This window comes from Pecten maximus, chromosome 10, assembly GCF_902652985.1.
Source record: "Pecten maximus chromosome 10, xPecMax1.1, whole genome shotgun sequence".
Classification (NCBI taxonomy): Eukaryota; Metazoa; Mollusca; class Bivalvia; order Pectinida; family Pectinidae; genus Pecten; species Pecten maximus.
Genome location: NC_047024.1, coordinates 680,965 through 963,439, shown reverse-complemented (window position 1 = coordinate 963,439; position 282,475 = coordinate 680,965). Strand labels below are relative to the sequence as shown.

General features: G+C 38.3%; 4 protein-coding genes across 5 annotated transcripts; 3 read left to right on the top strand and 1 right to left on the bottom strand.

Annotated features, from left to right (window-relative positions):
- The first annotated feature begins 68,037 nt into the window (after positions 1 to 68,037).
- Positions 68,038 to 105,195, top strand: LOC117335862 (glycine receptor subunit alpha-2-like). The gene is made up of 9 exons (XM_033896113.1): positions 68,038 to 68,132; positions 70,267 to 70,331; positions 92,969 to 93,036; positions 96,764 to 96,987; positions 100,120 to 100,202; positions 100,734 to 100,847; positions 101,539 to 101,562; positions 102,346 to 102,665; positions 104,941 to 105,195. The coding sequence occupies exons 1-9, from the start codon at positions 68,038 to 68,040 to the stop codon at positions 105,085 to 105,087; spliced, it is 1,140 nt and encodes a 379-aa protein (XP_033752004.1). The 3' UTR covers positions 105,088 to 105,195.
- Positions 105,196 to 124,585: 19,390 nt separating this feature from the next.
- Positions 124,586 to 136,154, top strand: LOC117335687 (apoptosis regulator BAX-like). Its single transcript, XM_033895845.1, has 6 exons — positions 124,586 to 124,695; positions 127,021 to 127,173; positions 129,502 to 129,586; positions 129,862 to 129,997; positions 130,914 to 131,012; positions 133,070 to 136,154. The coding sequence occupies exons 1-6, from the start codon at positions 124,671 to 124,673 to the stop codon at positions 133,175 to 133,177; spliced, it is 606 nt and encodes a 201-aa protein (XP_033751736.1). The 5' UTR covers positions 124,586 to 124,670; the 3' UTR covers positions 133,178 to 136,154.
- A 13,331-nt stretch (positions 136,155 to 149,485) lies between these two features.
- LOC117335353 (ankyrin repeat domain-containing protein 49-like) lies at positions 149,486 to 156,339 on the top strand. The gene is made up of 4 exons (XM_033895290.1): positions 149,486 to 149,593; positions 150,194 to 150,290; positions 151,812 to 151,972; positions 152,386 to 156,339. Exons 1-4 carry the CDS (start codon positions 149,507 to 149,509, stop codon positions 152,722 to 152,724), a joined length of 684 nt encoding a protein of 227 aa, XP_033751181.1. The 5' UTR covers positions 149,486 to 149,506; the 3' UTR covers positions 152,725 to 156,339.
- A 389-nt stretch (positions 156,340 to 156,728) lies between these two features.
- Positions 156,729 to 257,166, bottom strand: LOC117335352 (vacuolar protein sorting-associated protein 18 homolog). Of its 2 annotated transcripts, XM_033895288.1 has the most exons (30): positions 257,083 to 257,166; positions 256,180 to 256,275; positions 254,512 to 254,585; positions 254,064 to 254,173; positions 252,729 to 252,877; positions 245,929 to 246,013; positions 245,151 to 245,230; positions 244,469 to 244,495; positions 241,257 to 241,369; positions 237,606 to 237,694; positions 237,350 to 237,448; positions 236,404 to 236,572; positions 228,845 to 228,902; positions 227,794 to 227,897; positions 227,206 to 227,266; positions 226,346 to 226,410; positions 224,981 to 225,116; positions 224,447 to 224,599; positions 223,466 to 223,559; positions 223,205 to 223,278; positions 216,251 to 216,412; positions 192,772 to 192,912; positions 191,943 to 192,074; positions 191,610 to 191,694; positions 187,642 to 187,769; positions 185,678 to 185,799; positions 185,229 to 185,346; positions 168,594 to 168,734; positions 165,610 to 165,668; positions 156,729 to 159,633 (listed from the first exon to the last, which is right to left on the bottom strand). In XM_033895288.1, exons 2-30 carry the CDS (start codon positions 256,261 to 256,263, stop codon positions 159,570 to 159,572), a joined length of 2,976 nt encoding a protein of 991 aa, XP_033751179.1. In that variant the 5' UTR covers positions 256,264 to 256,275; positions 257,083 to 257,166; the 3' UTR covers positions 156,729 to 159,569. The 2 variants fall into 2 exon arrangements, with proteins under 2 accessions (XP_033751179.1, XP_033751180.1); XM_033895289.1 differs by lacking the exon at positions 244,469 to 244,495.
- Positions 257,167 to 282,475: the final 25,309 nt, after the last annotated feature.

Below are 282,475 nucleotides of genomic sequence, written 5' to 3'. Positions count from 1 at the left end.
AACTTGTTACTAGCCTTTCACTGCATGGTTCGATAATTCAAGGAAAGTCTCATGTTAAGGCGAGAAATCCATTTGGTCAACCAATACCAAGGCGTGGCGGAAGAAGACGACAGTAACAAGTATAACGACTTTCTTTGGTAATATTTAAAGCATGATTTATCATCCTATCCTCAACATATTCTCTAATATTTTATAAGTTCTCAACAGGATGTAAGGGCAGTCTTTTTCTGGCTAATAACATATGAACGGTCACCAAGCCACTTGATTTCGACGATGGCGCCTCCGACTTTCTGATTGGCTCTATCCTGCCAGGCCCTGTGTGTTAATCCTCCTGTCATTTTGTGTATTCTAACCTGTATTGAAGACTTGCTGTGTCTGTTACAAATCTCCTGATTACCGGGACTAACGATGTTTTCCGGTTGATGTCTACATAAAACAGCTTGTTTCTCCACTCCTTTTATCTACTGATCATACTTCGTCTTAGGTTAAAGGTCAAGATCTTTTTTTAATCTTCTGACTCATCAGTTATGTCTCCATTAAACTACGCTTTAATCCCCACAAACAGAAACAATGGACTATCAAGAGAGCGAACAACCTTTACGTACCTTAAATGGTAATGGAACCCACTTTACATTCATGGGTATTCAAGTCACGTGTTTTATATACACAGGTATTCAAGTGACGAGTTTTATATACAAGGTATATATGTGACGTGTTATATTTACACAGGTACACAGGTGACGTGTTTTATATACATAGATATACAGGTGACGTGTTTTACCTACACAGGTATAGATATGACGTATTTTATATACACCGGTATACAGGTGACGTGATTTATTTACACAGGTGAGGTGTTTTATATACACAGGTATACAGGTGACGTGTTATTTGTGTTTATAGTTGTTTTAATTCATATTTGCTCGGAATGTAAATGGTCTTTTAACACAAACAACAGTAAGGCTAAGCTGTAGTACAGTAAGCTAAAGATAGATTTAGTACTATCTTTTCGTAGCTCATTTGCAAATATAATTTTATAATAATTTCAATATCTTAAATCAGTGCATTGACGCAGAAAATAATTTGAGCCGCTCGCCAATTTGACGCTTCAAATTTTGACTACAATTCAATTATTTTATTCCGTATGCAAATAGCATATAGGATCACAATATACATACACATGACAACAATTTACATTTGCGCAAGACGGCGGAGAACACAGCCAATGTAACACCAAGTATTATACATTTCAATAAAGCATGTGTTAATTTTTTTTTTTTTTTTTGCCATCACAAAAAGTGTATTATTCTCTTTATTTCCTCCAAAATGAAGATTTTATAAACAGAATACATACATAAGTGTATATACAAATACATTTGAATGACATGCATGTAGGAATAATTAAATGTGCATAATTTTTTACAAGTGGAATTAACAATAGACTTGTGCATTATAGTCGATTAGTGGTACTATGTACATAGTCTACGATAATATGTCTCTATAAACAGACATTACATTTAAGGTGCATTCGAATATCACTTTCTAGACATATATATTTCACATACTCATATATTAAATTACTATGATTAATAGATTACACTTTAAATCATACGTGCAAACCGTAATTAATGATGTATATTCATTTAAAAAAAAAAAAAAAAAAAAATTACTTTAAATGTAGTGACGTCAGTCACACTACCGGTAATAGGTTTTTGACATTTTTTCCACAGCAACTACTGTTATTCTTCTGAATTCATCAATATCTACTTTACTCAATTCGAAATTAATTGGTCCACCAATTAGGATATGTACAAGTTCTTTATCCAAGAGGGAATGTAGATAGACACTCAACAATAAACCCGTGTCACTAATACATGCGATGGAACACCATAATTGATCTCTCAGATTATCGATGTAACTACAGTCTAATATGATATGGGTTAAAACATCTCTATACATATTGCCGCATTTGTGACATAGCTCTGTCAATTCATTTGTAAAATTGGAAACAACAATTTTCATAACATAATGTATGGAGTTTCTGCAGCAAGGATATTTCATTGCAAGTTTCCATAACACATGCGGTTCTAATTTATTATGAATAAGCCTAAATCTACTGAATTTATTATCGCTCATCATTCTCTCTTTCCACTCTTTTTCTTCTTTTGACAACACTGACGCTTTCACGAGTTTCTTCCATTGCGGTTTTGAGGGAAATGTACTTGTTTGAATAAATAATTTGATTACATCATTCAATTTATATTTATTAATTACTCTCATAATATCATCCACAATTCCACCTTTGTTTTCGTTTCCACTTAACATAGATTTGTAAAGCCTTCTTAAAAATATACAATGTGTCAAAGTACTCTTCTCTAAATGGCATAATCTTCCAAAAAACAATAGTTTTTTAATGTCTATATAACCTTCTATGGTTGTCCATCCAATCAACCCCAAACACATATCGGTACGGGTCCTGTTATTAAATCCCTGAATTGCTTTGAGAATAAACCTATGTGCCCTCTCTAACATCAAAACTTCATTCCTAGATAAAATCCATAGTTCGCAACCATATAGTGCTGACGTATACACAGTTTGTTTGATTAATTTACCAGCAGTCACGGGGTTCAGTGCACTGGGGTGTGCACCACTCCTAATTAGACACATTGTACCACTTTTTAATTTATTACATGCGCGTTTGGTGCGTTCGTATGAATGTAATGTACAATTTAACATTATACCTACATGGACAATATTTTCAACTTCTTGTATACTTTCATCGTATAGATAAAAATTTGACTTGATATTCTTGTGTTTACTAAAACACATAATTTTACTTTTGACTGAGGAAAACAAAAATCTCCATTTCTTACTATAATCTTCACACATCTTAAGCATACATTTCAAATCATTACGTTTATTACTAATAAGACATATATCATCCGCTTGAGTAGGGACGTTTACTCTTATATCAATTACCATTGACCCTTTACCGCTCTGCTCAATATCTTTCAGCAATTGATTGATAAATACTAGATACATTTTCGCTGATAACGCACTACCTTGTAAGATACCTCTTTCCATCGGTACATATCTGGACTGTAAACCATTAAACAAAATTCTACTTCTGACACCGGTATATATACCTTTCAATATTTTCCATACTTTGGATTTTAAACCAACTTCATGTAACTTAAAAAGCAGGCCAGCATGCCATACTGTGTCGAAAGCCTTATTGCTATCTAAAAAACTAACATATACATTTTCACTGTTCTCCGTGTTGTACCTCACACATTCTTGCAAGTTAAAAGATGTACACAGACTACATAAGCCTTTCTGGTAGGCCGATTGATGTTTACTAATAAGGGAATCGGAATCTAGAACTGAACTTATTCGTTCTGATAACAACATCTCAAAGACTTTAAAAATAACCGGTAACAATGTTATCCCTCTGTAACTGTTGGGATCGTCCTTTGGTTCATTATTTCCTTTGTATAACGTTATAATGGTCCCCCGTTTCCAGTCCGTCGGTATATATTCATACTCTATAACTAGATTGTATAACTTTGCTAGGTATCTGAAAAGCGTTTCACTACCGTTTAAGAGATGTTCGTATACAATGTCGTCACAACCACCTGCTTTCCCAGTCTTTAGAGATTTACATACTTTTTTCACCTCGTCGTTTGTTATTGGATTATGTAAGAGAACATCGCGCTCCTCATGTATATTAGTCTCAATATCTTTGATATTATCCATAATGTGATTGTAGAAATATTCATCAAATTTACCGCATCGACTATCTTTAAAAAGATTTTCAAAATGAGAAGCCCATACTTCCAATATATCGCTTGGCTCACGAAAAGTTTTACCATGATGTTTTATTTCTGTTTGTGTGTATCGTGATCTGGATTTTTTGCTTTTAAATAATTGCCATAAAAGCCTATTATCTATTTCTCCTGATCTATCTATTTCCTCAAATTGTTCAGACATATACTGGTTAAATGCCTTCCGCAACCGCCTTCTAAAATCAGCTTTAGCATCTTTATACTCCTTGTAACTTAATACAGTAGGTTCTCTAGGTTTATTTTCTTTCAACCACTGCTTTCTCTTTACGAGCATATTTGCATGAACGTCTCTTAACTCATTACTCCAATAGGGTTTGAGATACTTTTTATACTTAACTTTTGGAAGTGTGAGCTCGGAGGCTTTAAATATACACATTGTAATGTTCTCCTGAAAAGTATCAATTTGAGCATTATTTATAATTTCAGGCAGAATCAATTGTGTTAACAGATCTTTTAAAGTCATTTTATAATTTTCAACATTCCCATTTGATACCGATTTCTTCCAGTTAAATTTCATAGGTTTACCGCCTTCTGCATACACGGAGTCAATGGCAGGGATACCAACCGTACAAATAATAGGTAGATGTTCCGAAACATTTAATTCACTGTCGTCTAGAACTTCACATTTATCAACGAGGTCGTAGTCACGTGACTCTACCAATATGTGATCAATCACAGTACTGAAGCCAGTTTGTGGCCAAAACGTACACGTCGGACCATTACATATGTTTTGTACATTAATCGATAACAAGCGCGCTCTCTCCAAAAAGTTTTGAAAATACATTGTACGCTCGTCTTCCTTGAAATTATATTTCGGACCTCTCACTTTTACATTCATGTCACCAAGAAAAAATACTTTACCTTTGTCCGAGTACGTAAAATACAAGCTTTCCAAAACTTCAACATATTCATAAAAAACATCATTTGATCTGGAAGCTGCCGGCATATACACAGCAAAACAATAAATGGTATGGCTCGGTGATATGCATATTTCTGCACCAACTACCCTTGGATTTTCGATTTCAATCTCGTGGACTTTAAACTCTGAATTTTTATAAAGTAGAGCTACCCCACCTCTAATATTACATTTTCGTCTAAAAGGATCAACTTCTACTACAGACTTAGCTACTACCTGATACCCTATAGCCTCTAGGCTGTCAAAATGTGACATTTCATGCTCCCTTAACCAATGCTCAGATAGACCACATACATGTATATTATACTCTTTTAAACATTGTAAAAGATACGGAGTTCCTGACTTCATACCCCCAATGTTCCAGCACATAAAGTTCATGTTGCTAACCGCGCCTGTGTTCGTCTAGAAACACTTCACGGGGCATCCACGGGCTCATCTGTATACTATCAGGCCAGAAATGTTCCCCCATCACTATGTGCTCGTCATCAGATAGAATGTTCATTTGAGCGGATGCAGTGCTTTTCCATCGTTTTTGAAAGTACCGTAAATGCGTCACGCGAACATTGCATCGCTCTAAGTAGCTCCGCATAGACGATTCGGATGCTACTCGACTGTTTATGCCGTACACATAAAAACGGCTTATCCTCCTTTTAGTATGGGTTCTATACCCTACGAACTTGTCCGCCAGGTCTTTTACTCTAGACCTATTGTCAACAGTGCTGCAGACGGACGATGGAAAGTGCACCGGTATTGTAGGGTGCATACTCTGTCCACTGTCATGTTCGGTATTAGGACTACTCACCGAATCATTTGGAACCTGTGTCACGGATAGTGCCGGAGCATGTGTCGTACCCGACCTCGTATGGCCGCCCAAAGTCACATCAGCGTAGCTCCTATTGTGGACATTCTCGCTGTGAGGATCCAACAAAGTGAAGCGGTTTGATACCGCAACACTCACCTGTTCCGTTACACCAGACTGCTCGCCTGCGGCGGCGTCATTATGGACAGCTACCGTACAGGTCCCGTTAGAATCGCTACTGTTTTGACTTTTTCCTCGCACACTTTTTATTTGTTTCTTCAACTCGCTGTATTGCTTCTGTATGTTCGCCGATGTATGTTTGCATTCTTCTATCATTTTGTTATTTTCTGTTGTATCTTCTTCACATTTCTTCGTTCTTTGTAGAGCTAATTTCAGTGTCTTTTTTACACTCTCCACACCGTTTAATTGCTCATCATCGAACCTTTTTGCGATTTGTTCGCAGGCTGATATTTTGTTTTTCGTTGTCGTAATGCCATTCCTTAAAGTGTTGAAGTTTCTGTCGTGATCACTTTGTGCCTTCTTAATCTTAGCGTTTGCGGCAGTGACTGTTTTACGTATTTCTTTTATGTTACTGTCACAGTTAGTTTTTTCATCAGCCAGCTGTTTGGTTTGAGTATCTACCGATTCTTTTAGCTTTGCGTTTTCATCTTTAATGCGTTTTAATTCATTGTGTATCTCGTTGAATCGTCCCTCGTATTCCTTACTGTGTGCTTTCAATGTTGTAATTTCTGCATGGTAGTTCTTAGCTCTGTCTTGTGCTTTTTCCCTTTCTTTGTACAGATTACTCACACTTTTCGTAAGATCTGCAATGTCTGTTTGAAATTTTATATTGTCTGTTCGTAAGCAGTGGATCTCTGATTGAAGTGACACCACTAATTCCTTGAGAATTTTAACACCTGCAATATCGTCTACTGCTGTTTTTGATGTAGAAATCACTGATTCCGCACGTCTCCGTGCTGGTACGTCCTGATGAATGTCTTCGGTATATTCACCCTCCGTCGCCCTCAACAAAACAAAGCAATCCTTTGCTAACTTAAGCTGTAGCGATGCAGCTCCCGTGGATCTGGCATCAAGCCTTTTCCTAAGGTACCCTTCCTTTACTGGGAAATCATCACGTTCTGTGGAGGATTTGAATAGGCAGTGTCTGAGTTGCTCCAGATCTGCAACACTGTCGTGAGTCAAAGAGCGTATTTTATCAATTAGTAATTCTTTTGGCAGGTCCTTACATTTGTCGAGCTCAGTTGTGTATACCTGGATAGCTGAGGACAGCTCACCGCACAGGTCTGGAGTGAACGTGTCGCTAGTAATGGGGTCCCTCGAAAGGGAATTTAATGGGGTCCCACTATCTGACATATAGTTGAAATATTGCCCATTCTGCCAAACATCACTATGTCGAACCGGTGTTAGTGTGGTATATTGGGACGCCCGGTCGCTTTCATCGTCCATTGTGAAATCGCGAACTTGGACGCACACATTGCTTTGTACAGTATGGTCGTTAGCTGTCACCCCTAATGCCGCCATTATGATCGTCCAGTCGACACAAGGGAAATGCCCATCAGATGGGTTTTCGTCAGAAATGCACACTGACGACACCACTGTTCATTAAATACAAGTCTGTTTACAAGTCCGAGCCAACAGGAACTCCATTAACGGATAGGAGCTCCCTGAGAGCCAACAAAAAGCATTTATAGTTCATTTACCTGAGAGCGATCAAAATCACGTCCATAGCTCATCGACGTGAATCCTCTCCATCGTCTTAGGTTAAGGTTCAAGATCTTTTTTTAATCTTCTGACTCATCAGTTATGTCTCCATTAAACTACGCTTTAATCCCCACAAACAGAAACAATGGACTATCAAGGGGGCGAACAATCTTTACGTACCTTAAATGGTAATAGAACCCACTTTACATTCATGGGTATTCAAGTCACGTGTTTTATATACACAGGTATTCAAGTGACGAGTTTTATATACAAGGTATATATGTGACGTGTTATATTTACACAGGTATACAGGTGACGTGTTTTATATACATAGATATACAGGTGACGTGTTTTACCTACACAGGTATAGATATGACGTATTTTATATACACCGGTATACAGGTGACGTGATTTATTTACACAGGTGAGGTGTTTTATATACACAGGTATACAGGTGACGTGTTATTTGTGTTTATAGTTGTTTTAATTCATATTTGCTCGGAATGTAAATGGTCTTTTAACACAAACAACAGTAAGGCTAAGCTGTAGTACAGTAAGCTAAAGATAGATTTAGTACTATCTTTTCGTAGCTCATTTGCAAATATAATTTTATAATAATTTCAATATCTTAAATCAGTGCATTGACGCAGAAAATAATTTGAGCCGCTCGCCAATTTGACGCTTCAAATTTTGACTACAATTCAATTATTTTATTCCGTATGCAAATAGCATATAGGATCACAATATACATACACATGACAACAATTTACATTTGCGCAAGACGGCGGAGAACACAGCCAATGTAACACCAAGTATTATACATTTCAATAAAGCATGTGTTAATTTTTTTTTTTTTTTTTTGCCATCACAAAAAGTGTATATCATACAATTACAATATAACAATTGCAATTTTAAACTACACGAATTTTTAAGACATAAAAAGACAATCACATACTTGAAATTATATTCCTAGACATATTTTCTCTAGGAGGTTCTGATAAAGAAAAAACTATTGTGCAATTACTAATTAATTTACTATTAATCAAACATATAAATACTTATTAACTAAGTAACAGTGACTTCCTTTTGGCCGTCGCCTGAATTAAATATTTTCCAAAATTTCTTAAAGTTTTTACATTGGTACTACAGAACAATTCAGTCATTTTGAAAACAGATGGACGGCGATAAAAATATGGTTTTAAATACTTCACCCTTAAATCCAAATACTTTGGACATAACAAAATAAAATGGACTTCATCCTCAACTTCATGATTATCACACAAAGTACACAGCCTTTGGTGTCTAGGGATACCACTGTACCTACCAATTTCAATATTTAACGAATGAGCATTTAATCTGTATTTGGATATTATTCGTTTTATTTTGAAAGTTAATGGTTTACTGAGATAGTCTTGTATGATAAACGTATCAACGATGTGTTTATATATGGTGCACTTAGAAGAGCTTTCTAAACTAGCTCTCGTTTCTTGGATAAAAATATCTTGTAACCGTTGTTTATACAATAACAAAAATATGTTTTTATTTGGTACGTTCTGTGCATACCATACATCGCCAAAACCAAGTGAACATAAGTCATTTTTCAAATGATGAACCCAATTTGCTTTGCTATTAGGCTTTTTAATGTTAAGTTCGAATAACTCATTATAGCAAGCCCTCAATATACAGTTTTCAGTATTCAATAGTTGTAGCCAATATTTAACAATAAACATCTTTCTCGTTATATAAAAAGGAAAACGTCCTAGTTCAAAATACACCATAGAATTGTTAACAGATCTTTTAACGCCCAAAATCGACTTTAAAACCATCAAGTGTAGTTTTTCAACCTGTGGCGCAGTGTTATAGCCCCACACTTCACAAGCGTGATTCAGAATACATGATACGTATGTATCAAACAATGACAGTTTTGTATTTTCATTTAATATAAACTTTTTCATTTTACGATTAAGAAGATAATATGATTTTCTGCCTTGTATAGCAATATTATTTTGTGCTATTGTAAACTTACCATTGTAATTAAAAACTAAACCCAAATAACAAAACTGGTCTACTATCTCAATAACTTTACCATCATATATCCATTGTTCATTCGGAAACAAACGCTTATTTTTTCTAAATACCACAATCTTTGTTTTATCTACATTGACGGACAAATTCCATCGATCAGAATATCATTTCAAGAAGTCAAGCATATTTTGAAGGTCATCAATATCCTCAGAGAACAAAATAGTATCGTCTGCGTACATGATCAAGAAAAGGTTAAGCATCTGTATTTGATAACTTTGACAATTAGATTCAATAAGTTCTGATTCCGTATCGTTTACAAACGGGGAAAACATTATCGGCGACAAAGATTCTCCTTGTAATAAGCCGACCCCTAGGTCATACATAGGAGATATCTCGCCATGTAATTTTACACAAGATTTTATACTATTATATACAGATTTAATAACATTTAACAAACGTCCTCTCACCCCAGATTTCCAAAGCTTTAGCCATAAATTACCATGTGATATACTATCAAACGCTTTTTTGTAATCAACGAATACACAATACAATCTTTTATTGCTCTGTAATGTTTTAGTTATTAAACTATTAAGGACACAAAGATGGCGTCTCTGGTACCACTTCCTGGCTTAAACCCGAATTGAGCATCAGTTATGACGCCCTCACTCTTACTCCACTCTAACAGACGCTTATTCAAGTGATGTAAATAGTTTTGCTATATGACTAATCAAAGTGATGCCCCTATAATTATTAACGTCATTTTTATCTCCTTTCTTGTGCAAAGGGATGATAACTCCTTCAGACCAAGCTTTAGGAAAATAACCAACGTGTAAAATCGTATTAAATAGTTTCAATAAAACTGGTGCAAAAACATCACTGTACTCAATGAGATATTCATTAAGGATCCCGTCTAGCCCCGGAGACTTACCTCTAGACAACCCCTTAATTGCAGCTAATAATTCTTCAAGGCTAAAAGCATTGTCAAGTTCAGGATATATACACTGATAATCTCTTATTTTATCCAAATTTACTTCAGAACCCTCAACTGTATTATTAGCGATACCTTTAAAATAATCATAAAACTGGTCCAGGCATAAATTACCTACATTTTGACTCTTCCTTTTTGAAAAATGCTTATAAAACGATTTGGGGTCATTTGTCTTTAATATGTTTAACATATCTCCTTCCATTTGGAGATAATTACGTTTTACCTTTGATTCGTAAACCTTATACGTTTTCTTTTGACGAACTAATATTTCTCTGTTGCCAGGGGATCTACAATTATTAAACGAATGCAATGATTTTTTATACTCATTATATAATCTTTTGCATTTCCTATCAAATCACGGCTTATTTGGCTCTTGAAACTTACGTTTAGTCATCTGGTGGCATGAACAATCACATTTACACACAAATTTCTCATTGACACAAAATTCATCAAAAACAGAATGTATATTGTTCGTCAACAATTCTAAGCATAAATCAATACTTTCTGCAGAATTCTCTAATTCATCTAATGAGGCAGTTATTAAAGATTTATTCTCATCAATTTTTCCAGCAGATTTAAATTTTGCCTCTTCTGTCCATAATACTGAACTGACTTTACACCGCTCACTAGTGCCACAACAATTACAAGTATTACTTAATGATGCCGACAAGTTGAAAAACAACGGGGCATGATCAGAAAAGTCACTGAAGTTTCCAACTTTAAAATCCCTCACATCATCCATATGATCGCTATGAGAAAGTAAATAATATATGGTGCTTGTACCTAAAGCGTTATAAAATGTTATTTTACCATTGCTGTCACCCGGTGTTCGACCATTCATGATTCTAAAATCAGTTGATCTGCACATCTCTAGTAAGCGACGCCCAAATTGATTGACAACTGCATCTTCAGAATTACGAATAAGACTGTAATTTCCATCGTCATATGATATAAAGCTCTCTAAAATGTCATGTATAGAATTCGGCAATACATCAAAGGAAATAAAATCTTTATCCCTACCAGTTCTCCTGTTAAAATCCCCTGTAACATAAACGTTACCTAACCCAGTAAACTTTGCAATGTCTGATTCCAATATTTCAAAAATATCAACGTCATAATTATCGTAAAAGGTCGCTCTTTCTGGCGGAATATAAACAAAACATATGTATGTGTCAATGTTATTACCCAATAATATACCATCCAATTTAATCCACACGACACTATCAGCTTCAACAGAAACTAGTGAAATGTACTCTTTAATCCATGGTTTGAATAAGCAAATCATATCCCCTCCCTTACATCTACTTCTCTTGAACGGCGGGAAAAATTCAAACCCATTTACTGAGAAATCATCCTTTACCCAACACTCACTAAGGAAAACTATATCACATCCTTCAAAATTTCCCAAAAAATCATTATTTACGATTTTATTGCAAAAATCTCTGTGTATATTCCAGGAGCATATCTTAACAGTGGATATGTTCTCCTGTATATCCTATCTGGTGACGACCTTTTCTAACGTCTCATCCTCGTCTACACTTCTGCCACGCGATCTTGTGACGTTGTCATATTTGGCGCGTTGAGATGGCGGCTGCCTGGAGGACACTCTCCCATCAGGCGTAGAAGGCTCACGTTGTCTTCTCCTACTATATGATGCGCGATCCCTAGTTGCAGAAGATCGAAAAGATGTGCTATCATGGTCCTGCACTCCTGCAGTAACACTGCCGTCATAGAGTTTGCCATCGACAAACATTTTGTCCCTGACGAACTTCACACTATGTCTGCGCTGTCGCAATTCCTTTGCGATGGGATATAGTGTTTTACGTACCTCCTCGACGACTTTTGGGAATTGTTCATTAATACCATAAGGCTTGCCCTTTAACCGAAACGCCTTACTCAATACCATGTCATGTTGATGTTGGTATAGGAAACGCGCTACAATAGGTCGAGGTTTGTTGCCACGTTGCCTACCGAACCGATGAACGTTGCCGAATTCCAGAACATCGTCGATCCACAGCTCGTTCTGTATAAATTGTCGTACCAATAATTCAGTATGCTCCCCACTAGATTCCTTCAGACCAGAAAACACCCGGTTACATTTCATAGATCTACATTGTAGGTCAGTGACATCTTCCCTAAGTTCGTCTGCCTGTGCATTCAAATCCTTCGACTTTAACTACACAGTCCTTACACTTAGCATCGACCTTGACAATGCCATCCTTGTTTTTGTCTACAGCTACTTTTATGTCATCATACATGTCACTGATAAATTTAGTACTGTCTTTTAATTCCTGTGTAACCTCAGTAACATCATTGACCTTAACCTCGACCTTTTGAACTCTAACGGAGAGCGAATTTAACGCCGATTGAATATCATCTATTTTTTTCACCTGGACTTCAATAGCTTTCAATCGAATGTCATCTATCTTTTTGACTTGCGTTTCGATAGCATTCAATCTAGCGTCTATCTTCTTCATGAATACACAAATTTGATCGGATGAAGACATATTGTCAATATAGGTATCATCAAAAATGACCTTCCTCACGTGACCTAATACCGATGATACTGACGTGGTCGCGTCGACTTCTACTGGGACAGACATACAATAGAGAAGATAGAAGATACGCAATGAGGCGTGTCAACATACAATGGGCAGGTATACAGGTAAACTCGGTTATTTATATATACACAGGTTACAGTCCTTTGTTTTCAAATATACATCAAACGTCAATATTTCAATAATTTTAAGTATGCATATCCAAAACACCTGTTAGACGATGTCACAAGCAGCCATCGGTACCAACCTTATACATTGAATGATAAAGGTGAACATAGGAGTCAAATAGTGCGTGACGACAGGTCGGTCGTACAGGTGAGGTATCCAAACATTGGAAATGAGACACACAGGTATGGTGGCTATAAATAGCCAGATAGAGCTCACGTGCGTGTAGTCTATTGTATTAACAAAACTTCTTGAAAGTCTGGAAAAAACGGTATTGAACAACAGGTATTAATACATCATTTGGACCACACAACTTTTACCCATCACTGTGCCAATTTTCAGCAAAAACATAGTCTTATTTCAGGCATGAGGCCGCTGAAGGTCAGGAGCTTCTCTGGCCAGGTGTAACCAGTACCGTCGCCATATTCTATTCCCTATATATTCTATATACACATAGATATACAGGTGACATGTTTTGTATACACAAGTATACAGGTGACATGTTTTGTATACAAAGGTATACAGGTGACGTGTTTTGTATACACAGGTATACAGGTGACGTGTTTTACATACACAGGTATACAGATGACTTGTTTTACATACACAGGTATACAGATGACTTGTTTTACATACACAGGTATACAGGTGACGTGTTTTATATACACAGGTATACATGTGACTTGTTTTATATACACAGGTATACAGGTGACGTGTTTTATATATACAGGTATACAGGTGACGTGTTTTATATACACATGTATACAGGTGACGTGTTTCACATACACAGGTATACAGGTGACGTGTTTTATATATACAGGTATACAGGTGACGTGTTTTATATACACAGGTATACAGGTGACGTGTTTTATATACACAGGTATACGGGTGACGTGTTTTACATACACAGGCATACAGGTGACGTGTTTTATATATACAGGTATACAGGTGACGTGTTTTATATATACAGGTATACGGGTGACGTGTTTTATATACACACGTATACGGGTGACGTGTTTTATATATACAGGTATACGGGTGACGTGTTTTATATATACAGGTATACAGGTGACGTGTTTTATATATACAGGTATACAGGTGACGTGTTTTATATACACAGGTATACAGGTGACGTGTTTTACATACACAGGTATACAGGTTAGTTGATTTATAAACACAGGTATACATGTGACATGTTTTATATACACAGGTATACAGGTGACGTGTTTTATATACACAGGTATACATGTGACATGTTTTACATCCACAGGTATACAGGTGACTTGTTTTATATATACAGGTATACATGTGACATATTATATTTACACAGGTATACAGGTGACGTGTTTTACATACACAGGTTTACTGATGACGTGTTTTATATACACAGGTATACAGGTGACGTGTTATATACACATAGATATACAGGTGACGTGATTTATATACACACGTATACAGGTGACATGTTTTGTATACACAAGTATACAGGTGACATGTTTTGTATACAAAGGTATACAGGTGACGTGTTTTATATACACAGGTATACAGGTGACGTGTTTTATATACACAGGTATACAGGTGACGTGTTTTATGTACACAGGTATACAGGTGACGTGTTTTATATACACAGGTATACAGGTGACGTGTTTTATATACACATGTATACAGGTGACGTGTTTTATATACACAGGTATACAGGTGACGTGTTTTATATACACATGTATACAGGTGACGTGTTATATTTACACAGATATACAGGTGACGTGTTTTACCTACACAGGTATACAGGTGACGTGTTTTAAATATACAGGTATACAGGTGACGTGATTTATATACACAGGTATACAGGTGACGTGTTTTATATACACAGGCATAGAGGTGACGTGTTTTATATATACAGGTATACAGGTGACGTGTTTTATATACACAGGTATACAGGTGACGTGTTTTATATATACAGGTATGCAAGTGACGTGTTTTATATATACAGATATACAGGTGACGTGTTTTATATATACAGGTATACAGGTGACGTGTTTTATATACACAGGTATACATGTGACATGTTTTATATACACAGGTATACAGGTGACTTGTTTTATATATACAGGTATACATGTGACATATTATATTTACACAGGTATACTGGTGACGTGTTATATACACATAGATATACAGGTGACGTGATTTATATACACACGTATACAGGTGAAATGTTTTGTATACACAGGTATACAGGTGACATGTTTTGTATACACAAGTATACAGGTGACATGTTTTGTATACAAAGGTATACAGGTGACGTGTTTTATATACACAGGTATACAGGTGACGTGTTTTATATACACAGGTATACAGGTGACGTGTTTTATATACACAGGTATACAGGTGACGTGTTTTACATACACAGGTATACAGATGACGTGTTTTATATACACAGGTATACATGTGACATGTTTTATATACACAGGTATACAGGTGACGTGTTTTATATACACATGTATACAGGTGACGTGTTTATATACACAGGTATACAGGTGACGTGTTTTATATACACATGTATACAGGTGACGTGTTATATTTACACAGATATACAGGTGACGTGTTTTACCTACACAGGTATACAGGTGACGTGTTTTAAATATACAGGTATACAGGTGACGTGTTTTATATACACAGGTATACAGGTGACGTGTTTTATATACACAGGCATAGAGGTGACGTGTTTTATATATACAGGTATACAGGTGACGTGTTTTATATACACAGGTATACAGGTGACGTGTTTTATATATACAGGTATGCAAGTGACGTGTTTTATATATACAGATATACAGGTGACGTGTTTTATATATACAGGTATACAGGTGACGTGTTTTATATATACAGATATACAGGTGACGTGTTTTATATACACAGGTGTACAGGTTACGTGATTTATAAATACAGGTATACATGTGACATGTTTTATATACACAGGTATACAGGTGACGTGTTTTATATACACATGTATACAGGTGACGTGTTTTATATACACAGGTATACATGTGACGTGTTTTATATACACAGGCATAGAGGTGACGTGTTTTATATATACAGGTATACAGGTGACATGTTTTATATATACAGATATACAGGTGACGTGTTTTATATACACAGATATACAGGTGACGTGTTTTATATATACAGGTATACAGGTGACGTGTTTTATATATTCAGATATACAGGTGACGTGTTTTATATACACATGTATACAGGTGACGTGTTTTATATACACAGGCATAGAGGTGACGTGTTTTATATACACAGGTATACAGGTGACGTGTTTTATATACACAGATATACAGGTGACGTGTTTTATATACACAGGTATACAGGTTACGTGATTTATATACACACGTATACAGGTGACGTGTTTTATGTACACAGGTATACAGGTGAAGTGTTGCTACTTTCAAATGCATGAAATTGATTAATTATCTTAACAAACACTCTAAGACAGTGATACAGACTGTTTTGGATAACCATGGTTTGGTTTGTTTTGTTTAACGTCCTACTAACAGCCAGGGTCATTTAAAGACGTGCCAGGTTTTGAAGGTGGAGGAAAGCCGGAGTACCCGGAGAAAAACCACCGGCCTACGGTCAGTACTTTTCGAACTCGCAACCTAGAGGTAGAGAGCTAGTGATGAAATGTCGGGGCACCTTAACCACTCGGCCCGCCCCTTTTGGATAACCAAGTGATTTAAGGTTTGTGCTACTCTACCATCGCCATTTGGATAACCAAGTGGTACAGTAGCACAAACATTAAATCACACCGTGCTATGTCTAGAGCAGAAACCCTGTGAAGTTCTAAAGCTTAATGATTATCTGTACATATTTATTTGAATTTATATACCTACAAAAGACGACCCTTTTAAACTATCTGTCAAGGGACACACACTTATTTATTATAGATAACGGCGGCTCTTGCCTTAGTCTATTGGTCTATACGTAAGCATTGCCCGTATGTCTGCTTCGCTAAGTAATGGTAACGGGATCTTTAATTGTTTTAGCCGAACAAAGATTTACTCAATTGCTTACAGCGGATCAGGACTGCAGTACCAAAGACCGCCATCTAGCGAGCAAGATAGAAACACATTTCTTCTTAGATGGATTTATTTTAATCTAGTAAATTAAACAATCGACATTTGCATTGTTTTTTTGCACTTTACGGGTATCCGGGAGTACCCAGGTCCATTACCACATGCTTACTCACGCCAAACCTTTAGATGTATATTAATGTACGCCGCAATAGGACATGACGTCATACTTACACGGAGGTCTAAGTCGATTTTACGGTGAAAAGTTAAACTTTGTATCTACATCATATAACAATAGGCAGTCGATCGTGTACAAACCCGTAATTAATCATTTTCATCAATATTTACATCTTTTGACCTTTGAAACCTGATCCCCGTTTGCTGCCAACTATAGTAGTTACAAGTGTGAAGCTCTCCTTCAGGTAACCGACTGATACAGGTGATATGGTTCCTCACCATTCTGTTAAACGTCCCAATCTTTATTGATGAGTCCTTGGTAACCGTATGATACAGGTGACATGGTCTCCACACCCTTCTGTTAAACGCCCAATCTTTATCGGTTGGCCTTCAGGTAACCGATTGATACAAGTGACATGGTCTCCACAACCTTCTGTTAAACGCCCAATCTTTATTGATGAGTCCTTGGTAACCGACTGATACAGGTGACATGGTCTCCACACCCTTCTGTTACACGCCCAATCTTTATTGATGGGTCCTTGGTAACCGTATGATACAGGTGATATGGTCTCCACACCCTTCTGTTTAACGCCCAATCTTTATTGATGAGTCCTTGGTAACCGACTGATACAGGTGACATGGTCTCCACACCCTTCTGTTACACGCCCAATCTTTATTGATGAGTCCTTGGTAACCGACTGATACAGGTGACATGGTCTCCACACCCTTCTGTTACACGCCCAATCTTTATTGATGGGTCCTTGGTAACCGTATGATACAGGTGATATGGTCTCCACACCCTTCTGTTTAACGCCCAATCTTTATTGATGAGTCCTTGGTAACCGACTGATACAGGTGATATGGTCTCCACACCCTTCTGTTTAACGCCCAATCTTTATTGATGAGTCCTTGGTAACCGACTGATACAGGTGATATGGTCTCCACACCCTTCTGTTACACGCCCAATCTTTATTGATGAGTCCTTGGTAACCGACTGATATATGGGGTCATGGTCGTGGCGGTAAAGCGCTGCAATGTTGCATGTCGTTTTTTGTTTTTTCTTAACTCTTTTAATTTTCATTTCCCCAATTAAATTCAAATGACTGGATTTCAATATTGCTTTGAAATCGTTAACAAAAATGATTAGAGAACATTAAACAGAATCTAAGATGGTTATGCATTGACGCGGATTTAACAGGAGTAAACAGAATTAATTACAATTCACAAGGAGTTATTGCACGCTGGCCTGAACGAACCTCTCCAGCAGTCAATTAATTGTCGACTTCCCTCTCACAGGCCGTCGTATCCCCACTCTCTAGACTTAATTACGTTCACTACCGACCTCCGCTCACTGGCAGTTGTGTTTCCATGCCCCTATACACCTGAAACACATTCCCGAGATATCCCCGCAGCCTAGACCTCGTATTCCCGCAGTCGAGACGTCGTGTTCCCGCAGTCGAGACGTCATGTTCCCGCAGTCTAGACCTCGTATTCCCGCAGCCTAGACCTCGTATTCCCTCAGTCTAGACGTCGTGTTCCCGCAGTCTAGACGTCATGTTCCCGCAGTCTAGACGTCGTGTTCCCACAGTCTAGACGTCGTGTTCCCGCAGCCTAGACGTCGTATCCCCTCTCCAAATCCGTCTTACTCCCGCAGTCTAGACGTCGTATTCCCTCTCCAAAGCCACCTTACTCCCGCAGTCTAGACGTCATGTTCCCGCAGTCTAGACGTCGTGTTCCCACAGTCTAGACGTCGTGTTCCCGCAGTCTAGACGTCGTGTTCCCGCAGTCTAGACGTCGTTTTCCATCTCCAAAGCCACCTTCCTCCCGCAGTCTAGACGTCGTACCCACTATCCATTAAGATATATAGCGCGGCATTAACTGTCGGCTCTCTTGAAACGGAAGACGTGTTAGTTTTTGACATTTATAATAACTAAACTAATACTGGTTTTCGCACATTATCACATGATTTAAAATATGAAAAAACAATACATCTAATTGCCTCATCGTTTTCGTGCCTTTCTCTAAGTGCTGCATGTGTTTTTTGGTAACAGTGGATATCTAAGTTAGTTTCGATTACAAGTATACACGTCCTACAACTCTACAAAGTCTACAGTAAGGATACTCATACCACTATAGCAAGTATAGATCTGGTGTCTGGGAGACAAAGAGGAAGTCGACATGATCAAGATCTATAAGGTGTAAGGCCACCACTGTTTGTGTCTTATTTACCGTGATAACATATATATAAGGTGTAAGGCCGCCACTGTTTCTGTCTTATTTACCGTGATAACAGATCTATAAGGTGTAAGGCCCCCACTGTTTCTGTCTTATTTACTGTGATAACAGATCTATAAGGTGTAAGGTCACCACTGTTTGTGTGTTATTTACCGTGATAACAGATCTATAAGGTGTAAGGTCACCACTGTTTGTGTCTTATTTACCGTGATAACAGATCTATAAGTTGTAAGGCCGTCACTGTTTGTGTCTTATTTACCGTGATAACAGATCTATAATGTGTAAGGCCGCCACTGTTTGTGTCTTATTTACCGTGATAACAGATCTATAAGGTGTAAGGCCACCACTGTTTGTATGTGATTTACCGTGATAATAGATCTATCAGGTGTAAGGCCACCACTGTTTGTGTGTTATTTACCGTGATAACAGATCTATAAGGTGTAAGGCCGCCACTGTTTGTGTGTGATTTACCGTGATAACATATCTAAAAGGTGTAAGGCCGCCACTGTTTGTGTGTGATTTACCGTGATAACAGATCTATAAGGTGTAAGGCCGCCACTGTTTGTGTGTGATTTACCGTGATAACAGATCTATAAGGTGTAAGGCCGACACTGTTTGTGTCTTATTTACCGTTATAACAGATATATAAGGTGTAAGGCCGCCACTGTTTGTGTGTGATTTACCGTGATAACAGATCTATAAGGTGTAAGGCCGACACTGTTTGTGTCTTATTTACCGTTATAACAGATATATAAGGTGTAAGGCCGCCACTGTTTGTGTGTGATTTATCGTGATAACATATCTATAAGGTGTAAGGCCGTCACTGTTTGTGTCTTATTTACCGGGATAACAGATCTATAAGGTGTAAGGCCACCACTGTTTGTGTCTTATTTACCGTGATAACAGATCTATAAGGTGTAAGGCCGCCACTGTTTGTGTCTTATTTACCGTGATAACAGATCTATAAGGTGTAAGGCCGCCACTGTTTGTGTGTTATTTACTGTGATAACAGATCTATAAGGTGTAAGGCCGCCACTGTTTGTGTCTTATTTACCGTGATAACAGATCTATAAGGTGTAAGGCTGACATTGTTTCTGTCTTATTTACCGTGATAACAGATCTATAAGGTGTAAGGCCCCCGCTGTTAGTGTCTTATTTACCGTGATAACAGATCTATAAGGTGTAAGGCTGCCATTGTTTGTGTTATTTACCGTGATAACAGTTCTATAAGGTGTAAGGCCGACACTGTTTGTGTCTTATTTACCGTCATAACAGATCTATAAAGTTTAAGGCCCCCGCTGTTAGTGTCTTATTTACCGTGATAACAGATCTATAAGGTGTAAGGCCGCCACTGTTTGTGTGTTATATACCGTGATAACAGATCTATAAGGTGTAAGGCCGCCACTGTTTGTGTGTTATTTACCGTGATAACAGATCTATAAGGTGTAAGGCTGCCACTGTTTGTGTGTTATTTACTGTGATAACAGATCTATAAGGTGTAAGGCCGCCACTGTTTGTGTGTTATTTACCGTGATAACAGATCTATAAGGTGTAAGGCCGACACTGTTTGTGTCTTATTTACCGTGATAACAGATGTATAAGGTGTAAGGCTGCCACTGTTTGTGTCTTATTTACCGTGATAACAGATCTATAAGGTGTAAGGCCGCCACTGTTTGTGTCTTATTTACCGTGATAACAGATCTATAAGGTGTAAGGCCGTCACTGTTTGTGTCTTATTTACCGTGATAACAGATCTATAAGGTGTAAGGCCGCCACTGTGTGTCTTATTTACCGTGATAACAAATCTATAAGATGTAAGGCCGCCACTGTTTGTGTGTGATTTACCGTGATAACAGATCTATAAGGTGTAAGGCCGCCACTGTGTGTCTTATTTACCGTGATAACAGATCTATAAGGTGTAAGGCCGCCACTGTTTGTGTGTGATTTACCGTGATAACAGATCTATAAGGTGTAAGGCCGCCACTGTTTTTGTCTTATTTACCGTGATAACAGATCTATAAGGTGTAAGGCCGCCACTGTTTATGTCTTATTTACCGTGATAACAGATCTATAAGGTGTAAGGCCGCTACTGTTTGTGTGTTATTTACCGTGATAACAGATCTATAAGGTGTAAGGCCGCCACTGTTTGTGTCTTATTTACTGTGATAACAGATCTATAAGGTGTAAGGCCGCCACTGTGTGTCTTATTTACTGTGTTACAGATCTATAAGGTGTAAGGCCGCCACTGTTTGTGTCTTATTTACCGTGATAACATATCTATAAGGTGTAAGGCCGTCACTGTTTGTGTCTTATTTACCGTGATAACAGATCTATAAGGTGTAAGGCCGCCACTGTTTGTGTCTTATTTACCGTGATAACAGATCTATAAGGTATAAGGCCGTCACTGTTTGTGTCTTATTTACCGTGATAACAGATATATAAGGTGTAAGGCCGCCACTGTTTGTGTCTTATTTACTGTGATAACAGATCTATAAGGTGTAAGGCCGCCACTGTGTGTCTTATTTACTGTGTTACAGATCTATAAGGTGTAAGGCCGCCACTGTTTGTGTCTTATTTACCGTGATAACATATCTATAAGGTGTAAGGCCGTCACTGTTTGTGTCTTATTTACCGTGATAACAGATCTATAAGGTGTAAGGCCGCCACTGTTTGTGTCTTATTTACCGTGATAACAGTTCTATAAGGTGTAAGGCCGCCACTGTTTGTGTGTGATTTACCGTGATAACATATCTATAAGGTGTAAGGCCGCCACTGTTTGTATGTGATTTACCGTCATAACAGATCTATAAGGTGTAAGGCCGCCACTGTTTGTGTGTGATTTACCGTGATAACAGATCTATAAGGTGTAAGGCCACCACTGTTTTTGTCTTATTTACCGTGATAACAGATCTATAAGGTGTAAGGCCGTCACTGTTTGTGTCTTATTTACCGTGATAACAGATCTATAAGGTGTAAGGCCGCCACTGTTTGTGTCTTATTTACCGTGATAACAGATCTATAAGGTGTAAGGCCGCCACTGTTTATGTCTTATTTACCGTGATAACAGATCTATAAGGTGTAAGGCCGCCACTGTTTGTGTCTTATTTACCGTGATAACAGATCTATAAGGTGTAAGGCCGCCACTGTTTGTGTCTTATTTACCGTGATAACAGATCTATAAGGTGTAAGGCCGACACTGTTTGTGTGTTATTTACCGTGATAACAGATCTATAAGGTGTAAGGCCGCCACTGTTTGTGTCTTATTTACCGTTATAACAGATCTATAAGGTGTAAGGCCGACACTGTTTGTGTCTTATTTACCGTGATAACAGATCTATAATGTGTAAGGCCGTCACTGTTTGTGTCTTATTTACCGTGATAACAGATCTATAAGGTGTAAGGCCGCCACTGTTTGTGTCTTATTTACTGTGATAACAGATCTATAAGGTGTAAGGCCACCACTGTTTGTGTCTTATTTACCGTGATAACAGATCTATAAGGTGTAAGGCCGCCACTGTTTGTGTCTTATTTACCGTGATAACAGATCTATAAGGTGTAAGGCCCCCACTGTTTGTCTTATTTACCGTGATAACATATCTATAAGGTGTAAGGCCGCCACTGTGTGTGTCTTATTTACCGTGATAACAGATCTATCAGGTGTAAGGCCGCCACTGTTTGTGTGTGGTTTACCGTGATAACAGATCTATAAGGTGTAAGGCCGACACAGTTTGTGTCTTATTTACCGTTATAACAGATATATAAGGTGTAAGGCCGCCACTGTTTGTGTGTGATTTACCGTGATAACATATCTATAAGGTGTAAGGCCGTCACTGTTTATGTCTTATTTACCGTGATAACAGATCTATAAGGTATAAGGCCGTCACTGTTTGTGTCTTATTTACCGTGATAACAGATCTATAAGGTGTAAGGCCGCCACTGTGTGTGTCTTATTTACCGTGATAACAGATCTATAAGGTGTAAGGCCGCCAATGTTTGTGTCTTATTTACCGTGATAACAGATCTATAAGGTGTAAGGCCACCACTGTTTGTGTCTTATTTACCGTGATAACAGATCTATAAGGTGTAAGGCCGCCACTGTTTGTGTGTTATTTACCGTGATAACAGATCTATAAGGTGTAAGGCCGCCACTGTTTGTGTGTTATTTACTGTGATAACAGATCTATAAGGTGTAAGGCCGCCACTGTTTGTGTCTTATTTACCGTGATAACAGATTTATAAGGTGTAAGGCTGACATTGTTTCTGTCTTATTTACCGTGATAACAGATCTATAAGGTGTAAGGCCCCCGCTGTTAGTGTCTTATTTACCGTGATAACAGATCTATAAGGTGTAAGGCTGCCATTGTTTGTGTGTTATTTACCGTGATAACAGTTCTATAAGGTGTAAGGCCGACACTGTTTGTGTCTTATTTACCGTCATAACAGATCTATAAAGTTTAAGGCCCCCGCTGTTAGTGTCTTATTTACCGTGATAACAGATCTATAAGGTGTAAGGCCGCCACTGTTTGTGTGTTATTTACCGTGATAACAGATCTATAAGGTGTAAGGCCGCCACTGTTTGTGTGTTATTTACCGTGATAACAGATCTATAAGGTGTAAGGCTGCCACTGTTTGTGTGTTATTTACTGTGATAACAGATCTATAAGGTGTTAGGCCGCCACTGTTTGTGTGTTATTTACCGTGATGACAGATCTATAAGGTGTAAGGCCGCCACTGTTTGTGTCTTATTTACCGTGATAACAGATCTATAAGGTGTAAGGCTGCCACTGTTTGTGTCTTATTTACCGTGATAACAGATCTATAAGGTGTAAGGCCGCCACTGTGTGTCTTATTTACCGTGATAACAGATCTATAAGGTGTAAGGCCGCCACTGTTTATGTCTTATTTACCGTGATAACAGATCTATAAGGTGTAAGGCCGCCACTGTTTGTGTGTGATTTACCGTGATAACAGATCTATAAGGTGTAAGGCCGCCACTGTTTGTGTCTTATTTACCGTGATAACAGATCTATAAGGTGTAAGGCCCCCGCTGTTAGTGTCTTATTTACCGTGATAACAGATCTATAAGGTGTAAGGCTGCCATTGTTTGTGTGTTATTTACCGTGATAACAGTTCTATAAGGTGTAAGGCCGACACTGTTTGTGTCTTATTTACCGTCATAACAGATCTATAAAGTTTAAGGCCCCCGCTGTTAGTGTCTTATTTACCGTGATAACAGATCTATAAGGTGTAAGGCCGCCACTGTTTGTGTGTTATTTACCGTGATAACAGATCTATAAGGTGTAAGGCCGCCACTGTTTGTGTGTTATTTACCGTGATAACAGATCTATAAGGTGTAAGGCTGCCACTGTTTGTGTGTTATTTACTGTGATAACAGATCTATAAGGTGTAAGGCCGCCACTGTTTGTGTGTTATTTACCGTGATAACAGATCTATAAGGTGTAAGGCCGCCACTGTTTGTGTCTTATTTACCGTGATAACAGATCTATAAGGTGTAAGGCTGCCACTGTTTGTGTCTTATTTACCGTGATAACAGATCTATAAGGTGTAAGGCCGCCACTGTGTGTCTTATTTACCGTGATAACAGATCTATAAGGTGTAAGGCCGCCACTGTTTATGTCTTATTTACCGTGATAACAGATCTATAAGGTGTAAGGCCGCCACTGTTTGTGTGTGATTTACCGTGATAACAGATCTATAAGGTGTAAGGCCGCCACTGTTTGTGTCTTATTTACCGTGATAACAGATCTATAAGGTGTAAGGCCGCCACTGTTTGTGTCTTATTTACCGTGATAACAGATCTATAAGGTGTAAGGCCGCTACTGTTTGTGTGTTATTTACCGTGATAACAGATCTATAAGGTGTAAGGCCGCCACTGTTTGTGTCTTATTTACCGTGATAACAGATCTATAAGGTGTAAGGCCGCCACTGTTTGTGTGTGATTTACCGTGATAACAGATCTATAAGGTGTAAGGCCGCCACTGTTACTGTCTTATTTACTGTGATAACAGATCTATAAGGTGTAAGGCCGCCATTGTTTGTGTCTTATTTACCGTGATAACAGATCTATAAGGTGTAAGGCCGCCACTGTTACTGTCTTATTTACTGTGATAACAGATCTATAAGGTGTAAGGCCGCCACTGTTTGTGTCTTATTTACCGTGATAACAAATCTATAAGGTGTAAGGCCGCTACTGTTTGTGTGTTATTTACCGTGATAACAGATCTATAAGGTGTAAGGCCACCACTGTTTGTATGTGATTTACCGTCATAACAGATCTATAAGGTGTAAGGCCGCCACTGTTTGTGTCTTATTTACCGTGATAACAGATCTATAAGGTGTAAGGCCGCCACTGTTTGTGTCTTATTTACCGTGATAACAGATCTATAAGGTGTAAGGCCGCCACTGTTTATGTCTTATTTACCGTGATAACAGATCTATAAGGTGTAAGGCCGCCACTGTTTGTGTCTTATTTACCGTGATAACAGATCTATAAGGTGTAAGGCCGCCACTGTTTGTGTCTTATTTACCGTGATAACAGATCTATAAGGTGTAAGGCCGCCACTGTTTGTGTCTTATTTACCGTGATAACAGATCTATAAGGTGTAAGGCCGACACTGTTTGTGTGTGATTTACCGTGATAACAGATCTATAAGGTGTAAGGCCGCCACTGTTTGTGTCTTATTTACCGTTATAACAGATATATAAGGTGTAAGGCTGCCACTGTTTGTGTGTGATTTACCGTGATAACAGATCTATAAGGTGTAAGGCCGCCACTGTTTGTGTCTTATTTACCGTGATAACAGATCTATAAGGTGTAAGGCCGCCACTGTTTGTGTGTGATTTACCGTGATAACAGATCTATAAGGTGTAAGGCCGACACTGTTTGTGTCTTATTTACCGTTATAACAGATATATAAGGTGTAAGGCCGCCACTGTTTGTGTGTGATTTACCGTGATAACAGATCTATAAGGTGTAAGGCCGACACTGTTTGTGTCTTATTTACCGTGATAACAGATCTATAAGGTGTAAGGCCGCCACTGTGTGTGTCTTATTTACTGTGATAACAGATATATAAGGTGTAAGGCCGACACTGTTTGTGTCTTATTTACCGTGATAACAGATCTATAAGGTGTAAGGCCGCCACTGTTTATGTCTTATTTACCGTGATAACAGATCTATAAGGTGTAAGGCCGCCACTGTGTGTGTCTTATTTACCGTCATAACATATCTATAAGGTGTAAGGCCGCCACTGTTTGTGTCTTATTTACTGTGATAACAGATCTATAAGGTGTAAGGCCGCCACTGTTTGTGTCTTATTTACCGTGATAACAGATCTATAAGGTGTAAGGCCGCCACTGTTTATGTCTTATTTACCGTGATAACAGATCTATAAGGTGTAAGGCCGCCACTGTTTGTGTCTTATTTACCGTGATAACAGATCTATAAGGTGTAAGGCCGCCACTGTTTGTGTCTTATTTACCGTGATAACAGATCTATAAGGTGTAAGGCCGCCACTGTTTGTGTCTTATTTACCATGATAACAGATCTATAAGGTGTAAGGCCGCCACTGTTTGTGTGTGATTTACCGTGATAACAGATCTATAAGGTGTAAGGCCGCAATGTTTGTATGTGATTTACCGTGATAACAGATCTATAAGGTGTAAGGCTGCCACTGTTTGTGTCTTATTTACAATGATAACAGATCTATAAGGTGTAAGGCCGTCACTGTTTGTGTCTTATTTACCGTGATAACAGATCTATAAGGTGTAAGGCCGCCACTGTTTGTGTCTTATTTACCGTGATAACAGATCTATAAGGTGTAAGGCTGCCACTGTTTGTGTCTTATTTACAATGATAACAGATCTATAAGGTGTAAGGCCGTCACTGTTTGTGTCTTATTTACCGTGATAACAGATCTATAAGGTGTAAGGCCGTCACTGTTTGTGTCTTATTTACCGTGATAACAGATCTATAAGGTGTAAGGCCGCCACTGTTTGTGTCTTATTTACCGTGATAACATATCTATAATGTGTAAGGCCCCCACTGTTTGTGTCTTATTTACCGTGATAACAGATCTATAAGATGTAAGGCCTCCACTGTTTGTGTCTTATTTACCGTGATAACAGATCTATAAGGTGTAAGGCCGCCACTGTTTGTGTCTTATTTACCGTGATAACAGATCTATAAGGTGTAAGGCCGCCACTGTTTGTGTCTTATTTACCGTGATAACAGATCTATAAGGTGTAAGGCCGACACTGTTTGTGTGTGATTTACCGTGATAACAGATCTATAAGGTGTAAGGCCGCCACTGTTTGTGTGTGATTTACCGTGATAACAGATCTATAAGGTGTAAGGCCGCCACTGTTTGTGTCTTATTTACCGTGATAACAGATCTATAAGGTGTAAGGCCGCAATGTTTGTATGTGATTTACCGTGATAACAGATCTATAAGGTGTAAGGCTGCCACTGTTTGTGTCTTATTTACAATGATAACAGATCTATAAGGTGTAAGGCCGTCACTGTTTGTGTCTTATTTACCGTGATAACAGATCTATAAGGTGTAAGGCCGCCACTGTTTGTGTCTTATTTACCGTGATAACAGATCTATAAGGTGTAAGGCTGCCACTGTTTGTGTCTTATTTACAATGATAACAGATCTATAAGGTGTAAGGCCGTCACTGTTTGTGTCTTATTTTACCGTGATAACAGATCTATAAGGTGTAAGGCCGTCACTGTTTGTGTCTTATTTACCGTGATAACAGATCTATAAGGTGTAAGGCCGCCACTGTTTGTGTCTTATTTACCGTGATAACATATCTATAATGTGTAAGGCCCCCACTGTTTGTGTCTTATTTACCGTGATAACAGATCTATAAGATGTAAGGCCCCCACTGTTTGTGTCTTATTTACCGTGATAACAGATCTATAAGGTGTAAGGCCGCCACTGTTTGTGTCTTATTTACCGTGATAACAGATCTATAAGGTGTAAGGCCGTCACTGTTTGTGTCTTATTTACCGGGATAACAGATCTATAAGTTGTAAGGCCGCCACTGTTTGTGTCTTATTTACCGTTATAACAGATCTATAAGGTGTAAGGCCGCCACTGTTTGTGTCTTATTTACCGTGATAACAGATCTATAAGGTGTAAGGCCGTCACTGTTTGTGTCTTATTTACCGTGATAACAGATCTATAAGGTGTAAGGCTGCCACTGTTTGTGTCTTATTTACCGTGATAACAGATCTATAAGGTGTAAGGCCGCCACTGTTTGTGTCTTATTTACCGTGATAACAGATCTATAAGGTGTAAGGCCGCCATTGTTTGTGTCTTATTTACCGTGATAACAGATATATAAGGTGTAAGGCCGCCACTGTTTTTGTCTTATTTACCGTGATAACAAATCTATAAGGTGTAAGGCCACCACTGTTTTTGTCTTATTTACCGTGATAACAGATCTATAAGGTGTAAGGCCGCCACTGTTTATGTCTTATTTACCGTGATAACAGATCTATAAGGTGTAAGGCCACCACTGTTTTTGTCTTATTTACCGTGATAACAGATATATAAGGTGTAAGGCCGCCACTGTTTATGTCTTATTTACCGTGATAACAAATCTATAAGGTGTAAGGCCGCTACTGTTTGTGTGTTATTTACCGTGATAACAGATCTATAAGGTGTAAGGCCACCACTGTTTGTATGTGATTTACCTTCATAACAGATCTATAAGGTGTAAGGCCGCCACTGTTTGTGTCTTATTTACCGTGATAACAGATCTATAAGGTGTAAGGCCGCCACTGTTTGTGTCTTATTTACCGTGATAACAGATCTATAAGGTGTAAGGCCGCCACTGTTTATGTCTTATTTACTGTGATAACAGATCTATAAGGTGTAAGGCCGCCACTGTTTGTGTCTTATTTACCGTTATAACAGATCTATAAGGTGTAAGGCCGCCACTGTTTGTGTCTTATTTACCGTGATAACAGATCTATAAGGTGTAAGGCCGCCACTGTTTGTGTCTTATTTACCGTGATAACAGATCTATAAGGTGTAAGGCCGACACTGTTTGTGTGTGATTTACCGTGATAACAGATCTATAAGGTGTAAGGCCGCCACTGTTTGTGTCTTATTTACCGTGATAACAGATCTATAAGGTGTAAGGCCGCCACTGTTTGTGTGTGATTTACCGTGATAACAGATCTATAAGGTGTAAGGCCGCCACTGTTTGTGTCTTATTTACCGTTATAACAGATCTATAAGGTGTAAGGCCGCCACTGTTTGTGTCTTATTTACCGTGATAACAGATCTATAAGGTGTAAGGCTGCCACTGTTTGTGTCTTATTTACCGTGATAACAGATCTATAAGGTGTAAGGCCGCCACTGTTTGTGTCTTATTTACCGTGATAACAGATCTATCAGGTGTAAGGCCGCCATTGTTTGTGTCTTATTTACCGTGATAACAGATATATAAGGTGTAAGGCCGCCACTGTTTTTGTCTTATTTACCGTGATAACAAATCTATAAGGTGTAAGGCCACCACTGTTTTTGTCTTATTTACCGTGATAACAGATCTATAAGGTGTAAGGCCGCCACTGTTTATGTCTTATTTACCGTGATAACAGATCTATAAGGTGTAAGGCCACCACTGTTTTTGTCTTATTTACCGTGATAACAGATATATAAGGTGTAAGGCCGCCACTGTTTATGTCTTATTTACCGTGATAACAAATCTATAAGGTGTAAGGCCGCTACTGTTTGTGTGTTATTTACCGTGATAACAGATCTATAAGGTGTAAGGCCACCACTGTTTGTATGTGATTTACCTTCATAACAGATCTATAAGGTGTAAGGCCGCCACTGTTTGTGTCTTATTTACCGTGATAACAGATCTATAAGGTGTAAGGCCGCCACTGTTTGTGTCTTATTTACCGTGATAACAGATCTATAAGGTGTAAGGCCGCCACTGTTTATGTCTTATTTACTGTGATAACAGATCTATAAGGTGTAAGGCCGCCACTGTTTGTGTCTTATTTACCGTTATAACAGATCTATAAGGTGTAAGGCCGCCACTGTTTGTGTCTTATTTACCGTGATAACAGATCTATAAGGTGTAAGGCCGCCACTGTTTGTGTCTTATTTACCGTGATAACAGATCTATAAGGTGTAAGGCCGACACTGTTTGTGTGTGATTTACCGTGATAACAGATCTATAAGGTGTAAGGCCGCCACTGTTTGTGTCTTATTTACCGTGATAACAGATCTATAAGGTGTAAGGCCGCCACTGTTTGTGTGTGATTTACCGTGATAACAGATCTATAAGGTGTAAGGCCGCCACTGTTTGTGTCTTATTTACCGTTATAACAGATCTATAAGGTGTAAGGCCGCCACTGTTTGTGTCTTATTTACCGTGATAACAGATCTATAAGGTGTAAGGCCGCCACTGTTTGTGTCTTATTTACCGTGATAACAGATCTATAAGGTGTAAGGCCGCCACTGTTTGTGTGTTATTTACTGTGATAACAGATCTATAAGGTGTAAGGCCGACACTGTTTGCGTCTTATTTACCGTTATAACAGATCTAAAAGGTGTAAGGCCGTCACTGTTTGTGTCTTATTTACCGTGATAACAGATCTATAAGGTGTAAGGCCGCCACTGTTTGTGTCTTATTTACCGTGATAACAGATCTATAAGGTATAAGGCTGCCATTGTTTGTGTCTTATTTACCGTGATAACAGTTCTATAAGGTGTAAGGCCACCACTGTTTGTGTCTTATTTACCGTGATAACAGATCTATAAGGTGTAAGGCCGCCACTGTTTGTGTGTGATTTACCGTGATAACAGATCTATAAGGTGTAAGGCCGACACTGTTTGTGTCTTATTTACCGTTATAACAGATATATAAGGTGTAAGGCCGTCACTGTTTGTGTCTTATTTACCGTGATAACAGATCTATAAGGTGTAAGGCCGCCACTGTTTGTGTGTGATTTACCGTGATAACAGATCTATAAGGTGTAAGGCCGCCACTGTTTGTGTCTTATTTACCGTTATAACAGATCTATAAGGTGTAAGGCCGTCACTGTTTGTGTCTTATTTACCGTGATAACAGATCTATCAGGTGTAAGGCCGCCACTGTTTGTGTGTGATTTACCGTGATAACAGATCTATAAGGTGTAAGGCCGACACTGTTTGTGTCTTATTTACCGTTATAACAGATATATAAGGTGTAAGGCCGCCACTGTTTGTGTGTGATTTACCGTGATAACAGATCTATAAGGTGTAAGGCCGACACTGTTTGTGTCTTATTTACCGTTATAACAGATATATAAGGTGTAAGACCGTCACTGTTTGTGTCTTATTTACCGTGATAACAGATCTATAAGGTGTAAGGCCGCCACTGTTTGTGTGTGATTTACCGTGATAACAGATCTATAAGGTGTAAGGCCGACACTGTTTGTGTCTTATTTACCGTTATAACAGATATATAAGGTGTAAGGCCGCCACTGTTTGTGTGTGATTTACCGTGATAACATATCTATAAGGTGTAAGGCCGTCACTGTTTGTGTCTTATTTACCGTGATAACAGATCTATAAGGTGTAAGGCCGCCACTGTGTGTGTCTTATTTACCGTGATAACAGATCTATAAGGTGTAAGGCCGCCACTGTTTGTGTCTTATTTACCGTGATAACAGATATATAAGGTGTAAGGCCGCCACTGTTTGTGTCTTATTTACCGTGATAACAGATATATAAGGTGTAAGGCCACCACTGTTTGTGTCTTATTTACCGTGATAACAGATCTATAAGGTGTAAGGCCGCCACTGTTTGTGTCTTATTTACCGTGATAACAGATCTATAAGGTGTAAGGCCGCCACTTGTTGTGTCTTATTTACCGTGATAACAGATCTATAAGGTGTAAGGCCGCCACTGTTTGTGTCTTATTTACCGTGATAACAGATCTATAAGGTGTAAGGCCGACACTGTTTGTGTCTTATTTACCGTGATAACAGATCTATAAGGTGTAAGGCCGACACTGTTTGTGTCTTATTTACCGTGATAACAGATCTATAAGGTGTAAGGCCGCCACTGTTTGTGTCTTATTTACCGTGATAACAGATCTATAAGGTATAAGGCCGTCACTGTTTGTGTGTTATTTACCGTGATAACAGATCTATAAGGTGTAAGGCCGCCACTTGTTGTGTCTTATTTACCGTGATAACAGATCTATAAGGTATAAGGCCGTCACTGTTTGTGTGTTATTTACCGTGATAACAGATCTATAAGGTGTAAGGCCGCCACTGTTTATGTCTTATTTACCGTGATAACAGATCTATAAGGTGTAAGGCCACCACTGTTTGTGTCTTATTTACCGTGATAACAGATCTATAAGGTGTAAGGCCGTCACTGTGTGTGTCTTATTTACCGTGATAACAGATCTATAAGGTGTAAGGCCGTCACTGTTTGTGTCTTATTTACCGTGATAACAGATCTATAAGGTGTAAGGCCGCTACTGTTTGTGTCTTATTTACCGTGATAACAGATCTATAAGGTGTAAGGCCGCCACTGTTTGTGTCTTATTTACCGTGATAACAGATATATAAGGTGTAAGGCCGTCACTGTTTGTGTCTTATTTACCGTGATAACAGATCTATAAGGTGTAAGGCCGCCACTGTTTGTGTCTTATTTACCGTGATAACAGTTCTATAAGGTGTAAGGCCGCTACTGTTTGTGTCTTATTTACCGTGATAACAGTTCTATAAGGTGTAAGGCCGTCACTGTTTGTGTCTTATTTACCGTGATAACAGATCTATAAGGTGTAAGGCCGCCACTGTTTGTGTCTTATTTACCGTGATAACAGATCTATAAGGTGTAAGGCCGCCACTTGTTGTGTCTTATTTACCGTGATAACAGATCTATAAGGTGTAAGGCCACCACTGTTTGTGTCTTATTTACCGTGATAACAGATCTATAAGGTGTAAGGCCGCCACTGTTTGTGTCTTATTTACAATGATAACAGATATATCAGATGAAAGGCCCCCACTGTTTGTGTCTTATTTACCGTGATAACAGATCTATAAGGTGTAAGGCCGCCACTGTGTGTGTCTTATTTACCGTGATAACAGATCTATAAGGTGTAAGGCCGCAATGTTGTATGTGATTTACCGTGATAACAGATCTATAAGGTGTAAGGCTGCCACTGTTTGTGTCTTATTTACAATGATAACAGATATATCAGATGAAAGGCCCCCACTGTTTGTGTCTTATTTACCGTGATAACAGATTTATAAGGTGTAAGGCCGCCACTGTTTGTGTCTTATTTACCGTGATAACAGATCTATAAGGTGTAAGGCCGCCACTGTGTGTGTCTTATTTACCGTGATAACAGATCTATAAGGTTTAAGGCCGCCACTGTTTGTGTCTTATTTACTGTGATAACAGATCTATAAGGTGTAAGGCCGCCACTGTTTGTGTCTTATTTACCGTGATAACAGATCTATAAGGTGTAAGGCCGTCACTGTTTGTGTCTTATTTACCGTGATAACAGATGTATAAGGTGTAAGGCCGACACTGTTTGTGTGTTATTTACCGTGATAACAGATATATAAGGTGTAAGGCCGCTACTGTTTGTGTCTTATTTACTGTGATAACAGATCTATAAGGTGTAAGGCCCCCACTGTGTGTGTCTTATTTACCGTGATAACAGATCTATAAGGTTTAAGGCCGCCACTGTTTGTGTCTTATTTACCGTGATAACAGATCTATAAAGTGTAAGGCCACCACTGTTTGTGTGTGATTTACCGTGATAACAGATCTATAAGGTGTAAGGCCACCACTGTTTGTGTCTTATTTACTGTGATAACAGATCTATAAGGTGTAAGGCCACCACTGTTTGTGTCTTATTTACCGTGATAACAGATCTATAAGGTGTAAGGCCGCCACTGTTTGTGTCTTATTAACTGTGATAACAGATCTATAAGGTGTAAGGCCGTCACTGTGTGTGTCTTATTTACCGTGATAACAGATCTATAAGGTGTAAGGCCGCCACTGTTTGTGTCTTATTTACCGTGATAACAGATCTATAAGGTGTAAGGCCGTCACTGTTTGTGTCTTATTTACCGTGATAACAGATCTATAAGGTGTAAGGCCGCCACTGTTTGTGTGTTATTTACCGTCATAACAGATCTATAAGGTGTAAGGCCACCAATGTTTGTGTCTTATTTATCGTGATAACAGATCTATAAGGTGTAAGGCCACCACTGTGTGTGTCTTATTTACCGTGATAACATATCTATAAGGTGTAAGGCCGCCACTGTTTGTGTCTTATTTACCGTGATAACAGATCTATAAGGTGTAAGGCCGCCACTGTTTGTGTCTTATTTACCGTGATAACAGATCTATAAGGTGTAAGGCCACCACTGTTTGTGTCTTATTTACCGTGATAACAGATCTATAAGGTGTAAGGCCACCACTGTTTGTGTCCTATTTACCGTGATAACAGATATATAAGGTCTAAGGCCGCCACTGTGTGTGTTATTTACCGTGATAACAGATCTATAAGGTGTAAGGCCACCACTGTTTGGTGATTTACCGTGATAACAGATCTATAAGGTGTAAGGCCGACACTGTTTGTGTGTGATTTACCGTGATAACAGATCTATAAGGTGTAAGGCCGCCACTGTTTGTGTGTTATTTACCGTGATAACAGATATATAAGGTGTAAGGCCGACACTGTTTGTGTCTTATTTACCGTGATAACAGATCTATAAGGTGTAAGGCACCCACTGTTTGTGTCTTATTTACCGTGATAACAGATCTATAAGGTGTAAGGCCCCCACTGTTTATGTCTTATTTACCGTGATAACAGATCTATAAGGTGTAAGGCCGCCACTGTTTGTGTCTTATTTACCGTGATAACAGATCTATAAGGTGTAAGGCCGTCACTGTTTGTGTGTGATTTACCGTGATAACAGATCTATAAGGTGTAAGGCCGTCACTGTTTGTGTCTTATTTACCGTGATAACAGATCTATAAAGTTTAAGGCCGCCACTGTTTGTGTCTTATTTACCGTGATAACAGATCTATAAAGTTTAAGGCCGCCACTGTTTGTGTCTTATTTACCGTGATAACAGATCTATAAGGTGTAAGGCCGCCACTGTTTGTGTCTTATTTACCGTGATAACAGATCTATAAAGTGTAAGGCCACCACTGTTTGTGTCTTATTTACCGTGATAACAGATCTATAAGGTGTAAGGCCGCCACTGTTTGTGTCTTATTTACCGTGATAACAGATCTATAAGGTGTAAGGCCACCACTGTTTGGTGATTTACCGTGATAACAGATCTATAAGGTGTAAGGCCGACACTGTTTGTGTGTGATTTACCGTGATAACAGATCTATAAGGTGTAAGGCCACCACTGTTTGGTGATTTACCGTGATAACAGATATATAAGGTGTAAGGCCGACACTGATTGTGTCTTATTTACCGTGATAACAGATCTATAAGGTGTAAGGCCGCCACTGTTTGTGTCTTATTTACCGTGATAACAGATCTATAAGGTGTAAGGCCACCACTGTTTGGTGATTTACCGTGATAACAGATCTATAAGGTGTAAGGCCGCCACTGTTTGTGTCTTATTTACCGTGATAACAGATCTATAAGGTGTAAGGCCGCCACTGTTTGTGTCTTATTTACCGTGATAACAGATCTATAAGGTGTAAGGCCACCACTGTTTGGTGATTTACCGTGATAACAGATCTATAAGGTGTAAGGCCGACACTGTTTGTGTGTGATTTACCGTGATAACAGATCTATAAGGTGTAAGGCCACCACTGTTTGGTGATTTACCGTGATAACAGATATATAAGGTGTAAGGCCGACACTGATTGTGTGTGATTTACCGTGATAACAGATCTATAAGGTGTAAGGCCGCCACTGTTTGTGTGTTATTTACCGTGATAACAGATATATAAGGTGTAAGGCCGACACCGTTTGTGTCTTATTTACTGTGTTACAGATCTATCAGGTGTAAGGCTGCCATTGTTTGTGTCTTATTTACCGTTATAACAGATCTATAAGGTGTAAGGCCGACACTGTTTGTGTGTGATTTACCGTGATAACAGATCTATAAGGTGTAAGGCCGCCACTGTTTGTGTGTTATTTACCGTGATAACAGATATATAAGGTGTAAGGCCGACACTGTTTGTGTCTTATTTACCGTGATAACAGATCTATAAGGTGTAAGGCCGCCACTGTTTGTGTCTTATTTACCGTGATAACAGATCTATAAGGTGTAAGGCCCCCACTGTTTATGTCTTATTTACCGTGATAACAGATCTATAAGGTGTAAGGCCGCCACTGTTTGTGTCTTATTTACCGTGATAACAGATCTATAAGGTGTAAGGCCGTCACTGTTTGTGTGTGATTTACCGTGATAACAGATCTATAAGGTGTAAGGCCGTCACTGTTTGTGTCTTATTTACCGTGATAACAGATCTATAAAGTTTAAGGCCGCCACTGTTTGTGTCTTATTTACCGTGATAACAGATCTATAAAGTTTAAGGCCGCCACTGTTTGTGTCTTATTTACCGTGATAACAGATCTATAAGGTGTAAGGCCGCTACTGTTTGTGTCTTATTTACCGTGATAACAGATCTATAAGGTGTAAGGCCGCCACTGTTTGTGTGTGATTTACCGTGATAACAGATATATAAGGTGTAAGGCCGCCACTGTTTATGTCTTATTTACCGTGATAACAGATCTATAAGGTGTCAGGCCACCACTGTTTGGTGATTTACCGTGATAACAGATCTATAAGGTGTAAGGCCGACACTGTTTGTATGTGATTTACCGTGATAACAGATCTATAAGGTGTAAGGCCACCACTGTTTGTGTCTGATTTACCGTGATAACAGATATATAAGGTGTAAGGCCGCCACTGTTTGTGTGCTGATTTACCGTGATAACAGATCTATAAGGTGTAAGGCCGCCACTGTTTGTGTGCTTATTTACCGTGATAACAGATATATAAGGTGTAAGGCCGACACCGTTTGTGTCTTATTTACTGTGTTACAGATCTATAAGGTGTAAGGCTGCCACTGTTTGTGTCTTATTTACCGTGATAACAGATCTATAAGGTGTAAGGCCGCCACTGTTTGTGTCTTATTTACTGTGATAACAGATATATACGGTGTAAGGCCGACACTGTTTGTGTCTTATTTACAATGATAACAGATCTATAAGGTGTAAGGCCGTCACTGTTTGTGTCTTATTTACCGTGATAACAGATCTATAAGGTGTAAGGCCGCCACTGTTTGTGTCTTATTTACCGTGATAACAGATCTATAAGGTGTAAGGCCGTCACTGTTTGTGTCTTATTTACCGTGATAACAGATCTATAAGGTGTAAGGCTGCCACTGTTTGTGTCTTATTTACTGTGATAACAGATCTATAAGGTGTAAGGCCGCCACTGTTTGTGTTTTATTTACCGTGATAACAGATCTATAAGGTGTAAGGCCGCCACTGTGTGTCTTATTTACCGTGATAACAGATCTATAAGGTGTAAGGCCGTCACTGTTTGTGTCTTATTTACCGTGATAACAGATCTATAAGGTGTAAGGCCACCACTGTTTGTGTCTTATTTACCGTGATAACAGATCTATAAGGTGTAAGGCCGCCACTGTTTGTGTCTTATTTACCGTGATAACAGATCTATAAAGTGTAAGGCCGCCACTGTTTGTGTCTTATTTACCGTGATAACAGATCTATAAGGTGTAAGGCCGCCATTGTTTATGTCTTATTTACCGTGATAACAGATCTATAAGGTGTAAGGCCGCTACTGTTTGTGTGTTATTTACCGTGATAACAGATCTATAAGGTGTAAGGCCACCACTGTTTGTATGTGATTTACCTTCATAACAGATCTATAAGGTGTAAGGCCGCCACTGTTTGTGTCTTATTTACCGTGATAACAGATCTATAAGGTGTAAGGCCGCCACTGTTTGTGTCTTATTTACCGTGATAACAGATCTATAAGGTGTAAGGCCGCCACTGTTTATGTCTTATTTACCGTGATAACAGATCTATAAGGTGTAAGGCCGCCACTGTTTGTGTCTTATTTACCGTGATAACAGATCTATAAGGTGTAAGGCCGCCACTGTTTGTGTCTTATTTACCGTGATAACAGATCTATAAGGTGTAAGGCCGCCACTGTTTGTGTCTTATTTACCGTGATAACAGATCTATAAGGTGTAAGGCCGACACTGTTTGTGTGTGATTTACCGTGATAACAGATCTATAAGGTGTAAGGCCGCCACTGTTTGTGTCTTATTTACCGTGATAACAGATCTATCAGGTGTAAGGCCGCCACTGTTTGTGTGTGATTTACCGTGATAACAGATCTATAAGGTGTAAGGCCGACACTGTTTGTGTCTTATTTACCGTTATAACAGATCTAAAAGGTGTAAGGCCGCCACTGTGTGTGTCTTATTTACGGTGATAACAGATCTATAAGGTGTAAGGCTGCCATTGTTTGTGTCTTATTTACCGTGATAACAGATCTATAAGGTGTAAGGCCGTCACTGTTTGTGTCTTATTTACCGTGATAACAGATCTATAAGGTGTAAGGCCGCCACTGTGTGTGTCTTATTTACCGTGATAACAGATCTATAAAGTGTAAGGCCGTCACTGTTTGTGTCTTATTTACCGTGATAACAGATCTATAAGGTGTAAGGCCGCCACTGTTTGTGTCTTATTTACCGTGATAACAGATCTATAAGGTGTAAGGCCGCCACTGTTTGTGTGTGATTTACCGTGATAACAGATCTATAAGGTGTAAGGCCGCCACTGTTTGTGTCTTATTTACCGTGATAACAGATCTATAAGGTGTAAGGCCGTCACTGTTTGTGTCTTATTTACCGTGATAACAGATCTATAAGGTGTAAGGCCGCCACTGTTTGTGTCTTATTTACTGTGATAACAGATCTATAAGGTGTAAGGCCGCCACTGTTTGTGTGTGATTTACCGTGATAACAGATCTATAAGGTGTAAGGCCGTCACTGTTTGTGTCTTATTTACCGTGATAACAGATCTATAAGGTGTAAGGCCGCCACTGTTTGTGTCTTATTTACTGTGATAACAGATCTATAAGGTGTAAGGCCGCCACTGTTTGTGTCTTATTTACCGTGATAACAGATCTATAAGGTGTAAGGCCGCCACTGTTTATGTCTTATTTACTGTGATAACAGATCTATAAGGTGTAAGGCCGCCACTGTGTGTGTCTTATTTACCGTGATAACAGATCTATAAGGTGTAAGGCCACCACTTGTTGTGTCTTATTTACCGTGATAACAGATCTATAAGGTGTAAGGCCACCACTGTTTGTGTCTTATTTACCGTGATAACAGATCTATAAGGTGTAAGGCCGCCACTGTTTGTGTCTTATTTACCGTTATAACAGATCTATAAGGTGTAAGGCCGTCACTGTTTGTGTCTTATTTACCGTGATAACAGATCTATAAGGTGTAAGGCCGCCACTGTTTGTGTCTTATTTACTGTGATAACAGATCTATAAGGTGTAAGGCCGCACTGTTTGTATGTGATTTACCGTGATAACAGATCTATAAGGTGTAAGGCTGCCACTGTTTGTGTCTTATTTACAGTGATAACAGATCTATAAGGTGTAAGGCCGCCACTGTTTGTGTCTTATTTACCGTGATAACAGATCTATAAGGTGTAAGGCCTGCCACTGTTTGTGTCTTATTTACCGTGATAACAGATCTATAAGGTGTAAGGCCGCCACTGTTTGTGTCTTATTTACCGTGATAACAGATCTATAAGGTGTAAGGCCGACCACTGTTTGTGTCTTATTTACCGTGATAACAGATCTATAAGGTGTAAGGCCGCCACTGTTTGTGTCTTATTTACCGTGATAACAGATCTATAAGGTGTAAGGCCGCCACTGTTTATGTCTTATTTACCGTGATAACAGATCTATAAGGTGTAAGGCCGCCACTGTTTGTGTCTTATTTACCGTGATAACAGATCTATAAGGTGTAAGGCCGCCACTGTTTGTGTCTTATTTACCGTGATAACAGATCTATAAGGTGTAAGGCCGCCACTGTTTGTGTCTTATTTACCGTGATAACAGATCTATAAGGTGTAAGGCCGCCACTGTTTGTGTCTTATTTACCGTGATAACAGATCTATAAGGTGTAAGGCCGCCACTGTTTGTGTCTTATTTACCGTGATAACAGATCTATAAGGTGTAAGGCCGCCACTGTTTGTGTCTTATTTACCGTGATAACAGATCTATAAGGTGTAAGGCCGCCACTGTTTGTGTCTTATTTACCGTGATAACAGATCTATAAGGTGTAAGGCCGCCACTGTTTGTGTCTTATTTACCGTGATAACAGATCTATAAGGTGTAAGGCCGCCACTGTTTGTGTCTTATTTACCGTGATAACAGATCTATAAGGTGTAAGGCCGCCACTGTTTGTGTCTTATTTACCGTGATAACAGATCTATAAGGTGTAAGGCCGCCACTGTTTGTGTCTTATTTACCTGTGATAACAGATCTATAAGGTGTAAGGCCGCCACTGTTTGTGTGTTATTTACCGTGATAACAGATCTATAAGGTGTAAGGCCGCCACTGTTTGTGTCTTATTTACCGTGATAACAGATCTATAAGGTGTAAGGCCGCCACTGTTTGTGTCTTATTTACCTGTGATAACAGATCTATAAGGTGTAAGGCCGCCACTGTTTGTGTCTTATTTACCGTGATAACAGATCTATAAGGTGTAAGGCCGCCACTGTTTATGTCTTATTTACCGTGATAACAGATCTATAAGGTGTAAGGCCGCCACTGTTTGTGTCTTATTTACCGTGATAACAGATCTATAAGGTGTAAGGCCGCCACTGTTTGTGTCTTATTTACCGTGATAACAGATCTATAAGGTGTAAGGCCGCCACTGTTTGTGTCTTATTTACCGTGATAACAGATCTATAAGGTGTAAGGCCGCCACTGTTTGTGTGTTATTTACCGTGATAACAGATCTATAAGGTGTAAGGCCACCACTGTTTGTGTCTTATTTACCGTGATAACAGATCTATAAGGTGTAAGGCCGCCACTGTTTGTGTGTTATTTACCGTGATAACAGATCTATAAGGTGTAAGGCCGCCACTGTTTGTATGTGATTTACCGTGATAACAGATCTATAAGGTGTAAGGCCACCACTGTTTGTGTCTTATTTACAGTGATAACAGATCTATAAGGTGTAAGGCCGCCACTGTTTGTGTCTTATTTACCGTGATAACAGATCTATAAGGTGTAAGGCCGCCACTGTTTGTGTCTTATTTACCGTGATAACAGATCTATAAGGTGTAAGGCCTGACACTGTTTGTGTCTTATTTACCAGTGATAACAGATCTATAAGGTGTAAGGCCGTCACTGTTTGTGTCTTATTTACCGTGATAACAGATCTATAAGGTGTAAGGCCGCCACTGTTTGTGTCTTATTTACCGTGATAACAGATCTATAAGGTGTAAGGCCGCCACTGTTTGTGTCTTATTTACCGTGATAACAGATCTATAAGGTGTAAGGCCACCACTGTTTGTGTGTTATTTACCATGATAACAGATCTATAAGGTGTAAGGCCGTCACTGTTTGTGTCTTATTTACCGGGATAACAGATCTATAAGGTGTAAGGCCGCCACTGTTTGTGTCTTATTTACCGTGATAACAGATCTATAAGGTGTAAGGCCGTCACTGTTTGTGTCTTATTTACCGTGATAACAGATCTATAAGGTGTAAGGCCGACACTGTTTGTGTGTGATTTACCGTGATAACAGATCTATAAGGTGTAAGGCTGCCACTGTTTGTGTCTTATTTACCGTGATAACAGATCTATAAGGTGTAAGGCCGCCACTGTTTGTGTCTTATTTACCGTGATAACAGTTCTATAAGGTATAAGGCCGTCACTGTTTGTGTCTTATTTACCGTGATAACAGATCTATAAGACGAAAGGCCCCCACTGTTTGTGTCTTATTTACCGTGATAACAGATCTATAAGTGTAAGGCCACCACTGTTTGTGTGTGATTTACCGTGATAACAGATCTATAAGGTGTAAGGCCGCCACTGTTTGTGTCTTATTTACTGTGATAACAGATCTATAAGGTGTAAGGCCGCCACTGTTTGTGTCTTATTTACTGTGATAACAGATCTATAAGGTGTAAGGCCGCCACTGTTTGTGTCTTATTTACCGTGATAACAGATCTATAAGGTGTAAGGCTGCCACTGTTTGTATGTGATTTACCGTGATAACAGATCTATAAGGTGTAAGGCCGCACTGTTTGTGTCTTATTTACCGTGATAACAGATCTATAAGGTGTAAGGCTGCCACTGTTTGTGTCTTATTTACCGTGATAACAGATCTATAAGGTGTAAGGCCGCCACTGTTTCTGTCTTATTTACCGTGATAACAGATCTATAAGGTGTAAGGCCACCACTGTTTGTGTCTTATTTACCGTGATAACAGATCTATAAGGTGTAAGGCCGCCACTGTTTGTGTCTTATTTACCGTGATAACAGATCTATAAGGTGTAAGGCCGCCACTGTTTGTGTCTTATTTACCGTGATAACAGATCTATAAGGTGTAAGGCCGCCACTGTGTGTCTTATTTACCGTGATAACAGATCTATAAGGTGTAAGGCCGCCACTGTTTGTGTGTGATTTACCGTGATAACAGATCTATAAGGTGTAAGGCGGCCACTGTTTGTGTGTGATTTACCGTGATAACAGATCTATAAGGTGTAAGGCCCCCACTGTTTGTCTTATTTACCGTGATAACAGATCTATAAGGTGTAAGGCCGTCACTGTTTGTGTCTTATTTACCGTGATAACAGATCTATAAGGTGTAAGGCCGCCACTGTGTGTGTCTTATTTACTGTGATAACAGATCTATAAGGTTTAAGGCCGCCACTGTTTGTGTCTTATTTACTGTGATAACAGATCTATAAGGTGTAAGGCCGCCACTGTTTGTGTCTTATTTACCGTGATAACAGATCTATAAAGTGTAAGGCCACCACTGTTTGTGTGTGATTTACCGTGATAACAGATCTATAAGGTGTAAGGCCGCCACTGTGTGTGTCTTATTTACCGTGATAACAGATCTATAAGGTTTAAGGCCGCCACTGTTTGTGTCTTATTTACTGTGATAACAGATCTATAAGGTGTAAGGCCGCCACTGTTTGTGTCTTATTTACTGTGATAACAGATCTATAAGGTGTAAGGCCACCACTGTTTGTGTGTGATTTACCGTGATAACAGATCTATAAGGTGTAAGGCCGCCACTGTTTGTGTCTTATTTACAGTGATAACAGATTTATAAGGTGTAAGTCCGTCACTGTTTGTGTCTTATTTACCGTGATAACCGATCTATAAGGTGTAAGGCTGCCACTGTTTGTGTCTTATTTACCGTGATAACAGATCTATAAGGTGTAAGGCCGCCACTGTTTATGTCTTATTTACCGTGATAGCAGATCTATAAGGTGTAAGGCCGCCACTGTTTGTGTCTTATTTACCGTGATAACAGATCTATAAGGTGTAAGGCCGCCACTGTGTGTCTTATTTACCGTGATAACAGATCTATAAGGTGTAAGGCCGCCACTGTTTGTGTGTGATTTACCGTGATAACAGATCTATAAGGTGTAAGGCCGCCACTGTTTGTGTCTTATTTACCGTGATAACAGATCTATAAGGTGTAAGGCCCCCACTGTTTGTCTTATTTACCGTGATAACAGATCTATAAGGTGTAAGGCCGCCACTGTTTGTGTCTTATTTACCGTGATAACAGATCTATAAGGTGTAAGGCCGCCACTGTGTGTGTCTTATTTACTGTGATAACAGATCTATAAGGTTTAAGGCCGCCACTGTTTGTGTCTTATTTACTGTGATAACAGATCTATAAGGTGTAAGGCCGCCACTGTTTGTGTCTTATTTACCGTGATAACAGATCTATAGGTGTAAGGCCACCACTGTTTGTGTGTGATTTACCGTGATAACAGATCTATAAGGTGTAAGGCCGCCACTGTGTGTGTCTTATTTACCGTGATAACAGATCTATAAGGTTTAAGGCCGCCACTGTTTGTGTCTTATTTACTGTGATAACAGATCTATAAGGTGTAAGGCCGCCACTGTTTGTGTCTTATTTACTGTGATAACAGATCTATAAGGTGTAAGGCCACCACTGTTTGTGTGTGATTTACCGTGATAACAGATCTATAAGGTGTAAGGCCGCCACTGTTTGTGTCTTATTTACAGTGATAACAGATTTATAAGGTGTAAGTCCGTCACTGTTTGTGTCTTATTTACCGTGATAACCGATCTATAAGGTGTAAGGCTGCCACTGTTTGTGTCTTATTTACCGTGATAACAGATCTATAAGGTGTAAGGCCGCCACTGTTTATGTCTTATTTACCGTGATAGCAGATCTATAAGGTGTAAGGCTGCCACTGTGTGTGTCTTATTTACCGTGATAACAGATCTATAAGGTGTAAGGCCGCCACTGTTTGTGTCTTATTTACCGTGATAACAGATCTATAAGGTCTAAGGCCGCCACTGTTTGTGTCTTATTTACCGTGATAACAGATCTATAAGGTGTAAGGCCGCCACTGTTTGTGTTTTATTTACCGTGATAACAGTTCTATAAGGTATAAGGCCGTCACTGTTTGTGTCTTATTTACCGTGATAACAGATATATCAGATGAAAGGCCCCCACTGTTTGTGTCTTATTTACCGTGATAACAGATCTATAAAGTGTAAGGCCACCACTGTTTGTGTGTGATTTACCGTGGTAACAGATCTATAAGGTGTAAGGCCGCCACTGTGTGTGTCTTATTTACTGTGATAACAGATCTATAAGGTGTAAGGCCGCCACTGTTTGTGTCTTATTTACTGTGATAACAGATCTATAAGGTGTAAGGCCGCCACTGTTTGTGTCTTATTTACCGTGATAACAGATCTATAAGGTGTAAGGCCACCACTGTTTGTGTCTTATTTACCGTGATAACAGATCTATAAGGTGTAAGGCCGCCACTGTTTGTGTCTTATTTACCGTGATAACAGATCTATAAGGTGTAAGGCCGCCACTGTTTGTGTCTTATTTACTGTGATAACAGATCTATAAGGTGTAAGGCCGCCACTGTTTGTGTCTTATTTACCGTGATAACAGATCTATAAGGTGTAAGGCCGCCACTGTTTGTGTCTTATTTACCGTGATAACAGATCTATAAGGTGTAAGGCCGCCACTGTTTGTGTCTTATTTACCGTGATAACAGATCTATAAGGTGTAAGGCCGCCACTGTTTGTGTCTTATTTACCGTGATAACAGATCTATAAGGTGTAAGGCCGCCACTGTTTGTGTCTTATTTACCGTGATAACAGATCTATAAGGTGTAAGGCCGCCACTGTTTGTGTCTTATTTACCGTGATAACAGATCTATAAGGTGTAAGGCCGCCACTGTTTGTGTCTTATTTACCGTGATAACAGATCTATAAGGTGTAAGGCCGCCACTGTTTGTGTCTTATTTACCGTGATAACAGATCTATAAGGTGTAAGGCCGCCACTGTTTGTGTCTTATTTACCGTGATAACAGATCTATAAGGTGTAAGGCCGCCACTGTTTGTGTCTTATTTACCGTGATAACAGATCTATAAGGTGTAAGGCCGCCACTGTTTGTGTCTTATTTACCGTGATAACAGATCTATAAGGTGTAAGGCCGCCACTGTTTGTGTGTTATTTACCGTGATAACAGATCTATAAGGTGTAAGGCCGCCACTGTTTGTGTCTTATTTACCGTGATAACAGATCTATAAGGTGTAAGGCCGCCACTGTTTATGTCTTATTTACCGTGATAACAGATCTATAAGGTGTAAGGCCGCCACTGTTTGTGTCTTATTTACCGTGATAACAGATCTATAAGGTGTAAGGCCGCCACTGTTGTGTCTTATTTACCGTGATAACAGATCTATAAGGTGTAAGGCCGCCACTGTTTGTGTCTTATTTACCGTGATAACAGATGTATAAGGTGTAAGGCCGCCACTGTTTGTGTCTTGATTTACCGTGATAACAGATCTATAAGGTGTAAGGCCCCACTGTTTGTGTCTTATTTACCGTGATAACAGATCTATAAGGTGTAAGGCCGTCACTGTTTGTGTCTTATTTACCGTGATAACAGATCTATAAGGTGTAAGGCCGCCACTGTTTGTGTCTTATTTACTGTGATAACAGATCTATAAGGTGTAAGGCCGCCACTGTTTGTGTCTTATTTACCGTGATAACAGATCTATAAGGTGTAAGGCCGCCACTGTTTGTGTCTTATTTACCGTGATAACAGATCTATAAGGTGTAAGGCCACCACTGTTTGTGTGTGATTTACCGTGATAACAGATCTATAAGGTGTAAGGCCGCCACTGTTTGTGTCTTATTTACCGTGATAACAGATCTATAAGGTGTAAGGCCGCCACTGTTTGTGTCTTATTTACTGTGATAACAGATCTATAAGGTGTAAGGCCGCCACTGTTTGTGTCTTATTTACTGTGATAACAGATCTATAAGGTGTAAGGCCACCACTGTTTGTGTCTTATTTACCGTGATAACAGATCTATAAGGTGTAAGGCCGCCACTGTTTGTGTCTTATTTACCGTGATAACAGATCTATAAGGTGTAAGGCCGTCACTGTTTGTGTCTTATTTACCGTGATAACAGATCTATAAGGTGTAAGGCCGCCACTGTTTGTGTCTTATTTACCGTGATAACAGATCTATAAGGTGTAAGGCCGCCACTGTTTGTGTCTTATTTACCGTGATAACAGATCTATAAGGTGTAAGGCCGCCACTGTTTGTGTCTTATTTACCGTGATAACAGATCTATAAGGTGTAAGGCCGCCACTGTTTGTGTCTTATTTACCGTGATAACAGATCTATAAGGTGTAAGGCCGCCACTGTTTGTGTCTTATTTACAGTGATAACAGATCTATAAGGTGTAAGGCCGCCACTGTTTGTGTCTTATTTACCTGTGATAACAGATCTATAAGGTGTAAGGCCGCCACTGTTTGTGTCTTATTTACCGTGATAACAGATCTATAAGGTGTAAGGCTGCCACTGTTTGTGTCTTATTTACTGTGATAACAGATCTATAAGGTGTAAGGCCGCCACTGTTTGTGTCTTATTTACCGTGATAACAGATCTATAAGGTGTAAGGCTGCCACTGTTTGTGTCTTATTTACTTTGATAACAGATCTATAAGGTATAAAGCGTCACTGTGTGTGTCTTATTTACCGTGATAACAGATCTATAAGGTGTAAGGCCACCACTGTTTGTGTCTTATTTACCGTGATAACAGATCTATAAGGTGTAAGGCCACCACTGTTTATGTCTTATTTACCGTGATAACAGATCTATAAGGTATAAGGCCGACACTGTTTGTGTCTTATTTACTTTGATAACAGATCTATAAGGTGTAAGGCCGCCACTGTTTCTGTCTTATTTACCGTGATAACAGATCTATAAGGTGTAAGGCTGCCATTGTTTCTGTCTTATTTACCGTGATAACAGATCTATAAGGTGTAAGGCCGCCACTGTTTGTGTCTTATTTACCGTGATAACAGATATATAAGGTGTAAGGCCACCACTGTTTCTGTCTTATTTACCGTGATAACAGATCTATAAGGTGTAAGGCCCCCACTAAACAATTCAATAAGTATGTGTTTATATGTCAACTGGTGACCACTTTACAACTCAATAAGTATGTTTTTGTATGTCATCTGTGACCACTTCAGGATTCTGTAGTTTTTAATACCTTTGATCTTGACAAAATTACATCATACCTTATCTAAACGTAAAACATACGAACCTTGAGGCGAAAAACTAGCCTCCGAAACAATCCTCTCATAAATATCAAAGCGGTGGATGCAAATAGGAATTTAATAGAGAGAGACGGGACATAACTTGATAAAGATGATGTTAGCTAAGTATTATCAACTGTATCAATGGGTTGGCTGTAATTGACTTCGCTTTGGAAAAGGAAAGTTGTCTTTTTATCATGCTCAAATTAACTAGAAGAATGAATGGACAAGTTAGAAAAACATGCTTTCTCATTGATTGATATTTCTGTCAGAAACTACAAATGCATGCGGTTGCAACGTTGTTCTCGTTAAGATTGAGAAATATAACTAATCACAATGTTCTGATCTTAACACCATCCAACAGGTTATATCTCTTCCTACCAGATGTCTCTACTAAAACCAGCTAAGTGTCATAACACCACACCGTATTCCTGGTACAAGTCACTTTATTATACGTCGATCATGGTCATACAAACGCTTAGAATAGTAGGACAGTAGTATACAAACATGTGAGTGAATTCCGTTATACTATAATTGACCTACAGTATGGACAATAGCGACAATTACCGACTGGTAAAATACATACATGACACTAAGCATGATACGATAAAGTCTGGAAATGTACATGATATATACAGTGTCTAGCCTCAGTATATAATTTTACCAGACGTTCTCTCAGCAACAATACAGGCGCCATCATTTAATATAAAACTGCATCACAAGTATATCTTAGCCTGTAATGGACTAATACATCTGTACCACGTACAATAAACGTTAGCCTCTTCTTCTGTGAGTTAATGTTAAGTCGTCATTCCCAATCAAGTAAGTGTGACTAGTTGACCAGAAAACAAATCTTACAACGAAAGAATTCAGGGAAAATCTCTGTGACCTTTATGTATAGGTTAAATAGATATCTTAAGCTGAGGTAGCCCCGGGTGTAGTATATAGGAAAGCTGACATTAATTTGAAGATGGATGAAGAAGATCAAAACCAAACAAGTGCTTCGAAACTTCAACATTTCATAGTTATGTAGAATGGAGACCCATTGAAATACAATTTCAGAGAATAGCCAAGAAATAAGGCACCAATTAAAAATTGATAAGAATTGTTGAAGCCTTCAGGGGCTCTTAATTATTTCAGTACAAGATCAGCGAAGACCAAGGCGGACTATACCCTGTTGATAGATGCACTAAATTCCAGGTTCGGGCCTAAAGACCTCCCACACACCATACGAAGGCAGCTCCAGGAATCTGGATGAATCGATGGAGGAATTAACAGAGAGGATTCAGAATCTTACTTCAGGGGAGGGGGGTTAAAGATTAGGCTGATGTGGTGGAAATGATATCTGTAAACTCCTTTCTTAAAGGTTTGAGAAAAAGGCTGTTCTGACGGCAATTGATCAGAACCTCGAAACAATAAATGAGGCACTTTAGCTGGTAAAAGCGGCGAGACATAGCCACAAAATGGTAATGGGTTCCAAGAGGTTGTGGGATGAAATGAAGATCAAACTAACGACAAATTGGACACAATAATCCGGTTGTTGGAGGCTAAAATAAACAAAAGTAGAACAACTCCCACATCTCCAAGGTCAATCATTGCATTGCTACAACTGCAGGGGAGAAGGGCACTACAGTAGGGAATGTACAAAATCTCCTAGTCATACTGTAACCCTAGGTAACCAAACAAAGAACTCTTTTACGCCAGTGGTGATTGGATCGACTGACCGATATCCAACCAGGGAGGGTAAAATAACTCAAAGAGTACAAGGCTGTGTCAGCAAGGGATTTCAGGGGCTGAACAGTTCTCAGATATCCTGGATGGGGTCTCATAGTTATCAGGGTGACTGCAGTCAAAACAACTTGTCTGATGGAGATGGGTTTGTATGCGTGGATATCAGTGGGGAAAATCTGCTAAGCCAAGTAGTATCAGTGAGTTTGAATAATGTTGCTGTCCGGGGTATAATTGATACTGTCCGTGGTGAGCTGATAATTCTCAGAGAGTATGTAGTCACCACTATCTGAGTCAGAGCAAATATTGCTGCTAGGGACAGGAAGCAGTAGCACTTTCCGAGCTAGATTGACTACAGGGTAACACTCTCAATAAATAGGAAATGCTTGTCAGCAGTTGAACATAGCCATAACATGACCCATTGATAGTGGAGTAAGATTTTCTGTGATATAAGTGGTACAAGCATTAACCTGGAGGAGGACAACAACATCATTTCAAATGACGAAGTCGTATCATTCACTTTAGTGAAGTCCATCAAACGAGTTACACTGGATCAGAAGGTAGTGGTGCCACCCTATACAGCGATGACCACTAAATCTAATGTCAGAAGTAAGGAGCCACGAGGTGAGGTTACTTGTGCACCTCTCTGAAAATCGTAAAATATTGATGTCTCCTTGTACTTGTGTAGACGGTGAGAGAACCATTTCTGCGTAACCCAACAGACCGGTAAATAAGGTTGAAAAAGAGCCATCTAGCCATTGCACAGAACTGGTGGTAGTTAACTGTAGTCACCCACCACCAACATGGCCGACGTCCATCAAGGAAAGAAAAAATCATGCCTCTGTTTTCGTAGTTGAACGATTATACTGAAAGCGCCTTTAGGCATTAATGTTCTTATAATAAAATATTTTGAACTGTGGCGTTCACATGTAAACGTCTTCTAGAGGAGAATTTACTCGTGTACAGTATGGCATGTCGTAGGTAACTGAAAATATGTTTGAAAGTAAACGTAGGTAACTGAGTACAGTAATGTGGGTCACTGAATAAAAAGGAGGCACCTGTATACATAATGTCAGCATTGAAATGATTCTAAATCATTTGTGTACAAGTTGTGATTTCGTAGATGATGTGTAAACCCGTTTCGGTTAGCCAATTGGCGCATCTTTCTTTACTGTACCTTGGCTACTTAACCTATTTTGAGATCGGTTGAAAGTACAACTTGACATGCTCCAAGCTTCAAATTGAGTTATCAGTAAAATTCACATTGTCTATCTGTCTGCCTGAAGGGGCTACTTCGGAGCAAGATTAACGACATATTTTCAGTTATCTTTCTTTTTCATTCTCAAATTTAGACCGTCTTTAAAGATGGGTTTCGCGTCTCTTTTGATTTTTTCTTTCCTCTACATAGCGCAATACATATCATGAAAAGCCTGAAGAATATCTAATTGCCTTCGCGGAGAATCGTCTCTCGGTCAAAGCGTTTACGGCTATGTTCGCTTTACATAATGGAATATCAAGTAACAGTTCGGAGCTAGTTTCAGTGCATATGTCATTAAAATAACAATCACACGACAGAATGATACCTATAATGCGTTTTCTGTATCCTGTTTATTGCAAGAATTAAAGAAGTACAATTGCACCGTTTTACTTACGTACATACATGCATTTACGATACAATTATGGGGACCCCTTCCCAGGCATTTCTATTCACAAGTAGCATTTTAAATCGAGTGACTTACATGTATTGGTTTATAAGTTACTATTTGTATGTACATGTATTACTGATAACCAAACTAACAATCTATATATGACTAAGAATGAAACAAAAATAGCGATATTAATTTATTGCTACCCTTTTATGACAGTTCGTTAGAGAGCCCCGAACGAAATGCTATAATACTGGATTTTGCCGCTGTTTTAGGATCCCCCTTGGTAGCAAGTACATCATAAACAATGCCAAAACTGCAAGAATTAAGTATTTCTGTATACATGGAGAAACGGTGATGAACATTTTCACTGCATTGCTTGTTTTCGATTTGAAAATGAATATGAGGAGAAGTTGTTATTGTTTCTAATTCTTTGTTTACAAGTTTAACAATAGATGCATCTGTATGTTTAAGTCGAAATAAAACGGTACACGTGTCTGAATTTCATTGGTTGAAAAATACCAGAAAATACCAGATAATACATTTTGTATTAGGAGTGACGTTTTATGTCACGTGGTTGATTGTTTCTTCCAAATATAGTTTTTTCCCCGACCCAATATGTATACACTGAGAAAGCGTATATAATGCGGATAGGAATTAGATCCGTGGAAAAGTTAAATTATACTTGCGCTTCGCTTTACGTTACAAATATATTTAACCATATTTAACATATAAACACATACTTAAGCTCGTGACTTTGGCAATTTTTGAAAAATAGAAAATACCAAATATTTCATTGGGAACAGAAAATGGGTTACTTACGCGCAAAACCCATCTTCATGGTCTACCAATTGAACCAGTTATCTGCTTTCAGAAGTGCCACTTTAGTTATACACCTAGATAGATGTTTGCCATGTTGGCGGTAGGTAACTACAGTTAGTTACAACCGGTTCGGTATATGGAATGATTTCGTGAGTTGAATCGATCCATTTACCAATTGTCAGATACACACCACGAGTAAAAATTTCATTGAAGATTCCATACCAAATAGCAGGTTTAATCGATCAATCTATCGAAGCAAGGAATGTGTGATGTCTTTTACTTGAGCACCAGAACATCTCCGCAAGGACGGATCTAGACCTAGGGTATGTTGCAAAAATTGACCATGCTATCGACACAGGAGATGCACGAGCAATCCGATAGGGCCTGCGATGCACCCCTTTGGGATATTGTGATTCATATATGGTTGATAGTCTTTAACAGTAAGAACTGTAATGGCTTATTATGTTGTGTAAAAATAGTGTCTAGACAATGAAACGTACTTTGTACCAGACTACGAGGAGGTGATTGATACTGATCAGGGGTGAGCGACCAGGTCTCTGGTTCAACTAAGCTGAATGGACCAAGAACAACAGAAGCGACGAAGAAAAAGGAAAGTAACTGTCCTACCTGTTCCCACAAGTCCACACACCTGCGACGGAATGTGGCGAAGAAGCATTTACCCTGGAATACCTCCCCATCGTCTGCGTGTTAGCACTGTCAGAATCGGTGATGAGGGAAGGCAAACGTGGATGGTTCTCATGAACGGCTGGCTTACAGCGATGTGCGAGGAATTAGGGCTTTGTGGAGTAGGGGAACTACTTGTGAAGGTAGCAGAGGAAAACAGTTTACCAAAGCGGCAATATTTGTGCGAGAAGGAAGAGAATCTAGGGATCTAGTATGAGAAGGCCAATGGATTAGGGGAATTTGGCAGCTATCAAACTAGCCCATATCGCAGAGTGGCTTCCTTGTCTCACTGGAGGGTACAATTGGAAGTTGTGGGATGGCTTTCTCGAGAGAATCAAATAGCGATGAAAGCTATTTACGCCCCATGGACGGGGGAAACCTGTACCGTCTACAGCACCATTTAATCCACAAACGATCAACGACTAGTGTTTTGACTTGGTGCCATTTGTTCAAGTCTGAAAATTATACATGTATTTGATCTACAGACATCCACAGGATCATCCAATAGTTCTAGAAAGGGAAGCAAGCTATTCATCCTCCAGGGACGGTATCTGGGCGATTCGTTAGGGTTCGCTGGGTCAAAAAGCTGACATCTACATAATGTTTATAGTGTATATTAGTTAGGATATAATTCGTTCAACTTCCCCTTCAGAAATGAACTATGATTGTGTTAATGGTATAATTTTGTGTGTTAATATGTGAATGACTGATCAAGAACTGACCATGATTCGACTGAGGTAAGACCAAAAGAAGAAAAGGGAGTTTTGTGTGAGGATTTTTAAGTAATTCCAGATAACAGGTCCGCCGCATATGAACTTTAGACAAGCCATGGCGAGCCTCCTTTTGAACTCTTGACTTCCAACAACGTGATTAAATCATACACTAACTTGAGAAACTGTAAAAGGTTGGTTTTTAGACGTTACGAATTAATTCTAAAATAAATATAGAAAAGTAGCATACCAGTTTTGTGCGCTGAATCACTACGGGACAAAGTATAGTTAGTAATGAAAGAAATTGTATCATGTTTAATACATGAACGACTAATGTCTAATGTTAAATAATTCTAAATTACACAATTTTACGGAATAAAATATTAATAGGTCAATTATTGTTTTTGTGTTTTGGTATTAGAGACACTTGTTTGAATGACTTGTTTAGGTGCAAATATTCAACGGCACCGCGAAGTCGAACGTCACAGCTGAAACATTAAACTAATCGTTATCAGATTTAATTATGAGTCTTTTCGTCGACGTCGTAGGTATGCTGTCATTGTTTACAGTGATGCTAAAAGTTCACTCCGATATTTATTCATTGACTATACCATACACTTCAACAGATTTATCGGAAACCGAAGTGGTGAGGAATGTGTGTATTTCACGTGTGTCGGTGTGGGTCCATGAAATCCCAATATGCCTATCAATTTAATGACAAAGGGCAAGCGTTCCAAAATTGCAATTTACATTTGGATATAAACTCGCAATAAAGATAGTGAAATAGTAAGAAAGTGTTGTTTTGTTCTGTTGCGACACTTATTGTACCGAATGGCGCAGACTTCACTTCAGTAGCTACCAGGGAAAGGGAAGCCCGAGGCTTTAATCACTGTTAGATGTCGCGACGGCTTCATTCAAATAGTTACAGGACAGTGATTGAACCATTTTGTCGTACGTTTGTGTCTTGTTTTTATGATTGATGACTATCGGGGTCCATTTCATCTGTTCATATCGAAAATCACGAACATAGGCCATGATCACCATGGGGGTCTGTTTTGGCGTGATCAATGCGATGTCTCACTTCCGTTACCATCATAAAATTCTCCTTCACACGACTCAAATCCCAAGAATGTTCTATCTTCCTTATCGAAATACCTCTCAATCAGTTGCGCCAATGTTGACCGCCGGCAAATAGAGAAAACGTGACTATGTTGATGTTTTTTGATCAGACGATAGCGAAAATAATGAGTGATGGTCAAAAGGCCACAGGTAAGCCTATCAGATTGGTTTTTGAGGTGTGTAAAAAAAACAATAACACGCTGTTACCACTTTTATCACGTGTCAGATGTAAAACAACCGTAGTTATAGTATCAATAAATATTTCAATGGCCTTAATATATACGTTAAATGTGTGTGTGTGTGTGTGTGTGTGTGTGTGTGTGTGTGTGTGTGGGTGTGTGTGTGTGTGTGTGTGTGAAGAGCATACTATCTTACGATCTGTGATTTAGGTGTGATTTGCTGTGTTTAGAAGACGAAATGTTGAAATGCCAATTGTTCGAAAGGCTCGTTTGTTACGATTTTAACGCTTATTTAAATTTGAAGCGGTCCGACAGCTATTATAGAGCGACGCCTTCGACCTCCTCATGTATCAATTAACTCAATATCTTGGGGACCACTTAACTAAATGCGTTCTATCTAATCTTGTAAAATGCTCGAAAACGGATGAAATTCAAGGAATCATTAAAATGCGGGTGATGTCTCTGGTGGAGAACACAAGGCTTGTTAGTGATGTTAGTGGATTACGTGTCATCGGTCGTAACCAGTGACAAGTTTCGTGTCCTCTTTCTACTGTATGTCAAACCATGCACGTGAATACCGTTGAAGGACTAGTACGCAACGCTAATGGGCGGTGTTAAGCAACGAAAGCTCTCGACATGATTACATTTGCAAAGCAACGAGCTAGGTGTCCCTTAGACAATGCCAACAAAGAATACCGATATAACATAAACGTAATACTTACCAAAATTCGATATACGAAATCAAAATATGAATAAAAGATGTATATCTGAAGGTTAAGAGCCTTCTGTTCCATCGACGACATCCGTCGTACACCTCTTGGTGAAATCACATTCTCAGAACGAGATATATGGGTGAAGTATGAATGCGATGAAATAGAGATGGTTTCGATTACCTAGGAGTATATAAGATGAGTTACTAACTTTACATCAAATGTACCTGAACAAAGTTGTTTCCTGAAACACTTTGAAGGTCATATTTCCATGAAGGGTAGACGTGAATGTCGTGTATTGTCGAATTTCGTTATAAACTGTACCGGAGCGTTTTCCGTGTATCACGCGATCTAAGGTCAGGTATAAGTATATTGCTTAAGGATCGTTAGAATGATCAAATTTCTGGTTGACAGATTTTTACATCTCCATGGCAACAAGCTGTCACTTGACAGACTCATCAAGGACATGTAAAAAGACAATTCTAAGTCCTACAATTTCACAAGCTAATTCACATATTGATGATTAGCCGTATACGTTGATCTTAACTTACCATGAACAGCTGAACACCAAGCTTTCATGATAAGCGAGGTAATCCAAATTTCCCTTTTATAAATTCTCCTTTTCTAGATAGTAACATCTACTTCCCCAACCTGCCGTACGGCGATTAGTCTGCTATCACTACCCTGGTTTGTTGTGGATTTTCAGTTAGAATTATGGTTTGGTTAACGCATTAGTCTTGAGACACGGAGTCAACGAGTGCAGGTACTGTTCAACTATCGTCTATTGAGGACAATCGTAGGTGATCCGCCGTCAATGTGAACCACATATATTTTATTTTTACACACCACAAATATTCCTGCATTCTGAACCTAGCCTCTGAGCTGTCGTTTATTTCGTTAAAGTTTAATATCGACTTTAAGCCTCCTCACCTGGTGGGCTATAAAATGTTTTCTAACGCGAGTGGTAGTGGTAAAACTTAGATAATGCCACACAGTTCGACCCTGTCCTTTGTCATTTGCAAACTGCATGTTGTAGTTAATACAACACATACGGAAAGGACATGTCATATTCCCTCGGTATACTCGAACTGTTGAAAAGTCCCATGAAAAAGAAGTAATTTCATGCTTCCTCCACTAATTAGTTACAAATCATGTCCACGACTAAAAGGGAGTTCACGTATTATCACATATCCCAGTGACTAGCTACTGTTGTTATACAACTGGTTATATCATATAGTATTGCGAAAAATCTTACTTCAACCAGTATTCATCGCTAAAGTTGCTTTTTTATTATCATTATAAACTTGTGAAATTATCTCCTTCATTTGATTAAGTCATTTAGAGCGTAAAATGACAAGATAGTAATTGTCGATTATCCTATAAATCACACTTATGTGATCAATGTCCTCAAAACGTTTGATGGTTCCCCATCGTCATGTTACATAATTATAGGATCATATACCGTCCCTGGGGACGGGCCTAGAGGACTGACAGTCTGTCTGACTCGCCGGTCGAGCCGACTGTAATGTACTATGGTGTTTGTGTAAATTGAGTTACACTCCGGGATATATTGACCTTGGTGTCCGCCACAGTCATACAAATGTCCTGCCTATTTCACAGCTGGTATTTGCCGTATAAGCGTCTCCCATTTTTGGATATCACATATACTACATTTTCTTATAGTGTGTGTGTGTGTTGTTATTAGTTATAACGCTTTTCGGTATGTATTCTTAGCATACTTTGCTTTTTATGTCTTTTATTTATGCAATTAAATATGACTCACGTTAACACGGTAGTTACTTTCGAATCATCTTTAGGTGCTAGTTTGGAGTTTCCTTTTACAAGGAAGTAGTTTTGATATCTTATCTGACAGTTGTTTTAATATATCTTATCTGACAGTTGTTTTGATATCTTATCTGACAGTTGTTTTGATATCTTATCTGACAGTTGTTTTGATATCTTATCTGACAGTTGTTTTGATATCTTATCTGACAGTTGTTTTGATATCATATCTGACAGTTGTTTTGATATCATATCTGACAGTTGTTGTGATGTCCTATCTGACGGTAGTTGTGATATCCTATCTGACAGTAGTTTTGATATCTTATCTGACAGTTGTTTTGATATCTTATCTGACAGTTGTTTTGATATCTTATCTGACATAGTTTTGATATCCTATCTGACAGTAGTTTGATATCTTATCTGACAGCTGTTTTGATGTCCTATCTGACAGTAGTTTTGATATCCTATCTGACAGTAGTTTTGATATCCTATCTGACAGTAGGTGTGATATCTTATCTGACAGTTGTTTTGATATCCTATCTGACCGTTGTTTTGATATCCTATCTGACAGTAGTTTTGATATCTTATCTGACAGTAGTTTTGATATCATATCTGACATAGTTTTGATATCTTATCGGACATAGTTTTGATATCCTATCTGACAGTTGTTTTGATATCCTATCTGACAGTAGTTTTGATATCCCATCTGGCAGTAGTTTTGATATATTATCTGACAGTTGTTTTGATATCTTATCTGACAGTTGTTTTGATATCTTATCTGACATAGTTTTGATATCCTATCTGGCAGTAGTTGTGATGTCCCATCTTACAGTAGTTTTGATATCCTATCTGACAGTAGTTGTGATATCCTATCTGACAAAAGTTTTGATATCCTATCTGACAGTAGTTTTGATATCCTATCTGACAGTAGTTTTGATATCTTATCTGACAGTTGTTTTGATATCCTATCTGACAGTAGTTTTGATATCCTATCTGACAGTATTTTTGATATCCTATCTGACAGTAGTTTTGATATCCTATCTGCAGTTGTTTTGATATCTTATCTGACAGTTGTTTTGATATCCCATCTCATCCTATCTGACAGTTGTTGTGATATCCTATCTGACAGTAGTTGTGATATCCTATCTGACAGTTGTTTTAATATCATATCTGACAGTAGTTTTGATGTCCTATCTGACAGTTGTTTTGATATCTTATCTGGCAGTAGTTGTGATGTCCCATCTGACAGTTGTTTTGATATCCTATCTGACAGTAATTGTGATATCCTATCTGACAAAAGTTTTGATATCCTATCTGACAGTTGTTGTGATATCTTATCTGACAGTTGTTTTGATATCCTATCTGACAGTAGTTTTGATATCCTATCTGACAGTAGTTTTGATATCCTATCTGACAGTGATTTTGATATCTTATCTGACAGTTGTTTTGATATCTTATCTGACAGTTGTTTTGATATCCTATCTGACAGTAGTTTTGATATCCTATCTGACAGTAGTTTTGATATCCTATCTGACAGTAGTTTTGATATCCTATCTGACAGTAGTTTGATATCCTATTTGACAGTAGTTTGATATCCTATCTGACAGTTGTTTTGATATCTTATCTGACAGTTGTTTTGATATCCTATCCGACAGTTCTTTTGATATCCCATCTGACATAGTTTTGATATTCTATTTGACAGCAGTTTTGATATACTATCTGACAGTAGTTTTGATATCCTATCTGACAGTTGTTTTGATATCCTATCTGACAGTTGTTTTGATATCCTATCTGACAGTAGTTTGATATCCTATTTGACAGTAGTTTGATATCCTATCTGACAGTTGTTTTGATATCTTATCTGACAGTTGTTTTGATATCCTATCCGACAGTTCTTTTGATATCCCATCTGACATAGTTTTGATATTCTATTTGACAGCAGTTTTGATATCCTATCTGACAGTTGTTGTGATGTCCTATCTGACAGTGATTTTGATGTCCTATTTGACAGTGGTTGTGATATCTTATCTGACAGTAGTTTTGATATCCTATCTGACAGTAGTTGTGATATCCTATCTGACAGTAGTTTTGATATCTTATCTGACAGTTGTTTTGCTATCCTATCTGACAGTAGTTTTGATATCCTATCTGACAGTTGTTGTGATATCATATCTGACAGTAGTTTTGATATCCCATCTGACAGTACTTTTGATATATTATCTGACAGTTGTTTTGATATCTTATCTGACAGTTGTTTTGATATCTTATCTGACATAGTTTTGATATCCTATCTGACAGTAGTTTGATTTCTTATCTGACAGCTGTTTTGATGTCCTATCTGACAGTAGTTGTGATATCCTATCTGACAAAAGTTTTGATATCCTATCTGACAAAAGTTTTGATATCCTATCTGACAAAAGTTTTGATATCATATCTGACAGTTGTTTTGATATCTTATCTGACAGTAGTTGTGATGTCCCATCTGACAGTAGTTTTATATCCTATCTGACAGTTGTTGTGATATCCTATCTGACAGTTGTTTTGATATCCTATCTGACAGTAGTTTTGATATCCTATCTGACAGTAGTTGTGATATCCTATCTGACAAAACTTTTGATATCCTATCTGACAGTAGTTTTGATATCTTATCTGACAGTAGTTGTGATATCCTATCTGACAGTAGTTTGATATCCTATCTGACAGTAGTTTTGATATCTTATCTGACAGTTGTTTTGATATCCTATCCGACAGTAGTTGTGATATCCTATCTGACAGTAGTTGTGATATATCCTATCTGACAGTAGTTGTGATATCCTATCTGACAGAAGTTTTGATATCCTATCTGACAGTTGTTGTGATATCCTATCTGACAGTTGTTGTGATATACTATCTGACAGTAGTTTTGATATCCCATCTGACATTAGTTTTGATATCCTATCTGACAGTAGTTTGATATCCTATTTGACAGTAGTTTGATATCCTATCTGACCGTTGTTTTGATATCTTATCTGACAGTTGTTTTGATATCCTATCTGACAGTTCTTTTGATATCCCATCTGACATAGTTTTGATATTCTATTTGACAGCAGTTTTGATATCCTTTCTGACAGTTGTTGTGATGTCCTATCTCACAGTAGTTTTGATATCCTATCTGACAGTTGTTGTGATATCCCATCTGACAGTGATTTTGATATCTTATCTGACAGTAGTTTTGATATCCCATCTGACAGTGATTTTGATATCTTATCTGACAATAGTTTTGATATCTTAACTGACATAGTTTTGATATCCTATCTGACGGTAGTTTTGATATCTTATCTGACAGTTGTTTTGATATCTTATCTGACAGTTGTTTTGATATCCTATCTGTCAGTTGTTTTGATATCCTATCTGACAGTTGTTGTGATATCCTATCTGACAGTGATTTTGATATCTTATCTGACAGTAGTTTTGATATCTTATCTGACAGTAGTTTTGATATCCTATCTGACAGTTGTTTTGATATCCTATCTGACAGTTGTTGTGATATCCTATCTGACAGTGATTTTGATATCCTATCTGACAGTAGTTGTGATATCCTATCTGACAGTTGTTTTGATATCTTATCTGACAGTGATTTTGATGTCCTATTTGACAGTGGTTGTGATATCTTATCTGACAGTAGTTTTGATGTCCTATCTGACAGTAGTTGTGATATCCTATCTGACAGTAGTTTTGATATCCTATCTGACAGTAGTTTTGATATCCTATCTGACAGTAGTTTTGATATCTTATCTGACAGTTGTTTTGATATCCTATCTGACAGTAGTTTTGATATCCTATCTGACAGTATTTTTGATATCCTATCTGACAGTAGTTTTGATATCCTATCTGCAGTTGTTTTGATATCTTATCTGACAGTTGTTTTGATATCCCATCTCATCCTATCTGACAGTTGTTGTGATATCCTATCTGACAGTAGTTGTGATATCCTATCTGACAGTTGTTTTAATATCATATCTGACAAAACTTTTGATATCCTATCTGACAGTAGTTTTGATATCTTATCTGACAGTAGTTGTGATATCCTATCTGACAGTAGTTTGATATCCTATCTGACAGTAGTTTTGATATCTTATCTGACAGTTGTTTTGATATCCTATCCGACAGTAGTTGTGATATCCTATCTGACAGTAGTTGTGATATATCCTATCTGACAGTAGTTGTGATATCCTATCTGACAGAAGTTTTGATATCCTATCTGACAGTTGTTGTGATATCCTATCTGACAGTTGTTGTGATATACTATCTGACAGTAGTTTTGATATCCCATCTGACATTAGTTTTGATATCCTATCTGACAGTAGTTTGATATCCTATTTGACAGTAGTTTGATATCCTATCTGACCGTTGTTTTGATATCTTATCTGACAGTTGTTTTGATATCCTATCTGACAGTTCTTTTGATATCCCATCTGACATAGTTTTGATATTCTATTTGACAGCAGTTTTGATATCCTTTCTGACAGTTGTTGTGATGTCCTATCTCACAGTAGTTTTGATATCCTATCTGACAGTTGTTGTGATATCCCATCTGACAGTGATTTTGATATCTTATCTGACAGTAGTTTTGATATCCCATCTGACAGTGATTTTGATATCTTATCTGACAATAGTTTTGATATCTTAACTGACATAGTTTTGATATCCTATCTGACGGTAGTTTTGATATCTTATCTGACAGTTGTTTTGATATCTTATCTGACAGTTGTTTTGATATCCTATCTGTCAGTTGTTTTGATATCCTATCTGACAGTTGTTGTGATATCCTATCTGACAGTGATTTTGATATCTTATCTGACAGTAGTTTTGATATCTTATCTGACAGTTGTTTTGATATCCTATCTGTCAGTTGTTTTGATATCCTATCTGACAGTTGTTGTGATATCCTATCTGACAGTGATTTTGATATCCTTTCTGACAGTAGTTGTGATATCCTATCTGACAGTTGTTTTGATATCTTATCTGACAGTGATTTTGATGTCCTATTTGACAGTGGTTGTGATATCTTATCTGACAGTAGTTTTGATGTCCTATCTGACAGTAGTTGTGATATCCTATCTGACAAAAGTTTTGATATCCTATCTGACAGTAGTTTTGATATCCTATCTGACAGTAGTTTTGATATCTTATCTGACAGTTGTTTTGATATCCTATCTGACAGTAGTTTTGATATCCTATCTGACAGTATTTTTGATATCCTATCTGACAGTAGTTTTGATATCCTATCTGCAGTTGTTTTGATATCTTATCTGACAGTTGTTTTGATATCCCATCTCATCCTATCTGACAGTTGTTGTGATATCCTATCTGACAGTAGTTGTGATATCCTATCTGACAGTTGTTTTAATATCATATCTGACAGTAGTTTTGATGTCCTATCTGACAGTTGTTTTGATATCTTATCTGGCAGTAGTTGTGATGTCCCATCTGACAGTTGTTTTGGTATCCTATCTGACAGTAATTGTGATATCCTAACTGACAAAAGTTTTGATATCCTATCTGACAGTTGTTGTGATATCTTATCTGACAGTTGTTTTGATATCCTATCTGACAGTAGTTTTGATATCCTATCTGACAGTAGTTTTGATATCCTATCTGACAGTGATTTTGATATCTTATCTGACAGTTGTTTTGATATCTTATCTGACAGTTGTTTTGATATCCTATCTGACAGTAGTTTTGATATCCTATCTGACAGTAGTTTTGATATCCTATCTGACAGTAGTTTTGATATCCTATCTGACAGTAGGTGTGATATCCTTTCTGACAGTAGTTGTGATATCCTATCTGACAGTTGTTTTGATATCCTATCTGACAGTGATTTTGATGTCCTATTTGACAGTGGTTGTGATATCTTATCTGACAGTAGTTTTGATATCCTATCTGACAGTAGTTGTGATATCCTATCTGACAGTAGTTTTGATATCTTATCTGACAGTTGTTTTGCTATCCTATCTGACAGTAGTTTTGATATCCTATCTGACAGTTGTTGTGATATCATATCTGACAGTAGTTTTGATATCCCATCTGACAGTACTTTTGATATATTATCTGACAGTTGTTTTGATATCTTATCTGACAGTTGTTTTGATATCTTATCTGACATAGTTTTGATATCCTATCTGACAGTAGTTTGATTTCTTATCTGACAGCTGTTTTGATGTCCTATCTGACAGTAGTTGTGATATCCTATCTGACAAAAGTTTTGATATCCTATCTGACAAAAGTTTTGATATCCTATCTGACAAAAGTTTTGATATCATATCTGACAGTTGTTTTGATATCTTATCTGACAGTAGTTGTGATGTCCCATCTGACAGTAGTTTTATATCCTATCTGACAGTTGTTGTGATATCCTATCTGACAGTTGTTTTGATATCCTATCTGACAGTAGTTTTGATATCCTATCTGACAGTAGTTGTGATATCCTATCTGACAAAACTTTTGATATCCTATCTGACAGTAGTTTTGATATCTTATCTGACAGTAGTTGTGATATCCTATCTGACAGTAGTTTGATATCCTATCTGACAGTAGTTTTGATATCTTATCTGACAGTTGTTTTGATATCCTATCCGACAGTAGTTGTGATATCCTATCTGACAGTAGTTGTGATATATCCTATCTGACAGTAGTTGTGATATCCTATCTGACAGAAGTTTTGATATCCTATCTGACAGTTGTTGTGATATCCTATCTGACAGTTGTTGTGATATACTATCTGACAGTAGTTTTGATATCCCATCTGACATTAGTTTTGATATCCTATCTGACAGTAGTTTGATATCCTATTTGACAGTAGTTTGATATCCTATCTGACCGTTGTTTTGATATCTTATCTGACAGTTGTTTTGATATCCTATCTGACAGTTCTTTTGATATCCCATCTGACATAGTTTTGATATTCTATTTGACAGCAGTTTTGATATCCTTTCTGACAGTTGTTGTGATGTCCTATCTCACAGTAGTTTTGATATCCTATCTGACAGTTGTTGTGATATCCCATCTGACAGTGATTTTGATATCTTATCTGACAGTAGTTTTGATATCCCATCTGACAGTGATTTTGATATCTTATCTGACAATAGTTTTGATATCTTAACTGACATAGTTTTGATATCCTATCTGACGGTAGTTTTGATATCTTATCTGACAGTTGTTTTGATATCTTATCTGACAGTTGTTTTGATATCCTATCTGTCAGTTGTTTTGATATCCTATCTGACAGTTGTTGTGATATCCTATCTGACAGTGATTTTGATATCTTATCTGACAGTAGTTTTGATATCTTATCTGACAGTTGTTTTGATATCCTATCTGTCAGTTGTTTTGATATCCTATCTGACAGTTGTTGTGATATCCTATCTGACAGTGATTTTGATATCCTTTCTGACAGTAGTTGTGATATCCTATCTGACAGTTGTTTTGATATCTTATCTGACAGTGATTTTGATGTCCTATTTGACAGTGGTTGTGATATCCCATCTGACAGTAGTTTTGATATCCTATCTGACAGTAGTTGTGATATCCTATCTGACAGTAGTTTTGATATCTTATCTGACAGTTGTTTTGATATCCTATCTGACAGTAGTTTTGATATCCTATCTGACAGTTGTTGTGATATCATATCTGACAGTAGTTTTGATATCCCATCTGACAGTAGTTTTGATATATTATCTGACAGTTGTTTTGATATCTTATCTGACAGTTGTTTTGATATCTTATCTGACATAGTTTTGATATCCTATCTGACATTAGTTTGATTTCTTATCTGACAGCTGTTTTGATGTCCTATCTGACAGTAGTTGTGATATCCTATCTGACAAAAGTTTTGATATCCTATCTGACAAAAGTTTTGATATCCTATCTGACAAAAGTTTTGATATCATATCTGACAGTTGTTGTGATATCCTATCTGACAGTTGTTTTGATATCCTATCTGACAGTAGTTTTGATATCCTATCTGACAGTAGTTGTGATATCCTATCTGACAAAACTTTTGATATCCTATCTGACAGTAGTTTTGATATCTTATCTGACAGTAGTTGTGATATCCTATCTGACAGTAGTTTGATATCCTATCTGACAGTAGTTTTGATATCTTATCTGACAGTTGTTTTGATATCCTATCTGACAGTAGTTGTGATATCCTATCTGACAGTAGTTGTGATATATCCTATCTGACAGTAGTTGTGATATCCTATCTGACAGAAGTTTTGATATCCTATCTGACAGTTGTTGTGATATCCTATCTGACAGTTGTTGTGATATACTATCTGACAGTAGTTTTGATATCCCATCTGACATTAGTTTTGATATCCTATCTGACAGTAGTTTGATATCCTATTTGACAGCAGTTTGATATCCTATCTGACCGTTGTTTTGATATCTTATCTGACAGTTGTTTTGATATCCTATCTGACAGTTCTTTTGATATCCCATCTGACATAGTTTTGATATTCTATTTGACAGCAGTTTTGATATCCTTTCTGACAGTTGTTGTGATGTCCTATCTCACAGTAGTTTTGATATCCTATCTGACAGTTGTTGTGATATCCCATCTGACAGTGATTTTGATATCTTATCTGACAGTAGTTTTGATATCCCATCTGACAGTGATTTTGATATCTTATCTGACAATAGTTTTGATATCTTAACTGACATAGTTTTGATATCCTATCTGACGGTAGTTTTGATATCTTATCTGACAGTTGTTTTGATATCTTATCTGACAGTTGTTTTGATATACTATCTGTCAGTTGTTTTGATATCCTATCTGACAGTTGTTGTGATATCCTATCTGACAGTGATTTTGATATCTTATCTGACAGTAGTTTTGATATCTTATCTGACAGTTGTTTTGATATCCTATCTGTCAGTTGTTTTGATATCCTATCTGACAGTTGTTGTGATATCCTATCTGACAGTGATTTTGATATCTTATCTGACAGTAGTTTTGATATCTTAACTGACAGTAGTTGTGATGTCCCATCTGACAGTAGTTTTGATATCCTATCTGACAGTAGTTTTGATATCCTATCTGACAGTAGTTTGATATCCTATTTGACAGTAGTTTGATATCCTATCTGACAGTTGTTTTGATATCCTATCTGACAGTTGTTTTGATATCCTATCTCACAGTAGTTTTGATATCCCATCTGACAGTAGTTTTGATATCTTATCTGACAGTTCTTTTGATATCCCATCTGACATAGTTTTGATATTCTATTTGACAGCAGTTTTGATATCCTATCTGACAGTAGTTTTGATATCCTATCTGACAGTAGTTTGATATCCTATCTGACAGTTGTTTTGATATCTTATCTGACATAGTTTTGATATCCTAACCTACAGTAGTCTTGCCCCTTGATAATCAGTCGTTTCTGCTTTTTAATAAGACTCATCTCCGTTGATTGTGTAAGTTTTCTCACATTTTATTCGATAAAGCAATAATCTTTCATCGCATTTACGGATAGCCCCATATTGTTTTCTAAGTATGTAGCTCATATTTTAATTAACTATTACATGGTAATTCATTTGCTGATAGCCTATTTACACTTTTTGTTAATCTCCACAAATTGTGGAGGAGGCGTGTATAAAGAAAGCATGTAAAGCATATCACTCCGCACGACGGTAACTTATGATGTAGTTATATGTCTCCTTTATTTTGGTGTGATGATACAATTTACGTTTTTGTATTCAGACATTTTTTATCTGCCAGAATTATCTAGCCACCATCAAATCAAAACTGAAAAAAATTGTTTGTATGTTGTCATCATAGACTACAAAAAAGTGTGCTAATGAATGTAACATTGTTTAAAGCATGGCCTAAATGAGCTAATAAATGTAACATTGTTTAAAGCATGGCCTAAATGTGCTAATGAATGTAACATTGTCTAAAGCAAGGCCTAAATGTGCTAATGAAAGTAATATTGTTTAAATCTTGGACTAAATGTGCTAATAAATGTAACATTGTTTAAATAATGGCCTAAGTGTGCTAATACATGTAACATTGTTTAAATCATGGAAATCGATCTTTAAAACATGTACTGACTGCCAGTTTGATTGGACTGTTAGCCTAACAAACCTGAGCGGACTGTGTGTAGAGAAGCCGGCACGAGCGGGTCGTCCGTCACATCATCAACTGATATTTAGGAAGACTGCCAGCATCACTGGAGTATTGTCGGACTTAGGATGGGGTACGGGTGGCACTGTGAACGTTTGTCCTGTTCCAGGGGAGTCTTTGTTTTGTTGATGATGCTCATGAACGGAGGTTCAAAGGCAACAAGGTAGGTCACCGTTACTTAAGACTCACAAGTAAAGAATTAGACTTGGTAATACCAATACTGATATTGTCCGTATATCAAACCTATGTAACTACTGAGGCGTTTACCAGTTATATTATTTTATGTTGACTACGGGTAACATGTTCAAATGTTGACCTTTGGCAAAACATCCCATCAGTCATATTTATTAGGTTCAACACTTTGAGCGTATACGTGGTTAGCAAACAGAGTAAATAAATTCAAAACAAATGATAGTTTAAGTTATGATTTATTTTCTGAATTGCAAACGACGATAGCTTTCTTAAGAAGCCCCAGACATTTATAAATATGTTCATTCTGTCACATGAAGTGAACACGTGTATTCTGTCTTCGCACATTTGCCTATAAACAAGAGTTGAAAGATAATTAAGGTAGCAGTATCTCTGTATCCAATATCTCTCATCCTACACATGTTGTGTGACTATGAAGATAATCTCTATATATCCTGTACATGTTGTGTGACTATGAAGATAATCTCTCTATATCCTGTACATGTTGTGTGACTCTGAGGATCATCTCTGTATCTCTGTGTATCTTGTACATGATGTGTCACTCTGAAGATCATATCTGTGTATCCTGTACATGTTGTGTGACTCTGAGGACCATCTCTGTATCTCTGTGTATCCTGTACATGTTGTGTGACTCTGTAGATCATCTCTGTGTATCCTGTACATGTTGTGTGACTCTGAAGATCATCTCTGTGTATCCTGTACATGTTGTGTGACTCTGAAGATCATCTCTGTGTATCCTGTACATGTTGTGTGACTCTGTAGATCATCTCTGTGTATCCTATACATGCTGTGTGACTCTGTAGATCATCTCTGTATCTCTGTGTATCCTGTACATGTTGTGTGATTCTGAAGATCATCTCTCTATATCCTGTACATGTTGTGTGACTATGAAGATCATCTCTGTGTCTCTGTGTATCCTGTACATGTTGTGTGACTCTGTAGATCATCTCTGTATCTCTGTGTATCCTGTACATGTTGTGTGACTCTGAAGGTCATCTCTGTGTATCCTGTACATGTTGTGTGACTCTGTAGATCATCTCTGTGTATCCTGTACATGTTGTGTGACTCTGAAGATCATCTCTGTGTATCCTGTACATGTTGTGTGACTATGAAGATCATTTCTTTATATTTACAGTATGTCTATATCTTATATCTCTTATCCTCAATATGTTATATGACTCTGAATATTATCGCTGTATATTTTCATTATTTCGTAAACATGTTGCATAGAAGCTGATAATCTCTAGTTGGTACACGATACTACATCTCTTGTGTTAACTGTTAGCTATTTAAACTCGTATTCTGGTCAAACATAACACCGAACTGTTTTTTTGTTATAAAGTCGGATGATGTTGTAACTTTAACACTTATTTAGATCACTTCTACTGCTCAATGTCGAGACTTTTACCTGACTAATTGGTTTGATAATTCAAATCTGTCTTGTTGCATTATTCCATTATTGATTCCGATGATTTTATTCTTATTTGATTTATCATCTGAAAACTTTACACTTCTCGAAGAGTTGCATTCTGAGAAATTGAATTACGAGAGGTGTTATACCAAAAACAATCGCTTGGTGCCTGTTTCGTTAATGGCCCATCGTTTGTTTATGTCCTCTGTCCTCATTCACTCTCAAAACTTTTTATCAATAGTTTTATTTGATTGCTTAATCCAAAACTCCTAAGTACACATAATCAGTCATCACCGAAATATCTTGATCAAATGCTTACATAAAGTCCATGTATACGTATACATCGTAGCTATTTTAACATACTCTCTACATTTCTAATTATGATACTTTTTTGTCATTCAGGTATGTCTGAATTTCGTAATTTGATATTTTATTTTTATCAACTGAACATAAAACCATTGTATACGAATTCGATATTGGAGATTTAAGATTATGTCTTAAGTAATTATGAGTATGTTCCCGGAATAAGTAACTAAGAGTCAGTTTTTTAAATACAATTCTTTGATAACAGTTATTTTACCCTGAATATATTGAAGAACTCAGTTTCTGTGTAGTTCAGGTTTACTATTTTCATACTAATTAAGTAATATGATTATCTTCCGTTTTACTTTTTCAGGGAAGAATTCATTCAAGCACTCCTTATTGACTATGACAGTAGAATCCAGCCAAATTTTGAAAATGGTGAGTACAGCTAACTGTATCTTTAATAAAGATAATAATTCTAACTTTATCTCTGTGCAATATGGTGTGGTGAGTACAGCTTCACTGTGTCGTCAATAGAGATAATAATTCTAACTTTATCTCTGTGCAATATGGTGTGGTGAGTACAGCTTCACTGTGTCGTCAATAGAGATGATAACCGTAACACTTTATCTCTGTTCAATATGGTGTGGTGAGTACAGCTACACTGTGTCGTTAATAGAGATGATAATTCTAACTTTATCTCTGTTCAATAAAGGAGAATAAGACCAGATATTTCAGCATGGTAACACCAGGCACATCAGCAAGCAACAAACACACCTGATTTCATATCAACCGTGGTCTTTTTCATATACTTCAATTGTTTCTCTCGAAATCCTTTGTTGCTTGCTTCTCTGTCGGTAATTTGTCACGGAATTTGAGATCAGGACAGGTACTTGAATTTCAAATCAAATGGGACAGGTAACTAGATAGGTAAGGGATCCCGGATGCAGGATACATACGGCTTAGTTGTAGACTGTCCTTGCTGGTTGCTTTTGAAATAAATATTTGGATAATCTTCTGATGTTGACGGGTAAGTCATATCTTTTAATCAGGTTTTAAGTGTATATCATATCGCAAGTTCTTATTTCGAGAAAATACATCATCAATATATCAATATCTAGGAAACATTGAAGGACTAAGCAAGGTATCTGTTTCCTTTTCTGATAAGCTCTGCATTACTGTGTGTAAACAGTTGCCCAAGATTTGGCACAGTATGTTATCTAGGATTAGAGATTCATCTTATCAATCTGTGAATGTAAATGTTATTAATAGAAAGTTCTGATTGGTTTTGAAAAGATATGACATCCACAAGATAATTTCAATTTAAAGAAAGTGTAGTGTGTTTCTTTTCTAGGTCTTTTATATTTATGTTCAATCAACCTAATAAAATACCTAGGCATCAGTGAAATAGAACAGTCCCCATACCCAGTTGGTGGCCATACCTTTGATGCTGTGTAACTCTCTAAGCTGTCTTTTACTTTGTGTTTCTACCCCACAATACCATTCCTCATAATGCTGTATGGAAATATTGTCCTGATCTATTCTGATCTTTGTTGAAACCAGTAGAACATGTCTTGGACTTACACGACATGGTTGTTTAGTGAGGAAAAGGGATGTTGTCATGAGAACGTTGTAAATGTGCTATTCTCCAGAGGTAATCACGCACGTTCTGGCAGACATCCCTGTTATATATGTCCCAACCTTTACCAAACAGTTGTTTGATATCCAATGTCAAGAAATTTCCATTTTCAATAAATATGTTTTGCTCTTCTCATAATTCATGTACCAAGGACAAGAGTCGATTAATGTAGGCGAGCGACAATGATTTAAAGCATCATTAGAGCTACTGTATCAAAGCACAGCGGTTCTAGGAAAGTTAAGGTCGTCTTATACAACGCTTGTGTATTCTGTTTTCCTGTGTCACCAAACACACCACTGTTTTAAGGGAGACTGCCATATATACCTCTTTATTTCCTTGGTTTCGTTTGTCACCACACAGTTTGTCTAAGGAAGGACGTTATATAACCTTTTATTCTGTTGATTTCATGTGTCTCCACACACTGCTGCTCAAGAGCAGGCCGTTATTCGCACCTCCTTATTCCTTTGGTTTCCTATATCACCACACATACGGCTGTTCAAAGGAAGAATGCCAAATACATCTCTTTATTTCCTTGGTATCCTTTGTCACCACACAAGGAAGGACGTTATATGCATCCTTTATTCTGTTGATTCCCTGTGTCTCCACACACACGGCTGTTCTTAGGAAGGTTGTTTTATACAACTTTTATTTCTTTGATTCCCTGTGTCTCCACACACACGGCTGTTCTTAGGAAGGTTGTTTTATACAACTTTTATTTCTTTGATTCCCTGTGTCTCCACACACACGGCTGTTCTTAGGAAGGTTGTTTTATACAACTTTTATTTCTTTGATTCCCTGTGTCTCCACACACACGGCTGTTCTTAGGAAGGTTGTTTTATACAACTTTTATTTCTTTGATTCCCTGTGTGTCTCCACACACACGGCTGTTCTTAGGAAGATTGTTTTATACAACTTTTATTTCGTTGATTCCCTGTCTCCACACACACGGCTGTTCTTAGGAAGGTTGTTTTATACAACTTTTATTTTTTTGATTCCCTGTGTCTCCATACACACGGCTGTTCTTAGGAAGGTTGTTTTATACAACTTTTATTTCTTTGATTCCCTGTCTCCACATTCACGGCTGTTCTTAGGAAGGTTGTTTTATACAACTTTTATTTCTTTAGTTTCCTGTTTCACCACACATACGGCTGTCACAATGAAGGTCGTTATATACACCTCTTTATTCCTTTTGTTTCCTGTTTCACCACATACAAGACTGTTCTACAAAAGGCCGTTATATACCTGTAGCACCTCTTTATTCCTTTGATTCCCTGTGTCTCCACACACACGGCTGTTTTATGAAAGGCTGTCATGTTCCTTCTTTATTACTTTGGTTGCCTATGTCGACAACACACAGCTGTTTGAAGACAGGTCGCCATATAAAAACCCTTTATTCCTTTGGTTTCCTGTGTCACCACACACACGGCTGTTCCGAGGGAAATCACAGCACATTCGCATGATCCATGAGATAATTGCTGCAAAGACTAGTTAATTAGTTTATGAGATTTGTAAGCTACATGCAAGTGTGGTGTACAAATGTAAGTATAAATTAGTATTATAATTAAAATACATATTCAGCACGTGTATGATGTACAAATGAATTTGGTGTCAGTTTGATAATGATGTATATATATGATGTAAAATTTAGTGTAAATACATATTCAGCATGTGTATGATGTACAAATGAAGTTAGTGTCAGTTTGATTATGATGTACACATTTAATGTAAATACATATTAAGCACGTGATTGGGGTACAAATGTAAAAACCTGTCAGTTTGTGTATGATGTAAAATGTAAATACGCGTCAGTTGATGTATTATGTAAAATGTAAATACGCGTCAGTTTGTGTATGATGTAAAATGTAAATACGCGTCAGTTTATATATTATGTAAAATGTAAATACGCGTCAGTTTGTGTATGATGTAAAATGTAAATACGCGTCAGTTGATGTATTATGTAAAATGTAAATACGCGTCAGTTTGTGTATGATGTAAAATGTAAATACGCGTCAGTTTGTGTATGATGTAAAATGTAAATACTCGTCAGTTGATGTATATGTAAAATGTAAATACGCGTCAGTTTGTGTATGATGTAAAATGTAAATACGCGTCAGTTGATGTATTATGTAAAATGTAAATACGCGTCTGTTTGTGTATGATGTAAAATGTCAATACGCGCCAGTTGATGTACGATGTACAAATGTAAAATACCTGTCTGTTAGTGTACGATGTACAAGTGTAAATACCTGTCAGTTTGTGTATTATGTACAAGTGTAAGAACATTGTAGTATGTGCGAGTATGATGTACGAATTTAAAAACATGTATTTATGTTTATGTGTAAAATGTCAAATGAAAGCACATATAACTGTGTGTATGATGTATTAATGTACAAACATATTAGTTTATGGGTGAAGTAAAAATAGTATAAACAAGAAAATGCAGCAAAGCTGCCGGAGAGATTCATTTAAAAAACCTTCAAAGACATGTATGTAAAGCCTGTAGTTGTTTTATGTATCACTAATGACTAATCTCATGAGATAGTTACCATTCACAATTTTAGTGTCCTACGTATACTCTAAGTGCATGTCCATCCAGTAATTACAGTTAATTTTCTTTTTTTGTTGAATCTGCAAAACAAAAAGTATTAAAATATGTAACGTTGCAAGCATATAAGTGTGTAATAGTTTAAAGATAAAAATATTAATTTCAAATGATACAAAAGTTCTTATTGGATTAATTATCCTTTTAAAATGACTAGTCAATAGTGAAATTAGTCAGTCATCAAATTATCTCTCTTTAGAAGTTCTAAACTGTGTATTAGATCTACCTTCATTTACTAAATATCAAGGATTCTTGCATGGCGCTGTGGTTCATGGAAAGCAATTCTCACAAGTAGATATAAATAATTCCTCCTTTCCTCACAAAATAATTTCATCAGCACAAACATTAAGCCATTGAATCAATCCATTTAATTAAAACTATTGAAAATATATTTCTACAATCATAAAACTTTCACTAGCTAAATTCATAACCATCCATCAAAACTATATATTTAAGAATGGACTAGTATAAAGGCAAATTTTCGATATTTATCAATATTACATATCCCTTAACAGCATATGCACAAATCCATTTTATAAGGCACTATCACTATCTGTATTCTGTATACATAAATCAAGTCCAAATAGCTACACCCACTAGCAAAAAATGTATTAGGTATAATTCACCATAACTCCAGTAGTAATATTCTGCAATGCACACATGAGAATTTTCAATGTAAAAAGAATTGCCAGAGTAATAATTGTGTCTAACAAAAAATAACAAAGAGTCCGGTTGAACATTTTTGTGTGCACTTCCTTGCTAGTTTTTATTTCAATAAATATTCGAGGGCCTAGTATTTTATTTCAAAATTACCGCAACTGAGCCTCCCGAACAGTGTATGTAAACATAAAAATGATTGGTCCAGTATCACTTCATTCAATAAACTTTATAGAAATAGTCTTCTATCTTACATGAAAAGTCCATGATATTATTATATAAAGATGTAAGTTGCATAAGAAGACAAAAATTAGCTGATATAAACACTTATAAACGAACGTACCTTTAAAATTGTTGCAAAACAAACTTTCTCCTCTCTACCGCAGAGCGTGTGCTTCCACTTGGCAACCATGACACTTTGTTGATTTCCGGCCTAATCTCGAACCAGCTGTCAGACAGATATTTCTACTAAAATACTACAGAAATTTAACGACGCGTTAACTTTTATTATAAAATATCTATTGTATGAGAATTCTCTCGATTTAAGCACTTGAAATCAGTTTATTCTTTTTTTATTCATAAAACCCGCGATATCTTGAAAACTGCGATTTCCGGTTTACAGTTACTTCCGTCTCTCTCTTGGCAAAGACCGGTCTCCGAGCACGCTTCGCGCGCTGAGACTTTAAAAAAAATTCATATATATGAATATGTTTATCAGGTACGAATGTAAATACATGTAAATATGTTTATTATTTACAAATGTGAATATATGTAAGCGTGGTTATTATGTACGAAGGTAAATATATGTAAGTGATATTTTATTCGAATGTAAAAATTTAAAAACATGTAAGTACGTGTATGATGTACAAATGTAAGCGCAGGTACAATATCATAACGGAACAGTGAATTGAAATTATTAATTAATTAATAAAAATTTTAACCTTGTCAACTTGTTACGGTTATATCAAGTTTAAGAATGAAAATTCTACTGTTGGGCTAGTTATTGTATAGGAATACAACTAAATATCATTAATGTAGACATAACAGCAAGAACTGCCTCAATGTTGTTTAATTATCAAGCTTGATTATACTCAAGGAATAAACCTGTGGTAACATAGCGCATCTAGATTTCAATATATTTCCGTATGGGGCATGCAGACAGATCTAGGGAATATTAAATAGCCATTGCATTTACTTGTTCTATAAGATTCCTGTCGGAAGCGTTTGAAAAGAGAAACAGACACTTTGTCAGTTATTACAATTAAGATACTCCGCCACTCCGGCTCTTTGACGAATAGATGCGTGATGTTTTAGGACGGCACAGAGCGTGATCACAGATTTCAGGCAAGAGTAATTATAGCGTGTAGTTGTTGAGAAGTTGATTACATTCAATTTAAATAATTTCAGGTACTGATCAATACTAGCAAAAAATGGTTTATACTTCAAGACTTAAACGGTTTAATTTAGCAGCTAAATATTAGGTAAGGGAAACTAAATACCTTTTTATCAGTGGTAATGCATGTACACAGACAGTATTTCTATTTTTCTATGTTATCTTGGTAGTGATTGGACAGTCTCTCTATTTCCCTATGTTATCTTGGTAGTGATTGGACAGTCTCTCTATTTCCCTATGTTATCTTGGTAGTGATTGGACAGTCTCTCTATTTCCCTATGTTATCTTGGTAGTGATTGGACAGTCTCTCTATTTCTCTACGTTATATTGGTAGTGATTGGGCAGTCTCTCTATTTCTCTACGTTATATTGGTAGTGATTGGGCAGTCTATTTCTCCATGTTATCTTGGTTGTAATTTAACAGTCTCTCTTTTTTTTTCTCCAAATTATATTGGTAGTGATTTGAGAGTTTTTCTTTTCTTCAATGTGATCTTGGTAGTAATTGAACAGTCTCTCTTTTCTCCAGCTTTGACGATTGCAATCTCTCTCTCTCTCTCTCTCTCTCTCTCTCTCTCTCTCTCTCTCTCTCTCTCTCTCATTTGTTGTCCTCGTTTTTTCTAATTATGTTCGATAGTCTGTGTTGTGGTCCCTTAATCCCAAAAGTACTGTTAATTGCTTCCTTTCGACAGTAATCAATATAATTTGACTGTCGTCACACATGGGTCCGGGAGAAAATGGAAAATAATTCCGTTTTGAAGAATGAGTTCGCCATGTTATTGACGAGTGACCCCGGTTACGTTGTAGATATGACACTAAGATATATCATCTGCTATTTAACTACCAAGCGGTTTTTACCCAATAGTCAATTAGCCTAGCGTGTGTACTGGTCATCCATCCCAGGTCTCTATCTAGACTGAGGTCATTCGTCCAAACACTCTCACACTGATTTCAGAATTCAGGCTCCGCTATACGTCGTAACTATAAACTTCCGTGTTCGGTGTAGTTGTTTTCAGTCCCTTGGTAATACAATCCGTGCTCTGTGGGCACGACACAGTTCAAACTTCAAAAGTTCATGTAATGTAGTACAGTTAATGAGTAGGGACATAAAACATTGAAAATAAAGGACTTATACCCAAAGCTATTCCCGAAATAAACATAAAGGTTGTATGAGATGTTACTGTTATACACCAGTGATTCTGTGTAGCGTCAGAGGGACGGACGGATGAATGGACGTGCTTAATCTTACTTGCATCATTTTTTTTTATTATTATTTTTTTTTTGTAATTCAATTGGATAATATTATACCCTATCTATAAATAAAATTTATTTATGTTCTAATTCACCAGTTCAAACGAACATAAATTATTTATCAAATAAAACTCAACACACTGTGTTCAGAATACCGCTTACTGCAGCTGACGCTATCACGGCCCCCTCACCTGAGGTTACGTGGTCGGCGTTTTAGCCGACTGAGTTATCACGGCCCCCTCACCTGAGGTTACGTGGTCGGCGCTTTTGCCGACTAAGCTATCACGGCCCCCTCACCTAAGGTTACGTGGCCGGCGTTTTAGCCGACTGAGCTATCACGGTCCACTCACCTGAGGTTACGTGGTCGGCGTTTTAGCCGACTGAGCTATCACGGCCCCCTCACCTAAGGTTACGTGGCCGGCGTTTTAGCCGACTGAGCTATCACGGTCCCCTCACCTGAGGTTACGTGGTCGGCGCTTTAGCCGACTGAGCTTTCACGGCCCCAACACCTGAGGTTACGTGGTCGGCGCTTTTGCCGACTAAGCTATCACGGCCCCCTCACCTGAGGTTACATGGCCGGCGCCTTTGCCGACTTAGCTATCACGGCCCCCTCACCTGAGGTTACATGGCCGGCGCCTTTGCCGACTGAGCTATCACGGCCCCCACACCTGAGGTTACGTGGTCGGCGTTTTAGCCGACTGAGCTATCACGGTCCCCACACCTGAGGTTACGTGGCCGGCGCTATAGCCGACTGAGCTATCACGGCCCCCTCACCTGAGGTTACGTGGTCGGCGTTTTAGGCAACTGAGCTATCACGGCCCCCTCACCTGAGGTTACGTGGCCGGCGCTATAGCCGACTGAGCTATCACGACCCCCTCACCTGAGGTTACGTGGTCGGCGTTTTAGCCGACTGAGCTATCACGGCCCTCTCACCTGAGGTTACGTGGCCGGCGCTATAGCCGACTGAGCTATCACGGTCCCCACACCTGAGGTTACGTGGCCGGCGCTATAGCCGACTAAGCTATCACGGTCCCCACACCTGAGGTTACGTGGCAGGCGCTATAGCCGACTAAGCTATCACGGCCCCCACACCTGAGGTTACGTGGCCGGCGCTATAGCCGACTAAGCTATCACGGCCCCCCTCACCTGAGGTTACATGGCCGGCGCTATAGCCGACTAAGCTATCACGGCCCCCACACCTGAGGTTACATGGCCGGCGCTATAGCCGACTAAGCTATCACGGCCCCCACACCTGAGGTTACATGGCCGGCGCTATAGCCGACTAAGCTATCACGGCCCCCTCACCTGAGGTTACATGGCCGGCGCCTTTGCCGACTAAGCTATCACGGCCCCCACACCTGAGGTTACATGGCCGGCGCCTTTGCCGACTAAGCTATCACGGCCCCCACACCTGAGGTTACATGGCCGGCGCCTTTGCCGACTAAGCTATCACGGCCCCCTCACCTGAGGTTACATGGCCGGCGCCTTTGCCGACTAAGCTATCACGGCCCCCTCACCTGAGGTTACATGGCCGGCGCCTTTGCCGACTAAGCTATTACGGCCCCCTCACCTGAGGTTACGTGGCCGGCGCCTTTGCCGACTAAGCTATTACGGCCCCCTCACCTGAGGTTACGTGGCCGGCGCCTTTGCCGACTAAGCTATCACGGCCCCCTCACCTGAGGTTACGTGGCCGGCGCCTTTGCCGACTGAGCTATCACGGCCCCCTCACCTGAGGTTACGTGGTCGGCGCCTTTGCCGACTAAGCTATTACGGCCCCCTCACCTGAGGTTACGTGGCCGGCGCCTTTGCCGACTAAGCTATCACGGCCCCCTCACCTGAGGTTACATGGCCGGCGCCTTTGCCGACTGAGCTATCACGGCCCCCTCACCTGAGGTTACGTGGTCGGCGCTATAGCCGACTAAGCTATCACGGCCCCCTCACCTAAGGTTACATGGCCGGCGCCTTTGCCGACTAAGCTATTACGGCCCCCTCACCTGAGGTTACGTGGCCGGCGCCTTTGCCGACTAAGCTATCACGGCCCCCTCACCTGAGGTTACGTGGCCGGCGCTATAGCCGACTAAGCTATCACGGCCTCGCTATAAAGTCATCTTCATTGACCCTCTTAATGTCAGAGATGTTAACTTAGTAACATCACTCCACACAATATACATTCTTCTTCTTCAAATTGTTTTTCCGATATACGTTGCATGTACCAACATTATCTGTGAAAGTGTTCTCTCTAAGTTAAATAAAACATACCGTTTCTATGTTATAAAGTTCTATCATAATGACCTAAAATCTATAAAAGAATGATAAAAAAAAAATCACAAACATTTGCCTGTCAGCATCAAACTTCACTGTTTTTTGACTTACACAACGGCAAAAATCCATTATTGTTCAGTTCGATTTTTGTTGACGAAAATTAATCACATTATAACTAATTCCCAGACGAATCCTTCATGGCGAGTCGGTTAGATACCTCTCCATAGATACACTTCCAGTCGGGTTATGGAACACCAAAATTAAACAATGGAGTCGTGTTTTAACTTTGAAGAACGTTCTAATGATTTGAAAGATCTTTATTTAAAGACTTTCATAGTGATATGATTCATAATGAAAGAAACGAGATCGACTCAACACAGACTCCATTGGGCCATCAGTGTATCAAGTGACGAGATCGACTCAGTACAGACCTCTTGCTGTCAAGTCAACCATCCTTCCACATTGTTTTAAGGTAATTCCCAATAGCCTCAACTAGTAAGGTGACCTATACTAACTCACTAAAACTTCTTCACATAAAGTCGTTCCATCCGAAACATTCCTTTAAGGGCATCATTAAATCGCAGATAATTCGTTTCCATAGAATCTGTACTCGAGAGTCGGACTTTAACAATGCCGTAAACATCTTATTCAGGGCTCTCAGAAACCGAAACTATTCATATAGATTTCTACGTAAAATCAAAGGGGAAACTTTAAAAGAAATAGCCCCTAAAAATGGTTATATAGCGGAAGCCTGTAACAGTAAACGTTGTGAAACATGCCCCTTTCTCCAAGTCACCGTCTGCTTCTATAGTTCAAAAACAACAGAAGTATTTAACATGAAACAAGACCTAAACTGTAACTCTAAAAACGTAATTTATCTTATCACTTGTAGGAAATGTGATTCGCAATACGTAGGGCAAACGTCTTTGTCGTTAAGAGATAGATTCACAAGACACCGTTTTGATATAAGACACGAAAAAGATAAACCAGTTGCGAGACACTTTAACCAAAACGGACATAGTTTAGAGCACGTAAACATAACACCGATAGAACAGGTACCAGATTCTAGTTTTCTAAATGAGAGAGAAGGTTTTTGGATTGATAAACTCCAGACTTTAACCCCACATGGCATAAACGAACAATCTGTTCCAAACCAGATCCTACCTTTTGTAATAACGTATAACACAACAGCCACAGTAGTAGGGAGAAAGGTAAGAGAACATTACAATAAACTACAGTCAGAATTTCCTGAAATCTATAAAAACAGACTAGTTACAGCGTACCGCAAAAACAAAAACCTACAAGATCTATTAGTTCGCAGCAGACTTAAGACTAACATGTAAACTCTTCGGCCAGTGCACAGGGATTAAACCCTAATCCCGAACCATAACCTTAAACCTAACCCTAACCCAACCCTAACCCTAATCCTAACCCAACCCAAAACCCTAACCCTAATCCAACCCTGATCCTAACCCAACCCTAACCCTAACACAACCCTAACCTTAACCCTAACCCAAAACCCTAACCATAACCCTATTCCAAAGCCCTAACCCTAATCCAACTCTAATCCTAACCCAACCCTAACCATAACCCTAACCCTAACACAACCCAAAACCCTAACACAACCCTAACCCTAACCCTAGCCCTAACCCAAAACCCTAACCCAAAACCCTAACCCTAACCCTAACACTAAAGAACATTAATTACGTGTAGACCCTACATAGCGCCATATCGAGAGTGAAGGACGCATTCTTATTTCTATTGGCAGTAAATGAAATAAATGGTTTAACAGCTTTTCCGATTATTTTTAATTGCCTTCCGGAATGATTAGGATTTATCTGCGTTTTGCATTAAAAATATCAATTCGGAATCTATCTTTACGTTTAATCACAAAATGTCAAATGTCGGGGAGAAAAATTAGAAAAAATCGTCATTAATCACCTCGTCAAAAGAGCGAATTGAGAGCTGGTTTCGCAAAATAGAGATTTATATTGGATAGAGAGGACTTACTCTACCACGTTAATCAAACGAAGGACAAAAGGAATTCCTACATCAATGTCCAAACTGTTTGCCACATCGCAGTCTTGCATTGATCATTTTACTGCATCAAAGACATCGAGTCTGAAGTTTTGAAGATTTGTAGTTGTCTGAGAGGGTAACTGATGACAGTGAAGCTGTAGTTGTCCCTAATCAATCATGATATATTTATATTGTGTCTGGTCAAGGTCTTTCCAATGCCGAATTTAATTTAAATGTTCTGTATGAAATGCTTCCTTCATTTTGGACATGTCATTCTCCATGTGAGAGATATTAGTCATGCTGTGAAAGCCAGCCCTTTAACGAAATACAGAAACACATCTCCGTTTCCTTGTAGATGAGTTTTCCTCCTCCTAGCAGACATCAATCACGTTATGACTAGCCCGTTAGACTATTTAAAACCCCGAAATAACACAAAAGTGAATTTCTCTTGACAATTCAATGTTTTTCGTGAAGAAGAGCATGTGTAATTACCTAGCCGAATTTAGTTTGCATCTGTTATTTGGCTGTGTGGGCTACAATCATGTCTGTTAGAAGGTTCTGATTGTCGTAATTGCCACATTGAAGGATAATAAAGAGTCTCGTGACTAAAAGGCCAGCATTATACGAAAATTTATCACTTCTTTGAAGGACAGATTTAATAGTAAGTCAGGATAACAACATTCGTCATAGGTTTACTGACAGTTCCCTGTACTCACTCATCTTCATACACCTGGTGTGATATGGTGACAGTCCTCTACTCACTCATCTTCATACACCTGGTGTGATCTGGTGACAGTCCCCTGTACTCACTCATCTTTATACACCTGGTGTGATTTCAATTTCAATTTCAATTATTTTATTCCGTATGCAAATAGCATATAGGATCACAATATACATACACATGACAACAATTTACATTTGCGCAAGACGGCGGAGAACACAGCCAATGTAACACCAAGTATTATACATTTCAATAAAGCATGTGTTAATATATATATATTTTTTTTTTTTTTTGCCATCACAAAAAGTGTATATCATACAATTACAATATTACAATTGCAATTTTAAACTACACGAATTTTTAAGACATAAAAAGACAATCACATACTTGAAATTATATTCCTAGACATATTTTCTCTAGGAGGTTATGATAAAGAAAAAACTATTGTGCAATTACTAATTAATTTACTATTAATCAAACATATAAATACTTATTAACTAAGTAACAGTGACTTCCTTTTGGCCGTCGCCTGAATTAAATATTTTCCAAAATTTCTTAAAGTTTTTACATTGGTACTACAGAACAATTCAGTCATTTTGAAAACAGATGGACGGCGATAAAAATATGGTTTTAAATACTTCACCCTTAAATCCAAATACTTTGGACATAACAAAATAAAATGGACTTCATCCTCAACTTCATGATTATCACACAAAGTACAAAGCCTTTGGTGTCTAGGGATACCACTGTACCTACCAATTTCAATATTAAACGAATGAGCATTTAATCTGTATTTGGATATTATTCGTTTTATTTTGAAAGTTAATGGTTTACTGAGATAGTTCTGTATGATAAACGTATCAACGATGTGTTTATATATGGTGCACTTAGAAGAGCTTTCTAAACTAGCTCTCGTTTCTTGGATAAAAATATCTTGTAACCGTTGTTTATACAATAACAAAAATATGTTTTTATTTGGTACGTTCTGTGCATACCATACATCGCCAAAACCAAGTGAACATAAGTCATTAAATGATATGGTGACAGTCCCCTGTACTCACTCATCTTTATACACCTGGTGTGATCTGGTGACAGTCCCCTGTACTCACTCATCTTTATACACCTGGTGTGATCTGGTGACAGTCCTCTACTCACTCATCTTTATACACCTGGTGTGATCTGGTGACAGTCCTCTACTCACTCATCTTTATACACCTGGTGTGATCTGGTGACAGTCCCCTCTACTCACTCATCTTCATACACCTGGTGTGATCTGGTGACAGTCCCCTGTACTCACTCATCTTTATACACCTGGTGTGATCTGGTGACAGTCCCCTCTACTCACTCATCTTTATACACCTGGTGTGATCTGGTGACAGTCCTCTACTCACTCATCTTCATACACCTGGTGTGATCTGGTGACAATCCTCTACTCACTCATCTTCATACACCTGGTGTGATCTGGTGACAGTCCTCTACTCACTCATCTTCATACACCTGGTGTGATCTGGTGACAGTCCTCTACTCACTCATCTTCATACACCTGGTGTGATCTGGTGACAGTCCTCTACTCACTCATCTTTATACACCTGGTGTGATCTGGTGACAGTCCTCTACTCACTCCTCTTCATACACCTGGTGTGATCTGGTGACAGTCCTCTACTCACTCACCTTTATACACCTGGTGTGATCTGGTGACAGTCCTCTACTCACTCATCTTCATACACCTGGTGTGATCTGGTGACAGTCCTCTACTCACTCATCTTCATACACCTGGTGTGATCTGGTGACAGTCCTCTACTCACTCATCTTTATACACCTGGTGTGATATGGTGACAGTCCCCTCTACTCACTCATCTTCATACACCTGGTGTGATCTGGTGACAGTCCCCTACTCACTCATCTTTATACACCTGGTGTGATCTGGTGACAGTCCCCTACTCACTCATCTTTATACACCTGGTGTGATCTGGTGACAATCCCCTACTCACTCATCTTTATACACCTGGTGTGATCTGGTGACAGTCCTCTACTCACTCATCTTCATACACCTGGTGTGATCTGGTGACAATCCTCTACTCACTCACCTTTATACACCTGGTGTGATATGGTGACAGTCCCCTACTCACTCATCTTTATACACCTGGTGTGATCTGGTGACAGTCCCCTCTACTCACTCACCTTTATACACCTGGTGTGATCTGGTGACAGTCCTCTACTCACTCATCTTCATACACCTGGTGTGATCTGGTGACAGTCCCCTGTACTCACTCACCTTTATACACCTGGTGTGATCTGGTGACAGTCCTCTACTCACTCATCTTCATACACCTGGTGTGATCTGGTGACAGTCCTCTACTCACTCATCTTTATACACCTGGTGTGATCTGGTGACAGTCCTCTACTCACTCCTCTTCATACACCTGGTGTGATCTGGTGACAGTCCTCTACTCACTCATCTTTATACACCTGGTGTGATCTGGTGACAGTCCTCTACTCACTCATCTTGATACACCTGGTGTGATCTGGTGACAGTCCCCTCTACTCACTCATCTTTATACACCTGGTGTGATCTGGTGACAGTCCTCTACTCACTCATCTTCATACACCTGGTGTGATCTGGTGACCGTCCTCTACTCACTCATCTTCATACACCTGGTGTGATCTGGTGACAGTCCTCTACTCACTCATCTTCATACACCTGGTGTGATCTGGTGACAGTCCTCTACTCACTCATCTTCATACACCTGGTGTGATCTGGTGACAATCCTCTACTCACTCATCTTCATACACCTGGTGTGATCTGGTGACAGTCCCCTCTACTCACTCATCTTTATACACCTGGTGTGATATGGTGACAGTCCCCTCTACTCACTCATCTTCATACACCTGGTGTGATCTGGTGACAATCCTCTACTCACTCATCTTCATACACCTGGTGTGATCTGGTGACAGTCCCCTCTACTCACTCATCTTTATACACCTGGTGTGATCTGGTGACAGTCCCCTACTCACTCATCTTTATACACCTGGTGTGATCTGGTGACAGTCCCCTCTACTCACTCATCTTTATACACCTGGTGTGATATGGTGACAGTCCCCTACTCACTCATCTTTATACACCTGGTGTGATCTGGTGACAGTCCCCTACTCACTCATCTTTATACACCTGGTGTGATCTGGTGACAGTCCTCTACTCACTCATCTTCATACACCTGGTGTGATCTGGTGACAGTCCCCTCTACTCACTCATCTTTATACACCTGGTGTGATCTGGTGACAGTCCTCTACTCACTCATCTTCATACACCTGGTGTGATCTGGTGACAGTCCTCTACTCACTCATCTTCATACACCTGGTGTGATCTGGTGACAGTCCCCTGTACTCACTCATCTTTATACACCTGGTGTGATCTGGTGACAGTCCTCTACTCACTCATCTTTATACACCTGGTGTGATCTGGTGACAGTCCTCTACTCACTCATCTTCATACACCTTGTGTGATCTGGTGACAGTCCCCTGTACTCACTCATCTTTATACACCTGGTGTGATCTGGTGACAGTCCTCTACTCACTCATCTTCATACACCTGGTGTGATCTGGTGACAGTCCTCTACTCACTCATCTTTATACACCTGGTGTGATCTGGTGACAGTCCTCTACTCACTCATCTTCATACACCTGGTGTGATCTGGTGACAGTCCCCTGTACTCACTCATCTTTATACACCTGGTGTGATCTGGTGACAGTCCCCTCTACTCACTCATCTTCATACACCTGGTGTGATCTGGTGACAGTCCTCTACTCACTCATCTTCATACACCTGGTGTGATCTGGTGACAGTCCCCTCTACTCACTCATCTTCATACACCTGGTGTGATCTGGTGACAGTCCTCTACTCACTCATCTTTATACACCTGGTGTGATCTGGTGACAGTCCTCTACTCACTCATCTTCATACACCTGGTGTGATCTGGTGACAGTCCCCTCTACTCACTCATCTTCATACACCTGGTGTGATCTGGTGACAGTCCTCTACTCACTCATCTTTATACACCTGGTGTGATCTGGTGACAGTCCTCTACTCACTCATCTTCATACACCTGGTGTGATCTGGTGACAGTCCCCTCTACTCACTCCTCTTCATACACCTGGTGTGATCTGGTGACAGTCCTCTACTCACTCATCTTCATACACCTGGTGTGATCTGGTGACAGTCCCCTCTACTCACTCACCTTTATACACCTGGTGTGATCTGGTGACAGTCCTCTACTCACTCATCTTCATACACCTGGTGTGATCTGGTGACAGTCCCCTGTACTCACTCATCTTTATACACCTGGTGTGATCTGGTGACAGTCCCCTCTACTCACTCATCTTCATACACCTGGTGTGATCTGGTGACAGTCCTCTACTCACTCATCTTCATACACCTGGTGTGATCTGGTGACAGTCCCCTCTACTCACTCATCTTCATACACCTGGTGTGATCTGGTGACAGTCCTCTACTCACTCATCTTTATACACCTGGTGTGATCTGGTGACAGTCCTCTACTCACTCATCTTCATACACCTGGTGTGATCTGGTGACAGTCCCCTCTACTCACTCATCTTCATACACCTGGTGTGATCTGGTGACAGTCCCCTCTACTCACTCACCTTTATACACCTGGTGTGATCTGGTGACAGTCCTCTTCTCACTCATCTTCATACACCTGGTGTGATCTGGTGACAGTCCCCTCTACTCACTCATCTTCATACACCTGGTGTGATCTGGTGACAGTCCCCTCTACTCACTCACCTTTATACACCTGGTGTGATCTGGTGACAGTCCTCTTCTCACTCATCTTCATACACCTGGTGTGATATGGTGACAGTCCTCTACTCACTCACCTTTATACACCTGGTGTGATCTGGTGACAGTCCTCTACTCACTCATCTTCATACACCTGGTGTGATCTGGTGACAGTCCTCTACTCACTCATCTTTATACACCTGGTGTGATCTGGTGACAGTCCTCTACTCACTCCTCTTCATACACCTGGTGTGATCTGGTGACAGTCCCCTACTCACTCATCTTTATACACCTGGTGTGATCTGGTGACAGTCCTCTACTCACTCATCTTCATACACCTGGTGTGATATGGTGACAGTCCTCTACTCACTCCTCTTTATACACCTGGTGTGATCTGGTGACAGTCCTCTACTCACTCATCTTTATACACCTGGTGTGATCTGGTGACAGTCCTCTACTCACTCCTCTTGATACACCTGGTGTGATCTGGTGACAGTCCCCTACTCACTCACCTTTATACACCTGGTGTGATCTGGTGACAGTCCTCTACTCACTCACCTTTATACACCTGGTGTGATCTGGTGACAGTCCTCTACTCACTCATCTTTATACACCTGGTGTGATCTGGTGACAGTCCTCTACTCACTCCTCTTCATACACCTGGTGTGATCTGGTGACAGTCCCCTACTCACTCATCTTTATACACCTGGTGTGATCTGGTGACAGTCCTCTACTCACTCCTCTTTATACACCTGGTGTGATCTGGTGACAGTCCCCTACTCACTCATCTTTATACACCTGGTGTGATCTGGTGACAGTCCCCTACTCACTCATCTTCATACACCTGGTGTGATATGGTGACAGTCCTCTACTCACTCATCTTCATACACCTGGTGTGATCTGGTGACAGTCCTCTACTCACTCATCTTTATACACCTGGTGTGATCTGGTGACAGTCCCCTGTACTCACTCATCTTCATACACCTGGTGTGATCTGGTGACAGTCCCCTGTACTCACTCCTCTTTATACACCTGGTGTGATCTGGTGACAGTCCTCTACTCACTCATCTTCATACACCTGGTGTGATATGGTGACAGTCCTCTACTCACTCATCTTCATACACCTGGTGTGATCTGGTGACAGTCCCCTGTACTCACTCCTCTTTATACACCTGGTGTGATCTGGTGACAGTCCTCTACTCACTCATCTTCATACACCTGGTGTGATATGGTGACAGTCCTCTACTCACTCATCTTCATACACCTGGTGTGATCTGGTGACAGTCCCCTGTACTCACTCATCTTTATACACCTGGTGTGATCTGGTGACAGTCCTCTACTCACTCATCTTTATACACCTGGTGTGATCTGGTGACAGTCCTCTACTCACTCATCTTCATACACCTGGTGTGATCTGGTGACAGCCCCCTCTACTCACTCATCTTTATACATCTGGTGTGATCTGGTGACAGTCCTCTACTCACTCATCTTTATACACCTGGTGTGATCTGGTGACAGTCCCCTCTACTCACTCATCTTCATACACCTGGTGTGATATGGTGACAGTCCTCTACTCACTCATCTTTATACACCTGGTGTGATCTGGTGACAGTCCCCTCTACTCACTCATCTTTATACACCTGGTGTGATCTGGTGACAGTCCTCTTCTCACTCATCTTCATACACCTCGTGTGATCTGGTGACAGTCCTCTACTCACTCATCTTCATACACCTGGTGTGATCTGGTGACAGTCCCCTGTACTCACTCATCTTTATACACCTGGTGTGATCTGGTGACAGTCCTCTACTCACTCATCTTCATACACCTGGTGTGATCTGGTGACAGTCCCCTCTACTCACTCATCTTTATACACCTGGTGTGATCTGGTGACAGTCCTCTACTCACTCATCTTTATACACCTGGTGTGATCTGGTGACAGTCCCCTGTACTCACTCATCTTTATACACCTGGTGTGATCTGGTGACAGTCCTCTACTCACTCATCTTCATACACCTGGTGTGATCTGGTGACAGTCCCCTGTACTCACTCATCTTTATACACCTGGTGTGATATGGTGACAGTCCCCTGTACTCACTCATCTTCATACACCTGGTGTGATCTGGTGACAGTCCTCTACTCACTCATCTTCATACACCTGGTGTGATCTGGTGACAGTCCCCTGTACTCACTCATCTTTATACACCTGGTGTGATCTGGTGACAGTCCTCTACTCACTCATCTTCATACACCTGCTGTGATCTGGTGACAGTCCTCTACTCACTCATCTTTATACACCTGGTGTGATATGGTGACAGTCCTCTACTCACTCATCTTTATACACCTGGTGTGATCTGGTGACAGTCCCCTCAACTCACTCATCTTTATACACCTGGTGTGATCTGGTGACAGTCCTCTACTCACTCATCTTCATACACCTGGTGTGATATGGTGACAGTCCCCTGTACTCACTCATCTTTATACACCTGGTGTGATCTGGTGACAGTCCTCTACTCACTCATCTTCATACACCTGGTGTGATATGGTGACAGTCCCCTGTACTCACTCATCTTCATACACCTGGTGTGATCTGGTGACAGTCCTCTACTCACTCATCTTTATACACCTGGTGTGATCTGGTGACAGTCCTCTACTCACTCATCTTTATACACCTGGTGTGATCTGGTGTGATCTGGTGACAGTCCCCTGTACTCACTCATCTTCATACACCTGGTGTGATCTGGTGACAGTCCCCTGTACTCACTCATCTTTATACACCTGGTGTGATCTGGTGACAGTCCTCTACTCACTCATCTTTATACACCTGGTGTGATCTGGTGACAGTCCCCTGTACTCACTCATCTTTATACACCTGGTGTGATCTGGTGACAGTCCTCTACTCACTCATCTTAATACACCTGGTGTGATCTGGTGTGGATTTATACAAAGTTACACAATAACACATCATGAAGAAGGATTTTTGTTATATGTACAGTATACCCGCTTAGTAATGATAAAACACTTCAGGTGTAGTAAGTGATGTCTTGGACAAAAGGTTGAAATGTTAAGGAAACAGGACCTTAACATGCTAATATAGATAGAGGGGTCCAACTCCTGTGTTTTGTTTTTTTTTGGTTTTTGGGGTTGTTTTTTTGTAGGTTTTTTTTAATTAGGCTTTTTATATTAATTTTGGATACTTTCAACAGAGTATAAATAAGGGTATCTATTCCTAGCTATCCCCTCAAAATATGTCGACTGGTAACAAAAACACTTTCAATGGTTTTAAAAGATACAGGTTCATACGGAAAGGTTAATGTCGACATACGTGATTTGATTGGGGACGATGTTACGTTGGACGTATTTGGTACGAGTGTTGATATTTTATTGTATATATTTATTAGTTTGTCCTCCCTTTATTAATTTTGAGTTAGAAGAACAGTTTAATTGACAATATCATTTAGCTGATTTTTATAGAGTTAACAGATAATGCTGTTACTTTGTTAATCACGTCGTTGTGTTTTGGGGGACATTTGGGATGTAATTTACAATGTATAAGAGGAGAACATTTAAATGCCAGTTAAAGGATTTGTCACGAATCTTCTGAAACCTAGACAGAACTTAAATGTATAATGTCATATTACCTAATTAAGCATTAATAGGAATTTTGTTTAGTTTCGTGCTGTATGAAAGAAAAACTGAATTGTAATATGAATGAATGGGCGTACGCATAACACATTCATCATAAGTTTGCGAATCGTTATTTTCTTTCATACCTGTTCTCCCTTGTGGGGCCAGACTTATAAATATATAGGTACTCTATCGTTCTGACCATACCATATATATATAGGTACTCTATCGTTTTGACTATACCATATATATATAGGTACTCTATAGGTAATCCGTCGTTCGGACCATACCATATATATATAAGTACTCCGTCCTATGGACTGGACTGTATCAGAGAACAGTTTCTGTATTACATAATGTTCTCCCTGATGAAGACGAGGTGTTGTAGATGGTGTGAGATTGTTTTCTGTATCACACCATAACAACTTAGTGATCGGTGATAAAATACCGTGTATTAATGTACTGATACACAGTAATGTGTTGACACGTCCAGGGTGAGTAGGATTATATAAATCTTTATAGGCTAACTTTATCGGAATTAATGGCCGCAAACTTAATTTACTACTAAAGTACTTAACTGCAATTTCAAACAGAGAATCAGTAACAGGACCATTAAATTCATACTTCAGACCATTATCGTGTTCTACTTCTGGTTTTCGTCTGATCATTTCTAAATTTGAAAATTATCAAATAATTGTGTTTTGATATATGTTTCTCTTCATCAGAGTATCCGTCTTGATGTTAACGACTGTTTGAAATGATGATTATCATACACAACAAGTGTGTAACAAAACGATTCTGTTTGATTGTATAAACGACACACAAGTTATTACCTTATCTTAACAAGACTAAATATAGAGGCAACCGACATAAACGACACACAAGTTATTACCTTATCTTAACAAGACTAAATATAGAGGCAACCGAACGATTCAGAATGAAAATAAGCTGGTATACAAATAACTCGGTACGAATAATAGCTTCCTACAACAAGAGTGTAAATATAGAGGCAACCGACATAAACGACACACAAGTTATTACCTTATCTTAACAAGACTAAATATAGAGGCAACCGAATGATTCAGAATGAAAATAAGCTGGTATACAAATAACTCGGTATGAATATTAACTTTCTAGAACGAGACTGTAAGTATGGAGGTATCCAAATGACTCGGTATGAATATTAGCTTCCCTTAACAAGAGTGTAATATTGAGGTATACAAATGACTCGGTATGAATATTAGCTTCCTAGAACGAGAGTGTAAGTATGGAGGTATACAAGTGACTCGGTATGAATATTAACTTCCTAGAACGAGAGTGTAAATATGGAGATATACAAATGACTCGGTATGAATATTAGCTTCCCTCAACAAGAGTGTAAGTATGGAGGTATACAAATGACTCGGTATGAATATTAGCTTCCTAGAACGAGAGTGTAAGTATGGAGGTATACAAATGACTCGGTATGAATATTAACTTCCTAGAACAATACTGTAAGTATGGAGGTATCCAAATGACTCGGTATGAATATTAACTTCCTAGAACAATACTGTAAGTATGGAGGTATACAAATGACTCGGTATGAATATTAACTTCCTAGAACAATACTGTAAGTATGGAGGTATACAAATAACTCGGTATGAATATTAACTTCCTAGAACGAGAGTGTAAGTATGGAGGTATACAAATAACTCGGTATGAATATTAACTTCCTAGAACGAGAGTGTAAGTATGGAGGTATACAAATGACTCGGTATGAATATTAACTTCCTAGAACGAGAGTGTAAGTATGGGGGTATACAAATGACTCGGTATGAATATTAACTTCCTAGAACGAGAGTGTAAGTATGGAGGTATACAAATGACTCGGTATGAATATTAGCTTCCTTTCAGTGCATATAATGTGTAGATATAGAGATAAATATGTATACATTGTACCTGCATGGATTCAAAATATCAAAGTAATAGGGAGTTAAGTGTCTTTGGAGTAGCGGCAATACACCATGTAACAGCAGAAATAGATCTGCAGCATGAACTTTCAGAATGAAATATTAATCATTTATTAATGATGTTGTTTTTTATATCAATAATTCGATTTTGCCTTTCTTTACTTAGATTCTTACACGGATGTCAATGTCAGCCTCTTCATCAACAGTGTGGACTCCATCAGTGAGCAGACTATGGTAAGTATAACGTCACTTCCTGTTTCATCAACAGTGTGGACTCCATCAGTGAGCAGACTATGGTAAGTGTAGCGTCACTTCCGGTTACATCAACAGTGTGGACTCCATCAGTGAGCAGACTATGGTAAGTATAGCGTCACTTCCGTTTACATCAACAGTGTGGTCTCCATCAGTGAGCAGACTATGGTAAGTATAACGTCACTTCCGGTTACATCAACAGTGTGGTCTCCATCAGTGAGCAGACAATGGTAAGTATAAGGTCACTTCCTGTTTCATCAACAGTGTGGACTCCATCAGTGAGCAGACTATGGTAAGTGTAGCGTCACTTCCGGTTACATCAACAGTGTGGTCTCCATCAGTGAGCAGACTATGGTAAGTGTAGCGTCACTTCCTGTTTCATCAACAGTGTGGACTCCATCAGTGAGCAGACTATGGTAAGTGTAGCGTCACTTCCGGTTACATCAACAGTGTGGACTCCATCAGTGAGCAGACTATGGTAAGTATAGCGTCACTTCCGTTTACATCAACAGTGTGGTCTCCATCAATGAGCAGACTATGGTAAGTATAACGTCACTTCCGGTTACATCAACAGTGTGGTCTCCATCAGTGAGCAGACTATGGTAAGTATAACGTCACTTCCGGTTACATCAACAGTGTGGACTCCATCAGTGAGCAGACTATGGTAAGTATAACGTCACTTCCTGTTTCATCAACCATCGAAGATGGAAGGTAGACACGAACCATTTCATACTTTATTTACCGGCAGATTGAGTAGTTTAGGTGATATCTCCCTTTATTTACCGGCAGATCGAGTAGTTTAGGTGATATCCCCCTTTATTTACCGGTAGATTGAGTAGTTTAGGTGATATCTCCCTTTATTTACCGGCAGATCGAGTAGTTTAGGTGATATCCCCCTTTATTTACCGGTAGATTGAGTTGTTTAGGTGATATCTCCCTTTATTTACCGGCAGATCGAGTTGTTTAGGTGATATCTCCCTTTATTTACCGGTAGATCGAGTAGTTTAGGTGATATCCCCCTTTATTTACCGGTAGATTGAGAAGTTTAGGTGATATCTCCCTTTATTTACCGACAGATCGAGTCGTTTAGGTTATTACTCCCTTTATTTACCGGCAGATCGAGTAGTTTAGGTGATATCCCCCTTTATTTACCGGCAGATCGAGTAGTTTAGGTGATATCCCCCTTTATTTACCGGCAGATCGAGTAGTTTAGGTGATATCCCCCTTTATTTACCGGCAGATCGAGTAGTTTAGGTGATATCCCCCTTTATTTACCGGCAGATCGAGTAGTTTAGGTTATTTCTCCCTTTATTTACCGGTAGATCGAGTCGTTTAGGTGATATCCCCTTTTATTTACCGGTAGATCGAGTCGTTTAGGTTATTTCTCCCTTTATTTACCGGCAGATCGAGTAGTTTAGGTGATATCCCCCTTTATTTACCGGTAGATCGAGTAGTTTAGGTGATATCTCCCTTTATTTACCGGTAGATCGAGTAGTTTAGGTGATATCCCCCTTTATTTACCGGTAGATCGAGTAGTTTAGGTTATTTTCTCCCTTTATTTACCGGTAGATCGGGTCGTTTAGGTGATATCCCCCTTTATTTACCGGTAGATCGAGTAGTTTAGGTGATATCCCCTTTATTTACCGACAGATCGAGTAGTTTAGGTTATTTCTCCCTTTATTTACCGGTAGATTGAGTAGTTTAGGTGATATCCCCCTTTATTTACCGACAGATCGAGTAGTTTAGGTTATTTCTCCCTTTATTTACCGGTAGATCGAGTCGTTTAGGTGATATCCCCCTTTATTTACCGGTAGATCGAGTAGTTTAGGTGATATCCCCTTTATTTACCGGTAGATCGAGTAGTTTAGGTGATATCCCCTTTATTTACCGGTAGATCGAGTCGTTTAGGTGATATCCCCCTTTATTTACCGGTAGATCGAGTAGTTTAGGTGATATCCCCCTTTATTTACCGGTAGATCAAGTCGTTTAGGTGATATCCCCCTTTATTTACCGGTAGATTGAGTTGTTTAGGTGATATCTCCCTTTATTTACCGGTAGATCGAGTTGTTTAGGTGATATCTCCCTTTATTTACCGGCAGATCAAGTTGTTTAGGTTATTTCTGAATGCAATAATTTTCCATCTTCATGCTTTAAAAATCAATAAACAAAGTAAATATGCTCCATAATGAATATAAGGTCTTTAGTTTGTAATGATAGTTATCTCCACTGTATCATATTTATCTATCTTGTTCTATGCTATTTATTATTTCCTTAGTTTGTAATGATAATAATAATGATATATATCTCACCTTTATATGTATCTCCATTATTCGATGCTATTTATCATTTCCTTAGTTTGTAAAGATAGTTATCTCCGCTGTATTATATTTATCTCCATTATTATATTATATTTATTATTTTCATAGTTTGCTATGTTATTTAACCACACTGTATTATAATTATATCCCTTTTTCTATTATATTTATTATTTCCTTAGTTTGTAATGATAGTTATCTCCCCTGGTTAATATGTATCTCCCTTGTCCTATTCTATTCATTATTTCCTTAGTTTTCTACGTTTGTTATGATATTTAATCTCCTCTGTATTATATTTATCTCCCTTTTTCTATTATATTTATCATTTTCTACGTTTGTTATGATATTTATCTCCCCTGTATTATATTTATCTCCCTTGTTATATTATATTTATTATTTCCTTAGTTTTTAATGATATTTACCTCTCCTGTATTATATTTTTATCACTTCTATTATGTTTATTCATCCCTTAATTTATAATGATAAATACATTCTCTACATTATAAGACAGGTCTCGTCCCTTGTAATTTGTACAGAGCTGTGCGAGACACATATCTTGTTCTTGTTTTATCACATATACATTTCTAGGTCAGAGTAATATTAGGTTTTATTGACAAATATATGGATGGGATACAGATATGTACATGTATGTTTGTCGTGATGTAGATGATGATTCGAGCTAGGATCAATTTTCATTATGCGTCAAGTTTTTTACAGGTGAAATGTTAATCAATTTCGAAAGGCCCCTTGGTAATAACTTCACTGTCATTTCCAGGCTGTAAATGAATACTGACTTTGCCTGTCTGTTACTGTTTGAAGGTTAATCTCGTAAACTGTACCAAATTGTGGAGGAGTATGACGATTCCTTCAACAAACGTTATAGCATCGTTCTGATGGAAACCCAGACACGACGGCGTATTGCTCCATCAGCTGGTCTATAAAATGCTAGGAAGTCTACTATTCCACTAGTCCCTCCCGATTAATCACATCCCCCTTTTATATGATATTATTTGTCCAGAACTATTTTGGTTTTCCCGGCAGATTATCTGTATTTCCTCACTCCTTACTCAAACATTACTGACGAGCCTGCAACGAAACAGCTGTAAGGTACAGTTTCATGATTTAGAAATGCTGCACCCGTTAATTTATATATATACAGGTGCTATTTGCCTTTTTGTCTTATCCTTCGCGTCCTATCGATTATGATATAGGGTATTCTTTTGAAGTATCTATTTCATATCTTTACACATTGAAAATAATAACGTTTGTTTTACTTACAATTCGCCAAATACCCGGTTATAAACAGGACGATAAGGAATATAACTCTAACCACAGAGATGTCAACTCACCACTTAAACAATTCATTAGTAAGGTGATCGTTTTTATTATCACAGGATCTTCAGTTGAACATGTTCATACAACAGGAATGGATAGATGCACGCCTACAGTTCTATGATCTTATCTCGGGCTATCTTGAACTCGACTCCAAGTTGATTGACCTTATCTGGGTTCCCGACCTCTACGTCACCAATGAAAAGAAGGCGTCATTCCATGATGTCACAGTGCCCAACAAAATGCTCCATCTTTACGACAACGGTCGAATCGTGTACAGACTTCGGTAAGGCATCAATCTTGTGACGTCAGATAACGAGAGGCTAGTTATTATTAGCATTATTAATATTAATTGATTGTCGATATTATCTATGCTTGCAAAATCAGTTTCTAGTTCCTTAAGATTTTATAAGTAAGTCGATTTGGTTTCTCGCTTGTAACCGTTATTGTTTCGTATCTGTCCTCTGTATTTCTGATACCCTTGTAATCCATTGTTACTAGGCTAGTGGGGATAGAAAAATGATATCATTGGTAAAGTAAACAAGTCGGGTGGGGATAGAAAAATGATATCATTGGTAAAGTAAACAAGTCGGGTGGGGATAGAAAAATGATGTCATTGGTTAAGTAGTCTGATGGGGATACAAAAATTATTTCATTGGTACCGTAAATAAGTCTTTATTAGCATTTATTTATTAGCATAAATAATGGACGCAGGCTTGTAGCCTCTATATCCATATCAATATCAATACATAGTATAATATAAATATTTCCTGTGTAATTAACGGCTTTATATTAGTTCCTGTACATTCTTGAATAAAAAAGGTTATTTTTCCAATGATCATCTAACATTATTTCAAATTTTATGACAGAATGAGCATTGACAACAATTCGTGGCAAGCTATTCCATAAATCAATAACTCGGTAACTGAAAAAAATGTTTCCTTCCATCAAGACGACATCGCTTTTTGAATATTTTCTTATCGTGACCTCTGGTTCTACTCATCTTATCCATTTGGAAAAAGTGTTTTGTTATTCTACTATCGTATATGTTATTTACTATCTTAAAAACGTTAATCATATCTCCTCTGGTCCTACAGTGCTGTAGCGTTGGGAGAGTTAACCGTTGTAGCCGTTCCGGGTACGATATATTTTTAAATCCAGGGATCAGTTTTGTTGCCCTTCTCTGCACATTTTCAATGAGTTCTATATCTTTTACTTTTGATGGATTCCAAACACTTGCAGCATACTCAAGGTAGGGGTCTAACTAGCTTTAAATAGCATTTTGAACATGAGTTCGTCCAGACACACGAAAGATCTTCTAATCAGTCCAACTATACTGTTAGCTTTATTGACAATTAACTGTATGTGCGTTTTGAAGTTTAAATCCTCATCTATGGTGATACCAATGTCCTTTTCGTTCTTGACATGTTCCAGTTGGATTCTTTCTCCTCCCGATCCTTCCATATAGTATTTTCGTTTTTGAGTTGCTTTAAGCGAAAGAACTTTACATTTATTAGGGTGGAATTTCAGTAGCCATTCGTCGGACCAATTTTGAAGATTATCCAAATCGTTCTGGAGTATTTTAACATCCTCGCTATTGCTTATTTGTCTGTATAATTTGGTATCATCAGCAAAGAGCGGCGATTGGGACACTGGTATTTCTGGTAGATCGTTGATATACACTTCCCTGGGGGATACCACTTATTACCGGGTACGATTTAGAGGATTCTCCGTTGACTATTACTCGCTGGCATCTATTTCTTAAGAAGTCTTTTATCCAATTAACAACCTGAAGGCTAACACCATATCCTGACAATTTCCTCAATAAACGTTGGTGTGGCACTTTATCAAATGCCTTCATGAAATCCATGTATATAACATCTAACTCCCCGCCCTTGTCTATTATCTCTGTCCAATTTTCCAGTACTGTTAGCAATTGTAGTTGAGTTGACCTTCCAGATATAAAACCAAATTGTTTGGGGCATAGAAAGTTATTTTTATCCATATGTTCAACAATGCTATCTCTCACTAATTTTTTGAGTGTCTTAACTATTACGCTTGTCAGGCTTACAGGTCTGTAGTTGCCCGGGTCAGATTTTGATCCTTTTTTGTAGATTGCGGTTATGTTTGCCTCTTTCCAAGCTTGTGGTAGTTTTCCTTCTGATAATGATTTGTTAAGAATATCTGCCAAAGGTGAACTTATATTGTTTCTGATCTCTTTTAGAATTTTTGGGTGCATTCTATCTGGTCCCTGTGACTTGTTTTCATTTAGGTTCCCGAGTACTTTGTCCACGACATTCTGATTACAAACAATTTCTTGAAAAGGGTAGCTTGGATTCCTGTTTTCAAACTCTGGTAGGGCCCATGGGGTTCCTTTGTAAAAACACTACTGAAAAAAATGGCTAGGACTTCGGATTTTTCCCTGTCTGTTACTGCCATCTGCTGATCATCTCCATTAAGTCCCTTTAAGTCTGAAATTCCTATTTTAATTTTCCTTTTTGAGTTAACGTATTTCCAGAAACGTTTTGGATGTTGCTTTATATCCTCCGCTATACTCTTTTCGGTTTCCCTTCTAGATTTCCTAAGTTCCCACTTTACTTGGTTTCTGGCTTTAGCATATTCTTTGTACTTGGTCTCACTTTTTGTTTCCATGTATCTTTGCCATGTCCTATGCTTTTTGTTTATTATTTTCTGTGTCTTTATTCAGGGGTGGATTAAGTTTTCCGGATACTGGGTGGCATTTAGACTTTCTCTTTGGTATATATTTGTTTGCACTTGCTTCAATAATCCCTGTAAAAGTTTTATACATTTCATCTATGCTGCCATTAAGTATTCCAATCCAGTTTATAGGAACATCATTTCTCATGCTTTCGAAGTCGCCCTTGTCTTGTAGGGATACAAAAATCATTTCATTGGTACCGTAAATAAGTCTTATAGGGATACAAAAATCATTTCATTGGTACCGTAAATAAGTCTTATAGGGATACAAAAATCATTTCATTGGTACCGTAAATAAGTCTTATAGGGATACAAAAATCATTTCATTGGTACCGTAAATAAGTCTTATAGGGATACAAAAATCATTCCATTGGTACCGTAAATAAGTCTTATAGGGACACAAAAATCATTTCATTGGTACCGTAAATAAGTCTTATAGGGATACAAAAATAATTTCATTGGTACCGTAAACAGATCTGGTGGGAATAGAAAAATGATTTCCATTGGAACAGTAAACAAGTCTGTTAGGGATATAAACATGATGGTACAGTTAGCAAAGGATTGGTGGAGAAAGTAAAAAAGGCTCATAATGACATGAAATATTTAAACTGTGGTATTGTAGGTGGGAATTTTGTATATAGACTACATCTTCACTCCTCAGACCTGTGTCTGGTGTACGTATATGTATATTGCTTTACAGTGTGTCTGTCACAGCCTCATGTCCGATGAAGCTTCACAAATATCCAATGGACTCGCAAATATGTGCGCTGTATATGCAAAGCTGTGAGTTAACAATCATGATTTTTGTTTATGTCAATACTTAAGAAAAGGTAGCAAACTATGTAGACATTGATACAATCTTTATATCCATGCATATATTTTCTTTACAAGAATACGTTGTCTAGCTTTTCAAAATTAAATTATCTAAATATCCCTCTTTATGAAAATTAATTACCTATCTATCTTCTTTACAAAATTATACAGTATAACCTCTTTATCTTCTCAAAAAATTTATATTTCCTATATTTCTTCACAGCAAAATTATATTAGAAATCTACCTATTTATCTTCTTCACCAAAGTATATTACATATGTTCTTCACAAAATTATATTGCCTCTTAAACTTCTTCACAGAATTATATTATCTATTTACCTTCTTCAGTGAATTGTATTACCTATTTAATTTCTTTTTTTTTCACTCTTCCTCTTCACTAATGCAAAATTATATACATCTATGTCTTTCAAAATACGCCATTGCCTAATTTGGTCCCTTACATATCTGTCAGTTTTAACAGTATAACCATTGCTATCGCAGTTGCCTTTACTAGGAACAATCTACGATTTCGCTGGAGAAAGGTCAATCCCATACAAACCAATGAAAAGATGGAACTACCTCAGTTTGACCTTCAAGAACACCACGTAACGGAATGTTTAAGTTTCGGAGGTGATACTGAAGGTTTGTAGGAAGTTAACTTCAGTTTTAATGTAGTTATCATAATACTCTGATACTCTCTATAATATCATCTATAATGTATACATTATCTACCTCTGATACTCTCTATAATATCATCTATAATGTATAAGATATTGCTGGCAACCTCTGTGATAGCGTCTGTGGTAAGTATTTAGGTAGGTATAATTTGACCCTAGAATGTACAGTTAGTTTTAGAACCAATACATTGTAAAGGTTCTCACACCAGATTATATATCAAAGGAAAGAAATTCCTTTTTTGTCTACATCGAGATTAACAATAACTTAACACTTAAGGAACAGTTATATTTTCCTTAAGATAAAACATGCTGATATATAGAAGAATCTGTCATAAGTTTCCCTTCATATTAGATTTGTGATACGAGCTTTGCAATTTTCGTTAGCCTTTTGGCAAGAAAAAATAAAAGAAAGTGCCTGGTATCATCAGAGTAATATGACAGGAAACGAATGACAGGTTGTATTTGCCATATGACTCATATTTACATTCGTATCTTCAGCCAGCTGCTCGTTCAACTGATCTTTGATTAATTTTGAGAATGAATCGTCTCCAAGTAGGAAACGGTCGATTTTAGTGTGAAGAATTTTAAACGACAGAATTGATCATACGTACACAGATGTTTGTGTGTAGCCCTGGGTGAGTGTGTGGGAGGGGGTGCGTTTACATGGCTGAAAATGTAGACACTCTCTAAATTTTTATGTTTTACATCATCTGACTCCGAGGAAGTCCCATACACTAATATAGTATAACAACAGTTATTTTGGTTAAAGGCGAATACATAGTTCCATAATCTGATGTAGTATAACAAGTTATTTTGATTAAAGGCGAATGATGCCTTGTTCCATACTCTAATATAGTATAACAAGTTATTTTGGTTAAAGGCGAATGCATACTTCCATACTTTAATATAGTATAACAACAGTTATTTTGGTTAAAGGCAAATACATGTACATAGTTCCATAATCTGATATAGTATAACAAGTTTTTTTTATTAAAGGCGAATGATGCCTTGTTCCATACTCTAATATAGTATAACAAGTTATTTTGGTTAAAGGCGAATACATACTTCCATACTTTAATATAGTATAACAACAGTTATTTTGGTTAAAGGCAAATACATGTACATAGTTCCATACTCTGATATAGTATAACAACAGTTATTTTGGTTAAAGGCAAATACATACTTCCATACTTTAATATAGTATAACAACAGTTATTTTGGTTAAAGGCAAATACATGTACATAGTTCCATACTCTGATATAGTATAACAAGTTATTTTGGTTTACTTCCATAATCTGATATAGTATAACAAGTTATTTTGGTTTACTTCCATAATCTGATATAGTATAACAACAGTTATTTTGGTTAAAGGCGAATGCATAAATGTAGCTCGATAAAATGATTCGATATAATTATGAACCGTGTTGTCATTACAGGTAACTTCACCTGCATACAGTTGGAGATGCATTTCAACAGGAACATCGGTTATTTCGTCATACAAGTCTACATACCTACAATTCTCATTGTGCTACTGTCGTGGGTCTCCTTTTGGCTGAGTATAGACGCGGTCCCAGCTCGAATCTCTCTAGGAATCCTCACGGTTCTTACACTGACCAATCAGAGAACGACCTTGGCGTCGTCCGTGCCACAAGTGTCCTATATCAAGGCACTCGATGTCTGGATGGCAGTGTGTCTGGGTTTTGTCTTCGCCGCCATGCTGGAATACGCCTTAGTAAATGTCATGGAACGAAAGGATGTATGTATTTAATTAGCTAAGTGCCTAACTAATGCTCTGGCGTCGGGTCCCATCCAAAAACATTGGGAGCGAGCTATAAATTTATAATTCCATAACTGTGTGCCCCTAACCCTTCCATGTTGTTTTATACCTTCATCAGAGGTCTAGTGTGATGATAGGTAATACCCTTCCATATTAGTTTGTATCTTCATCAGAGGTCTAGAGTGATGAAAGATGATACCCTTCAATGTTGGTTTATATCTTCATCAGAGGTCTAGAGTGATGTTAGGTAAAACCCTTCCATATTAGTTTGTATCTTCATCAGAGGTCTAGAGTGATGTTAGGTAATACCCTTCCATATTAGTTTGTATCTTCATCAGAGGTCTAGAGTGATGAAAGATGATACCCTTCAATGTTGGTTTATATCTTCATCAGAGGTCTAGAGTGATGTTAGGTAATACCCTTCAATGTTGGTTTATATCTTCATCAGAGGTCTAGAGTGATGTTAGGTAATACCCTCCATGTTGATTTTAGACAATATTTTGTGGAAATACTTTTCAATTTTTGGAGCCGTCCGTTTTTATGCCGTCCGTCCGTTCTTCCGGCGTTAACTTTTCCATATAATTCTATTCTTCTTAATAACAAAGAAACCTAATATTAGGCCTGCAGCATGCTGAGTAAAGGGCTACCAAATTTGTTCAAATGAATGACTCTGATCTACATTCAAGGTCACAGGGAACAAATAGGCAAGTGAGCCAGGAAATTGATCTTGGTTCTGTAGCATGCTGGGGTGAATGACTATTCAGTTTGATCAAATGAATGACCTTGACTGACATTAAAGTCACGTGGGTCAAGTAGGCTAAAAACTTTTAACATCTCAATAACCAAGAGGCCCAGGAGCTTAATATTTGGTCTATATCATGCTGGCGTAATGGGCTAGCAAGTTTCTTCAGTTGAATGACCTTGACCTACATTCAAGGTCACAGGGTCGAATAGGCTAAAACAATTAAAAAAACTTCTTCTTAATAGCAAAAAGATCCAGAGACCTGATATTTGGCTTGAAGCATACTTGGATGAAGGTTGGGAGGTTTGTTCAAATGAATGACTTTCACCCTGATTTGAGTTTAAAATACATAATGTATTCAGAAAGACACTTTCTTTTCAAATAACCGCGAGGCCCTGATATCTTATATCTGGTATCTGATGAATTTGTTCTTAATTATAAATGTGTAAAAGGATTACTGGATAGCAGGTGAGCGATTCGGGCCCATTGGGCCCTTGTTACCATTTACCATGTTTTGGACTTTCCTCTCTCAAAATTCACTTAAGCGTTATTTAATATCTTCTGATAATTAGACATCCCCTTCTCCCTTGATGCATACAATCATTATAGGTCTAGGTGTGATAAAATTACAATTGATCTTTTGGAATATTTCGATGTTTCCGTAATTTTCCCATATTTGTTGAGATCTAATACTTTCACAATTTGAATCTAGTCCACACAGATATCTTCTGTTTGTGAATGAAAGGCATTAATTTGATATCGTTATTTTATATCTTAATAAGCTTATAAAATTTTAGCGTAAGCAGTTTACTATGACTGCCTCCGGTGAACATCGCAATCATTGATTGCACTTGTCTTTATGTAGCTCATGTGTGTGAACAATATTTCGACATTAACATTGATCAAAGTATTTATACGGGTCGGATTGTTGATATACATTGTACCTCAAATACATGACAATGTCTGTCAAATTCATGCTTTGAATTCGACAAACAACTTCATAATGTGAGGTTTCTTATAATGTACTAATTCTCTCAACAAAATGTAAGGTCGAAATGTTAAATTATATAACCCTCATTTTGGAGGGAGAATAAAGGGAATACTAATCACACTAATTACTGTCTGCACAAATGTTGAACATAGAAAATACTTCATTTACCTGTCTTAGTGAGGTTTTTTTTTATTGTTTACTGTTATGAACTGTTAGACCAAACTCAAGCCAATTTAAATTTACTGCACTAATATCCGCGCTAAAAAAGTAATCCACAACATATGTATCTGTCCCTCGAATCATATTTATGATATGTATTACAACAAAATTTATAAATTGTATGCCTGTTAACAAAAATACAGAAGGTTGCATACAGTATACCTGAATAAAACATACAACCAAAGGGCGATAACCCTAAAGTTATATGAAGAAAAGAGTTAATATATATACAATTGTATATACATGTACAATGTACGTATCTCTTGTATCTAATGGATCTTTGTTCGCTTTTTCTCTTACAGGGAAAGAAATGTGACAGCATTGACCCCGATGTAACCAAAATGAAAGTTCGGAAACGAGGAGAACAAATCGATCGTATTTCAAGACTAGCGTTCCCGCTGGTTTTCATGGGTTTTTGTGCATTGTACTGGATTGTGTACACTATATAGTAGTGCACTAGTGATATACTGGATTGTATACACTGTGTCGTAGTGTACTAGTGATATACTGGATTGTATACACTGTATAGTAGTGTACTAGTGATATACTGGATTGTTTACACTGTATAGTAGTGTACTAGTGATATACTGGATTGTGTACACTGTATAGTAGTGTACTAGTGATATACTGGATTGTGTACACTGTATAGTAGTGTACTAGTGATATACTGGATTGTGTACACTGTATAGTAGTGTACTAGTGATATACTGGATTGTGTACACTGTATAGTAGTGTACTAGTGATATACTGGATTGTATACACTATATAGTAGTGTACTAGTGATATACTGGATTGTGTACACTGTATAGTAGTGTACTAGTGATATACTGGATTGTGTACACTGTATAGTAGTGTACTAGTGATATACTGGATTGTGTACACTGTATAGTAGTGTACTAGTGATGTACTGGATTGTGTACACTATATAGTAGTGCACTAGTGATATACTGGATTGTGTACACTGTATAGTAGTGTATAGTGATATACTGGATTGTATACACTGTATAGTAGTGTACTAGTGATATACTGGATTGTATACACTATATAGTAGTGTACTAGTGATATACTGGATTGTATACACTGTATAGTAGTGTACTAGTGATATACTGGATTGTATACACTGTATAGTAGTGTACTAGTGATATACTGGATTGTATACACTATATAGTAGTGTACTAGTGATATACTGGATTGTATACACTGTATAGTAGTGTACTAGTGATATACTGGATTGTATACACTATATAGTAGTGTACTAGTGATATACTGGATTGTATACACTGTATAGTAGTGTACTAGTGATATACTGGATTGTATACACTGTATAGTAGTGTACTAGTGATATACTGGATTGTATACACTGTATAGTAGTGTACTAGTGATATACTGGATTGTATACACTGTATAGTAGTGTACTAGTGATATACTGGATTGTATAGTATTGTACTAGTGATATACTGGATTGTATACACTGTATAGTAGTGTACTAGTGATATACTGGATTGTATAGTATTGTACTAGTGATATACTGGATTGTATACACTGTATAGTAGTGTACTAGTGATATACTGGATTGTATAGTAGTGTAATAGTGATGTACTGGATTGTATACACTATATAGTAGTGTACTAGTGATATACTGGATTGTATACACTGTATAGTAGTGTACTAGTGATATACTGGATTGTATACACTATATAGTAGTGTAGTAGTGATATACTGGATTGTATACACTGTTTGTAGTGTACTAGTGATATACTGGATTGTATACACTATATAGTAGTGTAGTAGTGATATACTGGATTGTATACACTGTATAGTAGTGTACTAGTGATATACTGGATTGTATAGTAGTGTACTAGTGATATACTGGATTGTATAGTAATGTACTAGTGATATACTGGATTGTATACACTGTATAGTAATGTACTAGTGATATACTGGATTGTATACACTGTATAGTAGTGTACTAGTGATATACTGGATTGTATACATTGTATAGTAGTGTACTAGTGATATACTGGATTGTATACACTATATAGTAGTGTACTAGTGATATACTGGATTGTCTACACTGTATAGTAGTGTACTAGTGATACACTGGATTGTATACACTATATAGTAGTGTACTTGTGATACACTGGATTGTATACACTGTATAGTAGAGTACTAGTGATATACTGGATTGTATACACTGTATAGTAGTGTACTAGTGATATACTGGATTGTATACACTATATAGTAGTGTACTAGTGATATACTGGATTGTATACACTGTATAGTAGTGTACTAGTGATATACTGGATTGTATACACTCTATAGTAGGGTACTGGTGATATACTGGATTGTATACACTATATAGTAGTGTACTGGTGATATACTGGATTGTATACACTATATAGTAGTGTACTAGTGATATACTGGATTGTATACACTGTATAGTAGTGTACTAGTGATATACTGGATTGTATACACTGTATAGTAGTGTACTAGTGATATACTGGATTGTGTACACTGTATAGTAGTGTACTAGTGATATACTGGATTGTGTACACTGTATAGTAGTGTACTAGTGATATACTGGATTGTATACACTGTATAGTAGTGTACTAGTGATACACTGGATTGTATACACTATATAGTAGTGTACTAGTGATATACTGGATTGTATAGTAGTGTACTAGTGATATACTGGATTGTATACACTGTATAGTAGTGTACTAGTGATATACTGGATTGTATACACTGTATAGTAGTGTACTAGTGATACACTGGATTGTATACACTATATAGTAGTGTACTAGTGATATACTGGATTGTATAGTAGTGTACTAGTGATATACTGGATTGTATACACTGTATAGTAGTGTACTAGTGATATACTGGATTGTATAGTAGTGTACAAGTGATATACTGGATTGTATACACTGTATAGTAGTGTACTAGTGATATACTGGATTGTGTACACTGTATAGTAGTGTACTAGTGATACACTGGATTGTATACACTATATAGTAGTGTACTAGTGATATACTGGATTGTATAGTAGTGTACTAGTGATATACTGGATTGTATACACTGTATAGTAGTGTACTAGTGATATACTGGATTGTATAGTAGTGTACAAGTGATATACTGGATTGTATACACTGTATAGTAGTGTACTAGTGATATACTGGATTGTGTACACTATATAGCAGTGTACTAGTGATATACTGGATTGTGTACACTGTATAGTAGTGTACTAGTGATATACTGGATTGTATACACTATATAGTAGTGTACTAGTGATATACTGGATTGTATACACTGTATAGTAGTGTACTAGTGATATACTGGATTGTATACACTGTATAGTAATGTAATAGTGATATACTGGATTGTATACACTGTATAGTAGTGTACTAGTGATATACTGGATTGTATACACTGTATAGTAGTGTACTAGTGATATACTGGATTGTATAGTATTGTACTAGTGATATACTGGATTGTATACACTGTATAGTAGTGTACTAGTGATATACTGGATTGTATAGTATTGTACTAGTGATATACTGGATTGTATACACTGTATAGTAGTGTACTAGTGATATACTGGATTGTATAGTAGTGTAATAGTGATGTACTGGATTGTATACACTATATAGTAGTGTACTAGTGATATACTGGATTGTATACACTGTATAGTAGTGTACTAGTGATATACTGGATTGTATACACTATATAGTAGTGTAGTAGTGATATACTGGATTGTATACACTGTTTGTAGTGTACTAGTGATATACTGGATTGTATACACTATATAGTAGTGTAGTAGTGATATACTGGATTGTATACACTGTATAGTAGTGTACTAGTGATATACTGGATTGTATAGTAGTGTACTAGTGATATACTGGATTGTATAGTAATGTACTAGTGATATACTGGATTGTATACACTGTATAGTAATGTACTAGTGATATACTGGATTGTATACACTGTATAGTAGTGTACTAGTGATATACTGGATTGTATACATTGTATAGTAGTGTACTAGTGATATACTGGATTGTATACACTATATAGTAGTGTACTAGTGATATACTGGATTGTCTACACTGTATAGTAGTGTACTAGTGATACACTGGATTGTATACACTATATAGTAGTGTACTTGTGATACACTGGATTGTATACACTGTATAGTAGAGTACTAGTGATATACTGGATTGTATACACTGTATAGTAGTGTACTAGTGATATACTGGATTGTATACACTATATAGTAGTGTACTAGTGATATACTGGATTGTATACACTGTATAGTAGTGTACTAGTGATATACTGGATTGTATACACTCTATAGTAGGGTACTGGTGATATACTGGATTGTATACACTATATAGTAGTGTACTGGTGATATACTGGATTGTATACACTATATAGTAGTGTACTAGTGATATACTGGATTGTATACACTGTATAGTAGTGTACTAGTGATATACTGGATTGTATACACTGTATAGTAGTGTACTAGTGATATACTGGATTGTGTACACTGTATAGTAGTGTACTAGTGATATACTGGATTGTGTACACTGTATAGTAGTGTACTAGTGATATACTGGATTGTATACACTGTATAGTAGTGTACTAGTGATACACTGGATTGTATACACTATATAGTAGTGTACTAGTGATATACTGGATTGTATAGTAGTGTACTAGTGATATACTGGATTGTATACACTGTATAGTAGTGTACTAGTGATATACTGGATTGTATACACTGTATAGTAGTGTACTAGTGATATACTGGATTGTATACACTATATAGTAGTGTACTAGTGATATACTGGATTGTATAGTAGTGTACTAGTGATATACTGGATTGTATACACTGTATAGTAGTGTACTAGTGATATACTGGATTGTATAGTAGTGTACAAGTGATATACTGGATTGTATACACTGTATAGTAGTGTACTAGTGATATACTGGATTGTGTACACTGTATAGTAGTGTACTAGTGATACACTGGATTGTATACACTATATAGTAGTGTACTAGTGATATACTGGATTGTATAGTAGTGTACTAGTGATATACTGGATTGTATACACTGTATAGTAGTGTACTAGTGATATACTGGATTGTATAGTAGTGTACAAGTGATATACTGGATTGTATACACTGTATAGTAGTGTACTAGTGATATACTGGATTGTGTACACTATATAGCAGTGTACTAGTGATATACTGGATTGTGTACACTGTATAGTAGTGTACTAGTGATATACTGGATTGTATACACTATATAGTAGTGTACTAGTGATATACTGGATTGTATACACTGTATAGTAGTGTACTAGTGATATACTGGATTGTATACACTGTATAGTAATGTAATAGTGATATACTGGATTGTATACACTATATAGTAGTGTACTAGTGATATATTGGATTGTATACACTGTATAGTAGTGTACTAGTGATATACTGGATTGTATACACTGTATAGTAGTGTACTAGTGATATACTGGATTGTGTACACTGTATAGTAGTGTACTAGTGATATACTGGATTGTATACACTATATAGTAGTGTACTAGTGATATACTGGATTGTATAGTAGTGTACTAGTGATATACTGGATTGTATACACTGTATAGTAGTGTATTAGTGATATACTGGATTGTGTACACTGTATAGTAGTGTACTAGTGATATACTGGATTGTATACACTGTATAGTAGTGTACTAGTGATATACTGGATTGTATAGTAGTGTACAAGTGATATACTGGATTGTATACACTATATAGTAGTATACTGGTGATATACTGGATTGTATACACTGTATAGTAGTGTACTAGTGATATACTGGATTGTATACACTATATAGTAGTATACTAGTGATATACTGGATTGTATACACTGTATAGTAGTGTACTAGTGATATACTGGATTGTATACACTGTATAGTAGTGTACTAGTGATACACTGGATTGTATACACTATATAGTAGTGTACAAGTGATATACTGGATTGTATACACTATATAGTAGTGTAGTAGTGATATACTGGATTGTATATACTGTATAGTAGTGTACTAGTGGTATACTGGATTGTGTACACTGTATAGTAGTGTACTAGTGATATACTGGATTGTATACACTATATAGTAGTGTACTAGTGATATATACTGGATTGTATACACTGTATAGTAGTGTACTAGTGATATACTGGATTGTATAGTAGTGTACTAGTGATATACTGGATTGTATACACTGTATAGTAGTGTACTAGTGATATACTGGATTGTATACACTATATAGTAGTGTACTAGTGATATACTGGATTGTATACACTGTATAGTAGTGTACTAGTCATATACTGGATTGTATACACTGTATAGTAGTGTACTAGTCATATACTGGATTGTATACACTGTATAGTAGTGTACTAGTGATATACTGGATTGTATACACTGTATAGTAGTGTACTAGTGATATACTGGATTGTATACACTATATAGTAGTGTACTAGTGATATACTGGATTGTATACACTGTATAGTAGTGTACTAGTGATATACTGGATTGTGTACACTATATAGTAGTGTACTAGTGATATACTGGATTGTATACACTGTATAGTAGTGTACTAGTGATATACTGGACTGTATAGTAGTGTACTAGTGATATACTGGATTGTATACACTGTATAGTAGTGTACTAGTGATATACTGGATTGTATACGCTGTATAGTAGTGTACTAGTGATATACTGGATTGTATACGCTGTATAGTAGTGTACTAGTGATATACTGGATTGTATAGTAGTGTACTAGTGATATACTGGATTGTATACACTGTATAGTAGTGTACTAGTGATATACTGGATTGTATACACTGTATAGTAGTGTACTAGTGATATACTGGATTGTATACACTGTATAGTAGTGTACTAGTGATATACTGGATTGTGTACACTTTATAGTAGTGTACTAGTGATATACTGGATTGTATAGTAGTGTACTAGTGATATACTGGATTTTATAGTAGTGTAGTAGTGATATACTGGATTGTATACACTGTATAGTAGTGTACTAGTGATATACTGGATTGTATACACTGTATAGTAGTGTACTAGTGATATACTGGATTGTATACACTGTATAGTAGTGTACTAGTGATATAAGGGATTGTATACACTCTATAGTAGTGTACTAGTGATATACTGGATTGTATACACTGTATAGTAGTGTACTAGTGATATAAGGGATTGTGTACACTGTATAGTAGTGTACTAGTGATATACTGGATTGTGTACACTGTATAGTAGTGTACTAGTGATATACTGGATTGTATACACTGTATAGTAGTGTACTAGTGATATACTGGATTGTATAGTAGTGTACAAGTGATATACTGGATTGTATACACTGTATAGTAGTGTACTAGTGATATACTGGATTGTGTACACTATATAGCAGTGTACTAGTGATATACTGGATTGTGTACACTGTATAGTAGTGTACTAGTGATATACTGGATTGTATACACTATATAGTAGTGTACTAGTGATATACTGGATTGTATACACTGTATAGTAGTGTACTAGTGATATACTGGATTGTATACACTGTAAAGTAGTGTACTAGTGATATACTGGATTGTGTACACTGTATAGTAGTGTACTAGTGATATACTGGATTGTATACACTATATAGTAGTGTACTAGTGATATACTGGATTGTATACACTATATAGTAGTGTACTAGTGATATACTGGATTGTATACACTGTATAGTAATGTAATAGTGATATACTGGATTGTATACACTGTATAGTAATGTAATAGTGATATACTGGATTGTATACACTGTATAGTAATGTAATAGTGATATACTGGATTGTATACACTATATAGTAGTGTACTAGTGATATACTGGATTGTATACACTATATAGTAGTGTACTAGTGATATACTGGATCGTATACACTGTATAGTAATGTAATAGTGATATACTGGATTGTATACACTGTATAGTAATGTAATAGTGATATACTGGATTGTATACACTGTATAGTAATGTAATAGTGATATACTGGATTGTATACACTATATAGTAGTGTACTAGTGATATATTGGATTGTATACACTGTATAGTAGTGTACTAGTGATATACTGGATTGTATACACTGTATAGTAGTGTACTAGTGATATACTGGATTGTGTACACTGTATAGTAGTGTACTAGTGATATACTGGATTGTATACACTATATAGTAGTGTACTAGTGATATACTGGATTGTATAGTAGTGTACTAGTGATATACTGGATTGTATACACTGTATAGTAGTGTATTAGTGATATACTGGATTGTGTACACTGTATAGTAGTGTACTAGTGATATACTGGATTGTATACACTGTATAGTAGTGTACTAGTGATATACTGGATTGTATAGTAGTGTACAAGTGATATACTGGATTGTATACACTATATAGTAGTATACTGGTGATATACTGGATTGTATACACTGTATAGTAGTGTACTAGTGATATACTGGATTGTATACACTATATAGTAGTATACTAGTGATATACTGGATTGTATACACTGTATAGTAGTGTACTAGTGATATACTGGATTGTATACACTGTATAGTAGTGTACTAGTGATACACTGGATTGTATACACTATATAGTAGTGTACAAGTGATATACTGGATTGTATACACTATATAGTAGTGTAGTAGTGATATACTGGATTGTATATACTGTATAGTAGTGTACTAGTGGTATACTGGATTGTGTACACTGTATAGTAGTGTACTAGTGATATACTGGATTGTATACACTATATAGTAGTGTACTAGTGATATACTGGATTGTATAGTAGTGTACTAGTGATATACTGGATTGTATACACTGTATAGTAGTGTACTAGTCATATACTTGATTGTATACACTGTATAGTAGTGTACTAGTGATATACTGGATTGTATACACTGTATAGTAGTGTACTAGTGATACACTGGATTGTATATACTGTATAGTAGTGTACTAGTGATATACTGGATTGTTTACTCCTTACGGTGACTAACAGTTACCTGTGAGCTACTGTATTATATACCCTGTTAGGTGACTTACTCTTTGGGTTACCTTATTGTTTATTTTTAGTTATTGGTAGTGTTATATATCATCTTTTTATCAGAAACACCATACAAATCAGATGTACATTGAGATCGCACAATTTACATTGCACATGTGCTTTCAGGAAACAGTGTGACTAACAATGGGTTTTCTTACCTGCTATATTAATTGATCAGGACCTTTATACATATTCATTTTTATAAGTTATATCACTTTGTTATCTTTATGACATTAAACATTTGTACCATTATCGAAGAGGGCATTGATAAAGCTCTAATGTATTGTTCCCTTTTCCAATTTTTTGAAAATAAAATGTTGCATATACAAAAATGTGGTTGATGTAGTAAATTTACTTACAAAATACATATACAGAAACGTTATGAATACAATAAATATCGTTATCACTTGGCGCAAAGGGAAAAAACAATCACAGCGTCAAAATAATAAAACGAGTATAGGGGAAAACAGTTCGTAATATCTTAAATACTTTGTATGTAAAATACCCAGAACAATAGAATCGACAACTCGATAGGAGAACAATAAAGAGGAAAGAAACGCCAAAGGAAGAAGCGATATCAATATGTAAAAACAGCAGAGAATACCGACATAAAAAAAATAGCTCAATTCTATCTCGAAATCGACAAAACCATTGCAAAACACGAACAAACAAAGAATTGGATAAAGACCGTTGAAACGATTCAAAGATAGAAAAAAAATACACGTGTTCCGTAAGAGAGTAAGAGTCGTTTGCATCATCAACGACACCCGCCTCAGTCAAATCTGGAAAGATACATTCTCAAACTTAGAACTATGATAATGACAACAAAACTAATCAACATACATTGAACACGTCTGACTTCGAAAAAGGAAATAAAAGATAGCGACAATAAATATCTCCCATGTTGTCCATCAATCTGCATCTCTCGAGAGCTGTTAATAAGAATAGGTAAATCAATTATGAACTCAAAATCCTGACAGGGAGCAAACACCAAAACTTAATAATTACATGATGAATTCCGCCTCAACAAGAAAACGGACCAAGAGACACCCAGGGCGACATGATATTCATATACTAATACATACCTTGGTAATGTACCACCATATAAACTAGCCTGAAAGGAAACTGATTCACAGGACTGTAAATGTCATCGATAGCGTGCTCGTTATAACCTCATAATTGAAGTCATTTGGACTGTCACAGTTCATCAACAAAATGCCTTCTGATAAAGATGTCGGTGATAAATACATCAGCTAAATTCCACAACGACAACCAAATACAAGAAAGCAAAGCTCTGTTTTATAACAAGTATATATACCACAAACTGACAGTCCAAGCCTTAAGTTAAAACAGAAATAAGAGTGAGTAAGGGGACACCAAAACAAAGAATTCGGCATGAAGTCAACCACACTAGTAAAATGTGAATCCTGACAAGAATAATGAGGAAGGAGACATCAAGACAAAGAATTCAGCATTAAGTCAACCACACGAGTAAAATGTGAATCCTGACATAAATAATGAGTAAGGAGACATCGAGACAAAGAATTCGGCATGAAGTCAACCACACGAGTAAAATGTGAATCCTAATATGAATAATGAGTAAGGATACATCGAGACAAAGAATTCGGCATGAAGTCAACCACACTAGTAAAATGTGAATCCTGACAAGAATAATCAAGACAACAAGAACAATATGAAAATCCACATACTAAAAGCATATGCTCATATTTGTGGGTATAACGAAAAGTCTTAACACAGAAACAATCAACAACCCACATAATCTAAACAACATCGTAACCCTGTCAATCGTTACAAGGTGAACCCTTACCCTAACACAGAAACAATAGCATTTTCATTTCAACATATTTTATTGATAATCAAATGGATTGAACATCAGGCTAAGCCTATATTAAAGTTCTCTCCATAAATTATTACATTTATTTCAAATAATTAGTATTTGGTTATTAGTCAAGAATGGAAATTACAGTATATATATATAGAAAGAGTATTTGTGAATAATATATAACGATAATCTTATGTATTTTCTTTTCTTTATAATAATTTTCAAGTTATTGTTAAATATTTATGAGAACTCGTTTACTATGCAGGAGAGAGACAAGTGCCTGATCAACAATAGAGTTTCTGACTATAGTGTCCATCTGGTAAATACCAGCAGTCTTCTACTCATGTGTTGACCAAACACGCATCTCCCTACCGCATATAAACTGGTACCATATAAGAATTTAAAATAAAACATAAAATTGTATAATTCTGATTAAGTCCAAATCAAATAAGATTATCAATTGAGATTGTTCATAGGAAGGAGATAAATCAATTATACATAACATACTAAAAGCATATGCTCATATATGTGGGTATAACGAAAAGTCTTAACACAGAAACAATCGACAACCCACATAATCTAAGCAACATCGTAACCCTGTCAATTGTTACAAGGTGAACCCTTACCCTAACACAGAAACAATAACATTTATGCCCAAACTCTAATAAACCACGTCGTTAACTTAACAACAAAAAAGAAAAACATGATGATGTCATATAAGTCGCCAGTGAATCCTAATCCAATCATCGTAAACCAACACATAAATGTTGGACTAGCAATGGCCCTGTAACCTGACCCTAACGCTAAAAATCAGCCCAGTCATATCGTCCTTTGGTAAATCATTCATATACACTCGATGCAATCGAAACCTTCCAAAAAATACATCCTAGTCTAAACCCATTACAAAGATCAGAGGCGAACTCAATCTAAACGAAATTTTCAAGTGTGTCTAAACCTACCTAAAAAATTACAGCCGAGTCTAAACCCATTACAAAGATCAGAGGCGAACTAAACCAACCAGAAACTTACACCCGAGTCTAAACCCATCACAAACATCAGAGGCGAACTAAACCAACCAGAAACTTACACCCGAGTCTAAACCCATCACAAACATCAGAGGTGAACCTCATTCAATCACAGAACTGACAGACATGCCTTATCCTATCACAAACATCAGAGGCGAGCCTAAACCAACCCGAAACTAACAGTCGAGTCTAAACAAATCACAAACATCAAAGGCGAACTTAATCTACACGAAAGTTACAGGCGAGTCTAAACCAATCATAAAATTTACAGGTGAGTCTTAACTAATCAAAACACCTTACAGCCGAATCTAAACCAATCACAAACATCAGAGGCTAGGCTAAGCCGAACCGAAACTTACAGGCGAGTCTAAACCCATCACAAGGATCAGAGGCGAACTAAATCTACATGAAGGTTACAGGCGAGTCTAAACCAATCACAAAACTTACAGGCGAGTCTAAACCAATCACAGAACTTACAGGCGAGTCTAAACCAATTACAAAACTTACAGGCGAGTTTAAACTAATTACAAACATCAGAGGCGAGCCTCAACCAACCCGAAAATAATAGGCGAGACTAAACCATTCACAAAACTTATAGGCGAGTCTAAACCAATCACAAAACTTACAGGCGAGTCTAAACCTAAACCAATCACAAATCTAATAGGCGAGACTAAACCAATCACAAAACTCACAGGCGAGTCTAAACCAATCACAAAACTCACAGGCGAGACTAAACCAATCACAAAACTCACAGGCGAGACTAAACCAATCACAAAACTCACAGGCGAGACTAAACCAATCACAAAACTAATAGGCGAGTCTAAACCAATCACAAAACTCACAGGCGAATCTAAACCAATCACAAAACTTACAGGCGAGTCTAAACCTAAACCAATCACAAATCTTACAGGCGAGTCTAAACCAATCACAAAACTCACAGGCGAGTCTAAACCAATCACAAAACTTACAGGCGAGTCTAAACCAATCACAAAACTTACAGGCGAGTCTAAACCAATCACAAAACTCACAGGCGAGTCTAAAGCAATCACAAAACTTACAGGCGAGTCTAAACCTAAACCAATCACAAAACTTACAGGCGAGTCTAAACCAATTACAAAACTTACAGGCGAGTCTAAACCAATCACAAAACTTACAGGCGAGTCTAAACCAATCACAAAACTCACAGGCGAGTCTAAACCAATCACAAAACTTACAGGCGAGTCTAAACCAATCACAAAACTTACAGGCGAGTCTAAACCAATCACAAAACTTACAGGCGAGTCTAAACCATTCACAAATATTACTGCCGAGTCTTAACCAATCACAAAACTCACAGGCGAGTCTAAACCAATCACAAAACTTACAGGCGAGTCTAAACCAATCACAAAACTTACAGGCGAGTCTAAACCAATCACAAAACTTACAGGCGAGTCTAAACCAATCACAAAACTTACAGGCGAGTCTAAACCAATCACAAAACTTACAGGCGAGTCTAAACCAATCACAAAACTCACAGGCGAGTCTAAACCAATCACAAAACTTACAGGCGAGTCTAAACCAATCACAAAACTTACAGGCGAGTCTAAACCAATCACAAAACTTACAGGCGAGTCTAAACCAATCACAAATATTACTGCCGAGTCTTAACCAATCACAAAACTTACAGGCGAGTCTAAACCAATCACAAATATTACTGCCGAGTCTTAACCAATCACAAAACTTACAGGCGAATCTAAACTAATCACAAAACTTACATCCGAGTCTAAACCAATCACAAAACTTACAGGCGAGTCTAAACCAATCACATACCCCAGAGAAGAACCTAATCATATACTAAGTCCAAACAAAAACGGTTTATCCGAACAGCCAGTAAAATTGATCACAAGATAAAAATCGGAGGTTTATTCATTATTATTTAATTTACATGTCAGTGTTTGATATACAGACTATCACCATTACAATGTTTCAGCGTTAGATTAAATAAGCTGACGTAGAGTCACATACCCGTAGTTAGAAATTCACTGGAAACGTTGGACAAGAGTTGATAACACCACTATTTTAACATGACACAGTATCCTCTTATCAGAAATAGTTTTGCTACGGCCAAACCCACCGTCGGCCCCAACGGAGTCTTCTTTGGTTTGGTTTGGTTTGGTTTACAGGATTATTGTCTCCTTTCACGGCGGTTGCTGTGTTTAGGCGGCGTGAGGGCGGTAGCCAAGGCCTACGGTGCCTGTATTCCCCTTAGGAGAGTCTGGTACTTTGTCCATTCTCAAGGCCTGGCAGCTCCCTGGAACGCGTGGTAATGCTGGTAGACTACTTTATTCGCATGTCAAACACCATATGAGTCTTCTTACACCCAATCAGTCATGTGTCGAACACCAAATGAGTCTACTTATACCCAATCAGTCAGTCGCATGTCGAACACCATTTAAGGCAATGTAACTACGACGTGAATGTTTTGATTGCCACTATCATTGAAGAATCATTCCACTTCTTTAATTTACCTAGCATTCCTTTCTATATCAATAGAGATTTTCTCCTTCCATATTTACTAGATCACACAACATCAATATTGCATTTGTTCAGTGTAATAGCATTTGTAATTCAGTCCTCCTATCTTAGGGGCATCATACATCTGTTTTATCCCTCTAGGACTCGTCAGTGATGTTAGGGACATCAAACAGCTGTTTCATCCTCTAGGACTCGTCAGTGATGTTAGGGACATCATACATCTATTACATCACTCTAGGACTCGTCAGTGATGTTAGGGACATCATACATCTGTTCCATTCCTCTAGGACTCGTAAGTGATGTTAGGGACATCATACATCTGTTTCATCCCTCTGGGACTCGTCAGTGATGTTAGGGACATCATACATCTATTACATCACTCTAGGACTCGTCAGTGATGTTAGGGACATCATACATCTGTTTCATCCCTCTAGGACTCGTAAGTGATGTTAGGGACATCATACATCTGTTTCATCCCTCTAGGACTTGTCAGTGATGCTAGGGACATCATACATCTGTTTTACTCATCAGTGATGTCAGGGACATCATATAGCTGATACATCACTCTAGGACTCGACAGTGATGTTAGGGACATCATACATCTGTTTCATCCCTCTAGGACTCGTCAGTGATGTTAGGGACATCATACATCTGTTTCATCACTCTGGGACTCGTCAGTGATGTTAGGGACATCATACATCTGTTTCATCCCTCTAGGACTCGTCAGTGATGCTAGGGACATCATACATTTATTACATCACTCTAGGACTCGTCAGTGATGTTAGGGACATCATACATTTATTACATCACTCTAGGACTCGTCAGTGATGTTAGGGACATCATACATCTGTTTCATCCCTCTAGGACTCGTCAGTGATGTTAAGGACATCATACATCTATTACATCACTCTAGGACTCGTCAGTGATGTTAGGAACATCATACATCTGTTTCATCCCTCTAGGACTCGTCAGTGATGTTAGGGACATCATACATCTGTTTCATCCCTCTAGGACTCGTCAGTGATGTTAGGGACATCATACATCTGTTTCATTCCTCTAGGACTCGTCAGTGATGTTAGGGACATCATACATCTATTACATCACTCTAGGACTCGTCAGTGATGTTAGGGACATCATACATCTGTTTCATTCCTCTGGGACTCGTCAGTGATGTTAGGGACATCATACATCTGTTTCATCCCTCTAGGACTCGTAAGTGATGTTAGGGACATCATACATCTGTTTCATCCCTCTGGGACTCGTCAGTGATGTTAGGGACATCATACATCTATTACATCACTCTAGGACTCGTCAGTGATGCTAGGGACATCATACATCTGTTTCATCCCTCTAGGACTCGTCAGTGATGTTAGGGACATCATACATCTGTTTCATCCCTCTAGGACTTGTCAGTGATGCTAGGGACATCATACATCTGTTTTACTCATCAGTGATGTCAGGGACATCATATAGCTGATACATCACTCTAGGACTCGACAGTGATGTTAGGGACATCATACATCTGTTTCATCCCTCTAGGACTCGTCAGTGATGTTAGGGACATCATACATCTGTTTCATCACTCTGGGACTCGTCAGTGATGTTAGGGACATCATACATCTGTTTCATCCCTCTAGGACTCGTCAGTGATGCTAGGGACATCATACATTTATTACATCACTCTAGGACTCGTCAGTGATGTTAGGGACATCATACATCTATTACATCACTCTAGGACTCGTCAGTGATGTTAGGGACATCATACATCTGTTTCATCCCTCTAGGACTCGTCAGTGATGTTAGGGACATCATACATCTGTTTCATTCCTCTAGGACTCGTCAGTGATGTTAGGGACATCATACATCTGTTTCATTCCTCTAGGACTCGTCAGTGATGTTAGGGACATCATACATCTATTACATCACTCTAGGACTCGTCAGTGATGTTAGGGACATCATACATCTGTTTCATTCCTCTGGGACTCGTCAGTGATGTTAGGGACATCATACATCTATTACATCACTCTAGGACTCGTCAGTGATGTTAGGGACATCACACATCTATTACATCACTCTAGGACTCGTCAGTGATGTTAGGGACATCATACATCTGTTTCATCCCTCTAGGACTCGTCAGTGATGTTAGGGACATCATACATCTGTTTCATTCCTCTAGGACTCGTCAGTGATGTTAGGGACATCATACATCTGTTCCATTCCTCTAGGACTCGTCAGTGATGTTAGGGACATCATACATCTATTACATCACTCTAGGACTCGTCAGTGATGTTAGGGACATCATACATCTGTTTCATTCCTCTGGGACTCGTCAGTGATGTTAGGGACATCATACATCTATTACATCACTCTAGGACTCGTCAGTGATGTTAGGGACATCATACATCTATTACATCACTCTAGGGCTCGTCAGTGATGTTAGGGACATCATACATCTATTACATCACTCTAGGACTCGTCAGTGATGTTAGGGACATCACACATCTGTTTCATCCCTCTAGGACTCGTCAGTGATGTTAGGGTGTTAGGGACAGCATACATCTATTACATCACTCTAGGACTCGTCAGTGATGTTAAGGACATCATACATCTATTACATCACTCTAGGACTCGTCAGTGATGTTAAGGACATCATACATCTATTACATCACTCTAGGACTCGTCAGTGATGTTAGGGACATCACACATCTATTACATCACTCTAGGGCTCGTCAGTGATGTTAGGGACATCACACATCTATTACATCACTCTAGGACTCGTCAGTGATGTTAGGGACATCACACATCTATTACATCACTCTAGGACTCGTCAGTGATGTTAGGGACATCACACATCTGTTTCATCCCTCTAGGACTCGTCAGTGATGTTAGGGTGTTAGGGACAGCATACATCTATTACATCACTCTAGGACTCGTCAGTGATGTTAGGGACATCACACATCTATTACATCACTATAGGGCTCGTCAGTGATGTTAGGGACATCACACATCTGTTTCATCCCTCTAGGACTCGTAAGTGATGTTAGGGACATCATACATCTATAACATCACTCTAGGACTCGTCAGTGATGTTAGGGACATCATACATCTGTTTCATTCCTCTGGGACTCGTTAGTGATGTTAGGGACATCGTACATCTATTACATCACTCTAGGACTCGTCAGTGATGTTAGGGACATCATACATCTATTACATCACTCTAGGACTCGTCAGTGATGTTAGGGACATCATACATCTGTTTCATTCCTCTGGGACTCGTCGGTGATGTTAGGGACATCATACATCTATTACATCACTCTAGGACTCGTCAGTGATGTTAGGGACATCATACATCTATTACATCACTCTAGGACTCGTCAGTGATGTTAGGGACATCATACATCTATTACATCACTCTAGGACTCGTCAGTGATGTTAGGGACATCATACATCTATTACATCACTCTAGGGCTCGTCAGTGATGTTAGGGACATCACACATCTATTACATCACTCTAGGACTCGTCAGTGATGTTAGGGACATCACACATCTATTACATCACTCTAGGGCTCGTCAGTGATGTTAGGGACATCATACATCTGTTTCATCCCTCTAGGGCTCGTCAGTGATGTTAGGGACATCGTACATCTGTTTCATCCCTCTAGGACTCGTCAGTGATGTTAGGGACATCATACATCTATTACATCACTCTAGGGCTCGTCAGTGATGTTAGGGACATCATACATCTATTACATCACTCTAGGACTCGTCATTGATGTTAGGGACATCATACATCTGTTTCATCCCTCTGGGACTCGTCAGTGATGTTAGGGACAGCATACATTTATTACATCACTCTAGGACTCGTCAGTGATGTTAGGGACATCATACATCTGTTTCATTCCTCTAGGACTCGTCAGTGATGTTAAGGGTCTAAAGTAGTCATAGGAGGTGACCAAAAAACTCGAAATAGATAAAAAGAAATGTAAAACTATGGATGAAGAAGTGCAATAGTATCGCTGACAGTGCAGCTCAGTGGTAATGTTTCCCTTAGTGGTAATTTGTCCCTTAGTGGTAATGTGTCCCTTAGTGGTAATTTGTCCATTAGTGGTAATGTGTCCCTTAGTGGTAATTTGTCCCTTAGTGGTAATGTTTCCCTAGTGGTAATTTGTACCTTAGTGGTAATGTTTCCTTAGTGATAATGTTTTCCTTAGTAGTTTTTTTCTCCTACGCGGTAATATTTTCCTTAGTGGTTTTTGTTCCATAGTGGTGATATTTTCCTTTAATGGTAATTGTTCCATTGGTAGTATTTGTCCCTTTGTGTTTTTTTTTTTTTTTTTTCTTTAGTGGTAATGTTCCCCTTAGTGGTAATATTTTCCTTAAATGGTAATGTTTCCCTTGGTGGTATTTGTCCGTTTGTGGTATCTTTTATTCCCCTTAGTGGTAATGTTTCCTTAGTGGTAATGTTTGTCCTTTGTGGTAATTTTTCCCGTAGTGGTCTTTTTGTCCCTTAGTGGTAATTTTTCCCTGTTGGTTATGTTGTAAGTAATGGTGAAGTAAGCGGCTGATGCTGAGGCGAATTTCTATAGTATGTGTGTTCCTGTATTAGAATATACATGTGAGGTAAACTCATGCTATTTCTAACACCTTAATTGTCAAATAATCAATTCAGTATCTGACAATAATTTGTATTTTACAACGCTGCAAGTTGCAATTGATCACGTTGTTGTACTGGTCTATTATTTTATTATTGGTTAGAATATCATATCACTTGATAGATATACTAGTTGTTTGGTGATAATGAATAAACTTGTACATTATAAAAGGAATTAGCTCATTATTGTTCAACTAATAAAGTTATTACAAAACTTTTTCTTGTATGCAATAAATAGTCCAGACTTGTTAATCATCCTGCAAACCTCAACAACGTAATAAAAGATGTTCCATTCATCCCCCTCCAAAACGTCACCATGCAGTCATTGCCTGGTCCAAGACGTGGCTGATGGTGATCACTACAACGATTCCATTAATAAAAAAAAAATAGGAAAGAAAATAGGAAAACACTTTCAAAATTTCTTATCGGTAAACCCATCATTTGTGTGTTTACAATGCACTAGAATGCACCACAGAGCATACTAAAAAACAAATTCCGGACGGGGCGGGGGGGGGGGGGGGTCGCAAAAGGGATTGCACAACAGGCTCAGCCTATATATATTAGTCCTTTCCTGTATATATCTTCATATATTAAAGATTCGTTTTACTCACACATTGGAAATAATGATTTATCTTACACTCAAATTCTGACACCTTGTCGACGATGACAGATAATGAGAAATAGACAGTGGGAAATTATAACGTGCGCCCTATAAATCAGTGTAGGTTACATGTTACCTCCCTTGTTCGTATTCCGGAAGTGAAGAAAAACATGGTTGCCAGTTGAAGGTCGCCCGAAGCCCGTTATCTTTATTTTCATCCATTAGGCGTGTAATACTGTCCACAGATCTTTAAAATGGCAGCACATCCTCTTGCTACAAGTAAGTATCAGTCGATGTAGGATACAAAATAAAATGTTTACAGAATTCCTTTTTGACACACCAAAATTAGACCGGTACGGTTGGTAAAATCTTAAACATCTGAGCATGAAAGAATGCACGCACAGTCTAGATCTACACTCTGAAGTCAGGGAAAAATAATCATCACAGCACAGTTTTTACTTGATACATCGTTATGTATTTAATTCATGAATTTTATTTTTAACCATCAAAATAATCAATTCTATGCGCACACATTGAGTAATTAGTTTCTCCTGCCAGTCCTGGACACCAGATGTAATAATATGAAGGAGTATTCAGCAATTGAAACAGCCTAGGCCTGCCTAAGGTTACAACCTGTCACTATACAGGTAAAAATTAGGCTTAAGGAAAATTCCCACTTGTCTCAGTAGTAAGGTGGCCTTTATACTCTCTAGTATTTTACTACTCCCTCCTTCACACAGTCTTCGCCCCCAAAGAAAACCACATTTTAGGGACACATGCATTACACTTCAAACATTTGATTTTTGACACATGCATGTGTACATTTGTCAGTACCTAGACATTCAAATATCCGATATGCCATTACAACAGATAAGTGTATCTGGCAAAAAGTCTTGAAGCCTGGTATAGGGATAGGGTAACACAGGCTAATGAACAGTTATTGATCATGAACACCCATAATATTTATTTAAGAAATAATTAACGATGATTTGTGTATTGTTGCAGGATATACAACGATGACGAGGATATTTTGCAATTAAATTAATAACGAAGGCCACAGGCCTGAGTTATTAATTAAAATTGCAAAATATCCGAGTCCGAGTTGTATATCCTGCAATTGCAACAATACACAAGTCAAATTTAAAGTTGATTATTTCTATTCTACCATGTACTGTTTAGTTCTGAGATCTACCTCTTCCTAATAGAAAAACGGCAACGAAACCCCGGGAAATGTGTCGCTACATGGCTGTTACAATTCACAAGAAACGATAAGGCGCGCATGCTAATTAATATTCAAAAGCCGATGTCGATTCCAAGCCGTTTCGATAACTTTCGGGGATGTTGGCAAGCAATTCATGTAGAAATGCTCTCCAAGGTTGCCTGTGGAAATAGACCTTACAACATATTCAATAATTGTTAAGCAAAGTCTGCTCTGGGTGGATAGAAATTAACAATCTGCTAAATTTCTCCGTTGTAAAATACATGGTCTTCGACGTTCAAATGTTTTGGCGCCGCCATGTTTGTTTACAAATGCACGATTTCGGAGGGGAAAGATTGTAACAGCCGTGACTCACGAGTGTGTGTTATTGACACGAGCGTGTGTTATTGACACGAGCGTGTATTATTGGAAAATAACGCATGGTTTTAAACCAATCAAAACAAGCGTTGCATAGCAAACATGGTAGAATTGATAATAGTATATAGTGCTCAACCACTGTTTTCTAATGTTGCTATAACCATGGCATCTAGGTGTGCATTAATAAAATCATATATTTGTTTGTCTAGCTTTTAAAAAAAAAAAATTTGGTACTTCAACCAATATTTAGACAAAATGCCAACGTCGAGCAACCCTGTGGACTGATTGAATCCAACATTGGAAGTTAGAGGTAACAAAGGGTCCATCATAAGTTTTTCATCATGTATACTGGTATACAATTCTTTAACATTTTTGGAGTATCCATAGCTTAGCCTCCTGTCATGAGAAGGTTTAAATTAAAGGTATCACAGGATATTAGAGTCTGAGGAAACTAGTAAAATTTTCTGTGACTGGCCATTCAATTGTAAATGTGTGTTATATACAAGGTGTAATTGAAAGGTTGTATAAAAATTCCATTGCATCCTCTAAAGGAGTAAGTATAAAATTAATCTCAAGCTGCTGTGTACAAGTATTGATTAATAATTAATCATTTATTGATTTTATTTATTGTAATATTCATATTTTGGAGTCCAGCCATCAAAATACAAACAAAAATTGTGTCAATATTGGTTTAAGTGTAGTCAGTAGTCTACAACTTTCAGTTAAACCTTGATTTCAGCAGTCAAATTTAAATCACAAATATAAAAAATCAAAACATGTCAAATACAGATTGTTGTTTGACATACATGTTCCTTCAAATCCAATATCATAATTGGACTATGTGAGTCAAAACTCGTTTTAGGAAGTGAAAACCTCTACTTTCAGACTCTAGTAAAAGCCATGTAGTAAAAATGCCCTGCTATTACCTATGAATTACAGTTATTTCAATGGCTACTTTGATGACCCCTAACATTAATTCTTATTATGTTGAATAATGTCACGTTGACTGCTGCTCATGCACTCTACAGGTAAAAAGAGCTCCAGAACAGAACTCACTAAGGACGACATTGGTCACCAAGCTAGATTTTTGTTGAACAATTTCATCCATGAACGGATTCAACAAGATGTTGCAGATCAAGTGCCAGCAACAGATGATCTTCAGGAGCCAGGCACACCAACAGGTAGGTACCAGTGTACCTATTTATAGGTAGGTACCCAGTGATTTTTCAGCCTATATAAATAGAGTCGGGTACCGATCCCATTCCCAATGAGATTTCATTAAAAAAAATCCCAATTGTCCAGCCGAAATTCCCAAATAATTACCGATTTCAATTCCGGATATTTTGACCCGGTCGCTGTTTTTGCCATTAGTATACAAGTAATGTGCAAACGCTTGGGTGATCACAAATCGCCATAAAATGGCGGCCTCACATAATGGCAAGTACTACGCAAAGAAAATACGATTATCCGACAGCAAGGGCTCCAAAACCCTGACTGAACTATTTAAACCCAAAACACCAACACAGACGGCATTATCAGAACCCATAGTACATGCCATCCATTCCACTTCCGATTGTTGAGACAAAGCCTGCTACGTCGGTATCTTCGCCACCTTCAGTCGCCGAGCTGGACACCGACTGTCAAGTCAACATGGGTCTACTTAAAGGAAAACCAAAATCAGGTTGACGCCTTTTGATGAGAATTAATTTTGAGGGACCAGAACACTTGTCCGCAGAGGACCTCGGATCTCTGATCCTCTTGTTCAAAAACAAAAAAGACAGACAAATACCCTTGTGAACACTGTCACAACAAAATAGAAAAAATAAAACCAAAGTGATCTCCATTAAAATTTTAATTGTTCGTTTATTGTTTTAATGTATATAATAATTTATTTGTAATTCGAATTTACAATTTTTCCCAAAAATATCATTTTCCGCGTTAGATTTTCCCAATTTCCAGGAAAGTTATTTTTCCCAAAATAGGCTGAAAAATCACTGGTAGCTGTGGCACACCAACAGGTAGGTACCAGTGTACCTATTTATAGGTAGGTACATGTGGCACACCAACAGGTAGGTACCAGTGTACCTTTTTATAGGTAGGTACCTGTGTATCTATTTATAGGTAGGTACCTGTGGCACACCAACAGGTAGGTACCAGTGTACCTATTTATAGGTAGGTACCTGTGGCACACCAACAGGTAGGTACCAGTGTACCTATTTATAGGTAGGTACCAGTGTATCTATTTATAGGTAGGTATCGTACTCGACTGGCAATAAGCCCCCTCTCCCTTCTATCAAGTCTTTAGGAACCAGGCCCACATTCAGTAATAGATCCCCTCCCAGATTTTGTACTTGTCTGAGAATGCTTGTCATACATATACAGTTGATCTGAAAATAGGCAAAATGAAAAAAAATATTGGTTTCATTACTTTAATATCAACTTCAGTAGGTGGCTGAGTGGTTAATGTGTCCTTAATTATACTTTATCACTAGCCCTCCTCCTCTAGATTACCATTTAGTATATAGAACTTCATCTGTGTTACATTTTGTATAATATATGTCTATATTATCAGACATGAATATATTCTGCTTTAAGCGGAATTCCTCTTTCTGTAAAATTTAGATGTTCACTTCTGCCCCTTGTTACCCCACTGGGGGCGGTCCCCCAGACCCCCCTTTCATAGAAAGCTCAAAGCTGTTCTGCATTGTACATCAGATATTAATGAATTAAAGTCCAGTATTTCAAAATTGTTTGTGAACTAAAGCATATCTGATGTCAGCAATAAATAATCAATAACACTGACATCACTACATGAAGTTTTACCAATTTGGGCATCTTTACCAATTCAACCATTGTATGTTACTTTGTTAACTCAAGCAATTTATTGCCATGATTATTAACTTTGGCTTTACTTTACATTGACTAGTTCTTTGTAAAGTAATATAATATAATTTCAACTTTTCAAAATCATACAAATATGAGTATAGTTCTTCATTCTCATCTAGAGAAGTGAGTGAATAAAATTAACATCTGGTTCTACATAACCGTTTCTGTTTTGAGTTTTAGAATTGAAATTACAGACAAAGGCCATTTTGTATCTAGTCTTAGATAATGCTATAATTTCTCTTTTAATTTCTATAAACGCTTCATGTGATGCAAACGTAGTATTTTTGGGAGATATATATGTACATGTATATGTTAGAGACAAAATGAAAAAAATGTTATAGTTGAAGGACTACTGTGTAATATCATCATAGATATACTTACTGCATCGTAACTTCATCAATTTCCGTATAAGGCACTGGCCATTTATCAAAGTATAATGGTAAAAAGATAACACTTAAAATATTGCTGATAATTCCTTACAATACAAACAGCAAATATCCTGTTTAGAAACAAAAATAGATTATAAAATGTTCTCCATCCATCCATTTCAGAATAACATAATTACTTTCCATATGACAGATATGTATAGTGCATTCCTTAATTTGAGTCGTGTTTCTTCACAGGGCCTCCCATGGAACATATACGCGAGATTGGTCGAGCACTACGCTGTATAGGAGATGAGTTAGATCGCAATGAAAATATACAAAAGTAGGTCAAGATTTTGTTTAATACAGATAAAATTATGAGGTTTACAATGAATGTTTTACACATCATCATCCAACCCAAACAGCATCAATTATCATCATCCTGTACAGTTTGGTTTCCTTATGAAAATTCAATATAATGGTTTCCTTATAAAAATGATTTATAAACACCAATCTCAATGGTACAAACTTACTCTTGTTTTCTGAAAGAAGATGAATACATTTAAATATATGCTGTAGTTTTTATTGAAACATTAATTTTATTTGATTTTCTTTTAGTCTGTGTACAAGAGTGCCACCTGATGCCCCACACCAAACTTTCCTAAATGTTGCCAAGAGCTTCTTTTCTGACGGTATCTACAATTGGGGCCGAGTAGGATCTCTCTTCTATTTTGCTTACAGAATGGCTTTAAAGGTAGGACAGCATAAAATATATCATGGTACTCTTCCGATAGTCTACCATAAAGACATATTCTATCACGGTAATCTTCTGATAGTCTACCATAAAGACATATTATATCACAGTACTCTACTGATAGTCTACCATAAAGACATTCTATCACGGTAATCTTCTGATAGTCTACCATAAAGACATATTCTATCACAGTACTCTACTGATAGTCTACCATAAAGACATATTCTATCACAGTACTCTACTGATGGTCTACCATAAAGACATATTCTATCACAGTACTCTACTGATAGTCTACCATAAAGACATCACGGTACTCTACTGATAGTCTACCATTAAGACATCACCGTACTCTACTGATAGTCTACCATAAAGACATCACGGTACTCTACTGATAGTCTGCCATAAAGACATCACGGTACTCTACTGATAGTCTACCATAAAGACATCACGGTACTCTACTGATAGTCTACCATAAAGACATCACGGTACTCTACTGATAGTCTACCATAAAGACATCACGGTACTCTACTGATAGTCTACCATAAAGACATCACGGTACTCTACTGATAGTCTACCATAAAGACATCACGGTACTCTACTGATAGTCTACCATAAAGACATCACAGTACTCTACTGATAGTCTACCATAAAGACATCACGGTACTCTACTGATAGTCTACCATAAAGACATCACGGTACTCTACTGATAGTCTACCATAAAGACATCACGGTACTCTACTGATAGTCTACCATAAAGACATCACGGTACTCTACTGATAGTCTACCATAAAGACATCACGGTACTCTACTGATAGTCTAACATAAAGACATCACGGTACTCTTCTGATCATTCACATAAATTTATCTTGTTGTATACAATGAAAACATTGATTTGCTTTGTTTCTTCTATTTTTAGGCTTTAGACAAAATTGCCCTGATACGAGCAATTGTCAATTGGGTAGTCAATTTTATCATAGAAAATGTTGCTCCCTGGATCATTGAGAGAGGAGGATGGGTAAGTAAATAATCTTGGTGTTTAATAAGTTTCTTACCCCAAAGTATGTTTCAATTAAAGAAGTCGGATATATATCAAAATATATTAGAGCTATTCCAAAATTATCTGTGTGGGAGGGGTGGTATTACAGAATTATCTGTATAGGAGGGGTGGTATTACAGAATTATCTGTGTGGGAGGGGTGGTATTACAGAATTATCTGTATAGGAGGGGTGGTATTACAGAATTATCTGTATAGGAGGGGTGGTGTAACAGAATTATCTGTATAGGAGGGGTGGTATTACAGAATTATCTGTATAGGAGGGGTGGTATTACAGAATTATCTGTATAGGAGGGGTGGTATTACAGAATTATCTGTGTGGGAGGGGTGGTATAACAGAATTATCTGTGTGGGAGGGGTGGTATTACAGAATTATCTGTATGGGAGGGGTGGTATTACAGAATTATCTGTATAGGAGGGGTGGTATACAGAATTATCGTATAGGAGGGGGTATAACAGAATTATCTGTATAGGAGGGGTGGTATAACAGAATTATCTGTATAGGAGGGGTGGTATTACAGAATTATCTGTATAGGAGGGGTGGTATTACAGAATTATCTGTATAGGAGGGGTGGTATAACAGAATTATCTGTGTGGGGAGGGGTGGTATAACAGAATTATCTGTGTGGGAGGGGTGGTATTACAGAATTATCTGTGTGGGAGGGGTGGTATTACAGAATTATCTGTATAGGAGGGGTGGTATAACAGAATTATCTGTATAGGAGGGGTGGTATAACAGAATTATCTGTATAGGAGGGGTGGTATTACAGAATTATCTGTATAGGAGGGGTGGTATAACAGAATTATCTGTGTGGGAGGGGTGGTATAACAGAATTATCTGTATAGGAGGGGTGGTATTACAGAATTATCTGTATAGGAGGGGTGGTATTACAGAATTATCTGTGTGGGCGGGGTGGTATAACAGAATTATCTGTGTGGGCGGGGTGGTATAACAGAATTATCTGTATAGGAGGGGTGGTATTACAGAATTATCTGTGTGGGCGGGGTGGTATAACAGAATTATCTGTGTGGGAGGGGTGGTATTACAGAATTATGTGTATAGGAGGGGTGGTATTACAGAATTATCAGTATAGGAGGGGTGGTATTACAGAATTATCTGTGTGGGAGGGGTGGTATTACAAAATTATCTGTATAGGAGGGGTGGTATTACAGATTTAACTGTATAGGAGGGGTGGTATTACAGAATTATCTGTATAGGAGGGGTGGTATTACAGAATTATCTGTATAGGAGGGGTGGTATTACAGAATTATCTGTATAGGAGGGGTGGTATTATAGAATTAACTGTGTAGGAGGGGTGGTATTACAGAATTATCTGTATAGGAGGGGTGGTATTACAGAATTATCTGTATAGGAGGGGTGGTATTACAGAATTATCTGTATAGGAGGGGTGGTATTACAGAATTATCTGTGTAGGAGGGGTGGTATTACAGAATTATCTGTATAGGAGGGGTGGTATTACAGAATTATCTGTATAGGAGGGGTGGTATTACAGAATTATCTGTATAGGAGGGGTGGTATTACAGAATTATCTGTATAGGAGGGGTGGTATTACAGAATTATCTGTGTGGGAGGGGTGGTATTACAGAATTATCTGTATAGGAGGGGTGGTATTACAGAATTATCTGTATAGGAGGGGTGGTGTAACAGAATTATCTGTATAGGAGGGGTGGTATTACAGAATTATCTGTATAGGAGGGGTGGTGTAACAGAATTATCTGTATAGGAGGGGTGGTATTACAGAATTATCTGTGTGGGAGGGGTGGTATTACAGAATTATCTGTGTAGGAGGGGTGGTATTACAGAATTATCTGTGTGGAAGGGGGTGGTATAACAATTTAACTGTTTGGAAGGGATCGATGGTATTACAGATTTAACAATGTGAAAGGGTGACTTAATACGGTATCCCGTCTCTGTTTTTTTTTTATCTTCTGACAGTTATCACTGCTAATATGCTATTTAAAACCTTTTCCATGCCTACTGTTATGTTACATTACAGGAGGCTATCGTTGAATACTTCGGAACGCCGTTGAACCAGGTGATGTCAGTGTTTGTGGTTGGCTTGGCCCTCAGTGCCGGTGTCTACCTGTACAAAACCAGTCATTGAATTTAGAGATATTATTGAGGAATTGAACTGTGCAATGCTGGACGTCGCCTAGCCTCCTGATAAAGGCCGGTGTCCTATACTCCGAAGTATTTGTATTATAGAGAGTATGTGTGTTGAAAGGAAAGTCATAATAACACTACAGCAATCAAGACTAGGATAAACATCATTGTTACCTTCTGATGGATGTCTGATGTAACAAAAGATAAACGTTATTGTTACCTACTGATGGATGTCTGATGTAACAATAGATATACATTATTGTTACCTTCTGATGGATGTCTGATGTAACAATAGATAAACGTTATTGTTACCTACTGATGGATGTCTGATGTAACAATAGATATACATTATTGTTACCTATTGATGGATGTCTGATGTAACAATAGATAAACATTATTGTTACCTATTGATGGACGTCTGATGTAACAATAGATAAACATTATTGTTACCTATTGATGGATGTCTGATGTAACAATAGATCAACATTATTGTTACCTATTGATGGATGTCTGATGTAACAATAGATAAACATTATTGTTACCTATTGATGGACGTCTGATGTAACAATAGATAAACATCATTGTTACCTATTGATGGATGTCTGATGTAACAATAGATAAACATTATTGTTACCTACTGATGGACGTCTGATGTAACAATAGATAAACATTATTGTTACCTATTGATGGATGTTTGATGTAACAATAGATAAACATTATTGTTACCTACTGATGGATGTCTGATGTAACAATAGATAAACATCATTGTTACCTACTGATGGATGTCTGATGTAACAATAGATAAACATTATTGTTACCTATTGATGGATGTCTGATGTAACAATAGATAAAACTGTGTTAATTGTGAGTTTGTGACTTGATCCACTTAATTTATTATCCTGAATATTTCATTGTTACTCAACATTGATAATGTAGATGTTAGTTTTCATCTAAAAGATATTGTAGTAATAAGCAGAAAGGCATTGCAAACTCAATTTCATATAGTCATATTGTCATATAGTTTTCACCAATAAAAACATCTTCATGTATTCAGGGAAGTGAGGTGAATAAGAAATTCTATTTAAATGTTACAGATTCATAATAATGTTTCAATATTTCAAAACAATCAAAGATTTTCCCTTGAACTCCAATGAAGGTACATTTTTGTATTATGACATGAAATATTTGTTGATCTGTGAAAGTTTGAGCCTTGTTTGTGGCTTACAAGCATTCACCGTTACCCAACAAAACAATTGTTGATTCTCATAAATCTTCTAAGTGATATGACTCAGTTTGGCAGGGTGTCTATCCTGAGGCAGTGTAGTTGGTTAAACCTGGAATAAGGATAACCGACACATATTGTTACCAAAGCTGGCAAGTGAAAAGTATGTGTTACTGAGGGTTCCAGTTATGCCTGTCTGAAAACAAATGTCAGACTATCTCTAGTTTTAGGATTTATATTTAAGCATGACTTTTGCATTTAATTTGTATTTCAGTAGATGTTATAATTATTTGTGGAAAGGAGCATATCTAACTGCTAGTTATTATTTATACTCAGGTATTTGACAGAAAATTCCACAATAATATAAATTATTCTGTATACATCTCAGAATAGATGTGTTATTATATCCCAGAATAGTTCCCTTCCACTTGGACCGTTTCAAACCAGGTTACACATAACCAGCCTTAATCCTGTTAGTTGTACTGCAGGGGACCATTCATTATTCTACTCAATATGTACGGCTGGGTCCATCAATTCTTTCATTATATTCCTCTTACATTTACTGATCGAACATTCTCCATTCCACATGCAGACTGCTGCAGATCATTCATTGATATTCTCCCCGCCAAGTTACACTGCTTGTGGGAAAATTCATTATTTCATTTTTCCTCACTGTTGAACTGCTCGAGGGATCATCCATTATTTCATCATTCCTCACAGTTTTAATGTTGAGTTTTTTATCAATTAATATTAAAAAGTATTACTGTATTTAAAATTGATTTTGTTAATGTACATAGTCTGAGTTGTCATATTAGTACATTATTTTAAACATGACACAGACATACACAATCTGGTGAGTAGTTTTAGTTAAGACAGAAAAAAAGGTGACTTATAACTGTTTTACTGAATCATGGTGTCCTTTATAATTTACTGAATCATTATGTCCTTCATAATTTACTGAATCATGAACTCTTACACCCTATGTTAAAATGTAGGTGTGATGTTTGATTGGAAATCTTTTTTCTGGGGAGATAACATTTTATGAGTGTTTCATATCCCATTAAGCAATGGTTAATGGAAGAGTTGTATAATGTTTTTATATTCATTGTTGTTTTATTGATTTCCAAACATCTGCTTATTGTAAAAAAAAAAGTGCTAATAAAACTTTTTTTCCTGAAAAAGTGATACATATTGTGAAGCTAAATGTCATAAGAACGTTTATCAAACAGTATGTCTATAAGTGTCGGACATTAGTACCCAGGAGTCAACTTTCTGGACAGTTGATATGGGGGTAGTGAACCAGTAGTACTCTGGTCACTGTACTTAACTGTATTCAACTTGGATAGTGTCACATTATTCCTTTGTCATAGAGATTTAGTTTTGTAATATTTTATATGATTTGTGATGCTGTTTAGTACATATTATAAGTTCACTGCTAAGCAGTATAAATCTTGTTAAGCTTTGTTGTTAGAACCACAACTTTTGGAGTGTTTTCAGAAACGGTACTAGTGTCGGAGTAACCCAGTGATAGAATCAATTGATGTTAAACATACAATGTGTACTTAAGGGCCAGTGTGTATATTGTTTTAGTCACAGTGATCACATCATTAGCTACTTATATATCGCATATTGACAATAAAACAGCTGCTCGGATTACTTGAATTTCATAATAAAACACATGCTACCATTGGTTAAAATTCATACAACATTTGTATATGAGCTGGTCTGATTGGTCAAAGTTAATTTTTTAACAGTTTATAATAAATCAACTGCAATAGCTGTGCTATTGAGTGAATACACCCATGTTATATAACTTATAGGCAAACAGTCAAAGTCAGTCATATACTGACCGTAATGTCCTCACAACAGGGGCTGCATCCAGGTTATTGAGTTGCATTAAAGACAACAGATATGGCCAAAGTTTCAAAATTTAAGAATTAAAAATGGGGTTTGTTTTGTAAATCCCAAAAATTCTAGATCTTGAGATAAAGAGGAATAATAAATTCATTTTTCATATAAGTGATATTGAAAGTATTCAAATGTTGATATTGAAAGTAGTCTAGCAATTTTTTATTTTGGTGACCCTCTGCTGACTCATGAAAGTGATGTAAAACAAAATCTTGTAGTTTGTGGGTGATCAATGATGTTAACACTAGCCGGCTTGTTCTAGATCAGTCACACACATCTCTATAAGGTAACATTTCATTATTTCTCATATAAGAGTATCGTAAATGACATACATTGTATACCAAAAGTATAAAAAATAAAATGGGCATATATTATGAGATTTGGTAATTAAACATTTTGAATGTTATCTTTATCAGCTTGAAATGTTAAGTTTTTTTTTATTTTAGTTGTGTTTGACTTGTGAAATACAAAATAATGTTGTCTTATGTTTTTAATTGAAATATCATTATACAAATGGATGTTCTTGATTCAAATAGACTGTGACCTTATTGATTTTGTTTTAAGTTATTGTCCGTTGAGGTTTAGGTAATATATTGATGAAGCTGACAATGTTACATCCTATGTCCATTCTTGTAACATACACATACCATGTTATTGTCCTGAGTTCTAGGGAACTACTTGCCAGATATATCAGAGGATGATGAATTTGACTCACATTTTCAATTTTTGTAAATGAATGAATCTTCAAAACCAGATTAAAAATCTTTTCTGCTCATAAAACTATATGTGGTGTTTATATCAAGTTGTACACAAGACAGAGACATTGACTATCTCACAGGACAGAGGTGTTGACTCACCCAAAAGACAGATGTTAATTTACTCACAAGACAGATGTTAATTTACTCAAAAGACAGATGATGACTCACTCACAGGACAGAGGTGTTGTCTCACTCACAGAACAGATGTGTTGTCTCACTCACAGGACAGATGTGTTGTCTCACTCACAGGACAGATGTGTAGACTTACTCACAGGACAGATGTGTTGATTCACAGGACAGACGTGTAGACTCACAGGACAGATGTGTTGTCTCACTCACAGGACAGACGTGTTGACTATCTCACAGGACGGAGGTATAGACTCACTCACAGAACAGATGTTAATTTACTCACAAGACAGATGTTAATTTACTCAAAAGACAGACGATGACTCACTCACAGAACAGATGTGTTGGCTCACTCACAGGACAGAGGTGTTGACTCAAAAGACATGTTGACTCGCTCACAAGACAGATGTTAATTCACTCACAAGACATGTTAATTCACTCACAGGACAGGTGTAATTACCTCACTCACAGGACAGAGGTGTTGACTCAAAAGACAGATGTTGACTCGCTCACAAGACAGATATTAATTCACTCACAAGACGTTAATTCACTCACAGGACAGGTGTAATTACCTCACTCACAGGACAGAGGTGTTGACTCAAAAGACAGATGTTGACTCGCTCACAAGACAGATATTAATTCACTCACAAGACATGTTAATTCACTCACAGGACAGGTGTTGACTCACTCACAGGACAGATGTGGGCTCACACACAGGTCAGAGGTATTGACTCACTCAAAAGACAGATGTTGATTTACTCACAAGACATGTTGGCTCACACACAGGACTGAGGTGTTGAATCACAGGACAGATGTGTTTACTCACTCTCAGGACAAATGCGTTAACTGACTCACAAGACAGATATTAATCCACTCACAAGACAGATATTAATCCACTCACAGGACAGATGTGTTGACTCACTCACAGGCCAGAGGTGACCACTCGCTCACAGAACAAATGTGTTGACTCACTCACAGGGCAGATGTGTTGACTCGCAGGGCAGATGTGTGCTCACTCTCGGGACAGAGGTGTAGACTAACTCACAAGACATGTTGACTCACATTATTGAAAGATTGACTCACAGATGTTCGCTCATGATATAGATATGTTGGTTTACTCACGGATGTTGACTCCCTCGAACGACATGGACAAAGGTTTTAACTCAGTCGCATGATAGAGCAGTTAACTCTATCACAAGACAGACATATTGATTCACTCACAGGACAGAGGTGTTGACTCACTCACAGGACAGAGGTGTTGACTCACTCACAGGACAGAGGTGTTGACTCACTCACAGGACAGGTGTTGACTCACTCACAGGACAGAGGTGTTGACTCACTCACAGGACAGACGTGTTGACTCACTCACAGGACAGAGGTGTTGACTCACTCACAGGACAGACGTGTTGACTCACTCACAGGACAGAGGTGTTGACTCACTCACAGGACAGACGTGTTGACTCACTCACAGGACAGAGGTGTTGACTCACTCACAGGACAGGTATGTTGACTCACTCACAGGACAGGTGTTGACTCACTCACAGGACAGATATGTTGACTCACTCACAGGACAGAGGTGTTGACTCACTCACAGGACAGAGGTGTTGACTCACTCACAGGACAGAGGTGTTGTCTCACTCACAGGACATAGGTGTTGACTCACTCACAGAACAGAGGTGTTGACTCACACACAGGACAGAGGTGTTCGACTCAAAAGACAGATGTTGACTCGCTCACAAGACATATTAATTCACTCACAAGACATGTGTTGACTCACTCACAGGACAGGTGTTGACTCGCTCACAAGACAGATATTAATTCACTCACAAGACATGTTAATTCACTCACAGAACAGATGTGTTGACTCACTCACAGGACAGAGGTTTTGACTCAAAAGACAGATGTTGACTCGCTCACAAGACATGTTAATTCACTCACAGGACAGAGGTGTTGACTCACTCGCAGGACAGGTGGGCTCACACACAGGTCAGAGGTATTGACTCACTCAAAAGACATGTTAATTTACTCACAATACAGATGTTAATTTACTCACAAGACAGATGTTGGCTCACTCTCAGGACAGAGGTGTTGACTCACTCACAGAACAGAGGTGTTGACTCACTCACGGAACAGATGTGGGCTCACACATGCCAGAGGTGTCGACTCGCAGGACAGAGGTGTTGACTCGCTCACGGAACAGATGTGGGTTCACTCACAGGACAGACGTGTAGACTCACTCACAGGACAGATGTGTAGACTCACTCACAGGACAGATGTGTAGACTCACTCACAGGACAGAGGTGTTGACTCACTCACAGGACAGAGGTGTTGACTCACTCTCAGGACAGATGCGTTAACTGACTCACAAGACAGATATTAATCCACTCACAGAACAAATTGTTGACTCACTCACAGGGCAGATGTGTTAACTCGCAGGGCAGATGTGTGCTCACTCTCGGGACAGAGGTGTAGACTAACTCACAAGACATGTTGACTCACATAATCGAAAGATTGACTCACAGATGTTCGCTCATGATATAGATATGTTGGTTTACTCACGGATGTTGACTCCCTCGAAGGACATGGACAAAGGTTTTAACTCAGTCGCATGATATAGCAGTTAACTCTATCACAAGACAGACATATTGATTCACTCACAGAACAGACGTGTTGACTCATGGTGTATGTATGTTGACTCACTCACAGGGTATGTCAATTCGCTCACAGGACAGATGTTATCTCGCTCACTCTCCCTCCCCTCCGGAAGGGGCGGGTCCAATAGGGCCTTGTTCTTTTGACATCATTTTTATACTTTCTTCAAGTAAAAAGCTTCTATGCCCATGATTTGAAATATTTTATTAAAGCGCTTCTATCCTATTTACAAAATCGCGTCAGACGAAAACTTTCAACATGTAATATAGTACCGTTCTGATAGCGAGATAGCTGTGTAGGTGCGGGTTGTAAAGTTGTCTCAATTTAGGCCAGATATTAAAACCAAGAAATCTGCTAGCAGCATAAGACTTCCCCAGCACAATTGGTTATTTGTTATTTTAAAAGCATGTGGTGTGCAAAGTGTTTCAGGACTTATTAGAAACGAAAGCCGCACCCTGACCTGGTTGGACAAAAACACATTGTTCGTCTTCTATTGACAAAGGATGCACTGCTGTTGTTCTGGGTAAAAGCACAGGCGCTTGCATAGAAAATATGATTTTCATTTTTTTTTTATTTGACAGTGGTATGTGTAATCTGTTAAGCTCAGTGTTCAACTCTTTTTAACATGTAGGTTTCTAGTGTATCGAAACATTTCATTCCACAGTAAAACCATTAGACATAACTATTGCTCCATGGACGTTAACATCTTACAAGAGAAAACATTCTTGAGCACAACACGGTGTTCTCTGAAACATTCTGGCAAGCGGGCGACTGTAATACTGGACGATACATATATCTTTATTCCTGAGCTCTGATCAAAGGCTACATTCTGGACAAAGTAGGACCTTTTCCCGGAAGCGGTAATGATGCAAACATTACAAAGGCCATCATGGATAGTCACTCCTGGCTGGAGAAAGATGTAAATGTCTTTGTTGATCGAGGATTTAGGGATGGTTTGCCGCATTCACGTGGTTTGACAACAAAGATTCAAGCAATGACTGTTTTTGTTGGGGTTGTTGTTTTTTTTTCAAAAAACTTGCCGACTATTTCATTGATGTCATCGAGTTACTCGTTTGAATAGTAATACCCATCCTGACTCAATGGAATCCGATTTTAAAACACTAGAGCGAGACGTAAAGGATAAGGGGCTGGCTCACAACACCTTCGCCCAGCGTGGTGAAAGATGATCCAGATCTTACCAGCAGGACCAAGTCACTATTTGTCAAACTAGATGCGACTGCGGATAATTGTGACTTTCCAAAGTTAGACATGGAATACCTTCGGACAATATCATGTGGCACATACCAAATAACACTGGTAGCTGGCTACATACCAAATATCACTGGTAGCTGGCTACATCAGTGAACACCTCAGTGATGATGGTGGCTACGAGAACTGGATCTATCGGCACTCACGGGACATTGTGCCATGTCAGTACCACTCGGAGCATAAAGGATTAGTATTGCCTGTGTTCTATTGGACAGAGAACCAAAAAAAGGTTTTAGACAAACCTCGAGTAATGTAGATTCCTTTACCAACCGCCATCTTCCATGTATTAGGTATGGTTAACTTGAATACTTAGAACTACGATGTAGACCAACACTGACATGGCCAATCAGATTGGATTCCAGATTAGGTGGTTTACTGTATAAACAAATATAAATCTATCGTGTAGCGTTCTTGTGAGATAATTCCTTCAGGATTTTAATATTTAATATATTTTGTTATCGAGCAACATGTATGAGCATTTTGAAAGTGGAAATTTCACTTTAGTTGGTTATTAGTGTAGGTGTCAGTCCCTGAGTACTAATAAAACCTAGTATAAACACTGCATTTCAGTTCACTTCCATATCAATGTAAAACAGATTTTCCCCTTTGCTCGTTTTTATTTTAAAAATACATAGCAATAACGTCAAACAATTTTAACTACTTGGAAAAAAAATCCTAATGGCTATATTTTGAGCAATTTATCTTATACTGTTTGAAGATGTTTTAGTACATAATTACGAATGAACTGCAACAGGAAGTTGTGTTTTTAACCTTCAGACAATTTCGCTTACTCAAAAAACATCACATTCTTATCTCCTGTTCCTAATTGTATTCAAATATGAAACTTCTTATTTAAAACATATATATGATATTTAACATGTTATCAGCATTTTCAGTTTCCTAAAAAAACAAATGAAGAAATGTTATATATTTTATGACATTCAAGTTATCGTATTTGCTTCTTAGGCCATTTTGAAACCCGACCTATGTATTCGCAGTGCGACGCTCAGGAATATCGCAGACACGCGCCGTGGTTTGGAATAGTGAATCAAGTGTCGTACGCCTTCGATTTGACCGAGAATATGCATCGTTTTCGCCAATTGAGGGTGAACCCCTGCCAGAAGCAAATGCCCTTGATATAACTCCACACTCTGTTCTTGGATGCGATAACTTGATCATAGTTGTTGATAATTAAAACAAAAACAAAAACAAAAAAAGACTTTGAAGTAGTTTGGCGACAGATTAAAAAAAAACACATCCCTTTGCTTTATGTTCCTGACACACGCCATTGTGCTGCAGATTGTATTCCCCGCCACCCTATAGGTGAGCCTGAGAAAGTTGTGCTAGAGGATTACATCACATCACTATGATTCCTCTTCCAGGACAAATATTATACCCTACTATTAGGAGTAGAGGCCACGACGACCTTCATATGGTTGGTAGTGTGTTATTTCACCAAGATAGAATAGCCATCATCAAACCATGACTTCAAGAGCTTACACGTCAATATTCTGGCCTGCTATCGCCTCCGTTTGCGCCTCTTGTGACCACTGCAACAACTGTATTGCTCCGCCTAACCCGAATGCACCAATGACGCCGTTGGTCACTTCTCACTACATTCCAATATCATTAATATGTGTGTGCATATTTGTTATAACTAAATGGGATGTAATTACCAAGTGGTGGTTGATCGTCTTTCTATCTGGACGACAGTGACGAAAGTCTCTGATGGCTCAAAGGATTTGATAGACTGTCTCCAAGGAACACTCGTAGCTTTTGTCATCACTGATTAGCATGAGATAGTGGACCAAACGTTCTCTGGCCTCATGTCGATTGGTAGTAGCTGCTGTGGGAGACTATACATGGTAAGCGTCTGATCACTGCCAACACCTTAATTGCAATACGAAATAGCACTTTTCCAGTTAGGGTCTGACTAGTTTTTTATGCATGTTCATTATTGTGGGCTGAATTAGTTATATACAAGACTTCATCCCTCGCCAACCGCTTAATACATCCCACACAACATTTGTCTGGAAACTTTAGCAGCTCGCGAGGAGGTTTTACGGAATCGCCACACGAGATAGGCAACGCTGGTCTCAACACGCCAAACACCTCTCACCCCTTGCAGTTCGTGTTAAGTCTCCTTGTGATAGGCCGGAACTTTTGAACATACCACAGCCTCCCGAAACACACATACGCACTCACCACACACATGCATGTCGCTCGCAGGGGAGGCCGTCCTTAAATGACCTTAGCTGTTAATAGGACGTTAAACTAAATAAACCAAACCAAACCAAACCCCTTGCAGTTAGAGATCACGTTCAAATTTCAAAATCTAGTTGGTCCCTACAAAATGGGACAAAGCTGTAGTTGGTATTGAACATTAACATCGGCCTTCTCGGACGCCATTGTCAGTGAGAAAACGAAACCTCCCCGTAAGGATACGAGAACTGCACTATCCACTCCGTTGACTACCAGAACCCTACAACGTTCACTTCATTCATAATCTAATGTTGATCACCCTTCCCCACGACCTGATATCCGACACGTCTCGAGAGTCCGGCCCTCCTGCAACCCCAATGGACAAAATTACCACACCTCTGGCTACGACGCCTCCTACCTCAATTCCCACGCCACAGGTTGCAGCCCCGTTCCCCGTATCAATGAAGAAGCTGGACACTAGGATTATGACATGTCCAAATAACATTTGGTTCGTATCTACTTAGAACATTTATGTGGTTTTTATTTATTTATTTATTTATTTATTTATCTATTTATTTTATGACGTTTCTTAATGGCTCTCAAGTTTCAAAACGTGTTTTTGTTTCTAGGACTAATAATCCTATTGTCTGTGTGTACTAAATACTTAGGGGAGATCGAGGGGTGTATGTTATGATTAGCTACTACACGTTATTCATGCTAATCATTATTGTGTATAGACCGTGTTCATTGATGAATAAATACCTCTAACAGTAAACACAACTAAGGCCAACTTCCCCTTAAGTATGTACCCATACAGTTGATGGAATACTGCAAATCCATTGACGTCATCAGCCGCGGGTCCATCAGTCTCCAGACGTTTCAACCCTTGTCCCGGAACGTCCTCGTGATGGTCGGTCGACAGTGGTGGTCAACACACTGTCGTCAATGGATGGCTTCCAGTCTCTTTCCTCCAGTCTGTTCCACAACCAGCATGATGCGCGCTCGACAGCCTCTGCTAGTCTGCGTATTGCCATCTTGCGTGCTTTCCCAACCACACCCACAACCTGCAATGTCTTCAGAACAGAGCGTGCTGGGATTCCTCTGCATCCAACCTCCACAGGAAACAGCCAAGTCCGCCACCCTCGCTCCCTACATACTTCGCTGAGTTCTGCATACTTGGCCCGTTTCCTTTGATTAGCCAGGTCGCACCGCTCCTCCCAGGGAACAGACAGCTCGATGACTATAATCTGCCTGGATTCGGCAGACCATATCACCACATTCGGACGTAGCGTGTGATGTCTGGAAATACCAACTTCTTCTCCAGATCTACTCTCATCTTCCATGTCTCTGCTCCTTCCAGGATGCATGTGTTGCTCGAAGCTGTTTTTGTCCTCTCTCCTTCTTTCCGAATGAAAGATAGATTGTGCTTGCGAAATGGAGGTGGTCCCTTCTTCTTCCTTTCCACCTCAAGAACATCTGCCAATTTCCGAAGCACCTGGCCATGCCTCCATCGGTATTGTCCTTGTGTCAGTGCGGTTTTACAAGCTGAAAGGATATGCCCCATGGTGCCACGTTCCTGGCACAGCTGGCACTCTGGCTCCTCAACTAGTCCCCATCGGTGTAGGTTTACTGGCGGTGGTAAAGTGTGTATACTGCCCGCAGCAGGAACTGGATCCTGAATGATTCACATCGCAACAAGTCTGTCCATGAGAGTTTTCATTCTGGCAGCCCCTCTTGTCCATGCTCCTTGAGAGCCTATCACCACCGTCCTAGCTTTCCTGGTCTCTTCTTATTCTCTGCGGATTTCCTTCTGTACCAAAAATCTTTCCCCTGTATCATCTGTACCTTTCAACGTCTAGAAATATCCCCACACCTTGTCTTCCTGAGTAGGTTGCTCCGACGATGTCCCGGTGCTTGAGAGCTCCTTCAGCCTGCTCAACAGACTGGCTTGCTGCTTGCTGCATGACCATTTCTTTCCTTTCCTTGTCTGTATTCCTCCTCTGATGCAGACAGAACCCATCTTGCTTGGACATGTGTGGTGGTAGTCAGAGTCAGGTCATCCATAAAACCTTGATTCGACGGTTGGTAGATTCCGGATTCTGTCTTGGGCACCCTGGTTTCCCGTCCTGCGCGCTGAAGTGTGTACGGTCAAAGTGTAACACAAGTACGACAGGTATTGGTACTACATTACTGTGTATCGACAGTACTCTAACAAAGTCGATCGCGCTGAGTAAGCGTTGATTTGATTGGTCGAACTGAATGCACACACCTTTCTCAGCACTCGTGTGCACATGAGTAAACTTGCGAGAATGGCGGGTTATGAAAATGTTCTTCAAGTGAAATATTCAGTGACAAGTTTATAAATGAAGGTCCATATATGATTTATCCTGCAACTGCCACCGCATTGTCGGAATACACCCACCGTATATATATTTTTGCTGTATATACGGCAGTGACGGAAAACAGCTGTATTTTGGAATCTTAGCACGTGCGTCAGTTCGACTGACCTACTTCAAAGTGAAACTACGTTTAAAAGACGAACATATTTCTGTGATATTTGACACCGTTTCACATAAAAATGATTATTTTCAGGATTGTTGGAGGATAAATAGGATACATAGTCAGTGTTTTAAAATATAAGCTGTATTTCTGGCTCGGGACAGAAAGACAAAAGTGGCGATTTCTTTACCCTCGCCAAAATACAGCTTATATTTTAAGACACTGACCATGTATTCTTTATGTATATACTATACATACATATATGGAACGTCATCACCATCGTGCCAAGCCCCTGTGCTCCGGAACCCAGTTTTGTCTGATGTTTGACCCTTCCAAATTACATGTAAACTGAATCGCTATCGTGACCCAGATAGTTTAGCTTGTACACGAGGTGTGAAAGGAAGTGCAAATGCTATCTACCCTATACAATGGACTTTCCCACTCTCAAATCAGTGTATTGGGAAAATATATCCCCGAACTGAAGGGTCGACCTGGTCAGCTGGTGACAAAGTTCGAAGGGCTGGTTAGCTTGACGATCATCAATCAATACGTGCGTAATTTTCAAAATACACTGACTGTGTTGTCCATATTGAAAGAACATCTGCATAGTAAACATTTAAATGTATAAATATTAGATATATTGTAAATTTAGCTGGTTAAACCTTGCAAGTTGCAGTTATACACATGTAGTTGTGAGCTTATACATGTAATGCAAATCACCTTGGTTACTTACATGTCTGACAAAAAAACAGGGAAACTATAGGTCTAGACGGTGAAACTATAGGTCTACACGGTGTACACGACGGTACGCATATAACGTACTACTTCAAACATGTAAAATTCCAAGGGCCGTGTTTACACCAGAGGGAAAAGTGAAGATAAAAAAACGAGAAAAAACTGTTTATAATCTACATTCAGAAGGACTCTCATATTCAGCCATCAGTGATAAGACCGGTTTGTCTAATCAGGATGTCGCAAAATTATGAAGATTTTTTATGCGACTAAGTCTTTAGCGCCCATCGTCAAACGGAAACCACTGAAAAGTAAAAAGGTGACTCAAGATGTTATGGAATTCATCGAATTCAAAAAGAAATGTAAGCCAAGTATTTAAGATGCTCTGGATTTCCCTGCTTCGTTCATGTCTGGATTTTTCCGACAGTGTGGATATGTATAATCACTGAAGGTATCATATAAGTTGTTCATAACAACATGGCATATATATGTGTGTAACAACCCATGTGTTCAACGAGTACCAGATCTTTATTAAATGCTTAAAACTTAACGTAAAAGTTGTCGTTGTTTTGCATAGTCATGTAATTATATATAATCGCACACGTGTGTATACACAGCCACGGTCCTGGTACAGTACATACTCCGTGTTCGCCCCGCCCCTTTCGGCACAGAACCAATCAGGAAGGTCGATACATTGTTTCAAGCTTATCGGTTGGCGATTCAATACAATCAACAGTTGCTGTACTACTATTGAAAAAGTACCGTACACACTTCAGCGCGCAGCGCAGCGCTGTAATGATTAGATTTCATCCCCATGACAAACAGAATGACTGATATGGTACATCCTGTCAAGTTTTGCCAGGATGTTGAATCCTCACCAACAGTAAAACGCACCTGGATTCCGCTGAAGTAGCTTCGTACTATTCCCCGTATATGATCTGGGATAAAGTAGTGTTGTAGAACTTCCTCAATTAGCGGATGTGGTATTGATCCATCTGCATAATTAGCCAGGTCTAGCCACACTACTGTCAGATTCCCTCGGGTGACTTGGCCTCTCTAATAAGTTGGCTTAGCACACTTTTTATGCTCCATACAACATGAGAAGCCATAGATAACATAGATGTGTGCTTTGCATAACATGGAAAAACCACTTTCGAAGAAAATGTTTTCCGAGATTACTCATTTGTGGCAAATGCTGTAGAGACAAGAATTGCTTCCATGCAGTTGTAGATCTTAAAATTGAAGGGAATTGTTTCCTAGCAGTTTAGTGATGATGCCTGGCACGACATAGATAAATACTAATACAATGATATATATATTGTAACTGTTTCTTTGTATATATACATTTGTAAGTCTTGTTCGGGGCCAGCTAGAATACTGTTGTCAGATCTGGTCTCCTCACCAATCTTTTCTTATCCATCATATCGAAGCTGATCAGCGCACGTTTTTGAATTTTATTTTTATTTTTCAAGGCAAATGTCGACTTTAATTTCATGTCTTATACTGAAGTTTGTAAGTATTTTAATCTTCCAAGCCTGGAACATAGTCGAGCATTTTTAGAGTGTGTTTTTCTTTTCAAATGTGTAAATACATTGTAGTGTATTTCACTGTCCTTATTTAGTTGAGAAGACTGATATATGTGTAAACGTTGGTGAGGTATATAAAGGAAACACCAGGGTTCAGGTTATTGGTTCTTTATTTTATGTGTCATTTGGTACCTGGTCGTAATCTATGATCATATCATTCCGTTCAGTTTTACTGTCAGAGAAAAAAACGTTAGAAAATATAGTGTTTTAAACAGGATTCAACGTAACTTGAGCTCGTTTGATCTTGTTCCAGACTGATATATGTGTAACCGTTGGTGAGGTATATAAAGGAAACACCAGGGTTCAGGTTATTGGTTCTTTATTTTGCATAAAGACCTACAAAACATATAACATGGACGTAGTACATTGACCGGAACAATTACAATATATTTACGCGACAATGGTGCACAACGCGACCACGGTAACAATTATGTAATGTAGAATATAGAAAGTTACATTTATAAAATACACATGAAGACAGACTTACCAGGGCTAGCTATAAAGTTGTCTGCACTGTCCAATGGCATGGTGGAGAATGAACAGGGAGCGGGGGACAGGAATGATACAATGTATGTGCAGGGAATAGGACGAAAAGTCCGTGCAACACTCTCATCCAATCGAACCTCTCTCATACGATGACGTTTGATAAGAGTCCTTACATGCACGGGACATACATGTAGTTGACACATATATATCCCGAGCGCCCAAGGGCTACATGTGTTTTATTTGTCTCTCGCTAAGTTTAAAGAACGACTAAAGAACATTATTATGCAAAACTGACTGTGATATTTTATACTTATGTTGTATTTGTTATCGGTTCTGTAAGTGGACCTCCGGGTCTGTAGAATAGGAAATAAATAAAAAAATAAATAAAAAATAAATAAAAAATAAATAAATAAATAAAATAGTTCAGATAATAGGCTCTCTGAATTATATAGTTTCTGAACATATACGAATTATGTAATAGATCATTTTATCTAATTCAAATAATTTTATATTGAAATTTCGTTTTTACTATTTCTGTAACTAGTCTATCCCTTAACAAATATATCACATCAAAACATTTGTGGAAGAGTTCATCATTGATTACAAACCGTTTGATTAGAATCTATATCTCACAAGTGTACTAAAGCACCTTAACATTTATGTTGACCAGAGACATATATCTATATATGTCTCTGTGTTGACTAATTATATATAGATATACAAGTCCCCAAAACTATGGATTTGTCTGTGATAAGCAATTTTATATTTAAACAATAATTGATTAATAAAAAAAAGTCGGGAATAAATAAATGCCTGTAGATGACAAGGCCATGGCTCTTCAAGTGTGAGTTATCTCCCCTCACCGGATGTTTAAACAAAGCACACGAACGATGGAAGACGATGAGTATGATGGATCAGATTTGGATCAGCAGTATCCACCACTGCTCAATTTAGGGTCTGCAGACGTATTGGAGGCTGTATGTAAACATGAGATAATCCCTTCCCATTGCTTCATTACAATAATACCGCTGTTATTTACGGCTATGAGATGCAGTCTATCTGTCTATTAGTCTATTACAGGTTGACAGATACAAATATATACTATAGGTAATAGGATATCTTCGAAGGTTCATATCGTAGGGTTTTTACGATTGTTCGAAGTTCGACAAGTAACAAAAATGTTAATATCCGACGATAAACGTAAAAAAATCACGAAATGAACATTCGAAGTCTTATAGGACTAAAGGTGACTGACTGATCGGACCTGCCAGCAGCCATCACCCATCACCATATAGAACTAGACACTGACAGTGATATATTTTCTAGCTCTGTATAATTATCAGACATATTTTATCAACTCTAAACATTCATTTCAAAGGGAGGTGTGTGAAGCAGGAGAGAAGGCTGGGTGATATATTAGTCAGAGAATCAGTCTAGATTTTAAAGAATTCAGTCTTAATAACCCTGTTGTATTTCCCGTGCATGCCTGTTACAAAGTATACAATAAGAAATGTCAACACCCTTATAAATACTTGTTTTGAAACCTTGTCAGCTATTCCAATATTCCATTTTTGCAGGTGATGAGGGCCAAGGATGGAGCACCAAACCAGTATCAAAGTTTCTGGGAGATGGATGAGGAGGGTGTTGATGAGGCCACAAGTGAAGAGATACAGAGTGAGAAACAATATACACATATGTATATCGCAACTGTAGATATTGTCTAAGGAGAGACCCACAATGAGGCTTAATACATTGTATCACAACTGTAGATATTGTCTGGGGAGAGACCAGAGTGAGGCTTAATACATTGTATCACAACTGTAAATATTGTCTGGGGAGAGACCAGAGTGAGGCTTAATACTTTGTATCACAACTGTAAATATTGTCTGAGGAGAGACCAGAGTGAGACTTAATACATTGTATTACAACTGTAGATATTGTCTGGGGAGAAACCAGAGTGAGGCTAAATACATTGTATCTCAACTGTAGATATTGTCTAAGGAGGGACCAGAGTGAGACTTAATACATTGTATCACAACTGTAGATATTGTCTGGGGAGAGACCAGAGTGAGACTTAATACATTGTATCACAACTGTAGATATTGTCTGTGGAGAGAACAGAGTGAGGCTTAATACATTGTATCACAACTGTAGATATTGTCTGGGGAGAGACCAGAGTGAGACTTAATACATTGTATCACAACTGTAGATATTGTCTGAGGAGACACCCAGAGTGAGGCTTAATACATTGTATCACAACTGTAGATATTGTCTGGGGAGAGACTACAGTGAGGCTTAATACATTGTATCACAACTGTAGATATTGTCTGGGGAGAGGCTTAATACATTGTATCACAACTGTAGATATTGTCTGGGGAGAGACTACAGTGAGGCTTAATACATTGTATCACAACTGTAGATATTGTCTGGGGGGAGACCAGAGTGAGGCTTAATACATTGTATCACAACTGTAGATATTGTCTGAGGAGATACTAGAGTGAGGCTTAATACTTTGTATCACAACTGTAGATATTGTCTGAGGAGAGACCAGAGTGAGGCTTAATACTTTGTATCACAACTGTAGATATTGTCTGAGGAGATACTAGAGTGAGGCTTAATACATTGTATATATCACATCTGTAGATATTGTCTGGGGAGAGACCAGAGTGAGGCTTAATACATTGTATCACAACTGTAGATATTGTCTGGGGAGAGACCAGAGTGAGGCTTAATACATTGTATCACAACTGTAAATATTGTCTGGGGAGAGACCAGAGTGAGACTAGATACATTGTATCACAACTGTAGATATGGTCTGGGGAGAGACCAGAGTGAGACTTAATACATTGTATCACAACTGTAAATATTGTCTGGGGAGAGACCAGAGTGACATTGTATCGCAACTATAGCTACATTATTTCAGGGGAGAGACACATACACATGTACAGTGAGTCTAACATTGTTGTCTAGGGAGAGACAGTTCTACTTTATGAAGAGATATCTATACAAATTTAAAAGTCAATGACCATTCACAATGTTTTGTTGTAATTGCACCCAAAATTTAAAAAAAATATATGAGAATTTGAGATACATAAATGTGTTTATCAGATTCAGACCAACATGTGCTTTTTGCATTTTCACTTCATATTGTTGCAGTAAAAAGTGTTGTTTTGAAATTGGTGATCTTATTTGCAGATAATCCAAGAGTCAGAATACTTTGGGCTGCAGAAAACAATGAGCGCGAGATAGTGGAGACTATGATAGCGGAGGACCCAGATCTGGTTAACGCTCGAGACAGTGATGACTATACACCCCTTCACAGAGCCTCTTACAATGGTCATGATGTTATTGTTAGGGTTAGTATGCTTTGAAATTTACATTTCCAATATAATTTACACACATTCAGAGCCAGTACCCTGTATTATAAAACCACATTATCTTTTCATCCATCCATGCAGTTTCTGTTTCTTTGATTACTTAAACAAGATCTAGTTTTGATGAATTTTCGGAAGCATTTATTACCTTGGTATGTAAAAAGAACAGAAGTTGAAATTTTAGCAAAATCCTCACATAATTGATAAACTGTTTTGTACTCTCAATATGTGTATATATTGATAGATTTAAATCAAATATTGGTACTTCCAGAATAAAACCATTCCAAAATTGTAGATGAAACATAATACAACAGTGTATTGTGACTGTAAGGACAACTAACAACAGACATATTGTTATCTAACACAGTTCTGATGGATGTTTACTGCTGTTTTAGCTTCTATTGACGCGGAAGGCAGATGTTGAGGCCAGGACTATTGATGGATGGCAGCCTTTACATAGTGCATCCCGCTGGAATCAAGCAGAGGTTGTGGCCACTCTCCTACAGCATGGGGCCCCTATTAATGCACAGACCAATGGCGGTCAGACGGCACTTCATCTGGCATCATCAGAGCGGGACAGTCGTGCCACGCTGGAAGTCCTTCTGACCAATTGTAATATTGATGTCAGTATCCGTAATCGTGTAGGGGAGACAGCACATGACATATGTCGTCGAACCAGCGAACACTGCTCTCTGTTCCAGATCACAGAGGACCACATCAACTCCTTACAGTGATAACCTAACATCTGTAGGATTTTACCGATTTATGAGCTTGAGTTGTGTCCCTTTGTCAGTAGGAAAATTCCAGCACTTCCCCCAGACATACTATGTATTTAAGGTAACCAAAGCTTGATGAGACTATGTATAACCTTCATGGCAACCAAAGCTTTATGATACAGTTATCCAAGTTTTATATTTTAAAGTGATGTGTTCACATTTAAAAGACAGACTGTTTTACAATGTGCTGTGCCAATCTGCTTGCCTTATCGAGTTATAATTAAGTAGCATTCTCTGACCAAGAAGGGACATGTATGCAATATGGAACATATCACCTGTCTCCCACCTTACTGTCTGGAGCCGTGTTACTAAACCGTGTACAGGTACCTGGTGTTTCCCAGGTAATACAGACTGGCCTCCACTACAAAGAGTGTCATATATAGGAATGAATGATGATATCTAGAAAACTATTTATAGATGTATTAATAGTTACGTGAGAAATGTGCGTTGTTGTTATACTTCCATAGACGTTGAAAGATGCATTATCGGACCCAGGTTTAACTTTTTGTACTAATTAGTAACCTGTGTATGAAAGTATATATATAAGTGTGTAAAATTATTGTATCAAGTTACTGAACAAAAAAAATCATGCATTTTATAAATAAAAATAATAAACTTCCTTAACATACTGCCTGGTATCAACGTAGAGTTGATGATGGCATTTTGACAAAGAGAGATAATTCAGTAGATTTGGTATCCATGTAAATTCTGTCTTCTACTCTACACCTCATTGATTCAATTGATAATTTTCTAGTCTAAATGCCCTGTGTATCATTGTACAGGTCTTATTCTAGTGGTTTCCGGGCAGTACTTCGGGGTGTTAAGTTATTTTTATGAGGACAAAGTGCAAATATAGTATCCAAATGGTCTCAACAAAAATATAATTTTAAGCAAATTAGAGATAAATGTGTTTTGTATATAAGTTTATACACTTACCGTTTGATATGTAAATCAAATATACAGCACATACATGCCATACCTACTGGTGAGAGATAAAATCTTCCTTATTTTCAAGTCATTTATTGCCTTCCAAGAGGAGAGTCTGAATTGTATTTCTGATCTCCTTCTAATCAGTCAAAATGGCGCTCATTACACATGAGCTTCAAAGCTTTGGCTAGAGTGATATTTTTGTCGCTAGAATATCCATCAACATGCCTACAAATAACTCTTGTTTATTAACAGACTTAAAATTAGTGGTCTGTTCATGATGCAAATGTTTGGCTATAAAACACAAATATAGAATCTTTCCTTCATAAGCTATTAAACTTGGTCCTCTTACATTGACAAAAATGGCTGCAGTGTCCAGATTGAGTTGTAATCATTAGAATCTGCTTTTGATCTAACTGTGTTGCTAGGCAACTATTTAGATGTTTTAGTGCCTGAGGTTATTGATATTGGAGCTCATAGAGCTGTGCACTCTGTTTTTATAGAACTGCAATTCCTATAGTCTTGTTGATATTATAAATGTACATGCATGATCCTATGACATTGACCCCCATTTTCAAGGTCATACATTGAATGCCTTATAACTTGGGATGACTTGTACATGCATTATTAAGAAGTAAGTATTACTATCTTATAGCTTCGATGGAAAGAATGTATAAAGTATGTCCAAATTTTGTTTTGTGATCTTCAATCCAATGACACATGGTAATATGTGACAGGACTTTAAGATCTGGAGTATTTATATATAAGGTCACAAGGGTCAAATTTGCTTTGAAAACAAACTATAAATTTGGAAATGTTTATGGACTATTTAAAGGAAATTAAGACAAGGAAGATGGACATGTTTGACATGGAATATTACTGCCACTGTCTGACAATAGCCTAGCTGGGGTTTACTACTAGTATTGTTAGCTGCCACTGTCTTACAATAGCCTAGCTGGGGTTCACTACTAGTATTGTTTACTGCCACTGTCTGACAATAGCCTAGCTGGGGTTCACTACTAGTATTGTTTACTGCCACTGTCTGGCAATAGCCTAGTTTGGGTTCACTACTAGTATTGTTTACCGCCACTGTCTGACAATAGCCTAGCTGGGGTTCACTACTAGTATGTTGATAACTTTATGTAAAATATGAAATATGGCTGTCATTTATAAAACAAATTTCTGAAATTATAGCAAGTCTGCTAGCCGTCAATTGAACTTATATAAGTAACTTCTGTAGGGGGATGAATAGGATTTGCATGAGTAACTTTTGTCCTTGCATGAGTTAACACATCGCTAGTACTGTCCTTATTGCTTAAATCTGCATGATAACTTAAATTGATAAGGATCTTTTTGTACCAGATATTTGATTGTAACAAAGGCTTGTTAGAAGCAACGCAAATACATTCAATATTTGCTTGTTTGCTACATTTTAGATCAGGCCTTTTTACACAACATTCCGATTATGATTGAGTTTTATATCATTGCGGTAATATTTAATATTGAATTGAACACTATGTCATCAGAAACCTGCCAATCAATATCACACATTTCATGTCAACACTTGGTTGTGATGAGAGATTATAATAATACTCCATATACATGTATTTATTTATTGTAAAACTTGATTACTTTATAATTTAAAGTCATTTTTGATATAACACAAGCATTCGGTCTGTATTACTTTTGATGCAGGTCTGTATTCATTCATATACATTATATTTGTTCATGAATTCCTAAAAATAGAGATGAGACAGTTTGACTAATAATCTAGTGTACGTAGCACCTATATCATAGACAACGACAGTCAGCCTTATAAAGATAATCCCTCACCCTAATAACACTGTACTCTTATAACCCTAAAACCTTCAGTCCTATACATGTATCCTTAACACTAAAACCTTCAGTCCTATAAACATGTACCCTTAATCCTAAAACCTTCAGTCATTTAACCATGTACTCTTAATACTAAATCTCTTACCCATTGTAACTTGTGCCCTTAACATTTAACCCTGCTAGCTGACATTCCTCCCTCAATGAAGAAGTACTCTCCATTATTAACTTGATTACCTCCCCTTAACAGGTAAAAATGTTGGTGCATGAGCCAAGCAAGTTGAAATGGAGGAGTACACTTGAAATTATTTCTCATACTAATAAATTGTATAAACACAATATATTCAAAATTTACTAGTGTAACATTGAAAATTCAATTTTGTTATTGATTGATGTGCATGTGTTAGAATTATCATTGACTATTAAGAATAACATCAACTAAGTTTTATCTTTGTCATTTCTAATTTTTATAATATTTTACATCCACATTTTTAGTTATCTCTTTAAAGTTTTATCAGGGGAGTTAAAATCTTACTGCCAGGCCATGTGTGACAGCCCACACAATATCCTGGCTGGCACTAGGCTCCAACATACCACTACATGTACAACGTTTTTGTATATCAGCTTTGTATATTCTACTACAAATTATACAGTTGTAGTAGTGTCAGTATTTTTGTTCACTTTTTTACACCTTTATATTATAATACAGTTCTTTGTTGTAGTCATAATTTTTTTTTACTCTAAATGTTGAAAGTTGTTGCTTGTGTATGTTGTGACAATATAATTCTGCAATAAATGATGTTTTCATTTTTACCATTTTCTCTTCTTGTATCTCTTCAGTTTAGACAGGTATTTACATATAACAATGAATTAGGAGAAACTTGTGTTGAAAACATCCTATGTCATCATGGGTAGTCAGGTGGCACAGTGGTTACACACTGCCCTTTCACCAAGACAGATGGGAGGTCGGGTGGCACAGTGTTAACATACCGGTACTGCCCTTTCACCTAGACGACCGGGGTTTAATTCCCTGATCTGAGGTGAAAAGGTTTGGAGGCCTCTTGTCCAATCAGATGGACTTCCCCAGGTTTTTCCTCCAAGACCCTTGTGTGCTTCTATCCAGGCCAACAAGAGTAATTCATAGATTAATTTGATATAACTATAATTATAATTGTTGTGAAATAATAAAATAAAATCAATACTTACTTTATCACATTTTTAATATGTTTTATAATCATAAAAGTATTACAATATTTCATATTGCACAAAACATTAAGGTTCAATGAATGTATCACATCACTGTGGAACTAGTTCATACAGACATAATCTGTAAAAAAAAAGATATTACACCTTGGAGGCTGGAATGGCTAATATTCTCCCAATCTCAATCACCAAGGAGATGGATCCAGTCTCCTTGGTGACGGCTGGAAATTCTACAAAACACACTCGCTCTTGATTAATCAGGATTCTCTCTATTCCCTCTCCAACCAAAACAAAAATGACACCTTTCTTGTGGACACCAATAAATAATTATTCCATGAATTACTAGCAATAGCACAGTATGAAAAGTCCATATGTTTTTACACTACCTTAGTTAGGAGTAGAAGCTATAAAATATAATGATCAGAGATTCATGGAACAGAATTAGCCGATAATCATTTTTCCTTCAGTGTCATATTTTCTTATAGGTGGCGTTGTGGTCGAGTAGTACACATGCTTGTGTACGTGGTATGTGATTGTTTGGTCATTCAGCGATAGTCCCTCTGACAGTGTACATGTTTTTTTGTTAGCAGCATGGACGACGAGGGCCAGGACAGGAGTTCTCATGATAAAGGTGACATTTCTAATACATTAGCTGAACTTTTGAGTGAAGTTAAAAGTCAGAAAGCTGAGCTAACGTCATTAAGGAATAAAGTGGGCGCGTGGCTCCACAGCTAGTGTTTTAAGTGAAGTTAGGAAACTAACAACTGACTCTGATTTTAATTGGCGCTTTGAGGATAACAAACTCAATATAAGTTCAACAGTGACAATTTGAACAGTGTGACCCAGGCTACATAGGCTTTAGAGAGCTTTTCTTGAAGTATCTGACAAAACTAAACTGCAGAATAAATTGATTCGTATAACAGATACGTTAGAAGGCGGGTGGAAAACCGTCTGCCAGTGTCACCCAGTTGCTAGTGACTGATGAGGAAAGCAAAATTTTTTTGGGGAGGAGAGCGGAGACTAGAGCTGTTAAGAAGAAAGATGCATCCCGGAAAAAATCTCAGCGTTTCAATCAAATCGAGTTTCTACTGTTAACACTGGTTTTATGAGAAACATGGATCAGCTATCAGCCGATTGGGCAGACCTTTATTGGATTCAGGTACTCCAGGGGTCCTGTAAGTCAGCCTGTTTACCTCAGGACAGGGACATCGTATGGAGGAGGGGCGTGCTTCAGTTACAGCGATACCTCAGGACAGGGACATCGTATGGAAGAGGGGCTTGCTTCAGTTACAGCGATACCTCAGGACAGGGACATTGTATGGAGGAGGGGCGTGCTTCAGTTACAGCGATACCTCAGGACAGGGACATTGTATGGAGGAGGGGCGTGCTTCAGTTACAGCGATACCTCAGGACAGGGACATCGTATAGAGGAGGAGCTTGCTTCAGTTACAGCGATACCTCAGGACAGGGACATCGTATAGAGGAGGAGCGTGCTTCAGTTACATGGAATTTGGCCAGTACAGATGTGACTGTCCGTACACAGGAGGGTCAGCGACTCCAGTTCCCCCACAGTTCGAGTTTGGCCAGTACAGACATGACTGTCCATACACAGGAGGGTCAGCGACGCCAGTTCCCCCACAGGTCATCAGTAAAAAGTGAGGTCACACAAATTCCATCAAAGGATGACAAGAACATTAGTATTTCACTAGCAATCAGTTAACATGTGACTATTACGAATACGAACCAGCAGGTAAGCAAATTTTAAGAAAAGGGGAAACTAAAAGGAAATTATGATTTCTGGAGGAATATTGTTACTAACGAATACATTTTAGACATTATTTTTAATGGGTAAAAGATACAATTTCAATCAAACCAAGAAAACTGTATTTTAAAGAATTAGAAATCGGCGTTAGCAGAATCTAGTTTTGTCAAAGAAGCTATCAGTGATCTTATGAAGAGGAATTTTGTTAGTAGTGATGTGTAGTGACATTCCGTAGAGTGTTTTTCCTGTCAGAAGGTATGGTCTTGGAAGGAATGGTGCTACATCCGGCAAACTTTTTCCAAGAGTTTTAAACCTCTCAAAGACATTTTAGAAACATGTTGTCATCAAAGCTTCTTTGAAGATCATATGTAACATAATTTTGGTATTCATCTAGCACTATTCAATCAACTCAACATTTCCACACAAAGTCATGTCCTCATGAAAGTCAATAATAAATTCCAGGTTATCAAATGGGGAAAAAAAAACAAAACATCTGGTTATATAATACAAAACCACAGATGAGGAACCATAAATCTGAGGTTTTTGTCAACTGGTGTTTACAAGCATGCGTGTATCTGTCTACCCCTGGTTGAAGAAAAGGTCATCTGTTACTAAACTATGTTGTTAAGCTCCATTGCCAGCCACTGTGGGAAAGACCCATGACTGGCAGAGGATGAAATAGTCTGTTACTATTTGTTACTAGATTAAAGGCGTCTTACTGATGTATGGTCATCTATTTAGAACTAAGGTAAATGTTAAGGTTGTAGATGTTAATAGGCAGGTTTTTAGTCATCCATAGCCAGGCAAGAGAAAACTAGAACCATCTGTTCACAATCGACAAATTCATAACCATCTTTTCACAGTCGACAAATTCATAACCATCTGTTCACAGTCGACGAATTCATAACCATCAGTTCACAGTTGACAAATTCTTAACCATTTGTTCACAGTCGACGAATTTATAACCATCTGTTCACAGTCGACAAATTCATAACCATCTGTTCACAGCCAAGATGATAATTACTCGACGAATTCATAATCATCTGTTCACAGCCAAGGTGATAATTACTCGACGAATTCATAACCATCCATTGCTAACCAAGTCCTCTTCCTCTTCCTCAATAAATAGCTTCTCCACAGACCTACAGACAAACAACATCAAAATTAACATTGATAGACAACAAGCATCCAAGGGTATACCTAATACCTAGATATTAGTAGATAGAAAATATACATCTGTCACTGTATAAACGTATCATCCAACTGCTATATGTATATACCTCATCATCAAGTCTCCACATCTACCTGTTCTATGTACATACCTCATCACCAAGTCACCACATTTACCTGTTATATATACATACCTCACCATTAAGTCTCCACATCTACCTGTTCTATGTACATACCTCATCATCAAGTCTCCACATCTACCTGTTCTATGTACATACCTCATCATCAAGTCTCCACATCTACCTGTTCTATGTACATACCTCACCATTAAGTCTCCACATCTACCTGTTATATATACATACCTCACCATCAAGTCTCCACATCTACCTGTTCTATGTACATACCTCACCACCAAGTCTCCACATCTACCTGTTATATATACATACCTCACCACCAAGTCTCCACATCTACCTGTTCTATGTACATACCTCATCACCAAGTCTCCACATCTACCTGTTCTATGTACATACCTCACCACCAAGTCTCCACATCTACCTGTTATATATACATACCTCACCATCAAGTCTCCACATCTACCTGTTATATATACATACCTCACAATCAAGTCTCCACATCTACCTGTTATATGTACATACCTCACCATCAAGTCTCCACATCTACCTGTTATATATACATACCTCACCATCAAGTCTCCACATCTACCTGTTATATATACATACCTCACCATCAAGTCTCCACATCTACCTGTTATATGTACATACCTCACCATCAAGTCTCCACATCTACCTGTTATATATACATACCTCATCACCAAGTCTCCACATCTACCTGTTCTATGTACATACCTCACCACCAAGTCTCCACATCTACCTGTTATATATACATACCTCACCACCAAGTCTCCACATCTACCTGTTATATGTACATACCTCATCACCAAGTCTCCACATCTACCTGTTCTATGTACATACCTCATCACCAAGTCTCCACATCTACCTGTTATATGTACATACCTCATCACCGAGTCTCCACATCTACCTGTTATATATACATACCTCATCACCAAGTCTCCACATCTACCTGTTCTATGTACATACCTCACCATTAAGTCTCCACATCTACCTGTTCTATGTACATACCTCACCATCAAGTCTCCACATCTACCTGTTCTATGTACATACCTCACCATCAAGTCTCCACATCTACCTGTTATATGTACATACCTCATCACCGAGTCTCCACATCTACCTGTTATATATACATACCTCATCACCAAGTCTCCACATCTACCTGTTCTATGTACATACCTCACCATTAAGTCTCCACATCTACCTGTTCTATGTACATACCTCACCATCAAGTCTCCACATCTACCTGTTATATATACATACCTCATCATCATGTCTCCACATCTACCTGTTATATATACATACCTCATCATCAAGTCTCCACATCTACCTGTTATATATACATACCTCATCATCAAGTCTCCACATCTACCTGTTATATGTACATACCTCATCACCAAGTCTCCACATCTACCTGTTATATGTACATACCTCACCATTAAGTCTCCACATCTACCTGTTATATATACATACCTCACCATCAAGTCTCCACATCTACCTGTTATATATACATACCTCATCATCAAGTCTCCACATCTACCTGTTATATATACATACCTCATCACCAAGTCTCCACATCTACCTGTTATATGTACATACCTCATCATCAAGTCTCCACATCTACCTGTTATATGTACATACCTCATCACCAAGTCTCCACATCTACCTGTTATATGTACATACCTCATCATCAAGTCTCCACATCTACCTGTTATATGTACATACCTCATCACCAAGTCTCCACATCTACCTGTTATATATACATACCTCACCATCAAGTCTCCACATCTACCTGTTCTATGTACATACCTCATCATCAAGTCTCCACATCTACCTGTTCTATGTACATACCTCATCACCAAGTCTCCACATCTACCTGTTCTATGTACATACCTCACCATTAAGTCTCCACATCTACCTGTTCTATGTACATACCTCATCACCAAGTCTCCACATCTACCTGTTCTATGTACATACCTCACCATTAAGTCTCCACATCTACCTGTTATATATACATACCTCATCACCGAGTCTCCACATCTACCTGTTATATATACATACCTCATCACCAAGTCTCCACATCTACCTGTTCTATGTACATACCTCATCACCAAGTCTCCACATCTACCTGTTATATATACATACCTCATCACCAAGTCTCCACATCTACCTGTTATATATACATACCTCATCATCAAGTCTCCACATCTACCTGTTATATATACATACCTCACCATTAAGTCTCCACATCTACCTGTTCTATGTACATACCTCACCATCAAGTCTCCACATCTACCTGTTATATGTATATACCTCATCACCAAGTCTCCACATCTACCTGTTCTATATACATACCTCATCATCAAGTCTCCACATCTACCTGTTATATGTACATACCTCATCATTAAGTCTCCACATCTACCTGTTATATATACATACCTCATCATCAAGTCTCCACATCTACCTGTTCTATGTATATACCTCATCATCAAGTCTCCACATCTACCTGTTATATGTACATACCTCATCATCAAGTCTCCACATCTACCTGTTATATATACATACCTCATCACCGAGTCTCCACATCTACCTGTTCTATGTATATACCTCATCATCAAGTCTCCACATCTACCTGTTATATATACATACCTCATCATCAAGTCTCCACATCTACCTGTTCTATGTATATACCTCATCATCAAGTCTCCACATCTACCTGTTCTATGTATATACCTCACCATCAAGTCTCCACATCTACCTGTTATATATACATACCTCACCATTAAGTCTCCACATCTACCTGTTATATGTACATACCTCATCACCAAGTCTCCACATCTACCTGTTATATATACATACCTCATCATCAAGTCTCCACATCTACCTGTTATATGTACATACCTCACCATTAAGTCTCCACATCTACCTGTTATATGTACATACCTCATCACTAAGTCTCCACATCTACCTGTTATATGTACATACCTCACCATTAAGTCTCCACATCTACCTGTTATATATACATACCTCATCATCAAGTCTCCACATCTACCTGTTCTATGTACATACCTCACCATCAAGTCTCCACATCTACCTGTTCTATGTACATACCTCATCATCAAGTCTCCACATCTACCTGTTATATGTACATACCTCATCATTAAGTCTCCACATCTACCTGTTATATATACATACCTCATCACCAAGTCTCCACATCTACCTGTTATATGTACATACCTCATCACCAAGTCTCCACATCTACCTGTTATATGTACATACCTCATCACCAAGTCTCCACATCTACCTGTTCTATGTACATACCTCATCACCGAGTCTCCACATCTACCTGTTATATATACATACCTCATCACCGAGTCTCCACATCTACCTGTTATATATACATACCTCATCACCAAGTCTCCACATCTACCTGTTCTATGTACATACCTCATCACCGAGTCTCCACATCTACCTGTTCTATATACATACCTCACCATTAAGTCTCCACATCTACCTGTTATATATACATACCTCATCACCGAGTCTCCACATCTACCTGTTATATATACATACCTCATCACCAAGTCTCCACATCTACCTGTTATATGTACATACCTCATCACCAAGTCTCCACATCTACCTGTTCTATGTACATACCTCATCACCAAGTCTCCACATCTACCTGTTCTATGTACATACCTCATCACCGAGTCTCCACATCTACCTGTTATATATACATACCTCATCACCAAGTCTCCACATCTACCTGTTATATGTACATACCTCATCACCGAGTCTCCACATCTACCTGTTATATATACATACCTCATCACCGAGTCTCCACATCTACCTGTTATATATACATACCTCATCACCAAGTCTCCACATCTACCTGTTCTATGTACATACCTCATCACCAAGTCTCCACATCTACCTGTTATATATACATACCTCATCATCAAGTCTCCACATCTACCTGTTATATGTACATACCTCATCACCAAGTCTCCACATCTACCTGTTCTATGTACATACCTCACCATTAAGTCTCCACATCTACCTGTTCTATGTACATACCTCACCATTAAGTCTCCACATCTACCTGTTCTATGTACATACCTCATCACCAAGTCTCCACATCTACCTGTTCTATGTACATACCTCATCACCAAGTCTCCACATCTACCTGTTCTATGTACATACCTCATCACCAAGTCTCCACATCTACCTGTTATATATACATACCTCATCACCAAGTCTCTATATCTACCTGTTATATATACATACCTCATCACCAAGTCTCTATATCTACCTGTTATATATACATACCTCATCACCAAGTCTCCACATCTACCTGTTCTATGTACATACCTCACCATTAAGTCTCCACATCTACCTGTTCTATGTACATACCTCACCATTAAGTCTCCACATCTACCTGTTATATATACATACCTCACCATCAAGTCTCCACATCTACCTGTTCTATGTACATACCTCATCACCAAGTCTCCACATCTACCTGTTCTATGTACATACCTCATCACCAAGTCTCCACATCTACCTGTTATATGTACATACCTCATCACCAAGTCTCCACATCTACCTGTTCTATGTACATACCTCATCACCAAGTCTCCACATCTACCTGTTCTATGTACATACCTCACCATTAAGTCTCCACATCTACCTGTTATATGTACATACCTCACCATCAAGTCTCCACATCTACCTGTTTTATATACATACCTCACCATCAAGTCTCCACATCTACCTGTTATATATACATACCTCATCATTAAGTCTCCACATCTACCTGTTATATATACATACCTCATCATCAAGTCTCCACATCTACCTGTTATATATACATACCTCATCATCAAGTCTCCACATCTACCTGTTATATATACATACCTCATCACGATGTCTCCACATCTACCTGTTATATATACATACCTCATCACCAAGTCTCCACATCTACCTGTTATATGTACATACCTCATCACCAAGTCTCCACATCTACCTGTTATATATACATACCTCATCACCAAGTCTCCACATCTACCTGTTATATGTACATACCTCATCATCAAGTCTCCACATCTACCTGTTATATGTATATACCTCACCACCAAGTCTCCACATCTACCTGTTATATATACATACCTCATCACCAAGTCTCCACATCTACCTGTTATATATACATACCTCACCATCAAGTCTCCACATCTACCTGTTATATGTACATACCTCATCACCAAGTCTCTATATCTACCTGTTATATGTACATACCTCATCACCAAGTCTCCACATCTACCTGTTCTATGTACATACCTCACCATCAAGTCTCCACATCTACCTGTTCTATGTACATACCTCATCATCAAGTCTCCACATCTACCTGTTATATGTACATACCTCATCATCAAGTCTCCACATCTACCTGTTATATATACATACCTCATCATCAAGTCTCCACATCTACCTGTTATATATACATACCTCACCACCAAGTCTCCACATCTACCTGTTATATATACATACCTCACCATCAAGTCTCCACATCTACCTGTTCTATGTACATACCTCACCATTAAGTCTCCACATCTACCTGTTATATGTACATACCTCACCATTAAGTCTCCACATCTACCTGTTCTATGTACATATCTCATCATCAAGTCTCCACATCTACCTGTTATATGTACATACCTCACCATTAAGTCTCCACATCTACCTGTTATATGTACATACCTCACCATTAAGTCTCCACATCTACCTGTTCTATGTACATACCTCACCATTAAGTCTCCACAGTAGATACATTCAGAGGCCACAAGGTCGTCAAGCTCAGACTGCCCAAAATAAAATGTCTTATTAACATTGTAATATAGACTACATAATCATATTACAATCTCTTTGTATCATTTTCGTGACACTGGATGGCATACAAGCTTTTCATTCAATATGAAGTATGTTTATACATGTGTCACAAAACCATGTAGCTATCCAAATTCTTTAGGTAATTACAAAAACATTTTAAAGATGCTATTCCAAAAAGAAGAGATCCCAGAAGGATCCTGGCACCCACTAAGGTTCCATGTCAGAACATTGTAATATAGACTACATAATCATATTACAATCTCTTTGTATCATTTTCGTGACACTGGATGGCATACAAGCTTTTCATTCAATATGAAGTATGTTTATACATGTGTCACAAAACCATGTAGCTATCCAAATTCTTTAGGTAATTACAAAAACATTTTAAAGATGCTATTCCAAAAAGAAGAGATCCCAGAAGGATCCTGGCACCAACTAAGGTTCCATGTCAGACTGATCTTCTCTATTTTTCCCTTCTTTCTTTTTTTTCTCTCACTAATCTGATAACATGAACACATTGAACCTACATGTGAAAGTTGAAAAACATCACTCCAGCACTATTCAAGAAATAGTAATAAATTTCAATTCTCAAAATTCAAGATGGCCACCTGTCGGCCATTTTGTTTTTCTAATCAAAAATCTTAATTCCAATGGCGCAACTAAGGACCAAGGGGAACCTAAACATGAAGTTTGAGGAACATCCCACCAGTTTGGTTTGGTTTGGTTTGTTTTTATTTAACGTCCTATTAACAGCCAGGGTCATTAAAGGATGTGCCAGGTTTTGGAGGTGGAGGAAAGCCGGAGTACCTGGAGAAAAACCACCGGCCTACAGTCAGTACCTGGCAACTGCCCCACGTAGGTTTCGAACTCGCAACCCACAGGTGGAGGGCTAGTGATAAAGTGTCGAGACATCTTAACCACTCGGCCACCCCGGCCCCCAGTACTTTTCGAGAAATAGCGATAACAAACTTCAATTCTCAAAATCCAAGATGGCTGCCTGTCGGCCATTTTATTTTGCTGATCAAAAATCTAAATTCATATAGTTCAACTAAGGACCAAAGGGAACCTACACATGAAGTTTGAGAAATATCTCTCCAGTACTTTTTGAGAAATAGTGATAAAAAACTTCAATTACCAAAAATCCAAGATAGCCACCTATTGGCTATTTGGTTTTTCTGAACAAAAATCTACAACTAAGAACCAAGGGGAACCTACACATGAAATTTCAGTAATATCTTTCCAGTACTTTTCAAGAAATGGCGATAACAAGGATTGTTTAAGGACAGGCAAACGATTGAAGGATGATAGGCAGACGACAGAAGGACGAAGGACCATGGCCACAGGGCGATTTGAAAAGCCCACCATCTTATGTTGTTGGCTTTAATAACATTAGCTATGGTGTAAATTCTGTTGGCAAGCAAAAAAAACAGTATTTAGCATTCTTACCACGTATGTTCAGTCACCAACCAAAACACAAATAATTATGATTTCAACTTAATATATTACAGTAGGTCAAGTGCCTGATCTTCCAACCTTAATTATCTTATATATTGATTGACATTTCTGATATTAGGACCTTGACCTTGTTGTTACACCATAAGGTCTTATGTAAGTTCTTTGATTTATGTAAAACTGACCTTGACCTAAACAAGTGGCTCTGTATCTGTAACCTGAATACTGACCTTGACCTTGTTGGTAACCCATAAGGTCCTATATCAGTTGTTTGATTGATGTAATACTGACCTTGGAGACTGTGATTTCTCCCACAGTTAACCGATTTATCTCCTGTGTTAGACGCGAGAGATTTCTCTGTCAACACCTAGGGTATGACAGATCGCCCGCCCTAACATTCTGAACCGAAGTACTTCTGGAACTACTTTTTGAGTGACGTCACTATGGTTCCTGCGTTGTTATTTAATGTTAAATATGCGTAAGAGACACACAGTTTTATGAAATGACAAACTGTACTATTTGTAATTATTTTTATAGTTTCACTGATACCTTATTTTAGTGTCTGTTTTAATAGATATTGTGAATTATTTCTAGACCTACGTTTTCTTGCGGAATGATACTGATTTGCATTTGTATGGGACTGTGATGGGTACTTCTAAATTGAGGATGCTTACAAACAGACATTGATCACCGATGGGATATGTATTTATTTCAAGTTGTCCCTACCTAGGGAGTGTGACAAAGAAATCTCCACCCTTGGGGTAATTCATGAATGTCCAACCCTCTGCAAGCCTTCGGTAGGATGTCCAACCCTCTGCAAGCCTTCGGTAGGACATTCATGAATGTCCAACCCTCTGCAAGCCTTCGGTAGGACATTCATGAATGTCCTACCCTCTACAAGCCTTCGGTAGGACATTCATGAATGTCCAACCCTCTACAAGCCTTCGGTAGGACATTCATGAATGTCCAACCCTCTACAAGCCTTCGGTAGGACATTCATGAATGTCTAACCCTCTACAAGCCTTCGGTAGGACATTCATGAATGTCTAACCCTCTACAAGCCTTCGGTAGGACATTCATGAATGTCTTACCCTCTACAAGCCTTCGGTAGGACATTCATGAATGTCTAACCCTCTGCAAGCCTTCGGTAGGACATTCATGAATGTCCAACCCTCTGCAAGCCTTCGGTAGGACATTCATGAATGTCCAACCCTCTACAAGCCTTCGGTAGGACATTCATGAATGTCTAACCCTCTACAAGCCTTCGGTAGGACATTCATGAATGTCTAACTCTCTACAAGCCTTCGGTAGGACATTCATGAATGTCTAACCCTCTGCAAGCCTTCGGTAGGACATTCATGAATTCCCCTTTGGGTTGAGATTTCTCTGTCACAACCCCATGGCAGGGAAAGATTCTATTAATCACCTGGACATAAGATGCTTACCTTGATCTCCATTATTTTTATATTCGGGCCTTGACCTTGACGACTAGACATATTATGTGATCCTACATCTTCATGCTCAGCTAACTTTCTCTGTAAGTCTTCAACTCGTGAACGCTTTTTGCTTGATAAATTTGGCACAACCTAACAAACAGAGAATCATTCAACATAATATGATGTCCATTATAAAATGCTTTAAAATTAAACTATAATTTTATCAGGTGAAGCATTACACTATTACCAATCTAACTCATCTCAGTATGATATCAGAATGTAGACATCCCCTAGTATAATATCAGGATTCACACACTTACCTCCCCCATTAACATCCCCTAGTATAATGTCAGGATACACACTTACCTCCCCCATTAACATCCCCTAGTATAATGTCAGGATTCACACACTTATCTCCCCCATTAACATCCCCTAGTATAATGTCAGGATTCACACACTTACCTCCCCCATTAACATCCCCTAGTATAATGTCAGGATTCACACACTTACCTCCCCCATTAACATCCCATAGTATAATGTCAGGATTCACACACTTACCTCCCCCATTAACATCCCCTAGTATAATGTCAGGATTCACACACTTACCTCCCCCATTAACATCCCCTAGTATAATGTCAGGATTCACACACTTATCTCCCCCATTAACATCCCCTAGTATAATGTCAGGATTCACACACTTACCTCCCCCATTAACATCCCCTAGTATAATGTCAGGATTCACACACTTACCTCCCCCATTAACATCCCCTAGTATAATGTCAGGATTCACACTTACCTCCCCCATTAACATCCACTAGTATAATGTCAGGATTCACACACTTACCTCCCCCATTAACATCCCCTAGTATAATGTCAGGATTCACACACTTACCTCCCCCATTAACATCCCCCAGTATAATGTCAGGATTCACTCACTAACCTCCCCATTAACATCCCCTAGTATAATGTCAGGATTCACACTTACCTCCCCCATTAACATCCCCTAGTATAATGTCAGGATTCACACACTTACCTCCCCCATTAACACCCCCTAGTATAATGTCAGGATTCACACACTTACCTCCCCCATTAACATCCTCTAGTATAATGTCAGGATTCACACTTACCTCCCCCATTAACATCCTCTAGTATAATGTCAGGATTCACACTTACCTCCCCCATTAACATCCACTAGTATAATGTCAGGATTCACACTTACCTCCCCATTAACATCCTCTAGTATAATGTCAGGATTCACACTTACCTCCCCCATTAACATCCCCTAGTATAATGTCAGGATTCACACACTTACCTCCCCCATTAACATCCCCCAGTATAATGTCAGGATTCACTCACTAACCTCCCCATTAACATCCCCTAGTATAATGTCAGGATTCACACTTACCTCCCCCATTAACATCCCCTAGTATAATGTCAGGATTCACACACTTACCTCCCCCATTAACACCCCCTAGTATAATGTCAGGATTCACACACTTACCTCCCCCATTAACATCCTCTAGTATAATGTCAGGATTCACACTTACCTCCCCCATTAACATCCTCTAGTATAATGTCAGGATTCACACTTACCTCCCCCATTAACATCCACTAGTATAATGTCAGGATTCACACTTACCTCCCCATTAACATCCCCTAGTATAATGTCAGGATTCACACACTTACCTCCCCCATTAACATCCCCTAGTATAATGTCAGGATTCACACTTACCTCCCCCATTAACATCCACTAGTATAATGTCAGGATTCACACACTTACCTCCCCCATTAACATCCTCTAGTATAATGTCAGGATTCACACTTACCTCCCCCATTAACATCCACTAGTATAATGTCAGGATTCACACTTACCTCCCCATTAACATCCCCTAGTATAATGTCAGGATTCACACACTTACCTCCCCCATTAACATCCCCTAGTATAATGTCAGGATTCACACTTACCTCCCCCATTAACATCCACTAGTATAATGTCAGGATTCACACACTTACCTCCCCCATTAACATCCCCCAGTATAATGTCAGGATTCACACACTTACCTCCCCCATTAACATCCCCTAGTATAATGTCAGGATTCACACACTTACCTCCCCCATTAACATCCCCTAGTATAATGTCAGGATTCACACACTAACCTCCCCCATTAACATCCCCTAGTATAATGTCAGGATTCACACACTTACCTCCCCCATTAACATCCCCTAGTATAATGTCAGGATTCACACACTTACCTCCCCCATTAACATCCCCTAGTATAATGTCAGGATTCACACACTTACCTCCCCCATTAACATCCCCTAGTATAATGTCAGGATTAACACACTTACCTCCCCCATTAACACCCCCTAGTATAATGTCAGGATTCACACACTTACCTCCCCCATTAACATCCCCTAGTATAATGTCAGGATTCACACTTACCTCCCCCATTAACATCCCCTAGTATAATGTCAGGATTCACACACTTACCTCCCCCATTAACATCCCCTAGTATAATGTCAGGATTCACTCACTAACCTCCCCATTAACATCCCCTAGTATAATGTCAGGATTCACACACTTACCTCCCCCATTAACATCCCCTAGTATAATGTCAGGATTCACACACTTACCTCCCCCATTAACATCCCCTAGTATAATGTCAGGATTCACACTTACCTCCCCCATTAACATCCCCTAGTATAATGTCAGGATTCACACACTTACCTCCCCCATTAACATCCCCTAGTATAATGTCAGGATTCACTCACTAACCTCCCCATTAACATCCCCTAGTATAATGTCAGGATTCACACACTAACCTCCCCATTAACATCCCCTAGTATAATGTCAGGATTCACTCACTAACCTCCCCCATTAACATCCCCTAGTATAATGTCAGGATTCACTCACTAACCTCCCCATTAACATCCCCTAGTATAATGTCAGGATTCACTCACTAACCTCCCCATTAACATCCCCTAGTATAATGTCAGGATTCACACACTTACCTCCCCCATTAACATCCCCTAGTATAATGTCAGGATTCACACACTTACCTCCCCCATTAACATCCCCTAGTATAATGTCAGGATTCACACTTACCTCCCCCATTAACATCCCCTAGTATAATGTCAGGATTCACACACTTACCTCCCCCATTAACATCCCCTAGTATAATGTCAGGATTCACACACTTACCTCCCCCATTAACATCCCCTAGTATAATGTCAGGATTCACACACTTATCTCCCCCATTAACATCCCCTAGTATAATGTCAGGATTCACACACTTACCTCCCCCATTAACATCCCCTAGTATAATGTCAGGATTCACACACTTACCTCCCCCATTAACATCCCCTAGTATAATGTCAGGATTCACACACTTACCTCCCCCATTAACATCCCCTAGTATAATGTCAGGATTCACACACTTACCTCCCCCATTAACATCCCCTAGTATAATGTCAGGATTCACACACTTACCTCCCCCATTAACATCCCCTAGTATAATGTCAGGATTCACACACTTACCTCCCCCATTAACACCCCCTAGTATAATGTCAGGATTCACACACTTACCTCCCCCATTAACATCCCCTAGTATAATGTCAGGATTCACACACTTACCTCCCCCATTAACATCCCCTAGTATAATGTCAGGATTCACACACTAACCTCCCCCATTAACATCCCCTAGTATAATGTCAGGATTCACACACTTACCTCCCCCATTAACATCCCCTAGTATAATGTCAGGATTCACACACTTACCTCCCCCATTAACATCCCCTAGTATAATGTCAGGATTCACACACTTACCTCCCCCATTAACATCCCCTAGTATAATGTCAGGATTAACACACTTACCTCCCCCATTAACACCCCCTAGTATAATGTCAGGATTCACACACTTACCTCCCCCATTAACATCCCCTAGTATAATGTCAGGATTCACACTTACCTCCCCCATTAACATCCCCTAGTATAATGTCAGGATTCACACACTTACCTCCCCCATTAACATCCCCTAGTATAATGTCAGGATTCACTCACTAACCTCCCCATTAACATCCCCTAGTATAATGTCAGGATTCACACACTTACCTCCCCCATTAACATCCCCTAGTATAATGTCAGGATTCACACACTTACCTCCCCCATTAACATCCCCTAGTATAATGTCAGGATTCACACTTACCTCCCCCATTAACATCCCCTAGTATAATGTCAGGATTCACACACTTACCTCCCCCATTAACATCCCCTAGTATAATGTCAGGATTCACTCACTAACCTCCCCATTAACATCCCCTAGTATAATGTCAGGATTCACACACTAACCTCCCCATTAACATCCCCTAGTATAATGTCAGGATTCACTCACTAACCTCCCCCATTAACATCCCCTAGTATAATGTCAGGATTCACTCACTAACCTCCCCATTAACATCCCCTAGTATAATGTCAGGATTCACTCACTAACCTCCCCATTAACATCCCCTAGTATAATGTCAGGATTCACACACTTACCTCCCCCATTAACATCCCCTAGTATAATGTCAGGATTCACACACTTACCTCCCCCATTAACATCCCCTAGTATAATGTCAGGATTCACACTTACCTCCCCCATTAACATCCCCTAGTATAATGTCAGGATTCACACACTTACCTCCCCCATTAACATCCCCTAGTATAATGTCAGGATTCACACACTTACCTCCCCCATTAACATCCCCTAGTATAATGTCAGGATTCACACACTTATCTCCCCCATTAACATCCCCTAGTATAATGTCAGGATTCACACACTTACCTCCCCCATTAACATCCCCTAGTATAATGTCAGGATTCACACACTTACCTCCCCCATTAACATCCCCTAGTATAATGTCAGGATTCACACACTTACCTCCCCCATTAACATCCCCTAGTATAATGTCAGGATTCACACACTTACCTCCCCCATTAACATCCCCTAGTATAATGTCAGGATTCACACACTTACCTCCCCCATTAACATCCCCTAGTATAATGTCAGGATTCACACACTTACCTCCCCCATTAACACCCCCTAGTATAATGTCAGGATTCACACACTTACCTCCCCCATTAACATCCCCTAGTATAATGTCAGGATTCACACACTTACCTCCCCCATTAACACCCCCTAGTATAATGTCAGGATTCACACACTTACCTCCCCCATTAACATCCCCTAGTATAATGTCAGGATTCACACACTTATCTCCCCCATTAACATCCCCTAGTATAATGTCAGGATTCACACACTTACCTCCCCCATTAACATCCCCTAGTATAATGTCAGGATTCACACTTACCTCCCCCATTAACATCCACTAGTATAATGTCAGGATTCACACTTACCTCCCCATTAACATCCCCTAGTATAATGTCAGGATTCACACACTTACCTCCCCCATTAACATCCCCTAGTATAATGTCAGGATTCACACTTACCTCCCCCATTAACATCCCCTAGTATAATGTCAGGATTCACACACTTACCTCCCCCATTAACATCCCCTAGTATAATGTCAGGATTCACACACTAACCTCCCCCATTAACATCCCCTAGTATAATGTCAGGATTCACACACTTACCTCCCCCATTAACATCCCCTAGTATAATGTCAGGATTCACACACTTACCTCCCCCATTAACATCCCCTAGTATAATGTCAGGATTCACACACTCACCTCCCCCATTAACATCCCCTAGTATAATGTCAGGATTCACATACTTACCTCCCCCATTAACATCCCCTAGTATAATGTCAGGATTCACACACTCACCTCCCCCATTAACATCCCCCTAGTATAATGTCAGGATTCACACACTTACCTCCCCCATTAACATCCCCTAGTATAATGTCAGGATTCAAACACTTACCTCCCCCATTAACATCCCCCAGTATAATGTCAGGATTCACATACTTACCTCCCCCATTAACATCCCCTAGTATAATGTCAGGATTCACACACTTACCTCCCCCATTAACATCCCCTAGTATAATGTCAGGATTCACACTTACCTCCCCCATTAACATCCCCTAGTATAATGTCAGGATTCACACACTTACCTCCCCCATTAACATCCCCTAGTATAATGTCAGGATTCACACACTAACCTCCCCCATTAACATCCCCTAGTATAATGTCAGGATTCACACACTTACCTCCCCCATTAACATCCCCTAGTATAATGTCAGGATTCACACACTTACCTCCCCCATTAACATCCCCTAGTATAATGTCAGGATTCACACACTCACCTCCCCCATTACCATCCCCTAGTATAATGTCAGGATTCACACACTTACCTCCCCCATTAACATCCCCTAGTATAATGTCAGGATTCACACACTCACCTCCCCCATTAACATCCCCCTAGTATAATGTCAGGATTCACACACTTACCTCCCCCATTAACATCCCCTAGTATAATGTCAGGATTCAAACACTTACCTCCCCCATTAACATCCCCCAGTATAATGTCAGGATTCACATACTTACCTCCCCCATTAACATCCCCTAGTATAATGTCAGGATTCACACACTTACCTCCCCCCATTAACATCCCCTAGTATAATGTCAGGATTCACATACTTACCTCCCCCATTAACATCCCCTAGTATAATGTCAGGATTCACACACTTACCTCCCCCATTAACATCCCCTAGTATAATGTCAGGATTCACACTTACCTCCCCCATTAACATCCCCTAGTATAATGTCAGGATTCACACACTTACCTCCCCCATTAACATCCCCTAGTATAATGTCAGGATTCACACACTTACCTCCCCCATTAACATCCCCTAGTATAATGTCAGGATTCACACACTTACCTCCCCCATTAACATCCCCTAGTATAATGTCAGGATTCACATACTTACCTCCCCCATTAACATCCCCTAGTATAATGTCAGGATTCACACACTTACCTCCCCCATTAACATCCACTAGTATAATGTCAGGATTCACACTTACCTCCCCCATTAACATCCCCTAGTATAATGTCAGGATTCACACACTTACCTCCCCCATTAACATCCCCTAGTATAATGTCAGGATTCACACACTTACCTCCCCCATTAACATCCCCTAGTATAATGTCAGGATTCACACACTTACCTCCCCCATTAACACCCCCTAGTATAATGTCAGGATTCACACACTTACCTCCCCCATTAACATCCCCTAGTATAATGTCAGGATTCACACACTTACCTCCCCCATTAACATCCCCTAGTATAATGTCAGGATTCACACACTTACCTCCCCCATTAACATCCCCTAGTATAATGTCAGGATTCACACACTTACCTCCCCCATTAACATCCCCTAGTATAATGTCAGGATTCACACACTTACCTCCCCCATTAACATCCCCTAGTATAATGTCAGGATTCACACACTTACCTCCCCCATTAACATCCCCTAGTATAATGTCAGGATTCACACACTTACCTCCCCCATTAACATCCCCTAGTATAATGTCAGGATTCACACACTCACCTCCCCCATTACCATCCCCTAGTATAATGTCAGGATTCACATACTTACCTCCCCCATTAACATCCCCTAGTATAATGTCAGGATTCACACACTCACCTCCCCCATTAACATCCCCCTAGTATAATGTCAGGATTCACACACTTACCTCCCCCATTAACATCCCCTAGTATAATGTCAGGATTCAAACACTTACCTCCCCCATTAACATCCCCCAGTATAATGTCAGGATTCACATACTTACCTCCCCCATTAACATCCCCTAGTATAATGTCAGGATTCACACACTTACCTCCCCCATTAACATCCCCTAGTATAATGTCAGGATTCACACTTACCTCCCCCATTAACATCCCCTAGTATAATGTCAGGATTCACACACTTACCTCCCCCATTAACATCCCCTAGTATAATGTCAGGATTCACACACTCACCTCCCCCATTAACATCCCCCTAGTATAATGTCAGGATTCACACACTTACCTCCCCCATTAACATCCCCTAGTATAATGTCAGGATTCAAACACTTACCTCCCCCATTAACATCCCCCAGTATAATGTCAGGATTCACATACTTACCTCCCCCATTAACATCCCCTAGTATAATGTCAGGATTCACACACTTACCTCCCCCATTAACATCCCCTAGTATAATGTCAGGATTCACACTTACCTCCCCCATTAACATCCCCTAGTATAATGTCAGGATTCACACACTTACCTCCCCCATTAACATCCCCTAGTATAATGTCAGGATTCACACACTAACCTCCCCCATTAACATCCCCTAGTATAATGTCAGGATTCACACACTTACCTCCCCCATTAACATCCCCTAGTATAATGTCAGGATTCACACACTTACCTCCCCCATTAACATCCCCTAGTATAATGTCAGGATTCACACACTCACCTCCCCCATTACCATCCCCTAGTATAATGTCAGGATTCACATACTTACCTCCCCCATTAACATCCCCTAGTATAATGTCAGGATTCACACACTCACCTCCCCCATTAACATCCCCCTAGTATAATGTCAGGATTCACACACTTACCTCCCCCATTAACATCCCCTAGTATAATGTCAGGATTCACACACTTACCTCCCCCATTAACATCCCCCAGTATAATGTCAGGATTCACATACTTACCTCCCCCATTAACATCCCCTAGTATAATGTCAGGATTCACACACTTACCTCCCCCATTAACATCCCCTAGTATAATGTCAGGATTCACATACTTACCTCCCCCATTAACATCCCCTAGTATAATGTCAGGATTCACACACTTACCTCCCCCATTAACATCCCCTAGTATAATGTCAGGATTCACACTTACCTCCCCCATTAACATCCCCTAGTATAATGTCAGGATTCACACACTTACCTCCCCCATTAACATCCCCTAGTATAATGTCAGGATTCACACACTTACCTCCCCCATTAACATCCCCTAGTATAATGTCAGGATTCACACACTTACCTCCCCCATTAACATCCCCTAGTATAATGTCAGGATTCACATACTTACCTCCCCCATTAACATCCCCTAGTATAATGTCAGGATTCACACACTTACCTCCCCCATTAACATCCACTAGTATAATGTCAGGATTCACACTTACCTCCCCCATTAACATCCCCTAGTATAATGTCAGGATTCACACACTTACCTCCCCCATTAACATCCCCTAGTATAATGTCAGGATTCACACACTTACCTCCCCCATTAACATCCCCTAGTATAATGTCAGGATTCACACACTTACCTCCCCCATTAACACCCCCTAGTATAATGTCAGGATTCACACACTTACCTCCCCCATTAACATCCCCTAGTATAATGTCAGGATTCACACACTTACCTCCCCCATTAACATCCCCTAGTATAATGTCAGGATTCACACACTTACCTCCCCCATTAACATCCCCTAGTATAATGTCAGGATTCACACACTTACCTCCCCCATTAACATCCCCTAGTATAATGTCAGGATTCACACACTTACCTCCCCCATTAACATCCCCTAGTATAATGTCAGGATTCACACACTTACCTCCCCCATTAACATCCCCTAGTATAATGTCAGGATTCACACACTTACCTCCCCCATTAACATCCCCTAGTATAATGTCAGGATTCACACACTCACCTCCCCCATTACCATCCCCTAGTATAATGTCAGGATTCACATACTTACCTCCCCCATTAACATCCCCTAGTATAATGTCAGGATTCACACACTCACCTCCCCCATTAACATCCCCCTAGTATAATGTCAGGATTCACACACTTACCTCCCCCATTAACATCCCCTAGTATAATGTCAGGATTCAAACACTTACCTCCCCCATTAACATCCCCCAGTATAATGTCAGGATTCACATACTTACCTCCCCCATTAACATCCCCTAGTATAATGTCAGGATTCACACACTTACCTCCCCCATTAACATCCCCTAGTATAATGTCAGGATTCACACTTACCTCCCCCATTAACATCCCCTAGTATAATGTCAGGATTCACACACTTACCTCCCCCATTAACATCCCCTAGTATAATGTCAGGATTCACACACTAACCTCCCCCATTAACATCCCCTAGTATAATGTCAGGATTCACACACTTACCTCCCCCATTAACATCCCCTAGTATAATGTCAGGATTCACACACTTACCTCCCCCATTAACATCCCCTAGTATAATGTCAGGATTCACACACTCACCTCCCCCATTACCATCCCCTAGTATAATGTCAGGATTCACATACTTACCTCCCCCATTAACATCCCCTAGTATAATGTCAGGATTCACACACTCACCTCCCCCATTAACATCCCCCTAGTATAATGTCAGGATTCACACACTTACCTCCCCCATTAACATCCCCTAGTATAATGTCAGGATTCAAACACTTACCTCCCCCATTAACATCCCCCAGTATAATGTCAGGATTCACATACTTACCTCCCCCATTAACATCCCCTAGTATAATGTCAGGATTCACACACTTACCTCCCCCATTAACATCCCCTAGTATAATGTCAGGATTCACATACTTACCCCCCCCATTAACATCCCCTAGTATAATGTCAGGATTCACACACTTACCTCCCCCATTAACATCCCCTAGTATAATGTCAGGATTCACACTTACCTCCCCCATTAACATCCCCTAGTATAATGTCAGGATTCACACACTTACCTCCCCCATTAACATCCCCTAGTATAATGTCAGGATTCACACACTTACCTCCCCCATTAACATCCCCTAGTATAATGTCAGGATTCACACACTTACCTCCCCCATTAACATCCCCTAGTATAATGTCAGGATTCACACACTTACCTCCCCCATTAACACCCCCTAGTATAATGTCAGGATTCACATACTTACCTCCCCCATTAACATCCCCTAGTATAATGTCAGGATTCACACACTTACCTCCCCCATTAACATCCCCTAGTATAATGTCAGGATTCACACACTTACCTCCCCCATTAACATCCCCTAGTATAATGTCAGGATTCACACACTTACCTCCCCCATTAACATCCACTAGTATAATGTCAGGATTCACACACTTACCTCCCCCATTAACATCCCCTAGTATAATGTCAGGATTCACACTTACCTCCCCCATTAACACCCCCTAGTATAATGTCAGGATTCACACACTTACCTCCCCCATTAACATCCCCTAGTATAATGTCAGGATTCACACTTACCTCCCCCATTAACACCCCCTAGTACAATGTCAGGATTCACACACTTACCTCCCCCATTAACATCCCCTAGTATAATGTCAGGATTCACACACTTACCTCCCCCATTAACATCCCCTAGTATAATGTCAGGATTCACATACTTACCTCCCCCATTAACATCCCCTAGTATAATGTCAGGATTCACACACTTACCTCCCCCATTAACATCCCCTAGTATAATGTCAGGATTCACACACTTACCTCCCCCATTAACATCCCCTAGTATAATGTCAGGATTCACACACTTACCTCCCCCATTAACATCCCCTAGTATAATGTCAGGATTCACACACTTACCTCCCCCATTAACATCCCCTAGTATAATGTCAGGATTCACACACTTACCTCCCCCATTAACATCCTCTAGTATAATGTCAGGATTCACACACTTACCTCCCCCATTAACATCCTCTAGTATAATGTCAGGATTCACACACTTACCTCCCCCATTAACATCCCCTAGTATAATGTCAGGATTCACACACTTACCTCCCCCATTAACATCCCCTAGTATAATGTCAGGATTCACACACTTACCTCCCCATTAACATCCCCTAGTATAATGTCAGGATTCACACACTTACCTCCCCCATTAACATCCCCTAGTATAATGTCAGGATTCACACACTTACCTCCCCCATTAACATCCCCTAGTATAATGTCAGGATTCACACACTTACCTCCCCCATTAACATCCCCTAGTATAATGTCAGGATTCACATACTTACCTCCCCCATTAACATCCCCTAGTATAATGTCAGGATTCACATACTTACCTCCCCCATTAACATCCCCTAGTATAATATCAGGATTCACAAACTTACCTCCCCCATTAACATCCCCTAGTATAATGTCAGGATTCACACACTTACCTCCCCCATTAACATCCCCTAGTATAATGTCAGGATTCACACACTCACCTCCCCCATTACCATCCCCTAGTATAATGTCAGGATTCACATACTTACCTCCCCCATTAACATCCCCTAGTATAATGTCAGGATTCACACACTCACCTCCCCCATTAACATCCCCCTAGTATAATGTCAGGATTCACACACTTACCTCCCCCATTAACATCCCCTAGTATAATGTCAGGATTCAAACACTTACCTCCCCCATTAACATCCCCCAGTATAATGTCAGGATTCACATACTTACCTCCCCCATTAACATCCCCTAGTATAATGTCAGGATTCACACACTTACCTCCCCCATTAACATCCCCTAGTATAATGTCAGGATTCACATACTTACCTCCCCCATTAACATCCCCTAGTATAATGTCAGGATTCACACACTTACCTCCCCCATTAACATCCCCTAGTATAATGTCAGGATTCACACTTACCTCCCCCATTAACATCCCCTAGTATAATGTCAGGATTCACACACTTACCTCCCCCATTAACATCCCCTAGTATAATGTCAGGATTCACACACTTACCTCCCCCATTAACATCCCCTAGTATAATGTCAGGATTCACACACTTACCTCCCCCATTAACATCCCCTAGTATAATGTCAGGATTCACATACTTACCTCCCCCATTAACATCCCCTAGTATAATGTCAGGATTCACACACTTACCTCCCCCATTAACATCCACTAGTATAATGTCAGGATTCACACTTACCTCCCCCATTAACATCCCCTAGTATAATGTCAGGATTCACACACTTACCTCCCCCATTAACATCCCCTAGTATAATGTCAGGATTCACACACTTACCTCCCCCATTAACATCCCCTAGTATAATGTCAGGATTCACACACTTACCTCCCCCATTAACACCCCCTAGTATAATGTCAGGATTCACACACTTACCTCCCCCATTAACATCCCCTAGTATAATGTCAGGATTCACACACTTACCTCCCCCATTAACATCCCCTAGTATAATGTCAGGATTCACACACTTACCTCCCCCATTAACATCCCCTAGTATAATGTCAGGATTCACACACTTACCTCCCCCATTAACATCCCCTAGTATAATGTCAGGATTCACACACTTACCTCCCCCATTAACATCCCCTAGTATAATGTCAGGATTCACACACTTACCTCCCCCATTAACATCCCCTAGTATAATGTCAGGATTCACACACTTACCTCCCCCATTAACATCCCCTAGTATAATGTCAGGATTCACACACTCACCTCCCCCATTACCATCCCCTAGTATAATGTCAGGATTCACATACTTACCTCCCCCATTAACATCCCCTAGTATAATGTCAGGATTCACACACTCACCTCCCCCATTAACATCCCCCTAGTATAATGTCAGGATTCACACACTTACCTCCCCCATTAACATCCCCTAGTATAATGTCAGGATTCAAACACTTACCTCCCCCATTAACATCCCCCAGTATAATGTCAGGATTCACATACTTACCTCCCCCATTAACATCCCCTAGTATAATGTCAGGATTCACACACTTACCTCCCCCATTAACATCCCCTAGTATAATGTCAGGATTCACACTTACCTCCCCCATTAACATCCCCTAGTATAATGTCAGGATTCACACACTTACCTCCCCCATTAACATCCCCTAGTATAATGTCAGGATTCACACACTAACCTCCCCCATTAACATCCCCTAGTATAATGTCAGGATTCACACACTTACCTCCCCCATTAACATCCCCTAGTATAATGTCAGGATTCACACACTTACCTCCCCCATTAACATCCCCTAGTATAATGTCAGGATTCACACACTCACCTCCCCCATTACCATCCCCTAGTATAATGTCAGGATTCACATACTTACCTCCCCCATTAACATCCCCTAGTATAATGTCAGGATTCACACACTCACCTCCCCCATTAACATCCCCCTAGTATAATGTCAGGATTCACACACTTACCTCCCCCATTAACATCCCCTAGTATAATGTCAGGATTCAAACACTTACCTCCCCCATTAACATCCCCCAGTATAATGTCAGGATTCACATACTTACCTCCCCCATTAACATCCCCTAGTATAATGTCAGGATTCACACACTTACCTCCCCCATTAACATCCCCTAGTATAATGTCAGGATTCACATACTTACCTCCCCCATTAACATCCCCTAGTATAATGTCAGGATTCACACACTTACCTCCCCCATTAACATCCCCTAGTATAATGTCAGGATTCACACTTACCTCCCCCATTAACATCCCCTAGTATAATGTCAGGATTCACACACTTACCTCCCCCATTAACATCCCCTAGTATAATGTCAGGATTCACACACTTACCTCCCCCATTAACATCCCCTAGTATAATGTCAGGATTCACACACTTACCTCCCCCATTAACATCCCCTAGTATAATGTCAGGATTCACACACTTACCTCCCCCATTAACACCCCCTAGTATAATGTCAGGATTCACATACTTACCTCCCCCATTAACATCCCCTAGTATAATGTCAGGATTCACACACTTACCTCCCCCATTAACATCCCCTAGTATAATGTCAGGATTCACACACTTACCTCCCCCATTAACATCCCCTAGTATAATGTCAGGATTCACACACTTACCTCCCCCATTAACATCCCCTAGTATAATGTCAGGATTCACACACTTACCTCCCCCATTAACATCCCCTAGTATAATGTCAGGATTCACACACTTACCTCCCCCATTAACATCCCCTAGTATAATGTCAGGATTCACACTTACCTCCCCCATTAACACCCCCTAGTACAATGTCAGGATTCACACACTTACCTCCCCCATTAACATCCCCTAGTATAATGTCAGGATTCACACACTTACCTCCCCCATTAACATCCCCTAGTATAATGTCAGGATTCACATACTTACCTCCCCCATTAACATCCCCTAGTATAATGTCAGGATTCACACACTTACCTCCCCCATTAACATCCCCTAGTATAATGTCAGGATTCACACACTTACCTCCCCCATTAACATCCCCTAGTATAATGTCAGGATTCACACACTTACCTCCCCCATTAACATCCCCTAGTATAATGTCAGGATTCACACACTTACCTCCCCCATTAACATCCCCTAGTATAATGTCAGGATTCACACACTTACCTCCCCCATTAACATCCTCTAGTATAATGTCAGGATTCACACACTTACCTCCCCCATTAACATCCTCTAGTATAATGTCAGGATTCACACACTTACCTCCCCCATTAACATCCCCTAGTATAATGTCAGGATTCACACACTTACCTCCCCCATTAACATCCCCTAGTATAATGTCAGGATTCACACACTTACCTCCCCATTAACATCCCCTAGTATAATGTCAGGATTCACACACTTACCTCCCCCATTAACATCCCCTAGTATAATGTCAGGATTCACACACTTACCTCCCCCATTAACATCCCCTAGTATAATGTCAGGATTCACACACTTACCTCCCCCATTAACATCCCCTAGTATAATGTCAGGATTCACATACTTACCTCCCCCATTAACATCCCCTAGTATAATGTCAGGATTCACATACTTACCTCCCCCATTAACATCCCCTAGTATAATATCAGGATTCACAAACTTACCTCCCCCATTAACATCCCCTAGTATAATGTCAGGATTCACACACTAACCTCCCCCATTAACATCCCCTAGTATAATGTCAGGATTCACACACTTACCTCCCCAATTAACATCCCCTAGTATAATGTCAGGATTCACACACTTACCTCCCCCATTAACATTCCCTAGTATAATATTAGGATTCACAAACTTACCTCCCCCATTAACATCCCCTAGTATAATGTCAGGATTCACACACTTACCTCCCCCATTAACATCCCCTAGTATAATATCAGGATTCACATACTTACCTCCCCCATTAACATTCCCTAGTATAATGTCAGGATTCACACACTTACCTCCCCCATTAACATCCCCTAGTATAATGTCAGGATTCACACACTTACCTCCCCCATTAACATCCCCTAGTATAATGTCAGGATTCACACACTTACCTCCCCCATTAACATCCCCTAGTATAATGTCAGGATTCACACACTTACCTCCCCCATTAACATCCCCTAGTATAATGTCAGGATTCACACTTACCTCCCCCATTAACATCCCCTAGTATAATGTCAGGATTCACACACTTACCTCCCCCATTAACATCCCTAGTATAATGTCAGGATTCACACACTTACCTCCCCCATTAACATCCCCTAGTATAATGTCAGGATTCACACACTTACCTCCCCCATTTACATCCCCTAGTATAATGTCAGGATTCACACACTTACCTCCCCCATTAACATCCCCTAGTATAATGTCCTAATCCACACTTACCTCCCCTATTAAGCAGTCGGAATGAAATTTATGTTGACAAGGAAACAGGTAGAATCCACGGGTCATTAGAGGGAAACCGCAGGCAGCACATTTGTCTACTGACTTCACAAATGCAAACCTGTCAGGTCGGATCAAAACATCTTGTCAATTTTGGAATATGAAGGATTTGACTTCTTGGTTATAAACAAAACAAAAAGTATTTAAGTCTAATAATACCAGAACTAATGTCTACATAAACATGTATGTGTTTTGACAAGATCATTAAGAGTATCTAAGTTAAATTTGTATATTGATATTCATCAAGAGCTGCTGTGATTGCTTTCTTGTGTATGTTTCTAAGGCTCTGATCCTCGTAACATCGGCTGTTTTTAATACATGTATGTTAAATTTGATAGCTACATAACCGTACGTCAAATGAGAAAACAAACCCAACAAAAACCTGGACCTACTTGTTACGGAAGCCTTGAATTTCCTTCCTGATCTCCTCGGCACTTCCTGTGGCCTCATCCATCTCTTCTTTGAGGGCTTCTATATGCTGGTTATACTCTTTCAGGGATGTAATAATGGCATCCTGTTAAATTATGTAATAACGGCATCCTGTCAAATTATGTAATAACAGCATCCTGTCAAATTATGTAATAACGGCATCCTGTCAAATTATGTAATAATGGCATCCTGTCAAATTATGTAATAACGGCATCCTGTTAAATTATGTAATAACGGCATCCTGTCAAATTATGTAATAACGGCATCCTGTCAAATTATGTAATAATGGCATCCTGTCAAATTATGTAATAACGGCATCCTGTTAAATTATGTTATAATGGCATCCTGTCAAATTATGTAATAACGGCATCCTGTCAAATTACGTAATAACGGCATCCTGTCAAATTATGTAATAACGGCATCCTGTCAAATTATGTAACAACGGCATCCTGTCAAATTATGTAATAATGGCATCCTGTCAAATTATGTAATAACGGCATCCTGTCAAATTATGTAATAATGGCATCCTGTCAAATTAGTGTATAACAATTACTGCTCTGGCCCAATGCTTGTAAAACTAGCAGACTATTTGTTAAGTTGTTAGATGTTACTTTCTATACAACTTCCATACAATCTATTCAACAAAGATCTAAAATTAGTGTTCTATAAATATTATTACTAATATCATATAATAACTTATCTATCGAAGGAGACTATCAACGTCATAAGTCACTACTAATATCATATAATAACGGACCTACTGATTACTGAAGGAAACTATCAATGTCATAAGTCACTACTAATATCATATAATAATGGATCTATTGAAGGAGACTATCAATGTCACAAGTCACTACTAATATCATATAATACTGTATAACAGGAAATTTTAGCGGTCATAAAATTTGGCGATTTGGTCATGAAAACTGAAAGTTAAATTTTGACGGGTTAAAATTTAGCGATTTCCCTTAAATCTAGGGTTTTAATTTGGCGTTGAGCATATACATGTATATTACCTACCGGTATATATAGATTATTATGTTATGTCCATACATCCGATCCATGTTAATTTAAGTGTTTTGTGTATTATCGATCCTCTGTCTCGAAACTGGAAACTATTACCAAAAAATTTCAGACGAACACATACATGTAGATTTGTCAAATTAGTGTTTATATGAGTATGTGTACAAGCAACAGACAAAGATAATTTGATCAACCGTATGATATCGTCGTGGTCATCTATTGTATTATGTGTATATGTACAGGTAAGTTAAACAATGAGTCTAAAGGTAAAGTGTTAACATCAGTTCATTGAATGGTATGGGTAGATGGCTTTGTTTTCACAAAAAAATTATTATGATGCGATATATGTTATACTTGTATTGCTATACATGTATCGTGAAGAGTTGTTCACTAGCTATTCATATTACATGTACCTATCGGCATTTTGGCCGACAATTGCCAGGCAACAACCAACGTTACGCACCAGTCACTACTCTCTTGACAACTATTGGCGAAATTGAAATTTTCCGCTTCTTTTTATTTGGCGGTGTTAAAATGTGACAGGTTAAATTTTGGCGATCTTTATACGGACCCGCCAAATCGCCAAATTAAAGCCCCGCTAAAATTTCCCGCTATACGGTAATGGATCTACTGAAGGAGATTATTAATGGTATAAGTCACTACTAATATCATATAATAACGGATCTACTGAAGGAGACTATTAACGTCATAAGTCACTACAATACCTAGGGAGCAAGATGAATATATAGAGTATAAATTTCAGACAAGAAAATCCTATGTATTTTTCAATGAAGTGACAACAAGCCTTTTGACCTTTATAAACCACAGTAAGCTGTTCCTAATGGAATTATTACCCAAACTCTACAGCTCAGAATCAATCCTCATTTCAAACAGCTTGTGTTACCTTAAAGTGGTCAATAGTGACAAAATCTGGAAAGAATGGTAAAATGTCTTCTATCTTAAGAAGGTCACAATCATGGAGAAACTCCATCGCTCTCTTGACATCTTTCTCCTCCTCAACAACATGTCGGGCTGTAAAACAGATATACAAACACTTAATTACTGGACGTCTGTATCAAAACACAACATGATCAGACACCTTGTTACTACATTAGATATATCAGAGTGTTAACACAACAAGATTATACACTTTCTATAAAGTAGTTGTATTAACATATCCTGAGTCAGTGTTTCTATAAAGTAGTTGTATTAACCTATCCTGAGTCAGTGTTTCTATAAGTAGTTGTATTAACCTATCCTGAGTCAGTGTTTCTATAAAGTAGCTGTATTAACCTATCCTGAGTCAGTGTTTCTATAAAGTAGTTGTATTAACCTATCCTGAGTCAGTGTTTCTATAAGTAGTTGTATTAACCTATCCTGAGTCAGTGTTTCTATAAGTAGTTGTATTAACCTATCCTGAGTCAGTGTTTCTATAAAGTAGTTGTATTAACCTATCCTGAGTCAGTGTTTCTATAAAGTAGTTGTATTAACCTATCCTGAGTCAGTGTTTCTATAAAGTAGCTGTATTAACCTATCCTGAGTCAGTGTTTCTATAAAGTAGTTGTATTAACCTATCCTGAGTCAGTGTTTCTATAAAGTAGCTGTATTAACCTATCCTGAGTCAGTGTTTCTATAAAGTAGTTGTATTAACCTATCCTGAGTCAGTGTTTCTATAAAGTAGCCGTATTAACCTATCCTGAGTCAGTATTTCTATAAAGTAGTTGTATTAACCTATCCTGAGTCAGTGTTTCTATAAAGTAGCTGTATTAACATATCCTGAGTCAGTGTTTCTATAAAGTAGTTGTATTAACCTATCCTGAGTCAGTGTTTCTATAAGTAGTTGTATTAACCTATTCTGAGTCAGTGTTTCTATAAAGTAGCCGTATTAACCTATCCTGAGTCAGTGTTTCTATAAAGTAGTTGTATTAACCTATCCTGAGTCAGTGTTTCTATAAAGTAGTTGTATTAACCTATCGTGAGTCAGTGTTTCTATAAGTAGTTGTATTAACCTATCCTGAGTCAGTGTTTCTATAAAGTAGCCGTATTAACCTATCCTGAGTCAGTGTTTCTATAAAGTAGTTGTATTAACCTATCCTGATTCAGTGTTTCTATAAAGTAGTCATATTAACCTATCCTGAGTCAGTGTTTCTATAAAGTAGTTGTATTAACCTATCCTGAGTCAGTGTTTCTATAAAGTAGTTGTATTAACCTATCCTGAGTCAGTGTTTCTATAAAGTAGTTGTATTAACCTATCCTGAGTCAGTGTTTCTATAAAGTAGTTGTATTAACCTATCCTGAGTCAGTGTTTCTATAAAGTAGTTGTATTAACCTATCCTGAGTCAGTGTTTCTATAAAGTAGTTGTATTAACCTATCCTGAGTCAGTGTTTCTATAAAGTAGTTGTATTAACCTATCCTGAGTCAGTGTTTCTATAAAGTAGTTGTATTAACCTATCCTGAGTCAGTGTTTCTATAAAGTAGCCGTATTAACCTATCCTGAGTCAGTGTTTCTATAAAGTAGTTGTATTAACCTATCCTGAGTCAGTGTTTCTATAAAGTAGTTGTATTAACCTATCCTGAGTCAGTGTTTCTATAAAGTAGTTGTATTAACCTATCCTGAGTCAGTGTTTCTATAAAGTAGTTGTATTAACCTATCCTGAGTCAGTGTTTATATAAAGTAGTTGTATTAACCTATCCTGAGTCAGTGTTTATATAAAGTAGTTGTATTAACCTATCCTGAGTCAGTGTTTATATAAAGTAGTTGTATTAACCTATCCTGAGTCAGTGTTTCTATAAAGTAGTTGTATTAACCTATCCTGAGTCAGTGTTTCTATAAAGTAGTTGTATTAACCTATCCTGAGTCAGTGTTTCTATAAAGTAGTTGTATTAACCTATCCTGAGTCGGTGTTTCTATAAAGTAGTTGTATTAACCTATCCTGAGTCAGTGTTTCTATAAAGTAGCCGTATTAACCTATCCTGAGTCAGTGTTTCTATAAGTAGTTGTATTAACCTATCCTGAGTCAGTGTTTCTATAAAGTAGCTGTATTAACCTATCCTGAGTCAGTGTTTCTATAAAGTAGTTGTATTAACCTATCCTGAGTCAGTGTTTCTATAAAGTAGCTGTATTAACCTATCCTGAGTCAGTGTTTCTATAAAGTAGTTGTATTACCCTATCCTGAGTCAGTGTTTCTATAAAGTAGATGTATTAACCTATCCTGAGTCAGTGTTTCTATAGTGTAGTTGTATTAACCTATCCTGAGTCAGTGTTTCTATAAAGTAGTTGTATTAACCTATCCTGAGCCAGTGTTTCTATAAAGTAGTTGTATTAACCTATCCTGAGTCAGTGTTTCTAGAAGTAGTTGTATTAACCTATCCTGAGTCAGTGTTTCTATAAAGTAGTTCTATTAACCTATCCTGAGTCAGTGTTTCTAGAAGTAGTTGTATTAACCTATCCTGAGTCAGTGTTTCTATAAAGTAGTTGTATTAACCTATCCTGAGTCAGTGTTTCTATAAAGTAGCTGTATTAACCTATCCTGAGTCAGTGTTTCTATAAAGTAGTTGTATTAACCTATCCTGAGTCAGTGTTTCTATAAAGTAGCCGTATTAACCTATCCTGAGTCAGTATTTCTATAAAGTAGTTGTATTAACCTATCCTGAGTCAGTGTTTCTATAAAGTAGCTGTATTAACATATCCTGAGTCAGTGTTTCTATAAAGTAGTTGTATTAACCTATCCTGAGTCAGTGTTTCTATAAGTAGTTGTATTAACCTATTCTGAGTCAGTGTTTCTATAAAGTAGCCGTATTAACCTATCCTGAGTCAGTGTTTCTATAAGTAGTTGTATTAACCTATCCTGAGTCAGTGTTTCTATAAAGTAGTTGTATTAACCTATCCTGAGTCAGTGTTTCTATAAAGTAGTTGTATTAACCTATCCTGAGTCAGTGTTTCTATAAAGTAGTTGTATTAACCTATCCTGAGTCGGTGTTTCTATAAAGTAGTTGTATTAACCTATCCTGAGTCAGTGTTTCTATAAAGTAGTTGTATTAACCTATCCTGAGTCAGTGTTTCTATAAAGTAGTTGTATTAACCTATCCTGAGTCAGTGTTTCTATAAAGTAGTTGTACTAATCTATCCTGAGTCAGTGTTTCTATAAAGTAGTCGTATTCACCTATCCTGAGTCAGTGTTTCTATAAAGTAGTTGTATTAACCTATCCTGAGTCAGTGTTTCTATAAAGTAGTTGTATTAACCTATCCTGAGTCAGTGTTTCTATAAAGTAGTTGTATTAACCTATCCTGAGTCAGTGTTTCTATAAAGTAGTTGTATTAACCTATCCTGAGTCAGTGTTTCTATAAAGTAGTTGTATTACCCTATCCTGAGTCAGTGTTTCTATAAAGTAGTTGTATTAACCTATCCTGAGTCAGTGTTTCTATAAAGTAGTTGTATTAACCTATCCTGAGTCAGTGTTTCTATAAAGTAGTTGTATTAACCTATCCTGAGTCAGTGTTTCTATAAAGTAGTTGTATTAACCTATCCTGAGTCAGTGTTTCTATAAAGTAGTTGTATTAACCTATCCTGAGTCAGTGTTTCTATAAAGTAGTTGTATTAACCTATCCTGAGTCAGTGTTTCTATAAAGTAGTTGTATTACCCTATCGTGAGTCAGTGTTTCTATAAAGTAGTTGTATTAACCTATCCTGAGTCAGTGTTTCTATAAAGTAGTTGTATTAACCTATCCTGAGTCAGTGTTTCTATAAAGTAGTTGTATTAACCTATCCTGAGTCAGTGTTTCTATAAAGTAGTTGTATTAACCTATCCTGAGTCAGTGTTTCTATAAAGTAGTTGTATTAACCTATCCTGAGTCAGTATAATGTACCAACCTATTCTGAGCCAGAGTTTTTTGCGGAGATCCAAATCATCCTCATCTGGTTTGTCTGCCTGTTGTTTGGCCAGGTCAACATCCACCTGTAGTCAAATATTTAACACTTACAAGATGTCCAGTTTTTTACATTTTACTTTTTTTACACAGATACGTTGTATATCACTTCCAAAGAATACCATCAATATAATAAGGAAGTATTTATAGAATGTTCTAAATTCAATGTTGATTAAAAAGATAAATTCATAGCAGTACGAAAACTACTCGATTAAAAGGAAGTGATAGGTGTGACTGATGGAAATTGTGGATGACCTTGACCTTAAGAGTAACTTACAGCCAAGGCAAGGTCGACTGCCTCTTCGTACAGTCCCATGAGGGAGTAGATGTGAACACATGCCTTCTTGTGGTTATGCTCGGCACACAGACGCAGGGCATATTTAAGGTCATAACAGATACTTTCTGGATCCTGTAAATAAAAAATGTTTATATCTTTAAACCAGCTATTCATTGTACCTCCTGATTCCATTTGGTAAGGATGTGCTTTGAGAAATTAAAGAGAACAGAAACAAGAGATCCCAGAGGGATCTTGGCGCCCACCATTGAATGATCTTTATAGGTTCCTTTCCCTTCCTCTAAGTCTTACTAATCTGTGTAAATTCAGAAACAGCCCTCTAGTACTTTTCAAACAAGGGGAACCTATATATAAAATTTAAGATTTAGCGATAATGGCTGTCTGTCGGCCATGTTGTTTTCGGATTGGTCCCAATATGAAAAACTAGGCACTGAGGGGAACCTACATATGAAATTTGAGAAAGATCCCTTCAGTACTTCCTGAGAAATAGCGATAACAAACTTCAATTGTCAAAATCCAAGATGGCTGCCTGTCGGCCATGTTGTTTTCCGATTGGTCTCAAAATGCAATATGTATAACTAGGCACCAAGGGGAACCTACATATGAAATTTGAGAAAGATCCCTTCAGTACTTTGAGGATTAGCGATAATAAGAATTGTTTACGGACGGACGGAGGGACGGAGGGACAGACGGACAGACGGACCACGGACCACGGACGCAGGGCGATTTGAATAGCCCACCATCTGATGAAATCCCTTTCAATAATCATCAGTTTGTAGGGTGTAGAGATACATTATACCTAATTACTTACTGTACCCTGCATCTGTAGGTAGGTCATTAGTTTGTCTGGTTGTAACTTTGCATAAAGTGACAATAAATAGTTGTGGATAGCCTGTTCTTTGTTTTCCATGTCTTGTACACAGAACTCCAAGTAGCGTATTGCCTCATTACCCTGAAGATATATATAAAAAAAAAATTAAAAACATTGTAAACTACTAAGCTGTAAAAGAAATCTGTTGTAGAACAGCACAGCTGGTCTTGTTAATGTTTGTCAATAAATAACAAATAATGTCCAAAACATGTAAACAAAACAGGTTTTTTCCAAAATCTTTCAGTTCAACTCGGAGATGTGATAGTTTAGCCCCACCGGGCCCTTAATGTCAAATGCCGGTACCCGAGGACAATTATAAAGTGATGCATTAATATCGCTCAACACTAAAAACTGTCTAAGTCCAAAATATGTCCAAAGCAGGTTTTTTTCCCCAAAAAATATTGTAGTTTTGCTCTGGAAGGGGAGAGTATAACAGGGACCTTAGTACCAAATATCAATATGCTTATCAACACTTGCATCAAAAACAGAAAAATAACACCAACACCGATCCCGGCGCAAGGGTGACAACATTAGCTCTCTCTCTCTTCTTTGATGCTACAAGCTGTGGAAATGATAGCATTGTAAACTACGAAACTCTAAATACAGTAACATTGCAAACTACGAAACTCTACAAACAGTAACATTGTAAACTACGAAACTCTACAAACAGTAACATTGTAAACTACGAAACTCTAAAACAGTAACATTGTAAACTACGAAACTCTAAAACAGTAACATTGTAAACTACGAAACTCTACAAACAGTAACATTGTAAACTACAGACCTTTAAAAACAGTAACATTGTAAACTACGAAACTCTAAACAGTAACATTGTAAACTACGAAACTCTAAAAACAGTAACATTGTAAACTACGAAACTCTACAAACAGTAACATTGTAAACTACGAAACTCTAAAAACAGTAACATTGTAAACTACGAAACTCTACAAACAGTAACATTGTAAACTACGAAACTCTAAAAACAGTAACATTGTAAACTACAAAACTCTAAAACAGTAACATTGTAAACTACGAAACTCTAAAACAGTAACATTGTAAACTACGAAACTCTACAAACAGTAACATTGTAAACTACGAAACTCTAAAAACAGTAACATTGTAAACTACGAAACTCTAAAAACAGTAACATTGTAAACTACGAAACTCTAAAAACAGTAACATTGTAAACTACAAAACTCTAAAAACAGTAACATTGTAAACAACAAAACTCTAAAACAGTAACATTGTAAACTACGAAACTCTCAATACAGTAACATTGTAAACTACGAAACTCTAAAAACAGTAACATTGTAAACTACGAAACTCTAAAAACAGTAACATTGTAAACTACAAAACTCTAAAAACAGTAACATTGTAAACAACAAAACTCTAAATACAGTAACGTTGTAAACTACGAAACTCTACAAACAGTAACATTGTAAACTACAAAACTCTAAATACAGTAACATTGTAAACTACAAAGCTGTGGAAACGGTAACACGTAACCTATGTATGTAGAGTTTAAGTAGCTGCTGTATGTTTTGTGTCAGTCTCCTAGATATAGTGTAGGACTGATGTATGTAGAGTTTAAGTAGCTGCTGTATGTTTTGTGTCAGTCTCCTAGATATAGTGTAGGACTGATGTATGTAGAGTTTAAGTAGCTGCTGTATGTGTCAGCCTCCTAGAGATAGTGTAGGACTGATGTATGTAGAGTTTAAGTAGCTGCTGTATGTTTTGTGTCAGTCTCCTACAGATAGTGTAGGACTGATGTATGTAGAGTTTAAGTAGCTGCTGTATGTGTCAGTCTCCTAGAGATAGTGTAGGACTGATGTATGTAGAGTTTAAGTAGCTGCTGTATGTTTTGTGTCAGCCTCCTAGAGATAGTGTAGGACTGATGTATGTAGAGTTTAAGTAGCTGCTGTATGTGTCAGCCTCCTAGAGATAGTGTAGGACTGATGTATGTAGAGTTTAAGTAGCTGCTGTATGTGTCAGCCTCCTAGAGATAGTGTAGGACTGATGTATGTAGAGTTTAAGTAGCTGCTGTATGTTTTGTGTCAGCCTCCTAGAGATAGTGTAGGACTGATGTATGTAGAGTTTAAGTAGCTGCTGTATGTGTCAGCCTCCTAGAGATAGTGTAGGACTGATGTATGTAGAGTTTAAGTAGCTGCTGTATGTGTCAGCCTCCTAGAGATAGTGTAGGACTGATGTATGTAGAGTTTAAGTAGCTGCTGTATGTGTCAGCCTCCTAGAGATAGTGTAGGACTGATGTATGTAGAGTTTAAGTAGCTGCTGTATGTGTCAGCCTCCTAGAGATAGTGTAGGACTGATGTATGTAGAGTTTAAGTAGCTGCTGTATGTGTCAGCCTCCTAGAGATAGTGTAGGACTGATGTATGTAGAGTTTAAGTAGCTGCTGTATGTTTTGTGTCAGCCTCCTAGATATAGTGTAGGACTGATGTATGTAGAGTTTAAGTAGCTGCTGTATGTGTCAGCCTCCTAGAGATAGTGTAGGACTGATGTATGTAGAGTTTAAGTAGCTGCTGTATGTGTCAGCCTCCTAGAGATAGTGTAGGACTGATGTATGTAGAGTTTAAGTAGCTGCTGTATGTGTCAGCCTCCTAGAGATAGTGTAGGACTGATGTATGTAGAGTTTAAGTAGCTGCTGTATGTGTCAGCCTCCTAGAGATAGTGTAGGACTGATGTATGTAGAGTTTAAGTAGCTGCTGTATGTTTTGTGTCAGCCTCCTAGATATAGTGTAGGACTGATGTATGTAGAGTTTAAGTAGCTGCTGTATGTGTCAGCCTCCTAGAGATAGTGTAGGACTGATGTATGTAGAGTTTAAGTAGCTGCTGTATGTGTCAGCCTCCTAGAGATAGTGTAGGACTGATGTATGTAGAGTTTAAGTAGCTGCTGTATGTGTCAGCCTCCTAGAGATAGTGTAGGACTGATGTATGTAGAGTTTAAGTAGCTGCTGTATGTGTCAGTCCTACTAGAGATAGTGTAGGACTGATGTATGTAGAGTTTAAGTAGCTGATGTATGTTGTGTCAGCCTCCTAGAGATAGTGTAGGACTGATGTATGTAGAGTTTAAGTAGCTGCTGTATGTGTCAGCCTCCTAGAGATAGTGTAGGACTGATGTATGTAGAGTTTAAGTAGCTGCTGTATGTGTCAGCCTCCTAGAGATAGTGTAGGACTGATGTATGTAGAGTTTAAGTAGCTGCTGTATGTGTCAGCCTCCTAGAGATAGTGTAGGACTGATGTATGTAGAGTTTAAGTAGCTGCTGTATGTGTCAGCCTCCTAGAGATAGTGTAGGACTGATGTATGTAGAGTTTAAGTAGCTGCTGTATGTGTCAGCCTCCTAGAGATAGTGTAGGACTGATGTATGTAGAGTTTAAGTAGCTGCTGTATGTGTCAGCCTCCTAGAGATAGTGTAGGACTGATGTATGTAGAGTTTAAGTAGCTGCTGTATGTGTCAGCCTCCTAGAGATAGTGTAGGACTGATGTATGTAGAGTTTAAGTAGCTGCTGTATGTGTCAGCCTCCTAGAGATAGTGTAGGACTGATGTATGTAGAGTTTAAGTAGCTGCTGTATGTGTCAGCCTCCTAGAGATAGTGTAGGACTGATGTATGTAGAGTTTAAGTAGCTGCTGTATGTGTCAGCCTCCTAGAGATAGTGTAGGACTGATGTATGTAGAGTTTAAGTAGCTGCTGTATGTGTCAGCCTCCTAGAGATAGTGTAGGACTGATGTATGTAGAGTTTAAGTAGCTGCTGTATGTGTCAGCCTCCTAGAGATAGTGTAGGACTGATGTATGTAGAGTTTAAGTAGCTGCTGTATGTTTTGTGTCAGCCTCCTAGAGATAGTGTAGGACTGATGTATGTAGAGTTTAAGTAGCTGCTGTATGTGTCAGCCTCCTAGAGATAGTGTAGGACTGATGTATGTAGAGTTTAAGTAGCTGCTGTATGTGTCAGCCTCCTAGAGATAGTGTAGGACTGATGTATGTAGAGTTTAAGTAGCTGCTGTATGTGTCAGCCTCCTAGAGATAGTGTAGGACTGATGTATGTAGAGTTTAAGTAGCTGCTGTATGTGTCAGCCTCCTAGAGATAGTGTAGGACTGATGTATGTAGAGTTTAAGTAGCTGCTGTATGTTTTGTGTCAGCCTCCTAGAGATAGTGTAGGACTGATGTATGTAGAGTTTAAGTAGCTGCTGTATGTTTTGTGTCAGCCTCCTAGATATAGTGTAGGACTGATGTATGTAGAGTTTAAGTAGCTGCTGTATGTGTCAGCCTCCTAGAGATAGTGTAGGACTGATGTATGTAGAGTTTAAGTAGCTGCTGTATGTGTCAGCCTCCTAGAGATAGTGTAGGACTGATGTATGTAGAGTTTAAGTAGCTGCTGTATGTGTCAGCCTCCTAGAGATAGTGTAGGACTGATGTATGTAGAGTTTAAGTAGCTGCTGTATGTTTTGTGTCAGTCTCCTAGAGATAGTGTAGGACTGATGTATGTAGAGTTTAAGTAGCTGCTGTATGTGTCAGCCTCCTAGATATAGTGTAGGACTGATGTATGTAGAGTTTAAGTAGCTGCTGTATGTGTCAGCCTCCTAGAGATAGTGTAGGACTGATGTATGTAGAGTTTAAGTAGCTGCTGTATGTGTCAGCCTCCTAGAGATAGTGTAGGACTGATGTATGTAGAGTTTAAGTAGCTGCTGTATGTGTCAGCCTCCTAGAGATAGTGTAGGACTGATGTATGTAGAGTTTAAGTAGCTGCTGTATGTGTCAGCCTCCTAGAGATAGTGTAGGACTGATGTATGTAGAGTTTAAGTAGCTGCTGTATGTGTCAGCCTCCTAGAGATAGTGTAGGACTGATGTATGTAGAGTTTAAGTAGCTGCTGTATGTGTCAGCCTCCTAGAGATAGTGTAGGACTGATGTATGTAGAGTTTAAGTAGCTGCTGTATGTGTCAGTCTCCTAGAGATAGTGTAGGACTGATGTATGTAGAGTTTAAGTAGCTGCTGTATGTTTTGTGTCAGCCTCCTAGATATAGTGTAGGACTGATGTATGTAGAGTTTAAGTAGCTGCTGTATGTGTCAGCCTCCTAGAGATAGTGTAGGACTGATGTATGTAGAGTTTAAGTAGCTGCTGTATGTGTCAGCCTCCTAGAGATAGTGTAGGACTGATGTATGTAGAGTTTAAGTAGCTGCTGTATGTTTTGTGTCAGCCTCCTAGAGATAGTGTAGGACTGATGTATGTAGAGTTTAAGTAGCTGCTGTATGTGTCAGCCTCCTAGAGATAGTGTAGGACTGATGTATGTAGAGTTTAAGTAGCTGCTGTATGTTTTGTGTCAGCCTCCTAGAGATAGTGTAGGACTGATGTATGTAGAGTTTAAGTAGCTGCTGTATGTTTTGTGTCAGCCTCCTAGAGATAGTGTAGGACTGATGTATGTAGAGTTTAAGTAGCTGCTGTATGTGTCAGCCTCCTAGAGATAGTGTAGGACTGATGTATGTAGAGTTTAAGTAGCTGCTGTATGTTTTGTGTCAGCCTCCTAGAGATAGTGTAGGACTGATGTATGTAGAGTTTAAGTAGCTGCTGTATGTGTCAGCCTCCTAGAGATAGTGTAGGACTGATGTATGTAGAGTTTAAGTAGCTGCTGTATGTTTTGTGTCAGCCTCCTAGAGATAGTGTAGGACTGATGTATGTAGAGTTTAAGTAGCTGCTGTATGTGTCAGCCTCCTAGAGATAGTGTAGGACTGATGTATGTAGAGTTTAAGTAGCTGCTGTATGTGTCAGCCTCCTAGAGATAGTGTAGGACTGATGTATGTAGAGTTTAAGTAGCTGCTGTATGTGTCAGCCTCCTAGAGATAGTGTAGGACTGATGTATGTAGAGTTTAAGTAGCTGCTGTATGTGTCAGCCTCCTAGAGATAGTGTAGGACTGATGTATGTAGAGTTTAAGTAGCTGCTGTATGTGTCAGCCTCCTAGAGATAGTGTAGGACTGATGTATGTAGAGTTTAAGTAGCTGCTGTATGTGTCAGCCTCCTAGAGATAGTGTAGGACTGATGTATGTAGAGTTTAAGTAGCTGCTGTTTTGTGTCAGCCTCCTAGAGATAGTGTAGGACTGATGTATGTAGAGTTTAAGTAGCTGCTGTATGTGTCAGCCTCCTAGAGATAGTGTAGGACTGATGTATGTAGAGTTTAAGTAGCTGCTGTATGTGTCAGCCTCCTAGATATAGTGTAGGACTGATGTATGTAGAGTTTAAGTAGCTGCTGTATGTGTCAGCCTCCTAGAGATAGTGTAGGACTGATGTATGTAGAGTTTAAGTAGCTGCTGTATGTGTCAGCCTCCTAGAGATAGTGTAGGACTGATGTATGTAGAGTTTAAGTAGCTGCTGTATGTGTCAGCCTCCTAGAGATAGTGTAGGACTGATGTATGTAGAGTTTAAGTAGCTGCTGTATGTGTCAGCCTCCTAGAGATAGTGTAGGACTGATGTATGTAGAGTTTAAGTAGCTGCTGTATGTGTCAGCCTCCTAGAGATAGTGTAGGACTGATGTATGTAGAGTTTAAGTAGCTGCTGTATGTGTCAGCCTCCTAGAGATAGTGTAGGACTGATGTATGTAGAGTTTAAGTAGCTGCTGTTTTGTGTCAGCCTCCTAGAGATAGTGTAGGACTGATGTATGTAGAGTTTAAGTAGCTGCTGTATGTGTCAGCCTCCTAGAGATAGTGTAGGACTGATGTATGTAGAGTTTAAGTAGCTGCTGTATGTGTCAGCCTCCTAGAGATAGTGTAGGACTGATGTATGTAGAGTTTAAGTAGCTGCTGTATGTTTTGTGTCAGCCTCCTAGAGATAGTGTAGGACTGATGTATGTAGAGTTTAAGTAGCTGCTGTATGTTTTGTGTCAGCCTCCTAGAGATAGTGTAGGACTGATGTATGTAGAGTTTAAGTAGCTGCTGTATGTGTCAGCCTCCTAGAGATAGTGTAGGACTGATGTATGTAGAGTTTAAGTAGCTGCTGTATGTGTCAGCCTCCTAGAGATAGTGTAGGACTGATGTATGTAGAGTTTAAGTAGCTGCTGTATGTGTCAGCCTCCTAGAGATAGTGTAGGACTGATGTATGTAGAGTTTAAGTAGCTGCTGTATGTGTCAGCCTCCTAGAGATAGTGTAGGACTGATGTATGTAGAGTTTAAGTAGCTGCTGTATGTTTTGTGTCAGCCTCCTAGAGATAGTGTAGGACTGATGTATGTAGAGTTTAAGTAGCTGCTGTATGTTATGTGTCAGCCTCCTAGAGATAGTGTAGGACTGATGTATGTAGAGTTTAAGTAGCTGCTGTATGTTTTGTGTCAGCCTCCTAGAGATAGTGTAGGACTGATGTATGTAGAGTTTAAGTAGCTGCTGTATGTGTCAGCCTCCTAGAGATAGTGTAGGACTGATGTATGTAGAGTTTAAGTAGCTGCTGTATGTTTTGTGTCAGCCTCCTAGAGATAGTGTAGGACTGATGTATGTAGAGTTTAAGTAGCTGCTGTATGTTTTGTGTCAGTCCTCCTAGAGATAGTGTAGGACTGATGTATGTAGAGTTTAAGTAGCTGCTGTATGTGTCAGCCTCCTAGATATAGTGTAGGACTGATGTATGTAGAGTTTAAGTAGCTGCTGTATGTTTTGTCAGCCTCCTAGAGATAGTGTAGGACTGATGTATGTAGAGTTTAAGTAGCTGCTGTATGTGTCAGCCTCCTAGAGATAGTGTAGGACTGATGTATGTAGAGTTTAAGTAGCTGCTGTATGTGTCAGCCTCCTAGAGATAGTGTAGGACTGATGTATGTAGAGTTTAAGTAGCTGCTGTATGTGTCAGCCTCCTAGAGATAGTGTAGGACTGATGTATGTAGAGTTTAAGTAGCTGCTGTATGTGTCAGCCTCCTAGAGATAGTGTAGGACTGATGTATGTAGAGTTTAAGTAGCTGCTGTATGTGTCAGCCTCCTAGAGATAGTGTAGGACTGATGTATGTAGAGTTTAAGTAGCTGCTGTATGTGTCAGCCTCCTAGAGATAGTGTAGGACTGATGTATGTAGAGTTTAAGTAGCTGCTGTATGTGTCAGCCTCCTAGAGATAGTGTAGGACTGATGTATGTAGAGTTTAAGTAGCTGCTGTATGTGTCAGCCTCCTAGAGATAGTGTAGGACTGATGTATGTAGAGTTTAAGTAGCTGCTGTATGTGTCAGCCTCCTAGAGATAGTGTAGGACTGATGTATGTAGAGTTTAAGTAGCTGCTGTATGTGTCAGCCTCCTAGAGATAGTGTAGGACTGATGTATGTAGAGTTTAAGTAGCTGCTGTATGTGTCAGCCTCCTAGAGATAGTGTAGGACTGATGTATGTAGAGTTTAAGTAGCTGCTGTATGTGTCAGCCTCCTAGAGATAGTGTAGGACTGATGTATGTAGAGTTTAAGTAGCTGCTGTATGTGTCAGCCTCCTAGAGATAGTGTAGGACTGATGTATGTAGAGTTTAAGTAGCTGCTGTATGTGTCAGCCTCCTAGAGATAGTGTAGGACTGATGTATGTAGAGTTTAAGTAGCTGCTGTATGTGTCAGCCTCCTAGAGATAGTGTAGGACTGATGTATGTAGAGTTTAAGTAGCTGCTGTATGTGTCAGCCTCCTAGAGATAGTGTAGGACTGATGTATGTAGAGTTTAAGTAGCTGCTGTATGTGTCAGCCTCCTAGAGATAGTGTAGGACTGATGTATGTAGAGTTTAAGTAGCTGCTGTATGTGTCAGCCTCCTAGAGATAGTGTAGGACTGATGTATGTAGAGTTTAAGTAGCTGCTGTATGTGTCAGCCTCCTAGAGATAGTGTAGGACTGATGTATGTAGAGTTTAAGTAGCTGCTGTATGTTTTGTGTCAGCCTCCTAGAGATAGTGTAGGACTGATGTATGTAGAGTTTAAGTAGCTGCTGTATGTGTCAGCCTCCTAGAGATAGTGTAGGACTGATGTATGTAGAGTTTAAGTAGCTGCTGTATGTGTCAGCCTCCTAGAGATAGTGTAGGACTGATGTATGTAGAGTTTAAGTAGCTGCTGTATGTGTCAGCCTCCTAGAGATAGTGTAGGACTGATGTATGTAGAGTTTAAGTAGCTGCTGTATGTGTCAGCCTCCTAGAGATAGTGTAGGACTGATGTATGTAGAGTTTAAGTAGCTGCTGTATGTGTCAGCCTCCTAGAGATAGTGTAGGACTGATGTATGTAGAGTTTAAGTAGCTGCTGTATGTGTCAGCCTCCTAGAGATAGTGTAGGACTGATGTATGTAGAGTTTAAGTAGCTGCTGTATGTGTCAGCCTCCTAGAGATAGTGTAGGACTGATGTATGTAGAGTTTAAGTAGCTGCTGTATGTGTCAGCCTCCTAGAGATAGTGTAGGACTGATGTATGTAGAGTTTAAGTAGCTGCTGTATGTGTCAGCCTCCTAGAGATAGTGTAGGACTGATGTATGTAGAGTTTAAGTAGCTGCTGTATGTGTCAGCCTCCTAGAGATAGTGTAGGACTGATGTATGTAGAGTTTAAGTAGCTGCTGTATGTGTCAGCCTCCTAGAGATAGTGTAGGACTGATGTATGTAGAGTTTAAGTAGCTGCTGTATGTTTTGTGTCAGCCTCCTAGAGATAGTGTAGGACTGATGTATGTAGAGTTTAAGTAGCTGCTGTATGTGTCAGCCTCCTAGATATAGTGTAGGACTGATGTATGTAGAGTTTAAGTAGCTGCTGTATGTGTCAGCCTCCTAGAGATAGTGTAGGACTGATGTATGTAGAGTTTAAGTAGCTGCTGTATGTTTTGTGTCAGTCTCCTAGAGATAGTGTAGGACTGATGTATGTAGAGTTTAAGTAGCTGCTGTATGTGTCAGCCTCCTAGAGATAGTGTAGGACTGATGTATGTAGAGTTTAAGTAGCTGCTGTATGTTTTGTGTCAGCCTCCTAGAGATAGTGTAGGACTGATGTATGTAGAGTTTAAGTAGCTGCTGTATGTGTCAGCCTCCTAGAGATAGTGTAGGACTGATGTATGTAGAGTTTAAGTAGCTGCTGTATGTTGTCAGTCTCCTAGAGATAGTGTAGGACTGATGTATGTAGAGTTTAAGTAGCTGCTGTATGTGTCAGCCTCCTAGAGATAGTGTAGGACTGATGTATGTAGAGTTTAAGTAGCTGCTGTATGTGTCAGCCTCCTAGAGATAGTGTAGGACTGATGTATGTAGAGTTTAAGTAGCTGCTGTATGTGTCAGCCTCCTAGAGATAGTGTAGGACTGATGTATGTAGAGTTTAAGTAGCTGCTGTATGTGTCAGCCTCCTAGAGATAGTGTAGGACTGATGTATGTAGAGTTTAAGTAGCTGCTGTATGTGTCAGCCTCCTAGAGATAGTGTAGGACTGATGTATGTAGAGTTTAAGTAGCTGCTGTATGTGTCAGCCTCCTAGAGATAGTGTAGGACTGATGTATGTAGAGTTTAAGTAGCTGCTGTATGTTTTGTGTCAGCCTCCTAGAGATAGTGTAGGACTGATGTATGTAGAGTTTAAGTAGCTGCTGTATGTGTCAGCCTCCTAGAGATAGTGTAGGACTGATGTATGTAGAGTTTAAGTAGCTGCTGTATGTGTCAGTCTCCTAGAGATAGTGTAGGACTGATGTATGTAGAGTTTAAGTAGCTGCTGTATGTGTCAGCCTCCTAGAGATAGTGTAGGACTGATGTATGTAGAGTTTAAGTAGCTGCTGTATGTGTCAGCCTCCTAGAGATAGTGTAGGACTGATGTATGTAGAGTTTAAGTAGCTGCTGTATGTGTCAGCCTCCTAGAGATAGTGTAGGACTGATGTATGTAGAGTTTAAGTAGCTGCTGTATGTGTCAGCCTCCTAGAGATAGTGTAGGACTGATGTATGTAGAGTTTAAGTAGCTGCTGTATGTGTCAGCCTCCTAGAGATAGTGTAGGACTGATGTATGTAGAGTTTAAGTAGCTGCTGTATGTGTCAGCCTCCTAGAGATAGTGTAGGACTGATGTATGTAGAGTTTAAGTAGCTGCTGTATGTGTCAGCCTCCTAGAGATAGTGTAGGACTGATGTATGTAGAGTTTAAGTAGCTGCTGTATGTGTCAGCCTCCTAGAGATAGTGTAGGACTGATGTATGTAGAGTTTAAGTAGCTGCTGTATGTGTCAGCCTCCTAGAGATAGTGTAGGACTGATGTATGTAGAGTTTAAGTAGCTGCTGTATGTGTCAGCCTCCTAGAGATAGTGTAGGACTGATGTATGTAGAGTTTAAGTAGCTGCTGTATGTGTCAGCCTCCTAGAGATAGTGTAGGACTGATGTATGTAGAGTTTAAGTAGCTGCTGTATGTGTCAGCCTCCTAGAGATAGTGTAGGACTGATGTATGTAGAGTTTAAGTAGCTGCTGTATGTGTCAGCCTCCTAGAGATAGTGTAGGACTGATGTATGTAGAGTTTAAGTAGCTGCTGTATGTTTTGTGTCAGCCTCCTAGAGATAGTGTAGGACTGATGTAGAGTTAGAGGAGAGTTAGAGGAAAGTTAGAGGAAAGTTGGAGTAGAGCTAGAGGAGAGTTAGAGGAAAGTAAGAGAAAAGTTGGAGTAGAGTTAGAGAAAAGTTGGAGCAGAGTTAGAGGAGAGTTAGAGACGAATTGGAGGAGAGTTTGAGGAAAGTTAGAGTTGAGGTAGAGGAGAGTTAGAGGAAAGTTAAAGGAGAATTAGAGGAGAGTTAGAAGAAAGTTAGAGAAAAGTAAGAAGACAGAGGAAAATAAGAGGAGAGTTTGAGGAAAGTTAGAGGAGAGTGGTTAGAAAGAAGGGTAGATAAGATCTTAAGTCATCCCTTACAATCATGCCATGGTACAGCAGGTATACAGTGTATATCTGTCACCCCTCCTACAAAACACAAGTATGTAATAGGCTGATATGGTATAGTGGTGGAACCTGATTCCTACAGAACAGAAGTATGTAATAGGCTGATATGGTATAGTGGTGGAACCTGATTCCTACAGAACACAAGTATGTAATAGACTGATATGGTATAGTGGTGGAACCTGATTCCTACAGAACACAAGTATGTAATAGACTGATATGGTATAGTGGTGGAACCTGATTCCTACAGTACAGAAGTATGTAATAGACTGATATGGTATAGTGGTGGAACCTGATTCCTACAGAAGTATGTAATAGACTGATATGGTATAGTGGTGAACCTGATTCCTACAGTACAGAAGTATGTAATAGGCTGATATGGTATAGTGGTGGAACCTGATTCCTACAGTACAGAAGTATGTAATAGACTGATATGGTATAGTGGTGGAACCTGATTACTACAGTACAGAAGTATGTAATAGACTGATATGGTATAGTGGTGGAACCTGATTACTACAGTACACAAGTATGTAATAGACTGATATGGTATAGTGGTGGAACCTGATTCCTACAGAACACAAGTATGTAATAGACTGATATGGTATAGTGGTGAACCTGATTCCTACAGAAGTATGTAATAGGCTGATATGGTACAGTGGTGGAACCTGATTCCTACAGAACAGAAGTATGTAATAGACTGATATGGTATAGTGGTGGAACCTGATTCCTACAGTACAGAAGTATGTAATAGACTGATATGGTATAGTGGTGGAACCTGATTCCTACAGAACACAAGTATGTAATAGACTGATATGGTATAGTGGTGGAACCTGATTCCTACAGTACAGAAGTATGTAATAGGCTGATATGGTATAGTGGTGGAACCCGATTCCTACAGAACAGAAGTATGTAATAGACTGATATGGTATAGTGGTGGAACCTGATTCCTACAGAACACAAGTATGTAATAGGCTGATATGGTATAGTGGTGGAACCTGATTCCTACAGAACACAAGTATGTAATAGACTGATATGGTATAGTGGTGGAACCTGATTCCTACAGAACACAAGTATGTAATAGACTGATATGGTATAGTGGTGGAACCTGATTCCTACAGAACACAAGTATGTAATAGGCTGATATGGTATAGTGGTGGAACCTGATTCCTACAGTACAGAAGTGTGTAATAGACTGATATGGTATAGTGGTGGAACCTGATTCCTACAGAACACAAGTATGTAATAGGCTGATATGGTATAGTGGTGGAACCTGATTCCTACAGAAGTATGTAATAGACTGATATGGTACAGTGGTGGAACCTGATTCCTACAGTACAGAAGTATGTAATAGACTGATATGGTACAGTGGTGGAACCTGATTCCTACAGAACACAAGTATGTAATAGACTGATATGGTATAGTGGTGGAACCTGATTCCTACAGTACAGAAGTATGTAATAGACTGATATGGTATAGTGGTGGAACCTGATTCCTACAGAAGTATGTAATAGACTGATATGGTATAGTGGTGGAACCTGATTCCTACAGAAGTATGTAATAGACTGATATGGTATAGTGGTGGAACCTGATTCCTACAGAAGTATGTAATAGACTGATATGGTATAGTGGTGGAACCTGATTCCTACAGAAGTATGTAATAGACTGATATGGTATAGTGGTGGAACCTGATTCCTACAGAAGTATGTAATAGACTGATATGGTACAGTGGTGGAACCTGATTCCTACAGTACAGAAGTATGTAATAGGCTGATATGGTATAGTGGTGGAACCTGATTCCTACAGTACAGAAGTATGTAATAGACTGATATGGTATAGTGGTGGAACCTGATTCCTACAGAACACAAGTATGTAATAGACTGATATGGTATAGTGGTGGAACCTGATTCCTACAGTACAGAAGTATGTAATAGGCTGATATGGTATAGTGGTGGAACCTGATTCCTACAGAACACAAGTATGTAATAGACTGATATGGTATAGTGGTGGAACCTGATTACTACAGTACAGAAGTATGTAATAGACTGATATGGTACAGTGGTGGAACCTGATTCCTACAGGACAGAAGTATGTAATAGGCTGATATGGTATAGTGGTGGAACCCGATTCCTACAGTACAGAAGTATGTAATAGACTGATATGGTATAGTGGTGGAACCTGATTCCTACAGAAGTATGTAATAGGCTGATATGGTACAGTGGTGGAACCTGATTCCTACAGTACAGAAGTATGTAATAGACTGATATGGTATAGTGGTGGAACCTGATTCCTACAGAACACAAGTATGTAATAGGCTGATATGGTATAGTGGGGAACCTGATTCCTACAGAAGTATGTAATAGACTGATATGGTATAGTGGTGGAACCTGATTCCTACAGTACAGAAGTATGTAATAGACTGATATGGTACAGTGGTGGAACCTGATTCCTACAGAACACAAGTATGTAATAGGCTGATATGGTATAGTGGGGAACCTGATTCCTACAGAAGTATGTATTAGGCTGATATGGTACAGTGGTGGAACCCGATTCCTACAGTACAGAAGTATGTAATAGGCTGATATGGTATAGTGGTGGAACCCGATTCCTACAGTACAGAAGTATGTAATAGGCTGATATGGTACAGTGGTGGAACCTGATTCCTACAGAAGTATGTAATAGGCTGATATGGTATAGTGGGGAACCTGATTCCTACAGAAGTATGTAATAGACTGATATGGTACAGTGGTGGAACCTGATTCCTACAGTACAGAAGTATGTAATAGACTGATATGGTACAGTGGTGGAACCTGATTCCTACAGAACACAAGTATGTAATAGACTGATATGGTATAGTGGTGGAACCTGATTCCTACAGTACAGAAGTATGTAATAGACTGATATGGTATAGTGGTGGAACCTGATTCCTACAGTACAGAAGTATGTAATAGGCTGATATGGTATAGTGGTGGAACCTGATTCCTACAGTACAGAAGTATGTAATAGGCTGATATGGTATAGTGGTGGAACCTGATTCCTACAGTACAGAAGTATGTAATAGACTGATATGGTATAGTGGTGGAACCTGATTCCTACAGAAGTATGTAATAGGCTGATATGGTACAGTGGTGGAACCTGATTCCTACAGTACAGAAGTATGTAATAGACTGATATGGTATAGTGGTGGAACCTGATTCCTACAGTACAGAAGTATGTAATAGACTGATATGGTATAGTGGTGGAACCTGATTCCTACAGAAGTATGTAATAGGCTGATATGGTATAGTGGTGGAACCCGATTCCTACAGTACAGAAGTATGTAATAGGCTGATATGGTATAGTGGTGGAACCTGATTCCTACAGTACAGAAGTATGTAATAGACTGATATGGTATAGTGGTGGAACCTGATTCCTACAGTACAGAAGTATGTAATAGACTGATATGGTATAGTGGTGGAACCTGATTCCTACAGTACAGAAGTATGTAATAGACTGATATGGTATAGTGGTGGAACCTGATTCCTACAGAAGTATGTAATAGGCTGATATGGTATAGTGGTGGAACCTGATTCCTACAGTACAGAAGTATGTAATAGACTGATATGGTATAGTGGTGGAACCCGATTCCTACAGTACAGAAGTATGTAATAGACTGATATGGTATAGTGGTGGAACCCGATTCCTACAGTACAGAAGTATGTAATAGACTGATATGGTATAGTGGTGGAACCTGATTCCTACAGAAGTATGTAATAGGCTGATATGGTATAGTGGTGGAACCCGATTCCTACAGTACAGAAGTATGTAATAGGCTGATATGGTACAGTGGTGGAACCTGATTCCTACAGAACACAAGTATGTAATAGACTGATATGGTACAGTGGTGGAACCTGATTCCTACAGAACACAAGTATGTAATAGGCTGATATGGTACAGTGGTGGAACCTGATTCCTACAGTACAGAAGTATGTAATAGGCTGATATGGTATAGTGGTGGAACCCGATTCCTACAGTACAGAAGTATGTAATAGACTGATATGGTATAGTGGTGGAACCTGATTCCTACAGTACAGAAGTATGTAATAGACTGATATGGTATAGTGGTGGAACCTGATTCCTACAGAAGTATGTAATAGGCTGATATGGTATAGTGGTGGAACCTGATTCCTACAGAAGTATGTAATAGGCTGATATGGTATAGTGGTGGAACCTGATTCCTACAGAAGTATGTAATAGGCTGATATGGTATAGTGGTGGAACCCCATTCCTACAGTACAGAAGTATGTAATAGACTGATATGGTTTAGTGGTGGAACCTGATTCCTACAGAACACAAGTATGTAATAGGCTGATATGGTATAGTGGTGGAACCTGATTCCTACAGAACACAAGTATGTAATAGGCTGATATGGTACAGTGGTGGAACCTGATTCCTACAGAACACAAGTATGTAATAGACTGATATGGTATAGTGGTGGAACCTGATTACTACAGTACACAAGTATGTAATAGACTGATATGGTATAGTGGTGGAACCTGATTCCTACAGAAGTATGTAATAGACTGATATGGTATAGTGGTGGAACCTGATTACTACAGTACACAAGTATGTAATAGACTGATATGGTATAGTGGTGGAACCTGATTCCTACAGAAGTATGTAATAGGCTGATATGGTATAGTGGTGGAACCTGATTCCTACAGTACAGAAGTATGTAATAGACTGATATGGTATAGTGGTGGAACCCGATTCCTACAGAACACAAGTATGTAATAGGCTGATATGGTATAGTGGTGGAACCTGATTCCTACAGAAGTATGTAATAGGCTGATATGGTATAGTGGTGGAACCTGATTCCTACAGAAGTATGTAATAGACTGATATGGTATAGTGGTGGAACCTGATTACTACAGTACAGAAGTATGTAATAGACTGATATGGTACAGTGGTGGAACCTGATTCCTACAGAACACAAGTATGTAATAGACTGATATGGTATAGTGGTGGAACCTGATTACTACAGTACACAAGTATGTAATAGACTGATATGGTATAGTGGTGGAACCTGATTCCTACAGAAGTATGTAATAGGCTGATATGGTATAGTGGTGGAACCTGATTCCTACAGTACAGAAGTATGTAATAGACTGATATGGTATAGTGGTGGAACCTGATTCCTACAGAAGTATGTAATAGACTGATATGGTATAGTGGTGGAACCCGATTCCTACAGAACACAAGTATGTAATAGGCTGATATGGTATAGTGGTGGAACCTGATTCCTACAGTACAGAAGTATGTAATAGACTGATATGGTACAGTGGTGGAACCTGATTCCTACAGTACAGAAGTGTGTAATAGACTGATATGGTATAGTGGTGGAACCTGATTCCTACAGAAGTATGTAATAGGCTGATATGGTATAGTGGTGGAACCTGATTCCTACAGAAGTATGTAATAGACTGATATGGTATAGTGGTGGAACCTGATTACTACAGTACAGAAGTATGTAATAGACTGATATGGTACAGTGGTGGAACCTGATTCCTACAGGACAGAAGTATGTAATAGGCTGATATGGTACAGTGGTGGAACCTGATTCCTACAGAACACAAGTATGTAATAGACTGATATGGTATAGTGGTGGAACCTGATTACTACAGTACACAAGTATGTAATAGACTGATATGGTATAGTGGTGGAACCTGATTCCTACAGAAGTATGTAATAGACTGATATGGTATAGTGGTGGAACCTGATTACTACAGTACACAAGTATGTAATAGACTGATATGGTACAGTGGTGGAACCTGATTCCTACAGAAGTATGTAATAGGCTGATATGGTATAGTGGTGGAACCCCATTCCTACAGTACAGAAGTATGTAATAGACTGATATGGTTTAGTGGTGGAACCTGATTCCTACAGAACACAAGTATGTAATAGGCTGATATGGTATAGTGGTGGAACCTGATTCCTACAGAACACAAGTATGTAATAGGCTGATATGGTACAGTGGTGGAACCTGATTCCTACAGAACACAAGTATGTAATAGGCTGATATGGTATAGTGGTGGAACCTGATTCCTACAGTACAGAAGTATGTAATAGACTGATATGGTATAGTGGGGAACCTGATTCCTACAGAAGTATGTAATAGACTGATATGGTATAGTGGGGAACCTGATTCCTACAGTACAGAAGTATGTAATAGACTGATATGGTATAGTGGTGGAACCCGATTCCTACAGTACAGAAGTATGTAATAGACTGATATGGTACAGTGGTGGAACCTGATTCCTACAGTACAGAAGTATGTAATCGGCTGATATGGTATAGTGGTGGAACCTGATTCCTACAGAACACAAGTATGTAATAGGCTGATATGGTATAGTGGTGGAACCCGATTCCTACAGAAGTATGTAATAGACTGATATGGTATAGTGGTGGAACCTGATTCCTACAGTACAGAAGTATGTAATAGACTGATATGGTATAGTGGTGGAACCTGATTCCTACAGAAGTATGTAATAGGCTGATATGGTATAGTGGTGGAACCTGATTACTACAGTACAGAAGTATGTAATAGGCTGATATGGTATAGTGGTGGAACCTGATTCCTACAGTACAGAAGTATGTAATAGACTGATATGGTATAGTGGTGGAACCTGATTCCTACAGAAGTATGTAATAGACTGATATGGTATAGTGGTGGAACCTGATTCCTACAGAAGTATGTAATAGACTGATATGGTATAGTGGTGGAACCTGATTCCTACAGAAGTATGTAATAGACTGATATGGTATAGTGGTGGAACCTGATTACTACAGTACAGAAGTATGTAATAGACTGATATGGTATAGTGGTGGAACCTGATTCCTGCAGTACAGAAGTATGTAATAGGCTGATATGGTATAGTGGTGGAACCTGATTCCTACAGTACAGAAGTATGTAATAGGCTGATATGGTATAGTGGTGGAACCTGATTCCTACAGTACAGAAGTATGTAATAGACTGATATGGTATAGTGGTGGAGCCTGATTCCTACAGAAGTATGTAATAGGCTGATATGGTATAGTGGTGGAACCTGATTCCTACAGTACAGAAGTATGTAATAGACTGATATGGTATAGTGGTGGAACCCGATTCCTACAGTACAGAAGTATGTAATAGACTGATATGGTACAGTGGTGGAACCTGATTCCTACAGTACAGAAGTATGTAATAGACTGATATGGTATAGTGGTGGAACCTGATTCCTACAGAACACAAGTATGTAATAGACTGATATGGTATAGTGGTGGAACCTGATTCCTACAGTACAGAAGTATGTAATAGACTGATATGGTACAGTGGTGGAACCTGATTACTACAGTACAGAAGTATGTAATAGACTGATATGGTATAGTGGTGGAACCTGATTACTACAGAAGTATGTAATAGACTGATATGGTATAGTGGTGGAACCTGATTCCTACAGAAGTATGTAATAGACTGATATGGTATAGTGGTGGAACCTGATTCCTACAGAAGTATGTAATAGACTGATATGGTATAGTGGTGGAACCTGATTCCTACAGAAGTATGTAATAGACTGATATGGTGTAGTGGTGGAACCCGATTCCTACAGTACAGAAGTATGTAATAGACTGATATGGTATAGTGGTGGAACCCGATTCCTACAGTACAGAAGTATGTAATAGGCTGATATGGTATAGTGGTGGAACCTGATTCCTACAGTACAGAAGTATGTAATAGACTGATATGGTATAGTGGTGGAACCTGATTCCTACAGTACAGAAGTATGTAATAGGCTGATATGGTATAGTGGTGGAACCCGATTCCTACAGTACAGAAGTATGTAATAGGCTGATATGGTATAGTGGTGGAACCCGATATGGTTAAGTATTGACTGTCTGAGAAACATACATCTGATGCATACAAGACGTACAATGTGAAAAATATGATGATTAATAGAATCTTTCCCTACCTTGAGGGTGTGACAGAGAAATCTCAACCTGAGGGTTTGGACATTCAAGAATCTCCCCCGAAGGTTGAGATTTCTTTGTTACACCCTCAAGGTAGGGAATGATTATTTTTCTCCCACCTCTTTTCTTTATGTGTTTTCCCATCGGCGATCTCCGTCTGTTTGTAAACAAGTACACATGTAAAAAAAAAACGCGGGAAATATGCACACATTTCCATTCATCCATTTCACGTGGGGTGACATCACTCACTCATCATTATCCGACTCGGAGTAAATCACATGAGGTCGCTTTGAAATTGACTTTGTGTTGTCATTATGGCTGTGGAAATGGATGTTAAATGTTCCCCCACTGATTGTGGATCCATAAAACACCAATCTTGTGACATCGGACGGAGTTGGGCACAAGGAAATGCTGTTGTGCGATCTTTTTACTTGTGACAGTTGAACAATTTTGTCGCGATCGGTGCAGGTAGGTGCACTTGCTCTCAGTTTCAGTTGTAGGCCTACAGTTGGGGGATTCATTTGTATTTGAAAGAATGGCAGACATTTTTTTGTTTTTGGAAACTGTTCAGTTGTCTGTAGTTGTTTAGAGACTGGGGATTTTTGTATTATTGTGTACACAATTTGTTTGTTGACATAGCAGACGACGTAATGTAAACAAAAAAAGTAGTTCCGGTAGTACTTCCGGTGAAGAAAGTGAGCGCATGCAATTTGTCACACCCTAGGGTATGACAGATTGCACGCGCTAAAAAAGACAGAGAAATCTTGTACACTCAAAACGGGAGACAAATCAGTGAAAGGTGGGAGAATACCTCATCTACTTCACAAGTACAATGATTACCTCCTCTACCTCACAAGTACAATGATTACCTCATCTACTCCACAAGTACAATGATTACCTCATCTACCTCACAAGTACAATGATTACCTCATCTACCTCACAAGTCCAATGATTACCTCATCTATCTCACAAGTACAATGATAACCTCATCTACCTCACAAGTACAATGATTACCTCATCTACTCCATAAGTAAAATGATTACCTCATCTACTTCACAAGTACAAAGATTACCTCATCTACTTCACAAGTACAATGATTACCTCATCTATCTCACAAGTACAATGATTACCTCATCTACGTCACAAGTACAATGATTACCTCATCTACTTCACAAGTACAATGATTACCTCATCTACTCCACAAGTACAATGATTACCTCATCTACTCCACCAGTACAATGATTACCTCATCTACTTCACAAGTACAATGATTACCTCATCTACTTCACAAGTACAATGATTACCTCATCTACTTCACAAGTACAATGATTACCTCATCTATCTCACAAGTACAATGATTACCTCATCTATCTCACAAGTACAATGATTACCTCGTCTACTTCACAAGTACAATGATTACCTCATCTACTTCACAAGTACAATGATTACCTCATCTATCTCACAAGTACAATGATTACCTCATCTACTCCACCAGTACAATGATTACCTCATCTACTTCACAAGTACAATGATTACCTCATCTACTTCACAAGTACAATGATTACCTCATCTACTTCACAAGTACAATGATTACCTCATCTACTTCACAAGTACAATGATTACCTCATCTACTTCACAAGTACAATGATTACCTCATCTACTCCAAAAGTACAATGATTACCTCATCTACTTCACAAGTACAATGATTACCTCATCTACTCCACAAGTACAATGATTACCTCATCTACTTCACAAGTACAATGATTACCTCATCTACTTCACAAGTACAATGATTACCTCATCTTTTTCACAAGTACAATGATTACCTCATCTATCTCACAAGTACAATGATTACCTCATCTACTCCACAAGTACAATGATTACTTCATCTACCTCACAAGTACAATGATTACTTCATCTACCTCACAAGTACAATGATTACCTCATCTACTCCACAAGTACAATGATTACCTCATCTACTTCACAAGTACAATGATTACCTCGTCTACTTCACAAGTACAATGATTACCTCATCTACTCCACAAGTACAATGATATCCTCATCTATCTCACAAGTACAATGATTACCTCATCTACCTCACAAGTACAATGATTACCTCATCTACTTCACAAGTACAATGATTACCTCATCTACTCCACAAGTACAATGATTACCTCATCTATCTCACAAGTACAATGATTACCTCATCTACTTCACAAGTACAATGATTACCTCATCTACCTCACAAGTACAATGATTACCTCATCTACTTCACAAGTACAATGATTACCTCATCTACTCCACAAGTACAATGATTACCTCATCTACTTCACAAGTACAATGATTACCTCATCTATCTCACAAGTACAATGACTACCTCATCTACCTCACAAGTACAATGATTACCTCATCTACCTCACAAGTACAATGATTACCTCATCTACTTCACAAGTACAATGACTACCTCATCTATCTCACAAGTACAATGATTACCTCATCTATCTCACAAGTACAATGATTACCTCGTCTACTTCACAAATACAATGATTACCTCATCTACTTCACAAGTACAATGATAACCTCATCTACTCCACAAGTACAATGATTACCTCATCTACTCCACAAGTACAATGATTACCTCATCTACTTCACAAGTACAATGATAACCTCATCTACTTCACAAGTACAATGATTACCTCATCTACTTCACAAGTACAATGATTACCTCATCTACTTCACAAGTACAATGATAACCTCATCTACTTCACAAGTACAATGATAACCTCATCTACTTCACAAGTACAATGATTACTTCATCTACCTCACAAGTACAATGACTACCTCATCTACTTCACAATCACAATGATTACCTCATCTACCTGACAAGTACAATGATTTACCTCAACTACTTCACAATCACAATGATTACCTCATCTACCTGACAAGTACAATGATTTACCTCATCTACTTCACAATCACAATGATTACCTCATCTACTTCACAATCACAATGATTACTTCATCTACCTCACAAGTACAATGATTACCTCATCTACTTCACAAGTACAATGATTACCTCATCTATCTCACAAGTACAATGATTACCTCATCTACTTCACAAGTACAATGATTACCTCATCTACTCCACAACTACAATGATTACCTCATCTACCTCACAAGTACAATGACTACCTCATCTATTTCACAAGTACAATGATTACCTCATCTACTTCACAAGTACAATGATTACCTCATCTACTTCACAAGTACAATGATTACCTCATCTACTTCACAAGTACAATGATAACCTCATCTACTCAACAAGTACAATGATAACCTCATCTACCTCACAAGTACAATGATTACCTCATCTACTTCACAAGTACAATGATTACCTCATCTACTTCACAAGTACAATGATTTCTTCATCTTCCTCACAAGTATGAGGATTGCATCTGAATATATAAACATATGAATTAATACTATTAGGCTGGGAAATAGATAACCAGCTTTACTTTCAAGGTCTCGGTTCAGATGGGAAATCAACATCCATGACAGGGGAGATTACTCCAATAACTCCCACTAACCTGCTGTCTGTATCTGTTATGATCGTACTGTACAAGAGCGGGGATAAGGCGCAGGGGTTCCAGGTTTTTCTTCAATTTGATCCAATCAGTGACTGTCTCTTGTGGGATGTTCTGCATTAACAGGGGAGAGAACTTGTAGAAAAGGTCCACATCTCCTGAACACTGTAAATAACAATAGTAAATAACGATACATAAATCATAACATCTCCTGAACACTGTAAATAACGATACATAAATCATAACATCTACCCAACACTGTAAATAACAATACATAAATCATAACATCTCCTGAACACTGTAAATAACGATACATAAATCATAACATCTACCGAACACTGTAAATAATGATACACAAATCATAACATCTCCTGAACACTGTAAATAACGATACATAAATCATAACATCTACCGAACACTGTAAATAACGATACATCAATCATAACATCTCCTGAACACTGTAAATAACGATACATAAATCATAACATCTACCCAACACTGTAAATAACGATACATAAATCATAACATCTACCCAACACTGTAAATAACGATACATAAATCATAACATCTACCGAACACTGTAAATAACGATACATAAATCATAACATCTACCGAACACTGTAAATAACAATACATAAATCATAACATCTCCTGAACACTGTAAATAACGATACATAAATCATAACATCTACCCAACACTGTAAATAACAATACATAAATCATAACATCTCCTGAACACTGTAAATAACGAGACATAAATCATAACATCTACCCAACACTGTAAATAACGATACATAAATCATAACATCTCCTGAACACTGTAAATAACGATACATAAATCATAACATCTCCTGAACACTGTAAATAACAATACATAAATCATAACATCTACCCAACACTGTAAATAACAATACATAAATCATAACATCTACCCAACACTGTAAATAACGATACATAAATCATAACATCTACCCAACACTGTAAATAACGATACATCAATCATAACATCTCCCGAACACTGTAAATAACAATACATAAATCATAACATCTCCTGAACACTGTAAATAACGAGACATAAATCATAACATCGCCTGAACACTGTAAATAACGATACACAAATCATAACATCTACCCAACACTGTAAATAACGATACATAAATCATAACATCTACCCAATACTGTAAATAATGATACATAAATCATAACATCTCCTGAACACTGTAAATAACGATACATAAATCATAACATCTACCGAACACTGTAAATAACGATACATAAATCATAACATCTACCGAACACTGTAAATAACGATACATAAATCATAACATCTCCTGAACACTGTAAATAACGATACATAAATCATAACATCTCCTGAACACTGTAAATAACGATACATAAATCATAACATCTACCGAACACTGTAAATAACAATACATAAATCATAACATCTCCTGAACACTGTAAATAACAATACATAAATCATAACATCTCCTGAACACTGTAAATAACGATACATAAATCATAACATCTACCCAACACTGTAAATAACGATACATAAATCATAACATCTCCTGAACACTGTAAATAACAATACATAAATCATAACATCTCCTGAACACTGTAAATAACGATACATAAATCATAACATCTCCTGAACACTGCAAATAACGTGACATAAATCATAACATCTCCTGAACACTGTAAATAACGATACATAAATCATAACATCTCCCGAACACTGTAAATAACGATACATAAATCATAACATCTCCTGAACACTGTAAATAACAATACATAAATCATAACATCTACCGAACACTGTAAATAACGATACATAAATCATAACATCTCTTGAACACTGTAAATAACGATACATAAATCATAACATCTCCTGAACACTGTAAATAACGATACATAAATCATAACATCTCCTGAACACTGTAAATAACGACACATAAATCATAACATCTACCCAACACTGTAAATAACGATACATCAATCATAACATCTACCCAACACTGTAAATAACGATACATAAATCATAACATCTCCCGAACACTGTAAATAACGATACATAAATCATAACATCTCCTGAACACTGTAAATAACGATACATAAATCATAACATCTACCCAACACTGTAAATAACGATACATAAATCATAACATCTCCCGAACACTGTAAATAACGATACATAAATCATAACATCTACCGAACACTGTAAATAACGATACATAAATCATAACATCTCCTGAACACTGTAAATAACGATTCATAAATCATAACATCTCCTGAACACTGTAAATAACAATACATAAATCATAACATCTCCTGAACACTGTAAATAACGATACATAAATCATAACATCTACCCAACACTGTAAATAACGATACATAAATCATAACATCTCCTGAACACTGTAAATAACGATACATAAATCATAACATCTCCTGAACACTGTAAATAACGATACATAAATCATAACATCTGAACACTGTAAATAACGATACATCAATCATAACATCTCCTGAACACTGTAAATAACGATACATCAATCATAACATCTACCCAACACTGTAAATAACGAGACATAAATCATAACATCTACCGAACACTGTAAATAACGATACATAAATCATAACATCTCCTGAACACTGTAAATAACGATACATAAATCATAACATCTCCTGAACACTGTAAATAACGATACATAAATCATAACATCTCCTGAACACTGTAAATAACGATACATAATCATAACATCTCCCGAACACTGTAAATAACGATACATAAATCATAACATCTACCGAACACTGTAAATAATGATACATAAATCATAACATCTACCGAACACTGTAAATAATGATACACAAATCATAACATCTACCCAACACTGTAAATAACGATACATAAATCATAACATCTACCCAACACTGTAAATAACGATACATAAATCATAACATCTACCCAACACTGTAAATAACGATACATAAATCATAACATCTACCCAACACTGTAAATAACGATACATAAATCATAACATCTACCGAACACTGTAAATAACAATACATTAATCATAACATCTCCCGAACACTGTAAATAACGATACATAAATCATAACATCTCCTGAACACTGTAAATAACGATACATAAATCATAACATCTACCGAACACTGTAAATAATGATACATAAATCATAACATCTACCGAACACTGTAAATAATGATACACAAATCATAACATCTACCCAACACTGTAAATAACGATACATAAATCATAACATCTACCCAACACTGTAAATAACGATACATAAATCATAACATCTACCCAACACTGTAAATAATGATACATAAATCATAACATCTACCGAACACTGTAAATAACAATACATAAATCATAACATCTCCTGAACACTGTAAATAATGATACATAAATCATAACATCTCCTGAACACTGTAAATAACGATACATAAATCATAACATCTACTGAACACTGCAAATAACGATACATAAATCATAACATCTCCTGAACACTGTAAATAACGATACATAAATCATAACATCTACCCAACACTGTAAATAACAATACATAAATCATAACATCTACCCAACACTGTAAATAACGATACATAAATCATAACATCTACCCAACACTGTAAATAACGACACATAAATCATAACATCTCCTGAACACTGCAAATAACGATACATAAATCATAACATCTCCCGAACACTGTAAATAACAATACATAAATCATAACATCTCCTGAACACTGTAAATAATGATACATAAATCATAACATCTCCTGAACACTGTAAATAACGATACATAAATCATAACATCTACTGAACACTGCAAATAACGATACATAAATCATAACATCTCCTGAACACTGTAAATAACGATACATAAATCATAACATCTCCTGAACACTGTAAATAACGATACATAAATCATAACATCTCCTGAACACTGTAAATAACAATACATAAATCATAACATCTACCGAACACTGTAAATAACGATACATCAATCATAACATCTACCGAACACTGTAAATAACGAGACATAAATCAATGATTGTACTATACACTGCATAATGATACACAAACCAACCCATCACTCTAACACTGCCAAGTAATGATACACAAATCAGCCATTCTCCTTTAATGATGTTAATGATACACAAATCAGCCATTCTCCTTTAATGATGTTAATGATACACAAATCAGCCATTCTCCTTTAATGTTAATGATACACAAATCAGCCATTCTCCTTTAATGATGTATATTATGTCTCAGTAAGACATACTATGACAGAACTAACATGTTTGTGAGAACTTTACCAACTGATGATACTTACATGTTTGTGAGAACTTTACCAGTTGATGAGACTTACTTGTTTGTGAGAACTTCACCAATTAATGAGACTTACATGTTTGTGAGAACTTCCCTAACTAAGGAGACTTACTTGTTTGTGAGAACTTCACCAACTAATGAGACTTACATGTTTGTGAGAACTTCACCAGTTGATGAGACTTACATGTTTGTGAGAACTTTACCAACTAATGAGACTTACATGTTTGTGAGAACTTTACCAACTAATGAGACTTACATGTTTGTGAGAACTTTACCAGTTGATGAGACTTACATGTTTGTGAGAACTTCACCAACTAATGAGACTTACATGTTTGTGAGAACTTTACCAGTTGATGAGACTTACATGTTTGTGAGAACTTTACCAGTTGATGAGACTTACATGTTTGTGAGAACTTCACCAACTAAGGGGACTTACATGTTTGTGAGAACTTCACCAACTAATGAGACTTACTTGTTTGTGAGAACTTAACCAACTGATGAGACTGACATGTTTGTGAGAACTTCACCAACTAAGGAGACTTACATGTTTGTGAGAACTTTACCAGTTGATGAGACTTACATGTTTGTGAGAACTTTACCCGTTGATGATACTTACATGTTTGTGAGAACTTTACCAGTTGATGAGACTTACTTGTTTGTGAGAACTTGACCAGTTGATGAGACTTACATGTTTGTGAGAACTTCACCAATTAATGAGACTTACATGTTTGTGAGAACTTCACTAACTAAGGAGACTTACATGTTTGTGAGAACTTCACCAACTAATGATACTTACATGTTTGTGAGAACTTCACCAACTAAGGAGACTGACATGTTTGTGAGAACTTCACCAACTAATGAGACTTACTTGTTTGTGAGAACTTTACCAGTTGATGAGACTTACATGTTTGTGAGAACTTTACCAGTTGATGAGACTTACATGTTTGTGAGAACTTCACCAACTAATGAGACTTACTTGTTTGTGAGAACTTTACCAGTTGATGAGACTTACATGTTTGTGAGAACTTTACCAGTTGATGAGACTTACATGTTTGTGAGAACTTCACCAACTAATGAGACTTACTTGTTTGTGAGAACTTTACCAGTTGATGAGACTTACATGTTTGTGAGAACTTTACCAGTTGATGAGACTTACATGTTTGTGAGAACTTCACCAACTAATGAGACTTACATGTTTGTGAGAACTTCACCAGTTGATGAGACTTACATGTTTGTGAGAACTTTACCCGTTGATGAGACTTACATGTTTGTGAGAACTTCACCAACTGATGAGACTTACATGTTTGTGAGAACTTCACCAACTAATGAGACTTACATGTTTGTGAGAACTTTACCAACTAATGAGACTTACATGTTTGTGAGAACTTCACCAGTTGATGAGACTTACATGTTTGTGAGAACTTCACCAGTTGATGAGACTTACATGTTTGTGAGAACTTCACCAACTAATGAGACTTACATGTTTGTGAGAACTTCACCAGTTGATGAGACTTACATGTTTATAAGAACTTTACCAACTAATGAGACTTACATGTTTGTGAGAACTTAACCAACTAATGAGACTTACATGTTTGTGAGAACTTTACCAACTAATGAGACTTACATGTTTGTGAGAACTTCACCAACTGATGAGACTTACATGTTTGTGAGAACTTCACCAACTAATGAGACTTACATGTTTGTGAGAACTTAACCAACTGATGAGACTTACATGCTTTGTGAGAACTTTACCAACTAATGAGACTTACATGTTTGTGAGAACTTCACCAACTAATGAGACTTACATGTTTGTGAGAACTTCACCAGTTGATGAGACTTACATGTTTGTGAGAACTTTACCAACTAATGAGACTTACATGTTTGTGAGAACTTTACCAACTAAGGAGACTTACATGTTTGTGAGAACTTTACCAACTAAGGAGACTTACATGTTTGTGAGAACTTTACCAACTAAGGAGACTTACATGTTTGTGAGAACTTCACCAACTAATGAGACTGACATGTTTAAGAGAACTTTACCAACTAAGGAGACTTACATGTTTGTGAGAACTTTACCAACTAAGGAGACTTACATGTTTGTGAGAACTTTACCAACTAAGGAGACTTACATGTTTGTGAGAACTTTACCAACTAATGAGACTTACATGTTTGTGAGAACTTCACCAACTAAGGAGACTTACTAGTTTGTGAGAACTTTACCAACTAAGGAGACTTACATGTTTGTGAGAACTTCACCAACTAAGGAGACTGACATGTTTGTGAGAACTTTACCAACTAAGGAGACTTACATGTTTGTGAGAACTTCACCAACTAAGGAGACTTACATGTTTGTGAGAACTTCACCAACTAATGAGACTTACATGTTTGTGAGAACTTCACCAACTAATGAGACTTACATGTTTGTGAGAACTTTACCAACTAATGAGACTTACATGTTTGTGAGAACTTTACCAACTGATGAGACTTACATGTTTGTGAGAACTTAACCAACTAAGGAGACTTACATGTTTGTGAGAACTTTACCAGTTGATGAGACTTACATGTTTGTGAGAACTTCACCAACTAATGAGACTTACATGCTTTGTGAGAACTTTGAGGGCATTCTTGTATTCATCATGTTGTAAATAGTGTGTGATCACTTTCTCAAAATCTGAAATACAGAAAATGATGTCATGGATAAGCTTACCGAGGGTAATTATGACAACATGGCTACAGCTGTAAATACAACATGTATTTATTACTCACATCTACAAATTAAGCTGTAAAGTACAGTAGCTACAATTATTTATTCCAGAAAAAATTGAAATAGATTTGGTTTAAATTTCAAAGACACTAACCTTGCATAAGGAAGGCAAAAAAGACCATGTCCTCCACGTCTCCATGACTGGCAATTAGGTCATATACTACACCACGATTGTTACTCACACACTCCTACAAGATAGACCAGGATTATATCCCTTTAACGTTAATCAAATGACATGTCTAAGATTATCTCCCTTTAACTGTCATATTAATATTACTACATCATGATGAAAACTTGGATTTTCTCATATCCAATTTCATGACACATACATACAATGTCATGGCACAGGCCAGGGTTATCTCCCTTTAACAGTTATATCTAGGCTGTCATAACACAAACATTGGTTATCTCCCTTTAACAGTTATATTTACACTGTCATAACACAGACCAGGGTTATCTCCCTTTAACACTTATATTGACACTGTCATAACACAGACACTGGTTATCTCCCTTTAACAGTTATATTTAGGCTGTCATAACTCAGACACTGGTTATCTCCCTTTAACATTTATATTGACACTGTCATAACACAGACACTGGTTATCTCCCTTTAACAGTTATATTTAGGCTGTCATAACACAGACACTGGTTATCTCCCTTTAACAGTTATATTTAGGCTGTCATAACTCAGACACTGGTTATCTCCCTTTAACAGTTATATTTAGGCTGTCATAACACAGACACTGGTTATCTCCCTTTAACAGTTATATTTAGGCTGTCATAACACAGACCAGGGTTATCTCCCTTTAACAGTTATATTTAGGCTGTCATAACACAGACACTGGTTATCTCCCTTTAACAGTTATATTTAGGCTGTCATAACACAGACACTGGTTATCTCCCTTTAACAGTCATATTTAGGCTGTCATAACACAGACCAGGGTTATCTCCCTTTAACAATTATATAAACCATGGCATGAAACATATTTTTCCTGTTTACTTTTCTATCATACCTTGCCTTTATCTCACATAATCCTAAACTTTAACTTCTAGACCAACTAGACATAGCACTGACCTTGACTCGCACTTTGTTGAGGAACTTGCGAAACTGTTCCTGTAAGCTCTCATATTCGGCAGTTTGGTCACGGCCCGCCTCTTTCAGTTCACCAAGCTGGTTCAGGTAAATCTCTACCAGCCATGTCACCAACATGGTTAACTGTGTTTTGTCCTGGTGAGATAGTATATACATGGTAAGTCACACTGGTATTAAACTAAAATGTGTCCAAATCTCATCTTAAGTTAACTCAAATGTGTCCAATTAACCATCCTTAGTCAACTCAAATGAGTCCAATTAACCAACCTAAGTCAACTCAAATGAGCCAAAATCTCATCTTTAGTCAACACAAAACATCTCTGATGTGTTATTAGCCAATACTTGGCCAACACAGAACTAAAAGCTCCACGTCAATTAACTCCAATGTGTCCCAAACTGCCTTGTTAATTTGAAGTTGGCAGTGTAATGTGATTTTTTAAAAGTGTATTTCTATTGGTGCCTCAGCTTTACTTCAGAAAGGTTGAATTGAACGGGACAAAGCTTTGTTTATCTTACCTGTGGTTTCAAGGACTCTAGTTTTTCTAGGATAAATGATTTGAGCGCATCTTTTTTGTCAAGCTTGATGAATCGGAGGGCAATTTCCTCAAAGGAATTCTGTGTTTGTGCATACATCATGGCACTTTCCTCATACCTAGAAAACATGACATCACTAGTTAATTTTCAATCTTTGTTTTCAGCCTTCCATGTCAGCATGAGATTATAACGAGAGAATGGCGTATAGTAAGTATGCCCCTACTTCTTCAGACAGAAAAGCCACTAGCTAATACTCTAAATGTGTCAGAAATCGAGAGTAATAAAACCTCTTTTCACATTTTAAATGAAAAACAGCAATGGTCAATCCATGTAGAATATCTTTATTATGGTCAATCCAACTAAAAGATCTTTATTATGGTCAATCCAAGTAGAAGATCTTTATTATGGTCAATCCAAGTAGAAGATCTTTATTATGGTCAATCCAAGTAGGAGATCTTTATTAAATAGCATCTACATTTAATAACCAATGGCTGACAAAAATATAAAGAAAGCTCCATTACATACAAACAAAATATTCCTCAATTTCTCAATAATGACTTACAGTCAAACTTTGCTGACTCAAAGTTGTTAGGATCATAAACAACTTATCACCTTGTTCAAGTGTTCTAAATAGGTAAGTTACAAGGTTTGGTATCTCTTAAAAATTGTGAGTCAACTGAAGTCATCGATTATCTGACACTCATATAATTGTAACCTAAAATATATGTAAACAAACAATATTATCTAGGACACATAATGTGTACATGTTTAAATTGGCACAGGACCAACATCATACTTCAGGATATCCGAGTTTTTCGAGTTATCAGGATTCGAGTTTATAAAGTTTGATTATATTGTAATAAACCAAACTTCTTGATTCAGAATAAAGACTACTGAGTTTGCACAATTGAATGACAATGACACATTTTCATAGTCTCGGGGGTCAAATATGCTTATATTCAAAAGGCCAAGGGTCATGATATTTTGCTAAAAGCATACTGAAGTAAAGACCTATCAAGTTTTTGTACTAAGGTCATAGGGGTCAAATGAATTATACATTGACAAATGTACTTAAGGTCATAGGGGTCAAATGAATTATACATTGACAAATGTACTAAGGTCATAGGGGTCAAATGAATTATACATTGACAAATGTACTAAGGTCACAGGGGTCAAATGAATTATACATTGACAAATGTACTAAGGTCATAGGGGTCAAATGAATTATACATTGACAAATGTACTTAAGGTCATAGGGGTCAAATGAATTATACATTGACAAATGTACTTAAGGTCATAGGGGTCAAATGAATTATACATTGACAAGTATTTTCTGTCTTTACCCACCTCTCATGCGTAAACAAATATTCAGCCTGTTTGGTCAGAACGCGATCCATCTGGGCCATGTTATCCTACAAAGAAATTTGGAAATAAGGAGATATGAAGGAAATAACAATGTAAATGACTGCAGGTATTGTCATGTAACATTAATGATAACCCTGAGGAACAACATTTTATAGGTAAAACATGATCACAGTGAACATCTCCTCTCCACCTCTTCACATAGAATACTTAATACAACTAGAACTGTCACCAGGATGACTGACTAATACCCCCGCAATCTACACGAGTCAATGGCGAATTGGAACTGTTAATTAGAGTTAATTAACTAAGATAACCAGTAATAAAGTGACCGGTTGCCATATCAACCATAATTTTGAGAAAAAGAAAGTGTGATGCACATCTACACATGGTCCTCTATATTCGTGTGAAGTTTCATTGAAATCGGCCCTTCAGTTTAGGAGGAGTTGTCCAGACAAACTTAAAGTTATGGTTCCTATCAGAAAACCTGTTTATAGTGACCAGTTGCCATAGCAACCATAATTTTGAGAAAAAGAAAGTGGCATGCACATCTAGAATGGTCCTCTATATTTGTGTGAAGTTTCATTGAAATCGGCCCTTCGGTTTAGGAGGAGTTGTCCGGACAAAATGCGTCTACAGACAGACAGACGGACGGACAGACAACCTGATTCCAGTATACCCTCCCTAACTTCGTTGCGGGGGTATAATAATAATATTGGCTATTATGTCCTCTTGGCTTGGCCTTAACAGATTTATTGTAATGAATATTGATAACCAAATTGAATTTCATTACATAATCCATGTACATTTGTATAGCTACAACTTATCTTCAGGTAAATACACACCCGACAATAATCTTTGGCGAGGTCAAACTGGCCCATGTCTAGATACATCTGCCACACATCCCTAGGCAGAAAGGAAATAAAATTGTTATTCATGTAGACCATGTTTCTCATAGATTCTTGTTTTGATCAAAAGATAAAATGACAGGTTGACATACAGGCAAAACAAAAAACAGATTACTGTTAAACATGTTCTTTCGTGGTTTGAAGTTTTCAAATTCTCTCCTGGATACAAATTTTCGTGGTTTGGAGTTTTCAAACTCTTTCGTGGATACAAATTTTCGTGATTTGGAGTTTTCAAATTCTTTCCTGGATACAAATTTTCGTGGTTTGAAGTTTTCAAATTCTTTCCTGGATACAAATTTTCCTGGTTAGGAGTTTTCAAACTCTTTTGTAGAACAATGATATAACAATACCTACAATACTCTTTGTATTTATATCTGTGGTTCCATAGCAACCATGAAATCAATGATAGTTTATACACAACAAATGTTTGATTATATGCAGTATTATAATTATGTGTATAGCATTTTTAGTCATCCAACACTTATCTATCTAGAATTGGATTCAGAACTAAGAGGCAAATCTTACCTTGCTTCACGGACAATTTTGTACTTGAAGACACTCTGGGATGTGAAAGTCCATAAACTACCTTTTATTGGGTCTTTACACAGTCCTAGTAAACGACCCAATCTCTATAAAAATAATTTACAAATAAGATTACCACTATCCTACTAAAAGTTCTGACCTGAAAAGATTTAGTAACATATTGTTAACAAAAATAACATCACTAAATCTTGGGGGTGCTCCCACACTGACAGAACACTGAGCCATGACTGGGGTGTTCCCACACTGACAGAACACTGAACCATGACTGGGGTGCTCCCACACTGACAGAACACTGAACCATGACTGGGGTGCTCCCACACTGACGGAACACTGAGCCATGACTGGGGTGCTCCCACACTGACGGAACACTGAACCATGACTGGGGTGCTCCCACACTGACGGAACACTGAACCATGACTGGGGTGCTCCCACACTGACAGAACACTGAACCATGACTGGGGTGCTCCCACACTGACAGAACACTGAACCATGACTGGGGTGCTCCCACACTGACAGAACACTGAACCATGACTAACTCCACGAGACAAAACCTAGCAATTTGGTTTTTTTTCTTTAACGTTCCATTAACAGCCGGGGTCTTTTAAGGATGTTCGATTCCCGGTTTTGGAGCCGGGGTACCTGGAGAAAAACCACCGGCCTACGGTCAGTACCTGGCAACTGCCCCACGTAGGCTTCAAACTCGCAACCCAGAGGTGGAGGGCTAGTGATAAAGTGTCAGGACACCTTAACCATTCGGCCACCGCAGCCCCTTAAAACGTAGCCATAGGCAGAGTCAGATGACCAGTAAACCAGTAACTAACCTCAAGATGCTTAGGAACTTTTATCTTAATGTTTTAATAATACAGTCCATGGTTCCTGCCAAAGCCTCAAGATGCCAGTGTAAGGAAATCATTGTGTGGAAATGAAGACGGAGATTGACCAATCAATGAATTATATGTTTCTTCCTCAACTGTGTGGAGAAATGATTAAGATAAAGATATGAAATAACAAAGATAGCAGAAACACAACTTACATCGGCATATATATCATCAAAGATGGGCAGCTCGTTGAGTACACACACGACTTTGATCCTGGTGAACAGATAAAATTACATGAAGGAATTATATACATGTATATGTAATAGGTAGGATCATACTGGTAAATTCACGATCAAAAGTATCTACAAGGTTCAACTGGTACATATAAAGATGACATCTGGTGCCATCACTTGAGTTTAACCATATCAAAACTTTGGTTCATAAAAATCTATGAGCAATGCAAGCCAATACAGAACCATCAACTGTTCAGGGAGGGAATACAGACCCACTTACTGGTCAGGGAGGGAATACAGAACCATTTACTGGTCAGGGAGGGAATACAGAACCACTTACTGGTCAGGGAAGGAATACAGCACCACTTACTGGTCAGGGAGGGAATACAATACCACTTACTGGTCAGGGAGGGAATACAGACCCACTTACTGGTCAGGGAGGGAATACAATACCACTTACTGGTCAGGGAGGGAATACAGCACCACTTACTGGTCAGGGAGGGAATACACAACCACTTACTGGTCAGGGAGGGAATACACAACCACTTACTGGTCAGGGAGGGAATACAACACCACTTACTGGTCAGGGAGGGAATACAATACCACTTACTGGTCAGGGAGGGAATACAGTACCACTTCCTGGTCAGGGAGGGAATACAGCACCACTTACTGGTCAGGGAGGGAATACAGCACCACTTACTGGTCAGGGAAGGAATACACAACCACTTAGTGGTCAGGGAGGGAATACAACACCACTTACTGGTCAGGGAGGGAATACAACACCACTTACTGGTCAGGGAGGGAATACAACACCACTTACTGGTCAGAGGGGAATACAGAACCACTTACTGGTCAGAGAGGGAATACAGCACCACTTACTGGTCAGGGAGGGAATACAATACCACTTACTGGTCAGGCAGGGAATACAGACCCACTTACTGGTCAGGGAGGGAATACACAACCACTTACTGGTCAGGGAGGGAATACACAACCACTTACTGGTCAGGGAGGGAATACAGCACCACTTACTGGTCAGGGAGGGAATACAGCACCACTTACTGGTCAGGGAGGGAATACAGCACCATTTACTGGTAAGGGAGGGAATACACAACCACTTACTGGTCAGGGAGGGAATACAATACCACTTACTGGTCAGGGAGGGAATACACAACCACTTACTGGTCAGAGAGGGAATACAACACCACTTACTGGTCAGGGAGGGAATACACAACCACTTACTGGTCAGGGAGGGAATACAGAACCACCAACTGGTCAGGGAGGGAATACAACACCACTTACTGGTCAGGGAGGGAATACAACACCACTTACTGGTCAGGGAGGGAATACAGCACCACTTACTGGTCAGGGAGGGAATACAGAACCACTTACTGGTCAGGGAGGGAATACAACACCACTTACTGGTCAGGGAGGGAATACAACACCACTTACTGGTCAGGGAGGGAATACACAACCACTTACTGGTCAGGGAGGGAATACAGCACCACTTACTGGTCAGGGAGGGAATACAGACCCACTTACTGGTCAGGGAGGGAATACACAACCACTTACTGGTCAGGGAGGGAATACAGCACCACTTACTTGTCAGGGAGGGAATACAACACCACTTACTGGTCAGGGAGGGAATACAACACCACTTACTGGTCAGGGAGGGAATACACAACCACTTACTGGTCAGGGAGGGAATACACAACCACTTACTGGTCAGGAAGGGAATACAACACCACTTACTGGTCAGGGAGGGAATACACAACCACTTACTGGTCAGGGAGGGAATACAGCACCACTTACTGGTCAGGGAGGGAATACAGACCCACTTACTGGTCAGGGAGGGAATACACAACCACTTGCTGGTCAGGGAGGGAATACAGCACCACTTACTGGTCAGGGAAGGAATACAACACCACTTACTGGTCAGGGAGGGAATACAGAACCACTTACTGGTCAGGGAGGGAATACAACACCACTTACTGGTCAGGGAGGGAATACAACACCACTTACTGGTCAGGGAGGGAATACACAACCACTTACTGGTCAGGGAGGGAATACACAACCACTTACTGGTCAGGAAGGGAATACAACACCACTTACTGGTCAGGGAGGGAATACACAACCACTTACTGGTCAGGGAGGGAATACAGCACCACTTACTGGTCAGGGAGGGAATACAGACCCACTTACTGGTCAGGGAGGGAATACACAACCACTTGCTGGTCAGGGAGGGAATACAGCACCACTTACTGGTCAGGGAAGGAATACAACACCACTTACTGGTCAGGGAGGGAATACAGAACCACTTACTGGTCAGGGAGGGAATACACAACCACTTACTGGTCAGGGAGGGAATACAATACCAATCACTGGTCAGGGAGGGAATACAGCACCACTTACTGGTCAGGGAGGGAATACAACATCACTTACTGGTCAGGAAAGGAATACACAACCACTTACTGGTCAGGGAGGGAATACAACACCACTTACTGGTCAGGGAGGGAATATACAACCACTTACTGGTCAGGGAGGGAATACAGCACCACTTACTGGTCAGGGAGGGAATACAGCACCACTTACTGGTCAGGGAGGGAATACAATACCACTTACTGGTCAGGGAGGGAATACAACACCACTTACTGGTCAGGGAGGGAATACAACACCACTTACTGGTCAGGGAGGGAATACAACACCACTTACTGGTCAGGGAGGGAATACAGCACCACTTACTGGTCAGGGAGGGAATACAACACCACTTACTGGTCATGGAGGGAATACAGCACCACTTACTGGTCAGGGAGGGAATACAACACCACTTACTGGTCAGGGAAGGAATACACAACCACTTACTGGTCAGGGAGGGAATACAACACCACTTACTGGTCAGGGAGGGAATACAACACCACTTACTGGTCAGGGAGGGAATACAACACCACTTACTGGTCAGAGAGGAATACAGAACCACTTACTGGTCAGAGAGGGAATACAGCACCACTTACTGGTCAGGGAGGGAATACAATACCACTTACTGGTCAGGGAGGGAATACACAACCACTTACTGGTCAGAGAGGGAATACAACACCACTTACTGGTCAGGGAGGGAATACACAACCACTTACTGGTCAGGGAGGGAATACAGAACCACCAACTGGTCAGGGAGGGAATACAACACCACTTACTGGTCAGGGAGGGAATACAACACCACTTACTGGTCAGGGAGGGAATACAGCACCACTTACTGGTCAGGGAGGGAATACAGAACCACTTACTGGTCAGGGAGGGAATACAACACCACTTACTGGTCAGGGAGGGAATACAACACCACTTACTGGTCAGGGAGGGAATACACAACCACTTACTGGTCAGGGAGGGAATACAGCACCACTTACTGGTCAGGGAGGGAATACAGACCCACTTACTGGTCAGGGAGGGAATACACAACCACTTACTGGTCAGGGAGGGAATACAGCACCACTTACTTGTCAGGGAGGGAATACAACACCACTTACTGGTCAGGGAGGGAATACAACACCACTTACTGGTCAGGGAGGGAATACACAACCACTTACTGGTCAGGGAGGGAATACACAACCACTTACTGGTCAGGAAGGGAACACACAACCACTTACTGGTCAGGAAGGGAATACAACACCACTTACTGGTCAGGGAGGGAATACACAACCACTTACTGGTCAGGGAGGGAATACAGCACCACTTACTGGTCAGGGAGGGAATACAGACCCACTTACTGGTCAGGGAGGGAATACACAACCACTTGCTGGTCAGGGAGGGAATACAGCACCACTTACTGGTCAGGGAAGGAATACAACACCACTTACTGGTCAGGGAGGGAATACACAACCACTTACTGGTCAGGGAGGGAATACACAACCACTTACTGGTCAGGGAGGGAATACAATACCAATCACTGGTCAGGGAGGGAATACAGCACCACTTACTGGTCAGGGAGGGAATACAACATCACTTACTGGTCAGGAAAGGAATACACAACCACTTACTGGTCAGGGAGGGAATACAGCACCACTTACTGGTCAGGGAGGGAATACAACACCACTTACTGGTCAGGGAGGGAATACAACACCACTTACTAGTCAGGGAGGGAATACAGAACCACTTACTGGTCAGGGAGGGAATACACAACCACTTACTGGTCAGGGAGGGAATACAGCACCACTTACTGGTCAGGGAGGGAATACAACACCACTTACTGGTCAGGGAGGGAATACACAATCACTTACTGGTCAGGGAGGGAATACAATACCACTTACTGGTCAGGGAGGGAATACAGACCCACTTACTGGTCAGGGAGGGAATACACAACCACTTACTGGTCAGGGAGGGAATACAGCACCACTTACTGGTCAGGGAGGGCATACACAACCACGTACTGGTCAGGGAGGGAATACAGAACCACTTACTGGTCAGGGAGGGAATACAGAACAACTTACTGGTCAGGGAGGGAATACAACACCACTTACTGGTCAGGGAGGGAATATACAACCACTTACTGGTCAGGGAGGGAATACAGCACCACTTACTGGTCAGGGAGGGAATACAGCACCACTTACTGGTCAGGGAGGGAATCCAATACCACTTACTGGTCAGGGAGGGAATACAACACCACTTACTGGTCAGGGAGGGAATACAACACCACTTACTGGTCAGGGAGGGAATACAACACCACTTACTGGTCAGGGAGGGAATACAGCACCACTTACTGGTCAGGGAGGGAATACAACACCACTTACTGGTCAGGGAGGGAATACAGCACCACTTACTGGTCAGGGAGTGAATACAACACCACTTACTGGTCAGGGAAGGAATACACAACCACTTACTGGTCAGGGAGGGAATACAACACCACTTACTGGTCAGGGAGGGAATACAACACCACTTACTGGTCAGGGAGGGAATACAACACCACTTACTGGTCAGGGAGGGAATACAACACCACTTACTGGTCAGAGAGGAATACAGAACCACTTACTGGTCAGAGAGGGAATACAGCACCACTTACTGGTCAGGGAGGGAATACAATACCACTTACTGGTCAGGGAGGGAATACACAACCACTTACTGGTCAGGGAGGGAATACAGCACCACTTACTGGTCAGGGAGGGAATACAATACCACTTACTGGTCAGGGAGGGAATACAGCACCACTTACTGGTCAGGGAGGGAATACACAACCACTTACTGGTCAGGGAGGGAATACAGACCCACTTCCTGGTCAAGGAGGGAATACACAACCACTTACTGGTCAGGCAGGGAATACAGACCCATTTACTGGTCAGGGAGGGAATACAACACCACTTACTGGTCAGGGAGGAAATACAGCACCACTTACTGGTCAGGGAGGGAATACACAACCACTTACTGGTCAGGCAGGGAATACAGACCCATTTACTGGTCAGGCAGGGAATACAGAACCACTTACTGGTCAGGGAGGGAATACAGCACCACTTACTGGTCAGGGAGGGAATACACAACCACTTACTGGTCAGGGAGGGAATACACAACCACTTACTGGTCAGGGAGGGAATACAGCACCACTTACTGGTCAGGGAGGAAATACAGCACCACTTACTGGTCAGGGAGGGAATACAGACCCTCTTACTGGTCAGGGAGGGAATACAATACCACTTACTGGTCAGGGAGGGAATACAATACCACTTACTGGTCAGGGAGGGAATACAGCACCACTTACTGGTCAGGGAGGGAATACACAATCACTTACTGGTCAGGGAGGGAATACAGACCCTCTTACTGGTCAGGGAGGGAATACAATACCACTTACTGGTCAGGGAGGGAATACAATACCACTTACTGGTCAGGGAGGGAATACAGACCACTTACTGGTCAGGGAGGGAATACAACACCATTTACTGGTCAGGGAGGGAATACAGAACCACTTACTGGTCAGGGAGGGAATACAGCACCACTTACTGGTCAGGGAGGGAATACAATACCACTTACTGGTCAGGGAGGGAATACAGTACCACTTACTGGTCAGGGAGGGAATACAATACCACTTACTGGTCAGGGAGGGAATACAGCACCACTTACTGGTCAGGGAGGGAATACAGCACCACTTCCTGGTCAGGGAGGGAATACAGCACCACTTCCTGGTCAGGGAGGGAATACACAACCACTTACTGGTCAGGGAGGGAATACAGCACCAACTACTGGTCAGGGAGGGAATACAGGACCACTTACTGGTCAGGGAGGGAATACAGACCCACTTACTGGTCAGGGAGGGAATACAGAACAACTTACTGGTCAGGGAGGGAATACAGCACCACTTACTGGTCAGGGAGGGAATACAGCACCACTTACTGGTCAGAGGGGAATACAGAACCACTTACTGGTCAGGGAGGGAATACAGCACCACTTACTGGTCAGAGGGGAATACAGAACCACTTACTGGTCAGGGAGGGAATACACAACCACGTACTGGTCAGGGAGGGAATACAGAACCACTTACTGGTCAGGGAGGGAATACAGCACCACTTACTGGTCAGGGAGGGAATACAACACCAATTACTGGTCAGGGAGGGAATACAGCACCACTTACTGGTCAGGGAGGGAATACAGCACCACTTACTGGTCAGGGAGGGAATACAACACCACTTACTGGTCAGGGAGGGAATACAACACCACTTACTGGTCAGGGAGGGAATACAGCACCACTTACTGGTCAGGGAGGGAATACAGCACCACTTACTGGTCAGGGAGGGAATACAACACCACTTACTGGTCAGGGAGGGAATACAGACCCACTTACTGGTCAGGGAGGGAATACAGCACCACTTACTGGTCAGGGAGGGAATACAGAACCACTTACTGGTCAGTGAGGGAATACAGAACCACTTACTGGTCAGGGAGGGAATACAGCACCACTTACTGGTCAGAGGGGAATACAGAACCACTTACTGGTCAGGGAGGGAATACACAACCACGTACTGGTCAGGGAGGGAATACACAACCACTTACTGGTCAGGGAGGGAATACAGCACCACTTACTGGTCAGGGAGGGAATACAACACCAATTACTGGTCAGGGAGGGAATACAGCACCACTTACTGGTCAGGGAGGGAATACAGCACCACTTACTGGTCAGGGAGGGAATACAGCACCACTTACTGGTCAGGGAGGGAATACAACACCACTTACTGGTCAGGGAAGGAATACAACACCACTTACTGGTCAGGGAGGGAATACAGCACCACTTACTGGTCAGGGAGGGAATACAGCACCACTTACTGGTCAGGGAGGGAATACAGCACCACTTACTGGTCAGTGAGGGAATACAGAACCACTTACTGGTCAGTGAGGGAATACAGAACCACTTACTGGTCAGTGAGGGAATACAGAACCACTTACTGGTCAGGGAGGGAATACAGCACCACTTCCTGGTCAGGGAGGAAAAAAATACAGCACCACTTACCAGTCAGAGAAGGAATATGGCACCACATACCGACCATGCATGGAAGGAATACAGCTCCACTTACCGATCAGGGAAGAGCAGTAGGACATGGAATTCTGTCAAGGCCATAGCTTGTGGGTTAGTGCCCCTTTCGTCTTGGTCAAGAGGGTAGGGCATCAGCTTGGTGTTAGTGGTAACAGTGGAAGGGCCGGCCGCCCCTGTTAGTTCTATGTCCCCATAATACACTCCTGGACCTGTAATATCAGACATCACAATACTAACTATGTCCCCATAATACACTCCTGGACCTGTAATATCACAATATCTCTTGTACAAAGATAAAATTATTTAGATTTTAAGTCCCTATACCGGTCGTCATGACTAATATCTAACACTACAAACTGGTTACCCAGACTAAGTCCCTATACTGGCCGTCATGACTAATATCCAACACTACAAACTGGTTACCCAGACTAAGTCCCTATACTGGCCGTCATGACTAATATCTAACACTACAAACTGGTTACCCAGACTAAGTCCCTATACTGGCCGTCATGACTAATATCCAACACTACAAACTGGTTACCCAGACTAAGTCCCTATACTGGCCGTCATGACTAATATCCAACACTACAAACTGGTTACCCAGACTAAGTCCCTATACTGGCCGTCATGACTAATATCTAACACTACAAACTGGTTACCCAGACTAAGTCCCTATACTGGCCGTCATGACTAATATCTAACACTACAAACTGGTTACCCAGACTAAGTCCCTATACTGGCCGTCATGACTAATATCCAACACTACAAACTGGTTACCCAGACTAAGTCCCTATACTGGCCGTCATGACTAATATCCAACACTACAAACTGGTTACCCAGACTAAGTCCCTATACTGGCCGTCATGACTAATATCCAACACTACAAACTGGTTACCCAGACTAAGTCCCTATACCGGCCGTCATGACTAATATCCAACACTACAAACTGGTTACCAAGGCTTAATTTATTTCATGACATTGCTTACCAGTCATCCAGGCAAAGTTCCTGGGAGCAGCTCGGAATCGTGGCAGATAAAGCTTTAATTCACTGTTTCCAAAGTCTCCTGGCAGCTCCAGAAACTGTTCTGTTATCACAAGAAATGAATCATTACTTAATAAAACATCACGTCTATCACTTAAAATACATGAATGACTCCAAAAAATTGACCCTTCACTTGACCTTCATTCACTCTTACTGTCCATTACAGTAAACCAAAATTTAGACCATTACAAGAGATGTACCTGTTTTGTTTTCATACTGCTGGAAGAGAGGCTGGAACATCGGTGGCTCCGATGACTTGGAAACACTTCCAATAAACTGGTAAAGACGACTGTAATAACACATTGATAGGCATTACTGTAGAAATTTACCTAGCTAAAAAATATTTTTATTGCACAATATTTAGTTACTTAACAACCACTGACACAAAAACAAACACATTTCACTCCAATGATTCACTTGCAAACCTCACACAACTTTTTCACCAGCAAACCTAGCAAAACCTTTTTACCAGCAAACCTCACACAGACTTTTCACTAGCAAACCTCACTTTTTTATATAAATTCATCCTTCATATCTTCTCTATAAAGTGATATTCAATACTTCTACCCTTTATAGTGATATTCAATGTTTTCCTCTCTATAGTGATATTCAATGTTTTCCTCTCTATAGTGATATTCAATGTTTTCCTCTCTATAGTGATATTCAATACTTCTACCCTTTATAGTGATATTCAATGTTTTCCTTTCTATAGTGATATTCAATGTTTCTACTCTATATAATAGTGATATTCAATACTTCTACTCTATATAGTGATATTCAATACTTCTACTCTATATAGTGATATTCAATACTTCTACTCTATATAGTGATATTCAATGTTTCTACTCTATATAGTGATATTCAATGTTTCTACTCTATATAGTGATATTCAATACTTCTACTCTATATAGTGATATTCAATGTTTTCCTCTCTATAGTGATATTCAATACTTCTACTCTATATAGCGATATTCAATACTTCTACTCTATATAGTGATATTCAATGTTTCTACTCTCTATAATGATATTCAATGTTTTCCTCTCTATAGTGATATTCAATACTTCTACTCTATATAGTGATATTCAATGTTTTCCTCTATATAGTGATATTCAATACTTCTACTCTATATAGTGATATCCAATGTTTTCCTCTCTATAGTGATATTCAGTACTTCTACTCTATATAGTGATATTCAATGTTTTCCTCTCTCTAGTGATATTCAATGTTTTCCTCTCTATAGTGATATTCAGTACTTCTACTCTATATAGTGATATTCAATGTTTCTACTCTATATAGTGATATTCAATGTTTTCCTCTCTATAGTGATATTCAATGTTTCTACTCTATATAGTGATATTCAATGTTTTCCTCTCTATAGTGATATTCAGTACTTCTACTCTATATAGTGATATTCAATACTTCTACTCTATATAGTGATATTCAATACTTCTACTCGATATAGTGATATTCAATGTTTTCCTCTCTATAGTGATATTCAATACTTCTACTCTATATAGTGATATTCAATACTTCTACTCTATATAGTGATATTCAATGTTTCTACTCTATATAGTGATATTCAATACTTCTACTCTATATAGTGATATTCAATGTTTCTACTCTCTATAGTGATATTCAATGTTTTCCTCTCTATAGTGATATTCAATGTTTTCCTCTCTATAGTGATATTCAGTACTTCTACTCTATATAGTGATATTCAATACTTCTACTCTATATAGTGATATTCAATACTTCTACTCTATATAGTGATATTCAATGTTTTCCTCTCTATAGTGATATTCAATACTTCTACTCTCTATAGTGATATTCAATGTTTTCCTCTATATAGTGATATTCAATACTTCTACTCTATATAGTGATATTCAATACTTCTACTCTATATAGTGATATTCAATACTTCTACTCTATATAGTCATATTCAATGTTTTCCTCTCTATAGTGATATTCAATACTTCTACTCTATATAGTCATATTCAATGTTTTCCTCTCTATAGTGATATTCAATGTTTTCCTCTCTATAGTGATATTCAATGTTTTCCTCTCTATAGTGATATTCAATGTTTCTACTCTATATAGTGATATTCAGTACTTCTACTCTATATAGTGATATTCAATACTTCTACTCTATATAGTGATATTCAATACTTCTACTCTATATAGTGATATTCAATGTTTTCCTCTCTATAGTGATATTCAATGTTTCTACTCTATATAGTGATATTCAATGTTTTCCTCTCTATAGTGATATTCAATACTTCTACTCTATATAGTCATATTCAATGTTTTCCTCTCTATAGTGATATTCAATGTTTTCCTCTCTATAGTGATATTCAATGTTTTCCTCTCTATAGTGATATTCAATGTTTCTACTCTATATAGTGATATTCAGTACTTCTACTCTATATAGTGATATTCAATACTTCTACTCTATATAGTGATATTCAATACTTCTACTCTATATAGTGATATTCAATGTTTCTACTCTCTATAGTGATATTCAATGTTTCTACTCTATATAGTTATATTCAATACTTCTACTCTATATAGTGATATTCAATGTTTTCTCTCTATAGTGATATTCAATGTTTTCCTTTCTATAGTGATATTCAGTACTTCTACTCTATATAGTTATATTCAATACTTCTACTCTATATAGTGATATTCAATACTTCTACTCTATATAGTGATATTCAATACTTCTACTCAATATAGTGATATTCAATGTTTTCCTCTCTATAGTGATATTCAATGTTTCTACTCTATATAGTGATATTCAATGTTTTCCTCTCTATAGTGATATTCAATACTTCTACCCTTTATAGTGATATTCAATGTTTTCCTTTCAATAGTTATATTCAATGTTTTCCTCTCTATAGTGATATTCAATACTTCTACTCTATATAGTGATATTCAATGTTTTCCTTTCTATAGTGATATTCAGTACTTCTACTCTATATAGTGATATTCAATACTTCTACTCTATATAGTGATATTCAATACTTCTACTCTATATAGTGATATTCAATGTTTTCCTCTCTATAGTGATATTCAATACTTCTACTCTATATAGTGATATTCAATGTTTTCCTCTCTATAGTGATATTCAATGTTTTCCTCTCTATAGTGATATTCAGTACTTCTACTCTATATAGTGATATTCAATACTTCTACTCTATATAGTGATATTCAATACTTCTACTCTATATAGTGATATTCAATGTTTCTACTCTCTATAGTGATATTCAATGTTTCTACTCTATATAGTTATATTCAATACTTCTACTCTATATAGTGATATTCAATGTTTTCTCTCTATAGTGATATTCAATGTTTTCCTTTCTATAGTGATATTCAGTACTTCTACTCTATATAGTGATATTCAATACTTCTACTCTATATAGTGATATTCAATACTTCTACTCTATATAGTGATATTCAATACTTCTACTCTATATAGTGATATTCAATGTTTTCCTCTCTATAGTGATATTCAATGTTTCTACTCTCTATAGTGATATTCAATGTTTCTACTCTATATAGTGATATTCAACATTTCTCTATAAATTGATATTCAATGCTTCTCCTTTACATATTGCAACAACAATTGAAGACACAGTTTTGTTTCAAATACAGAAACGTGATGCACAATAGCTGTTTTGTATAATGTAATAACACACTCAGTGACACTAGGCTTGTACGAGTGCCATATTGCTTTAATTGCACGACAATATTTCACGTCAAATGATCTCTTTCAACAATTATATTAATTAACTTTAGATATTGACATAGCCTCTAGTTACACAGTTCTGAAGTACAGGGGAGTACATACCCGGGAGTGGTGACCATGATAAAGTATTTGTAGTCTGTCATGGCATCCGACGGCATGCGGTCAAACTCCAGACCTGTGATTGCCACAGCTTTGGATTTTCCCAGGTTAAACAGCTGCAAATGACACATGTATAAGGTAATACTGTGAAATTGATGGAACCTTTTAATACACCTTTGTTATGTAATACATTCTAAGGTGGAACTTAATGATGAAAAATCAGAAGTAAATTATCAATAATTCACCTAATGCATGTAATGTTTACCAGATTAAGTACAAGTAACTTTAAATTCAACAAAACAAGTTTATTATTTTTAATCAGACCTTTCCATTACAATTAATAAAAGAAAACCACTAATGTTACCGTTTTCTGTCTTCATAAGTGTTATTATCATAATTCCATCATTAAATCTGAAACTTACCATACTAAACCAAACACTGTTTAGGAAACTTTCACAAAGTGGTAACTAGCCCTTTGATAATGACAATTTTGGAACATGTAAAACTCAATCCAAAAATTCAAGATGGCTGTGGTAGCCTCACACATTACATCAGAATCTGTGCGACTTCAATGATTTTGTTCACTGTACTATAAATACACCACCTGGCAACATCCACAATATATGTTTTAGTTACATTGTAACATTTATTATAACTCTGTGTAAGTTATAACACTTACAATATGTATGTAACTCTGTATAAGTCTAATTTATAACTGTATAAGTCTAATTTATAACTCTGTATCAGTTTGTACAATTATGTATGAGTATGTACAAGTCTGTATAACTGTATAAGTTTGTACAATTATGTATTAGTATGTACAAGTCTGTATAACTGTATAAGTTTGTACAATTATGTATTAGCATGTACAAGTCTGTATAACTGTATAAGTTTGTACAATTATGTATGAGTATGTACACATCTGTATAATTGTATAAGTTTGTACAATTATGTATTAGTATGTACAAGTCTGTATAACTGTATAAGTTTGTACAATTATGTATTAGTATGTACAAGTCTGTATAACTGTATAAGTTTGTACAATTATGTATTAGCATGTACAAGTCTGTATAACTGTATAAGTTTGTACAATTATGTATGAGTATGTACACATCTGTATAACTGTATAAGTTTGTGCAATTATGTATGAGTATGTACAAGTCTGTATAACTGTATAAGTTTGTACAATTATGTATGAGTATGTACACATCTGTATAACTGTATAAGTTTGTGCAATTATGTATAGGTCTTCATCTAACAATGCATTTAGTCTGAATAAGTCAATTATGTATAAGCCTGTGTAAAACTGTATATCAGTGGAGGACTAACAAGATATAGGAAAACTTAGATATATTTTACATGAACAGAATCTGATGTAATATAAAATACAGAACATTTAAAAAAGCTTGAGTAAACTACATAAAACAAAGACAATTCTATAGAATCAAAACACAAACAATGTCTAAGAATCCCCTTATCCTATCCCCACCCCCACTCCTAAGGCGCAAGCTGAACTACAGGTACAATGTATTTCAAAGATCCAGGATCTATCTGAAATGTTTCAGACTTAGTAAGTTATTCTAGATAATATGTTAGTTATAGCTTCAGTAAGTAAGAATCAGACTGACAAAAGGCTTTGTAATACATTTATCTTGTAGGTCTGAGAGGGGCCACTAATTTAAGGCTGTATGTTATATTAATACCTCACATGTCTGACAGGGGGACCACTGCCTTAAGGCTGTATGCTACGTTTATCTCATATGTCTGACAGGGGACCACTGGCTTAAGGCTGTATGTTACATTTATCTCACATGTCTGACAGGGGGGCCACTGGCTTAAGGCTGTATGTTACATTTATCTCATATGTCTGACAGGGGGGCCACTGGCTTAAGGCTGTATGTTACATTTATCTCACATGTCTGACAGGGGACCACTACCTTAAGGCTGTATGTTACATTTATCTCACATGTCTGACAGGGGACCACTGGCTTAAGGCTGTATGTTACATTTATCTCACATGTCTGACAGGGGGACCACTACTTAAGGCTGTATGTTACATTAATACCTCACATGTCTGACAGGGGGGCCACTGGCTTAAGGCTGTATGCTACATTTATCTCACATGTCTGACAGGGGACCACTGCCTTAAGGCTGTATGTTACATTAATACCTCACATGTCTGACAGGGGGACCACTGCCTTAAGGCTGTATGCTACGTTTACCTCACATGTCTGACAGGGGGACCACTGGCTTAAGGCTGTATGTTACATTTATCTCACATGTCTGACAGGGGACCACTGCCTTAAGGCTGTATGTTACATTTACCTCACATGTCTGACATGGGGACCACTGCCTTAAGGCTGTATGTTACATTTACCTCACATGTCTGACAGGGAGACCACTGCCTTAAGGCTGTATGTTACATTTATCTCACATGTCTGACAGGGGACCACTGCCTTAAGGCTGTATGTTACATTTACCTCACATGTCTGACATGGGGACCACTGCCTTAAGGCTGTATGTTACATTTACCTCACATGTCTGACAGGGAGACCACTGCCTTAAGGCTGTATGTTACATTTATCTCACATGTCTGACAGGGGACCACTGCCTTAAGGCTGTATGTTACATTTACCTCACATGTCTGACATGGGGACCACTGCCTTAAGGCTGTATGTTACATTAATACCTCACATGTCTGACAGGGGGACCACTGCCTTAAGGCTGTATGCTACGTTTACCTCACATGTCTGACAGGGGACCACTGACTTAAGGCTGTATGTTACATTTATCTTGCATATCTGACATGCGACCACTGACTTAAGGCTGTATGCTACATTCACCTCGCATGTCTTACAAGGAACCAAGGACTTAAGGCTGTATGCTACATTTAACTGATAGTGTAATACAGAAGCACTTACTGTGTGCTACCTTAGAGCACCAGACAGGACAACTGACTATATGGATTCTTGCATGCATGTTTTTTCTATGAAAAAGTTTCACACAGACACAACAATAAACATTCAAGCAGATCACTATTCTTTACTGTAAAAACATTGTTAATTAGCCGTCATTTCAACATGCAATGTGGACGACAGAAATTATGCTTGATTTTGAAATTTGTTTCAGTATTTGAAAAGATTACCCAAATGAAAGAACAGGAAAAAGACATAATTTCAAGATGATCAATGTTTACAGTAGATAATAGCTAGTACCTCCTCTGGGCGAGCCAGAATTTTCAGCTGCATTCAAGAGGAACACAAAACATTACATTAAAACCCTGTCTGGTTACTATAAAATTACACTGTAGTTTCAGAAACATTCAATCCTTAAACAACTTGTATCATTTAATATTCACAAAAGAAATATTTTGTGCAGCTATGTCAAGAATATTTAACAGTTTTAAATACACAAGATGCTGAACACTAGGTCCTACTTGGATTTATCTTTTTCAGAAACTGTTGAAGGTTTTTTCTGGAATAACCTTTACCTGTTCTACATAACTGGTCCAGACTTTCCTGGAATAACCTTTACCTGTTCTAGATTCTGGTCCATACTTTTCTGGAATAACCTTTACCTGTTCTAGATACTTGTCCAGACTTTTCTGGAATAACCTTTACCTGTTCTAGATTCTGGTCCATACTTTTCTGGAATAACCTTTACCTTTTCTAGATACTGGTCCATACTTTTCTGGAATAACCTTTACCTGCTCTAGATTCCGTTCCAGACTTTTCTTGAATAACCTCTACCTGTACTAGATACTTGTCCAGACTTTTCTGGAATAACCTTTACCTGTTCTAGATACTTGTTCAGACTTTTCTGGAATAACCTATACCTGCTCCAGACTTTTCTGGAATAGTCATTACCTGTGCAAGGCTTCATTGTATAAAGTTTTACCTGTTTGAGATACTGGTCAAGGCTTCCCTGGAAAAACCGACTGTTTTCATTATCTGTTAATTCTGTTTCAAATATCAGACCTGTGACAAAAAAAAAATAAAATATTATTCAGGATTCTAAATTATTACATGACTGTGATTTTTCTCTTTGCTTGTTTGATCAATTATAAACAATCTCATTTTGTTCAAACATAATACACAAAATCTCTACTCTGAGCTGACAACAATCGACAAATTGTACCCAAAAATATATAAAATAACAAGACTTCACAATATTCTATCTGTGACATCACCATTCCAAAAGTTACCAATTCACAATCAGTGCACTTCTAGAACAGTGCCCATCAGTTCAATTTGTTGACAAGATGGCAGATGCTCTAATGTTAACAATGATAAATGAGGAACAATTTAAAATCTGTTTAGAAGAAAAGAATTCCAAAAACACCAGACAGGCGACGGACAAAAATATCTGATACTACTCACAGGGTGTAACAGAGCTATTGATTAACTAACTTTGAAACATTAGGAAAATATTACATAATGAAAACAGTTATCAGCCTGTTGAAGTTCCAGTGAATAAGCTGATTTATCAACCTTAGAAAATGACATTTCTCAAGACCAAAATACCTTTTTCTAAGGTAGATAAATCATCACATTCACAACAAAATGAGTCAATAATTGTATAATACAACAATTACACAATGACTGTAAATATATATATGAAATACAGGTCAAAAATACACGAACCTAAGATAGTAAATACAAGATATTCATCTTACCCTTGCTAGTGCCCAGGAGAATGGCTCCTGTTGTGTTGTCGTTGGCATTCTGAAGGTTCCAACCAACTGCATGAACATGATGGCCCTAAAACAGATGCTTCAAATTAGAAAACCCTGAACACTCAATCCATACTGATAATGAAAGAGTACCCCTCAACACTACATCATACTGATAATGATAGAGTACCCCTCAACACTACATCATACTGATAATGATAGAGTACCCCTCAACACTACATCATACTGATAATGATAGGGTACCCCTCAACACTACATACTGATAATGATAGGGTACTCCTCAACACTACATCATACTGATAATGATAGAGTACCCCTCAACACTACATCATACTGATAATGATAGAGTACCCCTCAACACTACATCATACTGATAATGATAGGGTACCCCTCAACACTACATCACACTGATAATGATAGAGTACCCCTCAACACTACATCATACCGATAATGATAGAGTATCCCTCAACACTACACCATACTGATAATGATAGAGTACCCCTCAACACTACATCACACTGATAATGATAGAGTACCCCTCAACACTACATCACACTGATAATGATAGAGTACCCCTCAACACTACATCATACTGATAATGATAGAGTACCCCTCAACACTACATACTGATAATGATAGAGTACCCCTCAACACTACATCATACTGATAATGATAGAGTACCCCTCAACACTACATCATACTGATAATGATAGGGTACCCCTCAATACTACATCATACTAATAATGATAGGGTACCCCTCAACACTACATCACACTGATAATGATAGAGTACCCCTCAACACTACATCATACTGATAATGATAGAGTACCCCTCAACACTACATCATACTGATAATGATAGGGTACCCCTCAACACTACATCATACTGATAATGATAGGGTACCCCTCAACACTACATCCTACTGATAATGATAGAGTACCCCTCAACACTACATCATACTGATAATGATAGAGTACCCCTCAACACTACATCATACTGATAATGATAGAGTACCCCTCAACACTACATCATACTGATAATGATAGAGTACCCCTCAACACTACATCATACTGATAATGATAGAGTAACCCTCAACACTACATCATACTGATAATGATAGAGTACCCCTCAACACTACATCATACTGATAATGATAGAGTACCCCTCAACACTACATCATACTGATAATGATAGAGTACCCCTCAACACTACATCATACTGATAATGATAGAGTACCCCTCAACACTACATCATACTGATAATGATAGAGTACCCCTCAACACTACATCACACTGATAATGATAGAGTACCCCTCAACACTACATCACACTGATAATGATAGAGTACCCCTCAACACTACATCACACTGATAATGATAGAGTACCCCTCAACACTACATCGTACTGATAATGATAGAGTACCCCCAAACACTACATCATACTGATAATGATAGAGTACCCCTCAACACTACATCACACTGATAATGATAGAGTACCCCTCAACACTACATCATCCTGATAATGATAGAGTACCCCTCAACACTACATCATACTGATAATGATAGAGTACCCCTCAACACTACATCATACTGATAATGATAGAGTACCCCTCAACACTACATCATACTGATAATTATAGGGTACCCCTCAACACTACATCATACTGATAATGATAGAGTACCCCTCAACACTACATCATACTGATAATGATAGGGTACCCCTCAACACTACATCATACTGATAATGATAGGGTACCCCTCAACACTACATCATACTGATAATGATAGAGTACCCCTCAACACTACATCATACTGATAATGATAGAGTACCCCTCAACACTACATCATACTGATAATGATAGAGTACCCCTCAACACTACATCATACTGATAATGATAGAGTACCCCTCAACACTACATCATACTGATAATGATAGGGTACCCCTCAACACTACATCATACTGATAATGATAGGGTACCCCTCAACACTACATCATACTGATAATGATAGAGTACCCCTCAACACTACATCACACTGATAATGATAGAGTACCCCTCAACACTACATCATACTGATAATGATAGAGTACCCCTCAACACCACATCACACTGATAATGATAGAGTACCCCTCAACACTACATCATACTGATAATGATAGAGTACCCCTCAACACTACATCATACTGATAATGATAGAGTACCCCCCAACACTACATCATACTGATAATGATAGAGTACCCCTCAACACTACATCACACTGATAATGATAGAGTACCCCTCAACACTACATCATACTGATAATGATAGAGTACCCCTCAACACTACATCATACTGATAATGATAGAGTACCCCTCAACACTACATCACACTGATAATGATAGAGTACCCCTCAACACTACATCACACTGATAATGATAGAGTACCCCTCAACACTACATCATACTGATAATGATAGAGTACCCCTCAACACTACATCACACTGATAATGATAGAGTACCCCTCAACACTCAATCCATACCGATAATGATAGAGTACCCCTCAACACTACATCATCCTGATAATGATAGAGTACCCCTCAACACTACATCATACTGATAATGATAGAGTACCCCTCAACACTACATCATACTGATAATGATAGAGTACCCCTCAACACTACATCATACTGATAATGATAGAGTACCCCTCAACACTACATCATACTGATAATGATAGAGTACCCCTCAACACTACATCATACTGATAATGATAGAGTACCCCTCAACACTACATCATACTGATAATGATAGGGTACCCCTCAACACTACATCATACTGATAATGATAGGGTACCCCTCAACACTACATCATACTGATAATGATAGAGTACCCCTCAACACTACATCATACTGATAATGATAGAGTACCCCTCAACACTACATCACACTGATAATGATAGGGTACCCCTCAACACTACATCACACTGATAATGATAGAGTACCCCTCAACACTACATCATACTGATAATGATAGAGTACCCCTCAACACTACATCATACTGATAATGATAGAGTACCCCTCAACACTACATCATACTGATAATGATAGAGTACCCCTCAACACTACATCATACTGATAATGATAGGGTACCCCTCAACACTACATCATACTGATAATGATAGAGTACCCCTCAACACTACATCATACTGATAATGATAGAGTACCCCTCAACACTACATCACACTGATAATGATAGGGTACCCCTCAACACTACATCATACTGATAATGATAGAGTACCCCTCAACACTACATCATACTGATAATGATAGAGTACCCCTCAACACTACATCATACTGATAATGATAGGGTACCCCTCAACACTACATCATACTGATAATAGAGTACCCCTCAACACTACATCATACTGATAATGATAGAGTACCCCCAACACTACATCATACTGATAATGATAGGGTACCCCCCAACACTACATCATACTGATAATGATAGGGTACCCCTCAACACTACTTCATACTGATAATGATAGGGTACCCCCCCAACACTACATCATACTGATAATGATAGGGTACCCCTCAACACTACATCATACTGATAATAGAGTACCCCCCAACACTACATCATACTGATAATGATAGGGTACCCCTCAACACTACATCATACTGATAATGATAGAGTACCCCTCAACACTACATCCTATTGATAATGATAGAGTACCCCTCAACACTACATCATACTGATAATGATAGGGTACCCCTCAACACTACATCATACTGATAATGATAGAGTACCCCTCAACACTACATCATACTGATAATGATAGAGTACCCCTCAACACTACATCATACCGATAATGATAGGGTACCCCTCAACACTACATCATACTGATAATGATAGAGTACCCCTCAACACTACATCACACTGATAATGATAGAGTACCCCTCAACACTACATCATACTGATAATGATAGAGTACCCCTCAACACTAGATAATGATAGAGTACCCCTCAACACTACATCATACTGATAATGATAGAGTACCCCTCAACACTACATCATACTGATAATGATAGAGTACCCCTCAACACTACATCATACTGATAATGATAGAGTACCCCTCAACACTACATCATACTGATAATGATAGGGTACCCCTCAACACTACATCATACTGATAATGATAGGGTACCCCTCAACACTACATCATACCGATAATGATAGAGTACCCCTCAACACTACATCATACTGATAATGATAGAGTACCCCTCAACACTACATCACACTGATAATGATAGAGTACCCCTCAACACTACATCATACTGATAATGATAGAGTACCCCTCAACACTACATCATACTGATAATGATAGAGTACCCCTCAACACTACATCACACTGATAATGATAGAGTACCCCTCAACACTACATCATACCGATAATGATAGGGTACCCCTCAACACTACATCACACTGATAATGATAGGGTACCCCCAAACACTACATCATACTGATAATGATAGAGTACCCCTCAACACTATATCATACTGATAATGATAGAGTACCCCTCAACACTACATCACACTGATAATGATAGAGTACCCCTCAACACTACATCATACCGATAATGATAGAGTACCCCTCAACACTACATCATACTGATAATGATAGAGTACCCCTCAACACTACATCATACTGATAATGATAGAATACCCCTCAACACTACATCATACTGATAATGATAAAGTACCCCTCAACACTACATCATACTGATAATGATAGAGTACCCCTCAACACTACATCATACTGATAATGATAGGGTACCCCTCAACACTACATCATACTGATAATGATAGAGTACCCCTCAACACTACATCACACTGATAATGATAGAGTACCCCTCAACACTACATCCTATTGATAATGATAGAGTATCCCCCAACACTACATCATACTGATAATGATAGAGTACCCCTCAACACTACATCACACTGATAATTATAGGGTACCCCTCAACACTACATCATACTGATAATGATAGAGTACCCCTCAACACTACATCATACTTATAATGATAGAGTACCCCTCAACACTACATCATACCGATAATGATAGAGTAACCCTCAACACTACATCATACTGATAATGATAGGGTACCCCTCAACACTACATCATACTGATAATGATAGGGTACCCCTCAACACTACATCATACTGATAATGATAGAGTACCCCTCAACACTAGATAATGATAGAGTACCCCTCAACACTACGTCACACTGATAATTATAGAGTACCCCTCAACACTACACCATACTGATAATGATAGAGTACCCCTCAACACTACATCACACTGATAATTATAGGGTACCCCTCAACACTACATCATACTGATAATGATAGAGTACCCCTCAACACTACATCATACTGATAATGATAGGGTACCCCTCAACACTAGATAATGATAGAGTACCCCTCAACACTACATCACACTGATAATTATAGGGTACCCCTCAACACTACATCATACTGATAATGATAGGGTACCCCTCAACACTACATCATACTTATAATGATAGGGTACCCCTCAACACTACATCACACTGATAATGATAGAGTACCCCTCAACACTACACCATACTGATAATGATAGAGTACCCCTCAACACTACATCACACTGATAATGATAGAGTACCCCTCAACACTACGTCACACTGATAATTATAGGGTACCCCTCAACACTACATCATACTGATAATGATAGAGTACCCCTCAACACTACATCATACTGATAATGATAGAGTACCCCTCAACACTACACCATACTGATAATGATAGAGTACCCCTCAACACTACATCACACTGATAATGATAGAGTACCCCACAACACTACGTCATACTGATAATGATAGAGTACCCCTCAACACTACATCATACTGATAATGATAGAGTACCCCTCAACACTACATCACACTGATAATGATAGAGTACCCCTCAACACTACATCACACTGATAATGATAGAGTACCCCTCAACACTACATCATACTGATAATGATAGAGTACCCCTCAACACTACATCATACTGATAATGATAGAGTACCCCTCAACACTACATCATACTGATAATGATAGAGTACCCCTCAACACTACATCATACTGATAATGATAGAGTACCCCTCAACACTACATCATACTGATAATGATAGAGTACCCCTCAACACTACATCATACTGATAATGATAGGGTACCCCTCAGCACTACATCATACTGATAATGATAGAGTACCCCTCAACACTACATCATACTGATAATGATAGAGTACCCCTCAACACTACATCATACTGATAATAATAGAGTACCCCTCAACACTACATCATACTGATAATGATAGGGTACCACTCAACACTACATCACACTGATAATGATAGAGTAGCCCTCAACACTACATCATACTGATAATGATAGAGTACTCCTCAATACTACATCATACTGATAATGATAGAGTACCCCTCAACACTACATCACACTGATAATGATAGAGTACCCCTCAACACTACATCATACTGATAATGATAGAGTACCCCTCAACACTACATCATACCGATAATGATAGAGTACCCCTCAACACTACATCATACTGATAATGATAGGGTACCCCTCAACACTACATCATACTGATAATTACCATTACTATAGCTTCACTGATTATGAACTATTGCATCAATATAATCAGCATATTGAACAGTTTGGTTAACAATATGATTGCGGGAGAGATAATAGTTTTTTATGTATACCTTCAATTTTCCTATTGGACGAGGCTTTTTTGAATTGCGGGAGAGATAATAGTTTTCTGTAGATTCCATACTGATGATAAGATGTCTTCCAGTAGGGTCCAAGAAAATTTTGTAAACCTTGTCTTCAACAGCTCTCGGCAGCTCGACTTCTGTAATTACAAATAAGATATCATGAAAAACAGTAAATTCTACATATATCAAGGAAGTATGAATATTCTAAGCATTATCAGGTATAAGTATGAATATTCTAAGTATTATCAGGTATAAGTATGAATATTCCAAGTATAATCAGGTATAAGTATGAATATTCCAAGTATAATCAGGTATTATAAGTATGAATATTCTAAGTATTATCAGGTATAAGTATGAATATTCAAAGTATAATCAGGTATAAGTATGAATATTCTAAGTATAATCAGGTATAAGTATGAATATTCCAAGTATAATCAGGTATTATAAGTATGAATATTCTAAGTATTATCAGGTATAAGTATGAATATTCAAAGTATAATCAGGTATAAGTATGAATATTCTAAGTATAATCAGGTATAAGTATGAATATTCAAAGTATAATCAGGTATAAGTATAAATATTCCAAGTATAATCAGGTATAAGTATGAATATTCCAAGTATTATCAGGTATAAGTATGAATATTCCATGTATAATCAGGTATAAGTATGAATATTCCAAGTATAATCAGGTATAAGTATAAATATTCCAAGTATAATCAGGTATAAGTATGAATATTCTAAGTGTAATCAGATATAAGTATAAATATTCTAAGTATTATCAGGTATAAGTATGAATATTCAAAGTATTATCAGGTATAAGTATGAATATTCCAAGTATTATCAGGTATAAGTATGAATATTCTAAGTATAATCAGGTATAAGTATGAATATTCCAAGTATAATCAGGTATAAGTATGAATATTCCAAGTATAATCAGGTATAAGTTTGAATATTCCAAGTATAATCAGGTATAAGTATGAATATTCCAAGTATAATCAGGTATAAGTATGAATATTCCATGTATAATCAGGTATAAGTATGAATATTCCAAGTATAATCAGGTATAAGTATGAATATTCCAAGTATAATCAGGTATAAGTATGAATATTCTAAGTATAATCAGGTATAAGCATGAATATTGGAAATATCAATTTGTTTTAACACTTTTGATATATAATGAACATATGAAGTTGAACAATATCAGGACAAAATTACAAAAGGACAAATTAAAGTACTTGATCAGCTCAAGAAGAATTTCAATCATAAATCATTTACTCTAAATTTAAATTGTGGTGCTTTGGTAATGATGCAACTTAATCTTACCATCTGGAGTTTCAGGATGCTCAAGGTCAAGGCGTAGTAGTATATTACTTGTCATAGAAATCACCAGGAAGTTATTACACACTGCCATGTGTGTTATTGGGTCAGGAGGTCTGTCGGAGAATGAGGACATCATATAATTATACCTTAGATGTGTTACAATTACTAACGGATTTTAAATGCTTCAATTGAAGACATAATGTATATGTGAATAATTACAAAAATCACACACAAAATTTCTTGAATTAAAATAATCTAATTATCAACTAGTTAACATTTTATTTTCACTGAACTGAAATAGAAATATTTGGAATACACAACTTACAAGGATATTTCAATATACATGTATGAACTGTACGTTCAATAGACTTGCTCATGTCAGGAAATTCAATTATCATTATCAGCTAATACACCACAAAAACATTCTACAAAAACACTTTCTGCAACTCACTTGAAGTTGACCTTCTTTTTACTGAAAATCGGCACATCTGTATCTAATCTGGCATCAATAAACCCAGGTCCAATCTGCAAAACACCGATATAACATTGATATGTATACCTCAGCTGAGTGACAGAAACTGTATTTAATACGTAACATTATGTACTATACAAGTCAAAATTACCTGATCTGTCAGTCGAGTTACAGAAACTATATTTAACTCTATGTACTATCCACACTTTTCCTTCAACTGTGTGACAGAGACATTATTTGAAATGTTCATGCTATATACAAATCATGCCAAACTGTGGCATCAGCTGAGTGACGGCTACCATATACATGTAACACCTTATGTAACAGTCCAGCCATGTGGTACCTATCCACTCCCTTTACAGCCTTACACTGTATCATATACACCTCTGTTGATTATAGCTATCCATGTCAAATAATATATCTCAACCAAAAAAAGGTAACTGACCCAGTCTGGACCAATAAACAGTGATCATTAACCAGTCTGGACCAATAAACATTGATCATTAACCAGTCTGGACCAATAAACATCGATCATTAACCAGTCTGGACCAATAAACATCAATCATTAACCAGTCTGGACCAATAAACATCGATCATTAACCAGTCTGGACCAATAAACATCGATCATTAACCAGTCTGGACCAATAAACATCGATCATTAACAAGTCTGGACCAATAAACATCGATCATTAACAAGTCTGGACCAATAAACATCGATCATTAACCAGTCTGGACCAATAAACATCGATCATTAACAAGTCTGGACCAATAAACATTGATCATTAACCAGTCTCGACCAATAAACATCGATCATTAACCAGTCTGGACCAATAAACATCGATCATTAACCAGTCTGGACCAATAAACATCGATCATTAATCAGTCTGGGCCAATAAACATTGATCATTAACCAGTTTAGACAAATAAGCATTCTAATTTTTGAGCTTTCAGTTGGATGGTTTAGACTCAGAAACGTTTAATATGATTAAAGCCTCTCTATGTTTTCTTAACATGAATTGTGATAAAATTATTAAACTACATTGAATATAATACCCTAATGATGATAAAATGAGAGAATGTAATTGTTTATAATTCCAATAAAAACCAGGAAACTCCCCACTGATTACAGGTAATCTGTAAAGCTGTGCTCCACTTTCTATTTGGAAGTGAGCCACGAAAAAAAAAATTCAAGCCTGCATTCACAAACTAGTTTGTTGTGAAGAATGTTGGATGGGCAATCAAAGCCATACATCAGAAGCCCAAAGTAGATTAGACATACAGATTGCTGCTGTAAAGGCAATGAAAATGATTGCGCAAAATAACAACATCATCTTTGACATACAGATTCTGTTAGACAAAAATTAAAGATAGGTTAAACATGAAAAGCGACTATGAATTAGCAGTGAAACTTCTCAGCATTGGATGAACAAACCCATTCTTTTCTGTTTATCATCTGGTTATGTAACTCTGTTCACAAAAGGTTGGTTCACATCTTCTCTTAAGATTCTATTACATACTTTATTTACAAACTGAGCCCCAAAGGAGATTACAAAGTTGAACTTTATAAAGTTTTATATCTATAAACAAAAACAAAGAGGGGTTTAAGTACATACGAAAGAATGGCCTTTTTTTAATGAATACACTTACTGGCTCCTGGACAGGTGGCATAGTGGTGCGGACCGATGCTGCTCTAGCCGATTCCTCCTCATATTGATCGAGGATAGACGCCATACCTCAACTATCCTGAAATAATTTTTGACAATGAAAAGATGGGTGGTAAAATGATGTTGGTGTGAATCACAGATTACTATCAATTATCAAATTCATTAGAAATTAATTAAAATGAAAATTAAGGAAAAGTCAGATAAGAAATAAAAACAAGCATAGCAGGAGACATTAAGTTACAAATCTGAATGAAAACAAGATCAAAGCATCAGACAAGATCCACCAAAGACTTTTAAAAGAGGTAGATTGATTGGCCTTTGACAGACATCTTCAATAAATCCTTATCAGAAGGAAAATACCCTAAACATGGAAGGAGGCAAATATAAAAGTCATATTAAAAATGGCCCAAGGTTGGATCCAGGAAATTACAGATCTGTGAGTTTAAGATAAGATAAGCAGAAAACCAAACAAGAGGAGGACATAGGAGTAATCATCGACTCCGAGCTTATACTCTTGAGTTATACTCTCGTTTCCTTTCTTTAAAAAAAATGTTTGGCCCGAGGGCCGATATGTCACTAGATTGGGGCCAAATCAGGGCATGGTACTTTCATTACTCATTCTTATTACGCATTTATAGTGTTGTTATATAGTGGTCCGATATCAAAGTCCGATTTAGTGAAAATGGCATCATAGACTATCAGTATCAATCATGTGTTAAATACTAGTAAAATAGTATCCTCGACGGAACTGTATTAATGTGCTGTGCAGGAACCTCCCCTTCGCCTATTTTTAACATTTATTTTTATAGCGGTATCATTAGTCAACGATATGCGCATACTTGTCTATAAACATGAGTTGTTAATGTATGTATCACATTTAGCTTACTTTTATGAAGATACACGGTCTACAACAATCCCTACACTTTCGGCATCATCTGACCTGGGAGGCTGTGTTGATATTCAGTTTTCTACCTCAACTCTCAGGAGATTTACTAACAAGGGAAACAATTCGTGCAAACCAAAGTATCACCGCTTTAGTTTATATGGTCGGAACTACCGGGTTCAATCGTACTGACCGGGCGCCGGTGCTTAAACCTGGGCGTCGATGAATTTTACGCCCGTGCAACGATAATTTCTATAGAAAATAAACGCCGAAGACGGGATCGGAAGAATGGTTGAGATATGTTTTCTCTTTTTTGATGTGATAATGCTGTCCTTCAAGGAAAATAACCTGACCACGGAACAATATGATAAATTGGCTATAGCTTGCAAGGATAACGGACTGGAAAAACACTTCTCATTTTTTGCTAATTCGCCCACGGTGTAGGCGGGTATGACCAAATTATGCCCCAATCCACAAATTATGCAACATATACAGCAAAATCCGCGATTGAAATGACAAATCTCACAGTTTATCGGAATTATATATTTTGACATTTATTAGGATTTATTAGGATTTATTAGGATAATTAATGGATGCAGGCTGGAAGCCTCTATATCCATATCAACAATATATGTACATTAAATAAATAAATGATTGATTTCCAGTATATCAATGGCTATGTTTCCTCAATATATCTAAAATGTTAAACTTTAAAATGAATATTTTTCCAGTGTTTATCTAGGATTAATTCAAAGTTGTATACAGTATCTGCATCTATAATATATATGTTGCGGCAAATTATTCCATACATCTATTATTCTGTTACTGAAGAAATTCTTTCTTAATTCTAGATTACAACGTTTCTTAAAAATTTTCTCAGAGTGATCTCTCGTCCTACTAGAACTGTCCATTTGGAAAAAGTTCTCAGTTACTCTATAATCAAAGTTTTTTAAGACATTATCAAGTCTTCAACAAAACATAGTCTGATACATTATAATGTGCTACTGGATATCGATGTACAGATAAATATCATAGAATTCAAGCTAAAAACACTAGACTGAAACGATTTATTAAAAGAGCTCAATAAACCCCTTGGTACATTTTCATTACTCAAAATTAAAGACAGAAAAAATGCGGAAAGATTCAAATTAATTCCCCAATAAAGCAAGTAAATTGTTGTTGTAGAAGGAACATTTTTCACTTTTAAGACAACTTGGTAACAATCATCATGATACCCAGTATCACACATATCACATCTATCTAATTATATTTATGAAAAAAAAATTTATATGGGATTACAATAACCAATGGTGGCAGGACGTCAATTTTGTTCGAAGTCACCATTGATATTATGATAAAGTCTTGAATAAATGAGAGCCAACACCAACGTGGACCTCCTTTATTAAGAAGACAGCAAACATGCTAGTTAAGTGTTAATTTATTTATCCTGCATCGTCATCGACAACACAATCAATCGTACATTGTACGTATTTCTATCTTTCAGGGCTTTTTTAACTGATTTGGAAGGGGCCTTTTTGTCTCATTTTGGGAAGAAAATGTATTGGGAAAGATTTTTTCAGGAGTAAACTGCAAATTTTGGGAATTTAGCTTAAATACGAAATAATTTCAATTGGGAATGAGGGTGTTCATTACAATACTAGTGTATCATATTGAACACTCTTGGCTAGCGAAGTTGATAAACTATATATTGAAGTTTATTGTACCTAGCTATATAATTATATAGCATCCTTGATTCAATGGGTTTGATGTATAAGTTTACACAAGATAACAAGTGCATCATTTTTTTACAAAAAGTAAACAAATCATGATTTTTGTTTCTTCCTAATTATAATGCAAATGATCCCTACCCATGTCGCTTTGTGCTTTTCAAGAAGCTTTTGTTATTTATGTTTATTTGTTATTATTTTATTGATTGCATATATAAGATATAGTCAGTAATTAAACTTTTGAATATTTAACATTTAGATTTGGGTAGATTTTGGTGGATTTGTGTAGATTTGGGTAGATTTGGGTGGATTTGGGTAATTTGTCATGCCGCCGTCATGCTTGACCGCAGACACCTTACTGGCTTCCAAACAGGTTTTGTTGGTGAGGTACTGCATTGGGTATTTAACGAAACTGAAACACGTTGTTATGTAAGATTCCATTGAAAATGTATAATGTACCCGTAATGGACCCCAGGATACCTTTCACTTTTACAATCTAGGGACATACCATTTGTGTATTTCACCTATACATTGCCCAATATTAGCAAATCCAATGGCAAAAATTATTTCCTTTCAAAAAAATCCAGAGCCATTTCTGGAAATAGCATCATTATAAAAATAAAACAAGTTGCTTATCCACTATTCTGAAAGGTACTGCTATCAATATTTTATCTGAGTATTGATTATAAATACCAAGAAATCATTGACACATGTATGTACACATGTACCTACCCCCTCTGAAGTGGTCTGTTGTTACATAGGGCAGGTGAGTTTGCAACACTGAAAGTTAAAATCTAAAATGCATTTTTATAATTCAAGCATAGGAGTACCTTTGTAAATGTCATATGGTTATCCATGGAAAAGTATAATTTCGTACCTGTTACCTGTTTGAAGATGGATTTTTAGCCCACCATCATCAGATAGTGGGCTATTCAAATCGCCCTGCGTCCGTGGTCCGTGGTCCGTCCGTCCGTCCGTAAACAATTCTTGTTATCGCTAATCCTCAGAAAGTGATGAAGGGATCTTTCTCAAATTTCATATGTAGGTTCCCCTTGGTGCCTAGTTATGCATATTGCATTTTGAGACCAATTGGAAAACAACATGGCCGACAGGCAGCCATCTTGGATTTTGACAATTGAAGTTTGTTATCACTATTTCTCAGAAAGCACTGAAGGGATCTTTCTCAAATTTCATATGTAGGTTCCCCTTGGTGCTTAGTTATGCATATGGCATTTTGAGACCAATCGGAAAACAACATGGCCGACAGGCAGCCATCTTAGATTTTGACAATTGAAGTTTGTTATCGCTATTTCTCAGAAAGTACTGAAGGGATCTTTCTCAAATTTCATATATAGCTTCCCCTTGTTTGAAAAGTACTAGAGGGATGTTTCTCAATTTACACAGATTAGTAAAAGGAAGGGAAAAATAGAGAAAAGATCAATCTGACATGCAACCTATAAAGATCGTTCAATGGTGGGCGCCAAGATCCCTCTGGGATCTCTTGTTTTTTCATGTTTCTACTTTTTCTTTCTGTAAACGAACCAACAATTTGGTTTATTAGGACGAGTTTGTAGGCCTTTGTGAATACAAAGTGTTCCATTTTCAAAAGAAGCACAGGTAAAACCATAGCTAATCTCGCAAACACCCCGGTGTTTGTACAAACTATTTCATTAGCAAATAATATTTACTGGAAGTCTGGTCATGAAGGTGAGATGATGGAGTTTTTGCGCAAGCACAACCCTAAATATTTCTACAAAAAGTTAAGTAAAACCAGAAATAACAAATCTCCACAAATACCTATGAATCAGTGGTTTGACCATTTTAAAAATATTGCAAGCGATGCAGATAGAACAGGTTCTACAAATGGACTTGAAAACGAGGCTGAAGTTGATGGCGCGGTAATTTTGGAAGAGTTAGATGTAGAGGTTACTATGAAAGAAATATAAGATGCTATAAATAATCCTAAACGTAGTAAATCACACGGCCTTGACTATTTGTTGAATGAATGTTTCATCGATGGTAAAGTTATCATCATACCGATTTTATTTAAGTTTAAGTTTTTTAATAATATTCTAAATTCTAGGTGTTTTCCGTCCGAATGGTCTACCGCAGTTGTTGTACCGGTCCATGACAAAGGAGATCGTACATGTCCTAGTAACTACCGTGGAATCAGCCATATCAGTTGCTTATGCAAATTATTTACATCCATTCTCAATAAGAGACTGTTAGATGTTTGTAACGGACACGATATACATGTACTAACAGACGCTCAATTAGGATCCAGGCCAGGTGTAAGTACTATTGATGCAATTTTCGCGTCACATACCATAGTTTCGAAAACCTTATATAATAAAAAAAAAAACACGTCTTTATTGTTGCTTTGTCGATTTTCGCAAAGCTTTCGATTATGTAGACAGAGTAAGTTTATGGTATAAACTGTCCAAAGTAGGTATTGGGGATAAATGTTCTTCCGTCCGTCTGTCCTCAACTGTTGTAGATACAACCAGTCACTTGTAGTAGTATTAGTAAGTTCATAGTTAGCTTGACATTACATTTGAAGTTGCAATATAAACGACGTGTGATATTCATTACATTGTATATTATCCTTATCTTTTGTCCTGCGGAACCACCAGCTATTATTTATTGGTCATACTTCAAATTCGAGTGTTCTAGCATTAGATGTAGACAGTAGGATGTAACATAAATTATACCATTCTTTGTCAGTTTGGTAACCTAATTATTTTAATTTCATATTTCATATCTAACATGTTTTACTGTTGTTTTTTCTTCTAATTATTAATTATGAACGGTCGTTTTGGACCACTAGTTCAGACCACCTGTGTGGCTTTAATATTTAGGGTGGAATCGGTCACCAGGGCCACCGCTATTACATGTGTATAATTAATAATTACGACACATGCGTGTTATGTTTATTGTTATACATGTATTTTATACTGATGGGCTGTAAGGCCTAAAGCTAAATTGAAAAAAGTAAGGTATTACCTGTACGACAGGAATGTGTATACCCACATTACTCCATCATTAACACGTGGTCTGTATATACCCACATTACTCCATCATTATCACGTGGTCTGTATATACCCACATTACTCCATCATTAACACGTGGTCTGTATATACCCACATTACTCCATCATTATCACGTGGTCTGTATATACCCACATTACTCCATCATTAACACGTGGTCTGTATATACCCACATTACTCCATCATTAACACGTGGTCTGTGTATACCCACATTACTCCATCATTAACACGTGGTCTGTGTATACCCACATTACTCCATCATTAACACGTGGTCTGTATATACCCACATTACTCCATCATTAACACGTGGTCTGTATATACCCACATTACTCCATCATTAACACGTGGTCTGTATATACCCACATTACTCCATCATTAACACGTGGTCTGTGTATACCCACATTACTCCATCATTAACACGTGGTCTGTATATACCCACATTACTCCATCATTAACACGTGGTCTGTATATACCCACATTACTCCATCATTAACACGTGGTCTGTATATACCCACATTACTCAATCATTATCACGTGGTTTGTATATACCCACATTACTCCATCATTAACACGTGGTCTGTGTATACCCACATTACTCCATCATTAACACGTGGTCTGTATATACCCACATTACATCATCATTATCACGTGGTCTGTATATACCCACATTACTCCATCATTAACACGTGGTCTGTGTTTACCCACATTACTCCATCATTAACACGTGGTCTGTATATACCCACATTACTCCATCATTAACACGTGGTCTGTATATACCCACATTACTCCATCATTAACACGTGGTCTGTATATACCCACATTACTCCATCATTATCACGTGGTTTGTATATACCCACATTACTCCATCATTAACACGTGGTCTGTATATACCCACATTACTCCATCATTAACACGTGGTCTGTATATACCCACATTACTCCATCATTATCACGTGGTCTGTATATACCCACATTACTCCATCATTAACACGTGGTCTGTATATACCCACATTACTCCATCATTAACACGTGGTTTGTATATACCAACATTACTCCATCATTAACACGTGGTCTGTGTATACCCACATTACTCCATCATTAACACGTGGTCTGTGTATACCCACATTACTCCATCATTAACACGTGGTCTGTATATACCCACATTACTCCATCATTAACACGTGGTCTGTGTTTACCTACATTACCCCATCATTAACACGTGGTTTGTATATACCCACATTACTCCATCATTAACACGTGGTCTGTGTATACCCACATTACTCCATCATTAACACGTGGTCTGTATATACCCACATTACTCCATCATTAACACGTGGTCTGTATATATCCACATTACTCCATCATTAACACGTGGTCTGTATATACCTACATTACTCCATCATTAACACGTGGTCTGTATATACCCACATTACTCCATCATTAACACGTGGTCTGTGTATACCCACATTACTCCATCATTAACACGTGGTCTGTATATACCTACATTACTCCATCATTAACACGTGGTCTGTATATACCCACATTACTCCATCATTAACACGTGGTCTGTATATACCCACATTACTCCATCATTATCACGTGGTTTGTATATACCCACATTACTCCATCATTAACACGTGGTCTGTATATACCCACATTACTCCATCATTAACACGTGGTCTGTATATACCCACATTACTCCATCATTATCACGTGGTCTGTATATACCCACATTACTCCATCATTAACACGTGGTCTGTATATACCCACATTACTCCATCATTAACACGTGGTTTGTATATACCAACATTACTCCATCATTAACACGTGGTCTGTGTATACCCACATTACTCCATCATTAACACGTGGTCTGTGTATACCCACATTACTCCATCATTAACACGTGGTCTGTATATACCCACATTACTCCATCATTAACACGTGGTCTGTGTTTACCCACATTACCCCATCATTAACACGTGGTCTGTATATACCCACATTACTCCATCATTAACACGTGGTCTGTGTATACCCACATTACTCCATCATTAACACGTGGTCTGTATATACCCACATTACTCCATCATTAACACGTGGTCTGTGTATACCCACATTACTCCATCATTAACACGTGGTCTGTATATACCCACATTACTCCATCATTATCACGTGGTCTGTATATACCCACATTACTCCATCATTAACACGTGGTCTGTATATACCCACATTACTCCATCATTAACACGTGGTCTGTATATACCCACATTACTCCATCATTAACACGTGGTCTGTATATACCCACATTACTCCATCATTAACACGTGGTCTGTATATACCCACATTACTCCATCATTAACACGTGGTCTGTATATACCCACATTACTCCATCATTAACACGTGGTCTGTATATACCCACATTACTCCATCATTAACACGTGGTCTGTATATACCCACATTACTCCATCATTAACACGTGGTCTGTGTATACCCACATTACTCCATCATTAACACGTGGTCTGTATATACCTACATTACTCCATCATTAACACGTGGTCTGTATATACCCACATTACTCCATCATTAACACGTGGTCTGTATATACCCACATTACTCCATCATTATCACGTGGTTTGTATATACCCACATTACTCCATCATTAACACGTGGTCTGTATATACCCACATTACTCCATCATTAACACGTGGTCTGTATATACCCACATTACTCCATCATTAACACGTGGTCTGTATATACCCACATTACTCCATCATTATCACGTGGTCTGTATATACCCACATTACTCCATCATTAACACGTGGTCTGTATATACCCACATTACTCCATCATTAACACGTGGTTTGTATATACCACATTACTCCATCATTAACACGTGGTCTGTGTATACCCACATTACTCCATCATTAACACGTGGTCTGTATATACCTACATTACTCCATCATTATCACGTGGTCTGTGTATACCCACATTACTCCATCATTAACACGTGGTCTGTGTATACCCACATTACTCCATCATTAACACGTGGTCTGTATATACCCACATTACTCCATCATTAACACGTGGTCTGTGTTTACCCACATTACCCCATCATTAACACGTGGTCTGTATATACCCACATTACTCCATCATTAACACGTGGTCTGTGTATACCCACATTACTCCATCATTAACACGTGGTCTGTGTATACCCACATTACTCCATCATTAACACGTGGTCTGTATATACCCACATTACTCCATCATTAACACGTGGTCTGTGTTTACCCACATTACCCCATCATTAACACGTGGTCTGTATATACCCACATTACTCCATCATTAACACGTGGTCTGTGTATACCCACATTACTCCATCATTAACACGTGGTCTGTATATACCCACATTACTCCATCATTAACACGTGGTCTGTATATACCCACATTACTCCATCATTAACACGTGGTCTGTATATACCTACATTACTCCATCATTAACACGTGGTCTGTATATACCCACATTACTCCATCATTAACACGTGGTCTGTGTATACCCACATTACTCCATCATTAACACGTGGTCTGTATATACCCACATTACTCCATCATTAACACGTGGTCTGTATATACCCACATTACTCCATCATTATCACGTGGTTTGTGTATACCCACATTACTCCATCATTAACACGTGGTCTGTATATACCCACATTACTCCATCATTAACACGTGGTCTGTGTATACCCACATTACTCCATCATTAACACGTGGTCTGTATATACCCACATTACTCCATCATTAACACGTGGTCTGTGTATACCCACATTACTCCATCATTAACACGTGGTCTGTATATACCCACATTACTCCATCATTATCACGTGGTCTGTATATACCCACATTACTCCATCATTATCACGTGGTCTGTGTATACCCACATTACTCCATCATTAACACGTGGTCTGTATATACCCACATTACTCCATCATTAACACGTGGTCTGTGTATACCCACTTTACTCCATCATTATCACGTGGTCTGTATATACCCACATTACTCCATCATTAACACGTGGTCTGTATACCCACATTACTCCATCATTAACACGTGGTCTGTATATACCCACATTACATCATCATTATCACGTGGTCTGTATATACCCACATTACTCCATCATTATCACGTGGTCTGTATATACCCACATTACTCCATCATTAACACGTGGTCTGTATATACCCACATTACTCCATCATTAACACGTGGTCTGTATATACCCACATTACATCATCATTATCACGTGGTCTGTATATACCCACATTACTCCATCATTAACACGTGGTCTGTATATACCCACATTACTCCATCATTAACACGTGGTCTGTATATACCCACATTACTCCATCATTATCACGTGGTCTGTATATACCCACATTACTCCATCATTAACACGTGGTCTGTGTATACCCACATTACTCCATCATTAACACGTGGTCTATATATACCTACATTACTCCATCATTAACACGTGCAAGGCCTGTATAGATTACCAGTATGACCAGAACTTAACTTCAAGCCAAAAATAAAGTTCTTCATTACAATGTTTCAATATACGACACTGAAATAGCTTTATTTTGTTTCATTTGTACACATGTCGTGTCAAGTTTGGGAATCTGGATTAGAGTATTATGAATATCAAGCATCTGCCATCGATTAGAAAAATCAACAGGGTATACATTTGGAAGTTTAGTAGAAAATGAAATGATTATTGGATAGGTTTTATATCTTTTAAGGTACAGTGTATACTACTTAAGATATTTCGTAAACTTGGAAAAGAATATCGTATAAACGTGAAAGATGCCTTATGTAATACAGAATAGTCAAATAAGTTAAGATCATACCATGTCGGTCAATGTTATGTAGAGAACAGTGATTTATATTATTTTGGTGAAAAGGGAGCAGAAAAAATTAATGCATCTTCGCAATTGGAAACGATTTTGGTCAGCGACGAAAGTGAAAATGAGGATATATTCTGCGTACGGTAGCACGACACACATAGATTAGTGCACGTGACGGATCCGACAGGTACTCGGCGTTATCTCGTCCTGTCGTCGCTATCTCGGCCGACATCGTTATCAGTGGGGTAGTATCGAGGTCTCAGTGTTCTTGTTAGATATATAAGTGATTATATCAAAGACGACTTTTATATTAGTTAGCAAGTCGTGTGTGTTTAATGTGAGTATATAATATTAAAACCCGAAAACCACTAAGGACAATGAAGATGAATCCGATTCCAGTTACTTCTATACCGTAGACCTAGCCATACTTTATCGTGAAGCAGTAAAACATATATCGTCCGTCCTTTAATTCCAGTGGTATACACGACAATGATATAATTATTAAATCGTCAGACCTTTTATCCCAGTGGTATACACGACAATGATATAATTATTATATCGTCCGTTTATCCCAGTGGTATACACGACAATGATATAATTATTATATCGTCGGGCCTTTTATCCCAGTGGTATACACGACAATGATATAATTATTATATCGTCCGTCCTTTTATCCCAGTGGTATACACGACAATGATATAATTATTACATCGTCCGTTTATCCCAGTGGTATACACGACAATGATATAATTATTATATCGTCCGACCTTTTATCCCATTGGTATACACGACAATTATATAATTATTATATCGTCCGTTTATCCCAGTGGTATACACGACAATGATATAATTATTATATCGTCCGTTTATCCCAGTGGTATACACGACAATGATATACTTATTGTATCGTCAGACCTTTTATCCCAGTGGTATACATGACAATGATATAATTATTATATCGTCCGTCCGTTTATTCCAGTGGTATACACGACAATGATATAATTATTATATCGTCCGTTTATCCCAGTGGTAAACACGACAATGATATAATTATTATATCGTCCGTTTATTCCAGTGGTATACACGACAATGATATAATTATTATATCGTCCTTTAATTCCAGTGGTATACACGACAATGATATAATAATTATATCGTCTGTCCTTTAAATCCAGTGGTATACACGACAATGATATAATTATTATATCGTCCGTTTATCCCAGTGGTATACACGACAATGACATAATTATTATATCGTCCGTTTATCCCAGTGGTATACACGACAATGATATAATTATTATATCGTCCGACCTTTTAATCCAGTGGTATACACGACAATGATATAATTATTATATCGTCCTTTTATCCCAGTGGTATACACGACAATGATATAATTATTATATCGTCCGACCTTTTATTCCAGTGGTATACACGACAATGATATAATTATTATATCGTCCGTTTATCCCAGTGGTATACACGACAATGATATAATTATTATATCGTCCGTTTATCCCAGTGGTATACACGACAATGATATAATTATTATATCGTCAGACCTTTTATCCCAGTGGTATACACGACAATGATATAATTATTATATCGTCAAACCTTTTATCCCAGTGGTATACACGACAATGATATAATTATTATACCGTCCGTGTATCCCAGTGGTATACATGACAATGATATAATTATTATATCGTCCGTGTATCCCAGTGGTATACACGACAATGATATAATTATTATATCGTCCGTTTATCCCAGTGGTATACACGACAATGATATAATTATTGTATCGTCCGACCTTTTATTCCAGTGGTATACACGACAATGATATAATTATTATATCGTCCGTCCGTTTATCCCAGTGGTATACACGACAATGATATAATTATTATATCGTCCTTTTATCCCAGTGGAATACACGACAATGATATAATTATTACATCGTCCGTTTATCCCAGTGGTATACACGACAATGATATAATTATTATATCGTCCGTCCTTTTATTCCAGTGGTATACATGACAATGATATAATTATTATATCGTCCGTTTATCCCAGTGGTATACACGACAATGATATAATTATTACATCGTCCGTTTATCCCAGTGGTATACACGACAATGATATAATTATTATAGCGTCCGTCCTTTTATTCCAGTGGTATACACGACAATGATATAATTATTATATCGTCCTTTTATCCCAGTGGTATACACGACAATGATATAATTATTATATCGTCCGACCTTTTATTCCAGTGGTATACACGACAATGATATAATTATTATATCGTCCTTTTATCCCAGTGGTATACACGACAATGATATAATTATTATATCGTCCGACCTTTTATTCCATTGGTATACACGACAATGATATAATTATTATATCGTCCGTTTATCCCAGTGGTATACACGACAATGATATAATTATTATATCGTCAGTCCGTTTATCCCAGTGGTATACACGACAATGATATAATTATTATATCGTCAGACCTTTTATCCCAGTGGTATACACGACAATAATATAATTATTATATCGTCCGTCCTTTTATTCCAGTGATATACACGACAATGATATCATTATTATATCGTCCGTTTATTCCAGTGGTATACACGACAATGATATAATTATTATATTATACACGACAATGATATAATTATTATATCGTCCGTTTATCCCAGTGGTATACACGACAATGATATAATTATTATATCGTCCGTTTATCCCAGTGGTATACACGACAATGATATAATTATTATATCGTCCGACCTTTTATTCCAGTGGTATACACGACAATGATATAATTATTATATCGTCCTTTTATCCCAGTGGTATACACGACAATGATATAATTATTATATCGTCCGTCCTTTTATTCCAGTGGTATACACGACAATGATATAATTATTATATCGTCCTTTTATCCCAGTGGTATACACGACAATGATATAATTATTATATCGTCCGACCTTTTATTCCAGTGGTATACACGACAATGATATAATTATTATATCGTCCTTTTATCCCAGTGGTATACACGACAATGATATAATTATTATATCGTCCGACCTTTTATTCCATTGGTATACACGACAATGATATAATTATTATATCGTCCGTTTATCCCAGTGGTATACACGACAATGATATAATTATTATATCGTCAGTCCGTTTATCCCAGTGGTATACACGACAATGATATAATTATTATATCGTCAGACCTTTTATCCCAGTGGTATACACGACAATAATATAATTATTATATCGTCCGTCCTTTTATTCCAGTGATATACACGACAATGATATCATTATTATATCGTCCGTTTATTCCAGTGGTATACACGACAATGATATAATTATTATATTATACACGACAATGATATAATTATTATATCGTCCGTTTATCCCAGTGGTATACACGACAATGATATAATTATTATATCGTCCGTTTATCCCAGTGGTATACACGACAATGATATAATTATTATATCGTCCGACCTTTTATCCCATTGGTATACACGACAATGATATAATTATTATATCGTCCGACCTTTTATTCCAGTGGTATACACGACAATGATATAATTATTATATCGTCCTTTTATCCCAGTGGTATACACGACAACGATATAATTATTATATCGTCCGACCTTTTATTCCATTGGTATACACGACAATGATATAATTATTATATCGTCCGTTTATCCCAGTGGTATACACGACAATGATATAATTATTATATCGTCAGTCCGTTTATCCCAGTGGTATACACGACAATGATATAATTATTATATCGTCAGACCTTTTATCCCAGTGGTATACACGACAATGATATAATTATTATATCGTCCTTTTATCCCAGTGGTATACACGACAATGATATAATTATTATATCGTCAGACCTTTTATTCCAGTGGTATACACGACAATGATATAATTATTATATCGTCCGTCCGTTTATCCCATTGGTATACACGACAATGATATAATTATTATAACGTCCGTTTATCCCAGTGGTATACACGACAATGATATAATTATTATATCGTCAGTCCGTTTATCCCAGTGGTATACACGACAATGATATAATTATTATATCGTCAGACCTTTTATTCCAGTGGTATACACGACAAGGATATAATTATTATATCGTCCTTTTATCCCAGTGGTATACACGACAATGATATAATTATTATATCGTCAAACCTTTTATCCCAGTGGTATACACGACAATGATATAATTATTATACCGTCCGTGTATCCCAGTGGTATACATGACAATGATATAATTATTATATCGTCCGTGTATCCCAGTGGTATACACGACAATGATATAATTATTATATCGTCCGTTTATCCCAGTGGTATACACGACAATGATATAATTATTGTATCGTCCTTTTATTCCAGTGGTATACACGACAATGATATAATTATTATATCGTCCTTTTATCCCAGTGGTATACACGACAATGATATAATTATTATATCGTCCGACCTTTTATTCCATTTGTATACACGACAATGATATAATTATTATAACGTCCGTTTATCCCAGTGGTATACACGACAATGATATAATTATTATATCGTCAGTCCGTTTATCCCAGTGGTATACACGACAATGATATAATTATTATATCGTCAGACCTTTTATTCCAGTGGTATACACGACAAGGATATAATTATTATATCGTCCTTTTATCCCAGTGGTATACACGACAATGATATAATTATTATATCGTCAAACCTTTTATCCCAGTGGTATACACGACAATGATATAATTATTATACCGTCCGTGTATCCCAGTGGTATACATGACAATGATATAATTATTATATCGTCCGTGTATCCCAGTGGTATACACGACAATGATATAATTATTATATCGTCCGTTTATCCCAGTGGTATACACGACAATGATATAATTATTGTATCGTCCTTTTATTCCAGTGGTATACACGACAATGATATAATTATTATATCGTCCTTTTATCCCAGTGGTATACACGACAATGATATAATTATTATATCGTCCGACCTTTTATTCCATTTGTATACACGACAATGATATAATTATTATATCGTCCGTTTATCCCAGTGGTATACACGACAATGATATAATTATTATATCGTCAGTCCGTTTATCCCAGTGGTATACACGACAATGATATAATTATTATATCGTCAGACCTTTTATCCCAGTGGTATACACGACAATAATATAATTATTATATCGTCCGTCCTTTTATTCCAGTGATATACACGACAATGATATCATTATTATATCGTCCGTTTATTCCAGTGGTATACACGACAATGATATAATTATTATATTATACACGACAATGATATAATTATTATATCGTCCGTTTATCCCAGTGGTATACACGACAATGATATAATTATTATATCGTCCGTTTATCCCAGTGGTATACACGACAATGATATAATTATTATATCGTCAGTCCGTTTATCCCAGTGGTATACACGACAATGATATAATTATTATATCGTCAGACCTTTTATCCCAGTGGTATACACGACAATAATATAATTATTATATCGTCCGTCCTTTTATTCCAGTGATATACACGACAATGATATCATTATTATATCGTCCGTTTATTCCAGTGGTATACACGACAATGATATAATTATTATATCGTCCTTTTATCCCAGTGGTATACACGACAATGATATAATTATTATATCGTCAGACCTTTTATCCCAGTGGTATACACGACAATGATATAATTATTATATCGTCAAACCTTTTATCCCAGTGGTATACACGACAATGATATAATTATTATATCGTCCTTTTATCCCAGTGGTATACACGACAATGATATAATTATTATATCGTCAGACCTTTTATCCCAGTGGTATACACGACAATGATATGATTATTATATCGTCCTTTTATCCCAGTGGTATACACGACAATGATATAATTATTATATCGTCAGACCTTTTATTCCAGTGGTATACACGACAAGGATATAATTATTATATCGTCCTTTTATCCCAGTGGTATACACGACAATGATATAATTATTATATCGTCCGTTTATCCCAGTGGTATACACGACAATGATATACTTATTGTATCGTCAGACCTTTTATCCCAGTGGTATACACGACAATGATATAATTATTATATCGTCAGACCTTTTATTCCAGTGGTATACACGACAATGATATAATTATTATATCGTCAGACCTTTTATTCCAGTGGTATACACGACAATGATATAATTATTATATCGACCGTTTATCCCAGTGGTATACACGACAATGATATAATTATTATATCGTCCTTTTATCCCAGTGGTATACACGACAATGATATAATTATTATATCGTCCGTCCGTTTATCCCAGTGGTATACACGACAATGATATAATTATTATATCGTCAGACCTTTTATCCCAGTGGTATACACGACAATGATATAATTATTATATCGTCCTTTTATCCCAGTGGTATACACGACAATGATATAATTATTATATCGTCAGACCTTTTATTCCAGTGGTATACACGACAATGATATAATTATTATATCGTCCGTCCGTTTATCCCATTTGTATACACGACAATGATATAATTATCATATCGTCCGTTTATCCCAGTGGTATACACGACAATGATATAATTATTATATCGTCAGTCCGTTTATCCCAGTGGTATACACGACAATGATATAATTATTATATCGTCAGACCTTTTATTCCAGTGGTATACACGACAAGGATATAATTATTATATCGTCCTTTTATCCCAGTGGTATACACGACAATGATATAATTATTATATCGTCAAACCTTTTATCCCAGTGGTATACACGACAATGATATAATTATTATACCGTCCGTGTATCCCAGTGGTATACATGACAATGATATAATTATTATATCGTCCGTGTATCCCAGTGGTATACACGACAATGATATAATTATTATATCGTCCGTTTATCCCAGTGGTATACACGACAATGATATAATTATTGTATCGTCCTTTTATCCCAGTGGTATACACGACAATGATATAATTATTATATCGTCCGTTTATCCCAGTGGTATACACGACAATGATATAATTATTATATCGTCCGTTTATCCCAGTGGTATACACGACAATGATATAATTATTATATCGTCAGTCCGTTTATCCCAGTGGTATACACGACAATGATATAATTATTATATCGTCAGACCTTTTATCCCAGTGGTATACACGACAATGATATAATTATTATATCGTCCGTCCGTTTATCCCATTGGTATACACGACAATGATATAATTATTATATCGTCCGTTTATCCCATTGGTATACACGACAATGATATAATTATTATACCGTCCGTGTATCCCAGTGGTATACATGACAATGATATAATTATTATATCGTCCGTGTATCCCAGTGGTATACACGACAATGATATAATTATTATATCGTCCGTTTATCCCAGTGGTATACACGACAATGATATAATTATTATATCGTCAGTCCGTTTATCCCAGTGGTATACACGACAATGATATAATTATTATATCGTCAGACCTTTTATCCCAGTGGTATACACGACAATGATATAATTATTATATCGTCAGACCTTTTATTCCAGTGGTATACACGACAATGATATAATTATTATATCGTCCTTTTATCCCAGTGGTATACACGACAATGATATAATTATTATATCGTCAGACCTTTTATCCCAGTGGTATACACGACAATGATATAATTATTATACCGTCCGTGTATCCCAGTGGTATACATGACAATGATATAATTATTATATCGTCCGTGTATCCCAGTGGTATACACGACAATGATATAATTATTATATCGTCCGTTTATCCCAGTGGTATACACGACAATGATATAATTATTGTATCGTCCGACCTTTTATTCCAGTGGTATACACGACAATGATATAATTATTATATCGTCCGTTTATCCCAGTGGTATACACGACAATGATATAATTATTATATCGTCAAACCTTTTATCCCAGTGGTATACACGACAATGATATAATTATTATATCGTCAAACCTTTTATCCCAGTGGTATACACGACAATGATATAATTATTATACCGTCCGTGTATCCCAGTGGTATACATGACAATGATATAATTATTATATCGTCCGTGTATCCCAGTGGTATACACGACAATGATATAATTATTATATCGTCCGTTTATCCCAGTGGTATACACGACAATGATATAATTATTGTATCGTTTGACCTTTTATTCCAGTGGTATACACGACAATGATATAATTATTATATCGTCCTTTTATTCCAGTGGTATACACGACAATGATATAATTATTATATCGTCCGTTTATCCCAGTGGTATACACGACAATGATATAATTATTATATCGTCAGACCTTTTATTCCAGTGGTATATACGCTCGGCAGTAGATACCGATATTCAAATTAAATAAATAAATAAATAAATATCTTTATCAGCTTAAGCCACCGATTTAGATATCAAATTTCCAGCTCAATCGAACGCTAGAAAGCTGAATCTTCCAACTTATAATCGCATTTCATATGCCTTAAAGTGTCTTACGTCAAAGATGCGTGGATTCAAATTGAATTATACACATCAAAATAATAAATGACATTATATAAAAGTAAATATATTAAAACGATCTATATAGCGCATCTTTATCGGGACTTGTACAATCTATATATTGCTGTACTTTGAGCGTACCTATTTAACCCCAATGGTAGATATAATAAGTTTGTAAAGTACTGCTCGGGCCTCAAATGGTCTCTCCTCACTAGACTCAATTAGTCCCTCATTGCCTGTCCTAATTGGCCTCTCCTCACTAGACTCAATTAGTCTCTCATTGCCTGTCCTAATTGGCCTATCCCCACTAGACTCAATTAGTCTCTCATTGCCTGTCCTAATTGGCCTCTCCTCACTAGACTCAATTAGTCCCTCATTGCCTGTCCTAATTGGCCTCTCCTCACTAGACTCAATTAGTCTCTCATTGCCTGTCCTAATTGGCCTATCCCCACTAGACTCAATTAGTCTCTCATTGCCTGTCCTAATTGGCCTCTCCTCACAAGACTCAATTAGTCCCTCATTGCCTGTCCTAATTGGTCTCTCCTCACAAGACTCAATTAGTCCCTCATTGCATGTCCTAATTGGCCTATCCCCACTAGACTCAATTAGTCCCTCATTCCTGTCCTAATTGTTATCTCCTCACAAGACTCAATTAGTCCCTCATTGCATGTCCTAATTGGCCTATCCCCACTAGACTCAATTAGTCCCTCATTGCCTGTCCTATTTGGTCTCTCCTCACAAGACTCAATTAGTCCCTCATTGGATGTCCTAATTGGCCTATCCCCACTAGACTCAATTAGTCCCTCATTGCATGTCCTAATTGGCCTATCCCCACTAGACTCAATTAGTCCCTAATTGCCTATCCTTAATGGTCTCTCCTCACTAGACTCAATTAGTCCCTAAATGCCTGTCCTAATTGGCCTCTCCTCACTAGACTCAATTAGTCTCTCATTGCCTGTCCTAATTGGCCTCTCCTCACTAGACTAAATTAGTCCCTAATTGCCTGTCCTAATTGGCCTCTCCTCACTAGACTCAATTAGTCTCTCATTGCCTGTCCTAATTGGCCTCTCCCCACTAGACTCAATTAGTCCCTCATTGCATGTCCTAATTGGCCTATCCCCACTAGACTCAATTAGTCTCTCATTGCCTGTCCTAATTGGCCTCTCCTCACAAGACTCAATTAGTCCCTCATTGCATGTCCTAATTGGCCTATCCCCACTAGACTCAATTAGTCCCTCATTGCATGTCCTAATTGGCCTCTCCTCACTAGACTCAATTAGTCTCTCATTGCCTGTCCTAATTGGTCTCTCCTCACAAGACTCAATTAGTCCCTCATTGCATGTCCTTATTGGCCTATCCCCACTAGACTCAATTAGTCCCTCATTGCATGTCCTAATTGGCCTATCCCCACTAGACTCAATTAGTCCCTAATTGCCTATCCTTAATGGTCTCTCCTCACTAGACTCAATTAGTCCCTAAATGCCTGTCCTAATTGGCCTCTCCTCACTAGACCCAATTAGTCTCTCATTGCCTGTCCTAATTGGCCTCTCCTCACTAGACTAAATTAGTCCCTAATTGCCTGTCCTAATTGGCCTCTCCTCACTAGACTCAATTAGTCTCTCATTGCCTGTCCTAATTGGCCTCTCCTCACCAGACTCAATTAGTCCCTAATTGCCTGTCCTAATTGGCCTCTCCTCACCTGAACTAATTGGTCTTTTCATCTAGCCCTCACTAGTCTCTCCGTACATCAATTTAGCTACTCCTCACCTGGACCAGATTAGTCTCCACTTGTCTGGACGTAATGATACTCTCCTCATATAATCTAATCAGTTATTTCTTATCCAGGCCTAACAAGTGTCTCCTTACCTGGGCTTTACTAGTCTCTCCTTACCTGGGGTTTACTAGTCTCTCCTTACCTGGGGTTTACTAGTGTCTCCTTACCCCCGGGCTTTACTAGTGTCTCCTTACCTGGGCTTTACTAGTGTATCCTTACCCAGGCTTTACTAGTGTCTCCTTATCCGGGCTCTACTAGTCTCTCCTTACCCCCGGGTTTTACTAGTGTCTCCTTACCCGGACTTTACTAGTGTCTCCTTACCCCCGGGCTTTATTAGTCTCTCCTTACCCGGGCTTTACTAGTGTCTCCTTACCCGGGCTTTACTAGTGTCTCCTTACCCCCGGGCTTTACTAGTGTCTCCTTACCCGGACTTTACTAGTGTCTCCTTACCCGGGCTTTACTAGTGTCTCCTTACCTGGGCTTTACTAGTGTCTCCTTACCCGGACTTTACTAGTCCCTCCTTACCCGGGCTTTACTAGTGTCTCCTTACCCCCGGGCTTTACTAGTGTCTCCTTACCCGGGCTTTACTAGTCCCTCATTACCCGGGCTTTACTAGTGTCTCCTTACCCGGACTTTACTAGTGTCTCCTTACCCGGGCTTTACTAGTGTCTCCTTACCTGGGCTTTACTAGTCTGTCCTTACATGGGCTTTACTAGTCTCTCCTTACCCGGACTTTACTAGTGTCTCCTTACCTGGGCTTTACTAGTGTCTCCTTACCTGGGCTTTACTAGTGTCTCCTTACCCCCGGGCTTTACTAGTCCCCCTTACCTGGGCTTTACAAGTGTCTCCTTACCTGGGCTTTACTAGTCTCTCCTTACCTGGACTTTACTAGTGTCTCCTTACCTGGGCTTTACTAGTCTCTCCTTACCTGGGCTTTACTAGTCTCTCCTTACCTGGGCTTTACTAGTGTCTCCTTACCTGGACTTTACTAGTGTCTCCTTACCCCCGGGTTTTACTAGTGTCTCCTTACCTGGGCTTTACTAGTGTCTCCTTACCCGGGCTTTACTAGTCTGTCCTTACATGGGCTTTACTAGTGTCTCCTTACCCGGACTTTACTAGTCCCTCCTTACCTGGGCTTTACTAGTGTCTCCTTACCCGGGCTTTACTAGTGTCTCCTTACCCGGGCTTTACTAGTGTCTCCTTACCTGGGCTTTACTAGTCTGTCCTTACATGGGCTTTACTAGTGTCTCCTTACCTGGGCTTTACTAGTGTCTCCTTACCCCCGGGCTTTACTAGTCCCCCTTACCTGGGCTTTACAAGTGTCTCCTTACCTGGGCTTTACTAGTCTCTCCTTACCTGGACTTTACTAGTGTCTCCTTACCTGGGCTTTACTAGTCTCTCCTTACCTGGGCTTTACTAGTCTCTCCTTACCTGGGCTTTACTAGTGTCTCCTTACCTGGACTTTACTAGTGTCTCCTTACCCCCGGGTTTTACTAGTGTCTCCTTACCTGGGCTTTACTAGTGTCTCCTTACCCGGGCTTTACTAGTCTGTCCTTACATGGGCTTTACTAGTGTCTCCTTACCCGGACTTTACTAGTCCCTCCTTACCTGGGCTTTACTAGTGTCTCCTTACCCGGGCTTTACTAGTGTCTCCTTACCCGGACTTTACTAGTCACTCCTTATCTGGGCTTTACTAGTCCCTCCTTACCTGGGCTTTACTAGTGTCTCCTTACCCCCGGGCTTTACTAGTGTCTCCTTACCCCCGGGCTTTACTAGTGTCTCCTTACCCGGGCTTTACTAGTGTCTCCTTACCCGGGCTTTACTAGTGTCTCCTTACCCCCGGGCTTTACTAGTCCCCCATTACCTGGGCTTTACAAGTGTCTCCTTACCTGGACTTGACTAGTCTCCTCTTACCTGGACCTATGTAGTCCTTCCTGACCTGACCTGGGTAGTCACTTCTTTCCTTGACCTAATTAGCTAGTCTCTCCTTACCTGATCTGATTAGTCTCTCATCACCTGACATAATCAGTCACTTCTTACCTGCAAATGATTAGTCTAGTTTTATCTGAACTAAGTAACATCTCCTTACCTGTCCTAATTGGCATACCCGTCATCATCTTGACCTAATCAATTTATTTTCGTCAGTTGCTGAACATGCAGATTCAGGTGCTTTACTAATCGAAAGCCATTTGGCTTATATATTCATGTCATGACATATAATTATGGTTATGTACTCAAATACAAAATGTAACATTTCACTGATGTTTAAGTAGTAATCTCGTCTGAAGATGTGTACATTATGTTCCGTTTTATTTGTTTGCTAATTCGTTTATTGTGAACATGCATACCTGATATTGTAAAGTTCTGGTATAAGATGTAAATAAGTTTACATAATAACGGTACATAGGTAACGTGAGGACGTTATCTGAGTTGGACTGCTGTACCCGGAGATAGCGTGAGGGGTGGATGTTATATATCTATATACACATGTCCTACACCAGTCTAACTCCTATCTCTTCCCAAGTATCATCCATTGGAATCAATACATGTCGCGGACCGACAATCTCGGAGGGAGATGAGAGGGCTTTACTTTCTTCTCGGCATTCTAGCGGTTGGACTACCAGGTAAAAATCCATTATGTCCGTGTACATGCTTTTACTACGAATAGTGGGGAGATTATCAGAATTTTTAGTAAGAGGTGCTGTAAAATATTCAAACAACTTGATAATTATCTCTTAATTTGTAGTAAACAGAATTTTAAAAGCGTGCAATATTGACCTCATCTGAACAGATTTCCGTAACAACTAGTATATTTATGTGACGTTGCCTATACTCTGTCATACTCAGCCGAGAAATAACCAGCGAACGGTATAGGCGATATTGCATTCTTTTCATAATTAATACATGTTTATTGAGGAGGCCAGATAAATAGAGAATGAAATGATCGATGACGGCCAATACGGCTAGGTTCTGTCAGAATCTATAGGCCTCCTGGTCCCATCGCCGGATACACACGGTTGATGGTCCGGACTAGGAACCATTGACGGCCAATACGGTTAGGTTCTGTCTGAATCTACAAGCCTTCTTGTCCCGACTAGGAACCATTGACGGCCAATACGGCTAGGTTTTGTCTGAATGTCCCGACTAGGAACCATTGGCGGCCATACGGCTAGGTTTTGTCTGAATGTCCCGACTAGGAACCATTGACGGCCAATACGGTTAGGTTTGTCTGAATCTATAGGCCTCCTGGTCCCATCGTCGGATACGCACGGTTGATGGTCCCGACTAGGAACCATTGGCGGCCATACGGTTAGGTTTTGTCTGAATCTACAAGCCTTCTTGTCCCGACTAGGAACCATTGGCGGCCATACGGCTAGGTTTTGTCTGAATGTCCCGACTAGGAACCATTGACGGCCAATACGGCTAGGTTTTGTCTGAATCTACAAGCCTTCTTGTCCCGACTAGGAACCATTGGCGGCCATACGGCTAGATTTGGTCTGAATGTCCCGACTAGGAACCATTGACGGCCAATACGGTTATGTTTTGACTGAATCTACAAGCCTTCTTGTCCCGACTAGGAACCATCCGCTATACGACATATCCAGATGACCTCTTTCACTTGCCGTTTGAAAACGTTGCTTTCTCTTTTAACAACGTGAATGATATGAAAACTACCAAGTGACCTCAAGACTCCGATGTTCCCGTTATAATCTGGTTAACATCCTACCCTCGGGGTTTCTCTCTAGGTTCACGAAAACCCGGTCTCCCGATATGCGACTCCCTCTAGTAGGTGATTTGGTGTACTATATGATGTTTCCGAGTCTGCTGGGAGTCTGATGTCTTGTTCGTATGCCAACAAGTGTCCAGCCAGGATACCCATATTTCCACGGACTTTGCTCTTAGTTATTTCCTGTTATTTTGTGATAACTGATCAACTTTCGTGTCCACCTTCTTGTATAAGAGATGGCGAGTGTGGACATTACGGTGTTGGCCACACCTTACCATATAAACGGGAAGGAAATGTTTCATAACATCGTGTAGTATGCAAACAGATATTAGCCCATTCCCATTGCATTTACCTGTATCATTTATGGCACAAAAATAGTTTAAACTAAGTTATTTTGTCGTATCGGAAAGATACGTTTAATGTGTTGGGAAAATGTGATAAATCTAATTCGCTCGATATATATACAATATGTAAGGTAATCAAACAATAAACGTTGATAGTGTATGGGTTCGAAGGTAAAAATATTGACGGACGTCTACAAATCTGTTTTATATTACAGCTTTGTTCATTCATTCCGTTCGTCCGTTCAATTTGAAGTTGTTTTGTTCTGAGGATTGGTCCCTTCTCTTTTACACTCCTGTCAAAAGTGAAATGTTGGCAAACTGCATCAAAATGGCAAACTGAATCTACCAGTTTTTGGCCTTTCTCAACCTGGAAATTATGCTTGATAACATCTATACCGAGCGCAGCATATCAATATACAGTCAAACCTCGATGATTCGAACTTCGTTGATTCGAATTTCTCGCTGTATCGAACTTTTTGCTTGGTCCCAAATTTTCTCACTATATAACACTACTAACGAAACTATGTATGATTCGAATTTTTATAAATCGAAGTTTTCGATGTATCGAACTTTTTTCATGACCCGTTAGCTATGATATTATAGGTAATTGACATCTCATGATTCGAACAAAAAATTTACCTGTACTGACCACTGGACAGGTGTTTGTTGTGACCCCTGCGGCAAGATTTCACACCTCTCCCCCAAATGCCCTGACTGACAATAGGGATAACGGTAGCGTGTGTTGTCACTCCCGGTCATGGGGTTAATTAATAATCAGGCCAAATTGATAGATAAAAGGTGTATTTAGAAGCCATGACATTTAATCACTCCGGTAAAACATTTCGGTAGTCGTCTCTGATAATCTCCGCCGCCATTGAAATCAGCGGTCGGTGAGTAAATTGTACGGCACTGTAAAACAACCGGACCAATTTTAAACACAAACAATTAGCGATGGCTTCACTCATATTCAAAGTGTCACGTTTCAAACTTATACATAAATATCCAAGTAAATCGATTATTTGTCGTTCAATCATGCATTCTCCAACCGATCGGCATTCCGTATTTTATATGCACATAACGTAAACGCACGTGTCTTTAGCAGAAAAGCCTAACGACTTACGTAAGTGTGCATTGTACTTCTTTTGCTTTATCTGTTAAACGCGATATAAGTGTTTTGTAACCGATACATAAAATGCTTAGGTATAATTAATGAAAAGAATTTTTATTTTGTTGTGTTTGAGGTATAAATTAACTAAACTTTTCGATGT

Coding starts and splice junctions, on each gene's coding strand:
- LOC117335862 (XM_033896113.1), top strand. CDS start 68,038: ATGGGGTACGGGTGGCACTGTGAACGTTTGTCCTGTTCCAGGGGAGTC. Junction 68,133..70,266: donor GGAGGTTCAAAGGCAACAAG/GTAGGTCACCGT, acceptor TTACTTTTTCAG/GGAAGAATTCATTCAAGCAC. Junction 101,563..102,345: donor GGGTGAGTGTGTGGGAGGGG/GTGCGTTTACAT, acceptor TTGTCATTACAG/GTAACTTCACCTGCATACAG.
- LOC117335687 (XM_033895845.1), top strand. CDS start 124,671: ATGGCAGCACATCCTCTTGCTACAA. Junction 124,696..127,020: donor AGCACATCCTCTTGCTACAA/GTAAGTATCAGT, acceptor TGCACTCTACAG/GTAAAAAGAGCTCCAGAACA. Junction 129,587..129,861: donor CGCAATGAAAATATACAAAA/GTAGGTCAAGAT, acceptor ATTTTCTTTTAG/TCTGTGTACAAGAGTGCCAC.
- LOC117335353 (XM_033895290.1), top strand. CDS start 149,507: ATGGAAGACGATGAGTATGATGGATCAGATTTGGATCAGCAGTATCCA. Junction 150,291..151,811: donor CACAAGTGAAGAGATACAGA/GTGAGAAACAAT, acceptor TCTTATTTGCAG/ATAATCCAAGAGTCAGAATA. Junction 151,973..152,385: donor GTCATGATGTTATTGTTAGG/GTTAGTATGCTT, acceptor CTGCTGTTTTAG/CTTCTATTGACGCGGAAGGC.
- LOC117335352 (XM_033895288.1), bottom strand. CDS start 256,263: ATGGCGTCTATCCTCGATCAATATGAGGAGGAATCGGCTAGAGCAGCA. Junction 226,411..227,205: donor TCGCCAAAGATTATTGTCGG/GTGTGTATTTAC, acceptor ATTTCTTTGTAG/GATAACATGGCCCAGATGGA. Junction 223,279..223,465: donor TTTTGCCTTCCTTATGCAAG/GTTAGTGTCTTT, acceptor TCTGTATTTCAG/ATTTTGAGAAAGTGATCACA.